We start from the raw sequence: 288,358 nt of genomic DNA on the forward strand, positions 1-288,358 counted from the left end.
ATAAAAACATGTGTTACAGACAAAAGCAAAAATTACACTAGTAAACGTGCCCTTTGCAAATCTTTAATAAAACAGTCGTAAATTTTTAACGTTTCGTTGTCGAGCACCTTGAAATCGAGTTGAACGACTCGAAATTCGTAGGCGAGACTTTATCGCACAATAAAAAGAGTTTGTGCGAAAAGTCGGAAAGGTCAGGAGTTCGTGTACATATATAAAACACAGGCTTTAATAAAAATCTTACCGGAATGAATGCTTAGGAACCTGAGCGAGGAAACATTGTTGCAAATGTTCTACCTCACCATCCACACAAACAGCTTTCTGTCTGGAAGATGAAACATGCATTTTTTAAATTGAGTTTGCAATTTTGAACTCTTAACTGATGCATAAAAGTGTAAGGAACAAACCTGACTGGGATGTTGAAGTAGATCAAACTGGCACAATTAGTTCCCATTACTTCTTCACATCATTTTTTGTTGTGCCAAGGGAACATAACAAGTAAATAATAAAAAGCAATTTCCTCGGCGCGAAATCGAATTAAAACTTATCCCCCAATAATAAAATTATTTGCGTGGAGCTTCGCACTCCCGATGGAATATCAATTGGAGAATCGTCTTGACGAGACGAAGATGCGGGGGCGTCTGCCGCGACAGACCCTATTAATATTATATGATCCCGATTGAAGACTGTCGGGAGTTTGTTGAATGCGAACTATTTTCGGTCTTGGTAACTGGGATTGCATTTGCATGTAGATAGGCGTACGTTGCGGAAATTGTGGTGAAAGAAGGAGCCATCCGAAAATTCCCTCCGGGGCTTCTACGTACTTTCCTCCACCACCTATGTTACGAGGGGGACGGTGTTTCATACCGGAGTGTCTACAAGCGATTCAAATATTAATAACGTTCTTGATCCGGTCCTTTATAGACCTTAAAGATGTTTAGTTGCTTGCAAATCTATAATTTAAGACTATTGCCACCGGAGGAATTAATTCCATCAAACTGCTGATCGTAAACTAACCCTAAAAAGGCACAAAAACTAAAGAACAGCTGAGCTCAACCCTAACCTTATGCATTTTTCATTTTCTCATGGTTTTATGGTGTCGAACGTGGAAAATTTGTTTGCCACCCACGATTATAATCCAGAAAACTATTTCGGCCCGGTGTTTACGACGCCACATATCCTGTACAAAAGCCCATTATCCCCGTATTTATGTATGAATCAGTGGTCCAGTAATTTGCTTAACAAATTGGCGAGCCACTCTTAGGAAGTGTGTTTTAATTTATATACAAAACTGAGCAAGTTTTATGAAACGTGATAACAAACCGTCCGAAATTAATTAAGCGTATTTACTGTAAGAATTTTGATTGTCGTCTCTTTACGGAATGAAAAACATAATGAATTTATTTAAACCGTATTAGTGTTTTTGTGCTGCTACTGAAAATCTAGGTCCGGTCGTTGCAGCGCGAAGTGGGGCATTACAGGCGATCGGTCTTATTTATATAAATCGTCGATGCAGGAAAATAAAACATATCAGGAACAACGGTGGCACGCAGGCACCGCCATAAATCATTTCGACGTGACACTGCTATAAAATGAAAATGAAATTGCCCCGCCAATAATTCTAGCACTCTTCCATATGTTGTTTTTCTCTTTTCCTTTTCTGTTTTGTGCGGAATTACTTTTTTGCCAGTCCGAAAACGTGTCTAATAGGTTATATTATTATCGAAACACGGACGAGTGTCCTTTTTTTTTAATTTGCATTCAGGAAAATCCACTACATCATGTTGGACTCTGCGAATGTCGTTGTAATTGTAATCCCCTTTTAAACTAAAAACAAAACTAACAAATGTCTGTTTTACAATATTTATTTTCATGAGTATATAATTTTAGAGGAGTCAAAGATACGGTGATGTAGAGAACAAATTAGTCAAAGAAAAGCAATATAACGTTTTGAGAAATCCCATATCATCTTAATTCCCAAACCAAGGAAAAACTGTCAAGAATATAATTTGGCGGAATCACGCATATAATGTCCGTATGAAAATGACTGAATGAATAGACTATATAAGGAAAAATATAATATACAGTTTAATTAGAAATAATTTTAGGGGATTCACCGTTAAAATGTCTGTATGAAAATAATATGTAAGGTTACTATTTAAGGAAAACTCATTTTAAATAAAAATAATCTGTGAAATATACTTTTTAAAGAAAATATGAAATATCGAGAAATTCCAAAACAATGTAAATCCTTCAATATTAACAAGAATATATTTTTGGGATCACTATAAAAAATAGTATGAAAAATATCCTATTTAAATAAAAAAAATACAAAATATCGGGGAAACCCAGATTAACATGTTAATGTTAATGTTACGTGTTAATAATAATAATTTTAAAGGAATTACATTTCAGGAAATCCTAAAACAATGTAATGTTAATTTTTTAATTACATATAAAATATTTTATTAAAAAAAAAACATAATATAAAGTTTTGGAGAAACTCAGATCAACATAAATATATAAAAAGTTAATAAGAAATAATTTTAGGAGTAATACCATTAAAATTTCTTTATAAAAATAATGTATGAAATATATTTTTTAAAGAAAATATAGTATATCGAGGAATTCCAAAACAATGTAAATTCTTCTGACTTAAGAAGAACATATCTTTTTAAGAATCAGAGCATAAAAACAATACAAAATATTAGGAAAACTCAAATTAACATGATTATTAAATTTTAATAAGAAATAATTTTAGGGGAATCACAGTTAAAATGTCTATATAAAATTATATGTAAAATATACTGTTTAAGAAAAATATAACAGTTCGGGGAATCCCAAAATAGTATAATTTTAATCTATCATTAATGTGAAAAAAAAAATTAAATCGTTATAAAAATTACATGTAAAATATTCTATTAAAAAAACCTAATATAAAGATTCGGGGAAACCCAGATCAACACGAATATATAAAAGATTAATAAGAAATAATTTTGAGGGAAATACTGTTAAAATTTCTATATAAAAATAATGTATGCATTAAAAATTAAATACTGTTTAAGGAAAATATAATATAACATTTCAGGGATTCACAAAAAAATAAATAATCATTAATGAGAATAAAATTTTAAAAAATAAGATTCTGTGAAACACATTATATATTAAATGTTAATTATACAAAATTAATATGTAAAAATTCTTCAGTATTAATGAAAATTTTTATAAATCACAGTTAAAAAATATCAATGTTAAAAATACTATATAAAGAAAATATAAGATAACATTTCGGGGAATGCCAAAATTAATGGGAGTATAATTTTTAGGAAATTGTTTTAAAATAGGATGTAAAATATTCTATATAATGAAAAACATAATATAACGTTTCAATAAAAATCAAATTAACATAAAGATATTAAATGTAAGTAAGAAATAATTTTAGACGAATTATAATTATGTTAAGAAGTATCTATATAAAATTGAAAGTAAAATATATTATTTACGGAAAAACTTAATAACATATAGAGGAATCCCCAGATCAAAGTAGAGAGTTTCAAAGTTAGTAAATCGCACAAAATGAAACTTTAAAAATGTGTAATAAAATCCAATGGACGTACTGAAAAGCCACAAAATGTATTGAACGACTTTCAAAAATAATACAATATTGTCGAGGAACGGTAACGTCTCACATAATGAAATTTTAAAAATCCTAGTAGATTTTATAGGTTCCACGGTACGTTCGAGTAAAAAGCTCTTATTTATAGCGGAGAAAATGCAATTTAAGACGCGCGTTTCCACGTTGGCGACTCGCATTTGCATAATTCACACCGAGACAAGACAAATTCCTACCAGTTTTCATTATAATCCCGTCTCCGTTGGAATTTTCCGCGGAAAACCTAATGGAGTCCGCGAAATGTTTACGGTTTCCGTTACCTTTTTCTTTTGTCGTGTCCGCAAAAAATTAACGCCACACATTTGGGGCCACGTTCCATTTCGGGTTTTCCGCCGGTTTAAATTTTTGTATAATGAGTTTTGTTCCCGTGGATTTGTGTTTTGTTTAAAAATGGAATAGCATCAAGACAGACGCAGTAAATCAGGTTGTGTAATATAATATTCCGTTTGTAATTGACAGTGTTCCTTAATCAAATCAAGGATTTCCAGTTCATTTACGAAAATTTGCTCAAGGTCCCCCATTAACATTTGGCTAAAGCAAACTGATAGGATAACTAATTAATCACGTCAAATGTGAAGGGGTAGCTCTCTCATCAAGATGGGATCGTGCAACAAGAAATCTTAATCAGTAAAGTTTACTGAAACAACAACGTGAAATATTTCATGTTGTTCCGAGAAAAAGGGACCGTAAAATAGTTGCAATTCGAGGCGGAATTCAGGAGTTGCCTTTTAAATCCCGTGTCATGCAACAGTCATTCACTTTTTGTTCGACTGGATTAATGCAAACAATTTTCTGGTAGTGGATGCAAAGAAAACGTTTCACCGGTGTTTTTCTAAGCCGACACCTAGACACAAAAGATCTAGCCGATCTATTTGTCAGAACAGGACTCGTAAACCCGGAACAATGGCCAAGGAAACCAACTGGATGAATGGAGGATAAAGACGGTTCACTTTCGGTGACAATTCCAATATGGGACAATGTGTTTTCTACCTATGGTAAAATTATTTTTTTAAAAAGGAATTTGCTCTAATGTGGAGGATGATTCACAATGGAATTTATTAAAAGGTCTACCTACATCGATGTCTTATTATATGAGACGGTCACTTTCAAACAAATTTGAATGACAAACCAGATCTGAAGAATTTTGCATGTACAAAATGGTTACTATTAGTTCTTTAATTTGTATCATCCTTAACATCCACATCATTATTATCTTAGCAAAAACTTACTGGAGAACCCAAAACATATAAAAAACACGATACCTGTTTGAGTCTTAGTGTCACGTCGACAAAAATAATCCCATCTTCTCAATTCTGGACCAGGTAACCAATACATTCCAACAATTGTGTATGCGATGTGTAATATCAATTGACAACCGTGAAATCGTGTCTTAACTGCGTAGTAAACCGTTGTAAAATATCCAGGTTTGAATGGAAAAGGTCCAGGCATTGAAAACGGCATGAATGAAACGTCCAAGAGAGATTTGCGCATAATTGTTGAATAAATCGACCGTTTCCGGTCAAGGTCCACGTTTTAGTTCGGATGTGTTGTTTAGTTTTCTATGGTGCACTATTATCCGCATATTATGACATTTCTTGGAGTTTATATGGGGTTAGTTTATTGTTTGGCTGTAATATAGGAACTTGGATTTTATGAGCTGCGTTATAACGTCAGGTATATTGAGGCTTTATTTAAGATTGACTTTAGTTATAGTTGTGGTGTTAAGAAAGTCATAAAGGGCTAGTATAGCTTTTGTTGCACCTTTTCATCGCCCACGTTTTAAACACAATCCAAGCAATAACAGTCCAATAATTTGATCGAGGCAAAAACAATAAATTCCATTATTATCAGAAGCACACTCGTGATTTTTTTCTCGCACAAATTCTCGATTGATTTAATACCGTGTCGTCATTACATCCAGCATCTTCTGTGCGTCGTGGCCAGTACGCCGTGAAATGCCATTGTGCATTGTAAAAAACTATCTTTAATTTAATAATCAAAACAACAATGAAATTTTAAATTGTTTTCGTGCAACGTCACTGTCTAGAAGCGAGTTGGCACTCAGCTCCGGAGGGTTTTAATTAAAAGAGAAGTCTCCCCATAGTTTTTCTCATGGCGTCAATTATGCATGGATCGAGTGATTTTCCATTTCATTGATTGCTTTTTTAGAATTGACATTGTTTTCACTCTTGTCTACATTAGTTACACCTTGTTGATCTCAAAAATGCAAGGAATAATGTGACTTTTGAAGGCAATTGCCAATTTCCCTAATGGAACTGATGTCGTGAATCCATTTTCACTTTCCAATCGATGTAATTAATCACAGAGAGAAACTAAATGCCACAATGGGAACAGTAAACAAATCGCGCTACCAGAATCCGATAAAACAATAAATCCGAACCGTTCAACAATTATTATCAGCGATAATCTTTGCAGGATCCTGTTAAGGCCCGTAACGGCCGTTTTTACGCAACGCACCGATCGCACTTAAGATTGACATTAAATAAATATAAGTTCATTTATGTAACGAATTTCCAATAGATCGAGTGGAAATTACGCAACATCAACATTTGCCAGATAGAGGTAAATTGGTTATGTTAGCATGTATCTGACAATTGCAATCTGATTGAACTGTGTAATAACCCCATTGACTGTGCAGGAGTTCGGTTTCAACTTAAGAGCAATATTAGCTCTATTATATCGCTCTCATCTGACCATTATCATTAATATGCTCAATTGAAGGTAAATAACTTGAACGCAATCACCTCACATTAATTTTTTACTACGTCTCACTTGGCGCCATTTTTAAGTCACTTCAACTGAAATTTTTTATGTATCAATTAAATCAATTGTTTCCAGTGTACGGATCAATTCAATAAACACACAAATTCTTATCGATAGATCACAGATAGACTTTTTTTCAGTAATTGAGCAATGATTGCACTGCCATTGTTTCCAATTACGTATTTGGAGACCGAAAAAGATGGAACGGTAAGATAAGGTCAGCCTGAAATTGTTTTTCGTTTATATAATTAAGGTAATTGATGAACACCTGTCACGGCATGAGGGCTCGATTTCCTAAATACAATGGCGATTTAAAAAACCATATGTCTCCGCATTCGACCACGTAGGATGAAAATCAAAATTCGTTTGATTAATCGAAATGTACCTTTTCATTGGGGAGAAATATTTCAAAACGTGTTCGGAGAAGTATAAAATTGTACACAAATTGTACGGTTCAGCCAACGGCTTCCGGTTAATGTGATGTAATTACCTTTGTTTAATTAAGATTAAGGCGATCGTCTTGATGTTATAGTGGCCAATAAATTTAATTAATGATTTCATAAAGCACACCTGAGGTTAATTTGTTTTGCAGTAAAAAAACAATTTAACCGTTCAGCATTAGAAGGTAATTTTTAAATTGTTTATGGTTATACCTTAATGAATTTCCAGTGGCAGAACTTTTTTGTAAAATCGAAACACATCAAAAATTGAAACAATACAATTTATTCAACGAACCTCGTCATTATCTAAAAACAAAAACAATCACTACTTGTTAGTGTTATTTTCCTGGAAAAAATAGTTTTTTCTGAACTAGGTAAAGGCACATGTTTTTAATGAGATAATAAATAAGTTGTTGGAAATCGAACCAATTTGAAATGCCTGATCGGGTTTTAATTAATTTTTTGTGCCTATTATTCCAGGTACTATTAAAAGTCCGCCCGATTTAAAGCTCTAACAATTTAATTTAATAATAGTAGACCTTAATTCGACGTAAAAATATCAACACTAATCGAGTTATAAATGGCGTCCCAGCATTTGGTGGATGACCGATAAATGTTTTCTAACTTCACATAAATAATAAAAACGGAACCATTATAGCATTATGTAGTCTAAAAATTGGCGGTAATTACTTGAGGCCTTCGAGGTAGGCACTAATGGTTTAGAACGTAAAAACAAAGAAATAATTGCCATAAAACCATGGTGCCTAATATCGTTTTACAAAACGCGATATTATCAACAGTTCCATGATGTAATATTAGGATAAACACCAGAATCTTTGTTCCATCCATTGGTTACACACATCCACAAATTATAAATACGGACGCAATAAATATGGGAGGAGGAAAATGGAAACGACCTCAAAATCAATTTGCAGTGCACAATTCCAAGTTCCGTGGCAGACAAATGTGCAGTTGGAAAATTTGTCACCATTTATGAATGGGACTCCATTCACGGACCGGCTGCAATTTATTAAATGGGGCCCCCATATAAACTGTAAAATACAATTTGACTGTCAAATATTTTCCGGTCGTGCGTAAATCTCCCTGTAATAAATGCCCTGTTACCTGTCACTCGGCTCTACATTTGCGGTAAATTTTCCTTAAACGGGGCATAAAGCGTTTGACGAAGGTCCCGAATTGATCATTGTCAAGGAATATTCGCCAAAGAGCTACGCATTGTGATGCTACGTCCATTCAACTTTTACTGACTTAAATATTAACTCAGGCTTCAGGTTCTGTTGTCGTAAACACCATCAATTTGTGATCGATCCGAAGGAAGCGAAGTTAATCTCCTGCATGTTGGATCAAGGGGGAAACAAAAATTATGTTATCCATCATGGAGATTTGAATGTTCCCATCCCGTTTGAACGGCGACCGCAACCTAGACAAGCGTAAGCCTGCAGGTGATCTATGCGGCACGTAACATCAACAGCAACAGAAATTAACCACAACCACGTTGAGTTCGAAAATTAGAACGATCTGTGTATGTCTGATAAGTAACATGGAAATGGAATATTTATGAGATCGAGATGAAAATTATCGGGCCCCGTTGAATTATACATTTTCCATTCGCTGGCCGCATTTCCTTTTATTCGAAATAAAAGTTGGACAATGCAAGTTTCGCACATCAAATACCTGATGTATGCAAACTTGTCCTTTTTCTTTTCGGTACAGTTGAATTGTACGGCGAAAGAAGTAATGTCTTTTATAGTGGTGACCCACTTAAACCTCACAAATAGACACAGTGCCGGCGGATTTAAGGGTGAAACTCTTTGGAGGGTGAGAATACAGAAATATGTTTGGATTTGAATATTTCAAGTATTACATTATTCAGCCTTATGAGGTATTGCTGTAAACTAATAGACTTTTTTGTTTCAATCTGAAGAAAAAACTTGCACCTCTTGTACGGATTTTCTCCTTTCAAGTAATTAACGTACCACACCAATAATAATTGATTATTAATATTGTCTGAAAATGGGTATACACTCTTTGTATATTTTTATAAAAATCTTCTAAATTTCAAGACACTCCACATCCTCTAAGTTATTCAGGCGGTTACGATAGTCTCTTAAACGCCTCCCAAGATATGTTATATTGAGTTAACGTCTGGATTACGAGCTGGCCAGGTCATACCATTAATCCCAACGTTAGCTAGATAATTTCAGACAGCATGAGTTGTATGTGGTTGAGCATTATCCTGCATTAGTAAAAAATTTAAAGATATTGCACGACCTGTTCTTCTAGAATGTCCAATGCTCAGCATTAACGTTCACCACCAAGTCGGTACGTGCTATTAAAAAATCCCTCCCCACACCATAATTCATTCAGTCTCCACCAAATATGGTGGTATTTACGAAGTTACATTGAGCATATCTTTCATTTGGCCGTCGTCATTAGGACAAAATCTAGATTCATCTGTAAACAGAACTCAGGATTGCAAATTATCTACCCTGACCTGATCTTCTAGTATGGTCACCAGTCTCCATGTACCGTTGTAACATACGGGGAATGGATGTATGGGATGCATTTTTTAAAAGTCACATAGGAGGGTGTTTCAAAGTTAATACAAACAATGTACTATTTACTTAAATAGAAAAATGTACTTACAAAATTATAGGTGGAACAGTGTGTTTCTTCTTTAAACTCCCTCTTTATAACCGTTGTAATTCATTTATCTTACATATTGACTTTAGAGAATATTCGATTTGAAACAACCTCTTACAGTAAAACTCCGTGGAAGACAAACATTTGTACGGCACTGGACGAGATTCTAAAATGGCAATGATGTCCCCAAACAAAAGATCATCCAGAACAAAATGATGGGGCTGTAAAATCACAGCCAATATGTAATGTTTTTCGAGAGAGGATTATAAAATGGAAATCGAGAAACATATCCCGGCTTCGGTTTGCCATCCGGCCAAAAACAGACGTATAAAAATTTTATTGGTTGTATACAATATCAGTTTTGTGTTTACACTGTGAGTTTTGAGATGCACATTTGTACTTTATACTAGATGCTGAGTCAACATATACGTTATTAAAACAATTCTTCCGTTCACGTATTGTGCAACGTTTACTCGAATTGATATTAACAATGGCGGTGTCCCAAAACGTATTTCGCAGGGGTAAATTCACGAAATAATCACGCCTCCCGTGACCAAATAAATAATTCGTGACCCCGACCGAAACCGTTGGATTTTTGCTAGTTTGTGCACGTGCACACAAATACATAACTACAATAAATATATCGACGTATCTGGGGGGTGTTACGGGTGTAATTTGTATTCGACTGGCATTGAATTCACTAACAAACGACCTTTGCCGAGGAACTTTCTTTTGTCGGAAGTCTCGTAAATATGTTCGGGGGATGATTTAACTGTTTAATGATGTTTTCCGATCCTGCGGAATTTTATATTATATATATACAGCCGGGGGAGGAACTTAAGTGTGTCAACTGCGTGTTATAAACTTGTAAATATCTCGTTGCGTTTCACCTCAGACATTCCAATTTATTTCACCCCTGACAAAACACAAAACCGCCCCTGTTATACATCCAAGAACGTAAACCCGTCAACCGTTCGCCGAACCAATATTCATAAATATACAAAGAAAAAACTGATCGGATGGTGCACATATTACATGGCGTTTCGTGTTGCAAATAAAGCATCCGCCATCTTTTATTAGATGTGAGACAATGACGCAAGAAAATTGCTCGTGTCATTCTAGACGCGTGTAAAGTTGAATTAAGTATTTGAGGTGGACCTGTTGAATGGCTGTTCCAAATATATTGATTTGAGAGCAAAGGACAATTTATTCCTATTCCGTTTTTTTCTAATATTAAAAAATCATAATGAATAAATATTTGCCTTGGATTTATTGATTTATTAATATGTTGGAATATTATAATTCTTGGATTGTAAAATATTTTAAATTAGAACCAATAATGTTGAAAATAGATGAATAAATAAACAGATATATGCAGAACCCAATTTTATCTATTTGCATATCAAAGAACGTGTCTATTTATTCCCTTCCCAATCATTTTTTTTTCCAATTTAAAAACTCTGACTCAAAATACATTTCCTAAATTTTCTCAAGTCATAAAAAAAGTTTCTTATATAGACATAAACTAAACTCCACGTTTTGTTAGACGTATAACAATGTAACAAAGAAGTTAAGAATATAAAAGTGAATTAAGTAAGAATTTGCATTAGATTTATAGAATCACATTTCCAAATATAATATTTTAAATATTGTAGTTCTTGAACTGTAAAATATTTTTAATTAGAATCAATAATGTTGAAAATAGGAGAACAAATTGACAGATATGCGTAGAACCTAATTTTACCTATTTGCACATATAAGGATGAGTCTATTTATTCCTTTCCTAAGCATTTTGTTTCCAATTTAGATAAACTCTGACTCAAAATATCTAAATTTTCTCAAGTCATAAAAAAAGTTTCTTATATAGAAATAAACTAAACTCCATGTTTTGTTAGACATGTAACAATGTAACAAAGAAGTTAAGAGTATAAAAGTGAATTAAGTAAGAATTTGCATTGGATTTGTAGAATCACATTTCCAAATATAATATTTTAAATATTGTAGTTCTTGAACTGTAAAATATTTTAAATTAGAATCAATAATGTTGAAAATAGGAGAACAAATTGACAGATATGCGTAGAACCTAATTTTACCTATTTGCACATATAAGGATGAGTCTATTTATTCCTTTCCTAAGCATTTTGTTTCCAATTTAGATAAACTCTGACTCAAAATATCTAAATTTTCTCAAGTCATAAAAAAAGTTTCTTATATAGAAATAAACTAAACTCCATGTTTTGTTAGACATGTAACAATGTAACAAAGAAGTTAAGAGTATAAAAGTGAATTAAGTAAGAATTTGCATTGGATTTGTAGAATCACATTTCCAAATATAATATTTTAAATATTGTAGTTCTTGAACTGTAAAATATTTTAAATTAGAATCAATAATGTTGAAAATAGGAGAACAAATTGACAGATATGCGTAGAACCTAATTTTACCTATTTGCACATATAAGGATGAGTCTATTTATTCCTTTCCTAAGCATTTTGTTTCCAATTTAGATAAACTCTGACTCAAAATATCTAAATTTTCTCAAGTCATAAAAAAAGTTTCTTATATAGAAATAAACTAAACTCCATGTTTTGTTAGACATGTAACAATGTAACAAAGAAGTTAAGAGTATAAAAGTGAATTAAGTAAGAATTTGCATTGGATTTGTAGAATCACATTTCCAAATATAATATTTTAAATATTGTAGTTCTTGAACTGTAAAATATTTTAAATTAGAATCAATAATGTTGAAAATAGGAGAACTAATTGACAGATATGCGCAGAACCTAATTTTACCTATTTGCACATATAAGGATGAGTCCATTTATTCCTTTCCCAAGCATTTTGTTTCCAATTTAGATAAACTCTGACTCAAAATATCTAAATTTCCTCAAGTCATAAAAAAAGTTTCTTATATAGAAATAAACTAAACTCCACGTTTTGTTATAAGAGTAACAATGTAACAAAGATGTTAAGAGTATAAAAGTGAATTAAGTAAGTATTTGTATAGGATTTGTTAAATTGCAGTTCCAAATATAATATTTTGATATATTATAATTCTTGGACTATAAAATGTTTTAAATTAGAACTGATAATGTTAAAAATATTAGAACAAATTGGCAGATTTGCGCAGAACCCAATTTTATCTATTTGCACATAAAAGGACGTGTCTATTTATTCCTTCCCAAGTATATTTTTCCAATTTAGATAAACTCTCAAAACTCAAAATACATTTCCTAAATTTTCTCAAGTCATAAAAAAATGTTCTTGTTAGAAATAAACTGAACTCCACCTTTTGTTATATGAGTAACAATGTAACAAAGAAGTTAAGAGTATAAAGGTCCATTAAGTAATATTGGCTTTGAATTTATAGAATTGCATTTCCAAATATAATATTTTCAGATATTATAATTCTTGTAAAATATTTAAATTGGAACCAATAATGTTAAAAACATTAGAACAAATTGGCAGTTATGCGCAGAAACCAATTTTACCTATTTGCACATAAAAGAGCGTGTCTATTTAATCTTTTCCCAAGAGTATAAAGGTGCATTAAATCATGTTTGCATTGGAATTGTTGAATTGCAGTTTGTTACATTAGAACCAATAATCTTGAAAATAGGAGAGCAAATTGATAGATATACATAGGAACCAATTTTACTTATTTGCCCATAAAAGGGCGTCTCTATTCGTTCCTTTCCCAAGAATTTTGTTTCCAATTTAGATAAACTCTAACTCAAACGTTCCTTAAGCCATAAAAATGAGATTCTTGAGTTTAAAATATTTTAAATTTGAACCAGTAATGCCGAAAATAAGAGAGCAAATTGAAAGATATATGTAATATTAAATTTTCAATTTTATTTTAATTTCCTTATAATTTTATAAATACGTGAATGGTAAACGTGTACAAACACAATTTTCTGTAATGGCACACAAAAAGGCATGTCCATTCGTTTCTCTCCAACTTAACTAAACTGTATTATCAACAAAAGTTCCTAAACATTCTTAAGACGCAAATAAAGTCGTTGAAATTTATATAAAACGACAAATAATTTCGTGTCTGAACGTAATTGCGGCGTGATTAAACGATAGAAATTGCAAAATCGAATAAAATAATCGTACGTAGTTGCACGGAATGCGCCACATTTAAATGTATTAGTTTTAAAACGGGCGAAGATTTATTTAATTAATAAACGTACCGCGGGAAAATTGTGAAATACGACTAACAAAGAGCAGGTATTGTGAAATGCGAAACAGGTGTACGGAGATATAAATGGCTTTAATTACAATATTTCCATTAGACATTAGTAAACAGACGCGATATTTATGTAATGCGAATAAATTTTTTAATTACCGGGGCAAAGAAATGTATTAAGTTGATTAATGGGTTTAATTATTGGCAATCCATTATAAACGTGCATAAATTATTGACATGGTTTCGGTTTGTGTTCAACTTTTAAGAAATAATAGTTTTCGTTTACACAAGCGGAATAACTGGGGCAAATATGCAATAAATCTAGCAAATGTTATTAATATCGTGTTCCTTTTGTTTTCAGCGCGGAAATTTATATGAAAATTTAACAGGTAATCTTTCTACAACAAGCACCAACGTTTAATCGAATTAGAGCTTCGACAACAATTACGTTCTGACAGTTTTTTACAAATAAAACGTTAACAACAATCCAACACCACTAAGTGTCTCATTAGAGACTTGTCACAATTCAAAAATTTCATGTTTATATCAAACCGACACAATGCCCACCGAAATTCCGAGGAAGAATGCACAATGACCATTGTAAAAACTTCCTCTGCATTCACTCACTTGTTTGTAGGTTGATACAATGTCTGTTTGCTTCCTGTGTATATGGGAGGTACAATGGAAAAATTCAATGAGGATTACCTGAATAGTTTCAATTTTGGGTCGTAAACTTCGAGTGTGTCTTTGAACGTAGCAAAATCTGAACACCTAAAAATTGATAACAAATTAAAAATGTACAAACAGTAGCCGTGGGAAGCTCTTGAATGTGCAACAAGGTTAATAAATCATTTTTATGTACCGAATGGCAATTTAATGAATTTCGCTCTGTAAACATTCTACACGGTTCGTACAAGAACTGTTAGATTATTCATCACTCATTTATTATCCGCACGTGAAAGTTAAACGTCGACGGCCGGGTCTGAATATAACTGAATTAGCTTTACATAAATATAAATTATGCAGACTTAAACCCATTAACTGATTAATTGATGCTTTTTGTTTCGCAAAGATTCAAAGCGTAATCCAACAAGTAGAGAGTGTCTAATCTGATGGTGTTGAATTAATGTTTCAGAAAGGCTGAAAATCGCGGGCACTATAATATTAAATTAAACAGCCAAAAAGACATAATTTATGGCATCTCGCAAAATACCAGGACCACGTTCGATCTAGCAATCGCAATAAGGGTGGAAGCGCAACATTTTCACGAGCGAGCATTTATCAGGCCGGTACTGGAACGGTGGGCCCCCGTCATAAATCACGTTGCCGGTGCCTTATCATACGTGAGCGCCGTCGCGACGCACTCCGCCGCTCTAAAATAATAAATTGTTGCGTTTTTGTTGTAACGAAAATAAAAAATAACGGGTACAATTAAAATCGCTGAAAAATTCATAAATATTCAAATAAATCCCGATTAAATATGCACGTGCGGAAATGAAAATTAGACTTTAAAATAAGCCGATTCGGATCAGCGTGCGACCGTGCAGCTGTTCGTGGAGACGCAGCATCCCGATGGACGAGTGCAATATTGAAGTGGCGTCGCGACGCCGTAAATTCACTAGGAAATTTGCAATTTTTTTGACCCGGCTGTTACTATAAAAATGACGCACGCTGCAAGCGATTTGTTTTAAACAATTCTTTTTATATTTTAATATAACAAACGTTTTTTTCAGATAAGGTCTTACAACTGGAGTAAGAACTACGATGTACGTAAGTAAATTAGTATTATTATATTTTATTTTTAAATATTAGAAAAAAATATATATAAAAAAACTACAATGGCGGAGAATAAAAATTTATTATAAGCAATAAAAATACAATACATATATCAAAAATTAATAAAGGATAAATCAATAGAATTTTTAAATAAACATAATTAAAATGTAAATAATTAAAAAAAACTAATAGATTATATTAAGATATTAGCTTTATATATGTATGAATCATCAAAATAATTTATTACAAGAAAATAAATTAAATTAAACTCATTTAAACTTAACATTATAAATAAGTAAATCTAAATAATTTTAAAAAATTAATCAAAAATAAAATAATTTAAAAAATATATAAATATAAACACATCTATGTGTTTATAATTATTAAATATCGTTTAATAAAAGTAAATATTGTTATACATTATTTTATTCAAAAAAAAAAAAATAAAAATAATTTAAATATTTTTAACTAATAGATTATATAAGATTTTAAATTTGTATATGTATGAAATTAATTAAATTAGTTAAATTAAGAAAATCAAAATACTTAATTGATCATCAAAATAATTTTTTACAAAATATAAATTATATTAAACTAAATTATTTTTTTTTATTATTGGCAAAATAAGTTAATGTAATAAGTAAATTTGAGAAAATTAAACAAAAATAAAAATAAAATAATTTAAAGAATATATCAAAATAACATATAATCTATTTGTTTATAATTATTAAATGTTATTTAATAAAAATAAATATGTACATATTATTATACATTATTTGCATTCAATAAAATATATGAAAACTTAATAATAATAAGAAAAATATTTATAAATTTTAATAAAACTATTCAATAATGTTACAAATATATAAAATTGTTGCAAAAACTAAAAACAAATAATAAAAACATTAAAATTTTTATTATTGATATTTGTAATAATTTAAAAGAAAATTAAAAGAAATATATAAATTGTTTATTGTTTTTAGAATGAAATTATAATTTTAAAAAACAACAAACTTAAATTCTTAAAATAACATAAAACACATTTTAATTAAGAAAAAATAAATTAAAACATATAAAATCTTAAAATAGTAAGTTGAATTGATAAATTGGATTTAAATGAAGAAAAACTAAATAAATAATTGATTCATAAACATAATAATTAAATTAAAAATATTAAATTAAAATTTTTAATTATTAATATTTATAAAAATGTAAAATAAAATAAAATTAAAGGAATTTATTTTATTTATAAATTAAAAAAATTAGTGTAAAGATAATTTTAAAATAGATTAGTTTAATAAATAAAAAAAAATTTATTTATATTTTAATTTAATAAATAAAAAAAAAACAAAAACATATACAATTTTAAAACATTAACTGTATAAACTAAATTAAAATCTTAAATTGATTCTAAATCAATAAAAACTATGTAATTGATTGATACTAAACAAAATTAATAAATTAAATCATTTGTTAGACTTAAAAATATGCATAAAAGTTAAAAATATTGTAAAATATTTAAATGTTTGCTACATTAACAATTTAACATTGTGATTTTTGTTTAAAATGATAAATGTGATTTATATATTCACTGTGCAAAATAATACACACAATTAAGTTTGAAAATATTAAAATTGACAGATGTTTAAACATAGTCACTTTAAAGTGTCCACATATTGGTCTGCAGTAGCAACTTTATTTTTGAAGTATTTACTTAAACCACTTTATAAATATTAAAATTAATTAAATATATTTATAATATTTGAGTGACATTAAACTATTAAATTCGGGTGAAAATTTACATTAATTTGTCCTGATGCTATTTTTATGACGTATTCTGCTTTAAATTCATTTTAAATCAATTTCTTCATTTCTAAAAGTGATAAATCTTTGTAGTCTGTTTAGTTAACATTGAGTTATAAAAGAATGTCTTATAAATAATGCAACGTAATAAGAATTGAATTAAGAACTAAACGAAAATCGATGATTTACTCATCTCAAACTATTGCATTATCCAACCCGGTGTTGTTTATCTACTAATGATCAATTGTGAATTTAGCTTATTATAAATCGAACTACCGATTACTTTCCATTGACTAAACATTAAGAAACGGACAATATAAACAAGGCGACCTTATCACATTATATCAAAATGCTCCAATTCAAATTCCGTTATGGTTCGACCGAACCATCTGATTAATCCGTTGTTGTTTGTACCGAGTAACTGTATTGAAGCTAAATCAAAAAAAAAACTATCGTCGTCGCTTTATTCCAGTCGCTTTCGGCGATACTTTACTTCTTTTATCTGCATTTATATCAGTGACATGATTATCGAACACACACACACACACACACAGTCGCAGACAAAATCACCAACCACAGTTACTGTGCACTGTTGTTTAAGCCTGAACAACGACTGATGATAATTCAATAAAAACTCATTGGGGGTTGAGGGTTGAGGCGGTGGACAATTCATAAATAATAGTAATAATAATAATATATGAAAGTGTAAATTAGGTCAGTTGATTGGGGCCGAAGAAAAGGTGTTTCGGTCTGTTGGCCGGTAAGGCGGATCGGGTCCACCTAATGACAAGATAAACGTTTGCATCGCCGGCACGTTAATTAGACCTTGAGAGAATTAATTACTGCTAATCGATGGATCTGCGCTCATATTCCGAGGGGGCGGCCACTCGCATTTGTTGAACGAGGGAACGAGTGGCTTACTTTTTATTTAGGTTGTTAAGTATGGCAATAATGGAAACATTACGACCAAAGAAGTTTTAAAAGGTTTGCGATCTTTGATCGCTTTGTCTGAAAGAAAAAAACGTTCCCGGAACGTATTATAAAGGACGAGGATTCGATTTAAATTTCATCTTCTTATACACACATCAATTTAAAGTCTCGAATTTAATTTAATCCGTGAACAGGGTAGGTAGTAGTCTGTCGTCTGCTAGCAGATGCAAACTGAAACTAAGTTGCATCCTAAATCTGTGTGTAAATAGTGCCTAGTGCCTCTCTAGAACTATGAGAAATACCTTCTGGAGTGCCTAATCAAATAAACTTAAATCTGCTGTATTTAAACATTTGTCAATATACATTCTGAAGTGGAGGATTTGTGTCGGCCGATCGTAAAATGCGGATCGCAGAGACGTGATGCGATATTGGATTGCAGGAAACTTGTTCTTTAGGTTTGTTTGCTTTTTTACATGAGTATTATAAAGGAAATAATCCTTCGGTTTAAAAAACTTTGTTTAATGTTACTTAAAGTAAATTTGCATCTGATTAATATTAAAAATTCTAATTTTTTATGTACCTAAACGTCTTATTAATAAATTTAATAGCAAAGTGAAACATTTTTAACATTGAATTACTGATAAATATTAAAAAATGTAACATACTAATTATGAAAGTTTAATTAAAGAAGTTAATAAATTTATAAGTGATCAAATATTTATCTTATATTAACTATAAGAATTTAAAAGATTACAGGACAAACAAAATGAAAAATAATATTTTTTGCATAACACTGTAAAATAATTATATAAAAATGTTAAAAATAATAATTATTATGAAAGTTTAAACATAGGAGTTAAAAATATGTTAATATATTTTTTTCCAAAGATGACAGGATAGACAATAATTCAAAAATAATAAATATTTTGTTTATATATAAAATTGTTAAACATAGTAGTTGTAAAATTATAAGTTTCAATAGAGAGATTAATAAATTTTTTAATCAGAAAATAAATTTGTTAAGTAGTCTTTTTTTCAAATAAATTCGTGTACTTCAAAAATATCTAAATTTTAAATTTATATTTAAAAAAAAGGTAATCAAATATTTATCTTACAATTAATTACAAAAATTTTAAACTATATAGAGAAAAATCATATCAAATAATATTTACATTAAAACATAAATAATTAATATAATAGTTTAATATTATGGTGATAATTAAAAAATAACAAATAAATTTTATGCTACGAAAATTGTACATATAAAAATGTTAAACATAATAATTATCATTAAAATTTCAATAAAAGACTTAGTAAATTCATTAATCAGAAAATAATTCTGTTAGATAATTTTTCAAATAAATTCGAGTACTTCAAAAATATTTAAATTTTAAATTTATTTTTTAAATAATAAAATGTAATCAAATATTTACGTTATATTAATTACAAAAATTTTAAACAAACTATAAAAAAATGTATAGGATAATATTTTTTAACATAAAACCTTAAATAATTAATATTATAGTATAAAATAAAAATATAGTACTATAATTTTTTTACAATGATGGCATGAAATATAATAATTTACAATAATAAATATTTGCTACGTAAACAGTACAGTAAATAAATTTGTTAAATAGAAAATTTATTAATTTTTCAAATAAGTTAGAGTACTTCAAAAATATCTAAATTATAAATATATATTATAAATAATAGAAGATACTCAAATATTTACCTCATATTATTTACAAAAACTTTTAACAATGTATGACAAAAATATGTATAAAATAATATTTTTTTATCATAAACCATAAATAATTAATATAATAGTATAATATGAAAATATGTTAATATGATTTTTTTTCAACGGTGACAGGATATATAAAATTAAAAAATAGTGAACATTTTGCTACGTAAATAGTATATATACAAATATTAAAAATAATAATTTTTATGTTTTAGTTTTAATAGAGAGGTTAATAAGTTTATGAATCAGAAAATAAATTTGTTAAGTAGAAAATTCATTAATTTTTCAAATACATTCGAATACTTCAAAAATATCTAAACTTTAAATTTATATTTTAAATGATAAAAAATAATCAAATGTTTACCAAAAATATTTTTTGACAAAACTATAATAAAATTTATGATATATTAATATTTACATTAATTTTAAACAATACAAAACAAAAAATAAATAAAATTCTGCTATGAAAATAATTCATATAAAAATATTTCTTTAATTTAAAAAGCTTAATTAAATTAAGTGAAAAAGTAAAAATATTGTTTATTATAAACCTAATTAAATTTAGAAAACAAAAGTATTAAATTATTATATAATATATTAAAAGCTCATATAATAATAATAATAATAATAATAATAATAATAATAATAATAATAATAATAATAATAATAATGTAAAAGCCACACTATTAAATTTCTGCGACTGCAACGTAATGTACTTTAATGTTTCCACCGAAGACACACTCGTTCAATAACAATGGCACTCGGTAAATATTGATTTTATTTTAAGATGCAAAAATAATGTTAGTTGCCCGCGGCGAACGAAAATATATGTTTGATTAAGTGACTTGGGTCAATAAAGAATTGTTCTCCAAGCAATACTAAAATAACTGCACTTCTCTTAAGAAAACATCCTGTTTCTGTTTGTCTATTGTAAATTTAATTAATTCAGAAACTAAAAACTTTATAACTATACATTATTAACGTAAAAAAATGTATTAAAAAGAGTTGCAATACTAATACAGCAAGTTAAAGTAAATGTTTGGCCTCGAGTCTGCATTAACTATTGTACGCTCGTGAGTTTATTAAAGAGTCCATAACAATGTGTGAGTATATTCAGTTTCATGTTGTACATATGTAGATAATTTCCTTGTTGAAATTTGCATTGAATTTGTTCGCTGTCCCATTTTGTTTATATTGTTAAAAGCGAGGCATTAACACAGGCCACGATGGCGTTTATAACTTTATTCTATTGTTCGGTGCAAAAGGCAAGAACGTGCTCGAATTTTTATAATCGCTCAAAAACTAGATGAACTTGGCAATAATTTCTATTTGGCGAAGCGAAAAGATGAACACGTGCTTTATGCTTAAATGGCCGGCAAACAATCACATGTTTTACTCGTTTTTTCATTGAATAATTTACAGTTAATAGCAATATTTTTACGAAACAACCTCTTGATAATACAAGTTAGATTTAAAAAGATTTAATAATAATATTATCTTAAAACTTCCTAATTAAATGAACGCCCGGACGTCGCATCACAAACGACTGAAAACACTCAAAGTTGTGCTTATCACTAAAAGCATTAGCAGAATTAAGAAATGGATAATGTGACGGAGTGCATTCAAAGAGCATATCAGGCGATCTATTGGAGTTTGTAAGGGTGTATGTAAACGACAATTTTAATCGCACTTTGATTCAAATGGAAATGATGGATGATGAAAAATTGTTTATTTATCGATTCGTTAATGACTAATGCCTGCGTGATAATTATAATCGGTTTGATTTTAATAAAATCGATATTGATATTAAATGGGGGGTCGTACGTAATAATAAATCAACCCCGGTGGCAACTAAACTGTAAAATCCACTTAATTCTAATATATAACTCGACTTATCGTCAGGTAATCCCCAATATTTACTACCCATTCATCCCATTAGCATCTTTTATGCCTCCTAAGTACCGAGAAGCTGTCAACTGTATTTATAATTTCGGAATGGGACCCCTTTGCATTTTGGGGATCCGGTTTCCAAAAAAATTGTATGGGAACTTTATGTATTAATAAATTAACTATGATTAATATCCCTTCAATTTTAGATAACGGACCATTGAATTCAATTCAAGGTGTAATTATCATAATTTGTCAATGAGGTGAGAGGAAATGCTGAAATTGGTCCCTTAATAGTCCTCTCTCAAGCAATACAATATTTTTAGACACAATTTTTTATATCTAATTATCTGTAAATATTCAAAAATGGTTGAAAAGAAATTTTAATATTTAATATTTGAAAATAGTATAAAAATTATAACAAAAACTGGGATTTTTTTAATGATTTCTTAAGGATGATTTTCTAAATGACTTTAAAAATCAATAAAAAAAAACTAGAAATTTAATTGTATAAACATTTAACTGCTTAGAAACAGTTTGATATTTCTAATTATCTCTAACTATTGAAAAATAGTCAGAAATAAATTTTTGATGAAAATTTTGATATTTAATATTTAAAACCTATTAAAATTAAAATGATAGTAAGAAATATATACCTATTATGTAATTTAAAAATCTAAATGATTTTTAATGGAAAAAATAACAAAACGTATGTTGTAAAATTGTTTTAAATGTTTAAATAATAAATAAAAAACTTGAAATTTATTTGTCTTCCTTCAAATTGTATATAACATATTGTTTAGAAACAATTTATTATTTCTAATAGTTTATAAGTATTAAAAATAGTTTAAAAGAAAACTTTTATAAAAATTTTGATATTTAATATTTAAAAACTATATTTGAATAACTAATGAGACTATAAATATATATATAAGAGAATTAAAATAAAAAATGATTTCTAATGAGAGAAATAACAAAAAATATGCAGTAAAACTGTTTATAATTCAATAAAAATTTAGATATTCAATTGCCTTTCTTCAAATTGTATTTAACATTTTGTTTAAATGTAATATCTTATTTATTTTTAATTATCTGTAAATATTTAAATTAGATGAATTAGAGAATTAAAAAGAAAAATATGGATTTTATTAAATGATTTCTAATGAAATAAATGACAAAAAATATGCTGTAAAACTGTTTATAAATGTTTAAAAATCAATATAAAACTAGATATTTAATTTTCTCCCTTCAAATTTATATAATGTTATATAATTTCTTATTTCTAATTATCTGTAAATATTGAAAAATAGTTGAAATCAAATTTGATAAAAATTTTGATATTTAATATTTAAAAACGATATTAAAAAAACTATTGAAAGTAAAAATATATATACTTATTATGGAATAAAAATGGGACTTTCTAACAAAAAAATATACTATAACAATGTTTCTGAAAGTTTAAAAGTCTATCAAGTTCATCCTCTTTCAAGTTGTATTTAACATTTTGTATAAAATCTAATTTTTTCTCAATATTAAAAATTGATTATTTAAAAACTGTAAATGATAACTAATAAAAGTAAAAATATATGATTGAAATTAATCAAAAACTAGATTTTGATTTAATAAATAATTTGAGAAACAAGCATATAAAAAATTATGAATAATATCTTTTCCATACACGAGACTAAACATTTTTAATCAAATTCTAATTTACTGACAAAAAACTCATGTAACATATTATAAATTATCATATAATATCAAAATATATAAACCCCATAATTTTCTATTTGAATCAACTCTTACTTATCAATTAGACATAAAAATTAAACTTTGTTCGAACTGAAAACATTTTTATTTATTATTTTTGTAATATTTCAAAACATTAAAATATTTCTTTAATTTATATTTTCTATTTCAACTATTTATAAATTGATACATTCTTTCTATTTTTAACTGAAACATATTAAGAACTCTTTAAAAACAATCAATTAAAATTGTAATAATTTATACATTTATAATTGTCAAACATTCAACTGCAAAACATTTCACAATTAATATAAATTAAATAATCAAGCTAAAAATAAATTCAGTAACTGCTCGGAATGGAATCTTGAATAAGACCGACATAATCCAAATAAACATTGATATATGCAACTATTAATCACAGCCGAACCCAAAAAATACATCACAAAGCGAAATATTCGCACAATTCACCAACATTCCTTGGAATTAAACGTTCGCACATGGGAACGGACCACCCCCATCCCATCTTAATTTAACTGAAAACAACTGTTCAAGTTTGTGCGAGCTTAAACTGCCTATCTATTACCACCCAGGATGTGTAATTATTCGTTTTTTGTTACGTACAAGGTTCTGGGAATCATTATTTCACAGTGTACAGTTTTTGCAACCCCTCGCGTGTTTTTTATCTGACACAGTATTAGGAAACCAACAGGTGAGCATTGAGCATCCTCGAGCAGTTTCATTACCTGGCGTTTTCAAACATCCTGTACTTTGTGTCACACGACTCCCTCCTTAATAAGCCCCGGGTATGACAAACGACGATTTTTATGCCTCAGTTTTTTTTATTTTCGAGTTGACAGCTCTGGGGGTTACTTAGGAAGTAAGGAGGATAAAGGATCTTCCGCGGGATGAATGGGCAATAAATATCGGGGATTACCTGGCGGTAAGTCCAAAAATTATTTTAGTATTAAATTCGTTTTATGCTTAATATATTCATACATAATACTATTATATCATGTGGAAAACTTAAGGGGGCCCGATAAAACACGAACATGGACTAGTTGTAATTAACATTCCCGTCGATTTTTTGCTTTCTAGTTGTGAACAATTCCCGGTTATTTTCTAGACCTCCGTGTAGTCGGGGAAAACAGTACAAGCACAGACATAGACCAAATAAACTATTAAGTGGCACAAAGAAGTCTTAAATTTCCTCGACAAAGGATTGTTGAAGTAACTCGCGTACGATAAACTAATAAGCTTTTACTATGCAAACTGCTCTCCATTTCTTCGGTCAGCCATACGAAACGGTTGTTCTCTATATGAACAGGTATTGTACTCGAAATGGTATGTTTATTGCCAATGTTTCCTTACATTTTCAACTTTTCTTGATTTTTTACCAACAAATATAAACTGCATTCTTTACCAACCAATTATTTTATCTTGGCATCTATCGCCATCGATTCCACTGAACAAAATCAAAATGAATTCGATTTTTTACGTCCATACATAATTAAACATTAAATTGCAGGTCACAATAAAACTAGATTAGGCGCCGTAATTAACAAAAGGCTTCTAGGACTTGAATAGTATTCATCTGGCTCAATTTCATGCAGGTAATCGACCTATTTGCACACATCTATTGATTGAATGAAACGAATTTTGAAAAACGATTTTATAGTGCTTTTTTTCTTTTCAAGACGGGTAATTAATTAGAAAAAACTATGCTCTTGTAAAATTTACTGCTTGTCCATGGACAGTTATTCTAGTTTGGAATTTGAAAAACTGTTGCTTAGTCACGATTTATTGTAAGGATATTTGAATATACAAGGCAAGTTAAACCTTGTTTCCTCGAATCTATTTTTTTTTTCACATATACTCGAGTGTTATAAAAAATACTGTAAAATAGTAATTACCGTTTTTAATTCTGGTTTGTGAAAACTGTAAAACCTAAAAAAAAAATAAAATATAACCATAAACTTTCACAAACACAATCAGCAAAATGTACACACATGAAAAATAAAAAATGAAAAATAACAATGATTTGTAAATGTAATTTTCGAAATAAATAAAAATAGAGGTCTCGTCGTGGATTTCGTATAATAAATACATTAGCGAAACGGACGATTGTTATTTTAACGTTTTTCATTTGCCATTTACGCTTTTTCATTAAAAACACAATAAAAATGCAAATTCTTCTTAACAAGATTGCATGAATCTCTCGTTGCTACCTTCCTTCATTTTTAATGTACAACTCTCACATTTATATGATTATTGCACGACGCGAAGCACACTCGTAAAATATTCAATTTAAAAACTTTTTATTTAGTTATTTTTTAATTAGGAATATTTTATTGTTTGATTAGAATTACAATAATAGGTGAATATAAGTTTTTCAACGAATGAAACTAACTAATTTTTTACCATTTTCGTTGATTTTCTAATTATCATTAATGTTTTAGATATTGAAAAAATCATATTTTATTCAAACGTAATATTGTACAGTAATACAACTATTGCACAAATAATATATAGAGTGTCTGCTATAGAGGGATGACTTTAATATTAACCTGTTAAGTACGAAACTTCCCTAAACTAATTTGTTTAAATCAAATACAGACGGATCTACTTCACCCTTATTGGAAAAATTAGAAATGTATAAAATTTTTCATAACTTGTATCTGGTTTATTTTAATTGATGTTTAAAATTTACAAGAAGTTTAATGAACGTACTAAAATTTGTTGTCACATAAAAAACTAGTTTACACATTTCGTCAAAAAATATAAAATTATTAATTAAATTTATAAAATTTAATAAACTAAATTTAAAAATTTAAATTTACCATTGAATTGAAAAAAAAACTAATTATTATTTTATTATAATATTATAATTTATAATAATTTAAATATTAACCCAAAAAATAAAATTCAAATGCTTATATTTTAAAAAATTAAGCTTAAAATTAAAAAGTATATAAGTTATGTAAGTGTATGTATAAGTTAAGTTAAGTAAGCTTAAAAAATTAAAATATACCAATTGAATTAAAAATTAACTTTAAGATATTAAAATTAGTAAATGAAATGAAAAATATTAAAATTAACAATTTTATAAATTAAAGTAAAAAAAAAATAAAAAATCCAATTAAATATAAAAAAATACAATTATTAAAATTTAAACAATTATGTTTAAAAAAATTAAAATTTACCAAATGAATTAAAAAAAGATAAAATTGTCATTTTAATATATATATTTTAAAAATTTACCTTAAAAAATTAAAAATAATAATTAAATGTAAAATAAATTAAAATATAATAATTATTATTAATTTTAAAAATTAAACTTAAAATATGAAAAATATCCCAATCAAATTAAAAAATAATAATAATAATATTATTTTAGAATTTTCCAGATGTATTAAAAAACAGTTAAAATTACCAATTTTAAACATATAAAATTTTAAGGATTAAGATTTCGAAATTAAAATTAACAAATCAAATATACAAAAATTAAAATTAGCAATTTAAATTTAAATATTTTAAAAAATTAAGCTTCAAATTATCTTAAAAAATAAATAAAATGATTAATTATTGATTTTAAAATATAAACTTAACAATTTAAAAATATTTTAAGAGAAAATAATATTAAAAATATTTTAGTATGTAAAATTTAAACAATTCAGTTTTAAAAACTTAAATTTACCCATTGAATTAAAAATAAAGATAAAATTGTCAGTTTAACATTAAAATATTTTAAATTAACATTAAAAATCAAAAATAACAAATTAAATGAAAAAAAATTAAAATTAACATTTTAATTTTATACATTATTAATAAATTTAAAAATTAAATTTAAAATTTTAAAAATATCCAATCAAATTAAAAAAATGACAAAATTATTTCAATATTTTCCAAATATATTAAAAATATATATAAAATTAACTATTTTAAACATATAAAATTTTAAAGAATAAGATTCCGAAATCAAATGTAAATAAATTTATATATTTTAAAGAATTAAACTTCAAATTAAATTAATAAATAAATAACTGATTTTAAAGTATAAATTTAATAATTTAAAAATTATTTTAAGAGAAAACATTATTTTATAAATTTGTAAAATTTAAATATTTAATGTTTTTGGTAGAAAGAACAATTTAATAAAATTTATAATATTATTAAAAGCTAGGAGTTTAATTAGTTTCAGCAAAATTTTTAGTACTGCTTTAAAATATTATTGATTTATGATATAATATATCGAAGAATTGTTGTCAATCTTATTATGACAATTAACTGTTTTTTTAATAAATATTAACACTAACAATTCACTTTTTTATTTAATATTCATTTACATAATACTTGCTCTTCTTTCTTGTTTTACACTCTTAAATGATAAACATAAATAATCATAAATTTAACAGCATTCTAGAAAATGTCTCAGCTTTTCCATAATAAGGTCCAAATTTTCACATAATATTAACCACAAAATAAATCTCTGAGTTTTAAACAACAAATATTTTGGTTATTTTTGTTCAGAATTTGAAACTGAAACTTTTTTATTTAATTTACTGTTTCTGGACATTTACAAAAGTTTATTGTTATTGATTGGCACGTTTTGTGTCGAAATTTGCTTGAATAGACATTTGATTGTGAATGTGCGTTGTGTTGAGGTACGAAAAGAAAACTTTCGGCCTTCTTGCCCTCCATATGTTGAAACCAGTCCAGGCATCAAACTTTAATCCTTAAATTGCCTTTATATGTATTTTTTACGCTTTGTTTGCCATAAAATTCCTACTCAACCAGTCCGTTTCTCGACCTCCTGCACACAATACCTCCACCGCCTAACTTTTGAGACCACGGGATGTTTGAGTGGGCGCAAACCTTATCTTTGTAATAGGTTCGAATTTTTTTAAGACGGGATTAAATAGGTTATTTCTGCCGGTTGTAATTTCACGACAGATCGCACTTGCTTTTGAACTGTTGGCGGCGTCATCTCATCCCTAAGCTGCTTAATGACGAAACGGGGTTTCGGGATTACAATGTGGCGAGGAAGTTTGTATTCTATCGGGCAATTTTCTTTGACGGTGCGCATTTCACTTGTGAAATCATGTATGATGATTGAAATCGAAACCCGGTTACTGTAACAGAATTTTCTTGTGCACAACTTTTGTTAACCATATTGGATTATTGAGTTAGCACATTGAAAGGTAAATTACTTTTTTTCCACCACGCTGCAAGTAATATATAGCACATTGTGCTCTGTACAAATATAATGGGAAGGAGTTTATGGCAGTGGTGATGATTAAAATAATGGCGTAAAAATATAGTTTTCGGATGTAGAACAAAACGTGTCACAATAAAACAAAATCCGTCCAATTAATTAAACAGAATAGGCGATTTCTCATTTATATCGCCGTAATAAAAGTGGCCCGCGACAAATTTATACGACACAGTAAGCATTTGATATAAAATATGCCAAACAGTGAATAAAATTTATTTGTAACAGATGCTTGTAGAATCAGATGTCATAAACAAATTTCAAAATAAAGGGAACGTAATCCGGTTCGGATAGAGAACAGTTTAATCACATGTTTAAGTAATTTAATATGGCGTTTCTATTTCGGGAGATTCGCCGTTTTAATGACGATCACAAATGACTGAGGATTTTTTTCTTCTTATTGTGATGTGTCATACCGATAATTTATAATTTGAATACGAAAGTTATGTGGATCTAGATGGTCGCCATGGTCAGATGGTCTTTGACTATGGGAAATTAGCCGTCGTGAGTTATATCCCATTGATAAAATCGCCCGTGAAAACACACATTTTAACTATTGTAATTAACCGACGATAAAACTCGACGAACACTTTCGGCGTTAATGCTACATAAAACATAACACTATTTTCGATATTCGTGAATGATATAACGAGAATCATGCATTTACTGAAACAACGAGTCCAGATTGTTAACACGATTTATTTTGTTTAACTGTAACAGTTTTAAATAGAACACGAGAACTTGTTTAAATTTATTAGAAGTATCATAAAATTAGGTGTGTTAATTGTGGTTATAAGTCTTTGATTACACAAACTTAATTAATTAAAGAACAACAATAATTTATAATTTGTTAAAGTTCCAAGTCCACATTGTGAACAAGATTTATTTTATTTCAACGTATATCTTTTAATCAGATCATAAGAACTTGTTTAAATTGGATGGAGACATCAGAATGTTAGGCTACTTAAACGTAGTAATAATTCTTCGATTATTTGTACTTTATTTATATAAACAACAACAATAAATTATAATCTGTTAAGTTCCAGTAGCAGTTTTAAACGGAGAATGTGGTTATGAACATAAATTATTTAAAAAATAACAATAATTTATAATTTGCTAATGTTCCAGGTCCATATTTTTAACACAATTTATTTTATTTCACTCTAACAATTTTAATCAGAGAACAAGAAATTGTTTAAATTGAAGAAAATCATCACAAGACTAAAAAAGTTAAATGTAATTATAATTCTTGGATTACTTATACTTAAATTATTTAAAGAATAACTTTAATTTATAATTTACTCCAGGTCTATATTTTTAAAACGATTTAGCAGTTTTAAATAGAGATATCACAAGATTAGTTAAATGTGGTTATAATTCTTAGATTACTTAAATTATTTAAAGAACAACAATATTAATATTTACTAAATTTTCAATATTGTTTATGAAGATATTCTTCGTATTGAAATTTAATTTTACCACAGGAACATTTTTATTAGATTAATCAAAAAAATAAATTAAAAACATTGAAATTTTATACAACGTTTATGAAAATATTATTCGCATTCAAGTTTAGATTTATTTAATGACGCATATGTAATGTTCCAACATAGTAGATGCAAGCTGTAATTAGCAAAACATCCGGAAAAAAAAACAGCAACCCATAAATCATTGGTTTACAGTAAAAATTTGCTTTATTGGACTGTTAACTATTCGCTCATTAAAGTGTTCACTTTTGAGCGTGTCGCTTCGTTTACTGCCATCTTTATTGCCGCCACATTTATGACATAAATAATTGGCTCGAGCGGTGGAAATACATCGTGCAAGATTTTCACCTGTACAGGCCGCTTTTCACTTAAATCATTTATTTACTAGTCGATGAATTATTTATAAACACAGGGAAAAGTGATTTATGGAACTAATCATTTTTTATTCGTGACGTAAAAAATATTTTTCACTTCCACTTTGGGGAAAACGTAAATGTGGATATCGGGAATATTGCTTTTTCTGTCGCGCCATCAAAATTTAAATTCATTCAGTTAAGGGAATTTTCACTGAACGTATGCACGGTCACGATTCAATTTTTTTAGTTTATAAAGAGTGCTTAACAAAAAGATTTTTACGTGCATATTTGTCTACTTAAAATGATGCATGAAGGTTTTCTTTCGGGGCTGTTCTAATATTAAAACCACTCCGACTTTGTGATGTCTTTTCAAGGCTGAAGAAATATTTGTTTTGTGGTTTTATGGAATGGCTTCAATTTTTTGGAGTGTCTATTATTTTGTTAATTTTTAATATTAGGCACATTTATTTGGATTTTTAAATATAAATGTCAAACACTGACAAAATATAATTACATAACTTCCATCTAGCTGAACGAAACTAGAAAATCTTAGTGTGAAAAAAAGAGTTTTCTTGGGTCTAACTTGTACAGAGACTAACGTAGCTATTCTATAAATGTTCTAAATTTTTCTTTCAAAAATTTTTCATTTTGACCATCAAAATCCATTGAACAAGTTATAACTTCCATCTAGCTAAACAAAACTAGATAAAGTTAGTATCAAAAGAAAGAGTTTTCATTGCTTTAACATCTGCAGAAACTATAAAATTACTAAATTTTGTTATCTTTAGTACCAAAAGAGTTTTTTTGCTTTAACTTCTACAGAGATTTTCGAAGTTTCACTACAAAATTGATAAATTTTGTTAATTTTCTGTCAAAGAATTTTTCAGTTTAAAAACAGATATTCGTCAAAATCCATTAAACTGTTAAAACGAAATTATGGCTTCCCCAACGAATTTGGTGTCAACTATTAATTGAAAACTATATTTTTATATAAATTTTAATAATATTAAAATCAATAAATATTGTTAGATATTGGCCTAAAGATTTCCTTTTTTAATTGAAATGTAAACATAAACGATTTTCCATTCTCACTTGTTTTATGACAAACGAAGAAAAAACAATTATTGTCTCTGAGTATTAATGAAAACATAGTAATAATAGTTAAGTAATAAAATTTAACACTAATAACAATAGCACAACTAATAAAATGATTTATTAATAACTTTTTTTGTAATTAAATACAAATATATAATGAAAAAATGTCCGGATATGAATTAATATTTCTATGTTTTAAAAAAACAATAGAATTTTTAATTGTTTTTTGTTTGACTCGCGTTTTATTGCAATTTGAAAAACAATCACCCAAAGAGATTGAAAAACGTTTATTAAAAAAAATAATAATAAATACCTAATGTTGTATTTAAACGCAAATTTAAAATCGTGAACAATTCATCAAAATTAAAATTGAATTTGTTCGATTCGCATCGAAATATCATAAATATATGGTAATGAACGTGGATAGTCAGACGAAAAATCAATGTGCATAAATTTCGAAAACTGAAATATGTACAAAAGTACGTTTTAATGTATTCCGGATTCGGCGTCGCGTATTTCAACACAACAATAATCAGGTGAATTTGCATATTCAATATATTTTCCATAAAGATCCCCGTTCGGAACCATTGAAATGTCATCGGCTGTCGGTTTGTTCTTTCGGCGAAACGAACGCCGCGCATTTTCGATAAAATCTGGATGCACCGAATTATTATTCAACGATTTGTACGTCAGAATTGTGCCGTAAGATCATAATTCCCATTCAGATGTTCCACAAACATAAATGGTACTAGTTTAATGATTTTCAAAAATTTTATTCGCAGTCTTCGAAAGACCAATTTCCTAAGTATAAAAATTTCCAATACAATTTGAAATAAAAAAGTATTATGGTTAGGAACATATCAACACCCCTAGCTTAGTGGTTTTGAAAAAGTAACACATTTTTTTACAATTTTTACATAATAATCTCTTATTTCAGAAAAAAACACCAACAACACTCTTTAATGAACCAACATCGTGCGTCATTTTCGTTTAATCTATGTGTAAATTCGACATCGTACTGCACCAGCTTCCCCATTTGAGGATCTTTAAGCAACATCTAAATTCTTCATTTTTTTATGACTTCGAGATTTATATGGACAGGAATTAACATTTACTGCACCAACTTACAGTTTTAAGGTAAGAGTTGAATTAGCAACATTCATGAACTTACTTTTGCACCATCTTGCAGATTTGAGAGCCTTTAAACAAAACGTTCTCTAATATTTTAGAAGATCACAACAAATGCAGGCCCATCAACATCCAAACTCTTCAGTTTTTTATTAATTCGAGATTTATATGGACAGGAATTTATATCTACTGTACCAACTTACAGTTTTAAGGTAAGAGCTGAATTAGCAACATTCATGAACTTACTTTTGCACTTAAACAAAACGTTTTCTAATATTTTAGAAGATCACAGCAAATGTGAGCCCACCAACATCTGCTTAACATCTGCTTCCTTCGATAAAAGCTGGATTAGCAACATTTATGGACTTACTGCTCCAATAGCTAGCAGATTTGAAGGTCTTTAAACAAGCTTTGTTCAAAACTTTAGAAAGACCAAAACAATGTTAAAAGACATTGAAATGCAGGCCCATCAACATCTAAACTCTTCAGTTTTTTATTAATTCGATATTTATATGGACAGGAATTAACATCTACTGCATCAACTTACAGTTTTAAGATAAGAGCTGAATTAGCAACATTCATGGACTTACTTTTGGACCAACTTGCAGATTTGAGAGCCCTTAAACAAAACGTTTTCTAATATTTTAGAAGATCACAGCAAATGTGGGCCCACCAACATCTAAAGTCCTCAGTTTTTATTAGTTCGACATTTATATGGAGAGGAATTAACATCTGCTTCCTTCGATAAAAGCTGGATTAGCAACATTTATGAACTTACAGCTCCAATAGCTAGCAGATTTGAAGGTCTTTAAACAAACTTTGTTCAATACTTTAGAAAGACCAGAACAATGTTAAAAGACATTGAAATGCAGGCCTATCAACATCTAAACTCTTCAGTTTTGTATTAATTCGAGATTTATATGGACAGGAATTAAAATCTACTGCACCAACTTACAGTTTTAAGCTAAGAGCTGAATTAACAACATTCATGAACTTACTTTTGCGCCAACTTGCAGATTTGGGAGCCCTTAAACAAAACGTTTTCTAATATTTTAGAAGATCACAGCAAATGTGGGCCCACCAACATCTAAAGTCCTCAGTTTTTATTAGTTCGACATTTATATGGAGAGGAATTAACATCTGCTTCCTTCGATAAAAGCTGGATTAGTAACATTTATGAACTTACAGCTCCAATAGCTAGCAGATTTGAAGGTCTTTAAACAAGCTTTGTTCAATACTTTAGAAATACCAGAACAATGTTAAAAAACATTGAAATGCAGGCCTATCAACATCTAAACTCTTCAGTTTTGTATTAATTCGAGATTTATATGGACAGGAATTAAAATCTACTGCACCAACTTACAGTTTTAAGCTAAGAGCTGAATTAACAACATTCATGAACTTACTTTTGCGCCAACTTGCAGATTTGGGAGCCCTTAAACAAAACGTTTTCTAATATTTTAGAAGATCACAGCAAATGTGGGCCCACCAACATCTAAAGTCCTCAGTTTTTATTAGTTCGACATTTATATGGAGAGGAATTAACATCTGCTTCCTTCGATAAAAGCTGGATTAGTAACATTTATGAACTTACAGCTCCAATAGCTAGCAGATTTGAAGGTCTTTAAACAAGCTTTGTTCAATACTTTAGAAATACCAGAACAATGTTAAAAAACATTGAAATGCAGGCCTATCAACATCTAAACTCTTCAGTTTTGTATTAATTCGAGATTTATATGGACAGGAATTAAAATCTACTGCACCAACTTACAGTTTTAAGCTAAGAGCTGAATTAACAACATTCATGAACTTACTTTTGCGCCAACTTGCAGATTTGGGAGCCCTTAAACAAAACGTTTTCTAATATTTTAGAAAATCACAGCAAATGTGGGCCCACCAACATCTAAAGTCCTCAGTTTTTATTAGTTCAACATTTATATCGAGAGGAATTAACATCTGCTTCCTTCGATAAAAGCTGGATTAGCAACATTTATGAACTTACAGCTCCAATAGCTAGCAGATTTGAAGGTCTTTAAACAAGCTTTGTTCAATACTTTAGAAATACCAGAACAATGTTAAAAAACATTGAAATGCAGGCCTATCAACATCTAAACTCTTCAGTTTTGTATTAATTCGAGATTTATATGGACAGGAATTAAAATCTACTGCACCAACTTACAGTTTTAAGCTAAGAGCTGAATAGCAACATTCATGAACTTACTTTTGCGCCAACTTGCAGATTTGGGAGCCCTTAAACAAAACGTTTTCTAATATTTTAGAAGATCACAGCAAATGTGGGTCCACCAACATCTAAAGTCCTCAGTTTTTATTAGTTCGACATTTATATGGAGAGAAATTAACATCTGCTTCCTTCGATAAGAGTTGGATTAGCAACATTAATAAACTTAATTCTGTACTAGCTGGCAGATTTGAGGATCATTAAACAATTGTTCAATACTTTAGAAAGACTTGAAATGCAAGTCTACCAACATATACCATAAAAGGGAGGGAATTTACATATACTGCACCATCCTACAGTTATAAGGTAAGAGCAACATTCATGAAATTACTTCTGCATCAGCTTGTAGATTTGGCAGTCTTTATACAAACGTTCTTTAATATTTTAGAAGACCACAACAATAGTCATAGACACTGAAATGGAAGACCACCAACATCTAAAGGCCAAGATTTATGTAGAGATGAATTAACATCTACTTGCTTCGATGGGCTGGATTACCAGCATACATGCACTTCAAACTCTTCTTACTGGCAAAATAATAATCTTGTGTTCGTGTTCGTTGATATAATAGTATAAGAAATGTATAAAAGAGTCAAACTTTTATTAGATTTAGTTTCTTTCATATACAGCTCTAAATAAGGAACATTTTAGAAAAACAATGTAAAACAGTTTGTTTAAAAATATGGAAAAATGTTGAAATTGTTATTTTTTTATACCTATCAACTTATAATTACCAAACTACTATAGTTATGGCGCTTTCCCTTACATTTTCAAAAATATGTCGTTTTGGTGATATTCCAAAAAAGGAGCAGCTTAAAAAAACATTTTTCTAATATTAAGTAAAATTTTACTATAGAAAAATTTATTTCTGCGTGATACGTTTGTTCGTGTAATTAATATAGTCATTCATTTTGTTCCGCATCTAATTATATTAGTTAAAACTGAATACAAGTTCTTCGTCGTCGTTCCCCATTTACAAAACGAACAGGCCGAAATAGAGCGAAAGAACGGCACACAAAAAAGACATTATATCTTTCTTACGAGGGAGCTAGACTTTAATGAACGTCCGACTAAATTAGAATCATGAATTATCGCCTCACGTACATAGATCATTTAGGGCATATTCTACAATAAATCCGATTCTGGATTAATGTAGACGAAAATAGATGCTTTCGCACTTACGCATTATTCATAAATCCGTCTGTTTATTCATAGTCTGGCTTAATTAACGCCGCTCGGGCTAATTGAATTAAATATTCAGGTGCGCGCGTTTCTATTTGTGAACGAATCAAAATGTTGAGTAAGTCACACTCGGAATTACATTGCCGTCTAATTTTATGTAAAACTTTTTGATGTAACAAAACAATTTATTAAACGGCGTTTCGACAAAAAAGTCCGGTTTAATTTTATATTGTGAACATGTCGAACAAACTAGCAATTCGAACGAATGGATACAATTATCCTTTAAGATTTATTCACAATAATGTTTGTTTACGCACACTAAAAGTCGACGCCGATATTTTATGGCATAATAATCTCGTTGCGATCGTAAACAATTAACGATGGCGTATAATCTGAAATGCAAGACAATACGATATTTTGTTGTTGGAAATATAAATTAATTAGCGGAATTCTTTAATTGGATAAATCTCGTAAACAAAATAATTTGTAATCTATACAATGCAGTATAGTACATCATAACGGAAAATAGCACAAATCATGACGTACTAGAATTTTGAAAATTTGCAAGTGAGATATTACCTGTAACCATAACTCACCGAACAGGGTTGATTTGGATGTTTGACATGTCGGTGGAAACTGGCCCGTGGTATTTACACTGGCGCCCAAATACGGCAACTTTAATAAGCCCTATTTAAATACACTTTTCCAGCGTGTTTGCCATGCAAACCGAACACGGTCCTGTTTTCATTTACTAATTTCCAAGCCACACAATTCTCCAGGAATTCCCGTTAATTGCTTTTAAAGTTCGGATTGTTTGGATGTTCAGTTAAAAGTTGGCCGCACGTTTTTGCCCTCCGTTTTCGGTCTGTCGTTCCTAATGTTCGCAACTATCTAGCTGGAAACGTGGATGGACTTTCAAAAACGGTTCGTTACTTACGATGTTGCTAAAAAATAGAATTCACGCACAACTTTGTCTTCAAATTAACGGTATTATTTGTTGAAAAATCACAAAGAAGTAAATTTAATTGAGAATTTGTGTGATTCTGGTGCGTTTTCCGTTAATTTACGAGTTACAAGAGTCCGTTGAAATCAGTCAGTGGGTGATTTATCGGTTACCGCGACTCCGTCAGTGCTAATGGAAGGCTGTACGCTTCGGTAATTAATAATCTTTTAGGATTAACAAGAGTGTGCATTAAAATTAACACGGAATGAACATGTTTCTTTTCGGCTTATCTTAACTTGTGGGTCTATCTTTAACTGCACGTCGTTCAATGAATATGTTCCCAAATAATTAATTAATCTTGCAACATTCACCATCATTCACTTTAGTCCACGTCCGCTTTATCGAGAATCGGAATCTGTGTTTCTGGAAGTACCCACTTTTTCAAACCGTTCGAAAATTATCTTGAACGCTCGTGCAAAAGTAGATATTTCAGAAAATTAAAAACATAGTAACATTAAATGATGTTTTCGAGCAAGAAATCAAGTTTTATTTTTACACACCCATATAGTTTTATTTATAATCCGGCGTTGAAACAACCGGCGTGTCCGTTACAGTAAATTCGTTTAATGCCTCCCCAACGTGTAATAACCATTTAGTTAGTGTAACAGAAAACGGTGTAAAAAAAAGTTTTACGGTTCCTTTTGGATTAATAGAACCGCATGCCTTAACACTTTTCGTGGACGCGGGACATAATGTCTTAATGAAATATATTGTTGTGTTATTGGATTGTCTTTATTGGAGTTTGTTCCCGTTTTACGGGGTTAGTTTACAAAGTCTCCCGGTGCTTCTGGGGTTTACTTAATTCTACGATACGAGTGTTTACTAACTTTGACAACTTTTAGATGTGGCTTAATGGCATTAAATTGGATCAACATTTTTTTACAAACCTGAAATTAAAATTTTATCGAAATGTAGGTTTTATAATTGATTATATTGCTGGAAATTTCACGTAAATCCAACTAAACCAGCTAGTGTAAACAGTTTTTAAAGTTTAGATTAAATTTATACACTTGGCTGCTTTTTTTGGACAATTTCCTCCAGATGTGACCAATTTTCTCGGCACACTTTTACGTTCCTGAAATTGGAGTGACTACATAAAAAAGTAACACTTCATTTACCGACAGTGAAACTTTTAGGATTGCTTTTACAAAGGTATGTTTCCTTGCCACTTGTTTAAACATTGTTTTCTAATCATTCATTTATTCGAATGAGTTCTTAAAATAGAGGCACACACGTTAGTCAACATATTAAAATTAAACTGTAAAGGTTGAGGCTTTCGTGACCATATATATAGTTGTTCAGGTTTATTAGTCGACGTTTGGTGGAATTATTTCCTGAAGTTTCGCTTGCACGAGTGGCTAACATCTTCAGATGTCTGATTTGACATCAGTTGTTAATCAGAGGCTAAAGTGACAAGAACTAAATCAGACCTCTGAAGATGCTATCCACTCATGCTAGCGAAACGTCAGAAGATAATTCCAATAAACATCGAACAATAATTCGAACAATTATAACTATATAAAATACATACTATTTTAAATCTTGGAATATTGAATTTGTGTTATTTATGCGAGTAAATTGATAAACATGTACAAAATCTGAAAGTTTAAATAGTTCATGCTGTCAGCAACATCTGTCATTAGGATCGTGAAAGTTTAACTGCTAGCGACATCTATGAAAAGATAGGCCAAGCTTTAGCCATTTAACTGCTAGCGACATCTATGAGCAGATATGGTAAGTTTAAGCAATTTTGACTACTAGCGACATCTATGAAAAGATAGGCCAAGCTTTAACCATTTAACTGTCAGCGGCATCTATGACAAGAGACGCGAAGCTTTAGCAATTTTAACTGGTGGCGACATCTATGAATACATACGCCAAGCTTTAGTCATTTTAACTGCCAGCGACATCTATGAGCAGACACGAGAAGTTTTAGTAATTTTAACTGGTGACATTATTTACAAATGCAAACTTAGGCTCTAGTCATTTTTAACTACTAGCGATATCTATGATCGGATATATGAAGTTTTAACAATATTAACTACTAGTGACATCTATGATCATCTATTCGAAGTTTTAGCAATTTTAACAAATGGCGACATCTATGAATACATACGCCAAACTTTAGCCATTTTAACTGCTAGCGACATCTATGGGTATCTATGTAATATATTAACAAATTCACAATTTTCATGTTATTCATTTTTAACTTCTACATGCCTGAAACAAGTGTAAATTTGAAAGAAATAAGGTAAGTTTATGATGACAAAGAAAGATTGAAAATAAAAGAAGGTTATTACTTTAAAATTACATGTATTCACATAGCTGTAACTTATTTAATATAAAGTTTTATGAAGAGAGCACTACATACCTTAACATAGCAATAACTACGTCACCTAAATTATTAAAAATAAAATAGAAATAATTCATTTAAATTAAATAAATCTTTATTTTTAACTTTAAGTTAGTATACTTTGGAGACAAATAAACTTTTTTCTTTTTTACATTTTTAAAATAATAAAATTCAACCGAAAAAAAAAATAACAATAAAGGCTCTTCATCACAATTGTTGTTTGAACTTAATTAAAAACTTTGAGCTTACTTACTGGCAATAAAGAGCATTTACTTCTGTACACATGAAGCTTACATAAATAAATATATCGCGCTTGCAAAAAAATACTTAAGATATTCAAGTGACGGTGACCGCCAACGAAATAAACTCAACGTACCAAGCGATAGTTACATAATAAATAAATATAATATCTAAAATAAAATAACTGCTCGGTATCGATTCGATCATGACGGATGTACTAGCTCTGCGACATGCCATTTTCAACGCGCCCCGTTGAGAATGCCAGTCGGAAAACAAAAATAAATATATATTAATGTATATGTATATTTATAATGATAAAAGGGGGGTTGGGGATGGGTAAGGCAATGAGATATGATTCTCGGTAACCCTATGGCTAATATTATCACCGATCTGGTGAGAGCTTAACTTAAAGGTCGGATTCGCCGTACAGGGCCGTCGAGAACGACATGTAATCGAGGGCGCCCGGCACCGCTCCTGGTCCCTTGAACGGCGGCATGCGCTGGATGCAATATTCGGCCTGATCTGGAGGCAGTTCTCTCCTTAGTTCGTCGGGAAGAATGTAAGGCTGTAATGAAACAACATTAATCAATTTATTAATGACGATATAATTATTAACGTACCTTGTCGGAAGCCAAGATGCGGAAACTGTCAATGACTTGTTCGGCCGTATCGGTATCGGTGCTTTCCCTGGTCATGAAGTCGAGGAAGGCATCAAAGTGTACGTAGCCCGTACTGTTCGGATCGACTACAGCTAATATCCTCTGGAAATCGATTTCGCCTTGTCTGTCTTTGCCGATCGAATAGCCCAAAGACACCAAGCACGATTTGAACTCTTCTGGTGTCAGACGGCCTGTCCTGTTCTTATCGAAGTGGTTGAAGCTGGCGCGGAACTCGTTCAATTGCTCTTGGGTGATGCCTTTGGAATCGCGCGTCAGGATCTGGTTCTCTACCTCATTGATGTTGCGGTTGATCGAGGTCAAGAGTTGTTCCCATCCAACCCTCAGGGTTTCCATTGTGTATTGTGTATATCTATAAGAAAATTTGAGTCAAATATAAGAATTACTCCCTTCTTAAAGAATTAAAATGTACCTGTTTTCGAAAATCATGCTTTCTTGTACAGCTTGGTGAATCTTTTCCAGTTCCTCAATGTGCGGCTTGTAGGCGTACACTCCTTGTTCGTACTCTTTGAGACGATGCAGTTGATCTTCTAAAGTGCCGTGAAGTCCCATTCCGATGGCGGTGACCGCATCCAATTGACGTTCAATCCATGGACCGACTGCATTGGCCTTTTCGGCGAATTGACGTCTCAACATCTCGTTGTCTTAATAAATTTGTTAAGGAAAATTCGCAATATAATATATTAATGTGTAATTGTTCAAGATTTAAAAAAAGGATACTCTGTTGTTTTCTAAGTTCAGCTTGAAGAGTGGCATCTCTTTGTGGCACGAGAGTTCTGACTTCTCCCCATTTCCGGGTCAAATCCTGCAAACAATCGAATATTATAAATTTGTGTTCGATCAATTGCGCATACATCACAACCGACATTTTACCTCTAGGTCACCACCAAATCCCTCCTTTAGCAGTGCAAAGGCAAATCAAGACAAAAGTTCAATTTATGAGATTTTTTTAAAGCAAATTTCTTTTCAAAACATCTAGAACTGGTTGTTTTTTTACTGTGTCACTTACATGAGCAGTCAATGTTGTGTAAGGATTCTCCAATCCTCCAGGTACTTGATGTTGCTTGACAATAGATTCTACTTCCCTAACAAGTCCTACAATGCTTTGGTATTCTTTGTCAGCTTCGCCCAATGTTGCCTAAAACGAATCCCATTAACAAAATTTAATTATTTTTTAAGCAGTGTCGTACTTTGAAGTGCGCATGAGCGTCGATGAGTCCCTGGATCTCTTCGACAGTGTGCACAATGAAAATGTCAACCAAGTCTTCGCGGGTGCCGTCCAACCAGTTGTTGAACGGAGCAGCCCTCTTGGCGAATTCCAAGTGCAGAATATCGATCTTCTCCAGGATACGTTCGGCGTCGTCCAACGCTTGACGGCGGCGCTGGGTGAGAGCGCCAAGACGGTCCCATTGGTCGCAGATGCGCTGGCAACGGGCATTTACGCTGACGCTGTCGTGATAGTCCAAAGTGCTGAAAAATTAATAAGTTAAAAACACGATTGAAATGTCATTTTGTTATCGTACTTGAGTTCTTGTGCGATGGCAGCGATCTGTTCGACACGGTCCTGATGGGCAGCCAGATCCGATTCGAAGGCCTCGTGCTTCTTCTTAAGCGCCTTGAGCTCGTTGAGACGGCACTGTCTGAAGTCCTGCGACTGGAGCATCTCCTCCTTGCCGCGAGTCCATTCCTCGTGGGCGTCGGCCTTGTGCTTGAACTTCTGGGCGAGATGTTCGAGACGTTCCAGGCGCATCATTTCGGACAGGAGCCACTCTTCGAACGACTTTTCTGCGCCTTCCAAACCTTTCCAGGCGTTGGCGATGTCCTAAACGTCAACCAGAATTATTATTATGGTGTTCACGAGAAATAAAAGGCGATACGTACAGAGACCATTTTGCCTTCGGTGGGCATGTAGGCGGGACGATTGGACAATCGCAGTTTGGTTTGGAGGGTGTTGAAGTTGGTTTCGAGCTTGGCTTTTTGCTCGACACGTGGGGGCTTGTGCTTGCGACGGTAGGTGCGGTATTCCTCCAGTTTCTTCTGGACGCCGGCCAGCGAGTTGTCCGACTGGCGGGACGACAACCACGGCATCGTGCGTCTGATCCATTCCAACAGCTAAACGACGACAATATTTAATAAAATCATAAATATTCTGAAACCAGTGAAAGATTACTTACGTCACTGGCCAAACGTTCGTATTCCTCCATAAGACGTTCGTTTTCCTGGTTGACTTTCAGGACCTTGCAGATTCTGTTGGCGGCAGTTTCGGCCTAAATCAACAAAACTTATCATTCATTTCTCAAAATACAATAATATTTTTATAGAGTCGGCACTGTACATTTCAAAGTTAATTATACAAAAATATTCAAATATCATATTATATAACAAAAATGTTATTACTACTAACTTTTGTTGTTTAACGTACTTTTTACAACAATAAAATTTTATTTCAAAATAAATTAAAGCAGTCATATTTTACATACATATTTTTAAATTCTCAAAATTATTTCTTATATTAATTTAAAAATTATAAAATGTTACATAATTTTTAGGACATAATTTATTTTTTATATACGTGTCACATTTTAAAAAATGAAATCAATATTTATATATTAAATATTTGATAGTTGATAACAGTTACGGGATATGATAAAATTGTATACTTTATAAATATTTTACTGTGAGCAATATGACAAACAAAATTGATTCTTTAACCACAAATAATGAAGATGTACAGTGCCAAAAACGTCATAATTTAAAAAAAAAGGATTAAAACAATTATAAAAGCGTTAATGAATTACTTGAAACTGACAATCACCTTCTGTGCACCTGAGAAACAGTGGTAGTAGGAGGACACATATGTCATCACTGCCCTTTCGTCTGGCATAGCTGTGTTCTGTAAGTCTGCATGCAAACATCAAAATAAAACAAAATTATTAAGGCGGCAAAATCGGGGGGTTAATCACAATGATAACAATATGGCAGTAACACAAAAACAGCAATTTTTTAGAATTTTCGGCAGTTTAGTCGAACCCACTATTGTTTTTGAATGGGTAGGGGGTTTAGTCATAAAAAAAACAAACGGCGATCACTCAGTGTACCTGTTGGGCTCCCTGGAAGGCGTGATAATAACAGGACACGTATGTCATGATTGCACGTTCATCGGGTTTGGGTGTGTTGATCAAATCTGCAATTTTTATAATCGTGACTCACCACATCCATTTTTTTCTGTTTTTATTTAAGTGAAATAAAGACGGTTTTAAGGGGGCAAATACGTGATATACTTGGGGGGAGCCGAAAATACTGTAAAAAAATGCGAAGGGCGTCATTACCGTCGGGGTCCAACATTCTGGGAATGTCGAGGTATTTCTCGGCGACGTCGAAGGCGGTGTTCAAGTTCTCGTACGGATTGTCCTTGGACAGTTTGTTGTAGTCGATGAGGTCGGGCCTGTGACGGTGGATGAGGGCGCAGAACGCCAGACCGTCCTTGAACGACAGATGGAAGTTTTGCACGTTGACGTTCTTGTATGGGGCGGTCTTGCGCTGGCACCACAACAACAGACCCTCCTTTGCCGTCATCTCTTCAACCGAGATGTCCTGGATGGCGAAACGCAGGATGATCGTCCAGATCATACCGAGCGTCATCTTCAAGTTGCCGTCGACGATTTCTGCACAGAACACAAACAATTTTAATTTGGCCTTTACAACAAGTTGTTTCGTTTACCTTCTGCACCGATGGAGACGAGTTTAACGCCCTTGCTGGCGATGTAGTCGAGCGCCTTGTTCACGTTGGCGATCTTGTGGAAGCGCATCTTGCCGCGGTCGGGCTTGGGCAGGGTTTCGCCGGAAATCACCTCCAGCAACAGCATCAGCTTCAGACCATTGCGGAAATCCTCCTCGATGTTCTCGATGGCGGTGCCCGCCTTCCGCAAGTGGCTGTTACACCATGCTGTGAATGTCTGAAGACCAACAACAAATTACTCTTTGCTCCCAACTGTTATTGGATTAAGTTTGACAGTTGTCACTTGTCTGATAATGTGATTTTAAGTGGTAGTTAACAGTTTACCGGCAAAGGGTTCTTCATGAGATCCATCGCCATCGTGAACAACAACTGGATAATTTAATATGCAGGAATGTTAGAATTTAAGAATTTGACACCAAATTGTTAAATGTAATTAAGGTAATCAAAGAACCATCCATTTTGTGGTAACTGTTACCTGCAGTTCTTTGGCCATTGCCTTTGGTATTTAGTTACAACATTTCTAATTTGACTTGATTACTTATAAAAAATGTACAATAAATAACGAAGTAAAAAAGCTGCAGTTGAAAAAATATTGACAATGTATAAAGAATTTAATGAATATATTATTAATTAATATGGACCATTAGAAAATTTACATCACATAGTTGTTTTTTGAAAGGAAACAACTGTTAAGATTAATGGATTGAATAATTCTTTATTTTCGAACAATTTCCAATCAATAATAGCTGATAACTCACAAGCATTTTTAGCGATTCAGTCTATTGTGGTACATAATTTGCGAATTTGTCACGCTATTGTTTTCAACAGATCGTGCTAACTTTGCATTGTTATTCATTTTATTCCTGTCTCGTATAATAAATAACGTTCATCGATTATTGTTTCTAATTTGGACATAAATCAATCAAAAGATGTTAACACAAGTATTACAATAACGGGTACAGAATTCAATTAGAGACAACATCAATAATAAAGAGGAAAATTACGAGGAACACTTCGTATGATCGAAGTGCATGCGAAAAGAATTCGACATTGAAACAGACTTCCTCAAAATCGTTTGGTTGTTGACCTCCTGTTTGTGCGACGCTCTCGAAAGCGACAGTGTTTTGGCGGAATTGATATGTATGTGTAAACCGTAGTACCCGTTTCCTTTTTTGCATAAAAAATCACTATTGGTACGTTCGAAAGTGAAATTCAATTGCTGTGTTTCAGTTTTTCCCCGTAATCACGTTAATTATGATAATTTGGAGCATCTACAATTTTAATTTGAATAGTTCTCACACATGCGTTAAATTTAATCAAAAACCTATTACACACTAATTAGCCACCTAAATGTTATACCTTTAATAAACATCTATGTTAACATGTGTCCAATTTATTCAGAGAACAGTTAACCATTGTTAATTAACAATTTATCACGTAGGGAATTATGCTCAGTGTTTCGTGGTAACTTCGGGGCACCTACTTTACAGATATGGAACATTTAAATTTTAAACACGCCTGCCCGAATAAAATTAGACTGTAGTACTATTAGTTAGGCTTTGTCTAAAAATATTTGTAATAAACCAATAATCGGGTATTGGGTGATAATTTCGGTTTATTGGCCGGACTGGTGTGATTCACCGCACGTTACGCAAATCCGGCAAACGTCCAGAAATGCTATAAATACCATTTTAGAAAGAAGACGCGAAGGTTTTCACACACTGGCTATTAATAATTACCACGATTTTCGCGTGGTCCTGTTCGAATTTAAATGAAACATGTTGGAATTGCAATTTACAATTTTGTTAGATGCCAAACTGTGTTGCTCCATTCAAGGACGATTATTTGAGTGGCAAGAATGTCTTACTTATGTAAGGTTAATTGAAGAACTTATATTTTATGATGTTGTGCACTTTGGGGAATCCCACAGTGAAACAATCGCCCATTGTCTCTTAATTGACCAATAAATGGTACAATATTTTTATGTGACAAACATGTAGTTAAATCAATTTTCCATCCAATCCATTATTGTATAATTGTAAAAATGCTTGTTTTAATAACTGTTTCTCAATGAGTGCGAAACAATGAATCAGACAGGTACGCAACACCAAGTGCATTCGACATTAGTCAACAGGAAATGTTAAAAAACAACAGATAAAATCACATTGAATTTATCACTCCATTGCAACATAAAAAAATGCTTCACTGAAACTTTCTTTCGGTGAAAATGAAATTTCACACATTTTGAGGTTGATTCATAGAAAAGGCAACATTTATTACCAATCGTAAAGTCCCAAAAACTTATTTGTATAAGGATGAAGTATAAGTTTAAGTTGATGATTATTACAATACTCACATTGTTTAGTTGCTTCGCAAAATTACCTTGCTATTATCATCATCCCTATCATCAGATTCAAGTGTACTATTTAATTTATATTGAAATTGTGGCATTTGAGAGTGAGGTGCTTGTCAAAAATAAAATGGAAATTGACGGAAGGTTCGATTTTCCATAGCGTGAAAAAAATTAGATAGATTTATTATGCAATTTATTCAGTTATTCGTGTGGGAAGCGTTTTAATTGTGGGAGAATCGTTGCACTTCCTATTTCAATCATGCACGAACCAGATCTTCATTCAAGGTTTCGCTTCGACTGTTACTATTTTATTAAAGAGCGTCTCCTACAAAAATGCGGTTGCACAATTGTTTGCGAAACTAAAAGCGAATCGTGTATGTGATTTAAGTAGAAACATGCCTTTTTAATATAATGTGACTCATTTTGTACAATGCCAATTTGCATTTGGTGCAAACAATAAAAGTTCAAAAGGTCACAATTTTCTGTACATAAGTATATGTCAATAAGTATATTTATTTTATTATTAGAGATTAAAGACGAAATCAAAATTTATAAAAATATTATTAAATTTTTGTTAAACTTACTTAAATATGTTCCTTAATGATAAATAACTTCTTTCTAAGGTTACAATCACAAAATGTCCATTTTTAATGTGTTAAATGGTAAATTTTAAATGTTTAAAGAAATCTTCCTCGTCAATGATACGATTACTCGTAAAAGATACACAAAACAGTTGTAAATAGAAATTTGTAAAAATACTGATAAATTCATACGATACAAAAAATCAGTGAAGTCCATCATATATATGAATATTTTTATTATTGACAGTCTCTGTAATTATAATATTTTTGGATAGACCTTCTTTCTATGATTACAACTCGAAAATATTATTTATATCCATTTTTAAATGAAAAATTTTAAATGCCTAAAGAAGTCTTCTGAATGCTCATCCATGGGATCCGGTATACTACACGTAAAAGATACTCAAAAAAGTTGTAAAGTATTTATGAATTCTTGTGGAACATACAAATCAGTGGCGTACATATCAAATTCAGAGGAAATATATGAATATTTTCTTAATGATAACCTCTGTATATTATGACATTTTTGAATGATTATAACTCGAAAATCCATTTTTAAGTGTTTTAAATGGCAAATTTTAAATGTTTTAAATGACAAATTTTGAATGCCTAAAGAAATACCATATAATGACATTTTTAAATTCGTGTTAAAGTCAGACAAAAATCATTAAAAAATATCATAATACACAGAGAGTCTCTTTATCCTTTATATTTGAACATAAATGTATGCTAATGAATTTTTCAATATAATTCTTAAAATATTATACGATTTTTGGTAATAAAATAAATAATAGGGAATGGAAATCAATAATTCTTTACTATATGCAATCATTTTGAAAACCATAAATTTCTCAGTGATTAAATATGTACATAATTTAAAGAGTGCGAACAAAATAAATGCGATACAACATAGACAGATATGATTTACAGACAATATTACAAGTTTCAGTATTTTTAAAACCGTTGCAAAATTAGTTCCAACCTACGCACATAAAAATACACATTTTCAGTTTAAATATTTATAGATTGGGATCTTGTTATTATATAATAGGAAATAACGTCAAATCGTTAGAAATTGAAAGTGCACAACTGGGTCAAAATCATTATGTTTGTTTTCAGACATAATTTCATACGGCAATTATCTCAATTAGTTATTCTACACGAGTTTTAATGTGCTTTTGGATAACTGAATGAAAATTAGCAGGAAAATCACTCTGAACTTTGATGTATTTATCGATTTGTGATCCATTAACAAATGAGACTTTTTATTTTAATTAAAACACACTGAAATATTGTGTAGTTGTCGTATTTTGTAATTGAATTGAGCTGGATCAATTTTGCGACATAATGCATAGGTAATTATATTAAAAAATTTTTCCTGAGAATTTCCAATCAATTAGCAAAAGGTGTGCACGAGTTATAATTAATTCGTACACACCTTCACTGTTCCCTTTTCCCCATTCGATCCGATCAACAATTTTTATTGGCAGGATCAACAATAAATCGAACCGTGACCTTCGTATCCAAGTGGGTTAACCAAAGACACGTTTCTCCGCTACAGCTACATTTTTCCTACCGTCATCTGTACTATATGATACGGTTTAGTTGATGCAATTAGATTTGTCCGTGCGACGATAAAAACCTGGCGTTTTGTGTACGGAAAACGTACTTTATTGTGGACTATCGATCGATTGATGTTTATTGCCCTTGAAACTGGGGTAATTTTGATGTTTGAATTAATAAAATAGTTGTTTTATACTGTTATTGAGCCGAAGAACTAGAAGTAAACGTATATTGTTTGTATATTATTGTATCACTTCTTATATCGTTAATCTAATGTAATACCATAAACTAGTTTGTTTAGTCTTTCATGCTGAAAAAAATTTATGCGCTCATAAAGATAGTAATTAATTACGCTCGAAACAGATGAAAATTTCCATGAAAACACCAACATCAGTATCAGTCGAAATATAAATTGTTCGAACAAAGTCTTCAAGGGTCTGAACTGAATTTCTAAGTCCATAATTAATAAGCGCAAATAAACGGTGTTAAGGTTGTGTTCAATTGCAGATAAGACAAACTGAATGGACCGTTTGGCATCAGCAATTCGATTTATTTAGACTGACGTCAAAACAACATTCTGACAGTGTGTATTACAGAAAAATACGTCGTGGTAAAATTAGACCCTGCTTGAATAACGTTGACAAACACCGTTTGGCAAGTGACGAAATTAAAAAAAAAAAAAACAAAATGCACCAAGATTATTTAGTGATGACGTGAATTTTTGGCTGCAGTCTTTGCTAATTACTCTATTGTACTTTATTTTGGTTTTGTGTTATCCAATATATTGTTTAAAAATGATATTTTGTCATACAAAGAAGTGAATCACTTGATAAAGTATCACACAGTTGTTTATTCCACATTACTCATTCTATATTATAACTGGAAATTTTAAAAATTCTGAAAAAACATTCAGGTTTGATATAAAATCAGAACCTGATCAGCAAACGATTACAAGATAAATTGCAACACGTTTTGTCTGGCGTTAGAAACAGATGTTAAAGCTGGGCTTATTGAGGAACTTTGAGAATCACCGTTTTAGTTGACTTAAAAAAAGCAGTTTAACGCACATATTATTTTTTAAATGGGTAACGGTTGTCTGTAATCTGATATCTTTGTCGGTCAATTCGCTTTAAAAATGTTAATTGGACATAATTTACAGTAAAACACGTGTAATTCAAATTTATGTCTTTATTTTAATTTCTGTAAAAAGTAATATTTGCTCCAAATTGATTATTTATAATCAACATTATAATTATGTATAGAAACAAAAATGACGCCAGTTAATAAAAATTAAAAAATAAATAAGTATTAAATATTAAACAATGCAATTAAATATTCATTTAATACACAAATATTTGATAAAATTTTGAATAAAACGATAATTTAAGACTATAGAATCAAAAATAATTCCAATATTAACAACAAATAAATAAATAAATATTGGTAATATCATTATTAAATCATTATCATCTAATTAGAATTCAAAAATGTAAGTTATGGATAAAAAATTAATGAAATGATAATATGTAGAAACAAAAAATCCCAACTTTTTAACGACTAATAAATAAGTAAATGAAAATTAGAAGATATTAATATTCACATAATTTAGAGTAAAACATGTGTTTTTCAAATTTACGTCTTTATTTTAATGTGATATTCGAATATTATTAAAACTTAATATTTTAAAGCATTTTATATAATATAATTTTTTTATTTTAATACGATATCTTAATATGATGAAAAATTAATATTTTAAACAATTTTTGTTCCAAACTTATTATTTATAAATAAAATTTTTATCATACTTTAACGTTTCTTTATTAAATTTTTATAAAAATTATATTAATTGGACCTGGTTTAGAGTATAACACGTGTAATATATGTTTTTATTTGATATCTTAATATAGTTTAAAATTTAATATTTCAAACAATTTTTGTCACAAAATTTTTTAGATTTAATCTTACTTTAATGTTTAATATTTTTTATAAGAAAATCTAGATACACGTGGTTAAGAAATTTTATGATGTTTTGGATAAGAACTGAACGAAATGATAATATGTATACAGAAAAATAACCCCAATTAATAACGATTATTAAATAAATGAATAAAGAAATATTGACAGGCATTTATTACTCTTAAATTGCATTTTTATCTCAAAATACGGTTATTTCATAGTTTTAATTAAAAAATGAATTAAACGTTAATATATAAAAACAAAAATAATCCCAGCTCTTTAACGATTAGAAATAAACAAATAAATGTTAAATATAACATGTTATTTGGATCTGGTTTAGAGTATAACATAGAGTGTAATTCAAATTGATGTTTTTATTTTAACGTGATATCTTAATACAATTAAAATTTAATATTTTAATCAATTTTTGTCCAAAATGTTTTATTTATAAAGACAATTTTTATATTACTTTTTATAAAAAAATGAAGATACACCTCGTTAAATAATTTTATAATGTATTTTTAATGTCCATTTAAAATACGGAAATTTTATAAAATTTTGAATAAAAAATTAATGAAGAACATATAAAATTAATGGCAACATATAGACATATATACATACATACATTAAAGAATAAAAACAAAAAAATAAATATCGTATCAATATTTATCAAAATTAAATATTGACTTTCTTCTTACTATGAACTAGTAAAAACTCACATATCAGTCACAAATATAATAATAATCACCGTTCTTCTTTGATAATAAAACAATTTATTTAGTGAACCAACATATATTCATAAATATCCTTAACTTTACAAAACGGATCACTTCTTTGTTTACAAATCCGATTAACTTCTGAAATTTCCTTAATTACCACGCACTTACAAATTAGTAAACGCAATGGAATTTCGACTAATGGTTAAAAAATGACCAGAACAACATTCCACCGGATAAACTCACTCATTTCGGTGGCGCTACCGTTTTTATCGTCAACGTATCTGGTACCTGTAACAAAAACAGAGATTAGTTATTAAAACCGTTAACGAAAATCTCCATTTACATATTTATTAATCGTAAAACAAAATGACAAAATAAGTTTCAACACATAACGGTCCGTTACTTGCAGTTAAAATTTTTACGGAGGATAATGTGTCTTTTTTTTGTTTGGTAAATTGTGTCGTACACTTGTTTGAGCTTGTGTCTCGATTAAGTAAGTCGATAATTGTGCCCGGATCATTAACATTTCTCCTCGTTTGTGCTATTCGTAGAACCGACCATTAGGCGTTTCTGGATTCGACGTCGAAGAGGTTATTATCCTGCAACAATGCAGGATTCATTTAAATCAAAGTGGCCAACAACCGAATCAAATTCGATTCAATGAGGAATAATTGTGTTTCTTCTTTGGTTCGGTGATAATATATTTTTTAAATCGAACATAAATGAGTTTATGTGATATTTTAAAATTAGTATTTGTTATAAATTGTTCCTTGTTAGAAATAAGCCAATTTTGGAGCTATTTATCGTTTAATCAGTGGGTGTTTTGATACTTTGTAACCACACAATTATAAATAACTTTATCTTTAGTTGATAAAATCAACAAACAAAAACCTTCGAAGGAAAATAAATGATTAAATATTATATTAGAGTTCAAAACAATTAGTTAAATTGAATGATCAAATATTGCTCAATGAAACTTCAGTAGTACAGTTATGATTTATACACAGTTTCACAGTGCTATAAATAGTTTGTTTACGGCCGTTAATTAGTACGGGTACGATAAAATCTACTTTATTTACGTGTCATATTTATATGAGTTTTTTTGAGTCATTAGTATATTAAAATAAATAAGTGCACTGATTCGTTTATTTTAACTTGACACTTTTAGCATCTTGTGTGTCATCGAAACGTTCAAGGTGTTGAAATTGTTTTCTAAATACTCATCCAAAATGTATTATGGATTGTTTGTTGTTTATTTTGTTATGCTAAATATGGAAGTGCAAACTAACAACTATTCGAAATTAATCAAAATTTAAAATAAATTGATAAAAAACTCAGTCAATCATAAAATTAGTTTTAAAATAAATTAAACATTTAAGAAATATAGTTCTATGTCTTAAAAAATGTTTCAAATCAAGAAAATATTAATACAAAAACATAGAATTATTTAAGTAAGCTTCAAATTTTGTAAATTATTATAAAATCTAAATTTAAAGAATAATTTTAATTGTTAATGTTTTTTAACAAAAGAAAAAGAAAAGAAGAAAAAATAGAATAATTTCAAAATACATAAAAAGGGAGAAATAGAATAAACAAGTATTTAACCATAAAAAAATAAAAATAAAATATTTGATATTTAAAAAAAATAATAATAAAAATAATTTTATTTAAAATTTTCTAAGTTAATAGACAATTTGTTGTTTTTTAAAGGAGAATTTTAGTTATTAAATTTTTAACTAAAATATATAAAAACTATTTAATCAAAAACTCTATTAACAAACATAATAAAACATTAAATAAACAGGAAAACATTTTTAAAATGGTTTATTTTATTAAAAAAATATTCGAAATGAATATTATATTTAAAAAATAGTTTAAATAATAATATATAAGAATATAGTTTTTAAAGGACAATTTTAATTATTTAATGTGACAAACTCAACCAAAAAATAAGTGAAATGGAGAAATAAAAGTTTTTCAAAATATGAATGGGTATATTTATTATAAAAAATGTCCTAAATGAATATTATACATAAAAAAATAGACTAGAGGAACAAAAAATTATTTGACCATAAAAAATGACAATTTAAAATATAAAATAGTGTTTTTTATCTCAAAAATTAAATTTTATTAACACTAAAAGATATAAAACTTATATAATTAAAAACTCTGTGAAAAACAATAAAAATTTTAATAAAAAGGAGATATGGAACTTTTTCGAAATGTAAATTAAATAATGTAATAAAAAATATCCTAAATGAGTATTATACATAAAAATAGACTTGAGCAACATTTAAAGAAATAACACAATTTAAAATAATAAAAAAGTGTTTTGTGTCTCAAAAAATTGTTATAATACATAAATATATTATTATTTTAAATTATGTAAATTACTAGACAATTATAATTATTTTTCTAAACACTAAAAGATATAAAAATTATATAATTAAAAACTCTTTACTCTAAAATTATTTGACAATAAAAAGAAATAAATTATTTAAAAATTTAAATAGTCTTTTATACTCGAAAAATGTGTATAATATTTAAATATAATATTATATTAAATTTAATAAATTAATAGACAATTTGGAATTTAAAAATTTTAATTATTTTTTATTTTTTAATTAAGTAATTAAACACTTCTTTAAAAATTAATAGGCAATTTGTAGTTTTTAAAGGACAATTTTAGTCATTATTTTTTTTAATTAAGTGATTAAAAACTGTTAAAAATAAAAAAAATATTTAATAAAGGACAAAACAATTGTCTTTCGTATACCATATTTCTTATTTTGTAATATAAACTATATTAATTGCAACATTAAACTTAATTGATCTACATTTTCATAATTATTATATTAACCGTAAAACCTGAAATCTAATTATTCCTATTGATCTAAAACCCATATGTGACACATAAACCACAGAACAATACGATTATAATAAATAGTGTGAAATAGGTTCATTTATAAGTTTACACGAACCGAGAAAATACCAACAAACAAACTGTATATATAAATAAATATTTTCCCAGACACGTTTTCTATTTCGTAATTTATTTAGATTAATTAATAATTATGTGCCGGAGTGTTTTTACTAACGTAAATAAACTTATTCACGGCGCATAGTTTGAAAACTAGTCCGGTTATACGATTCTGGGTTTTGTCTTACACCACTTTCAATGACTTTTAAACTCAAGGTCCTCACGACAATAACTAGTTAACAGATCTTATTAAAAATCTAATGTTTGTCGCCGTTTTCGGTTTAATTAGCGAAATTAAGGCGGCGCGCGTGCGCCTGCGCCCGTTTATTTTCGTCGGGCGAAAAATATTTTTAAATGGAGCGCACATTTATAGCGCGTAAAAATAGTTTAAATATGCGGTTCGATTTTTGCAACTTTCCATCTAAAAATACAATAAATCGTTTTTATTTTCGGGACGGATTTTCACGAGCGATTTATTCCACGTAATTTAATAAATAAGAAATATAAAAAGTTTTCGAGCATGAGCAGATGTCGCGCATAAAATTTAACTGTCGTTGATTTAGAATGAGAGAAAGATCGTTAACTCATCTCGGATTAGGGTTATTTGAATATGTGTCGCCGAAAAGTAACGGGACGGTACGAAACCGGCGCTGAGATAATTGTTGGGCAATATATGGTACAATGGGCCCACGAATGTTGTTACAAAGTATAAAAACTACATTACTACTCATAATTATCAATTTTATTAAAGAATTCTCAATTAACATTTTAAAATGGTTTATATGTATGAGCAAATAATATGTTATAATAATGTGTTAACTATGCAACTGTGTAATATAACTTTATTCCTTTAAGAAGTGCCTAAAAATTATTAAAACTCTTTACTTTATAGGTTATTTCTCCCTGTGAATTTCTGCCTATAATTTACTAACAATCTTTTGCCTACTATAAGTATACAATAGTCTGTCGTTTGAAAACTGTATCAAAAGCTGTAAAAAAAATTATAATTCAGCCAAGCCCGAGAGAAACAAGTTTAGATTGTAAAGAATTTACGGCTAAATAAGTCAATCGTTTTCTGTATTATTAAAAAATTTAGTGAATAAGAATTGATTACGGAAAATATTGGACGAAGTCCAAAAAATATGTTCTATATGAATATTATATATGTTATAAAAATAACATAGAAAAACAAAAAATTACTTGACTAATATTTTTTACATCAAAAAATTAATATATGTTACATAAACAAATTAAATTTTATAAATTAATAGACAATTGTTGTTTTAAAAACAACAACTGTCTATTAATTGTCCTTAAAAGACAATTTTCTTTATTATTTTTTTAACACTAAAAGATATAAAAACCATATAATTAATATAACACAATAAAAAATTAAATAAATTGGAAAAATGGAACTTTTTCAAAATGTAAATTATTTAAAAAAAATGTTCTAACACATATACATAAAAAATAGACTAGAAGAACAAACAATTACTTGCCCATAAAAAGAAATTTTTATTTAATCAAAAATTCTGTAATAAATATAATAAAAAATGAAATAAAAGGAAAAAGTGGAAACGGTATATTTTATTAAAAAAATATTCGAAATGAATATTATGTTTAAAAAATAGGTTCAAACAAGAAAATATAAGAAATAACATAATTAAAAAAATAAAATAGTATTTAGTATGAAAAAAATTGTTATAAAACATAAACATAATATTTTCAATTTTATAAATTAATACAAAAAGGACAATTTTAATTATTTAATTAAAATCTCTGTGAAAAAACTCGATAAAAAATTAAATAAAATGGAGATAAAAAATATCCAAAATAAATATTATATATAAAAAAATAGACTAGATGACATAACATAACATAACATAATATTAATATTTTAAATTTTATAAATTAATAAAAAATTGTAGTTTTTAAGTACAATTTTAACTATTTTTTTACAACAAAAGACATAAACACTGTTTAGTTGAAAACATGCAATAAAAAAATTTAAAAAATGTATAATTCAAACTTTTTCAAAATGTAAATTGGTATATATTAATAAAAAATTTAAATTCACAGAGAGCAATGGAAGATCATAAAGTAAAAAGTCCCTATATTTTTGTCCATTGAAAAATAAAAAAGGACGTAATTTTTTAAAGAATAAAGTTAGATTGACCAGTCGCATTGTAAACACAACAATAAAAGAAAAATTATTATAGATACTGGCATCCAATTCAAGAAGTACAGCTCACATTTTATATTTTAATAAGTTCCTATAATTTTGGCCACTACTGTATATTACAAAATATTTAGTAATTGTTAAAAAATTAATTTAAGCAAAAAATAATGATCAATCAATCAATTAGACGTTTGAAATCTCACTTCAGTTAACACAAAAAGAAGCTTAAAAAATAGTGATACATTCAATAGTAATTTAACCAACATATCAAATAAAAAACATAGGCACAATACGGATACATCGGCGCAAATTTTGAATATGGCAGATGGCGAAGCCGATGGTGGAATTTTTGGACCATTATGGCTAATAAAAAAGTTTCTCCTCTTTGTAACCACATCAATGAATTCAAAATTAAAATTCTGTGGTTAAAGTTGGTATTTGGACTCTCTCTTAAATTGAAAACTAGTTTGTTTTATATAATATCACTTCCAGGTTTTCTGAATTTATTAACCCCCTGCACAATTTTTATAATAACCATTCATTTTAAATAAAATACATAAAAAACCATATCACAGTGTATATTAAATAAAATAACAGTAGTTTTTATTGTTTCATTCTATACTTCTCATATATTTACATCTCCCAATTAGATCTACCAATTCTAAACAATTAACCGAACTAATATAAACCAACAATTACACTATTAACTCCACAAACAATCGAGACAGAGCAATAATTGTGCACTTAAAGTACCATTAACCTCGGTCCTGATTAAAATCAATCGGCCTAACGTTCTGACAAAAAAAACTCCAAACATCCAGAAATAAATGGATGCAAATGTATAGATCTGACCTCAATAATCATTAAATAGGTGTGGAGGTTGTCCGTTTGGACAATGTTCCGCCGATAAATATGCGAACACAAAGGACTGCTAATTGCATTATGCACTAACGAGATAAACATTAAATGCGACTTGCTTAAATGCGAAACGGTTTCCAACCTAATTATTGTAATTGCTTATGGTGGAAAATTCGTTAAAATCAAATAACGCAACGGTTGCCCGAATTTAAATAACGCCACGATTAAAATAATGTTAATAATTCGTCGCAAAAATGTTGATTATCGAGCGACCTTGACTAAAAAAAAACTGCAAGCACTTTTACTTAAGGAGTAACCGAATTAATTATTATAATTAACAAATGCATTAAGTAATATGTTTGTTTCAGAAAAGTTAATTAATCGTATGGGATATGCATGTAATTAATAAAATCTGGTTTACGTTTTAAGAAACTGATCAACAGGTATCAAGATAAAAATGAAAAAATACAAAAAATAAATAAATCAGAAGAAACTAAAATAGAAAAACTTTTATGTTATTGTTGAAATAAAAATAATATCTTTGTCATTATTCTTTTTGAGATCTTAAGAATATTTATTAAGAAATAAAAAATAAAATTGATATAAGAAATAGAAACATGAATAAGAAAAAAAATGAATGAAATAAGAAAATAAATTATTTCTTAATATTTTTGTTGAAATTTTAATGTGTAAAATTCAACATTTTAAGAATATGTATTAAGAAACAAAATAAAACTGGTAAGATACGAAGAAAAAAACATAAAAAGAATGAAAATATGAAATTGAAATTTTAATGTATGAGGAAGAAATAAAATAAAATTAGTAAAATATGGAAAAAATAATAAAAGTAATTAAAAAATTTGACTGTTCACATTTTTGTTCAGTTTTAAGAATATATATTAAGAAGAAACAAAATAAAATTAGTAAAATACGGAGAGAAATCATAAAAAGAATGAAAATAAAAAACGAAAATAAATAATTATTTATGAACATTTTTGTTGAAATATTAAGAATATGTATGAAGAAGAACCAAAATAAAATTGATAAAATAGAAAGAAGAAACAAGAAAATAATGAAAAAAACTCTCAAAAAACTTCAAGAGGAATGTTTAAGCAGTAACAAAATAAATTTCAAAAAATACGATGAACCAAGATAACATATAAGTAAAAAAATTGTTTGTCAGTGTCTTGCTAAAATTTTATATATGAAGTAGCAAAATAACATTAATAAAATATTATGAAAAAAAAAAAACAAGGTACAATAGGAGAAAAGATAAATGTGCCCTTCAAAAATCGTATTTATGAGGAATATGAAATTTAAAAGAACAAAGTAAAATATAAAAAATAAATAAAAGAAGAAAATTTGTTAAAAGCTATCACAAACATTTAAATTCACCGCATAAATATTGATTACAAACCGACCTTGAATAACAATACAACAAATTGAACTAAAAAAACCACTTTTACTTAAGGCATCCGCACTATTAATTAACGGTATGCATAATGTTTCAATCCAAACCAATTAAAATTAATTTCCTTATTAATTATAATTAAAGATTTTTGCCTCCACCAAACAAACATTCCTCATGATTGAACGTTAGAACGGCGACGCAGACGATTTAACGACACAAGCAACAAAAGATCGTATATTAAAAGTAAAGAATAATCTACAGTTAATTGCATATTGAAAGAAGTTGTTTTTTTTATTTGCGCACAGCCTTAATAATGCAAAAGGTCTTTCACCTACATACGCATTTTCGAGCCGACAATATAACGAGGAAGTTTACGTTCAGCAGCCAGACGTTCAAGTATCGGTTTACACTTTTTCCCATTTCTCTTTTCGCATTCTATTTCTGTACGTGTTTATGTTGTTTGGATTGTTTCAATTTATCACTGCGATTAAACTGTTTGTTTTATTTTATAATATTATTTTAATGCTGATGATGGTTGATTTGAACAAGATTGTTTTGATTGTTTGTTTTAAAATTGAACTAAATGTTCTGGAATACATGGTTAAGACATAATATTTAGAATTTGACTGACATTTCGGCATCGGTATGCTCCAATATTACAACCATCCATTTAATCAATTAAATTACTACCATTATTGGTAACCATAAATTGCTTTCTTTTACATGGAAATTATGTATTAATATTTTATTATTTTTATTATTTACTAAACATATTATAATGCATGTATAGTATATTCAGTAGTTGTCAATTATAACAGCTTATTAAAAATATATATACTGTACTACTTGTATTGATTGCCAGTACATATATTGTTTATTGTTTTTTTCTGATATTATTGTGTCTACTATGCAATAGGTCAATATAATACAATTATTGCCCATGTTTCATTTTTTAATGGACAAAATTATACCAACTTTTTACTTTACAGTCTTGATTGCTCTCTGTGGATTTAAATTGATTATGTTTAGTACTTTAGTTCGAAAAACTTGAAAGAAAATTGATAACTGGATAATTCGAATCTCAAAAAACAATTTTACCATCAATTGAAATTAAAGTCAACTCATAGATATGAAAATGAAATTTGTTCATGTCTGTATTCAAAAAAATATATGTTATATTTTATAGAATTAGACTGTTATCAGTAGTTTTTAAAGTACTATCTAAAACAACAATAGTAAATTAATATTATTTTAATAGTTTACATTAAATAAAAGAACTGTGGCTAAAATATATAAGATTTTAAAAAGTTGCTCTAATATTTTACCTCACTTTTGACATTATGTGTATATATTTACTATAGTTTTACTCAATGAATATCTACGATCTAATTTTTATCAATTTAATAAACATATTGCATTGCCAGTTAATACCATTTGCAATATAAATAGTGGTATATCTATATTTAAATTAAGACAGTATTTTATTTTTTTTAGAAAACCATCGGATATCAGCATCAGCAGATATAATTGTCATTATTCGAGTCCCAATAATTGTATTACAAATTAAAAAAGAAATGGGTGGAAGTATGTAGTTAAATAGTTTTTAATAAAATTCTCTTGAGTCACTCCTTAAACTTTTACATTCCACCCAAATGCTGAACACATGTTACATAAAATAACCTTTTACAATAATTAATATTATTTTAAAAGTTCACATTAAATAAAAGAATCACGAATAAAATATTTATAGTATATACTTTTTAAAAAGTTGCTCTAATAATGACCACTACTGTATATTTTCTATAGTTGTAGACAATAAAAAATTACTCCCTACGTTATACAAAGTAATAACAATAAATTAAATGTTACTTATTTAGTCATTATTTTTTCTAACAACATTGTTAAATTACTATATAATTGGGTAGAAGATATTAATAGACATATATATAAAATAATAAAATTAAAAATATTTAAGTATATGTAATTATTTTCCATGTAGAAGAAAATTTATTGTTTATAGGCATGTTTCTAATTGAAAACCTAAATAAGTGGTAGAAAAATCAAGAGATCAAAAAGCAGTGGCGTACCACACTATTTAGTTCAAATACAGCATATATGCCACTTAAGGAAATAAAAAAAATTGTACTAAATATGCCTCTTGATGCATAATAGCTATATATCAAATTTCATTAAAACATCTAAAGTAATATCATTGATATTATTGAAAATAGATAATTTTTTGAAAAGTTTAACATCCTGTATCTCAAAATTTAAAACTTATAGGACAAGTTTTTTTCATAAAATGCACTAGAGAATAATCCCCTTAAAATTTTTTACCTCAATTAATATCTACTATCTAATTTTTATTAATTTAAAGTCAGTCAATACAATTTGCGATAATATATGCAAAAAGTTATTTTTTTAAATTTGTACAAATTATAATATTTTATTACTTCTATAAATCATTTACGATTAAATAGTGATATAACTATATTTAATTTAAAACAACATTTTAGTTTTTTTAAAACCATGGGTCCAGTAGAGACATAGGTCAATAGAAAAAAAATTGTTAACGTTCAAGCCCCTATAACAGTATTACAAATTACTAAAGAAACGAAGGGAACTGAGTAGTTAAACAGTTTTTAATAAAATTTTCTTGAGTCACTCCTTAAACTTTTACATTCCATCCAAATGCTCGACACATGTTACATAAAACAACCTTTTACAACGGGCGTTATTTTTAAACACCACTCTAGAACCATCAATGTGAATATGTGAATAATCCCGAGTGTAGTAAAATTTTTCAATACGTGGGCGCGAACGAAAATAAAACTGTGATGTCGATTGTGCAGTCATAGTTTTTGGACGCGATGCAATCGAATTTATTATTTTATGGATGAACAATGCGCACCTGATTTAAATACATCATCGGGCTTTATTTGTGTCGTTTGTTTTAGTCATAATTTTGTTTGTCGACATTCCTTTCGAATGTAATTCGATCTATGCCAATTTTTTCTGATTATCTGCATGTGCGCCAGATAAAGTTTTTTCGTCGAGATGCTTAAAAGAGAACTGTTAGATTTTCAGTTGGTGTGTTGGGTAAAATTGAGCATAACTAACAGTTCCAACTGTTAACTAGACCCACACCGAGATGCACACCATAAACCTAATCTCCCATAACAGTAATTCTTGTTATTCGAATTTAAAAATAACAGTTCCAAGATGTGTGTGAGTGTGTGTGTGTGTTTATCGTTTCGATACAGATTTACATAATAATTCGTTTATTTTACGGGGGGCATAACTGACGCTTGTGATAATAAACAAACCAAAATGGTCGAATATAAAAACTTAAAAATAATTAAAAATAAAACATTAAATGGACGAAATGAATGGGAATGAAAATGTCAAAGGTTTTTGCAGATTCATCTCAAGGTTTAGTGAAATGTGGGGCATTTGATTTTGTTGAAAATTAATAGATTGTTTTGTTGATAGTTAACAAAAATTCCAAGTGTACAATTCAATTAGATAAGATAAATATTAGCATCATTATGAAATTGTTTAATTTTATTAAAAGCAAAATTTTAAACGTACTATTAAATTATTATAACATAAATAAAATATAATAATAATAATAGTATAATTTCAAAGTAAACGTATGAAACGATCCATTGATAATTTTCAGAAAGGGTTAGGAAGATAAGATAATATTTTTTATACCGGAAATTTATTCTACCTATCTTTTATTACTTATATACAAATATTAAGAGAAATTAAATTAAAATAAGTGTTACAAAACTTGAACAAAAGTTAAAAGGAATCATTTGAAACAATGTTTTGGTTCGCAATTTCTTATCTTGTGGTTTTTATGTCAATTTAATAAGAACTTTCGAAACACTTTTTCCTTTGAGTAAAACAATAATTTCTCTAACCATTAAATTATGTATAATTAATGGGATCTTCACTTCTTAACAGAAGAAAACAATAATTATTCTGAATAAGCATTAAGTGACTTTTAATTAAAATAAAACGAATTAAGAGGTAAAACTATTAAGTTGATAATTTTAGCTTTAAACTTAATTTAAAAATAACCAAGTCAACAAAACTGAGATTTTGAAAGGCGTCATTATTAGTATTTTAAATTAGGTCAAAGTCTAAATTGAAAAGATCTTTCTAGGTATACTACAAAAGCAAAATTAGTTTTTTGTTTTAAATATACATTTCTGAATTTCTAATAAACAATCTTAGTGTTGTCCAATTTAAGTATATAAAAAAATTTTGTATTTTCATTTAATAAATAAAAATAAAATCAATGACATACAGTTCTTAAAAAGAAGTTTAGAATTTAATAAACTAACTTAATTAATTTTTTTGTAACAAAAAATATAATAAATAAGTTTTAAAAACCTGAACTTTGAAACTAGAATAATTTAAAGAAACCTTGAAATAGTATATTTTTCGAAATTTTCACTATTTCACTAAAATCAAAAAATATGTGAAATTTGAAAGTGTAATTTTGCATATACATACATATGTAGTTAAATTTACATAAATAATTTTAAAAATACAATAATTTAAAGAATCCATCAAATATAACTACATAAATAATTTTAAAAATACAATAATTTAAAATGTCCATCAAATATAACTAAAAAATTATATATTATAGACATAAAATAATCATAATATTAAATAATTAAGTACAATATTTAAAAAATGTATAATCAAAAAATAAAGAAATCATTTTAAAAAAATCATTAAGTTTTTTTTTGAAATCTAAAAATTTTCACCATGTTATTCTTTAAAAAAACTTATATACACATTATATTTATATTAAAAATCAAAAAATATATGGAATTATAAACGATTTAATAATTTTATATATTAAAAAGTATTAAAACATTCAAAATTTCTAAAAATGGGGCTCAATAATTTAGAGAATCCTTCAATAATTTTTAAAAAATCATCTCATTTTTGAAATCTTAAAATTCTACTAATTTTATAAAGTTTCAATATACACATTTATTATATTTATAATATCAAAATAAAAAATATATGGAATTATAAAGGATTTAATAATTTTATATATTAAAAATGTGCTAAAACATCCAGAATCTTTATTTTTTAAAGTATATTTTTAAAAATCCATATAAAATTTAAAAAATTAAATTAAAATTCATATTATTATATGACAAATAACTTAAAATATTCTTCAATATCTTATTTTATTAATAATCTTTGTTTTCTAAAAATTTTTATACTAAGAAATTAAAGAAACAATTTTTAAAAATTCATTCAAATTTTTTAAATGCATTTATTAGATAAATTATTTATTTTACATTTATAATCAGTATTTAAATATTTAGAATTTTTAAAATATTGATCTCGAATATAAACAAAATTACAATAGTTTAAACTAAAAAATTATTTTTATCAATTTTACATTTTTATTGAAGGGATTTAAAATTCTTCTTTTATCACGCTTAAAATTATCTATAAATTTGACTATTAAATAAAATTATCAAATCTAATTAATTTCTAACAAAATTTAATTTGTTTATTTCTGTAAAATTATTACAGTTACTATAATTTTGTAGTACTATACCACAATTTGTAATATATATCATAAATATATTAACATATATTAAACACAACTTGGTAAAATAAACTGTACCAATATTACAATATTAATTACTAAAATCTCTTTGAAAACTGTTTTTTTGATTATGAATTTTAAAATTAAAATAGGCAATAATTATAATTATTTATTATCTACAATTTACATATTTTTAGATGTCAAATCAAATTAATTTTTTACATTTTTAAAAATGTATAAATTATGTTCTTTCAATTATATATAAATTATATATGTATGTACTCATTTTAAGAAGAAAAAGTACATAAATTAATACAAAAAAATGTGAATGAAACGGTTCGTCTCATATTGAAACCACCACGAGCAACACAGAGTAAATCCTGTGGGAAACGACGCCGCGACGGCTCGGCAAAAGTAACAAGAACCGCGGAACGGCGAGATGTTTACGGTTTAGCGTGCGGATCCCTAGTGATACGGGAGCGTGTGCGCGGCATCCATTTTTGGTCACGGCATCCAGAAATCCGACGCCCATGTGCCCGTCTCACTCCCACGCGGCGCAGCTGCTGCTCCCGCTCCACTGCCGCGACCGTCACACATCTGTGTCCGTGCCGTGCCGTTTTCGCTTTTCACACATCGCCACCGCTCGCGTCGGGGCCGTTTTGCTTCATTTTCGTTACGTCGAAGCGAGATAATAAATAATAGAAAACATTTTTCCCCAAAAGCTTTCGGCAACTGTTGCCCGGCAATTTCGTTCAATTCGACTCGACTTCTGAATCATTTATATTGCTGAAAACTATAAATAATTTTATTTAATGAGTATATTTGGATTGCAATCAGATGTGTCCCACGTTTTTCTTGTTTCCAATTTGATTTGCCCAGGAAACTTTCTTGAAAATTTTTTGGACACATGATAAAAGTCCAACATTTTTTGAATTCTAGGCGTAGTAGGTCATGGTGGTTTCAGTATTTTTAGATTAGACGCTAGATTCTATTTGTCTCACCAGATAAATATATAATTTATGATCACATTCCAATTTGTGTTTGTATTTGCACAACTGTTCTTAGATTAAGTTAATATTTTATATACGGTTATCAGTAATTTTATTACTATTTAATATTTTTATCAGAATTACCTATTATAAAATAATTTACTATTTTTTATATTATTTTATTAGAAAAGTTAATGATATTAAAAATAAATTCGAATTATAATATTATATAAATATAATTATTATTAACTTACATTATTTATAAATTTAAAAAATAAAAATAATATTTAAACTTTGAAAATTAATTAAAATATTCGATGAATTTCAAATTTTATTGGTACTTTATTGTATTTGTTAAGAATTTAAATATTTTATTAAGATAATTAATTGACTAAATCTAAAACAAACATTTAATTTTTAGATAATTTTGATCATAATTAAAAATTGATAATTAATAAAAATACACAAAAAAATCAATTATCAATAATAAAAAAAAACTGAAAAACCATTTAATTTATTTAATTTTAACAAAAGATAAAATATTTTAAATATGTACTCAAAGATCAAAAAAAAAAATTCATTTATTAAAAAAATTATTTATTATTCTATATTTTGTTTGAATCTTATTTTAAAATTGACTTTTGAATATATTATAAATTTTACTTACTAGAAATCATTAAGAATTAAAAATTACATTAAAATTTATATTTACGTAAACTAAAATATTGTATTATTTTTAACAATGTCGACGAATTATTAAGAATATTTTTTAAAGCTGAAGAAATTTGAGTAAAAATATTTTTGACGAAGAATTTGTGCCAGAAAAACAATCAACAATGTAAAAATAAAACGTTAAATTCGTCACAACTTTCAGTTAATGCTTCTAAAATTTATGCAAGATAAATGAATGTTTCAAAATTGTTCGAAAATTATTTAAAAATATACGTTTTTCTTATTTAGCAAGAAGGATTACTTTATTTATATTTTTAGTAAAAATTTATAATAAATTATAAAGATTAAGGATTATTACAGAATAAAATAATATAATGTAATGTAAGCTGGTAGTTTAAAATAATTTTAATGTTGATTTGACAACAAATCCAAAAATTGGACTCCAAAATTACATGTGTCACAACCATGACCTGCATCCAATTGTTTTCATTGAATTTTTCAAGACAATTGCATTCAAATCACGCCTGATATATTTGACTCATGCCTTTTAAATCATTTTAGATTAATAATTATCCAATATTACAAAAAATTCTAAAAATAAATCATCCAGTTATCGTTGCTAAAAGAAATAAACAATATTCCTTAACACTTTCGTAGTTATTGAATTGTCATTTAAAAATATATATTTTTGTAAAAGTGGACGTGTTTTATTAACATAAGAATTTAATGATTTAAAAATTTAACATTGAAATTCTATTTTTAGTCTCAAAGGAAAAAAAAATGTAACATTAACATTTGCTGATCCATTGTTTTCCTTCTAAAATTTAATGTGATGATGTGACTATAATAATTTATTATAATTCAAATTAATAATCACATTTTCAAAAGTATTCAATGAGTGTCAGGATCATTTTGATTGGTCAGTTTGAACCTTACATCTATCAGATTAGATAAAACAAACGTCAGCTCAAATTCCTTTTGTTAATTATTATACCATCATAATGAAAAATATATTTTTAGTTGAGTTATAAAAAGAAATAGTTTTCAGAGGTTTGTCTCCAGATTGTTTTTTGATTGGTCCATTTAAATAAAAATTCGATGTGATTGGACGAAATTATTTTTACAAATTTCTTAACCCAATCCAAAAATAACATTAATAAAAACACCGTTTCGAAAGAACCGTGTAAAACAAGAAAATTTCTCGGTGGCGAAAATGACTAATGGACTTCTGCACGCCACTGTTACAAAATGTAAAATCTGTCCTACACAATAATCCGGCGGACGAAACAGCATTTTGCTAATATTTCGAATGGTTCCATTGAAAAATCCATTACATCACGGTTTTAAGTAAAGCTTGCCAGGCCGGCGAACGAAAATAGTCCCGCGGGATTGAGTTACGGGGCCTAGGTACGAATAAAATCGGACGTTATGTATTAATAAGCCGCGAAGCCCGAAATACCCAGGACGCCCGCTTTGAGGTTATGCTCGGATGTTTACAGTACCACCCCGGGAGTCCTACCTTTTTCTGTTGTTTCTCCCAGGCGGGATCGAGGAGTCCCTCGCGCTCCCATTCCTCCTCCTGTTCCATGTACCCGTCCGGGTACTGGTCGACGTTGTTGTAGCCGTCGGTCATCATCTTTCTATTTGATAATCAATCCCAACACCGTTGTTGTTTTTTTTTTTTTAAACCGTGTAGCGATGGACGGTCGTTTTGCGTGTTCGTTCGATTTGGTTGTGTTTCAACTTCGTCGTGCAAAAAGCACACGACCCAACGCGCACTTAACCCCACTAGCCCGTGCCCGACTGTTGTCTGCCCGTTTCTCGACGATCGGTGTCTCGACCGTTAGGAAGCGGTGCGCTTTCGCTCTCGCTCCCTCCTCTGCGGCTCCTGCATCCGGGACGCCATCTTTGGGGCCATGCGGGCACGTCGTCGGAGCGGTGTGACACGGGGATCGGTTTCAGGACCGCGATCGCTACTTTACGCATGATTAACCACTTACAAATGGTTTTTTAATATTATTTGCAATTGCATGTTTAAATAACTTTGCAGACTTTATTCTATTAAAAATTGCGGAAATAATTTCTACAGAACAAATGTAATTGTTTAAGTAAAACACTTTAGAAACTATTTTAAATGTTTAAAACCGTTTATTTTCTTTTACAAGAAGATTATTTCACAGTTTTTAATGTCACTTTATAAAACCACAGTTATGAGAACCCACAGAGATTTTAGGAAGTAATGGAACATACAGAAATAACAATAATAAGTGAATAAAGTTCCTTGAATATTGTTTTGAACATATATAGTTGGAAAATTTAATAGTTTACCACAAATAAATGTTTTTTGAAATTTTCTGTTTGTGATTTACAAAACAAATGGGTTTTTTAATATTATTTGCAATTGCATGTTTAAATAACTATGCAGACTTTATTCTATTAAAAATTGCGGAAATAATTTCTACAGAACAAATATAATTGCTTAAGTAAAACACTTTACAAACTATTTTAAATGTTTAAAACGGTTTAATTTGTTAAAAATTAATTCATAAATTTATTTTCTTTTTCTTTTACAAGAAGATTACTTCACAGTTTTTAATGTCACTTTATAAAACCACAATTATGAGAACCCACAGGGATTTTAGGAAGTAATGGAACATAAAGAAATAACAATAATAAGTGAATAAAGTTCCTTGAATATTGTTTTGAACATATATAGTTGGAAAATTTAATAGTTTACCACAAATAAATGTTTTTTGAAATTTTCTGTTTGTGATTTACAAAACAAATGGTTTTTTAATATTATTTGCAATTGCATGTTTAAATAACTACGAAGACTTTATTCTATTAAAAATTGCAGAAATAATTGTTTAAGTAAAACACTTTAGAAACTATATTAAATATTTAAAACCGTTTAAATTATTAAAAATTAATTTATAAATTTAATTTATTTTATTTTACAAGAACAATATTTCACAGTTTTTAATGTCACTTTATAAAATCACAGTTATGAGAACCCACAGAGATTTTAGGAAGTAATGGAATATAAAGAAATAACAATAATAAGTGAATAAAGTTTCTTGAATATTGTTTTGAACATATATAGTTGGAAAATTTAATAGTTTACCACAAATAAATGTTTTTTGAAATGTTCTGTTTGTGATTTATAAAACAAATGGTTTTTTAATATTATTTACAATTGCATGTTTAAATAACTATGAAGACTTTATTCTATTAAAAATTGCGGAAATAATTTCTACAGAACAAATGTAATCGTTTAAGTAAAACACTTTAGAAACAATTTTAAATGTTTAAAACCATTTAAATTATTAAAAATTAATTTATAAATTTAATTTATTTTTTTTTTTACAAGAAGATTATTTCACAGTTTTTAATGTCACTTTATAAAACCACAGTTATGAGAACCCACAGAAATTTTAGAAAGTAATGGAACTTATAGAAATAACAATAATAGTGAATAAAGTTCCTTGACTATTGTTTTGAACATATATAGTTGGAAAATTTAATAGTTTACCACAAATAAATGTTTTTTGAAATTTTCTGTTTGTGATTTACAAAACAAATGGTTTTTTAATATTATTTGCAATTGCATGTTTAAATAACTATGAAGACTTTTTTCTATTAAAAATTGCAGAAATAATTGTTTAAGTAAAACACTTTAGAAACTATATTAAATGTTTAAAACCGTTTAAATTATTAAAAATTAATTTATAAATTTAATTTATTTTCTTTTACAAGAGGATTATTTCACAGTTTCTAATGTCACTTTATAAAATCACAGTTATGAGAATCCACAGAGATTTTAGGAAGTAATGGAATATAAAGAAATAACAATAATAAGTGAATAAAGATTCTTGAATATTGTTTTGAACATATATAGTCGGAAAATTTAATAGTTTACCACAAATAAATGTTTTTCGAAATTTTCTGTTTGTGAGTTGCAAAACAATAAATAATGATTATTTACACAATTGTCACTTTGTAAAATTACATCTATAAGAACACCACAGAGATTTCAAGAAATAGAGGATATATATGGAAATAAGTGAATAAAGTTCTTTGAACATTGTTTTAAATATACATAATTGGGAATTCTATTAGTTTACCATAAATATGTTTTCTGATTTTTTTTGTCTATTATAAAAGAATAAATGTTCATCATTTTTTATCACTACAGAGATTTCAGGAAATAGGGGTAGATATGAAAATATCTACAATAACAAGTGACTAAAGTGCCTTGAACATGCGTTTTATTTTACCATAAATAAATGTTTTCTGAAATTTTTTATCGATTACAAAAGAATAAATATTTACAATTTTTTTTGTCACTATGTAAAACCACAGCTCTGAGAACACCATAAAGATATCAGGAAGTAGAAGATATCAAAATAATAATAAAGTTCATTGAATATTGTTTTAAATATAGTCCAAAATTTTTATAATTTACAGCAAATAACAAACATAAAATTTAAACATTTTGGACATTTAGAAAATTTAATGTTAACAAACGTTGCAGACTGTAATTGTGTTCCACAGATTTAAGAATTGAGGCGAAAACTACAAAACTGTTGTTTAAACATTTATAACGTCTTTTGTGAATGAATATAATTCTTAATATACTTTCGTGTTATCAAATATTCAACAAATTATAAAAAGGGTTAATTGAAACAAGGGAAAAAAGTTAGGTTCCACCGAGATTTGAACTCGGATCGCTGGATTCAAAGTCCAGAGTGCTAACCATTACACCATGGAACCTGTTATATCAATTATGTTTTAAACATCGATTACATTTGACTTGACCTAAATTTAAACAATTTCACTTTTAATATGAGAATTTCAATACAACTAAAAATAAATTCATAACCTATAAAAATAGTATAGTAATAATAAAAACACAAATTACATTAAATAAAAGATTTGTTATAGTGCCTCTCAAATTTTATTCTTATTTTATTATAGGTATATATACAATATTATATGTAAACAATATAAAATATAAATATAAATATAAATATAAACTGGTCCTATGCATTGAATGTATAAAATATAAAGTTTTTCTTACTAGATGTATACATAAAATATAAAAACCCAGAAGTTTTTAATTCATCTGGAATTACTACGTTTCCGCGTCCACTCGGTCGAGTCCTGCGTGTCCCCGAAACGCGTCTGCTTCACCTCCACGAACCTGAACGCCGAAAACACAGTAGCGATCTCCCGCAGGAAAAAGCCGATGGACTCCGCCAACGGTCTGACGAAATCGCGGAACGACACTGCGAGGTTTTTAAGGAATATCAAAGGAGGTTGCAGGACCGCATTGAAGACGGTGGCCAGCAACGGTTTTAACAGATAATCCGACGACACTTGCATCAGTCCAACCGTTAGAGGTCGAATCAAGCTGACAGTTATGAACCTGCAAAACTGCAGACAAAACGACGTGCAAAACGAAAAACCAATGTGCAGAGTTCCGAACATCTCCGCCCAAAATTTCGTCGTGTAATTTTCGGTTCTCTCTGCTAACAGTTCGGTGGACGCCAAAGGAGATCGGTCCACTGTTTGCAAATATCTACAAATACAGATGCTCAATTATATGTTGTTGTAGTTTAAAAAATTGGGTTACTGCGTATCTCCATGATCAAAATAATAGACGTCAACCCTAGTGGTTCCGTCGCAGTCCAAAAGTGTAGCCTTTTTAGGGAACGGCTCGTGGTGAACATTCTTGTTCAGAACCGATATGGTTTCTCTCAATTTTTTGACGTTAGACAATTGTTCATCCCCATACATTTCCCTGATAATCAAATTTTCATTTGTTTTGTTTTTCATACGTTTGTGTCTGTCTGGCGGAGCCTCCTTCCTGCATTTTGGATTGTTGCAGTTGAGAAGAATGTTTTCCCGATTTTGCTTCAACGTGCGGTCCACCAGCTCAAACACCAACTTCTGCAAAATAATCTGTCACATTGACGTCGGGGGGATTAAGAAATTGATTACTTTAGGTGGAGATCTATGTATCGTAGACTCCTTAACGTTGATTTTGTAGTAGTCATTGGTGGAGGCTTCGCTGTGATTGGCACCGACAAAACGTCGCAACCACTGCACTATATTTCTCCTCTTGTTCCCGTATCGTGCCACAAACCCTAAACCCAAAACATTAACCAACAAATCACACACATCTGCTTAACTACAATTCATTACTCGGTGTGTGGTTTTTAGCGATCCCCCGGTGATAGTGTCGTCTGTTGTACGTGGCACTGTTCTCCGGACAGCTGCAGCGAAACTCGTGCCCGTTCCAATAACTGGGATGGGGGCAAGGCTGGTTGCAGGTGGAGCATTCGGTGCCCGTCGTTGCCGGTTCCGCAATTGCTGAAGGGGCTTCGTCAACGGGAAGTGTTTCCGTACAAGTTGTCTTGTTCCACGATTCGTCCGAATCAATTTTCGTCTGCTCCACATACTTCTGGGCGTGTGGCGCCAATTTCGGCACCTTTTTTGAGAAAAAAAAAATACTAATTATTAAAAAAATAAACTTTTTTTTACCTTGCACTCGTCCATGATTTTATCGCTAAACGAAAAGCTTTCCAACTCTGGTTCCTCGTAGCTGCTCCTAAACTGCGGCGTTTCTGGGCCCATGAGATCGATTACTGCCTCTAAATCCTTTTTGACGCCAGAAATCGAATGTTTGGTGTATTCATATCTGTTATCCTCTTGAGGTGAAAGATCTTATTAACTTTTTTAGAAATAATCGTCTTTCAGAGGTAAATGCTCACCTTCGGGACTTGCAGTAACTCCTCTATTCACGAAATCGTATTTGTTTTCATTCATTGTATAAAATTTGTATAAAATTTGTAAATGATATTTGGTCTGGTTGAATGGATGATTATTCAATCATCGAAACCACTTTACAGCATTGTTAATGCAAATAATTTCGACGATTAGATGGAAAAATAATCATCTTCAAAATTGTTAAGAATGTCTCCATACAAAATCTGTTCGTATTGCGATGTCTAGGAATAGACTGAATTGTAATGATCTTAAATATTATTAGTTGATTTAGTTGTTGTCATGACAATTTAATAATTGAAGATGAGTGGGCGTAACTTTTTACAAATCTAGTATGTATGGTGTGGATTCTTGCAAATCTAGTTGTACAAGCGTAGTATTTTTTAGTTTAGAACAATAGTACTATAAAAATATTATTTAGTTAAATTTGTTTATTAATGAAAAATGTGTATTTATTTAATTTCAACAAATCAATTATTTTATTGATTCAAAATGTGAACAATATAAAAATAAGTAGGATTAAATAAAATAATTAATATATTAATCCAGGATATAAACTATTGTTAGGTATTAAAATTCTCTACAATTATTTACACAGAGTAACCCCCGTATATTAAAGAACATTAAAGAATCATAAGTGTATTGGTGGTTGCCTATCTGCATATGTCATTAATTTGTATTTCATTGTTTTTGTTATAAGTGAACATGTAATCAAAATATTGTGTATAATATATATTTTCTAAATAATAGTAACGAAATAAATATAGTTTCTCAAATTAGAGGAAAAATAATTAATTTCTATTGTTGGCCAGAATGAAAACAAACATAGGCCGCGCACGCGCAATTTGTGCGTGAAAAGCCATTCGAATGTCATCTGTCACCGTTCTGTCAAAGACAAAAACAGCCCCAATTTTTGGGTAAAAAATGTATCAAAACGCTTGCGGGGCTGCGGCGGCAAGCGCGGGCGGTTGCGTGGAGACGGACCGAGACTGCCATGGTCTGATCAACCAGGAGCCCAGCGTGCCCACCATCGAACACGACTATAGCGGCTTCGACATCGTCAAAGCCACACAGGTAAACACACTGCTTCAAACTTGAAATATTCAAGTAAAAAATAAATTGTTTTAGTACGGAGCATATGGGAGAGTGAAGGAATTGGTGGAGGCGGGCTACAACGTGAACCAAAGAGACAGTGAAACTGTAACACTGCTTCACTGGGCGGCAATAAACAACCGGAAGGCGATCATCAAATTCTTCATAGAAAAAGGGGCGGAGGTCGATGCGGTTGGGGGCGAACTGAACGCGACTCCCCTGCACTGGGCGACTAGACAGGGCCACTTGGACGCGGCGGTGATTTTAATGAATGCGGGCGCCGACCCGACCCTCCGGGACGCAGAGGGCTGTTCCTGCATTCACCTTGCGGCTCAGTTCGGTCACACGGCGTTGGTCGCGTATTTCGTGGCGCGGGGCGTCAGCCCCGACTTAGTGGACAGGACTGGCATGACGCCTTTAATGTGGAGTGTGTGGAAGGTGTGCAGTTTGGATCCCACAAGACTGTTGCTCACGTTGGGCGCGTCGCCGAATCTCAGTGACCAGCAGGGCAACACTGCCTTGCACTGGGCCATCTTGGCAAGAAATACCACTGCTATTTCCACCCTTATCTTACAGGTGACTAATTTATAATGTCTGTGTGTAAGGAATTATAAACTGTTAATAATTTTTAGGGACATGCAAGTTTAAATGTTCCAAATCACAGAGGTGACACTCCATTGTCAATGTTACAGTCCCAAATTGGGTCTATGTGGGTCAGTCAGAAGGTTTCAGAACACATAAAAGATCACATTAATATAGCTAGTTCCAAAAATTTTATTAAAAGAATAGCTAAAGATAAGGTAAGTCACATGAGTGCATTGTTCTTTAATTTATGTCGAGTACTCTATTATTAATTGCACAATTACTGATTTTGTTTTGTTAAGTTATCTATTGAGAAAACATATTTATTTATTTACTCTCATAGATTTGTAATATTTTATTTTAACTATATTTTAAATTTTATCAATTTTTTAGAGATTGAAATGGTGGTGCATGGTTGGAACCCCATTCATGGCGTTTTACATCGCCGGCGCAATTCTCAGCACAAGTCTATTGATCCTCATCAAGATCTTCTTGCTGGTGTGTCTGTACATTGTGATCCATTACGTCGGTCGTATTTTGTACGATGATCGACTAATGGCCCTCTTACCTCTCAGCATATATTTGGCAACCAAAATGTGGATGTATTTCACCTGGTTCATCTACATAATGCAGTTCACGACTATCATAACGACAGTTGTGTTCGTTACGAGTTCTTTGTTACTTTGGTACTGCTTCCTTAAGTCGTGGTTGGGAGATGCAGGCATCATTTCCACATCTCAACAGTTACAATTCAGGGTATTAATTTTATTTTACTGTCTGTTGATAAGTGTAATGCAATATATTTTCGTAGACAATCATCGATTTGGCGGAGAAAGGGCCGGGAGGCTTCGAGCCGTCGACATTCTGTTCCGCCTGCTTGGTACGCCGTCCGTTGCGTTCGAAACACTGCTCCGTCTGCAACCATTGCGTAGCCCGTTTCGACCATCACTGTCCTTGGGTTGCAAACTGCATTGGTACATTTCCTTAATGATTTTACTTTGAATTTAATATTAATGGTGGTGCGTTGTAGGAGCGAAAAATCACAAGCATTTCATCGGTTTCCTGGCCAGTCTTGTGCTGATGTGCTCGCAAATGCTGTACGGTTCGGTGCAGTTCTGGCAAAACGAGCCGTCGTGTAATGTGACATCAGGTGAGGGTTTCTTTCAGATGATGGTGGCAATCAGCCAGTGCGACACGTGGGTCGCCTGGGTGGCTCTAAACGCTCTCTTCCACTGCATCTGGGTCTTCATGCTATTCGTCTGTCAGATGTACCAGGTATGTTTCGAATTCCATGTGTTCCAGTCGTATTTAAATGTGTTACAATATTTAAGGAGTCAATTACAAGAGGAATTATTAATATTGAACATGTGTCGGAAAAAATGGTGAAACCGTGGATTTGTTGTTTTAGATCACTTGCTTAGGAATGACGACGAACGAGCGAATGAACAAAGGTCGTTACACCCACTTTATAGCGAACAACGGTAAAAGTCCATTTTCCAAGGGTCCGATCCAGAATCTGGTGGAGTTTTTCGAGTGCGGCTGTTTCGGTTTGTTTAAACCGGAGGCACGGGACTGGCTAACCAGTTTCGATCTCGACAAGAACATCGAGAGGCAGCCGCTGCTTAGGCACAAGGAGAATTATCAGTATGTGTGAGGTCACAAGAGGTACGCAAGTCTGATGATGAGAGAGAAAACGTTCTGATTCGTCGAGGTTTCGAGGTCGGTTAGGAAATATGTGGTCGATTATTTCGGGTAAAAGATTTATCAAAATACAGGATAAATATTCCGGATATATAATAGTTAACTGCAGATTGAAAGGAAGAGCAGAATACTCTGGATTACTGAAAATAGAACATAATTATATGTTTTGGATAAATATAACAATAGAAAATGGATTGAATCTTAAAATATAAATGAAATATATTTTTATAAGATTTTTGTTTTTTATAAAGTTATATTAAATTACACTTTTTATTATAATTTTATATTTATTTTTTATATATCTACAATTTGGATTGTATACAAATTATATATCTTAAATATTACCTGTACTAAATCTGTATATACAAAAATTTATAAGTATTATAAAACAATTTTTAGCAAAACATGTATGTGCGGATTGCGCCACATAATTTATAACTGACCATTAAGTAGATAAGTGGCCTAAATGAAACTAATCAAAATAATTGCTTTTATACCAGCACAGTTATAGAAAAATGCATATTCTGATAATTGTGGAGTTGAAAATAGGAAACTCCGTTTATCAACAATGGTACAAAAATTGAATTCACAACTTTAAATATATCAAGAATATTATTAATAATTGTTTTATTATTATTTTAAACTAAACATTTGGGTAACTTTTACTATGGATTGTTTAAATTTTTATTGAAATGACTGCACTAATAAATCAGAAAAATAATAACTAACAAACAATTAAATATTAATTATGTATAAAACTGCAATTATTAGAACGTTTTGATATTAATCCAAAGAAAGGACTGACATTTAAAACTATATTAATTAAAGTACACTTGTGATTCTAAATTAGTTTAGCTCTCTTAGATAATACATTCCAAGTAAAGCATTTTTTAAATGTTTAAATTTTCCTTAATACCTTCTTTTAATCATGACTGTTTTATTATGTAAGGTTTAAACAAAATGTTCTAAATGTATATTTGTAAATTTTACATAGGTTCGTTTATTTTCAAATATCAATGTGTAAAAAATCCGCTTTTTAAATCTAGTCAATTGTACTTAAGCACTGTACATAAAACACTGTATATTTAATTATGTATTTCCACGATTTATGTACACCTAACACCAATTTATCATATAGGTCTTCCATTTTTTAAAGTGGATTATGAAATTGGTCTTTGAACGCAGAACAAATTAAACCAAATAATGTTATTAATCGACAATAACAAAAAGGCCAGTAAACAAAACTCGTCAGCTTTACTTCCGATTTTTAGTATATAAAAAAGACAACAACGAAGACGCAATAAGGAACTGGACCAGTTTCTGCTAAATCAGCAACTATTCGCTTTGTGTCGCACTTTTCAATGTTTGCTTCAAAGCGATCATTTTGTAAAATATGTGTCATCACATTTACTATATAGTTTCCACAAAAATACTAGGAGAAACACCATGTAATTTATTTGTAATAAATATTGTATATATACGATTAAATGTTTAAATAATGCTAATTTGGTTGTTTTAATATGTAATGATCCTTTTGAATAGGTAGGGGAAAGGTAAATAAAATAAATTGTGTGTAACATTTGGTGATTTTATTTTTCATTCTTCAACAAATGCTATATCTAATAGCCGTTTACAGAATCTAAAAATAATAAACTAAAATTCATATTACAATATAATATATACATTAGCATCAGGAACAATCAACACTGTACAGAAAATAAAATGAAATGCCTCTTTTTAAAATCACAATAATAAAACTCTCTGAAATATAGTGCACAATCGATTTAAGTCTTTAAGGAAGATTCATCTAAAAATTCTGGACAAAAAGAGTTACCACTACTCTTTTAATTAACAATACACTTTTATAATAAAATATGCTTAGAATTTTTTTATTTAAATCTCGTGGAACGTGTGAAATTTTCTAATATGTAATATATAAAATTGTGCTTGACTAAATTGTGAATATACATTTTGTTGTTATGCAATACCCAAATGAAGCATTCACATATAATTCAACGTGCAAATGTTCGCATATTCACAAATAATCATCAATGCAATGTCAACTCTGTTTGTCATAGGTTCGCCTTGTGATTCATTAAGTACCATCTAATTGTGTCTCATTAATTTGTCCGGAACACTAGATAGTTGTTTTAAAAAATGCAAACACAACCAAAAAAGAAGCATACCAATATAATTGTCCCGTAAATTAAAAAAATATTTGGTAAAAATGCGTTAGGTTTTAAACGATTAAATACACAATACACATAGTTAATTAATCATTTTTCAATATCACAGGAAAAAACAAGTCAAAGAATTTAAACGCTAAAAAGTAACCTACTAACTAAAAGTCCGTAAAAGCTAAACTATCTGGTGTTCGAAACTCCCAATAAATAAAAATGTTTACGATGAACGTGAGGAACAGATAATTAAGGTGATGGTCGATTAAAAAGGGCGAAACTGAAACGGGGACGAAACGTCGAATAACAATCGATAAATTAACAAAACAAGGCGTGCACGTAATTAATATGTGAATGAATGAACGTGTTTGACGATTCGAGCAGTTTCCTAAGAACAAAATAAAATTTGAGACTAGAAAGAATACTTCTCGCGAACATTCCGTCCGTCCCCGTTTTTCTCGTAAGTCATCATCCCGTTGGAGCACAATTGAGAAATTCAACTATTCCATCGTATAAATAATTAACATTGTTAAAAACAACAAATTAAAAAATAAAAAACCGCAGCACTAAAGTCCTGGTAAATCACATGCTCTAGCTATTTTAATATACGTCAACAAAACATCATCATTTCGAGAGGAGATCGCCGAAATAACTTCCCCGACATCACATGAAGCTTCCAGTCTCTCGCCGATTAGGATTTATTGTCGCTATCTGAAATAAAATATTTTTTTAAATTCTATCAAGCATATTAGTGAAGAGTCACCTTCTCTTTATTGGGGATCAAAGCAACACTTTCCTACTATTGTTTTTATTTTTTGTTAAATAGTTACAAATTGTTAACAAATTAGAACACATGCCACATTTTAGATTGGATGTACAAAACAAGTTTATATATTATTTATTTTAATAAATAAAAATTTATTTTTACTTGCATTGATTTGCATTTATGATGTAGTCCCGGATGTTAACCAGGTCAAAACATGCGTGAATTTAAATTTAAAATAAAGGAACATCAGGTGAGTGATTTTTTAACTCCAACTAAAATTTTAATGTCAAACCTTGATAGGAAATTAGTCGACTTACTGGCGTCGTCCTGGTTCAGAGCCCGCGCCCCCTCCGCATCGCCGCCCTCGGTCGCTGCGACCGCCACATCCGGCCTATCGCCCGCCGCCACATCCAGCTGCGCCTCCTGCTCGCCGGTCAGTCGCAACGCGACCTCCAGATCACGCAACACCTCCGTCTCCTTAGCGTCGATCAGCGCGAATCGGCTGTGCAAGGCGGTCAGATGGGCGAACGTCAGGTTCAGGTGGGCGTGGAGGCCGAGCAGCGCCACCTCTTTGAAATGGGCCGCGTAAAGGTGGGCCACCACGTGGAACAGCAGCCGCACGATCTTGCGCACTATTGACTCGAACGACGAGGGAAATTCATTTGCTGAAAGGACAAACAAACGTTCTGGATTAATAATGCATGGAGTATTTGCATTTTTATTGAAATATTCGTCTTTGTAACTGTATAATAGATTAGAAAACAATGTTCCATGACTCAATATGTAAAAAACAAAGAAAGTCGTAACATTAATATTAATAGTATAACGATCTTACCATATTTAGTAGGAAAAATATTTTCATCACTTATAGTTTTCTGAATAAAAGTCATCACATAATCTATATATTGAGGGGCGGCCACTTTCGTCTTCTTTCCCTTCTCGTCAAACCACAAATATATTCTGGAATAAAATTAAAATTAAAATCAATTGTCTATGCGACGTTGTGAATTATATCCATAAAAACAACATTATCAGTTATAAATGTTTATAAACTTTCGCATAAAAACAAAACAGTAATAAAATCGATCTCCTGTCTTCAACACACGAAATAAATTACGTAAACAATGGTAAAGCATCGCAATAGCAAATTTCCAAATCTTCAATATAACCCAATTACGCTAATCGCAATCGACACGTTTTTTCCACAACGAAAACACATTATTATTGACCCACTTCCGCGACACGTTTCGAGGAAGGTCGCGGCCCTGTTTTGTTAGTCGCATCTCTTTAATCTTTACATTATTTATTTATTTTTTTCACCGACTAAACAATAGATTTCGGGCGGGCACTTACTTTTGACCTGGACCTGTCATATCTGGACAACCGGAGGGAGTACAAAATTCACTAACTGTCCCGTACACTAGGTTCACGTGGTCGAATAGGGCCATCGCTGAAAAATACAGGTTGTTATTATTTTGCACAATTTTACTCTCGATTAGTGAGAATTGACTTAATATAACTAAAACATATGATTTTTATTAATATTTTTCAACAATTCATATTTATATTAAACTACATACAGTACAAAAATTTAAAATTTTAAAGAATCAAAACTAATTACAATAGTAACAAATAACTTATTATATATTGAGTTATTTTAATCATATAATCAATATAACAAGCTATTTTTTATTAGTATTTTAAAATATTTTAATAGAAATAATGTTATTTAATTTATTTACTTTAATTGAAATTTTACATTAAATACTTTAATTAAAAAAAATAATTTTTAATATTTAACAATTTCTTACATCTATCATCAAAGTCTTAATAACATAATAAACAATGAATTTATAATCATAAAAACAAAATAAATTTCTGTACTTAAAAATAACAAATGACTTAATTAAACAATCGTCTGATCAATAAAACAAGTGATTTTTTAATTGTTCTTTTTTTTCCAATCTTTTAATAGAGATGATTCTATCTAATTTATTTTAAATTGACGATGACAATAATTGATCAAAAACCTAATAATTTTAAAACCACGATTAAGCAAATATTTGGACGAATGAATTATAGCTTAAAATTAACATTTCAAAGTAGAAACATCAAAATAAAATATTTCAATATAAAAACAAGTTTGTATCAAAACAAATTAAAAACCGACGACTTAATAAACACCACATTAATTAAAACAGTTAATTCAGACATTTTCTACAATGGACGAATTGAAATTTTCCATGGCGGTGATTTAACTTCCTGTTTTCGTGAACACCAAATTAAAACTGTTTAATTTCGCTCGTTACGCAATCCAAAACGGCGACAGGAAAATCTGTGGGTCGCAAAAACCGTCGATAACTTTTAATTAGGCACAATTTGATTTTACAATTGAACGATAAAAATGTGTGTATTGTTACGTAAGTTGTTTGGTGAAAAATTAGGCGGATAAACATAAAATAATTGAGCTAATCATTTTGTGTATTATATAATTGTCGTGCGTTAAGACCCAAGATAATTATCGAAGATAAATATAATTGTTTTGAAATAATCAGCCAGTTGCTTTTAAAGTTTATTTTTCTTCGACTTGTGTTTGATTCAGATCTAAACTACAGCCACATTTCCAAGTACTTAAGCTGCAAATATTGATAGGAACATAATCAGATTATGTCAAACAAATGATTCATTTTTCTGGTAAACATTTGCACAACTGAACAAAGGATCATAGAGGCACTTACTGTGCGACGCGAGCCACTCGTTGTAGTCCAGACCAGCTGGCAAATCGACTAGGAGTCTCATGTCTGTTTCGGGCAGCTTCCTTTCCAGGACTTGTGCCTCCAGGTACAGTTTCGAGTCGCCGCTGGTGTTTGCATCTGTTCCCTCTTTTTCTTTACGTCTGGCCTTCCTGTAACAACATGAAAATATTAAATTGTATCAGAATTGCCGTATTAAAGTTGTCGTAACCGGCAGAAACAGCTGACAGTTTGGTCAATGTCCAGTGGTAGAACACGGACTTGATTGTCGATTTTGGCTCGCGACAAAGTTTTGCCCAACCACATCTCACTCAAGTTCAGGGTGGAATAAACCCCGATAACAAGATTTCATTACAGGCGTCGCGAAACCTTACAGCTCACGATTTATTGGATTTACCATCAGGAGAACAATTAAGGCTCTAATGAACAATAAACTTGTTATTGGTTTAACGCGTACGTTCCTTTAATAAAACAGGCGACAGTACTATAATTACGCGTGTTGTTTATTACAAATAATATTGATTGAGATGGTGTAATTGTACGAAATTAGAACGCCTAATTTGGAGGCTCCAACAAAATAACTAAAATACACCTTACCCGATGAACCAGTCAACGGTGTCGCGTAGATATTCCGGTAGACGCTCCAGTTTGTTAACTTAAATGCCACTTTCGTCCCGAACAAAAACAAACACAAATAAATCAGTCCCGAAAATCGCTAATGCACCACTCAGCTGATATATTTTGCTTGTTAACTATTTTTAGTTCTAACACCTGTCAGGTTTATTGCACTCAGTTACCGACGCAACAATTCGACGATCGGTCCGTGTTGTTCGACCGCACTTTCAAGACGGCTTTAATAACAATTCAGGCCCGTCTAAATATTTGTTCGATGGAAAATGAAGTCATCGTCTCAAATCGCAAATTAACTCCATATTTATTTCTGTCAATGCTGCCAACATAACGGGCCACTGTCATGTGAGTTAAATTAAATTATTTACAATTATTCGGATATTAATAACATGTTTTCAATTATGTTTAGCATTTAATACACATTTTTGAATTTCAAAAGTGTGTTATTTATATTAAAGAGCAAAAAATAGAGGATTTGTTGTGATGATTTTATTTTAACAGTTGGTAGCATCTGAATAAACTTGAACAAAAACTTTCAAAATATAGCTTTTATTTTGATTGTTATTTGGGACAATTATGGTTGTATTTACATATTTGAATATTTAATGTATTAGATAAATTGCTTATATACCTGCACTAAAACTGCTAATAAAATATTAAAACCATTTATTGCTTTATTTGATTTATAAAAGTATATCATAACTTGAGACGTTTATAAATCATAACTGTCAAAGACGATTGTCAAAATCCAATATTTGTTACTATTTTTAGAAACAATTTAAATATAGTAAACAACGACGTACATGTTTTTATTGTTAATATTATTATGACCTAAGTTTCAATGGGTAATTATGTACTTTTGAATTACACCGGTTATGGGTTTATCACTCGAAATCCAAATAATGCACATTATTTCATTAATAACGGTTAACGGGGCATTAATAATTAATTATCCATTTAATTGCTTCGATTAACGCTTCTTGTTTTTTTAGAGGAAAGTCCGGAATCTCTCGATTTATCGAATAAAAAGCTCAAAAAACTTAACAAACCCAGTCCCACTGAAAGCAATGTAACAACCCTTATTTTAGATGACAATGAGCTCCAACGTTTGGACAACATTGATTCATATTTTAAACTTCAAAAGGTACAATTAAATAAATGTGAATGTTAAAAAAATAACCTCTTTTTATTTATAGTTGTCTGCTGTGAATAATCAATTGCTGCGCATGTATGGGGTGTGCAGATTACACTCATTGCACACTCTAAACCTGGCACACAATGGTATTCTTACAATTGAGGGGCTGAAAGAGCTTGTTTGCTTGAAGTGGTTATGTTTATCAGGAAACAGTATTAAGGTTGTTTTTTACTGTGCTGCTGTTACAGTTTTACTAATTTTTAAGTTTTAGACCATTGAACATTTACATACAAACACTAATTTAGAATATTTAGATTTGTCTGAAAACAGTATTTCTCATATTAGTGATTTATCATATTTAAAGAGTCTCAAGGTAAGATTTCTGTTAAACTGGATTGGAACTATTAAAATTTAATAAATAACTGGGTTTTAATTGATTATTTTAGGAATTGTATCTGCATAAAAACAAGATCAATCATTTAAGCCAGTGTGATAGATTTTTGCCTGTTAGTTTAACAACATTAACATTAGCTTCTAACAATATAACTGATCTGAATGAGATTTCAAGATTAGTCAATTTGACAAATTTAACAAAAATCTCCATTGCTAACAATCCTTGTGTTAACATGACTGGGAATAATGTGTATCCTTTTTAACTAAACAATGTTTTGGTGGGAAAATAATACTTCATTGTGATTAAAAATGAGCAATATGTTTCATATTCTATCTCTTATTATAATAAATAATAAAAATATATGTGCTTAATGTGTAATATTTTTCTTAACAATTAACAGAGGCTTTGATTACCGTCCATTTGTAATAAACTGGTGCTTGAATGTTAGTGTTATAGATGATTATGTAGTTGATGCTATAGAAAGGTAAACAATTAAGTTACATCAATCATTTGTCACTATTACTTTATTTAATATTCCATGTCATAGTTTAAGGGCTGAATGGTTGTATTCGCAAGGTAGAGGTCGACATTTTCGAGTTGGTGATCAGCAGGAACTTACTCAGTATTTAGCTTCTGTCTGTCCTTTAACTGGTGAAACTTTAGAGACTGAGGAGGATCGTAAACTCAGATTGATACTAAGCAAAGCTCAACATCATCAGCAACAACTCAAAGAACAAGGCGGTAATGATCAATTTGTCATGCGTTTTTGGGATTATATAAGAAATAGAATAATTAAATATTTATGAAGCTTTCTAACTAAAATTGGGCGATGAAAAATCATAAAATTACAATTTTCTCAAGAAATCGCTCTTTTCTAGTTTTTTATTCATAACTCATTCACAATAAAATGACATGTAATTATATAAATTAAAAATTTGATTTGGTGTGGAATTCCCTATATAATTTTTATTTACATAGTTTTTTGTCAAGTCTGTTTTCAATGACAGATTAGGTTAATTAATGTTATTTCAACCACATTCATTAAAGAAAATGTTCTAGACACTCCAACACCATCACCAATAACAAGAAAGAAATTGCAAATCAACAAGAGTTCGCCAAGAATGAACGGTATTATCAGTATATATCAGAGTATTTTTTAAATTTGGTATTTATATGTACCTTTTGTTTTAGTCTCAAGATTAAGCAATAAATTAAAATCGCCTGATCGCATGACTTCGAGCTGTTACAGCACAAACAACGACAGCGACAATCCGAAACTAATGTCGAGAAGTTTAGATCCTACAATGTTCAGACAGAACAACACCAAAACAACAAATGACACCAACAATTACATAATCTCTGAAAAGTGTTTAGGTAATTCAAAAGAAATCAAATTGAACATGATTAATACTAATGTTTTTGCAGATTCTGAACCTATCAACAGTCCACTTCAAGCCCTCTCAAAAATGGTCCCAGTTCCGGAGTCGTTAATGAGTCCGGATTACCGACCTCCTGGTTTGGTCGGTCGCATAAATTCAACAATCCCAACCCCAATAGTCACCAACAAGACTAAAGTGCAGCCGGTCAGATCCCCGAAACCGACCAGACCGACTCCTGGTAGACTACGAACGAACATCAATCCGGAGATGCGCAAGACCGGTTCGCCGTCGCCTGCACGTCAAAAGCGCATCAACAACAACTTAAATTCGAACAGCAAGCCGGACACGCCGAAAAAGACGATTTTGAGAAAGTCGCCGAGTAGCGAGGAGGAGTCGGAGATTTGCGATTCAAAGCTTCAGACTATCCAAATGAAGGCGGAAGAGAGGAGGATGCAGAAGGACGCGGAACTTTCTAGCAACGGCAGCAATGAGGACAAAGTTGAACAGGCGGTGGTTTTTATTCAGAAAATGTGGCGAGGCTATTACACCAGGAATAAAAATAAGGAGGTGCAGGAGATGTTCAGGACTTTGCAAAATCAGAGGGCCAATCAGTACATTCAAAAACTGGCCTCGGATATGGAGAACACGAAGGCAGCTTTGGAGAGTGAAAGAAAGATACAGATGTTACAGACTGAGGCGATCAGTGCCCTTTGGAAGAAGATTTCTGCACTCCAGCCGGAAACTGGAACCAGCGAGGGTGTTAGCAACTCTGTTAGTATGACTAACTTGTCTCTGGGCAATAATACTGAAGTCGTCAAGGAACTGGCCCAGACCTGCACCATGCTACAAAATCAAGTACATATTCATTGACAAGTCATTAAAACATATTAAACAATTATCCAATTTCAGATACAACAGCTACAAAGTTCCATGCAGGACATTGTAAAAGTAATGACCGCCTTCAGCCAATCGACAGGCATAAGCCAGAACTTTAAAGACAACGGAATAGCGACTCAAACTGAAATCGTCGCCGTCCACACCCCTCAAGTAATAGTCCAAACACCATAGTGTAATCCAATTTTTACGCGGTTCATTTTTAGGGAGAAGCCGGCAAATTGTTTCCGTTCCAACGTCAGACGCGTCCGTCGTCGTTGCCGTTGCCGGTGGGCGTGCGCAAAAAGGACGCCAACACGGCCACCACGCTGAACTCGGAGCTGAAGCAGTACGCCGGCACGCTGGTGGACGGGGTCATAAAAACGGTGTCGGAGGAGTCGAGAGACGACTCCTCCGCCACGCAATCGGAGGGCGAGAACACTGTCACGGAGGACGACGTGGAGAAAACTGATGAGGATAAATGAAGGGTTAATTAAGTACAAACTCTTGCCTGTGTTACTCATTTTTAGCTTGCGTTTTTTTGTCTTAATTTATTTTGTTGCACCGAGACTGGAATCTTATCTTGTTTTTGATGTTTTTTTTGTCATTAATGATGTATAAATTTGTTTTCTAAACTGTTTTTTATGTTATTCTACCTCTTTTGTTAGGTATTGTTTGTTATATGCACACAAGTTACTGTTCTGTTGATCACTTGTGTAAAAAAATCAAGGTAGCTTAAGTATGTACTAATTTTCAAGACGACGACAAGATGCTGTATTTTTAATACTTAAAACCAAAGATACTCTAATTATATTTAAACAGAAATCTCTTGTGTTCGATGAATATTACAAAATAAACTGTGAGATAAGTTATTTAAAGAATCTCAGGGTGGGAATGTTATTAATGGCGCATTTACCAAACTGAAAACACTAAGGATGAATAGTTTTTCATGTGAGCACGTTATATAAACAGCAAATCTATAGATCTGTCGAAGTTTATTTATAGTAGTAATAAAAACCGCATTTAACGTCAGTTTTTTAAATTGTGGTGAATATAATTTGTTAATCAATCTGCCTTTCAAACTACATTTGCTGCCTGGGGACTTCCTTTTTAAATTTATTACCCTCAACAAAATTATTACCCAAAACAAATATACTGTTTGCTTGGCAGTCAATAATCATTGCTTATTACTTTCTTTTGGCATCTCTAACTGACACTCCGTCTCCAAACTGTGAGATAATCAAGAAACTAACCGAAAATAAATTTTTAATGGTCTGTGACTACTTAAATTTATTTGTAATAAACAACATATAAACATGTAAAAATTTTTAGTCACATTAATAAATTATAATCACCTCAATCTTAACATTCATATTTTACTTGTTGCATAATAGTAGATATTAAGACAATACTCAGTTCACAATATTCATTGACAGCAGTGAATTAATCCATTATGTAATATATTAAAAATTCTTTTTAAGAATCTTTTTATATATTTATATTTTGTATTGTTGGCTTCAATTGGTCCACGAGCACTGATATATTGAAATATGGAGATAGGGTGTATTATTGGACAAATGTTTCACTTAAACTTGTGCAGTATTTAAGAGATTGCAATATTTGAGCTTTATTAATAAATGTTGGATGCTATAATGTGTTTTATTAATCTTATAGTAATTAAAACTCCAGTCAAGATAAAACTTATATAATAAAACCAAACTTACATTTAGTTAACAACATTGTACGATTTAAAAAATACATATAAAAGTCTCATAATTCGTTAATAATAAACCTGCTTATTTTGAACGATACATACAAATAAAATTTATCACATTACTTAAACAATTTAGAAAATACTTTCTTCTCCTGCTTTAGATAGTTCAATTTAGTCTTTTTCGTCAGATCCAAAAAGTCTTGGATTTTTTTGTCATTTGGGTGCAACGTTATCGCCGTGTTAATATCGTTTAATGCTTTGTCATAATCCTTGATGCATAAACGAGCCTGGGCACGTCTGTAGTACGCTTTCCCATTGTCCGGATCCTTTTGTATCACCTAACAAAGAAATTAATTAAAGCCATAAAAGCTAGTTAAAGAGACCAACCTGTGTACAAAGATGAACCACCTCCTTATGCTTATCAAGTTTATGTTTCGTCGTCGCCAAATTTAATATAATCGTCAGTCGCATCTTATTAATCTCTTCGTTTCCAGCATCCGCGACATTTTCATGCAAATACCAGTCAATGTACCTCAAAGCTTTTTTGTATTTCCGTTCGGCATCCAAATAGTTGCCTTTATAGAAATAGTGAGCACCTGACGATTTAATTTTTTCGACCGCATCCTTCACGACATTTACATTAGACGATGACACTTCCCAGTCGTTGGGCCAGGGTGGGAACACGTCTTCTGTCCCGTCCGATTCCTCAATGGAAAACGGCTCACCCGATTTTATTTCACCACAATCCACTATTACTATATCCTGAAAGATTTATTTATTAAAGACAAGTTGTGATTATTAATGTGGTTTACCTCTATAGGTTCGTCTTGGTGTCTGGGCAAGTCGCCCATTTCCACCACGATGTTCAGGCCTTTGACTACTTTGCCGAACACCACGTTGACGCCGTCTAAATGCGGACAAGGTACTGTTGTAATGTAGAATTGGGAACCGTTCGTATTGGGTCCGTTGTTCGCCATACCCACTGCCCCTTCGCAGTCATGCTGCAGAAACATTAACATAAATAATGCATAATTCGACAGTATGAAAATGGACAAAACTAACCAAAAGATTGAAATTTTCATCCTCGAACGTTGGCCCGTAAATGCTGTCACCCCCCAGTGAACTTCCTCCTACGTTTCCACCCTGCACCAAAAACTGAGGAACAACTGAAAAATTACAAGGACATAAAATTAACACACCATTAAAATATTATACTAAGTTTACAACATAGTTTTTATTAAAAAAATACATGTTTTGACATGATATTTCTAAACGTAAAACATTACAACAACTATGTTTCTAAGGGAGTTTGTTTTTAATTTGATCAATGTGCGCCAGCCTCCGTTGTTGCGCCTTCCTCATCCGGTCCCTTATTCCCTTTCCTTCGGCCTGGATCCGGGCCTCCTCGATTTCATTCTTATGAGGGTGAGGAACTTGAGACGCCGAAAAATAAGCCTCCTCGCTCTTCTGTTTGCTAAGGTCTTTTTCGGGTGAGGCTTTCACGTCCAGATTTGTGACGCGTTCCACCCGCTCCGTGTTTGGGTCATTGGCTATAAGTTTACTGTCCACCTTGTGTTTTATTTCCGACATAATGTCGCTTGACGCGTCCGATCCACTCGTTATTACCTTATCACTCAAGATCGGGGAAATGGGCTTCGATTGTTCTTGTTTGTTGTTCGCCGTTGGAGTTGGGGAGATGCTTTTGGGTTCTTGCCTTTTGTGGTCATTTTCTGGAGTTTCTTTCACTGTAGGTAGTACTCTTTTCGATTCAGTTTTCTTATTATCTTTTTCTGCTTTCTCGTTTACAATTGGCGAAACTCCTTTAGATTCGGTTTTCTTTCTTTCTATTTCTGATTCTACAACAGCAATTGGAGAAGATTTCCTTTCAGTTTTGTTTCTATCTTTTGGTTTCTCCGGTGAGACGCCCGTTTCAGTTTTCACTTTATCTTTATCTACCTGAGTATGTATTGATGAAACTTCTTCCTTTTGGACACCGCTAGAAACCTTATTTGGTGACTCCTTCTTAGGTAAAACTTTACTTTCCATAGGCTTAAGTTTCTGGACATCTCCCTTGTTTAACACTTCAAAAGATTTGACCTCAAAAACAGGTTTGCCATTATCCATCGTATAACCGAGTTTATAATTACCTAAGAGATTCTCACAGGGACAGTTAACTAAAATGGTTATGCGTTCTTTGTCGAATTGAGCATCTGCGTTATTTCTTTCTCTCAAGCAAATCTTCAGACAGGCTCCTTTATCCTTAAGTAGTTTATTAATTTCCACTTCAGGTGTTTTAAACAATTCGTTGGCGTTCAATAACTCCTTTGTTGCTTCCACAATTTTCGTTAACAGTTCATTGCTTGGGTCCTCTGGTATTTTAATTTCTTCGTATTCACTTTCAGACTTGTGCTTTTTGTCTTTCGACTGATTTTCAGTTTTAGGTTTTTCTTGTCTGGTGCTTTTTCTTAGCGATTCCAAATCTGACGATACCGATTGTCTCTTTTTATGTTTCTTATCGCCGGATTCTTTTGGTGCAACTTCAAGCTTAGAATGTTCTTGTTTAGAATGTTTTGTTTGGCACATCGAGTCGGACGAAGTCGATTGTTTTACTTTATGTTTCTTATCTCTCGATTGTTTTGACGTATCAACCACTTTAGATTTTTCAACTTTGCTCTGTTTCAAATTTACCGATTCGGATGAAGTTGAAGATCTCTTTTTGTGTTTCCTATCTTTTGATTCTTTTGGTGTGTCAACTACATTAGTCTTTTCTTTTTTGTTTATTTTCGTTTCAGATTCCGAATCAGATGAAGCTGAATGTTTCTTTTTATGTTTCTTTTCTTTTGCTTCTTTCTTAGACTTACCATTCTTCTTCACACATTCCGAATCAGATGATGTTGAATGTTTCTTTTCTTTTGCAACTTTTTTAGATTTGTCATTCTTCACAGATTCCGAATCAGATGATGTTGAATGTTTCTTTTCTTTTGTGCCTCTTTTAGATTTGCCATTCTTCTTCAGAGATTCCGAATCAGATGATGTCGAACGTTCCTTTTTATGTTTCTTTTCTTTTGTTTCTTTTTTAGACTTGCCCTTCTTCTTCATAGATTCCGAATCAGATGATGTTGCGTGTTTCTTTTTATGTTTCTTTTCTTTTTTTGCATCTTCTTTCATCACATAATGCGATTCAGAGGAAATAGATCGTTTTCTTTTCTCTTTCATACCTTTCCCTTCCTTTCCCTCTTCAGTTTTTGGTTTTCCGTGCTTAATTTTTTTCCTCAAATATTCAAGGTCTTCAGATTCAGTTGATGTCGTACTTTCTGATGTTTCCTCTTCACTTTCAGATTCTGATTCGGATGTTGATGTTTCTTCAACTTTGTTTCTTCCTGATGCTGATTTATCCCTTAATTTTGTTTTGCAGTTACACTTAACAGTTGATTCATTTACGTAACGTCTAGATTTATCTTTTTGTTCAATTTTGTGCGTTTTATCTTTTCTGCATCTGTCAGTTACCGGTTTGTGTTCTCTTTCATTTTTTACATTTTCTAAATTATTTCTTTGTTCATTTTCTCTTGATGGCCTTTCGTGTCTTTCTGATACTTTTTTAGGTCGGCTTCTCGATTTATCTCTTGATTCTTTGTTTTTCGATTTGTTTCTTAATTTCTTTTCGCATCTTTTATCTTTGGAATTTTTTTCTAATTTACTGTAATTTGAACTTGGACGGTTATGCGTTTTATCACAAATTTCTTCTAATAGTTTATTCCTTGGGTCTTGATCTAACCTTTTATTAAAAGAGTATCGGCGATCCTGGGCTTTTTCAAATTTTTTTTTCCCCGATTTATCCCTTGTATCCTTTTCGAATCTTTCACAATTGGGCTTTTTATATCTTTCATTGGTCGGTTTATCTGAAGAATCGACTGCATGCTTTTCTGATTTAGCTCTTATACACTCTGATCTTATGCGTTTCGAATATCGATAATCCTTGCATTCTTCTTTTTCATAATTGTTTCTTCCCTTTACTTCTTCCATTACTTGTTCGCATTCGTCATCCTTGGCCCAAAGGCTCCTGCTGCTTCCTACATCACTGCTCAACATCTCCTCCAACGCTTCCAAGCACTCTCTACACTTGCACTCCCTTGCAATCCGTTTTACTCGATTGTCACAGCAACACGAATAATTTAAAGCTTTCGTTAGATTCGGACAGCTGAATTCGTTGACTCGCAGCTTGCACTTGCACAAATCCTCAATCGGTGGACAATTCAGCCACTCCTGTAACTTTTTGCACTTCTGCTCTATGTTGGAGGGCGTGTCGCGAATTTCCAGTTCCATGCCGCACGGCCCGTCCCCTAGTTCAGGCGTGTCGGCATTCCAAGCGATCGTGAAGAGTCCCTTCTTCGTCCAGGTTTGATTGCACGTGCACGACGTCGTCGTTGATTCAGACTGGCAATATTCGCACGCGCAATCCTCCGCATAATCCTGCGAGGTGCAATAGGCGCAGGAACACGAACAAGCCATCGTTTCATACTGAAATTTTGCCATCTTAACTGTTAATTTTTTCCTTATTTGATGTCAAAGTGCCAGTAGTCAAACAATTAAAATTAAACCAGTGATTTGTGTTTGAATTGACACTGACAAAAGTGTCAACACTCAAAATTTATAGTTAGTAGACCGCATGCCGCGCATAATGAGAGCAACGTACGGAGCCCACGATGAGTTGTAACTGTCCCCAGTGCTGCCTGAAACAATTGAGTAACACGGAGAGCTGCGGCTGCGATGCAGGAAACGACGGCGATGTCGGAGACCAATGTGATTGCTGTACGCCGAACGATTGCGATGCTGTCAAAGCACGTTTCACCATTGCGTGGCTGGCCGAAACACCAGACATACCATGCCCAAAAACCTGTGGCTACCAGCTCGAGTTCTGCGAGAAACCCTGCTGCGTCAAAAAAATCATCAAACAACTGACCGAGTGGTTGAACTGTCCGCCGGTGGACGAGGAGGAGGACGACGACGAATGTTGTCCACCGCCCAAGCCGAAGAGCCATTCGCCGTGTCGACCGCCGCCGCCGCCTCCTCCGCCCGTCTGCAATCGCGGCTGTTCACCGACGCGTCAGCCCTCGCCAAGCCGACAGACTTGCCCACCGCCGCCCAAGTGTCCATACTGCAAAAAATGCTGCCCGCCCGAGCAAAAGAATTGCTCAACTTGTTGCCCATCACGCGCCCCCTGCGGCAAGAAGCAATGTTGTAGGTAAACTGTACGTTCTGTTGCATTTGACTGAGGGGTGACCGTTTCATATTTGTTGTTTATAGGACGAAAAAACCGAAAGTCAAAAAGACGCCGACGTCCAATTTGATATTTTATACGAAAAATGATACGACGCCGAAAAAGAGGAATTGTAAGTCTAAAAAGTGCTGAAGCTGTATCAATGTAATAAAATTTTCATATTTGTTTGTATTGTTTAATAAAACGTGCCATTTTATTGGATATATTATTTCATTTATAACAAAACAATTAATTTAGAGAAAGAAACGTGGATTCTCAATCAATTTTCATTTTAGTTAACTGTATTTTTAATTTTTTTTTTATTTTTTCATTTATTTTATATTTCTCATTACAAATATTAGATTTTTCTTTGAGTTAGTTCTATGTTCAATTTCATGTTTAAATTTTTTGCTTAATTTACGGTTCATTATCGTCCCAACCAGCTTCTAGTTTATGCTTTGTTTTATCATTTTGTAATTTATTTGTTTATTCATTTCTTCTTATATTATATAAAAATCCTAAATCACCAATATTTTTCTGAGATATTTAATTGACGTCTGTTAGTTTAGATTTAGCTAGTCTGATTAGTTTAGAATTTAAAAAAACATGCATAAATTAATAGTAAAATGACCTCGAAAATAATTTTCTATTTTATATATATGCATCGTGAATTTAATTAAAATGAAATTTTATCGTTTTTCTAACACAAATAATTTAGCGCTGCGTAATAATTACAATTGTTATTCTAGTAAATTCGTAATTAAAAAACGTACACCTAAGCAAAAGTCGTTGGACTGAAGTATATTTCAACAAAAAAAATGATTATACAACATTTTTAATGATCAGATATCAGATCAAGTATTAATTACATGAATTACATGAGTTGCATGAATTGTTTGCATTTGGATCAGCAATCATTACCCATCCTCTGTTTGGATACCACACATAAAAACACTTGGGCTCAGAACCCTTTGAGTCACAGCAATTAGTTTTGAACCAGGAACTGATCTAAAATAGCAAACCATGGGTTAAAATAAGTTTAACCAAATTTTATTTCTAATTAGGATGGTTGTTACCTCTTGAGCTGTTTTACAGTCAATGCCATTTGCCACTGAAAACTTGCCACTTCCCTCAGACAAAACTAAATTAACACAATCACCAATTGGTGCCAATTTCATCCAGTCCTCAAATTCTTTCCTTTTCTTTTCAACCTTATCAACAGTATCTATATAATCAAACTGGAAGCCCTGTGGCATTGAACAATTGCCATCCGAATCGTCGGAAATCCATGCCAGGGCAAAACTGGCTTTAATTTTCTTGTTACATAAACAACAATCACAATGATTTTTATTTTTTGGACCTGACATTACAGCCTCCCTACACGATCTAAGTGGACAACAAGATATTCCTATATCTCTACTCATATTTTAGCTATGATTCATAACAAATTTACACACTTTAAATTTTGATGACAGTGACATTTCTGACAAATCTCAGGCTATCTGACTTACCTCGATGAAATTTGGTGCCTTTGTAGTGTAACTTCTTGTCACCTTGTTTCACATCACCCACACACAGCGCAAGAAAATTCTTCACCGTTTTTGGCACGACGTTTTGATACAACTCAATTATGATTCTACCAGCTGCAAAAAGCGAATTAAAAAAAAGTTATTTAGCTAATTAATTCTTACCTTTCTGTTTGCCGAAATACACATCGAAAAAAACGTGCGGATTTGTCTGAACTGGGGCCATTTCAATTAATTTATTTCTGTGTTTATTTAATATGAAGAATTATATAAAAAAACAGACTACTATCTCAGGTAAATATTTGTTTTCTGGAGGACAATGTGGCCAACATACTAAAGTCAGCAGGTGTTCTATATGTTATCGGATACGATACAACAATAGTGTGGATAAAAATTATGTGAGTAATTAAAGCAGAGTGGTGGCCGAACTATGAAATATACATAATTTTATAAATTTAATAATATTCAAACATTATCCATTATTAAATAAAATGAGCCATATATCTAAAAAATGTTTAATTTACATTATTTTTCATTATTAGTTAATTTCTATTAAATATTAATGTACAATGTTAGTAGCGCCATAGGTGGTGGAACTAAATAATATCACTTAAAAAATTGCAACGTTGTTAGTTCTTTATGAAGAGTTGACGTATTTTTCTGCATATTGGTAATCTGTGATTAAACAATGCGAAAGTGAGGTTACATCTCTTGTCAAACTTTGACAATTCCAAACAAAATCACACGTGTTCTTAAACTGCCGATTGTTACGAAATAATTCAGGTAAGTTCAGCTTTGGCAACAACTGTTTATTGTATCTGTTTCGTTACACACGGTTAATTGACTCTTAGGTAGTTTAGAAAAGGACACACCAATGCTCTTATTCGGACAGTTAATTCGCAAAACTCGACGCGTTAAATATCGAAATGTGTGGCGCAGAAAGGCACACACTAGAGACATATTACCCTCTTCAGTTACAAAAATATTCATGCCCAATCCGAATAAAAAACGTTTGGTAATACCCAAACCAATAGTGGGCAGAACTGAACAACAAGTCACAGGTCCCAGGAAAAATAAGTTGGGAATACAGATGCTTTCGAGAAAACTGTACCAACAAATCTTTCTGGAAAACCGTCCGGAACGTGTAGACCCCGAATTGTTGGAGCGTTGTATAAAAACATTGAAGGATCATGGTATGCAATCCAATGAAGACCAATTTTTACCAGATGTAGACCTGAGAATTCCACCACTGAAAGGTAACAACATTGAGGAACATTTTTACAAAATCGCCAGCGCCCAAGCACAACCTTATTTAAATCTTGTCAATGAATTGGTGAAAGAAACTCCAACAATGCCTAAGACATGGCTCATGGAACCAGGTTGGACTTGTTATAAACCTGGAGAGGAACCTAAAAGTGTGCCATTTCCAGATGAAAGGGCTTTAGTCTTTGATATTGAAGTGTGTGTTAATGCTGGCAAAGCTCCAACTTTAGCCACAGCAGTTAGCAACAGTGCTTGGTATGGTTGGGTCAGTCCAACATTGATTGCAGGTACTCACAAACCTGTTACCAGTCATCAATATAATGAAGAAGCACTTATACCTTTGGAAAGCACCAGTGAGGACAGCCCTTTAAAAATGACGCCTTTCATGAAGAAACCAAAGATAATTGTAGGTCACAATGTGTCTTATGATAGAGCAAGAATCAAAGAGCAATACTGGTTAAACAGCACTGGCACAAGATTCCTGGACACAATGAGTCTGCACGTGTGCGTCAGTGGTGTTACTAGTTACCAAAGGGCGGTCATTAAATCCAAGAACTTCGACGAAGAAGACGAGTCGTGGAAAGACAACAGCTCATTGAATAGTTTGGTGGAAGTGTACAAGTTGTACTGCAAGAAAACATTGGAGAAAACCACAAGAGATTTGTTTGTGGATGGAACAATGTCGGAAATCAAAGCAGACTTCCAGAACGTCATGAATTATTGCGCCCGTGACGTACGTGCCACTCAACGAGTTTTGAAGGAGTTGTTCCCGATGTTTCATGAGCGTTTCCCACATCCCGCCACGTTTGCTGGCATGCTAGAAATTGGCAGCGCGTATTTACCAATAAACAACAACTGGAACAGGTATATTTCGGATTCGGAACAAGCTTACGAAGACTCGGAGATCGAGGGAAGAATTCTGTTGGCAAAACGGGCCGATCAAGCATGCCAGTTGCAACACGACAACATGTATGAGGGCGATTTGTGGATGTGGGATCAGGATTGGTCTGTAAAAAATATTAGGGTTAAAAAGAAAACTTCACAGAAATCACAGAAAAACAAAAGCGAGGAGCCGTCTAAAACTGCTGAGAACTGTGAAGAAGATGAGGAGGTTGATCCCCTAGAAGAAAAATTCAGAGACCTGTGGGCAACAAGGGAACAAATGTCTTCGGTTAAAACGTTGCTGCCCGGGTATCCGAAGTGGTATAGCAAATTGTGCAGTAAGCCGAATACGGACGACTGGGTTCCCGGGCCCAATTTAATAAGTACCTCCATGAAAATTACCCCTAAATTATTATCGTTGACTTGGGAGGGTTATCCGTTGCATTTTATCAGAGAGAAAGGCTGGGGTTTTCTGATACCTTTCACCGACGATTTGGACGTACCCGATAAGTTGCCACTTAAACAACTGCTGGAGAAATGCCCACTTCTGACGGACAAGTCTGGAGTTGCCGGCGGCCTGGATTCTTTTAGCGTCAACAAGGAAGTGGAGAACAATTTAATGCGCAAGGAGTTCTATTCAAGAATTAAAAAGGATGGGACTGGGGGACTATATAAGGGCACAGGCGTTTGGTGTAACACAGACATTGACAACTGTTGCTGGTTCATGAAGCTGCCTCACAAGAACGGTCCGAGTTATAACGTCGGAAATCCTCTGGCTAAAGATTTTTTAAATAAGTTTTCGGAGCACGTTCTGGCCGGCGACACCGAGAGTGCCGAAAAGATTTTAACGATAGCCAGGATGCTGTCTTACTGGAGAAACAACAGGGATAGAATAATGGATCAAATGGTCGTTTGGCTGGACCAAAATAACCTGCCGAAGAAAATGAGGGGCGACGCTTACGGAGCGATTCTACCACAGGTAATTAGTAATTAAATAAATAAATTAGTTAAAATAATATTAATAAATGTTGTGATGAAGTTTTCTAATACAATTAATGTTTTGTTAAGGTGGTGGTGTGTGGAACATTGACACGAAGAGCCATGGAACCGACTTGGATGACAGCTTCGAACGCCCACCAAGAAAGAATAGGTTCCGAACTGCGGGCGATGGTACAGGCACCCCCCGGTTACAATTTCGTCGGAGCTGATGTAGATTCACAAGAGTTGTGGATTGCATCAGTGCTAGGAGACGCCAAATTTGCGAAAATGCACGGGGCAACACCCCTAGGTTGGATGACCCTGAGTGGTACCAAATCAAACGGTACAGACATGCACAGCGTTACAGCCAAAGCGGTGGGAATTTCCAGAGATCACGCCAAGATTATAAACTACGCGAGGATTTACGGGGCGGGGCAGAATTTCGCGGAACAGCTCTTAAGACAGTTTAACCCCTCCATGTCTCAAGGGGAGGCCAGATCAAAGGCCACTAAAATGTTCAACCTTACAAAGGGTAAACGGACGTACTTTCTAAAAAAAGAACACATGTTAGACTTCGCGGACATACCCTATAACAAATGGCAGGCGTTTGAAATCGCCAAAACTTGTGGCAAAACATTGAATGACATGTTCTACGAGTCAAAATGGGTGGGCGGTACGGAGTCGGCGATGTTCAACTGCTTGGAAGAGATCGCGAACGATCCGGAGCCGAGGACACCGTTCTTGAAATGCCGCTTAAGTCGCGCATTGGAGCCGAAATTTGTGGCGAACGACCGTTTCTTACCCACCAGGGTGAACTGGGTGGTGCAGAGCGGCGCTGTCGATTTCCTTCATCTGATGCTCGTATGCATGAAGTGGCTAATGGGAGACAAAGTACGGTTTTGCTTGAGTTTTCACGACGAGGTTCGATATTTGGTGCCAGAAGAACACAAATACATGGCGGCATTGTCCATGCACATAACCAATTTGCTTACCAGATCTTTCTGTTCCTACAAGTTGGGCTTGAACGACCTGCCCCAGTCGGTTGCCTTCTTTTCGTCGGTTGAAGTGGACAAGGTTTTGAGGAAAGAGAGCAAACAAGACTGCGTGACACCGTCCAATCCACACGGATTGAAAAAAGGCTATGGAATTGAGAACGGGGAATCTTTAGATATTTATCAAAGTATTGAAAAGGCGAAGGCTGAAAATTCCTTGTTGTTTCACAGGTGAATATGTGAGAAATTTCACGCTAAATTGGACAGACTAAGAAATATTTGATAAACTGCTCAAAAATTGATATATTATGAAAGATTTATAAGAAAAAATTACTAACAAACTTTTACAAGACCTGGGTCCATATATATTTGGTGTGTCCTTAAAGTAGTCAGTTAAAAAAATTTATAGTATAGTATAATTTTATTGCCTCATCTCCATTTAAAAATTAAAAATTTAACGTTTCAGATAGGAGTAACTAAGTCTTCCAGAAATAAACACGTTAATGACATCTGAATCATCGATGGAAATTTTGGGACTGCGTCCGAAGCAGTGCACATTAATATTTTCACAGTCTACTAATTCTACGTCCTCCAAACTCTTTAACAAAATGTTAACGTTCTTGCATGAATCAATGCGTATAACTTTAACACCGTTTTCCAGTATAACATTGCAGTTTTTGCAGTTATAAATGAAAGCTTTGTCCGCGTTTTCTTGGACTTCGACAAGTAGATTTTTGTCGCCCTTCTTGTGTTCAATTCTCCATTTACTATCAGCTGGTAAATAATGTGAACTGACTTTTTCTAAACCATTGAATTCTTCGCATAACGTTGCAGCGGATGGTGAATTTACTTTGACCTGTCTCAAAACTTTAATTATGTTTTCACCCTGATTTATTTCCTTAAATAGTTTCAAATGGTCGAAGATCCTGTAGATGCTGGAAATATCGCCTAGGATTACAGGGGGAGGCAACGTATCAGTCCCATGCCATGTTAAACCTTCACTGTAATTATCTATAATAAAAGTGGAAAGATCTCCCAGTACCTCCATCCAGGAGTCCACCCATTCAATATCGACTTTTTCATTTTCGTACGTAATTTTAATTAGATCTGCTTGTTCTTTACCGTATTTCATTATATCGTTCACGAAATCGGTTGTGTCTGTGTGGTCGATCCAACCGAATATTTCTCCTGTCCGACAAATTAAGGAAATGTGCAGCACGTATTCGGAAGTAGCTTTTTCTTGTTTAAACTTCTGCAACGATTGGATTTCATGTAACACTGGCTGTTTGAAAAATTCCTCTGCGTTGCCATGTAATGGTTTTTTGTACTTGTATGTGGTCTCTAAAAGTTCCAGCTCCAGCAGAAATATCCTGTCGAGGAGGTCACTGCTTTCTTCCAATACTTCGTTTAGTTTTTTTGTAAATTTGCGATAACTTGTAAAGGATTTTTCGTAGATTCTTTTTAATTTATCTGTGTTCATGTTGTTGAACTAGTGAGACTGGATTTTTATGGAGATGATGGCATTTTGATGAAGAAAAGGACTGTTTTAGTTGTCCATGTTTTGAGTTAATTTGTCATTTATAGTAATTTCAAAATTGTCAGAGTTAAAGGTTATTTCACATAATCGTAATCAAATTACAAGACATTTGTAAGTCTGTATACTTTAAAATCGAGTATTAACAACGAATTGTTTTTTTTCAGGTATGTCCAGGGCTACAAAACGGAAACATGTAATGTTGGAAGTGCTCCAAGATGACTACTCTCTTCCGACAGAAAACCAACAGATAGTCAAAGTGTTGCTGAGCAAAGGCAATAATTTGCATGAAGTGGAAGCGACAGATGGTTCCACATTTCTCGCCTCCATGCCCTCGAAGTTTCGCAAGAACGTTTGGGTGAAGCGTGGCGATTACGTACTCGTCGAACCAATTGAAGAAGGGGATAAAGTTAAGGCTGAAATGGTCAGGATATTAACGCCCGATCATATTAAGTATTTCAAAAAGGATAATGCGTGGCCCGCCGAATTTGACGTTGCGAAACAGACCACCAACGACGAGGATGATCTGTTCATTAACACCAATCGGCTTGCGATCAGTGACGAGGACAGTAGTGACGATGTTTGTAGTGAAGACAGTAGTGAGAGTGATGCGAGTACGGATGAAAGCGAAGAAAATTAAAAAAAAATTAAATTGACTTATTTGATTTGTTACAAATGTTATATATTTTTTATTATTAAAATATGAAACTTTTATTGTAAAGTTTTTATTAAAAGATAAAGTGTTCTATATTAATTTTATTAAAATTTATAACTTATTCTACATTGATTCTCTCATATTCTTAAGTATTCTGTTTTGAACGATATTTGTTATGTTTCCATCAACGTTCGTTAAAGGTTCGCCTCTCCTAATTGCATACTGAAACAAAATTATGTTATTTCTATTAATTAATACACATAATACAATCATTTACCTCAATTTGTCGTACTAGAGCAACTTCTTCTGGCCCGGAAATAAAATTAGTAACCCTACAAGAAACCGGACTTCCTATCCTTCCAACCCTTCCGACTCGATGCAAATAATCGGCCGCATACAAGGGAAAATTATAGTTTAAAACGTGCCGAATTTGAATAGTATTCAGACCTCTAGAGCCTACATCAGTCGCGGACAAGATTCTCGTCTCGCCCCTAACAAATTGGTTCCACTGATCAATTCTTATCGCATAGTTCATGTCGCCGTTGATATTTGAACAGGCAACTTGGTTTTCACGCAAAAACATCGCTATCCAATTGCACGTCTGGTTTCTGTTGCTAAAAATCAACATGGGTTCGCTAGTATTCTTGACGATCTTCAACAAATAACTAGGTTTAGCCGCCCTGGTTAATCTGAGAAACTTCTGCGTGATGTTAAGGGGTGGTTTGTGCAAATTCGGCGACGTGACGTGCCGCAATTCTTGCTCGATCGGTGCTAAAACCTCCGGTAACTTCCTCGGTAACGTTGCAGAAACCAGTATGATTTGTGAACCCGAGACTCGTTTAATAATACTGTCGATTCGTTCAATGAAACTGTCGTCTATAAGTGTGTCAGCTTCGTCCAGCACCAAGAATCTAGCTTCATTCAGCTTGTACACGCCCACTGTGCTCAGTTTTCCGATCGCGCCAGGGGTCCCTACAAGAATATCGATGTCTTCGAATTCCGGGTTCATCATTAGCTTTTTCGTGCGTCCGCCCACCACAATTTTTGCTTTCAAGTTCACTGATTGTGTTAACGAGATTGCTAGTTCCCCTATTTGATATGCCAGCTCGCGATTTGGTACAAGAATTACTGCTCTTGGTTTATTTAAATCAGTCTGTTTATTACCTAAAAAAATTACAACATACGTTTTCTTAAAACTTCTTTGTACAAAGACTAAGGTAACTTACCAATAAGACTTTGAACAATGGGTAATAAATACGCCAACGTTTTACCACAGCCAGTTTCAGCAGCCAGCATAACATGATTTTCCCCCAATATAGTAGGTGCAGCCCTAAATTGTAGATCTGTTGCCTTGTTTACACCCCACTGTTTTAATGTGTTTTGGAGATCTGCATGGATGTTCATTTCATCAAAGGAATGGAGTTGTTGTTCGTTCGTTGTCCCGACTGGATGTACCGTAAAACTATCATTTTTACTTTTGTTGTGGTTCCAACCTTTGGATATTAATGGAACCTCATCAAATTTTGAGTAAACTGTGTTGGTATAGTGGTTCAATTTTTCGCGTTTTGTACTGATGACACATTGTGACGATTGATTTAAATTTAAGGCTTGCTTTGAGTACTTAGAATTCCAGTCCAATTGGACTTTTATTTTGTTCCTTAACAAAGTACGAAAAGACATCTTATTCACATTATGTACATGATAATTGTAGGTTAGGATAAAAAATTTGAGGTTAGGTGGGTTGTCAAATTTTTAAAGATAACTTTAATTTAATAAAAATACAATATAATGGTGTTTTACAATGGTTTTATTAATATATTTATTACTAACATTCACTATAATTTAAACAAATCACTTTTCATTTTCATAATCAGCAGGATTCTTCTTCATCATATTGTGATGAGCCTTCTCAATTTCTGAGTATGTAACGTACCCAATTGCTAGTGCTGGAAAAATATTTATTTTATATCTCACTATTGCATAACCACTTAAATAACTTACGAGGTACAATGTATAGGACATTTTCAGCTATCCTACGAACTGTGTTGGGAAGACCATGAGAAATGATTCCAGCAAAAGCTTTCAATTCAAATGGTGAAAGCCTGTAGGTAATAATACCGCGGAGTTTGTACAGTTCACCAAAACCGTGACCCATCTTGATATAACTGAAAGAAAAATACGTAAATTGTTTAGTTATAAGCTTATTACATAACCGTAGATATTGATTTTTTCTATGAATTTCATAAAAATTCATATATTTAAAGATTACAATGTGGTGTATTACTTGAAATATGACTGGTTAAATTTAATTTTACTTAAAATTACATAAAAATTTCTTGTTTCCTCACCGAATGACAAGCACAGACAAATGCACTTATTAACTGTTTTGACAGTTGGTAGGTACAAACGTGCTGCTTATGCAACAAATAGTTCAAACGTACCAGGAAGTTTAAATAAAACGAGGCAAATATTTAAAAAGATCAAATTAACAGTATTTCAAAAAAATTTATTACTACAGAACCCTGTTTACAAATTTATAACTTGTTAATATTAACCAATATATGGTTACTTCTCAAAAGGATAATATTTGTGATCTTTGTATGCAGAACTTGCACTAACTCTTATATTCTTATTTAAACCATTCAAAAACTCCGTGTCCTCCTTATCCAATTGGAAATCGAAGATATCAATATTTTGAGCCAATCTGTTTTTGTTAACTGATTTAGGAATCACACTAATACCCATATCAACCTAAAAATTACAACACTTGAAAGAGTACATCTTTAATACATTGGAAACAAATTACCAGGAATCTTAAAACTATCTGAGCGGGTGTTTTATTATATTTCTTGCCCATTTCAATAACTCTTGGATCAGCCAGAGCCGAAGCCGGTTGTCCTGTGGCAGTAGGCACAGCCAGATTCCTGCCAAGAGGAGTAAAAGCCGTAACAACAATTCCTTTACTACTGCAATAATCGCGGAGTTGTTTTTGGTTCATGTTTGGGTTGACTTCTATCTGATTCACCACTGGTTTGATTTCGCAATTGCTTAGCAAACGTTCCAGTTGCTCTTCGTTGAAGTTGGAGACGCCGATGTTCTTTGTCAGGTTTTGTTTTAGACACTCCTCCATTCCTTGCCAGGTTTCGAGATAGTCTACGTCGCTGTAAGCTGAGGGAGAGGTTGGCAAAAGTTCAGCATCCTCCTGACATTAAATAGAAAAATTGTTTAATTCAGTTGCAATTATAAAAAGTAAAGTTTACTTTGAATCCCATCGGCCAGTGAATCAAATACAAATCAACATAGTCGACCTGCAAAGCTTTAAGCGATTCTTTCAATTTAGGCATCACATTCTTCCTGTCGTGGAAATTGTTCCACAACTGAAACAATCTTAAATGAAACATTAAATAAACAATGTAATAACAATTTGTACTTTGGTTGTTATAAAAAGATCTTCGCGTTTGACTTTTCCAGAAGCAATTGCAAATTTTATTCCAGTTCCTACTTCCGCCTCGTTGCCATAAAACCAGGCACAGTCAATGTGACGATAGCCAACTTCTATTGCATCTTGTATCGCTTGTTCTATTTCACCAGGTTGGCCCTAGAAATTAAACAATCAGTAATTAATTGTATAATTACGGAAATAATTAAAATAAAGGTTGCGCAACTCACTTTAAACGAACCCATTCCAATAATCGGAATTTCATTGCCGTTGTAAAATCTTAAGGTTTTCATTATAATATTTACGAACTGGACTGATTCATTTAATTAAAAATGTGGTTTGTTGTATTTTATATCTGTTGTAAACTGATATTTAATGATTTTTTTAAATGATTGAAGTGTTAGATTACGAAATATGATGCAACCAATTAATTTCAAGATTAAATCATAATCAGATTTGAAATAACGTATTTTTAGACGCAAATGTCAAAGATCAGTGAAATAAAACAAATTATTCAGATTCAATTGCAAAGTGTATTAAAATATACAAATCATATATTTTTCTGAAAAATAATTCACATATTTAAGAGTATTTTAAAATTCGGTGTTGAAACTGTAATATTTATGATTCTTGAACTCGTTAAGGGGGCAAACTCTCTGGTTCTTGTTGCAAGAGTCCAAGTACGCAATATCCTCAGGCGACAAAGTGAAATCAAATACATTAATGTTCTCGATAATCCTTGATTTCGTTACAGATTTAGGGACAACCGTAATACCCAAAGTAATCTAAAAAATTCAATAATTAATAAAATATAAAATCTTTTGCTGTTGACAACTAACCAAATAATTCAAGACGACTTGAGCAGGCGTTTTGTTGTACTTCTTGCCAATTTCCGCAACTTTGGGATCAAAAATAGTGGGATCAGGGAATCCGGGAGTGCCAGCGTGTTCACTCCTACCCAAAGGACAATATCCAGTAACGACAATATCGTGCTTCTTACAGAACTCGATCAGTTTCTTCTGATTGAGATTCGGATTTACTTCGACTTGATTAACCGCCGGTTTGATGGTACAATTCTTCAAGATACGTTCAATTTGTTCGGCGTTGAAGTTAGAGACGCCGATGCTTTTGGCATAGCCCGCTTTCTGGCATTCCTCCATTGCAGACCACGTTTCCAAATAGTCGACATCACTGAGGGCGGCTTCACCTTCACCCACCGGCCACAAGGAGGCGGTTTCTTTGAAGCCGAACGGCCAGTGGATCAAATACAAGTCTACATAGTCCAATTTGAGAGCGCTTAAAGTTTCCTTGATTTTTGGCATGACGCATTTTTTCTCGTGAAAGTTGTTCCACAGCTGAAACAGTCAATTAGTTTAAAACTACTAATAGTTTAGTACAATTAAATTTATTACCTTGCTGGTGATGAATAGGTCTTCTCTTTTTACAACACCTTCGTCGATTTTCGCTTTGATTCCATTACCCACTTCAGCTTCGTTGCCGTAAAACCAAGCGCAATCGAAGTGTCTGTAGCCGGCGTCGATAGCGTCTTTTACAGCTCTTTCTACTTCTCCAGGGGGAGACTAAAATGTATTTTTAAATAAAGACGTAATTGTATGATGATCAGGAATAGCAGCAGGAAATATTATGAGGATGTGAAATATATATAATTACTTACCTAATGTAAATTTAAGCACTTAACAGAATCACATATTTCCTACTAACATTCCTATTTTAATAATAATTAAAATATTAGTGGTGAAGATAATTAAACAATATTTTTGCAACACGTTTTTAATAATGAACGTTTTATCAAAAATGTTTGAATAATTATCTGGATTTATTTTCTTAAATAATTAAAAATTAAAAATATATTTTTTAAATGTTGAATTTGTTTTGGAATATTCCAGTAACTTGAGTTGCCTATATTTTTAACCTAACATAACTTAATACCAAAAGTATGATAAAATAATATAATAATATATATAATAATATATATATTTAATTAAAATTAAATTCTTACTTTGTAGGTACCCAAACCAACAATTGGAATTTCCCTGCCGTTGTTGAGTTTCAAAGTTCGAGACATTTTAAATCGAAGCTGACAACACGTCTTAACTCCGTAAATCCTGCCGATCAACTATCAACAATTATGGCGGATTACGTAATAAATGATAATTATTAATATTAATCATTGGTTAATTATTTAAATTATCTTTAATGAGTTACACATGTTAAATTTAACAGTCATATCTAACGTATATGTTCATGAATCATCTAGTGGAAATTGCTCTGGAATGTTTTGCAGGATAACGAATTTAAATATTCCAAAAATTTTAGATTGAAAGTTTTAAAATAAAATAAATGTAAAATAGAGACAATATATAAAAATCATGGGTAAAGTTGCATTATAGCGGCCTGAAATTATGTTGGTAGTTCCCGCAGGCGCATTAGCGTCAAGAATTCTCACAACGTTGCCGTATCTGATATTTTATTACTTAGTGAGATATTTTGTAACATTCCGACGAGCAAAAAATGTACATTATAACGTAACCTAATTTTTTTTAATTTATATTTTCAATAATTTACGGAAAATTTTGATTGAAAAAAAATCAAATATGTAAACTTCCGTTTTACCAATTTTACCATCACAGATAAAGTTACATTTATTATCGATTAAATTTACTGAAAGTTTACGAGATATCCGTTGGTGCTTGTTTGTTTTATTTTATGATATATTTTTGGAATTTTATTATCTTGTTTATTTATTTTAAAAATATTCTTTCTTTTTGATGAACTGTTAGGTTCGGTTAGGTATTTCTTTTTTTTTTTGAAAACATTCAATTTTTAAATAAACTTTCTGAAAAAAGAATAGGCATACAGTGGAAATTTTTTTCTACAAAAATTTCAAGGGAAAACCTTAAAAATAAGTATTGTTCAAATTTAAAATTATTTGATTGACCAACACCGAGTTCTCATTACGAATAAAAATAAAACATTTAAAAAAATATAAGAAAGGAAAATGTGGGTTTTTAACGAAATTTTGAAAAAAATAGGCATATAATATAGAAAAATTTTTTCATAACATAAATAAAAATATAAAATAAAACACTCTAATTAAAAACATATTGTGTCCTAAGACAAACTAAAATTGAACTAAAAAAATTTCCGTTTCTTCTATATTTATTCCGCCACACAAATTCATGTAGGTGGGAAACAAATAATGCTTCAGACGTTCCAAATTGGCGCCGCAACTTTCTTTTGGCCCTCATCCACATGTTTTCAATGTTTTGTGTATGGATGGTGGCATCATCAGGATCCACAAAATTTCTCTCATGAATAATTCTATCATGAGTGTAGATCCCATCCCTAATTGTATCTACCCCATCATATGCCCTCCATCCATCTGATATAATATGGGATCCGGGTAAAATATACCTATTAAATCATGACACTTTTAATTTTAAAAAGGAAACTATAAATAAAAATAACTCAAAAGGTATTCTGTAAGATAATAATAAAATAAACTCAAAAGGTATTCTGTAAAATAATAATAAATCATAATTGATAAAATCTTAATACTACCTGTCTTAATGTTACCTGTCATCCATCTGGTTTGGCATATATTTGTTTAAAACATCACTTACCATAAATTGTTTTTTGTCTAAAAATAGTAACTACAGTGCAATTTTCCTTATAAATCGAGAAATTTCCATGGAAAATCTGCGATTTATTTGGAAATGAGCATGCATTCATCAATTATAAGCTATTACAAAGCCCTAATCAGAAATACATTCAAACCTCTGAATCATTTCGTGGAGGGTTGCAGTTGTCCTATCAGGAACTTCAACAAGGAAGCATTTCCCTGTTCCCCTTTCAATTCCTCCAAATACCCACTGTCCCTCAGTCCACCGACCTCTATTATATTTGCGGTGGAAAAACTTGGACTCGTCAATCTCCACCGTTTTGGGCTCGAGAGTTTCCTCATCAAAACCCCCAATAACGTCCGGATTATTTATGAGGTCCACCTCACAAATTTCCCGGCAAAACGAACACCAGTCCACTATTGTGTGGGTGGAATTTGAACCAAGGTGGGCCTCCCTCTTAATGTCTTCGTGTGGCATTTCTATGCTCCAACAATAAATAATGATCATTGATTGCAGCAAACTAAGTTTGCTGTTAGCAAAAAATGAGCCATGCCTAAATAAAAATTATTAATAATTTACAATAAGATTCAGTAAAAAAAGAACCAGTTTCACCTTATCGATTTTCGGGTGGTACATAATCGGCATTTCCACCGAAAACCGTCTATTCCACCTGAATATTTGTTTAGAGACATAGGAATGTCACACACATCGCACGTGAAATGGTTTTTTATTAAGCCTCTTCTGGCCAACCACTCCATCATCTCTTTTTTTGATTCGGGGAAATCTCTTAAACAATGATTTTCAATTTTAATTTCCTCAACAGTGAGGACTTCGTCAACAATTTCTGTTGGCGCCATTATATTCAAATCCTTAAAAAAAAAACTAAACAATTTTGTTTCAAAATTATTATTATTCATAGCTAATAGCTAATATTATAATTAAAATAAATATATGAATACCTAAAAATACTAAACTAAAGCTATAGCACAATCTGAAATAGTTGAAATAAGATTAATAATATAATATATATTTAAATTAATTTTTTACTTACCAACAAATTTAATATAATACCAAATCAAACACAATAAAAATTGTCTATAAATCAAACTAACACAAATTAATAAACACGAAGATAAAACTACACAAAAGGATAAACACGAACACAGGTTAGAAACAAAATATTGAATGAAAATATAAAAAGTCACAGCGGCAACGTTGCGTCCAATTTCGAGGTTCCAGAATTGCCAACTTAATCTTAGGCCGCTATAATGCAGTTTTACCTTATGTCTTGCCAGCGGATTATAACATGTTCGTTGAGGAGTACAGGAAAGCTCCTCAAAGCACTTGGATAATGAAACCTTGCGGCAGATCTCAAGGGTCAGGCATTTTTCTCATCAATAAACTGTCGAAGCTGAAACGATGGTCTAGGGAATCTAAAACGCCCTTCCAACACCAACTAACTAAAGAAAGTTACGTAATATCGAAGTAACTGACTCACTGTTTATTTATTAACTAGTATCAACTAACGAAATTATTCTAGGTACATAGATAATCCGTTGTTGATTGGTGGTAAGAAATTTGACTTGAGGCTGTACGTCCTGGTGACATCGTTCAGGCCGTTAAAGGCGTATCAATTCAAGCTTGGTTTCTGCAGATTTTGTACAGTCAAATACGATTCAAGTGTTACAAAACTGGACAACATTTATGTACATTTAACAAACGTATCAGTACAAAAACACGGGGTACGACTTTAGTTATTATTTATTTCACTATAATATAAATAAAAAGTTATTCCACGTTTAGGGTGAGTATAACTCGATGCACGGAGGTAAATTAAGTGTGGACAATCTGAGGATTCATTTAGAAAGTACTAGAGGAAAAGTCGTGACTGATACGTTGTTTAATCAAATCAGTTGGTTGATCATTCACTCTTTAAAAGCCATAGCTCCAGTTATTGCGACGGATCGTCATTGTTTCGAATGTTATGGTTACGATATTATTATCGATAATAATTTAAAACCGTGGCTGATTGAGGTAAAGGTGCAAAAATAATAAATTGCGAATAATACCTATACTGTTTGTTTTAGGTGAACGCTTCTCCGTCCCTTACATCAACAACTGCGAACGATAGGATTTTAAAACATAAACTGTTAGACAACATTTTTTCAATTGTCGTTCCACCGAATGGGATGCCCGAGTATGATATACCAATTTTTCATTTACTTCAACTAATTAAAACTGTTTCAGTGTCAGATGGAATAAAATTCCAAATCAGGAGGCCCTGGGTGATTTTGAACTTTTAATCGACGAAGAGGTCATCAATATGAATAAACTCTAAACTAAATCATATAATGATACAATCATATTGTATATTTTATTGCGAATACATTTGTTTTAATGTTTCGAATTCATTATTAAAATAAAACACTGCAATTGTATATACCAAATATACGACATTTATTAAACAACAAAAATATATCAACAATTAATAATAATTAGTTTATGTGCCAACTTCAAATAGTGTTGTTTCATTTTTTTGATAACATGTATAGGTATATACATAAACTAAAAATTAACAGGTGTAAAACGAATTTCTAATTATTCTTATGCATGACACACTTTAACTAGTAAAAAATATATAAATTTTGTTAATAATTGCAGTGATACTATTGCCGTAATAATTTCTTAGCAGTTTAGCTGTGTCATGAGTTAGAATAACCCTTTTAATATTAAATATAACAGTAACAAGCAAACAGAAAATTAATTTAAAATGCAATGAACTATAAGTTAATATGTATCATAATTAATTACTAATTTATATATATAAATCTAAATAATGCAAATTCGTCTGTTGATAAATATTTCTTATGTCCTAAAACTGCATTAGCTTCATATTTGTAATGATCAGCAATGATAAATAAAAACGTAATAACAAAATAATTGCTTAAGTACATTTTATGGTCGTTACCCGAGATTCGGTAAAAATATTTCTGACTTTTTCCTAATGATAACACTGAGTGGCTACATGTCTTAATTAACTTGTCAGGAACCGACATCTTATCAAGAAATAGATACTCCAGCTAACGATGTACAATATTAAGTGAAGGTTCCCGCAAAATCACAAATCTTGAAATTAATCAATTAGTTTTAAACAAAATACAGAAAGGCACATCAATAAGTGAATTTTCTATTCAGTGATTGTTGTATTTGACACAAGATTTCTTTATTAATTAAACCAGTGAAACGTGTATACATTCTTACATTTTGTCACATCCTCTGGACTTCATTATTGATTAAAAACAAACAATATAACAACACCGATTATAAAAAAGTATGAATTAAAATTTATACAAGTTTCACTTAACAAATTCTATTATGAACACGTAGTTATAACATCATCTTCAATAAGCAAATCATTTGGCATATTCAATTTTTCTTTCGATTACATCCCGTCCGGTTTTGGTATGTTGGTGTCATATGCTCGAATAATCGCCGTCTGGGAAACAACACCACCTTCTTCTTGAGAGAACGCGAATCCATCTATCCAAGAAAAATGTTAAATTTGGGTATATTGCTTCAGTCACCCAAAAACTAGCTTTTGGGTAACCAATATTAATCGTAAAAATATTGACAAGACGAGATACTTTTGGAATAATAGTAAAGGTTGTTTAAGACTATATATTTCTGTCAATATTTTTAACTAACAAAAAGTATTAGTTGTTTATATTATTTGTTAGCTTCATGCATTATTTACAATGTGAATCAATACTGATACTTTTTACAATACTCTAAACTAACTCAGATTAAAATGAAGTAAATAAAATTTTATATTTAGTAATTTGTATTATTTTAAAACGTTTTTATGAAGAACACACTGTAACATTCTACAACATGTAGTTAATATTCTTGTTCTAAACAATTTTTTTGAAGGATCAGTATCTGATTTGCGCTCAAAATTTAGTATGGAATTGTTAGTTGGCAAAATTTGGGTATCAGTGCGGCTGAAGCCGAGTGTAGGGTTGTGTTAAAGTTAATACTTACGTGACAGCTCAACTTCTAAATCGATCCTTGGCGTTCTTCTTGAAAATACGTTCTTCAACAACCTGGCAGTCTCCGATAGTCTGTAACCGCATTTCAACCTAACGCTCACTGGCCTAAATTTTTCGAAATTTGTGTTTTTGGAAGGTAAAAACTCGTATAATAATACTTTGTGCTTATGTATAAAGAAATTATAAAATATCAGCGAATTCTGTTTAATATTATTAAGCGCTCGAATAATTCGTTACCTTATCTCATTTCTGTTTCTTCGATTCGTTATCGATATTAAATAAAGTTTTTGATTTGTCTTTATCCTGTCTGTTACCATCTCCACTTGACACATTCGCAAAGGTTAATTCTGTGGCTGATTCGGCAACAGAATGAAACGATTCTTCACTTGAACTCGAACTTGGATCAATAATTATCAATGTTGAAGCTCCAGCTCTGCTGTATAAAAAACTAGCATTAATCTGTTTCTTTGTTTTTAATAATAGTCACCGCTTTGTCTGTAAATGGGTACTCTTCCATAAACACGAATTTTGCGCATCGAAACGGGCATGCAATTTAGTACGACAGCGAACTACAAGGGTGTGTGGTAAGCGGTTAGTGGTGCTGCGTCCGGGAAAAAACCGGACGCGAAAATCAAAATAAAAATATAAAACCGGCATGCGTCTGATACTTACATATTGCAAATTGTTCCAGAGCATGCATTGGTCTTGCAAAACAAACAACAAATTATTACGACATAAAAATATACCAACATGTAAAAAGAAATCCTACAAATTAGTACAAGCCAAAAGATTCGGTTAATACCTAGATTAATGTTTAAATTTGATGTTTTAAAGATACATTGGTTTTCTTATTACTTCTTAAACTGTATTAATTAATTATATTATTTATAAGAACAGTTGAAGAAGTTACTTAACATTATTACGTATTAATTTTCAAACTGATTTATAAATACATACAGTGTTTTTTAGTTTACAAAAATATACAATTAAGGTTTGGTTATGGTCATGAAAATGAAACGCCAATTTGTAAATATCAAATTTATCGATTCATTAGAAAACTACCAGAAAAAAACTAATTATCACAATATTCTTTTCATCATTTCTCTCCCGCCTACATTTTCTGAATTTCAACATTCAGTTGGTTTCTCTCTGAAACTCTTTCTTACTTTCGGGCCCACGTGGCTTTATAAAAAATTCAGAGTACGCCTTAATGGAATTTCTTCAATCCTGCATATAATTAATTATTAATTACAATTTAAATTTATTGTTAAAACAGAAGCAAACCCCAAAGCGTAAACTTTCACCATGTTTTAGAAAATAAAATGAAAATATTAAAATGAAAATTAAAATGTTTGTTCTTCACAACAATAACCAATCCTATAAAATAAACATACTCTAATAAAAACGTTAATTAAAATGCTTGATTGTAGTTATTTAAAATATCACATTTTGTTGTAATATGGTCCATAAAATTGTTGGTTACAAGATTTAAGATTATTTTCTTCTTTATTTAATTATTGTTTTGATATAATTTGTTAATAATAAAATCTTGAACCAACCTCTCAGCATCAGTGTAAAAAATGGTCTTCTCAACAGAGAATTCAGTACATTATTGCAAAAATGTATATTTACAAATATAACACTATTTACTTTGTATACATAATAAAAGCATAAATACAAAGCAATTAGTTTAATAACAAAATATTTATATAAAAATAAAAATTCATGCAATTTGTGTTCGTATCGTAGTTTTAAATACTGTAAATGTAGCATTTAATAAATAAGGAGTTGCATTTGTGCAATTAATTACTTAATAATTGGACGAATTTAAAAATTGTACGTTAATTATTTCTGAAAACAGTACTGTGCGTACGTGTGCGTGTTTTCATTTCATTAAATGTTTAAGTCTTAATTTTAATATCACATTTCGTTTATCTACATATCGAACTGCAAAAGTTATTGCTGGACGCAGAAACTTTTGTATTCGGAACCGACATCATCTACATAACAGACTTATTGCCGTTTTTTGTCGGGGATTTTCGTAGGAATTGAACCATTTTCTAACCGAGTGAGGCTTGTGTGCGTTAAATGATGGTCCAGTGTACGTTTTCCCCGTTACATCGAATTGGAAGTGGTCCCAGGCCGCAACAAATTTTAGAAAATGGACGGCTGATGCGGATCAACGACGTTGTGCGGCTTCCACCTAATGCCCTTCACACCTCTGCCACAAGAAGAAAAGAACGTTTTTTTGTCTACGTTTATAATCTAAATCGGATAGGCTAAAGTTTTCGATAAACGGAAATAATAAAAAGGATAAAAGCTAAGTCGTCGCGGAAACACGTTGCTCTGCAAAAACACCGCTTCACCCTTCAAACCACTAGAACCATCACAACACGTGCAAAAGGAGCGTGCCCAATAAAGTAATCAGTTCGCATAACATTTCTCACAGTAGAATGATGTTTTACGAACTTTTGAAACAACAGTAAGAAGCGACAGTAAACATGCCGAACTAAGACGATGATTGAACCCTGTGGTTTAGTACCTATATGCATAAACACGCAATAATCTTAAAGTGACTTACGAGTTCTTCGCCTCACCACTCTCCACACCGTTACCCCGCATGTGGTGCTCCCGTACTTGGTCCGTCGGCGATTTGTATATCGTTTTTTGTATACTGAAAGTAAACGAATAAATTTATAAACTTTGCATGTGATTATTGTACTTACACTTTGTAAATGATGTCAGGTATCAGAGTAATGACTGGCAACAAGAAGAAGCCGAACCAGAAAACAGCCGTTGAGAACAGTAAAAAGATCATGCCGCTCATGACGGCACCAACAGGTATCGTCGGAAAAACAAAGCTGTAATCAACAAATTAGTATATTCTGAAGACAACAACTGAATTGCATACCTGTAAATTATCACAAACACGAACCAAAGAAGTATCGAACCCCAAATGGCGCAATGGGTTAACCAAGTCCATGCACTCATCACTAGCCCTGCCTTTAAACATACTGCAACTACAGTATACTGAAAAGAATTAAAATAATTAGATTTAAATTTAAAAAACGTTTTGTTTGTTATGTACCGTATAAACGCAGTTGCCAAAAACTAAATAACCGCCATCCATGCCGCTCATCCAAACGATGTCATGGTCCATCATGTACATCGGCACCCAGAACAATATAGCCGAATGGATCAACGCATTAATCATCCACATCCAAAACACCTTGATGTTGAACTGTTGGCCACTCTGCCACTGTTTGTACAAATGTGGATTGTCCATCATCTGCTGAGCACTGCACTCTCGATCGAACAACCCCATGGCTAACGGGGGCAACGCCGTGAACAGCACGTTGTACAACCCAATAGACCATCTTTCGAACAAAATCTGACCGGACCAACCGGAGTAAATGGCGAACCACAGTTCGATCACATAGAGACAGATGTTCTTGTAGAAACTGTACAGGATCAGCTTGCACATGCGCGAATAGTTCCAGGCGCCGTGCACCAGCAACAGGCGCAGCAGGAACCTGAACTGTCCAATGCTGTAGTCGGATGCGCAGGCGGCCTGCAGGCCCTCGACGCCAGATATTCCGACACCGACGTGCGCCTTCTGGATCATTGCCACGTCGTTGGCGCCGTCTCCGATCGCCAGCGTCACTGTGTGTGTGTGTTTGGTCACGTACTCGACCACTTCCGCCTTCTGGATCGGCGAGACTCGGCAGCAAATCACCACCTTGCACGAGGTGCACAGGCGCAGAAAGTCGTTGCGCAGCTCGAAGGTTAGTGCGTACTTCAGCGTTTTGCCGTCGATTATCAGCGCTATTTCGTTCGGTTTCTCTAGACTGTCCCCTAGGTCGTTGCACTGCTTCAAAATTGCTTCCCGCGTTTTCTACAACATTATAAATAGTATTAATATTCTAGAGATTGCCAATCATTATAATAGTTACATCTAAGCCGTCTTCATTGAGGATTATCAGTTGCATGCCCTGTGATATTAGTCTGCACGAGTATCCGATGTTGATGGCAGTTTCTTGTTTGTCCCCTGTTAAAACCCATACGTTAATGTCGGCTTTTAATAAAGCTGCTATTGTTTCAGGAACGCCTTCTTGCAATTTGTCTTCAATAGCTGTGGCACCGATTAGTTTCAAGTTGTTTTCTATTTGACTGGCGGCTTCTTCAATTTTCTCTGCAACAAACCACAACTATTAGCTATGAAATTGTAACGTTTATACAAATATACCTTCTCTGTTGGACAATGAAATGCACGCTTTATGGTACAATTCTTTCCATTCTTTAAAATCGGCCTCTTTTAGTTCTGCCACGGCACAACACAACGTCCTCAAACCTTCAGTGGCAAAACTCTCCAAATGTTGCAACAAAATATCCCCGCTTTCTTGTTTAGATCTGCTCTCAAGTCTTTCGTAGATGACAGTATCAGCTCCCTTACAGAACAATCGCAGTTTGCCCTCGGGATCTCTGACAATCACCGACATTCGTTTTCTGGACGACGTGAACTCCAACACCGTCAGTATTTCGTACCGTTCCTTGACGCCGAGGGCGTCGATTTGCACGTAATCGGGCGTCCGACTTTCAAAAACGTAGCCGTATCGTGACGCACCGTAAACCAAAGCCCTTTCGTCCGGCGATGCGGCGTGATAAACTACGGAGCCGTCAGGGGACTTTTCCGGTATAACGGTGTGACAGACGGACAACAGTATCAACATGTCTTTAATTTGGTCCGCGTTCTTGTGGTTTTCCTTCAGGTCCTTGACCATTTGAGATTCCTCTACTGATTCGGTGATTGGGTAGATTTCTGTGCCGATGGCGCATCGCTTGAACTCCATCACGTTTCTCGTCAACGTTCCTGTTTTGTCTGAGAAAATGTACTTGACTTGGCCCAGTTCTTCGTTCAGGTTTGACGTTCTGGCGCACGCTGGTGTGTCTGTCTCTGCGTGGTACATTTCTATGTCCATGTTTATGAAAATTGCCTGAACAGACGCAGTTAATACAAACATTTTGTGATGTGTGATAATAATAGTACCTGTATAAACCTGACGACCTCCAAAGTAACTTGCAGTGAAATAGGTATGAGATTGTTGAAAAGGATCAGAAACGTCAAAAACGTGAATAGTACGTTGTCAACACCAGAATCTGAAAAGGAACTTAACTTTCACAACAGCCTTTCAACGTTTCATCAGATGTCAACCTTCTAAACCGATGTACCATTCTTTGGAGCCATGATGTCTGGTCCATAACATGTTGAAAACGGTACAAATAATGCACATCACTGCCAAAACGCCGAACAGCAATATAATCTGAATGTTGGTGAGCTTATCGACGGATGACCGTTTCAGGGGGGCCTTGGTGGAATTCCTCATCAACTTCGTTTCGTGTCCGGTGTAAACGACGATGCCGAAAACCCAAGAGGTGTTGCGTAACATCGCCCCACGTAATAACAATTGGTCCGGTCCTAAGGGCTCAGCCCTGAAATAAGACACGTTGTAATCACTGCTTGGTTTCAAGTTTAAGACGTTACGTTTTGTTGGTTTGCTTCAGGACGCCGTTGAATTCGTATAGGTGCCTGTTGGGTGCTTCGCATTCGATTGTTCCTTGCATATCTTTCAGGTCGTCTGTTTTGGTCGCCACCGCCGTGGTCTGCAATGCCTGACGTATTTTCAGATTGGTCTCGCCGTCCAGGTTTGCCGTTTCTATGAAACACATACCTTGAGGTTCGCTGTAAAGATTAAACAAGCATTGATCAACTGATTGGGGGAGTGGTGTTTTTGTTGTACCTTGAAGATAAGATCACCAGGTCGGCGGGGAAAAAGTTGTTGTTTAATACTTTGACTATGTCGCCGACTATTACGTCCTTCCATTGGATTTTGATCCAGGAGTTGCCGCGTAAAACTTCCACCTCTCTGTGATTGATCTCGTCATCAGCTCTGTGCCTTTTCTAAAAATGCACCAAGATCAACAATCAATAAATGTGGGCAAAATTAATTTTCGAGTTGTCTTAAACTTGTTACAGACCAAAAAAGTTAAACAAATTGGTGATGGAATTATTTGGTGTAAATGTCATTGTCCAGGGTTCAAAAGCCTGTAATTACCATACTATAATAAGTTGACATAGGTTTTTTCTGAACTGAACTATTAATGATAATCTTTTACTTACTATATCTTCTATGATCTCCTTGATAGCTGACACAGAAAGTATAAAAATAAGAGGCACTATAGTGGTGTATCGACCAGTCGGCGAAACATCTGGGATCTGTTGCAGAAGTCCTATCATCAAAAAAAATACGTTCGCCCATCTTCTGAACTGTTCGAATAGAAATAACGGAATAAATCTTATCACACTGCAACAAAACATCAAAAGATTTATTAATTTAAGTCCGTCACAAACGTTCGAGCGGTATTCACCTATATTTAGCAGTAGATATTCTATTGTGAACGAACTTAACAACGGGCGGTTGTGCCCGGTTAATAAATATCACGCGTTCGTCCTCTTTGGCCGTATGTGCATCCTCGGTTCCGTCCCTGGCAGATGATGCCGTGCCATCTTCATCTGAAACGTACACTATTTCATTGTTCGAACGTTTGATAGTCGGTGGGCAGTTGCGCACTTAGCTGACCGTTTCAGGATAAGCGTAAATCTTGTTTATCGACATTCCGTTTGCAGGATTTATTGCAGGATGATTTAAATTAAGTTTCTGACGTTTCATGTCAGAATATTTTGACGAATTTTATTATTTTGTGCTTCATCATCATATTTACTTTTTAATTTAAAATAGATATAAATAGTATAAGAAGAATTTATTGTTAATGAAACGTAGATTTATGGTTAATTTAAAAATAATGTAATTTTAAAATATGTTTTAATTTGTTTATGTATTTTTTATGAAGTGAAGTTTTGACCAGTAATGGAAAAATACATTACTTACAATTTATATTTAAATTGTTAATACCCATATTTATCTTATCATATTAAATCAATATAATCAAGATATTACTTAACCAGATAACAATATTTATAAAATAAGGGGCGGTTTTAATAATTTTATTTATAGTTTCTATCTGTATTTTATTAAAAGAACTTGAAATGTTTGATAAACTGCTTAGAGCTGTCAATTTAAAAGAAAAAACATGATTTTTCCACCTCTGTCTATAATTATATTAATTAATTAATATTTTTCCAATTTATTTTCTGTGTAATTTTCAGACAAAAATAAAAAATATAAAAATTTTTAATATACTTATCTTTACTGCTTTTTATTATAAAATATAATTTTAAAACTGATATAATTTATAAGATTAAATATTAATATGGTTTGAATTAATTTCAAATTTAAAAAATAAAAAACAGTTTAAAAAACAAAATGTACAGAAATTGTTGTCACCAGATAAGAATAAATGAGAATTGTCAAAATCAATTTGGGGTTGAACGTCCCATATGCTTTGTCATGTTAATTAGTGCATTTCCTATTACTAACTCTTGATGATTTACTCCATTATTTTTAATTAGAGTAATCGAATCAAATAAAAAAGTTAACGAACACACGAACCGTATACATTGCTGCATGTTCAAACGACATTGAAACAATTGTAATTAAAACGTCATTGATTAATTGAAGCAGTGCAAAACAAGGTTGCATTGACGATTGCTCAGACAATAAATCTGTTGTTAACTTCCAAAACGTGAAGAAAACAAATCCAAACGAAAGCCTTACACACACAAAACACAGCAACAATAAACTTTATGACTGCCACAAAAATTTCAACAAAACAGAATCAACAGATCACAGTTATCAACCGATCGATTGGCGTCGTTCCCATCGCCTCCGGCCCTTTCTCAATGTTACTCACGTCCGAGAAACCGATGCCTCAGTATGTTGTAGAACTCGACGTACTTCGACATGGCACCGTACCGTTGGCGTCGTTCATTTTTCAGCGCGTCTCCGCCGTCCGCCCCGTCATTTTCGAGGGCGCCGCGACGTTCTTTGAGAGGGCCTGATCGATGGAGGACGCGCGCAACCCGGTAGCCCGGCAACCGTAGCGGACGCCGGTTTTTAAAATTTAACACCTATGGATTTGTTGCTTCCAGCACGGCGTGCCGTTTGGTACTGGGTTAATTGTGTGCTTCATGCGGGACCGTCTGTTTAAACGATGTTAATGATGTTGTGTGTGTATGATACGAATGTTTGTGTTCGGTTTTATTTTGTTGTTAGTCCGTTTCGGAATTTGGCGTTCGGTAAAAATGTTTACCGAAGCATAATTTAATAAACACAGTGTTGTTGTTTAGTAGTGTGAATTATATGTATTAATATTTACTTTAGATATAGTTTGCATATACTAAACTGATCTAACATATAAGTGGTTTAGGCATAGAAATATTTTTGTTTACTAATTAATTTATGTAAACATTCCCTATTTTAAATGGGTCAATCCAAAAGGGTAAAAGTCAGTCTGACAAATTTCTAAGTCTAAATCTAAGTTTGACGGTGAAAATTGTAAAAAATAAAGTTTTATATAAATTGTTAAATAGACTATAGATTAAATTGAAGTAATACATAATAAAAATATTCAATAAAAATGATTACTTACTTTTTTTATAATTTAACAGTTCTATCATATTGGTACCATATCACAAAATTTGACTCATAACAACTTTTATCATATATCCGTTTTAGATAGACAACTTAACAAGAAACGTTACCAATAAAACTCACAAGACGTCAAAAATTAATTAAAGATTGTATTATTTGTATTAACCGCTAAGATTTCAAATTTTAAACTTATGGATATTGAAACACCTCAATTTAACATATTTTTCCATGATTTGCTTTTATGAAGCAATAATAAAAATAGATTTACGATCTTATAAAGTTCTTTTAATTACAAACGTTTTTTTACGATCGCAAATTTATGTGTGTACAATGTCTAGGCAATTATTGACGATATTGGGTCGCATGCAATTAAATAACCTTTGGCAAACCGCCCTTTTATCGCGTGTACTTTCGCTTCATTTACTCTTAGTTTTTCTCTCAATTTAATTTAATAATATATTAGACTGAATTACTGTTTGCTTAGGAATTAATGGATATTAATGTTTACTTACTTTTTTTTCTCACGCAGAGTTTGAAGAGGAATTTAAAACAATTCAAAACAGTCATATTTACAATAACTAAAACCTTGATAAAAATTAATAACCGTTTATTTGTCTGATTTATTAATACTTTTAAAATACTCATATCTAGGAATCATATTAATCGTAGATAGAAAACATGGAGTGTAATGGTAAATTTACAATATAAGTATTCGTTGTAAAATGAGTTTAGTTTTCGACGTATTAAAACTCTTATCAGTCAGATAAGCTGGTTGTTGGTAATGCCGATACGAAAAATACGATTAATTGTTGTGGAATAAATTCCATTTATAACTTTCTTTTCACTAGGTGATCATAATAATAATTTGTTTAAATGTATTTATAAATAATTTATTTTACTTAATCACATCGTTAGTTGTATTTTCTATTTCTATTTATAGTATCGTATTTAAAATTATAATTAATTTTGCATAACGCGATGTATTACAGTTGTAAACGTTTTAGAAAATTACTTCGAATAACACGACATTAAATGCACTCGAAAACACCGTGAACGGATACGAATCAAAGCATTAAAATCGAATTGGTTGGTACAAAACATATAAATATCGATCTATCAATGTTAAAAACGGAATTTGTAAATATTGCATTAGCTAATACGGTGTCGAAACTGAAACGAAATCAATGTTTCATTTCTTATAAGGTGAAATGCACCATTCTAATTACTTTTAAATTGTTAATATAATCGATAATGACACACACACTTGTACTTGTTTAGTATATTTTATAAGTAAATGTACAAATTATATGTAGTTAATTAAAAAATTAAGTTATTAATTAAAATTATTTGGTTTTACAACAAAATTACTTTATATTGATATACTATAAAACAAAAGTTAATTAATTTTTTAGGGTCAAACAATAATATAAAAGTATGGTGAATGAGCCAGTTTATTATCTATACTAAAATGAACATGGAAGAAACAATATAAATTTCAACAATTAAAAATTTGAAAGGTTAGTTTCCTCAACACGTCACTTTACAACACACTTTTAACATAACAAAAAATCAATAATTTTAACCCAAAAACAGATAAAAAGTTTACATTTAAACCAATAATTTAAAAATATGGTGTATGTGCCAGGTTATTGTTTACACTTAAATGAATGAAGAAGAAATAATATAAATTTTAAAATTAAAAATTTGAAAGATGACTATTCTTAACAATATGAATAATTATGAATATATTAATACATTTTAGAATATTAATCAATTTTGTATATATGGATAATTTTAAAAATATGGTGAGTACGCAAGTTTAAAACTTACTTTTATGTAATTTAATATAAGAAATCAATAACTTCAATCCAAAAATGCAAAGTGCATGAAAGTAATTAATACTGAATAATTGACAACATCGATGTTGTAAAACTACATACATCTGCAAAATGAAGGACCCATTTAATTAAAACATCCAGTTACAAAAATTTTAAATATTTTAGTTGTTTTAATGGCATAAGTTAATATTTTACTTTTATGGATGGATGGAATAAGTTAATATCAATACATTAATCAACATAATTCAGGATAAAATAATAATTTAAAAATATGGTGTATGTGCCAGGTTATTATCTACCCTTACATGAATGAAGAAGAAATAATATAAATTTGAACAATTAATAATTAATAAACCAATATAAATAATTATGAATAAATATCTTAATACATTTTAGAATATTAAACAATTTTGTACACATAGAATAATTTTAAAAATATGGCAAAAATGTCAGTTTAAAACTCATTTTTATGTAATTTAATATAAGAAATCAATAATTTCAACACAAAAACACAAAATACTGAATAATTGATAACACCGATGTTTTAAGTTAATGTTAATATATTAATTAACATGGTGGAACTAATTAAAAATATGGTGAATGTGTAAGGTTATTATCTACACTAAAATAAACACAGAATAAATAATATAAATTTCAAAAATATTTAAAATATGACATGTTAGTTTCCCTAATAATATAAATAATTATTATTATAGTAATATTTCAAAATACAAAACAAATTTGTAGACATAAATAATTTTTAAAATATGGTGAATACGCCAGTTTATAAGTGACTTTTATGTAATTTAAAATAAAAAACTATAATAAACCGAAAAACAGATAAAATGCAAGGAAGAAATTAATATTGAATAATTGATAAGATCGATGTTGTAAAAGTACAACTGTAAAAAGTAGAATTTATTCGAAGGGCTCCTGAGCGAAATCAAGGTTGAATATATTAAAAGTAATAAGATTTTAGATTAGTTATCGTACGTATAAAAAAATAATCTAGTGCATATTTCATATTTACTATGAAAATATTTCTCCAGTAAAAAAAATTGTTTAGTTTTTAATCCCCTTTATACTGTTAACTAATTAAGTTCAACAATAAAATATTACAAAGAAATATACACACAAGAAATGTTTTTATATCTACAATATTTCTGAATAATTGTATTTTGTTTTAAATATTAAATTTCTTAAATCTTAAACGAAAGTTATTAATTGTTCTAGAATACATTAAGTGTTTAATTATAACAGTAACCATTCCAGTTAACAAAGTGAGAGGCTATTACATAAAAAGTGTGTTAAATTCGGTTAAAAAGACCAGAGTGTTAGTGGGAGAAGGTGAAAATTAATTCTTGAAAGTGTTTGACTAAGTAAAAGCACACTATAAAAGCTATCGATTTTTAACTCAGACTATTTCAAATAACATTATTTATTAACTTTGAATAAGTCGTCACTGAGGTTATTATTATACTATTTTTACGTATATTTTATTTTTACCACCATAATCCCAAAATAAAACAAATGTTTCCATAAGAGTAAAAATAAATAATTAATTAAAAGTTTATTTGAAATTAAAAAAAAATAGTCTGAGTTTTGTGTCTATTTGTACCTGGACCATGTTGTGCGTTGTCGGAAGCTGATCCGTTTGTAGGGTTGGAATTTTGAAGCTTGTCAAGCTCAATATTCTGTTGTTGCATCCGTTCCCGTGGGCCTCCCTCAGCGGACACCCTGTATATTTTTAAAAATATATAATAAATCGACTACACCCCCAAATTTTCTTGTCTAACCATTGATTTTTGTTTGCTAACAGAAAAACTGTAAACTATTAAATAAAAATTAATATAGTTTAAAATCCAATATTTATTTTATAATAACTAGAAAAATAAAATTTACTTTTTTAATAATTATAAAATATATACATGTCTAAAAAATGTATATTTTATTTTTTATTAAAAAACTTATTTATAAAAATGTAGGTTTTAAAGAAACACCCAAGAATATATGTACATAATGTTATAAATATAAATAAATAGCCAACGTAGGATGATGAAAATGAATAAATAAAGTAAACAATGCATGGTACTTATTCAATTTAATGATCCAACAATTTATGCACTAAAATGAATGACAAAAATAAATAACATTAACAAATGGTTAGTTATTGGAAATGAAAAAATAACCTTAATAATTTTATATTTATATTATCGTAAGGTACTAAATAAAATAAAAATGTCCAAAAATAAATAAAGTGTAAAAAAAGTTAAGTGAGGCGCATCCGCCATAATTACAACAAGTGATATCATACAACAGAAATATTAATCATAATAATAAATGAGTTGCGTGAACATTCCTCAGGTAACTAATTAGATTCCGTCATTTTTTGACCGTAACATTACAATAATTAACAAGGGAATCGCACATCGAGCCTCCAAGATGATAAATCGTCGTCTTTAATTAGTAAAACGACACAAAAATGAATTTAATTAGCTGCATCGTTTACAAAAAAAAGGGCATCACGTGACATTTGTTACTTCGGTTACGCTCATCTAGTTTATTAAATTGTCTCGTGACACGTGAAACGATACCGAAGAATTTTCACGTGTAATTATCCCGGTTGGCGAAATATTTATTTATTGTTGGCATGAACGCAAATTTTTACGCCACATTTGCCTTTAAAACTGTACAATTTTTGAGCTTCAATCTATTTTGGTCGCATCATCGATAAAACGGATAAGGAAATGACATTTTAGTTTTTACATGGGAATTCCCGTTACTAAAAATAAAATAAATGGTATCGAACTAAATTTCATCCGTTTACATTTATGTAGGAGTGGGATTAAAAGGTTTTTCACCCAGAAAAACTGATATTAACGTTTCAAAAGTGATCAGAATTATAAATAACATTTGTTGTGTTTGTGTTTTACTATTTTTTATAAATAAAGTCCCTCCGTTTTTGTTTGATTTGATACAAACCAAATAAAATTATTAATGTAAAATAATAAAATAAATTAAAAACTATTATTTATATTAATTAATTTAATATAATTTCAGAAAAATATTTTAAATAAATATCGTAAATAAATATAAATAACTATTTGGAAACATTCATTGTTAAATTGACAAAAAATTATTTAATTATATAATTTTATAACTTTCTAGAAAAACTGATAATAAAAAAAAAGAATTTTTAGTAAAGTTAGTATATAACTATTAAACAAATTACAAAAAATAAATAAAAATCATTTGGAAACTTTTATTGTTATATTTACAATTACAAATTACCTAATTATAAGTATCAAAAAATTAAATAATTGTGTGATTTATTAAAATTATTTTTTATATAATTTATTATTTAATAATTTTGGTCGGAAAACCTGTAATAAAACTTAAAAAAACAATTAATATGGTATAGGTTTTTAATAAATTTACTAAAATTTAAATTCTAAATAATATAAAAATTATTTATATTTTATTATTTTCTTGAAAAATTATATAATTAAATTAATTTTCTTAAATAAATATCATAAATAAATATAAAGTCTTTGGAAAACTGATAATAAAAAAGAATTTTTAATAATAGTACATAAAAATATAACTTTTATTGTTATATTTACAAAAAATTACTTAATTATAAATATCAAAAACTTAAATAATTGTGTGATTTTCTAAAAATATTTTAATATAATTTATTTTTTAAGAAGTTTAGCCTAAAAATAAAAATAGAACTTAAAAAGTAATAATACTAAGGTAAAGGTTTTAAATTAAATATATTAGAATATCTAATTGATTAAAATTTAAATTTATACAAAATTATATAAAAATTGAAACATTTATACTGTGTTATTTTATTGAACAAAAAATTTTATTTAAATAATTTTTAATATAATTACAGTAAAATATTTTTATTCTTAAATAAATATCATAAATAAATGTAAATAAGTTTTTGGAAACATTCATTCAAATTTAAATACATAATTTACATAATTTTGTATAACTTGTAACTATAAGAATTAAGCAAATAAAAAGATAATCTTGTAAATAAAGACTGATATATCTGGAACTTTTCCGCAAATAAAATCAAAATTATACTTTCATATAATAAAATTACCCCCTTTAATTCGAAACCAAACACAACAACAAACAAATTTCGTGAACGCCACAAATTATTTGCATAAAGGCCACACGCAAAACGAATCTGAAAGCAAAAATGTACAAACAAAAAAAAGCGGTTCGTGTGTGTGTGTGTACAAACCTGGCGTTTACGTTTAGTTTCGGGAACGACGCCTCCAAGAACCGTCTCTTCGTCGCCGAGCGAAAGAACGGACTGAACGTGCCGTGGCGGCCGCCAGCTCGCAGACGGGGGCGGTTTCGCGGGTACAAGCGCGTGGAGGGTAATTTGATAATTGGGGGGTGTGAATTTTTGTCGTAAAACAATTTGTATTTTGCTTTCCGTGAGTTGTTTCGACTGATTTACATTTAAATTGAGCGGTTTTTCCCAGTTATTAGATTCTGATTGAACTCAATAAACACATTTCATTTTTTTATCAACAAATTAATCATTGCTTCGTAAGAAATATGTAGCAATGATATTCAGTTTATCTAAAGTTTACGTAAATAAATCATTATCATTTAATTATATTTTTCTGTAATGATGAGACTGGGTTTTTATATCGATTGTAATCACATTAAAATTATTATTAAGTTATTATCGGACAGAGTTCCAGTTATAACTGTATTAAAAACACATTTTACTTGTGCATTTATAAATAAATATTTATTAAAATGTTTTGACGTCAATGTATGTTCATGCATCCATTAATTATTAAAATCTACATTAAAAACTGAATAAATTTACACATTATTTAAATAAAGGTTAAAACAGTAAATAATTACCTAGTTAAACATCTTATATCGTTACAACAACACACCTCACAGACAACAATTAAACGTGACCGTGAAAATAGACTTGTAACACTACTACTAATTGCTAATTCCATAACTATCGCTCATTTGAACAAAAACATCGAATAAAAATTAGATTAACACTTATTTTATATGAATAATTCATCGATTCCTACTCATAAACCTAATTGATTTTCATCATTGTTTAAGACAGTAAAATATTTCTAATTGTGTGAATCCCCGGGAACAACATGCAACATAGTACGTTTCGAAGAACGAGTTTATTATTGATCTACCTGGTCACCTTTTCTAACTAAAATGTCATAAAACGGATACGGATCGTTAAAATCGGTAAAACGGAAAAGGTCGAATTTACGGGATGTTGCTTTCAGCGTTACTCCATTGATATTGCATACTTTTGTTTTGGGAACGTGCAATTAATGCAACATTTCGATTTTGTTTGATTAATGTGCCAGTCATTTTTGTTTATTTCCTTTGTAATAAATTGCTGTTTTTTACAGTTATATTTCAAATTTATTTCCATGCAATTAGTTAATTGAGTTCGTTTTTTATATACAGGATGTTCCACATTGATTGTCTTTGGCTGTTACTGCTTTTTCAAGACAAGTTAGAGAAAAACTGACCTAAGTCAGAGTTTAATTTTTTAAAAATATTGTTTTTTAAGAAAAATCACACACTACCATTAAGAAATAAACTACTAGGCTACACTTTTCTTCCTGGTAATTTGAATGAAGAAGAGTATCTTCAATTTCTAGGGACACAACATTATAAATTACTCAAAAACATCCCACTAAACATGGTATGGCGGAACTCCTCTCCATTTTAGTCAGCAATGTTGTCAGTAGTAAATTTTTCAAATCAATGGTTTGGCCGTGGTAACGAAGCGTCGTTACTTATAAATTGATTTTCAAGTTCACCTGATCTCAGTCCATTAGATTTTCAGTGTGGGACCAAATGAAAAAAGATAAAACTGTATTAACGAAGAGCATTTTCATTTTATTTCAAAAAATAATAAAATTATAAAATTAATTAAATATGTTTATTAAATTGATAACAAGATATAGTGCTTTTTTTATTTTTATCACACCTACTTGATATTGTATTGTATCAAAAATGATGATCAAAATTAATCAAGAGTACTTTTTTCTTCTAAATTGTTCAAAGAATATGAAGTTTAACAGTTTTAACAAATATTCAGTGGTGGAATAGGACGAGGAAAAGAGGAAAATCCCTTAAAATCTATGCTCCTTTATTATTATTATAGAAAAAAATTCTTACATTGAATGTATTTTAGGATAATACATATCAAATTAAAACTCGATAGGACCAAAGGTTGTGGAAATTCTTAGGAGAACAACCAATATTATTATTTATTACCTTTTCCAAAATTTTGACCCCTATATTATTAACACCTTATATATGGTAGATTTAACATAGTCACCAATAAAAATGACAAATTTTTATATATTCCATAAATGATTAATACTTATTTAATATCTCCTAATAATTTAAAATAATAATAAAAACTTATATAAAGGTTAAGGTTTACGTGACCATTGTTTATAATAATATTTCAAAAACATTTAAACATTTCAAAATCCGATTTGCAGCAATCAACGTTTTAAAAAAAGAAACGAACTCTGCAACTATCAATATTTCTCTATTTGGTCTTAAAATACTCAAAATAGCCATATTGAATTCACATTGATTTGTAAGTTACTTTACCTTTAATTCTAAACCCAATAATATTGCTATTCACATCATTAATAAGGAATATGACCCCGGAGTATTTTAACACTGGGACTTTATAATAACGTCATTATTAAAGAATATTATCATATTTCCTAATAATTACAACATAATGTTCGTTAATAAGGATAGTTTGAAAGCTTCCTTTTGATCACTACTAATGATGAAAGAGGTGATTAATAGAACAAACTACCTTAATGGTTCATTAGAGCGAATGAGTTAATTTTAACAGTTGTTACACTGTTTGTTCCAGATATTTTATTTTGTTTAAAACTATCAAATTATCCAAGTTCAAAGCAGATTAGAATAAAAGATTTGTACATAGATATATGTAGTACTTTCCTACCTTTAATTTACACCAAATATAGGAACAACTGATTGAGATCTACAGTATGTTCTATCTATGCAGTACAATTAAACAAACAACTTTTATCTATCTGAACAAACTAGGTGTTTTAAAGAGGATTACAAATTCTATTGTAAACTACGAAATATTATTTATCGCAACATTTTATGGTGTCAGGTAATAAAATGTGTGTGCTATTTATTTTTATCTGTAACTTAACGATCAGTTAATATTGAAAAACAAGAAAAAATGTTCTATTCTTTACAATTTAATCCACCAATTTTTTGAACATTATACTATTATTATACTTATATTAATACTCTTAACATTCAAATGTTGTTTACTGTCATCAATCCACCATTTAATTCAATGTAATTATTCTATCTTGATCTTGGGCATCTTTCCCAATTGTTTTGGGGTAATTTCTGCACATGATTCATTAATGAATCACAAAAAATTGAGTTTTAAATGTACGAGTAAGTACAGTATAGCTAGTAAAGTATTACTAGTATAAAATTCCAGTATAGTTGAAAAATTTGTTCTATTTCTATAATTTAATCCATAGACTACTTGATTAAAAAAATAGATTTATAAGATTTTTATTTTTTCCAGAGAATTATGGACATGCTTAAATTTGTTATACAACCATTTTAGGGGGTGCTTAATCTAGTAATGAAGTTAGATTTACTATAAAAAAATTGCTAGAAAATTACGAGTAGGTTTTGGTTTTGAACATTTAGTCTGTACTGTAAACCACTTTTATAAAATTCAATTTGGCTAAAACGTTATAAAAAAATACACGACATCGCAAAAATTATGTCATCCGAATTTGCTAATTAAATCCGCATTGTGCGATGTTAATAATTAAAACCCGGTAACCAGAAACCTGAATGTGTGTGAATCTGTGTCGCGTGCCGATCGAACCGAGCCATTAAACATAATGAAATTTTGTGTCAGGGTGGAACTGGTAAAAATTAGATTTGTTTCGTGGCGAGTGACACTTCCAGAGGTGCGGCTGATGCCGCCGCCGCTAGGTGTGCCGCCACGAACGCGAACACTTCCCGTTGTGTCATCGACCAAGACGGAAACTGTCGCCACTTTAATTGTGAATCTTTGCAAGATTAATTATCGATTCAATTCGACGATGGGAAGCGTGCAATTCGGTGTGTGAGCGGTTAGTAACTTGGCAAACAAATATAAACAAATCTATCTATATATACATAACTTGTAATGCTGTCATATTTATATATTAATGAACATTAGTAAATTCACAAATAAAATCAAAACATCAGTATAGGGATGCCATCTATGCGCCCTTGCGGCAAGCGCACGAAGGAAAACGTTTTCCATATTTAGTGCGCATGGTTCGTTTCCGCGATTAGGAACTTTAATTGGTTAATATAAAATACGTATACTGACCTAATAGCACTTCTCCTATATTTAAATAAACATAACGCCGATTTAATAACTTTAACATAATTTGAAAAGCAACAACATCACATCGCGTTTTAACATAACGGTCGGTGACTTGTGACCTTGGTTATTTGGCCATGCGGGGACTATATGGGGGCACAGCTTGCATTAACGCGGGATCTTTGAAATTGGCTACTCATACTATGTATTACATATCTACTTGTTTTATAATTTACACATTGATACAATCAAGGTTCGAGCACATTTATAAGTATTAGATTAAATATATTTTATTATTTAATTCAAAGATTTAATGTAATATTTTGTTGACGTGTTTGTCTTTAAAATTAATGAATTCAATGAACAAAGTTTAAAAACAACTTGTTTGTTGCAAAGCAAAACAAACCTGAAATAACAAAATTATTAAATAGGATTCATTAAAATTCAATTTGATCTTGCAAAAATCGATTGTTTCGACTTGTATGAATAATTTTTAACAAATATATTTGTTTTCAGTTATTGTAATTTTATTGCAAATGTTTTTGAATACATTTTGATAAGTAAATGTTTATGTACAATTTAAAAAATACTCAAATAATAAATAAAACTCAGATGTGTAACAATTTAATGTTCTGAAATATGTACAGAATAAAAAAAGAATCATGCTGTTGACTTAAACATTGATAATTATAATAAATAATTTTTTTAGGTAATATATACATGTTGTTTAATTTCATAATACATATGTTTGTAAATAGATTGAACCATCAATACCAAAGACTTGACTGAAATAATGTTACCGAATATGGAAAAGAATATTAAATTGATTGGCGAAATAATATGAATTGAAGCAAAATAATGCAAAAATATTGCTACCAATATATCACAAATAAAAAATATCAAATTGTAAAATACTATACATACATACTATAATAAAATATTTTAAATGCCGTTAAGTGTTATATAACTCGATTATGACTAGGCATTTAAGAAAAAAAGTAGTGTGACTATATAAATAAGATTAATAACAATTAAAATAAATATATTTAATAGTCTTTTTAATACACCTTATCACTAAATCTGATAAACATAATATACAAGTAAAATGACGAAAGAAGACTACTGGATTTCTATTGTAACCCAGTAAGAACAATCCATTTTAAGATTTCAATGGAAATGCAACGCAACAAAAAAAGGAAACTTACACAGAAATGCGTACAACATACATAACTCAATAAATCTAGTATTTATACCACTTTTATTATTGCTACTTATCATTTCTTAACAAAGAAAAACCAGTTCCTCTTTAAGCAACGTAATAACCGAATTTATACGCACTACTACTTTCAGAATCAATCAGAATCGGTTGAGCAATAATTTTGCATTAATTTATATCCAAAAAATGAAACTAACCAACGCAAAACTACTTCACTTGAGTTCTGAGATGTTGCAAGAACTCGTGGTAGGAGAGCGCCGTTTCCACCCTATCCTCGATGAGGCGTTCGAAGAACACCATCCTGTTCGGACTATTGTCTCTGATTATTTGAATCGTTGCCGCGTAGGGCTTGTCGTCATTTAAATAGTTGACGAAATTCACCAGTCTTTGATTGTTGACGTTGTTCAATGTGGGCAGCTCGTACATCTGATCCGATATGGAGTTGTAGTCGGGAACGCCGAGCACTTCGTTCAAGAACACCTTCGAAACGTTGGGACAAACCAGTATTATCATAAGCTCCCCGGCGTCCATGAGGAACGCCCCGGAGCTATCCAGACAACGGGCGGATAACTGCAACCGTGGGGGCATCGACACCGTCTCGTCCTCTGAGTTGACGATCACTTCTTGCGCTTCCAGGTTATGAATGGGGTACAAGTCGGGGTAAATCTGCTGCATCAAAACGTGCAGCGGTTTACTCTTCATGTCCATCATAGCCTTGACTCTGTCGTCTACACGTGTTGTGGTGCCGGTTCTGAACGCCAGATGTTTGAGAAGGGCGGAAATGTATAGCGGAAGGAGTCGCAAACCGGCAGGGGCGAACAGGCCTGATTGTCCGCTGCCCATGTTCAATGCGAACTTGTACGCGGACAATATATCGATGGCCACGTTGATGAAGGCTTCTCTGGCATCTGAAAGGTTGCTCTGCATAGACCTGTCCACGGCCATTTTACTCAACAGTCCCACTATGCACTGTTGATCTGCCGAATGGATGATGTCCTGTAGCGTGGAAGCAACTGGCAGGCACAACGTGTGCACCCGGATACGTCTCTCGCCTTTGCTGGACGTGTACAGAAGTGCTGCTTGGAAACACACCGTCTGCACATCCGAGAGACTCTCCTCAATCGAGACTTGCATACCGAAACCAGCATCCGGATTGATATTAGGCAGGGACAGCAAATCGGTGGAACGGACAAAGAAGTTTCCATGGAAGGTGTGTATGGCCAAGCCTCTGGTGCATCTGATCCTCATTACCGCCTCGAAACCGATCTTCCTTGTCAAGTATCGCCGGAAGCACTTCTCGAAACTGTCGCACTGTAACGTCCTCGTCGCCTTGAACAACGGGAAGTGATTGATGCATCCACCGCTGAACCTGCTTATGCCCGAAATTGTGGCGATGTCCACATACTGTGAGTTAACCACGAACAAGTCGACGGCTATTTGTTGGCCGCTGCACTCCAGAGCCAGGCGCTTGTAAAAATCATTGGCAGGATTCAAATGGGCTACCTCCACGGTAGTCCTGTGACTCGGATCTTCTCTGGCTGTCAAGGCACCTGGGCCAACGTTGGGCAACGCAGCCTGGAACACAGTGATTCTGCCGCCGGTCGGACTCATCATCTTGTAGGCGGCTTGTAGGGCAGCGCCCAGGCACGAGTTAGTGTCGTACGTATTGTTGTAACGTGTCGGCAATTGGCCCAATAAATCCGTCACCAATTCCGTACAATCCTTCAGGTTAACCAACAAATTATCCGGACACGGGAGGAACACGTCGTCTATGTCCAAGACGGTCATCTCGTGCGGTTGACTCAGTCCTTCTGCCAGAGAGAAGAAATGCAGTGCCGAATCGTACGCTATGAAACCAATTTGAGTACGGGCATCTCCGGGCAGATTCTTAAGCTCTTCCAATAAAATGTTACAGACGGATATCAAGTACCCGCTCTCAACGGCAAGTCTCGAAACATCCAACAGGAATAAATAGACGGCTGGCTGAGGTGGTCGTAACATATATTCAGCCGGTGCTATGTATTCGATCGTGCTCGCCTTTATTTCGGGCCGCCGCGACGGGTCGCCGTAAGTTTTACTAACCGGATCGTACTGGAACTCCTCGGGTAGCTCGTTGATGCGGTAGCACAAGTTACATTTCCACCGTTTGTTGTCGACGAAATAGACGAACGGATTGATGTACGTCCTGCACGTCCTGCATCTGACGATCACGTTGCATTGTATGACAGGCAGATGGTTCAAATCTTTGAACGGATGTATCAGCACGCCAAGCGGCAGTCGGGACTTTTGTAACAAGGAGTTGTTCTCCGGTATTTTGGTCATGGTGCACCTGAACACGTCCGGACTGCAGTTGGCCGCGTCCATCGACTCCCTGCCCAGATGCACTTTGGGCGGCTCCAGTTTGGTGGGTGGTAAGATGTTGGTTTGTTGCAGCAGATCGTAGTTTTCGGTGCCCCAGAATTTGCTGAATCCGGATTGCACTACGCTATTGTAGGGTTGTTGGAATTGTTGTGGTTGTTGTTGGAATTGTTGGGGTTGTTGTTGTTGCTGTTGCACAGGGTTCACCGAGAAAGGTGGTTGGGAAAATTGTTGATTCTGTTGCTGATACTGATATGAATTGGGTTGGTTTGGTTGTGGTTGTTGCATGGGAGGTTGTTGTTGCATGTTGGCGGCGGGATACCTGTTGTTGTGTAACGTGTTCCTAGTTTGGTTTAAAGGAGGATAATTTTGTGGCTGAACTGATTGAGTGGTGTTTGGAGGTGGAAACTGTCTGTTTGGTACGGGATTGTTGTTTGGCAATTGGGTCTGATTAGCACCGTTAATTGGACCGTGCGGCGCATTACTTTGTAACTGTTGTGGGGGCTGTTGCATAGTTATACTAGGAAATTTGTTTGGAAATTGTGGATAAGCCCCATTGGGAAACTGCCCAGGCACATTTTGTTGAGGGTATTGTTGCTGGTACATGTTCTGTGCCGGCGCCACGTTCGATTGAGCTTGAGGATAACCATACTGACTTTGACCACTAAACTGAGGGAAAGGAGCTGCAGAAACGGGAACTTGCTGGTTTGATGGACCGCCACTCAACGGTACGTTATCCAGGACGTCGCTCCTGGGCAATTTTGGCACTGCGTTGGTAGTGATGGGAGAGAACGCACCAGTTTGCACGAACGACGCCGGTTTTTGGGGCGGTGGCGCGTTAGGCGTCGACGTACTGAACTTGGGACTCACATTCGGCGTGCCCACGCTCAGCTGTCCCATTTTTTGCGTGGCCAACGTGAGGGGCGATCGGGACGGCGGCAATTGAGAGGCGGGTATGTTCGGCCTGGCGGGCGGCAACTGCGACGATGGTATCGTGCCGAGACGGGGCGCCGGTGACGAGCCCCTCGACGACGAATTCGACGAATGAACTCCGTTGAACTGGTACTGCGGTCGCATTTGCGGCGGAGCGCCGTTCGGTATATTATGTTCAGCCATGTTCTGTTGGGACATATCTACATCACCTGGAATTCAATAACAATTATACGCGTTAATTGATAAAAATTTTGTTTGTTCTAAACACAGTAATGTATTACAACATGGTACTTGGATTGTAATTGTCAAATGTACATGAACTATTTCAATGTATAATTAAGGATCAGTATAACATTGCTGTAATAATCTTGTACTCAATGCCAAATGATTATACACATATATTAATTAAAAATTGGGTTGTATGACTTGTTGAAATTTCTAATGAGGATGTGCAGTGATTAATGAATATATTTATATCTGCAAATCATTAAATTTAATGCAAAGAATGTCAAGGATTATCATTATCAAATTGTTGAATTTTAGGCACATTTAAACGTAAATTTAAACACAACTGAGAGTAAGCTGGATTTAAATTAAAGTTGACACGTTTATGCCCTTATAATTCTAATTAATTAACATTAGAATTCAACCTTTGAACTTATTTCTATTATTTTAAGTGCAATTTTTAATATGTATTGCACTAGAAACTATATTAATTTAACGAACGAATTCACTAATTAATTACAACTGCATTTCTTACCTTTTTATTAACACAATTTCACTATTAACTATGATGTTTGCACATTTTATTAGAATAAATTTCTTAAGAATAACTATGAATTGTCATTGTCAATCTTACGTGGCCGACGTCAGCGCCGCTCACAAAACTACTTTGTAATATTCATAGTCACCACCAAATTCCATAGATTTAACAAAATGTAGAACTAACAATGTACAAATACATATTTTTAAGCTGAAATCGACACATTATTAAGACGAATGTGGATTAAGAATATATAAAAACTTGTTGTTAATATTTTATAGAGTTAAAATTTTAGTAATTTCACAAAATGGAAATTAAATTCCAATAAATTTTTGTTTGCTTATGGACTATGTGGCATCGAATGGATGAGGTTGAATGTTGTCGACGCGAATAAAAGTGGGTCAGTGGCGCAGCATGTGGGTCAAACATTTCACAAAAACCGCCTGCGAATAAACTATTATTTATTAATGGGCTAATCAATAAATTCCGAAGTCGTTTTTTACGTAATTATGACGTTGTGATAAATATTACGTTTTGTACAATCCATATACGTATTAAATTATCAATTATTCATGATTTTTGTCATTTAAAATTAACTTTAATATTAATAAAATTAAATTTCCCTAATAACTGTTATTTATATTTTTATGAGAAATATTTAGTTCTAAACAACGTTATTTTTAATTTAAATTTATTATAACACATTTTAGCATTTTTTATATTATATTAAATTAATTCTTCAACTTAATATATTATTAATATGTTTATGTGATTACGTTTCTAGTGATTATACATAATACTTAATATTAAAAAAATATTAAGTAATATTATAAGGACTTATAATTATTTTGGTGAATTTATTTCACAATTAAATTTGTTATCTCAAATCATGGACATGTTTTAATTATTTTTTCATTTAATTTTAAAATAATATATTATAAATAATTAAGAAAATAATAATATTACAATGTAAAAAGACAGATAAATAAAAATAAATCTGTTACAATAATATTATAATAAAATGTTTGAATTTTTTATTTAAATAAAAATTTGTCTTTAATATTGTATATTTTTAATATAATTTGAATATCTATAGAAAGTGGTAACTAAGCAATAATTAAATAATTACTGGAATATTGGCGGTATATGTCAAATTTAAAAAAAAATGGCAAATATTGTGTGATTTGGTTGGACATTCCTCCTGGTTTAAAAACTTGGTACGTAAAAATTATTGAAAATTTATATTCAACGATTGAAAAGGTAATTTTATAGGCAACTAAATATCGATTTGGTAAACTTTTACCTGAACTTATTTCAGTAATAACAGTAAATAACTGTTAAATAGGCCGCCGTTAATATTTAAGTAACTTAATTATAATCATTTGACTTAGTCACAGTTCTTGTCGACTTTTGGTTAAATAAAAGTGATATATACCTATTACCTTACTGATATGAAGTATGAAATTATAATTAAATATATTTCAGCAGTTATAATAGAACATCTCAATCGAATAATAATCGATCTTATAGTTATTAATAGAAGACATTTTAAATATGAAAACAGTTTGTAAACAATTAACCTCGTTAGTAATTTCACCAACCGGCTGTTGGCCAGCCTGGACGTTGGCGGTTCTCATTGGCCGAAGTTGAAATCAATTTTACTAAAATTGTCAGAAAAAATTATCGATGAAGTGTGACACCGTCCGCAATGTTTATATTACCCGTATTACCGTAAATTCCACTCGTTTTCGTTAGTTATGTGATTCGTATATTTGAATTTCGACTTCATCAACGAGACGTGGTGGGGGTGATAATTTTAAAACAGACAGTTTAGAAGAACATTTCCAACTGACAGTTTTTGTTGTGTTTTTTATCATTATTTTTTCGAATTCCGCCAAGAATAAATCGGGGCACGGTCTGAGACGCGTCTAAATTAATAACAGTGTGTTCGTCTTGTTTGTTTGCTGGTGAGTTTGCAACATCTGTCTTGTACACACCATTTTTGGCTAATGATTCATAACCGACCAATCGTTCGATAATAAAATTGATCCCGTTCGTTTTAGTTTTGAGACATGGAGGACGACGAATATAAAAAACTGCCGGTCGAAGACAGATGCGTGCACAAATTATGGAAGGCCCGCGTAAACGGCTACGAGGATGTCACGAAGCTGTTCAGACAAATCGACGACGAAAAGTCACCGGAGTTCAGCAAGTATTTGGGACTGGTCAAGAAGTTCGTCGTCGACAGCAATGCCATGGGTCAGGAGAAGGGGCTGGAAGCCACACTGGCTTACGTAGAAAATTATGCCCTGGCTGGGAAGACTGTGTCTGAGGTGATGTCAGGAATTGTGACCAAGTGTATTGCAGCCCCCAAAACCAAGACCAGAGATCTAGCATTGCAAGTGACGCTTATGTATGTTGAGATTGAGAAACATGAGGCTGTGGTAGAAGAACTCACAAAAGGGATGGAGCAGAAAAATCCTAAAATAGTGGCAGCCTGCATTAACGCTTGCACCGTCGCCTTAAGGGAGTTTGGTTCTAAAATTATTAATGTCAAGCCTTTAATCAAGAAGATATCCACCCTGTTTGCAGACAGGGACAAATCAGTCAGAGATGAAGCCAGACAGATGGTTATAGAAATATACCGGTGGATTGGACCAGCCTTGAAGTAAGTACAGAGGAATTTGAATAGTTGGGCATTTCAGGAATTTGTATTTTTAGACCTCAGCTCACTAATTTACAACCAGTGCAACTGACAGAATTAGAAGCAGAATTTACTAAAATTGATGGACAAAAGGCTGTACCAACTAGATATATCAGGTCACAACAAAAACAACAGGCTAAAATTGCTGCTGAAGCTGAAGAAGTGGATGGAGGTAAGGATTTTGGACAAAAAATTATAAGTTGTTCATTAATATTTATATTATACTTTAAATATACTAATATTGTCCTACTGTTTTGTAATAATTACCAAAAAATCAATTATATTAATGGGTATAAATAGAAAGTGTCTATAACTTGAAACTGTAAATGGAAATTTAAGTAACTTTGAATTTATACTATAAATATATAAAAGATAAGTTCTATTATTCAAATTTAAAGATTTTTTGACCATGTCCTAATATTCTGACGTCTAAAATTATGCTTTAATATTTGTAATAAACTATAATTACCTGTCTAGATCAATATTTCACTTTGTATTGTTCTTTAGAAATTACTAAAATATTAATTACATCAGTGGGTAAAAATAGATGTGTTAGAGATATAATTTACATAATTTGAACCTGTTATGTGAAATTATATTAAAGAGATTTAGTTGTTACTAGAGAAATAATTTTGAAATTAGGTATTTGCGTAGTTTTAGAATAGTTATTAACTATAAACAACGCCTAAATTTGTCACTTACTAAATTTAAACATTTCTAAGAAGATTAAAATGATTTAACAATATAAAAAATATAATTATCAACTATTATTAAGTTCACTAGACAATATGTTATTTTATTTGTTTGATGTACCATGAAATGATTGAAAATTTATGAGCCTTAACGTATACATATATACAAATGCAAATAGCGCAAATTTAAGTAACTGTTCTGTATCGAAATAATCAGTATGCGACGCAGGCAAACAATATTATCTAAAAGTGAGTTTTATTATAACCATTATTCATAGTACACTTTCTGATAAGTGGATAGCAAAACATAATAACCCATAAAAATTATAAAACTAAAACATTTTATTTTGTTTAGGGGGAGACGAAGATGAGGATAACGAAGAAGTGGCGGTGGAAGTCGATCCGTACGACGTGGCCGACCCCGTCGACATTCTCTCGAAATTACCGAAAGACTTCTACGACAAACTCGAGGCGAAAAAATGGCAGGAACGCAAAGAAGCGGTTGAAACTTTAGAAAACCTAGTCAAAACGCCCAAACTTGAGAACGGCGACTATGGTGACTTAGTCCGAGCACTAAAAAAAGTAATTAGAGAATTATTTCAACGTGTTACACAGTTAATTTACACTTTTTTTCTTGTAGATTGTACAGAAGGACAGCAACGTTGTGGTGGTGGCGTTGGCGGGCAGATGCATAGCACTGCTGGCATCAGGTTTGAAGAAAAGGTTCCAGACATACTCAGGGGCGTGTGTGCCCGCCCTGTTGGAGAAATTCAAAGAGAAAAAACAGAACGTGGTGACCGCAATCAGGGACGCAATTGACGCCGTATATCTAACTGTATTATTACTAATTTTTATGTTTGATTTAAAATTAATGTGGTTTTTAATTGCAGACGAACTTAGAGGCGATCCTGGAGGACGTGCTAGAAGCTCTCGGCAATAAGAATCCCTCGGTCAAAGCAGAAACGTCCCTGTTCGTGGCACGAGCCTTTACGAAAACTCAGCCGACTGCCGTCAACAAAAAACTGTTAAAGGCCTTGACGACAACACTCACGAAAAACATCAACGAGTCTGGTATAAAAATTGTGGTAAAACGTAACGATTACATAATTGGTGGGTGTTATTTTAGATCCGGTTGTACGTGACGCAGCAGCTGAAGCGATAGGCACTTTAATGAAGCTGGTGGGTGAAAAGGCGATTGGTCCGTTCCTCGTGGAACTGGAAAAGGACAATTTGAAAATGACCAAGATCAAGGAGTGCTGTGACAAGGCCGTGATAACGGTGAAGACAGTCGGAGGCGGTGGCAAGAAGGAGAGGGCCGCCACGGCTCCAGCACGAGGAGAGCCGAAACCAGCCCCAGAACCGGTCAAGTCTGCACCACCTCGAGCTGCTGCCAAGAAACCACCCGGTATACAAAAGTAACATGGTGTTTTTTAACTTGCAAAATAATTTTGTTTTATTTATAGCCAAGAAAAAGGCAGAAATCTCATCCGGATCGGCGACAGTTACCCGGCCGAAAGGAACTAAACCAACGCCCAAAGTACAACCCGTTAAGCCCATAGAAAAAACACTTTCGGACGAAGAAGCTGAAGAAATCGCCAGTTCCATCATACCCCCTAATTTGGTGGCGGAATTGGCTGACACTAATTGGAAAACACGGTATGTACGATACAAAATGTAGAAACAATTAATTATAACATTCCTTGTAGTTTGGCAGCTGTAGAACGCGTGTCAAGTGACTTGCGTGATCTCGACGCCAAATCCGTGCCGACTCAAGCCGTCGTCAAAACTCTGTCGAAAAAACCAGGTTACAAAGATACCAATTTCCAAGTACTAAAGGCCAAACTGGATGTGGTGCGTTACTTGGCAGAAAACTGCCAGTTCAGTACCACCACAGCAGAATGTTGCCTAAACGACGTAGCCGAAAAGTTTGGCGATGCTAAAAATGGTGCCACAGTGGCGGAAGTAATGACGGCGATCGCCGAGGCCACCAGTTTAAGTTTCGTGTCTGAAGGTGTGATGAATTTCGTCTTCAGCCAGAAAAGTCCGAAGGTGATGCAGGAGGCGTTGATCTGGCTATCCGGGGCCATAAAGGAGTTCGGCTTCGCCAACCTGAACACCAAATTACTTATAGACAACAACAAAAAAGCACTGGCCTCAATAAATCCACAAGTGCGGCAAGCAAGCATCACACTTTTGGGCACTATGTACTTGTACATGGGTCCAAATTTAAACGTTTACTTCGACAACGAAAAGGCCAGTCTCAGGGATCAAATCAATGTGGAATTCGACAAATATGAGGGAGTGAGTCCACCCGCCCCAACCAGAGGTAACATCAAACCGTTCTATTGCGACAACATTTTAACACCTTTAATAATTCAGGTCTGAGCAAGTCATCAAGTTCCGGCACTATATGTGACGACGGCGACGATGCGCCTGTTGATGCAGCCGAACCGGAACCGGTGACCGTTCAGGATTTGCTACCTCGCGTCGACATCAGCTCTCAGATAACCGAAGCGTTGATTAACGAGCTGTCGGACAAGAATTGGAAGGTGCGCAACGAGGGTCTCACCAAAGTGGCGGCCATACTCCAAGAGGCCAAGTTCATTAAACCGAACATTGGTGATTTGGCGCCTGCCCTCGCTCATCGTCTTACCGACAGTAACATCAAAATTGCCCAAACAGCTATCAACATTTGCGAAGTCATCGCCAAGGCGATGGGTCCGCCTTGTAGACAGTATGTTAGGACTCTGTTTCCCGGATTTTTGCAAGGTATTGATATATATTCTCATTGGTGCTTAATTATGCAAAATGCATTAATTGATTAATATTGTTTAGCTCTTGGTGACAGTAAAAGTTGGATGAGAACGGCAGCTTTAGATGCCATTAACACCTTTGCCGAACAGTGCGGATACAAGGAATTCTTCGATGGTGAAATGATCGCTGATGCCCTTAAGTCTGGATCTCCGACTTTGAGGTCCGAGTTATGGACTTGGTTAGCCGATAAAATACCTAAAAGTATTAGTTCGAAATCCGCCCATCAATTTTTAATTTAACACCGTTGAATTTTAGTACCAGTAAAGTCGATACCGAAGGAGGAACTTATGGCGTGCATTCCGCACCTCTATAACAATTTGGAGGATAGGAACGCGGACGTTAGGAAGAACGCAACCGAAGCAATCCTCGGTATCATGATCCACGTGGGCTACGACACCATGGCCAAGCAAACGGAAAAATTAAAGCCCGGCTCCAAGATGGTGATTATGGCGGCGCTGGAAAAAGTGCGACCTAATTTGCCCGTGAAGCCTCTGCCCAAGAAACAGTCGCCTTCGGAGAAGGAGGACAAGGCTGTCAGGGGCACGAAACCGGTGGCGAACGCCAAGAACGCCGTCAAACCCAAGGTAACTTATTTCTCCTTGATGAGATGACATGACATGACATGACTGGCACACATAAATAAATGTGTTTTAGGGTCCTGCAACGCAAAAGGCGGCACCAGCGCCTGCTGCCAGTTCGAGAAAGAAAGAGGAGGATGTGGACACGTCCCCGCTTCTGGCATTAAACAATCTCAAGAATCAACGTTCATTAGATGAGTCCAAGCTTAAGGTTTTAAAATGGAACTTCACGCAACCCAGAGACGAGTTCGTGGAACTGCTCAAAGATCAAATGGCTGCAGCCAACGTGAATAAAACTTTAATGGCCAACATGTTCCATTCAGACTTCAGATATCACATTAAGGCGTTAGAATCGTTGAGTGAAGACTTGCCTAACAACAAGGAGGCGTTGCAGGCCAACTTGGATTTGATACTCAAATGGTTGACTTTGAGATTCTTCGATACGAATCCGTCGGTTTTGCTTAAAGGTCTGGAGTACTTACAGAGCGTGTTCAACGTTCTGATTGAAAACAAATATCACATGCAGGAGAACGAGGCGTCATCTTTTATTCCGTATTTGGTTCTTAAGGCAAGATGGTATACACTTTTGAGTTTTTAAATTTTAACGTTAATCGTGTTACAGATTGGAGATCCAAAGGATTCTGTTCGTAATGGTGTCAGGGCACTGTTCAAGCAGATTTGCAATATTTATCCAGTTCACAGATTATTTACTTACATAATGGAAGGCATCAAATCTAAAAATGCTCGTCAGAGAGCTGAATGTTTGGACGCCATGGGTTCCATCATTGAAACATACGGTAATTTATTACCTTTAGTCTACGAATTTGTATTAAATCATTGTTTATAGGTATCACGATTTGTGTTCCTTCGCCCGCCGCCTGTCTCAAGGAAGTGGCGAAGCAAATTTCAGACCGTGATAACTCTGTACGAAATGCCGCCTTAAACTGCGCCACCCAGGCCTATTTCATTGTCGGGGAAAAGGTGTTTAAGATGGTTGGAAACGTAAGTGTCAGTATTTTTTACTTATTTTCCTTTGTAACCCAGTATTGTTACAGATCTCCGAAAAAGACATGTCGTTGTTGGAAGAGAGGATCAAGAGATCACACAAGAAAATGTCGACCGTGGCCCCGAAGTTGAAGGCGGATCCGAATGCGACGGTTTCGATGCCGAAATCGCCCCCGCCTCCAGTACACGAGTCACCGGTCAGGAACGGCAACGACAGCGGCTCCAACGAACAAGACGAGGAAGTGGACGACGAGGACGAGGACAACATACCCGCCGTTACGTAAGTGTCGCCGCCTTCATTTTATTTATTGGGGTTTACTTGTGATTTTTACCGATTTACACAACCAGTGACTATGAAATGAATTCTATAAGCACCTAGGTCTTTATTTTGGTTAGTGATTTTTGTTTGTTTTTGTTCGCACAGATTGCCACCGCAAATCGCGGTCGAAACACAGCCGGAAGTGGTGAACGGACCGTTCCGTCTGGATCCGACCGTGATGCAGGAATTGGACACAATCACTGAGCAGATCAATCAAAAACGGAAGGACATCGAGAACAACATGAGAAAATTGCAAACGTTCAATCTCGATTTTCTCAACGAGGAGATCAAAGTGCCGTCGACAGATAACGATGTGGTCAAGTGAGTAAATTAACCGACAATCCTGGTTCACGGCATGGAAATTTTACGGATTCTAAAATTGGTGTTTCTGTAGCTCATTCGACGAATGAGAAGTTCACTCTGGTATGGTGCAGGATCTGAAACGTTCGAGAGAATTAATGCTGCATATACTGGATTTTGGCTGTGAGAGTATAAAAATATTTGGTTTTAACTTTATTTACATGTTTTTATTACATTATAAATATATGAATTTACCCAATAAATGAAGAGCAAGTTTGTACGTCTTCGGATTTATTTACAAGAACTCGGGACAATAGAAAGTAAACCATGAATGTTCAGTGAGTAATTAATTATTTAGGAATTTAAAATGTAGAATGCGCTACATAATCACTGGTTCTTGCGGTTTCGGGTAAAATTAGAAAGTTGCAAATAAACTATGTATTTCTAGTATATCTAAATTGATTCTAAACACTACTATTTATTATTTGTTTTTCTATTATTATAGAGTAACACCAATGTCGCCGCCAAAACCGATTGCGCCCAGCGTTTATGAAAAAACTTTAACGAAAAAATTCACTACCAGACCAAAATCAGAAATCGACGACGACATTGAAAAGTACATTAAACGAGTGAAGTCTGTGGACAGAGGCATCGCTGTAGAGGTAAATGAATTCATCAATTCATTTTACAATAATATCTGTTAAAAAAGTGTGATTACTTTAGGATTTTTAACCGTAATTAACTTTCCAGGTAGATTAGACTTTCTTGTTGAAGAAATGAATCTGAAGTTAATTTGTTGATACTTTCCAGGAGATTAGTGCCTTTTTTAGTCTTGTAACTTTCTTATTTTTTCACAATTTTTAATGAAATTTCTGTTTGTAAATGTAAAAATGTTTTGAAATTCATATAAATATTTCTTGTTTTTGAAAATCTGTTGAGAAACAAGTATGTAGAATGTACTGTATTCTTTTTGTTACAGGCAATCGAACATTTGAACGAAATTTTGCAAAGCAACAAAGGCGTCGCCGTCGGCGAATACGAAGACGACTTTATGAGCGCTGTTGCAACACAACTCAAACATCTGAGCAGTTTCGACCCTAGTACGGACGAGGAGGTCGTTAAAATGTACAGAGCGTTGCTGATGCTCATTGATGGGGTAATAATAAGCTCACTTCTTCAAGTCAAAATATTAAGTATCTTTTTCCAGTTCTACAAAAACAAAGGTTTCGGCAGCAAAGTAAGCGTGGCGGTGCTAATGGACTTACTGAATCAGATGATAAATTTGTTGGTGGAAGGCAAATTAGAGAAGTGCAACTCTGGCGACTCGTACGTACGCGTCGTCAACTCGCACTGCGTCAAAATCATCGACAAGTCGGACCACACCAAAATAATTTGGTAAGCACAACCCCCTTCATTAATTTGCCACTCTTAACAGTGAATTTATTTCGTTGCAGTGCTCTGATCCAGTTGCTGCAGGACTGCATCCGCAACGACATCGGGCTGCGACACACCGACCTCGTGATGAAGTCGATATGGCGCGTTTTGAAGCTTATGCCCGGCTGGAGCAATCAAATCGACTACGATTCGGTGCTGCTCGAAATCCACTTCTTCCTCAAGGAGTTCCCCACCACGTGGTGGAAGAGCAGGGAATCAGACACACCGCTGCGCACGATCAAAACGATCCTGCACGCTACGGTCAAGCAGCGAGGCGCCTCCATCTGTCTGCACATGTCCAAGATTCCGAACACCAAGGAGTCGGAACTGGAGGCCTACATCAACAAGCTGATTAAGGTGACTCGGCGATCTTTGTAATTTTTGATAAATGCGTTTTGTGACATTTTTAAATAAATTATTAAACGGTGATGTTAATTTAATAGGATTATTGAAATTTGCCAGGAAATTGTCTGGCAAAATTATTTCTAACCTGATTTCTTTTTATGCGTCAATGTAACCATGGAAATAGGATCAAGACGGCAATAAAGCGAAGAATTGAAATGGAATATTAGAAATAAAATTTCACGTTACGTAATTAATTCACAAATAGACATTTTCAAAACGCATTTCCTGGTAAAAGCCCCACGAATGTTTGACGAAATGTGATAAGAATTTAAATGTTGTTTTCAGATGATGAAAACGGACGAGAACAAGCCGGTGGTTCCGCTGACGCGTGCCTATCACAACATGCTTACGGAGATTTTCCAAAAGATCGGCAAGCAGGACGAGACTAAGGACGGAATAACGTTACTGTACGATTTTATGCAACAGCATCCAGAGGCCGATATCGATCCGTATTTGAAGAAAACGAACAAATTTTTCCAGGATTATATCAAGACGGGGCTGAAGGATATCGAGGACGAAAGGAAAACGGCCAAAGCGCAAATTGTTGGTATGTATTTTTTGTTTGACGTCTTAATTGACATTTACTGATATTTTTTTATTAGAAAAAGCTTCTGGAACTTCTTCGGCTCCAACGCAGGCGAAATCGGAGCTGGCGACTAAAGATATTGACTATTATATGAACCGGCTGTCATTTTGGAAGAACAGATATAGTGACGTAAAAGTCCCACACGAGTAAACCATTTGTCGGATTATTTTATTGATGGTTTTTTCGTTATTTTATTTAGCCGAAACGGTTGACTTAATTATAGGATTTGTACGATATTGAAAATTGGACTATGATTGTGATAAAACCGTTTATAGTTGCGCTAGGCCTTAAACCTCTACAGTATTTCTCTTTGTATGTAATATCAACTACTCGTGAAGCATCAGATTATTTTTAGATATAGATCCAGTCCAAATTTGTTAGGTGTATATTACATATAAATTGATATAATATGAACCTAGAGTATGTGTTTTCTAGCATGTATATACTATTAATTGCTCTCTGGTAGATTAATAGGTGAACGTTTTTACCCCATTTACTCCTATCATACGTATGTTGTGATATATACAACAGTAATGTTCGATTTTTCATTATTTATTATTTTATTTATATTTTTACACGTCACGTTATATTAAGCGTTTCTCTCATTAAACTAATTTGTTTTACTTACTATTTGTTAGGTTTTAATATCAAGTACATATATTTTTTACTGTTAATTGTAGTTAACTATTGATTAAATATATATTCACTATAAAAATGTGTTTTATATTTCTGTCCATTGCAATAAAAACCACAAAATCATATACATGTTCTTTATTTTCTCAAGTAAAATAAAACATGTCAAAAGACATAACATGGATAAAATAAAAATTACAATTAGTGTTACTAATTAAGAGAAGTGAAATAATACAATGATTTTAATAAAATTAAATTTCGGAATTAGCCAAAACACCAAAAACACATCAAATAAGCAATCTAACATAAAATTATGTTGTTTGAATACTGCAACCAATTTAATTAACCTCTTATTATTGATTTACTATTTATTAATTTACAATTCCAATCATTCTTACTTAATTTTAGTGATATAATACTATGTAGGGCAAAGGGTATATAATGTACAATATGTTATGATATAATTGTGAGTGAAATAAAACGTTTCTTTGCCCACTAAGAATGATAAATTAATTTTTGGTCAGTTTATAAAATACATCTCTAAACTAGAATCTAAAAATGGTAACAATTATATTGTAAATACTGTATAAATATTTAATATATTTAAGTGTATACAAATACCACATACAACTTCAACAAATCTGCCAACACTTGTATAAATTTGGCACTGATTTACTTATACAGTCCAATATGACTTACATGTATAAAACCATTCTGACTGACTTATTGTCCAGTTGTAGAGTAAAAAAATGCAACAGCAATATGAGATTTCTGTAATAATCAATATTTATCACATCCCTTAAACTTACATGTGTTGGTTCCAAATCTTAATTAAAAAAATGCGGATTAACTAAAAAAAAAGCTCAGTCAAATAATCATATCCAAATGGACCAACTGATTGAAAACGCAATTGATAACATATTCTCATAAGGCAAAACTTTAATGGTAGGAAGACACGACGAGTTAATTGTCGGGGGGTGGAGAAACGGGAATGCGTGCTTGCGAAACGATGGTTAAACATGACGTTGGGGAACTGGTGAATTTCCAATGGACGCCGGCAACGACCTGGCGGCTTTCGCCTCATCTCGACGAAAGACATCCTCGTCCTCTTGAGCGATGATCCTCGTCATCTACAACAGAATCAATTCCTTTTAATAATCGTTCGTTTATGGTTAGAAATATTATGAAACGGTCTTTTCGTTATTTGTCCTAAAATGCACTAAAAGATTACACTTGTAAACAAGTTATGACTATTTAATAATTTAACTAAAAAAGGATCATGTACAAACACTATTCTGTACGTGCTCCTCTTGTTATTGTTATAAATCCAATAAACAGCCAAAAATCAAATAAAAAACTTCTGCCACAACCACTTGTAAAATAACACACAAAATATTCAAAAGCGTTTATAAAGTATCACAGACTACGTAAAAAAATGCAACTGTTCTAATGTTTATCTAATAGAAACTAGACTACACTAACAAATGAAGAAGTATTAGTTGCAAAAAACACACCTTGACACGCTCCCTGTCATTCACAAAGTGACTTTTTGCATTGAAACAGATTCAGCAGTGTATTATTAAAATTTCGGGGATCTAAGTCCGTTAGGAAGACGGGGGCATGAAAAAAACCACAACCACTTTTTAATCCACAGCTTCGGTATTTTTTAATTGGGTTAATAAACGTACTTACTGTTACCCTATTCGAGACCTTGCTTCAGTACTTTCATTGTGTTGATGTTTGTGGTTGTGAATATCGAGTTATTGAACGTTTTGTGTGTGGGTGTGCGTGGGTATTTTGAAGCAAAGTCCATGTGAATAAAAATTGTTAGAAAGTTAGTAACTTACACCAATTGAGCTATTAAGAGTTGAGCCGTTTAGATCACCTGATTTGTCGGGATTTAGGGGACATACTAAATCACCATAGTCGGCCTCTCCTTTGCTCTTCTTGCGTTTGAGCGAAAACTGGGACTTTTTAGAAACCTGCAACACATCGTTGGTAAATCCCGCAAATAATTTTTGTGAAAAATACCTTTAGTTTTGAGGAGGGTGTTAGGGGGATGTATCCCATGGTACCTTCAGCCTCTCGTTTCTCTTGTATGACGTCTTTGCCCAGTAATTCTTTGAAATGTGTGTTGAGATGCCGACGCAGCAAAGTTTTACCCGGTGGTATGGATAATAATGATGCCAATAATTCGGCAGTGAATTTCGTCTCATACACCATCAATCCGCCGTGCACTCCCGCACCTCGCAAATTCGGGGCGTACTCTGCCAAATCAACTGCCTTCAACCACTCCATAACTCTACAAATTAACTTGTTAATGTTTTATTGGATTAATGTTTTTGATTTTACCTGTGGGTGGTCCATAGGGAAATGTCTTTGGGTGTAGGTTGCTCGGGATCGTCTGGAAGTGACCTCCTTTGCAGACAACCTGAAGAAAAACAATTATAATAAAATAGTTTGTGGTTGGACTTTTAGAAAATTACCTGGTTCGTAGTTATTTTCACGCAGCACTTGAATACCTCGCTTAATACTGGCGACGTGTAAAAGCGATGTGACGTGTAGAAGTGCCAAATCGTCTATGGTCAGTCTGTGCAACACTCTTCCATCCACGCGGTTAATCAAGAAGTTCTCCTTGTGTTGCGGAAGTCCTAGAACACCCCGTAAATTAATTACCGTACAAGAAACTATTTAAAGCATTTACCGGTGTCATCGAGCCACCTCAACACCCAGGCGGTGTCTAATTTCCCCGCCATGGTTAAATACGGATCGCTCGAACTGTTAATGTCAGTGTCGATTAGAGCGAGTTGCAGCTTCTTCCTGTGCAACGGGTTTTTGATGTTCAGCTCCTTCTCGATTTCGTTTATGCTCGTTTCCTGCAACTGCTGGCCCGACTTGACGAAGCGCTTCGCTTCCGTGATGTACTGGTCCAAACCCAAGTCTTGCAGCCAATCGCATACGTTCTCCGTGTCCCACTTCGAAAACGGTTTATCCGGTCTGTAATCCAAAGTTATCGTTTATTTGGTTAAGTTGTTTGGACGCATTAGTTTACTTTGGTACGATTTGCGGTTCGCTCCATCCCAGTCTGCCGCCAGCTGTAGCTCTTACGCCGCCGCGTTGGAACTCATTGATTCCCGGCAGGTCTTCCAGGTTTCCGGAACCGGAGCGTTTCATACGTCCGAAGATTTTCTTCAAACCTTTTTTCTGGTTGAAGATGTTGGGGGAACCTGGCGGTTCGGTGCTGCCGTCATCGATCATAATTTTCTCTGCTTCAGCTAATTATAATAATGATATAAATAACACTTTAGTTAGTTGTGTAATAATATGGTAATGTGTATATGTTTCACAGTTTAACAAGGACATAACGAATTGTTAAAAAGCATTAATCTATACAGATATAATGTTTATGATTAAAATTTTGTTAGAAAGCAAGAATTTAATTTTGGTAACAAGTTGTGTTTGTTTCTAAATAGGATAAATATAGAAAAAAATATCAAATAGTCAAAATGCATAATAAGTCAGTAATAAATCAATAAAATTCCTATAAACTAAGACAGATAATAAGCAAAATAAACCCGATTTTAAATGTTAAGTAGATAGCTCAAGTCATTAGTAAGTAACTTAAAAAGTCGACATGATTATTGCATGATTTTTAAATGTAAAGTATTAACCCCGCATTTCGTAACAAGCTAAACAAAAAGAAACGTATCTAAAGCAGGGTTAAATTAAAATAACAGTGTTACGAATATTTAGAAAAAGTACGACAACAACTTAGTTGTGCAACAGTCAAAGCTAAGAAATCATTAATGAACAAAATAGGTTAATAGGCCTCATTACAAAGGAAAGAAATTTATAAGAATTTCCTCCCTGTGCGCATGACAAGATCAAGTACATCGCTGAAGCGTCGTGTGTGTGTCATGCGTTCGGACTCGTTCGTGCGACAGTCCTGAGCTATCACCTAAATTGGGCACCGAGTAGCCCCTATTCCTGACCCCGACCAATGAGGATAGTGTCCTACCAAATGCGACGCCCCTGCCCCTCGCGGCCACACCGTTGACGGTGCCATTTGCGTTCGTTTCTATGTTCATGCTGTTGGTGCTGCCGTTGCTGAGGAATTGCTGGCGTGGCAGGCTGCCGTATTGGACGTCGATCTGGCGCTTGTATGCCTGGGTCTACAATTAAACATTACATTGTTACTAACATGTGTTTTTCATAAAATAGACAATTACTTTTAATGGTTGGCCATCCTGTGAGTCCCTCCTCGGGCTGTTACCGGTCAGCGATACGGGACTAGGTGACGGTGACATCCTCAAGTTCTGCAATACAAAAATAAAAAGTATAGATTCCATTTGACCTGTACATAAAATCAGTACTTGGTTGCTGGTTTGTACTGGTGTAGATGTGAGTTGGGGTTGCGGTGACATCCTCGGCATTACTGGAGGTTTCTTCATTTCCTGGCTGGCGTATTGGCTGTTTCTCAGCTCCAAGTTTTCGCGTTCTAATGCCGCCTTCTGTAATTTCATTTCGCTCATTTTTGACAGGAGTTCCAGCTTTTGTGTTTCCAGCGACGACCTGGAAAGCACCTCCTAAAACACAAAACTTAATTTAAAATCAATCCGAGCAAATGTAATGGATTATAAAACGTGAGTTTTGTTACTGCAGTAATAAAAATCAATTTTAATAATAGTTGGAATTTAATAAATGCAATATTTGAAAACTAGTAAAATTTAATATCCACATTCCATTAATGTTTCATTTAATTCATAGATATAAATTGCTCTATTAAAAGTACATTTATATTGATTAACGTTTCATACCCTTTGTAAATTCTCTTCGGCCTCACTCAAATGATACTTTTTTTCCTGCAGCATCTTTTCAAGATCAGAAATCTTGTCGGTTTGTGCCTCGACCTGTTCGGTGAGTACTTGTACTTGCAACACCAGGTTGTCTCTCTCGTGCTGGATTTTGCGTAATTTTTCATCTTGCTCTCCAGGCTGAAAAAATGCAAGACACAACCGTTACATAACTACACCACAAGCAACGTTAATTAGTTAATTAAATTCTACATTAAAAACAAGTAAATTGGGACTTTCAACAACGTAATTTCAGTTTTATTTATGCGACCTTGGGATAAGGTGGCTGCATCCAGTGGTAGCCGCGATCGCCGTAGAAACAGCAGGGCGGCATCATGTGGTAGCCGCCGCAACAGCCGACCGGCTCGTGCCGGAAGCGGTTGCAGTCGCCGTAGATGTCCGGATGGCTGCCGCGGTCGCTGTAACTCCTGTGGTGCTGCTGGTCCAGCAGCATCGGCGAGCTGCCGTAGCGTTGGGGGTCGAGGCGCTCGTGACGCCGATGGAAATTCTCGAAACAATGACCTGGATTAACAAAATTTAATTTGTGTTTTTTGAATTTATGCCTGCCAGGTGGAATGTGTATTGCTTGTTTTCGAGGGACTTAAATGAAACAAATTAGTTTCATAATTTGAAATTGTTTAAAAGAATTGTAGCACTGTTAATTTATGAAGAATCTTAGAAATATTAATACACTGCTCCAAAAAATGACGAACCACCTATAATTTTTTATGCAATGGCCTGGCCAGCTCGCAGTCCAGACCCTAACCCAATAGAACATATGTAGGACATTCTTAAAAGACGTTTAACCGTCCGAATAACTTACAAGATGTGGAGTGCCTTCTACTTGAAATTTAGGAGAATTTGGACCAAAATCAAATTCGAAGCCGGATTTTGAGTATGAACAGAAGATGTGAGACTCTCATTCGTATTAGAGGTGGAAATACCTCATATCAAGTTTTTTTAACAATTATAAATAGAAACCTATTTTTAAATAAAATATTAATAATAATCATTTATTGTTGGTTGCGTTAATTTTTTGAAGCAAAGTATTTAAGATTAAAATATAATTAATATAATAAATTAAAATATAGTTCATTAATTTTTATTCCACTTTGAAGTTAAATTTTAATGTAAAAAATTTAATTAAATCATTTAATATCCACTTTTCCCATCTATTTTGCTCTTTTTATAACTCAGGATCTTTTTGTACTCTCTTAAATTGCTGCTAATTTAACTGAATATCCATTTCATCCGGAAATGGAGCACTGTTAATTTTATTTCAGTTAAATCCTCAGTTGTAGATTGAGTGTTGGCTAACTTAATTAATTATTGCATTCGGTGTTAATAGAAAATTGAATTATTCTCAGCAACTAGCCCTGATGAGAGTGCGGCTGTTAAAAGTACCCCTGAAGTGTACAGTTGGTTAATAACCAGTAAAACTTTCTGTTGTATTTGATGTCAATTTTCTATTTAAATTTTGAACTATCTTGGCGATTATTAACGTTTATAATAAACCTATTGTTTTACAACTGGTTTCAGCCAGATAATCCGGTACATTAAAATTTAATAACCAAGTTTATGATCCTGAAACTTTTCTGGATTACACATGTCTTAAATTGAAAAGTCGTTAATGTTTATATGAAGTTAATTTAACGTCCAAGTTAAATAAATATAATTAAAATTTCATTCGTGATTGATTAAATGTTTTTACGATTTTCTCAACCGTTTAATTTTGCACATCGAACGTGGAAATTTGGCACGCAATTCGAGGAATTATAACGAACCGTGTGCCGCCCGAAATGTTCCCGGTTGATTTGACATGTGGCGGGGCTGAAATTCAAATTATGTTTAATTAACCGGCTGCCGTTTTTCATCCCGCATCCAAGACTCAAACCCTAATTAAATTTCATTCGTTTAAGAAACAATTTTGCCAACCAAACATTTATCTTTCATAAAGTTTTGGAAATTATACAAAAGTAATACACATTCCGAAGAAAAGACAACAACGGTGTAAACAAACCTTCTTGCGGCACACAACAGTAATTCTGACACACAGAATTTGAGTAAACCGAAGATCCGGAAGTGTAATCGTCCAACCTGGGTGGACTTTTCATGGCGTGTGTAGACCTCGACTTCTGGTCACGCTCTTGTCTGGACTGCTGGTGGGTGCGGCGTCTGTCCAAGCTTCCGGGCGGCGTTTTCGGCACCTTATCCCTTTTCGGGGTGCGATCACGCAACGACCGACTGATCGGTGGCTTGGACGCCGGCACCGTCGTCTCCCTTTCCTCCAGTTTCAGCGTCAGAGGCAGATCGGAGTCTTCCATTGCCTTCGGCGACGTCGTCTGCCTACGGATCCATTGGAAGTCGCTGTTGCATCTCGTCGAACTGTCTGTTGGAAGTTTAAACAATGTATTTTGACTCGGAAATTGGTTGTTGTGTGTTAACCTTTGAGGCTTATCGGTCGTTCCGACGACGTGGTGGATATGTCTGAGGTGGAGCCATTGTTCGAGGAGTGCGACCAACCGTTCTGATCCTTTAGCGTCGAGTCTTCCTCGAGGCTCGACTCATTCTCTTCCAGTCCTGTTGGAATTACCCACTCACGTGATATTTGACTTTTCTCTTCCAATTAATTATTGTACAAAAGGGAAAATTGACCGGAGACGATTATCAATTGTGATTTATGTGACTGGCACGAATTCGTTTCGAGTTTTATTGGCGCAGAGAAGGAATTAAATTGTTTACGGAAATCATTTGTGTCGGTTGCAGACTCGTGTTTCACCACTGTCTAGACCAGATATTACGTCTCTATTGTATTGAAAACGACACCGCACACACAAAATTATTGTTTTCGTTTAAATGCCGAAGTTTTCTTCAACATTAAGGTAGATCGACACAACAAATACATTGAACTAATTAGAAATAAGATAAATATTAACTAAAATGTTAATCCACTAAAAGTAAGTTTCAAAATCACAAATATATTGAGACAATTAAAAATAATAGAAATATTAACTAACCTGAATAAAAATATTAATCCAATAAAAAGCTAATTAAAAATAATAAATATATTGAACTAACTAGAAATGTTAGAAGTATTAAATAAGATAAATAAAATACTTATCTAACAATAGGTGGATCTAAAATAAGAAATATATGGAAACAATTAGAAATAATAGAAATATTAACTAATGCAAGCAAAATTATTGACAGAAGACAGATTTAAAATAATAAATATATTGAACTAACTAGAAGTGATAGAAGTATTAACTATCACAAATAAAATACTGATCCAACGAAAGGTACTTTCAAAATAAGAAATATATTGAACCAATTAGAAATAATAGAAATATTAAGTAATGCAAGTACGAATATTGATCCAATAAAAGGCTGATTCAAAAAAATAAATATATTGAAGCAACTAGAAATGATAGAAGTATTAACTAACATAAATAAAATAGTGATCCAACAGAAGGTAGTTTCAAAATAAGAAATATATTGAAGCAATTTGAAATAATAGAAATATTGATTAATGCAAGTAAAAAATATTGACCCAATAAAGACAGATTTAAAATAATAAATATACTGAATTAACTAGAAATTATAGAAGTATTAACTAACATAAATAAAATACTGATTCAACAAATGATGGTTCAAAATAAGAAATATATTGAACCAATTAGAAATTATATAAATATTGATTAACTAACTACTGACCCAATAAAACACAAAAAAATGTAATTTAATTAAAAATAAAAACATAATTAAACCGTTCAACATTTTTAATAAGCAGCTGCTGCGCCAAAAACTATTTTTACCACTCCCAAATTACTATATTAATTAGCACTATCCAAAAAAAGCAACTAAATATAACTGAATAACTTATTTTCGTCCCATTTTCTAAATTTACCTTCGTTTCACCGACTAATATTATAAAAAATAACGTACAAACCAAATTTTTTCACGTTAATTTGTCATTCAATAGAAAAAAAGGAACACGGAAAAAGTTGGACACAGACACCAACGGGCCGCACTTAATCACAACACTGAAGGAAGCAAATGAAATTCCTCCATATCGAAATGTGAAACACTTGAGAAAAATCTATTTCTGACGGTTTGTGTATGCGGATGGTTCGTCGTGCTTTGCCCGCTTGTTTCTGGCACGTTTTTGTAGCCACTTTACACACACGCAAGATTAATGAACTTCCAATGCATCCGAGAGGAGTTATTTTCGTGTGCTCGAATTTAGATTAATGTCTGTATGTTTTGGATTAATGTAAAAACCAAAACTCGTGCGTCCGATTGATGTTGAAATTGTGTTTTCGTTTGATGTTTGCGGGAACCTTTCCTCATTGCAGATTTACTATTCCATTCATTATTTCGACGTTTGAACGTAATAAAATGGAACACGCTCGTTCGTCGGGACACATAAAAATGCCCATTAAAACCGATAACAGAACGTCACATTGAAATAGATGCGAGTCAAAGGGCCATCTCTCATTGCTCATTTACGAGGCATCCAGACTTTTTCGTTCTGAATAAGATGCGACACAAAGACACGACCGAGATCCACGGCCGTAAAAGCGTTTTCCTTCGGATTATTAAAAGATCAAAGCGCCCCGGGGCGCTTTGTGAATGCGGCCAATTAAATTTCGTCGTGTGCTAGTGTTTTCATACGCGGACGTTTATCGGGCCCTGTGTTTGCTTTATGGCGAATTATGCGTTTGTGATGCTCTAAGCGGTGTTTGAAATGCATCTGTTGATGTTAATACATAATAAAACAGTTATTTAATTTTATGCACTAATGAAAATAGTTATAAAACATCGTAATTATATCATTAAAAACATACATTGTGGAAAATGACTTAACTCTTCCAACATACTACTCCAAATCATTATATTTTTTTATATATTTGGGCTTTCTAATATATCAATTCATTTATATTTGAAAGTGTAACTACCAATTTGCTGGTAAAAATGATAAAATACAAGAAAATTGTAAGGTTACCTTGCTTTTCAATTTAACCTTATTCTGTAGATTTTGTGGCTTCATAAAATATCAATTAATCTTCACCTAAAGATGAAGCCTCCATTTCGTTTATAAAATTTGTAAATACAGCAAAATTACATGGTTACCATGTTTTCAATATATGATTTTTATATAGTTCTTGGGTCTTCCAAAAAATATCTATTCTCTTACATCTGAAACTTCCTATTTGCTTTGATAAGATTGATAGAATGCAAGAAAATTGTAAGCTTACCTTGCTTTTTAGTTTAATATTAATCTACAGACTTCGTGCCTTCATAAAATATCAATTAATCTTCACCTAAAGATAAGGCCTTCATTTTATTTATAAAATTTGAAAATAAAACAAAATTAAATGGTTATTTTTTAATGGATCTTGGGTTTTCCAAAAAATATCAATTCTGATACATCTGAAGGTGAAACATCCAATTTAACTATGATAAAATACAAGAAAATCGTTACCCTGCTTTTTAATTTAATCTTATTTTATAGATAGTTTTTTCTATAGTTCTTGGGTCTTCCAAAAAATATCAATTCATCTACATCTGAAGATAAAATCTTCATTTCATTTATTAAATTTGAAAAGACAATTGAATTATATGGTTATCAAGTATTTAATATAAATTTATTCATTAGTTCTAAAGAATATCAATTAATTTTCATCCCAAAAATGAATCTAGTTTATGTCTTAAATTCATTAAATAGCAGAATTCTTCACTTTGAAAGACTTTTAAATAGACTTAATTTTACAGCATGGCGTAAAAATGTTTATTATAATTGTATTGCAAGATATTTGTTATATAATTTTAGATAATTTAAAGTGAAAATGGTAAAGTATTTGCAAAAGGATGTTCGCATAATCTAGGCCATGTTAAATTGCAGATTGCTAATGGACTGCGTATGTTGCAGTGTCAAGATAAAACAAACGGCCATCCCACATGTCAATAATTGACCTAAACAAGATATATTGTCGTGTCAAACGGTTTAACCTCGCAAAAACTTGACGTGAGTTATTAATAAATAAAAAACAACAGAGATTATGTTGTAAATTTTAAGTTAGATTGGCTTACTTTGTTTTAGAAGTTTAATTTGAAGTTTCTCAAGACGGCGACAGAAAAAGGAGAAAATAATATAGACGATCATAAATATTTAATGCTGCTTTGACACCGGGACAGAAGATTTTTGTGAAGTGAATTATATTTTTATGCTTCGGTGCGAGAAATTTTAAATAAATTCAGAGTTTTATTGGCGGTTTTCGCCCTTCTGAACGGGTTTTATGTTCCTTTTATATTTGATGTTGTCATTATCGAATATTCCATCGCTTTATAATTATAACTTGTATAAAATATACACTCACAACTGTGTATTACGTTGAATAATTTCATAAATCGATACGAAATCTGCATCCTGAGATGATTTACGAGCATTCCGTTGTTTCGACTTTTTAGCCGAGCCACACAATATTGTTGCGCTCCACGTGACCCAATTATTAGAATAGCAAGAGATTAATTAATTGAATTTACTAGTGCGGTCGAGCTTCTGTGTCTGTTGTCTGTATATACGAACCTCAACCAAAAATACACCTAGAAATCTATTCGGTTTGTCCGCCGTAATTTTACAAAACTCTATTTTATTTTTAACCCACTGCAACTTAGAAAAAATAGCCGTCGTTCTTTTAAACCATTTAAACGCTCGCTTAATTAGAAACAAACAATTTTTCGACCGTTTCTCCAATCCAGACACACTCGGGAGCCCAAGAAACCAATTACCCCGTCGGGTTAATCCATCTTCCCACGACGAAAAACGGAAAAAACTGCTCGAAAAGCCATTTCTCATTCAAAACGTGGCGTGGAAAAAAAGGCGAACGTCCATTAGTGCGACGTGTTGATCGCCTATTTTCATGTGCGATCAATTTCGGTCGCAGTTTTCCTTCACCCACGTGACTCACATAAAAAATCATTTTCGTTTAGGGTTTTTTATTATTGTTGTTATCGGCGGTGGATGAAAAATCCCCGTCCCACGGCGTGTATGTGTGCGTGTTGTTATCGTTTCGGATGGGGGGGAAAATGAAGTTATTTTCACGGCTTTATTATATGTTGGGGACAAGCTTTGGCGAAGGGGAATTAAAAAGGTTGCAGCAGGAAATGAAATTGTCATTATGTATATTTTTTGTAACAAAATAAAGTAAAGATTTAGTTGAATAAGTATTTTTTACGGTTTCACTGTTAAGTTGTTTCGAAGAGGAATTAAGAATTTTCAGTAGTAAAATAACAAGATTTATTTTATTAAATTTCTGACAATAAATTATCACATTTTATCATTTATTGTTATAGTAATTCAATATTGTGAACAAGTTTTATTGAAAAAGAATTAAAATTATTGCAGCAGGAAATGGAGGTGTCATTATATTATATTATAGCAAAATTATGTGAATATACACTTGAATAAGTATTATTGACAGCTAATTAATGTGATAAAAAATGTATTAAATTTATAATATATATTGCTAATAAAATAGTGTAAATATTATTTGAATCAATATTTTTTTAATGCTTTGACAATATGGTAATGAAACAGAAGTCTAAAAATAGATAAAATTGTCAGTTATTGTCAATAAATCATATTCCACTGATTATTATTGTTGTAATTCAATAGCAAAGTAAAAATACATTTCCTGTTCCTGTAAACACACTTCTTCTATTTTTAAAACGAACGCAGAGCAAGTTTACAAGGCAAATTAATGCATCATCTCGTATAAAAATAAATAAAATCAATCGAACATTCGAGCTATTTGCAATCGGCAATAAATATACCTAACCCAAATAAAACGTGGAATAAATTAATCCATATAAACTGCATTCCAACGTATGAACACTGGCCGACAAACACACTTTGTTGAATTTGTTTTTATATTTTAGCACCACTACGTCCGGAATATAAAATTAATTAATTGATAAATTAGAGTACTATAGAGACTGAATTTGTGTGCATCTACGTGCACAAAATTTTAATCAATTATGTTTATATAATTGTGTTTTAGAAATGTATTTAATTAAGTAACTTGTTGCATGACTGAATGTGAAACAAATATTTGTGTCAATGGAAATTGATTTTAAAATACTCTTTTATGATTTATGTTTCTGATAATTTTCACACAAGTGTTTTGTTACAGTGAATTGAAGGAAAAAATGACAATTAATAATTCCAATAAAAGTATGATTACAAAATTGTATTTGCAATTGAATGTTTAAATAATAAAGACAAGGTCAAAATAGTTTAACCTTTTAAGTAAATTAAGTAAAAAATCGTTCTAGATTGTTTAAAGATTATTCTAAAACAGTATGTTCAATTCTAAGTGTTAATGAGAAGAATTAGAAGAGTATTTTTCTTTAAACTCTGAAAGATTTTTAATATTTCCTTTTAAATGAAAGAGTCAACAATAAATATAATTATTACAATATAAATTCTCTTCTTCGGCCAAATTAACTCTACGAATCCAGAAGGAGTACTTCTTAGTCGAGATTCCCCCATGTACAACAAAAAATCGGTAAACAGAGAAGTCAAACGTCACAATTTCCTGAAAAACCAACCCCCACCACCTGGTCAGCAACAGGTGCACGAACCTGCATAAGAAGCGCTGCTGTTGGTGCGCCTGTCCTCCTCGGCGATCGTGTCCAAGCCGTCGGCGATCACATGTTCCCGTTCCACGTCACTGTCACTCTCACTACCCTCACTGTACTCGCTACTCGAATCGCCCCTTTCGCTCATCAAACCCTCGCCGTTCCTGCCTTTCAACAGGAGATTCTGCACGTCTTCGGCCACAAAATCGAAATGTTTGACTGCCGTGCGAAAGTTTTCGTCGGCGTTCGCGTGCCGACGCCTATTTTTGAGCTCGACGCCGAACCTGGTGCCGACGTGCTGGTCTTTGGTGCCGCCGTACCGGAACTGGTGTTGTTCCTTTTGCTTTTCGAGGGCGGCCACCACGGCCGCCACCACCGCCCCGCTTTTCATCTCTGGCATGTCCAATGGACCTGGTTCAAACTTCGATGTTGGGGGAAGAATTTAAGGAAGAGGCAAAAATGAATCATGACTAGATATTAATAGAAATAGTTTACATTTCTTCATCTATAGTTTACAGATTTTGATAAATTTCATACACTTTTTATTATTGGATTAAAATTTTGCTTAGAATTCAAAAATTTTACTTTCTTATAGTGGTTTTAAAAGTAAACTACTTTTACATAATTATTAATTTTCTTGTTTCCTGAACAACAGTCTTAAGGGGCAACCACCATCGTACGTCATTTTCAATTAACCTCTGAACAAATTTGTCATTATTTGAGCATTAGAATATGGCTTGGGGGTAGCTAAACAAACGTCTTTTAATATTCTGAAAATACAAAGAAAACTCTTAATAATTTTTACATAATTATCAACTTGCTTTTCTTCTGTAAAACAGCCTAAATGGCAGCCACCATCGTAAGTTTGAGTAACGAAGGATATGACACAAATGAGGAAATTTAAATCCTTAATTACATTTCTCTATGTGGATAAACTGAACTTGAATATAAGTTATTGAAATATTTCTTTAACTATGATAATTACGAATAACTAATGCAACAAAATGTCAACAAAACTTCAAAGAACATTGAAATGTTATAATTATTACTCATAAATGCGTTAATTTATCGACATGTTTGTGCAAATATCTAGTCACGATTCAAGAATCTACGTACAAAACGGTCTGTTCCGTTTGATGCGAATGTTTGTTTATACCGTCGTTGTTATATTGCCGCCTGGAGGTCAAATTCGACTACGATTTTGGCAAGCCACCAATACAACTAATACGTTTCGGAACACAATAATCGTTCAGTAAAATAGACTTCTTCAAACGTTAAAAGAATGTCGTATTCTAAATATATCTCCTCCTTCACCGAAGATAAAAATAACCCGATTATTTGTTTATCTTCAGCATCTCACGTTCCGGGGTTATTTTTACCGGGTGGAAATCCGATACGGGCACGCACTTTTTGATCGTTAACTGATCTATAATTATCTCCTGTTCCTGTTCGGTTACAAATGCACTTTTATTTGATTTGCAATAACGGATTGGTGCGGTTTCTTTTTTTTAAAATCGGGAAGTTTGAAACTTTCACGACGAGCCGAAACTTCCCCATATTGGATTCGAGTCGTTCCTTTAGGTTTTCTTTTTCGAGTTTTAATGTTAGTTGTGTGTATTTGGGGAGTTTTCTGTTCGGATATGATGCATTGTCGATTTAATCATGTTATTAGTTTTGTGCATACAATTCTTGGTTTATTTTTGTCTTGAATTCAGTTTAAAATGTCAGCTTGTTTAAAAGAATTTGTATCACAAGTTGAGTCATAAATTTAGCGTTATTGAAATATTAAAAAAATTGGTAAATAAGTGTTACAATTTTTGTTTAGTTGAAACTTTTACTTATTGTATCAGTTGTTATTAGATTCGATTTAATTTAAAATCAAATATGGAAACATGTGTGTAAGAAAATTGTCAAAATTTATTTTTAAAAATGACTCATATTATTAATGTAACCCAATGCAAATTTTAGTATTCCCTAGTTCAGATTATTACTAATTTAACCTTGTATTAATTATATATATTTTTACTTAGATTACAGATTTAAAAATCGATTAACCAAATAATTCAGAAAAAATTATTTAATATTTTATAATATGACTAACTTTTTAATAGTATGAATTTGTTTGTCTAACATAAAGTGGTTTAAAGTATCAAAATATTTATTTAATAGAAAAACACAGCAAATCAAACACCAAAAACATATAAGATAAACATTGAGCCGATTCTTTTTATAGGGAATTAAATTTAGAATCGATTAGACAAATATTTGTTTTAAAATAGGATTTCTATTTTTTGTTTACACAATAGAAAAGGAAATTGAAGAAAACAACATATTTAAATTAAATTTCTCCTTCAACTGTTAAGTTTATTGCATTAAAATTATGTCAACAAGCTTATTTATCAGTTCTAATCATGGTTAACTTCATTAAGGTAGTTTTATTAATTACTATAGTTTAAAGTAATACAAAAATTATAAACTGAAGAACAATTTATAAAATATGAATTACGTATTCAACAGTCAATAAAATAAATTATTCAGTTTATAGCACTGAAATTATGTTTACAAGCTTATTATTCAGTTCTATTTGATGTTAATGTTTTGTTTCATTAAAAATTTCTTAAATATTATATTTTATTAATATCTTTTCAAATAAGAAAAATAACACACAAAAACCATTTATGAATTAAATTGCCTCAAATAGTTATAGTTATATAGTATACTAATTATTATTAAGTTCAATCAATTCTTATTGTTTAAATTTTTAAAACCTTTAAATATTTTATAACTTTAATTATAAGAAAAAAATAAACCATTAAAGAATTCAAGTAAAAATTTACAAACATAATAATATTTTAAACAAAAAAAAAATAAATATTTAGAAAATTTAAAAAATTTGTCAATGATTTTAATATATAAATAAAATAACTTTTATTCACAAAAAATATAATATCTCTGTGCATCAAATATATAAATGAACACTGAAGACGACAAATGCAAAAAAATAAAATTTCATTAAATAAATAATTTGAGCTAAATTTAAGTTTATTACATTAAATTTATTATTTAGTTCTATTAATATCTACTGCATAAAATGTTATATAAATTATTAAAAAGTTTAAATATTTTATAATATAAATAATAAGGATTAAATAAATAATGTTTATAAGCTTATTTTTCAGTTCTATTTGTAATTATTTATTAGTTGAAAGTTTTTAAATATTTTACAACTACATCAATATTATATTATTTAAAATACAAAAAGGAATATTGAAAAAATCTGTAAATGATTTTAACATACGAGTGATAAATTTGAATATAAATATAATAATATAGAAAAAATATAAATAACATTCAAATGAATTAAATTGTTAACTTTTATTAAATATTTAGTTTATTATTTAGTTCTATTTATTTCTATTGTTTAATGTCGTACAGAAATTATTAGAATTTAAACAATTAAACAAAGGGCAATTAAATATGTGTGTGCGTGTCAAATTTTGAATATATTAAATAGAAATGAGGAAAGATATATTTAGAAAAAAATATAATATTTTTTGGCATTAATAATATAAATATTGAAAACAGAATAAATAATCTAAATTAAATTGCTTCAATTATTAAGATTATTTCATTAAAATTGTGTTTATTAATATCTATTATTTAAAGTAGCACAATTATTAAATAATAAAAAAACAATTACCTTTAAAAAAGTATATTACATGTTCAACTGACAGTAAAATATTAATTTATACTGTTTAAGGTAAAAAATATTAAATGTTTTACAGAATTATTAAACTGAAACCATTAAAGAAGAATTAAATTTCACTGCACAATAAAATTTTAATTTCAAAGTTTTATATTAATATTTCTAAAATCCATAAATTTCGACCATAAAAATTCTAAATTGCCTTCAAATGTAATTTGAATAATTTATCGAACTTTAATGTAACCAACTAAGATTTTTGCATTGGAATTATGAAATAAACGTATTTAGAAATTGGCACACGGAACAACACATTTATTGTTATTGCGAATTTTACGAGCAACAAAAGCGACAACAGAAATGTAAAATATTACATTATTTAAAGCAGGATATTAAATACACGTGTCTCGTTTACAAATCATCAATTACATCTGTATAAAGTAATGGACAATGCCCGACCATATTCGATTGTGAATGTGGATTCCATATTTACTGTTACTGGTTAGTGTCAGCTACAAGAATATAATGCATTCAATGGGCGACTCTGTTTATAATTATAATTTATTTATAACCCTTTCCCAGCTTATTATTTTAAGGATGTTTTGTTTTGGCAAAGTGTTGTACAATTAACTGATCACTTCACACTTTTATGAGACTGGAGTAAAAATATTGAGCAATTTAATTGATATATCCTTGAAATAGTCCAAACATAAAACATATTTTGAAACTTAGTTTAGGAACAACTTAGACAAAACCAATCAATTCGATTTTGGAAAGGTGGTAATTGACAGACGATGGATTATCGAGTGTCTGCACTTACTATCGGCTTTATCTCCACGAGTGGCTCGCACACCCTCGAATCAATCTTTGGAGGATGGTTTCGAGAGGCGAATTGCGAACCAGGTGCTCTACACGATTAGCTCTCTATCTGTGTTCAACCACCAGAGAGTGTCTCACATAAAATTTCTTGTATTAAACTATGTGTTGTGTCATTAATATGAGTTGTTGGTGCTGATTCTCCCGTATGAATAATAAACAATAAAACAACGTTTAATGTTTTGTTTTTGAACCTATCGGTTTTCTTTGGAAGATGATTCATTCTATGTAAATTGTGGCAGATAATGTGTATGATTTATTTATGACCAACATGGTATTAAATAACTTGAAACGTTTTCAATTAAAAACGAACCAAAACTGAACGTTACGACTTAAATATCCTTAAGCAATTCGACATTGTAACTATTAATAACCGGCGTGACCTCTTGCAATTTATCCGGACATTCGCAGACGAAACAGACGCATCATTGTACCTCACCACTTTCGCCTCCGTATTTATCGGTCCCGGTCCACGTACGCACAAACAAGAAAAATGCACATTAAACAGTCCGACGGACGCGCACAAGAACACTACTGCTCGAAAACAAGTGCAGTTGTTTATGCATATGGCATTAATGGCGAGAGAGTGTACGTTCGGTTTGTGCGTGCGACACTCCGACTTTGCGAGAGCGCATACTTAAAATAAACCGGGTGTTCGTGTTTGTGTCGCCTTTCGTTGGGTCGCGGACCGGTGCCGTTTCGACTAAGGGGGAACGTTCTCAAAACGATGACACGCTTTAAACTTTTCAAAGAGAGTGGTTGTGTGCATTTCGGTCCTGTTTTTATGGTTGGGATGCTGAATGATTTAAGTGGGCGGGTTGATTTTATTTTGTCGATTATGGTTGTGGTAAAACGGTTATGTCACGGTTTAATTTATATATTTGGCAATAAATACGTTGGCTGGAGTCATTTGCTGTTTCAATTTAAAATAATTTAAAAATCCTGCAATTTTTTTTTAATAACTAAAAGAACAAAAATTATATTTATTTGCTGTATTAATATAAAATAATAAAAATATTTAAAATTTTATAAATATTTATATTAAAAAATTTATTTTAATAGATTAAATAACACGGACACGGTGTTCTCTTGGATTTTAAAATTTTTTGACTCTCGTTAGAGATAATATTTCACAAAGAACAAAACAGATTTTTATAGAAAAATTAACGCTCTACAAAAAATGTCTCTTACACTTTTTTGATATATTTATTTTTTCAAAAGTTATTTAACATTAAATTTGGATTGATTTAAAATTTTGACATTTTTCTCATTTTCTGACGCAACCATCAACTTTATGGAAAAATTTTTTATGACATTTTTTGTAGAGAATTCAATTTCCTATAATTTATCTCCGAAAAAGTTTTTGATATTTTTTACAGATCATAAGTTACCTGCTGAAAACTAAAAATTTTATTAAATAATTGTTATTTTACTGCTTAAAATTGAGCAATTTATTTAAATAAATAAATTTTTACTAAAAAATTGATTGTTTACTATAATGAAAGTAGTATATATCGTTACACTAACAGACTTTTAAAGTTAATTAAAAATTATTATTAATAAATAATAAAAACAAATAAGTCATTATAATCAATTATAAATTTTTTAAATAAAATGAAGTTTGAAATATTTGTATTTAAAAATTAATTAGTAATTATTTTAATTAATTTAAAATTTTAAATATTTATATTTAAAAATTAACTATTTATTATGATATAATGATATTTTTCACTCAAACTATTATTTATTATAGGAACTAAAATATAAATGTAGAATATTTTAAGATTTTAATTAAAAATGAATAGTATTAAATAATAAAAATAAATAAGTCACGAACACAGGAGAAAAAAATTAATTCTTTAAATAAACTAAAATATCAAATATTTATATTTAAAATTTAAAATTTAATTATAATGTATATTTTTTCATTCAAACTGTTATTGTTTATTATTGTAACCAAAACATATATTTAAGATTTTAATTAAAAATGATAAAAACAAATCTTTCAAATAATCTGGCATAAAATTTTAAATACTGTTATTTAAAATAATAAATATTCAATTGTAATAAATATTTCCGGTTCATATAACTATTATTTATTGTTGCAACAAAAACGGACAATAATTCTTGATTTTAAAAATATATATAAAAACAAATAGTATACATCCATACAAAAATTGTGACGGACTAAAAATTTAAATTATTATCGAATGGAATATTTCACTTCACAATTTGAATACAAAACAAATACATGTTATCAAACATTTATAAATAATTTATGTTGTTATTTTTCATGCAAAAATTGAAACAAAATATTTACTTAGCAAATAAATCGAAATTTTATTTGGTTTTTGTTCAAAATTCCATACAATAGTATCATTCTGTTTGTTTAAATTTAATAGGACACAAATAAAATTTAATAAACAAATAAATGATAAAATATATATAACAGTTTATTAATATGTAATTCAATGCTGACTCAAAACCAGGCTTAGTTTTTATACATAATTAATTAAGTCAACAATTTAAATATTTATAAAGTGCAAAAAAAAAACAAAAATATAAATAATTATTACTAAACATGAGAAATAATTACTTTACACTTCTTCTGAAAACCACTAATGTATAATTTATATAAAAAAAAACGCTGGCATTGGCTTTATCATAAATAATTCTAACGTCGATTGAATTGCTTCAGTCTATGTGTTATGTTGAAAAAATTACTTGAAATGTTCGTTCATTAAGTTTTGTGACAATTTAATATACTGTGCAAAAGGATTTAAATTTAAATAAAATTCATGGTTAAAAAATATTACTAAACATAAAAAGAGTAGAAACAGATACAAAAAAATATTGTAACAGAAACATTAAATAATTATGGAATGAAATATCCCACACACTTTTCACACGGTTTCATAATTTTATAGAATTCAGCAAATAACAGTAAAATTATTAAATTTATTTATATATAGCGCAAAGAACAAATTTTAATATCATATATTTAAATTAATTTAATAAATGTATAATTAAATAATTAAAACACATAAAATTGTACTTTATTTATAATTCAATGCAGATTCATAACCAGGATCTGGCTTTAATACACAATAATTAATTAAATCAACTATTTAAATATTTATGAAAGAAAAAATAACGACAGAAAAATATAATAAGCAATTATTAACAACATGAGTAATAATTACTTTACACTTTATGTAAATCTGAAAACACATAATTGTATAATTTATACTAATAAAACCGTTGACATTTATTTTAAACCCTTTTAATGTAGATTAAATTACTTAATTTACAGTAATAATATCAGTTACAGTGTAAATGTGATATTTACGCTCCAATAAATTGGATTCTATACAAGATAAAAAGACATACTTTTAAAACACATGAAATAATTATAATTAGCTAATTTTTAAGTAAAGTTGTTGAAAGCCCAAATTACTTACCTAACTCTGAGTCATATTAAATAAGTAACTTACCTGAAACAAAAATATTACATTAATAATAATATAATCTAACTTAAAGTCGTCCTTTCATACTCAAAAGTAAAATAATGGTGAATAATAAAATTTGAATCAGATAAGGTTTTTACAACCTTGTGATATGATTATATGAAAACACATTGGCACTTATATATTCAATTTTTAATGTTAATTTTACAGACAAAAATAAAAATGGTATTCATATAGACATTCAAAAGCGGCGATAAAATTCATGCATGTGGAATCTATTCAAAACCAGGTCGAAATCATAAATCAGGTTTTAAAATCGAATTTTACAAACGAATCATTTTCATATCAGATTAGTTTTATGAGTTATAAAATAAATTTCAATTAAGAGCGAGTGCATAAAATAATTTTTGTTTAAAATGTAATTAAATTATAATGATTTTTGATAAATTAAGAAGCAAAAGTATAAGTTGAATTAATTAAATTTATGTACACTTCTGAACCTTAAGATATATTTGTTTAAAATAGCAAATAAACAATAATTATAAAACTAATAATTCGCAGTGTATATTACAGTTTATTTCTGTAATAGAAAAAATATCATATAAAGTAGACAAAGACCCAGTTTTTTAACAAGATATAAGTTTGGAAACCCCTTAAATTTAATTTATTTTACTTATTGTTTATTAACTATTCGAATAATAAACAATTCAATTTTAGGGATTCCAATTATTTTTTCAGGAGTGTAGTACCATTAATTATTTTAGTTTTAAATTGAGGCTACAAACTGAAATTGTTAAAATTTCGTTTATTATTTAAACCAATTTGTAATTTTTCAACCCGGTTTCGCGTACACACAAACGAAGTTGCTCATTAAAGTAAACAACTTTGCATGAAAAATGTCGCAGTACCCAGGAATCGGGGTCGCCCGTTTAACCGAGCTTTTAAAGTGGCCGAGAACACGAGATCCAAAAATCTTGGGATTCGAATCCGTAGTAGTAGTAGTAGTAGGAAAAAAAAACGTGGAGAATGTGGAACAAAATTTCCAGGGAATGTCGACCATTACAAACCGCCGCCTTTAAACGGAGTATCCGGTTTAAAGTTTAAAATTGCTGTTGCGCCGGAATTTCCGCTTGAAACTGTAAGCTATGGACGAATGAATGTTGTACGTAATATTCCGGGATTAACATTGTTTAATATGTTTAATGCAGTTTTATTCTAAATTCATAATCGATCCAAATTATAAAATACGCGTTTATTTTTAACTTGTTTCATCGTCCGAATTGACCCACTTATGCAGTTCACCGCCTAATTAACCCTTAAAATTTCCAATTCGACGCCAGCGAAAAACTTGATAACGATTAAACCGTAAAACTCTTGAAAAATTGTAATATTCAAATCACAAAAGAAACCGCAAGGGGAAATTATGAATTCGAACATTGTGGCACTTGAACCGGTCATTAAAAATAATTACGGTCGAGTAATAAAAAGCAGCTGAGGAAAATTAAATGAACTGGATACTCGCAAAATACCACGACGAAAATTATTTAATTACTGTTTCGAGGAATTCCGATGTTAAGACCCAGAAAATTCGCTTTGAGTCTTACGGTTTTTAAATCTCGAAATCATGAATTTACATGTTGGATAATTACTCTGTAAATGGGTCAATTATGAATGTTCAAGTTTTATTCACTTCTTTATTTTTTGAAGTTAAAATGCTACATTAAAATGTAGCATAAAAACTCAAATAATTATATCTGATTTTATATTCAATAATAATATAATTTATTATAGCCACAAGCTGTTGTTAACTGTTAAAGTTGAGCTTTAGTACAATTTTTAAACCGGCGAATTCGCCATTATTGAAAAAGAACAAGACAATTCGAAATAAAATCAAATCAATTATGTACAAATAAATTTGAAGGCAATAAAATAAAATTAAATAAATTATAGGTGCAAATAATTAAATAAACTTAGTAGAAATTATTTTAAACTCGGGCTTTGATAAATTTGAAAATAATAATTTTAAGAAACTGTACAAGTCTGAATCTGTTGCATGGGAAAATATAAGTAATATTATTAAATCATATTTGAATTGTTATAATTTTAAGACCAAATTCTAACACTTTTGTATTTAAAATTTTTATCTAAAAAAAAAAAGATTATTATTAAAGTTAAAGACTAAATTTTGAGACCTAGATATTTTTAAATTCATTCAAAACAAAATTATGTACAAATAAATTTTAAGGCAAAACGAATTGAAATAAATTATATATACATATAATTAAACTAATTTATTGAAAATTATTTTAAACTACAGTTTTAATTAAGTTTGAAAATAGAATGATTCAATATTTTTAAGAAACTGAACAAAGCTGAATCTGTTATACAGAAAATGTAAGTAAAATTATTAAATCATATTTGAATAATTTTATAAAATATTCATAATAAATTATTCATTTCTCCTTAAAAAAATAAAATTTAAGTATATAAATTTATTATATTGAAAATTGTTAACAAAAATAATAAATAAAAAAAATAATGAAAGTGAAATAAAATAAATAACACCAAAGATATTTATTAGAACATATTTTACAATGGACCTTTAATAAGTTTTAAAACAAAATGATTCACTCACCATTTTTAAGAAAGTAAAAAAAATGTCTTTGTTAGATAGATAAATATAAGTCATTTTATTACATCGTATATGAAATTTGTATTTATATAATTTTTTATAAAATAATGATAAAAAATTAATTTATTCTTAAGTGTAACCATTTTTTATATTCGTAAGTTTTATTATTCATCATTAAATCATAATTTAAATAAATGAATACTTCAATCGTAATTTCCAATTCAAAATAATAATAATAATAATAATAATAATAATAATGGTGAATGCAAAGCTTAATATTAAAAGTAAACTTGCGCATCCACCATTTTTAACACTAACTTTGTTCAAATTAAACCTGAAATATCTCAAAAATAATAATCAAAATTTATCAAAAGTATGTTTTTTTTATCTTTATTGTGCAAAGAAAATTATAAAGACAATGGTTAGAGAAATATGAGATGAAAATAATTTTTTAAATTTCATTTTCAAGAGAAATATATATATATATATATATATATATATATATATATATATATATTAAGATAAAAATATCATTGTTAAATATAATATGTATAAACTGTAACAAATAAAAAGACTAATACACAATAACAAAAATGGGAACAGTGCATTCTACGTTTTTTAAATTTTTCCAAAGTTATGAACACTTTTTCGCCATTCTCCCCGAAATGACCAAGAATGTAAACGTTCGTTTACCTTATTTTTGCGGCGGAACAAAGAGCCGTGCAGCTATATAAACCGTGGAGCCTTTTTAGTTCGGCCGTTTTATATGCAAGACAATAAATCGGGCGAAAAGTTTCTGCGTGCATACACAACACAATGCCGGATAATAACAGACGTTTCGTTCCGTTTCTATCCACAATAAAAACTATTGTTTGAGATTTTAATTAAGATTCCGTCGTTTTGTTAATGAGCCGCGTTGTTTATTTTTTATATATGTTTATAAAGTAGCCCCTGTGTGTGTATGTGGTTTGTTAAGCATTTGATGATTTAATGAGATTTACTAAAAATCGATGCCCGTTCGAGGTTCGATGCCGATTTATTTATGGGTCGGCTACGATTTTATCAGTCGGCGGTTTTAATAACGTGGGCGAATTTGCTTCCGACTATACTTAAAATTAGAGCACGACTGCGATTTTGTTTTGCCTATTTTTTGATATTAAGTTTATTAAAGTTTTCTTTGTGCCTTTGTATAAAATATAATATAATGAACAGACTTACTATCTTTGGAACTTTGTTTTAAAAATGGTGAATTCGCCAGTTTATCGAAGGAAACTTTAGACTATATTAGTTTTGACAGAGTTTGTTCTTTTAATTTTTTTAAGCTCAAATAATATACTACACAGGTTTGTGTCTACACAATTTATTTATGACCTAACAAAATTATTTACATTCACTCGTGTTTGGTGTTCTTAAAAATATTGAATCAGTTCTTTTTGAAGCTTGAGTTTAAAATTAATATAAATTTTAATTAATATTTAATTTTTTCAGAATTATCATTTTTTTATTTTGTTTGTTTTTATTTCAAAATCTTGTTCATTTTAATAAAAATTTTGAAAACTTTAAATATAGTTTTCAACAATAAATTAATTTTATAAAAAATTATAAAAATCAAAATTTGATGTAAGTTTTAATAAAATTAGTTATATTATTCAAACATATTTATTTATTTTTTTTTTCATTTTAATAGTAATATAATACTGATTAAAACTTCACTTTAAAATATTTCCTAACAAATATCTTTATTGTTTTGTTTATATATAAATTATTTTATTTCGTTTCTCCTTATTGAAAATGTAGTTATTTTTGATAAAAATTTTGAATATAAATTTATAAATTTATTCATATTCAATTTATAAATGTATTATGTTTATTTTATATAAAATTATAAAATTCACTTAAATTAAGGAATACTCAAAGATTTTCTTAGTAATATAACACTGATTAAAATTTCACTTTAAAATATTTCCTAACAAATATCTTTATTGTTTTGTTTATATATAAATTATTTTATCTTTTTCTTTTTATTGAAAATCTAGTTATTTTTGATAAAAATTTTGAATATAAATTTATAAAATTTACTTAAATTAATGGATACTCAAAGATTTTCTTAGTAATTTAATACTGATTAAAACTTCAGTTTAAAATATTTCCTAATAAATATCTTTATTGCTTTGTTCATATATAAATTATTTAATTTCGTTTCTTTTTATTGAAAATCTAGTTATTTTTGATAAAAATTTTGAATACAAATTTATAATTAAAATGCATTATGTTTATTTTATATAAAATTATAAAATTCACTTAGATTAATGAATACTCAAAGATTAAATATATTGATATACTTATATCTTATATTTATATAATCGTTTTAACATATATTACATTGGATTGGGAATTTGAATAAAATTCTTAAAACAAATTATTTTGTTAGGCAACAGTATTCAAATATTCAACCAGATATTCAAATAATTCAGTTTTATAAAATATGAATTATAATATTATGAATATTTGAATATTTCTGTAATAATTTATATTAGGTATAATAAAACTATTGGTATTTGTTTAAACGTAAAATATATACAAAAATCTATGTTAACATAAAAGTAAAACTTATAAGAACAGTTAAGTTAGTTGAACACCCTTTTTCTTACTAACCCTGTTGTCGCCATCCTCGCTGTCACAAATCTTTTTCAGGCTGGTTCTGGGAAGCGGTTTCGGAGGCTTCGAGGTCACGTGTACCGTTTGCTGTTCCTCAAAATTTTGCACCACCTGCCCGTTATAAGGCCCGTAACGCCTAACGCCAATCGGCGATGCTAACAGGTGAGTAGAATCCTTCGCTGCAATTCGACCAAGGAGTAAAACGGAGCTGAAGGTTAACGGGTTAGTTGTTTTTAATTAGGGTGACTCTATTAAATTAGTTCTATGTTTTTGCAAAAGCACACAGTTATTAATAAAAAAAAACCTCCATTTTATAATAAAGACATCTTTTCGCCCCCATCGTAAATCCTCCAGACCGAAAGCCATTGTTTAAGTTTGTTGCACCCGTTAATTAACTGTGACTGAAATGGAAGTTCGGGTCCAAACTCCCGACTCGAGCAACATTAAATGCAACTTCCCCCGAAATACGATTTGAATGTGTTCGTTTCGAATGTAGAAACTACGACCGTAATTATGAAACCTGGTCGGAATGAAAATGTATCCCTTAATACGGTTTAAAGGGTTTCAGTGTTGACGTGGAGATAAAGGCAGAAAAAACAGATTGTTGATTAGTAAAGTGAGTGAAAATCAAATTGTTAACAACAGCAGTAAAAACACCTTCAAAAAATTTAATGGAGCACCTCGTACCTTGACAAATGATGTCAGGAAATTGCTCGCGTCGATTTTGGTTATCGGTATAATGAATGTTAGGGTAGGTCGTGTGAAAAGTGACGGGAGGGCCGGCTACAAACGGCGGAATTATGGGAAAATACGGTTTCGGGTGCCAGTTCAGGTCCTCGACGATTTCTTGGGGCGGCGCCGACGGCATGTACTTAGGCGGCAACGGGGGCGGCGCCTCATCGTTTTGCTGACCTAACTGGCCTAAATCAATTTTATTCGATCACCCCTTTTGACGATGTGTCGCTGAAAGTTACCTAGGCTGAAACGACGGAGGAACTGCGGCGAACTGTCCGGGGTGTTTCTTCGCTCGACCACCACGTCCCAACCTTTGGGCACGTCGTTTTTGCGGGTGGTCTGGGGGGACTTTTCGATGTGGTGGCAGTCGGCACTGAAACGTTTTCTTCGATGCGGCGGAACGGGGGACGGTTTGAACCTTAGCAGGAACGTCACCTCGTCCTCGCTCTCTTTGGAGGATATCGAGGCGGTTTCGTCGTTGTGCAAGTTCATTTTAAGCCAGCATAGCACAGCTTATGTTCTAAAAGATGAAGATGTCTGTCTCTTATTGTTGAATCGCCCTTTTTTTGCTTAATTTGAATATAATACTCAAAATTTTAAAACAAGAATATATTTTTTTCCACGAATTCAAAACTTTTATGGTTTTTTAATCTTGATTTCAATTTTGGAAGAATTATGGTATCTAAATGGCTTAAAAATAAATATATAAAATATTTACTTTGTCTTTTTTAACAATAATTTTATGGGGATCGATATGCAGCAATTCAAATGTTCTTAATTTGAAAATCTGAATATAAAATTTATCCATTTTATTGAATATTTGATGAGTTGAATAATACAAATATTTTGATTAATAACTTTTATTCTCCAATTCAAATATTAATACAGTTTTAAATTAAATATCGAAAAATTTATTTAAGCATATCAATATACTTAAATATTGAATATTATACACTAATTCAAGTATTATAAATTTTCAATTAAAATAATGTATTATTTTAAAGGTAATTTAAGGTAAGTAAATATATTTAAAAATTGTATATATTATTGATATTATAAAATATGTGAATATTATATACATATTCGAATAATTGAATATTAAAATATTTTGAATTTTTATTTTTAAATACTAAATCAAAGATTTTCAAATTAAAAATAATTTAAGGTAAGTGTATTTGTAAATATATTTAAAAAATTAATATTTATTCAGTTAAGTAAAATATGTGAATATTGATTCAAGTATTTTCAAATGAAATAATAATTAAATTAAAAATAACATAAAGCTAATGTATAAATAAATATATTTATATATCAATATTCAATACGTATTCGCAGAACTGAATATTAAAATGAGTTTTATATTACGAACTAGACAATTTCAGATAAATTTAAAATAATTCAAGGCAAGAGTATACGGAATATTTTATATATAATCCAATATTGAATTATATACTCTAATTCAAGCTAAAAATAATTTAAAATAGGTATATAAAAATATTGAAATATTTATTTTTAAAACTCCTAGCTTAATATTTTTTCAGTTGGACGTTAAACAACAACAATACAAATATTCGATTAGTTCTATATTTAAAAAATACAAATTGGTAACATTTAAAATAGTTTTTCTCACTTAAGACTATTTATTCAATTGTCAACGATTCGTGGAGGAGAAGTAACACAAACGGGCCAGTTTCACACTCGATCGTCGCGTTAGTTTTATAATTAGAACACTCGGAAACCCTTTCCGGCACTTCGTGCTTTTGGTCGCGTTTTTCTCGTGTTATGACAAACGAATTTATGCGTGTTGAAAACACCGTAAACGCGTTCGGCTTCGACCAGTCAAATAAAAACGTCAGCCGAATATTAATTAAGGGATGAACCGTTATTAGTTACGATACATCTATTGAAAAAATAAAAAATAAAATGTGATCCGTCCGTAATATAAATTAATTAAACATCAAAATGGAACAGGAATGAAATAATAAATTTACCGAGTGAGCCGTCGTGATTCAATTTTATTCGAGACGAATTTCCTACGTTTGAGTCTCTATTAAATGATAATCGATTTAAGTGTTCGCAAAGTGTCTGTTGGTCTTTATGATTTTCGTTAATGGATCTCGTTACGTTTAAATTTACACCAGACAGTTAAATAAGATAAGTTGAAGTTATCGATTTGTTCTTTGAGTATTAAATCAATCGGTTCCTAGTTTGATATTGAACAACTGGAAGAAATACATTAGTGATTTTTATCGTTAACATTTAGGCAAAATGTTTCTGTAATCATTTAACCCACTCAAATTTAACGAGTTGAATTCCAGATGGTTAATCATTAATATAAATGCTGGTTTTTATCTTAAGTTTCAGGCATTTTTCTTGTTAATTTGGACAAACCTGTGATAAATTGAGCCTGTTAAGATGTACTACATTTTTAGCATCTTTGACACGTACTAATTAGTAACCACAAAATTATTGTACTGTGGTAATAGTAAAATATGTTCAGTTGACACCAAATGAATGAAATAATGTTTAGAAAAGTCTATACAAAAACACAGAACTAATTCATAGCTAATTGTGACTAATTAGTTTAAAGCCAGTGACAAATTGTACTAATTAACACAATGTTCTACTTGTAGTTTTGTAAAAACAGTGAAAATTATGACAGTGCCTTTATTTCCCTTTAAATTTACTATAATACATAATCTACATAATTTTTTGTTTTAAAGCGTCACAAAAATAAACCGACAAAAACACTTTTATCTTTGTGATGTGCCCGTTGTGTTTATAACCCCGACGGAAACACATGTTACCTTTTTAGTTTGGATAAATGTAGCCCGACAATTGTACTGTGAAAAAAAAAACTTTTGACGTCACTTATCTCGTGAAAACCCGCTTTTACGCTACGAAACAGCCGGAAGAATTAAAACGTGCGTTTGTTAGATGTTTTTTTAAAAAAATGGGGTTGTACAGTGTTTTTCACTTTTTTGAGCAGCAGGATTGATGTTGGAAGTACAACAAAAGTTACTCTTTATTACGGGGGGTTGAATTTCGAAAGGGATTCGACGGAATAACCGATGAAAAATGCTTTTGCATGCCCGTAACAATCGTACGGGTCTTTGTCGCTAATGTACGTATTGTTTTACTTGCTTTGTTGCGGCTTATGGGCTCTTACACCTGCTCCCTACTTATATAAATATAAATGAGACAGTTCAATCGTGATTTTGTAAAAAATTGAGCAATAATTATTAATAAATAGACAGACACCTTCATTTGCAAACTCCCTGCGGAAGACAAAACAAGACGGGAAACGTGAAAATTAAAATTCAAGGCACACTCGTCCGCCAGCTCCGAATCCAACTCAAATCGTCGGCGGGTCAACGAACAATTAACCGCGAATTTTTCACCAAAAATACCAAACTTTCACTAAACAATTTCAAAATAAAAAAAAAAAAAAAAATAACGTTGGCACAGGTCCACCGGACACATTTACACATTTCCCTCGGACGGTTTCTAATCGTTTCGCCACATGTTTTCGGTCGCGAGAAAAACACCGGGTCCGCGGCAAGTGAGACGGGACGTTGTCGACGACTAAAAACACGCACACACACGCGGACAACGCGGCACTTCTAAATTCACGTCGTGGATTTTGTGCATCCCGTTTCCCGGTGTCGTCGTCGTCGGCCATTAGACGAGATAATGCGTCTGGTGGGCTGTCGCACGATAACAAAACGTTTTAAGCGTTGTTTAGTACGGTCTAGGTGTGCATCTTTACAAAGTGGTTTCGGTTTTATTATGGGCTTCTTGAGGAGCAGCCACTTAAGAAATTATCGCGAAGTTGTTCCGCTGTAAAATATTGGGGAAACTTAATTGAAACTATTTAAAGTTTTTCTTGTTCAAAAATAAAAAAGTCTATTCCCAAACATAGAAGAAATTTTAATTAGTCGTACTGAAACTAGATGAAATGTTTAAAAATGAAAGATGTATATTAACGACTAAAGATTTCTGTAATTTTGTCTTCTTATTAGAAACCACCTTCATAAAATTAGTATACTTAAATTAACAAGAAATTTAATAAAAATGTAATTAAAATATCCAATATTGTAGCTTAAAGAAATTATTTTTGAAATGAATCAATTAGTTAATTAAATCTTTATATCGTATAATTATTATAAATTAGAAACATAAAAAATAATTAAAAAAAAAAAATGAAGATAAATTATTAAATATATTATTATGGTATTTATAATTTCTATAACTTTGTCTTTTCTATAGAAATAATAAATTAAAATTCATCCTTATTTTTTGTTTAATCTTTAATAAACTGCGGTAACAATAAAATTAAGATACCCAACGTTTCTAACAAAATGTAAAAATAAAGTTTATCACGTGATATTTCGAAATAGAAGTACAAATAAAGTTAACGATTTCGTTTGTAATACATTTTTTACGTAGCATAAACAATGAAAAACGCAAATAATGATTTAAGAAAAAAGGATTTTCAATTATTAAATAGATTATTATAGTATTAATAGTTTTAGAGTTACAGATTTCTATAACTTTGTCTTCTCGGTAGGAGAAAATGCACCCTTATTTTTTGATTAATCTTTAATAAACTGCGGTAACAATAAAATTAAGATACCCAAGGTTTCTAACAAAATGTAAAAATCAAGTTTATCACGTGATATTTCGAAATAAAAGTACAAATAAAGTTAACGATTTCGTTTGTAATACATTTTTTATGTAGTATAAACAATAAAAAAACACAAACAATGATTTAAGAAAAGAAGATTTTCAATTATTAAATAGATTATTATAGTATTAATAGTTTTAGAATTACAGATTTCTGTAACTTTGTCTTCTCGGTAGGAGAAAATGCACCCTTATTTTTTGTTTAATCTTTAATAAACTGCGGTAACAATAAAATTAAGATACCCAAGGTTTCTAACAAAATGTAAAAATCAAGTTTATCACGTGATATTTCGAAATAAAAGTAAAAATAAAGTTAACGATTTCGTTTGTAATACATTTTTTATGTAGTATAAACAATAAAAAAACGCAAATAATGATTTAAGAAAAGAGGATTTTCAATTATTAAATAGATTATTATAGTATTAATAGTTTTAGAATTACAGATTTCTGTAATTTTGTCTTCTCGGTAGGAAAAAATGCATTTTTTGTTTAATATTTAACAAATTATGGTAATAATAAAATTAAGATATACAACGTTTCTAACAAAAAGTGAAAATAAAGTTTACCTTATGATATGTTTTTATTAAGTATAAATAAGATAAGTAAAAAGACCATTTTCTAATAAAAGTACAAACCATAAAAAACCCAAATAATGATTTAAGAAAAAAGGATATTCAATTATTAAATAAATTTATATAGTATTAATAGTTTCAGAATTACAGATTACTGTAACTTTATCTTCACGGTAGGAATAGTAGATACAAATGTAACAAAATAATAAATTATAATAATTTAACCTAATTTTTCAACTAATCATTAATAAATTGTGGTAATAACAAAATTAAGATATTCAACGTTTCTAACCGAAAAGGTAAATAAAGTTTACCATGTGATATGCATTTTATGAAGTATAAATATAACAAATAAAAAAACCAAAAATACCAAAATAGAATACATAAATAATAATAAAAGAAATTAGGATATTAGATTATTGCAGTATTACTAGTTTTAAAATTACAGATTTCTGTAACTTCGTCTTCTCTCTATAATGAGTACAGAAAGTTTACAATTTTTTTATGTGATATATTTTATGTAAAATGAATAATGTAAATTAAAAAAAAATTGAGTGGAGAGGAAAGGGGAAAATATATAATTTAATTAATAAATAATTAGTTTCAATAGATTTAGAATTACAGATTTCACTAGAAACAGTACAGGTAACTCGTCATTTACTAAATTTTTCTTCTATAATTCGTTTTCCTAGGCAACACAAAATTAATAAAATAATAAGGAGTAATTCGTCGTTTGATAAATCTTTAATAAATAGTGGTGAAATAAAATTGTTAAAATATCCAACATTTCCAGCTAAAAGGGCAAAATAAATACATAAAACCGACACAGACACATAAAATTCGCGGTTGACGTCCCGTCCCGGTAAAATCAATGAACGAATTTGATTTAAACACCGACTTTATATCCATTTTTGACATTTATTCGGCCGTGAAACATCGAACACTTGATCCGACGTTCGTGTGTTCCGCCGGCCGAAGTGCTAAAACATGCTGCGGTTGCATTTTCACATTTTCCGCCGGCGGAAAACAGTTTTGCATGCAAAATTTACTAATTAGACATCCCGCTTAGTACTTACGACCGCGTAATTGATTTGTTTCGGGCCTCACCTGAAACAGAAACAAGTCACATTATTATCGAAGGTGGATGAGGATAAATTTGCGTGCAACGTAACAACATGAAATCCGAACGTATAAATCTACTTGATCCCGTGCATCTTTTCACCGGGACTCATCCCGTTCCGTCCTCGACTTTATGCTACGTATGTGCACTTTGTGCCGTGCATAAATCAAATTCGGGCTTACACTCGTGTACGTTTTAATTTAAAACTTGCGCGTGAGAAAAACTAGAAAAGTAATTTGGGACGACGCGTTCCCATTCCGTCGTATTTTATTATTCGGAATTCCTTTTTCGGGAATGCAGCGTTCACTTTTATTAAATATTTCTTTAGTGTATTTATTTCGTCGGGGAATTTTTTCTAGTTCATAAACGTAGTCTATAAATAATCGCTATTGTTACGTGCCAAGCGTCGCATCTTAAATCAGAATTCAAACGAGGATGATAATAAATAAAATGTTCAAAGAGGTGAAACCCGTAAAAATCCGTCGAAAATATCGTTATATTAAAAGCGATAAAGAAAATTTTACGCTAAAAATATAAATCGTTGCAGAGTTCTGTAGGTTGTTAAACAAACCGATGCTTGTAACTCACTTTAGCGAGACCGGCTCCTAAATTTATTATCTATAAACGGCTACGGATTCCGATACGTATTTCATTATTAAGCCCTTTCGATTTGCCGCGTGATAAAATTTAAGAGTTCACGTTTAATACGTTTGCACTGCAGGTTTTCATTTTTTGGTTACGTCTGTTTTCGTTTATTTATAAGGCAGTACATTGGTCAGTATTATCAATCTTTAGAAGCTTAAGACTTAAATTTAAGACACTACATCAGTCCAATCAATACCAAAAAACAACAGTAAAATATTGAGAAAGGGAATGTAAAGAAAGACCAAATCAGATGACCACTCCATTAAAAAGCCCTCCTTTTTATTCTGGAAAAGTCTTCTCTTTCGTTTACAACAGTAAAATGGTGGGTGGGAAAGTTTAAACGAGGAAGTGAATGGTCGTATAGGATAACCTCTCCAAAAATGGTTAAAAACATCCACAATATGGTCTTGGATGATCATTAACTAAAAATATGATTTAGTAGAAATTGTAGGCATTTCAAAAAGATGCTTTTTTAATAAACTTGGGAAAACGTTGTTTTCCTTATACGAATGAACATTTTTTTGAAAGGTCCTTGAACAAATATCAATATCAAAGACCAGGTTTCCCTTCTGGAGGAGTCTACTCATTCGTTTACAACAGAAAAATCATAGATGGGATAGTTTAAACGAGTCAGTGAAAGGTCAAATAAGATAACCACTGCAGAAAAACATTCACAATATTATCTTCATTAACATGATCATTAACTAAAAATGTGATCTAAAAGAAGTAGAAGGCATTTTTATAAACTTGAAAAGACTTGGTAATCCTTATGCTAATTAACATATGTTTGAAAAGCTTTATAATTAGTCAACCAATACTAAAAAAGTTAGTTTCTACTTAGGAGGAGTTTACTCTTTCGATTATATGAGTATAAAATATTGAGTGAAAATTTAAATGAAACATTGGATGGGTTAGGTTAGGTTATTTTAGTTTTAGTTTTGAACATGTTTTTGAAAGGTCCTTGAACAAATATCAATATCAAAGACCAGGTCTTCCTTCTGGAGGAGTCTGCTCATTCGTTTACAACAAAAAAATCATTGATGGGATAGTTTAAACGAGTCAGTGAAAGGTCAAATAAGAAAACCACTGCAGAAAAACATTCACAATATTATCTTCATTAACATGATCATTAACTAAAAATGTGATCTAAAAGAAGTAGAAGGCATTTTTATAAACTTGAAAAGACTTGGTAATCCTTATGCTAATTAACATATGTTTGAAAAGCTTTATAATTAGTCCAACCAATACTAAAAAAGTTAGTTTCTACTTAGGAGGAGTTTACTCTTTCGATTATATGAGTATAAAATATTGAGTGAAAATTTAAATGAAACATTGGATGGGTTTACCATACTAGAAGTGATTAAAAAAATTAAATTTTTACCGATACAAAAAAAATGGATGAAACATTTGTTGATAATTTTACATATGAGTCAAAAGAACAGTTAAAACATTGGACTAAAAGAGAAGTTGAAAGTGTCAATTTTTGAAAAACATATGGTAATATTCATTGAATATCTTCATAAATTTCAAAAAGGAAAAAACCATCAACAACTACGCATTAGTCCAAGCAGCGTTTGAGTGATGAAACTAAGAAAAATCAACTGCATTTGGCGAAAACGAAAGTATTGTTCTAACACGTCAATATATAAACGTTCAGATATTCGTTATTACAGATGAAATTCTTTTCCCAAGCACCCTAGACGACAGATATAGCCTCGCCAAACTATTTTTATATCCAAAATTGAGGAAATAACTCGATTCTAGATGATTTATAGTCAGTATAAAGGTGAATTTTGCAGTTGAGGTTGATATTTCTCAGTATAAATAGGGCTATTGGACCTCGGTGATACGTTGTAACTACTATATTTTTTGAGTTTTCTTTGTTAGGCACTTTTGGTCTGAGCTCGTACGTTGTTGTCAATGAAATTAAATATAAAGCTGTGCCGTTTCTCCGGACAAATGTGAAAAATGTTGTGGAGTGGAAGATGAATTTCCCAACGAACAATGTTAGTTGTGCCGCTACACAATTAGCACTGCAGTTGGAGTTCACTATTTGGGATTTTAAGTCCGTGATTAATAGAGTTTTAAAACAACAATCCGTTAGAAAAGAGGCGGGCACTAAATTAAAGTTAATTCGCATTTTCCAAGAGATTCGAATAAGAGAGTCGTTTTACAGTTTGCAAACATAATATGCAATAAATTTCATAACTCCGGGGAATATGAGTTTTACAAACGTTATTTATAGCTGCAGAAAATTGAAAGAAAATTCTCCTCCAAATGCATACGTTTGTGTTATATAATATCGAATCGATAGTAATTTATTGTTGCTCCGTTGCATGTACCAGTAAACACTTGTGTTTGTTTATTTTGTTCCGTTTACTTCAATTATTTTTTAATATTTCAGATCAAGATTGCTGTTTGGTCGCGTTGCCATGTAAAAAAACAATCGTAAAAATTTCTCAAGCAGGCGTTTAAAGTTTACCTCGGCGACGCACCAACAACGTACCACTCACAGTTCGTCCAGACCACAGAACCGATCTGTGCACTAAATGTCTCTGGGGTAAAAATCCAAGCCTTGGTTTTTTTTGAACAATTTTTCCAAAACCTGGTCGACAGTTAAGACGCAGTCAAATTGCAGTGATAACACGAACGATCCAGACTTGAATACCATGACCTCTACCAGCATCAACGTTGGATTCTCCGGGCAGCGTAACTCCAGTAGGGTACTGAGCCCGCCAGGCGGTCACAGCTCTATTTTCGGCACTCCTGAAGAAGTGGCGCAGAAACCCGAAGCCCCCACGGCCTGCGGAGAGGAACGGGAGCCGGTGAAGGCTGCCGAAGTAGCGGAACAGCCTGGAACTCCCGAGGAGAAGCCACCCGAGGTTGCAGTGAAGCCGCAGCCTCGAGCACGGGTGCCACCCGGCGGATATTCGTCAGGTCTTTGGTGATTGATTGCAGTTAGTTATAAATTGTTGTGTAAATATTACATCTACAACCATAGAAAAGCACAGTAGTATAATACAGTAGTACGCAGTATATTCCTGTCTTTCCGTCCTTTCCCCAGTCATTTTTATGGTGCATTTGGTGGGCCGTAAAATGTTCATTAAGATGCTACGTCTATTTATGTAAGTTTCAATAGTTCCAGCCATTAAGAACTTCATTTGCAATCAAGGTAAGTGAAAATGTCTTATTTTTGGTTAACATGTTGATGTCCTGTTTTAATGTCTAAACAAACGAGATGGATATCGGAAAATGATTAAGTAGAGAAAATGATTAATGACACGTTTATTTGAATAATCCAATTTAGATTGCAGATTTAGATTCAAGGGAAAATTGGCTTGATTCCAACTTGTATTTTCCAATATTTTCGATTCAAATGTTTAATATTCATCCCCTACAGATATAACATGTACGTCTCGTAACCAAAGGTTTTATCTATTTAACCATATTTTTATTCCACTAAAATCAATATTTTTAATAACAAAATTCACGCAGACCAAAATCAATCAAATAACTCATCCTAGATTAAATAAGATTTTAAAATATCTTCAATTTTTGACCAGTTATGTTTGAACATTTGAAGCTCTAGATGGGTCAGTAAATTAATTTTATTTCTTATATAATAGTCATTAAAATGAACATTTTGAACATCAATTTCTTGTAGACTTTACATTTTATTAGGCTCATTCTTAATTTATCTGTTTAGCACTGTAAAATTCCTCAAAGAAGACTTCTTGCCGGCATGTAACAGTAAAGGATATTTCTCCAGAGATTCCCAAAGAGAAGCTCATATTAATGGACTTTTTCAGTAGAAATCAGGATTCTTTTGTAGGTCTGGAGTCGAAATTTTAGTAGAAATCTGAATTGTGCAGAAAACTCAGCCAGATGTGAATCCGATGGGGCACGTGTGGGATATGCTACGTCAAGCAATTTTATGAAGACTAAAATCACCCACAACTCAGGAGCTATGTATTAATATTAGAATATCTGTGTTTATTTTAAATATTACAAATTTTAATAAACTACTTTTTTGGTTCTAGTTTCTTTTTATTTTTATTTCCACCAGTGTTACACTAAACAAATGCTAATAAAAACCTTTATAATAAAGCAACAAATTAATTAATACATTAGTTTTATTCCCAAAAATATTGAGTCCAAAAGTTTTGACGGTGTTGTCATTAAAAACCCTTTCAAAATTAGTTGCTATATTTATGTCCAGCTCACTTCTCAAAAATATATGTGACATTTTATAGAATAAGAATATAGTAGTAAAGTTGCTATAATAATGACCAATCAACCACAAAATTTGAAAGAGCTTGCTAAAACTCTTGGAGAACTATGGATGATGTGTTTATTATTCATTCCTTAATTTTGAGTTTAACTTATGTATAATTTTACATTAATTATTAAAACTAGTTTTGGTCGTTATACTGAATTTTGAAATAAATCAAATTATCCACTCCACCTAAAAAGACGTGTATTTAATCACAATTTTATTCTACTAAAATCAACATTTAATAAAAAAATTCCAGTACACTCAAGTCAGCCAAATAACTTATAATGAACTTCCATTATCATATTTTCTTTTTGGCTCCTTTCTCCTTGCTATTTGCAATTTCCCATTGCCCGACAAAATATGAACGGAGAAATTCAACCAAATACCCAGACATTAATACCAATACACACAGACAGGGGAAACACGGTGAAACTGTTGCACGACACAAAATCGATATATCGCTTTTCAGCACGGAAAACAGTGTGCATCGGATACTTTTATACGGTCCGAACCGGAAACCGGATGAATAAATGAACGGAAACCGAAACGGTTTCGAGTGCCGGACTTTTTCCCTCGGACATGCTCGAACTAATTGCATTCTTCGACATTTCAAGTTTTTTACTCGATAATAAAAATAATTGGAATGACGTTTATTTTTAGATGCAACACCTCGGCTTATAGATATAGAATTGAACGCGATACGTTTGTCTATTTATAGAAGTTATATAAATAAAATAGGTAACCGGCCATTTAATCAATGTCCATAAATAAGTTGGAGGTTGGTAATTTCGAAATTGATAACGAATGTTCCACGAGGATGAATTAATTTTACACGGCGACAAAATTAATTAGTCGCTTGTTTTAAGAAAATACTCCTTCCTTGGGCAATAAATATAATCTGTAATTAACGTGGTAACGAACCTAACTAATTATTAAGGGGGTTCACATTGAAATGACAACGTAGGGCCTCCTCAGTTCAATTCGACAGGAAAACAAGATCCTCAAAAATTTCATAGTGTTCCAAAAGGAGATAGAAATAGAAATGAACAAATTGTGGGGTTGAAAAATATACTCAGTGACCCCCCAAGAAGGGGGTGTTATAGCAAGGAGTAAACGATTAAAATTCAAAAACAATATATCAATAATTAATGTAGTAACGAACCTAACTAATTATTAAGGGGGTTCACACTGAAATGACAACGTAGGGCCTCCTCAGTTCAATTCGACAGGAAAACAAGATCCTCAAAAATTTCATAGTGTTCCAAAAGGAGATAGAAATGGAAATGAACAAATTGTGGGGTTGAAAAATATACTCAGTGACCCCCCAAGAAGGGGGTGTTATAGAAAGGAGTAAACGATTAAAATTCAAAAATATATCAATAATTAACGTAGTAACGAACCTAACTTATTATTAAGGGGGTTCACACTGAAATGATAACGTAGGGCCTCCTCAGTTCAATTCGACAGGAAAACAAGATCCTCAAAAATTTCATAGTGTTCCAAAAGGAGATAGAAATGGAAATGAACAAATTGTGGGGTTGAAAAATATACTCAGTGACCCCCAAGAAGGGGGTGTTATAGAAAGGAGTAAACGATTAAAATTCAAAAAAATATCAATAATTAACGTAGTAACGAACCTAACTTATTATTAAGGGGGTTCACACTGAAATGACAACGTAGGGCCTCCTCAGTTCAATTCGACAGGAAAACAAGATCCTCAAAAATTTCATAGTGTTCCAAAAGGAGATAGAAATGGAAATGAACAAATTGTGGGGTTGAAAAATATACTCAGTGACCCCCAAGAAGGGGGTGTTATAGAAAGGAGTAAACGATTAAAATTCAAAAAAATATCAATAATTAAAGTAGTAACGAACCTAACTTATTATTAAGGGGGTTCACACTGAAATGACAACGTAGGGCCTCCTCAGTTCAATTCGACAGGAAAACAAGATCCTCAAAAATTTCATAGTGTTCCAAAAGAAGATAGAAATGGAAATGAACAAATTGTGGGGTTGAAAAATATACTCAGTGACCCCCCAAGAAGGGGGTGTTATAGAAAGGAGTAAACGATTAAAATTCAAAAATATATCAATAATTAACGTAGTAACGAACCTAACTTATTATTAAGGGGGTTCACACTGAAATGATAACGTAGGGCCTCCTCAGTTCAATTCGACAGGAAAACAAGATCCTCAAAAATTTCATAGTGTTCCAAAAGGAGATAGAAATGGAAATGAACAAATTGTGGGGTTGAAAAATATACTCAGTGACTCCCCAAGAAGGGGGTGTTATAGAAAGGAGTAAACGATTAAAATTCAAAAATATATCAATAATTAACGTAGTAACGAACCTAACTTATTATTAAGAGGGTTCACACTGAAATGATAACGTAGGGCCTCCTCAGTTCAATTCGACAGGAAAACAAGTTCCTCAAAAATTTCATAGTGTTCCAAAAGGAGATAGAAATGGAAATGAACAAATTGTGGGGTTGAAAAATATACTCAGTGACCCCCCAAGAAGGGGGTGTTATAGCAAGGAGTAAACGATTAAAATTCAAAAACAATATATCAATAATTAACGTAGTAACTAACCTAACTAATTATTAAGGGGGTTCACACTGAAATGACAACGTAGGGCCTCCTCAGTTCAACTCGACAGGAAAACAAGATCCTCAAAAATTTCATAATGTTCCAAAAGGAGGTAGAAATGGAAATGAACAAATTGTGGGGTTGAAACATATACTCAGTGACCCCCCAAGAAGGGGGTGTTATAACAAGGAGTAAACGAAACATCAAAGAAAGACAAAATATCAAAGATTTTAGATTATTTTTAACAATTTAGTTAATTATGTGTTTGTCGTATTTCTCCCCGACGTCCACCCAGGCAGAATTGGGATTCTGGAGAAGACAACTGGATGCCATTCCATAATCGAATGTTGTCGTTCTCTACACCACTATAGTCGTTGTCTTCGATGATCAGCAGTAGGTACTTCCTACCTCTGGGTAGCAAAAGATGGGGCCGATAATGCTGCAGTACAAATAATCTTGAACCACATCCGTGTCCCTTCGATGTCCGGTGTCTTCTCTTCTCCGATTTTGGGTACTATAAAAATACGCTTGACAACATGTCAACAGTAGTTGGATTTCTGTTAGTGCGATTACCGATTTGTCGAAATGAAAAAACCGCCTCCAGTAGACCAATAATTCGGTCTATTTCAAATTAACTTCATTGGCAATAAATTTTACCTACTTGGGCTCCAGGCATTTTAGCATTACTAAACATCGATATTGCATCCAACCAAACCAAAAAAAAAAAAGAAATAACAAAATTTATTTGAATTGTGGTAAAAAATTTTCACATGAGAAAGCCTATACCAAACATTACTAACTCAAAATATTAAATTTGAACATCCTCTTCTTGGTGTTGCAATTTCTTTGTTACAGAGTATATTAAGAAGGTCCACACTAAAATGACACAGCTCAATTCGACAGAAAAACAAGATCCTTAAAAATTTCATAGAGTCCCAAAAAGAGGTAGAAATGGAAATGGACAAATTGTGGGATTGAAAAATAGATGGAACAATTTAACGGAACCGTCATCAATCTACGGGAAATGCAGGAGGGGGTTAAAAATGGCGACATAAATCGAAGGTGGAAAGAAAGCGTTTGTCTTATTTAGAAACGGGGACACACTCCATCGATTCTACGTAAAACGCTACAAATGCTCATGCAAAACAAGACGCGTACATAAAGGGAAAATCGATTGTTCCGAAGACGCGTCATTCATCTGTGGAGAAATGTCTCGGTTTAATTTCCGGCCGTTCGGCACAAACTTCACGCACACACACAACAACGGCAAGTCCTCGCGTGTAATTGATTACGCGACACCATCTGTTCTGGACCAGCCGCAAGATATTGTCTCCATTATAAAACCGGGTTTATCTCGACGTTCTATTGAATTTTTCAAGGGAATTGCATGGATCACTTCTCTTAATTACCATCCATGTTTATATTATAAATTCAACTGGTTAGAATAATTATCACAGACAGATGAGACATTAAATATTCTTCATGCAGTCTGTCAGACTTCACATCACAGATTCCGTATTACGTATACTAATTCAGCTTGTTGAATGGAAATTATCTAGTTCAGTCCAGTTGGTTTCAGTCTTGGTTTTAGAAGGGCTGATTATTGTGGATTGTCAATATAATCCTTTGACAAGCGCACACACACTTCACTTCGAATAATCCAAATCCAATTAGTCATTGTCCTGCCAACAATACAATCGGTGTGACAGACCAGAATTAAATCAAAACCACTGAACTTATTGGGCAGTTTTCTCATCTGTAATTGGGTTAAATATTTGCAACAAGTTACCCATTAAATTTCACGTTTAAAAAAACGCCGTTAACGTACAACCTTTATAATGTAGGTAGCGTACAAACATTGCGGAGTAAGCACCGAGTCAGCACCCTCTTCGCGCCCGATTTAACGTTTAATCGGCGGGACGTTCCTGCGTCTGCTGATAACGCTTTGACATCGGGGGCGGTTCGACTGTGTAAACAGGTGCTCGCATTTTTCCGCATTGTTCGTCAGCCCCGGCTCGGTCGGCACGCACATGAAAAATGCACGCTCAATTATCGGCGACAATGGGCCGCCAGAATGCGCGACCCTCTTGAATTATGGACATATTTTCAATATTGTCGCGACCACTCATGACGCGCCATTAGCCACGATCGGCTTAGGAACGGATCGGGTTGATAATCTCTTTTGGTGTGCCATCGAGCCGGTTAATCCCTTCGATTTTTGGGGGAGACACATGTCTAGGATGTTTCCTTTTCCTAATAACATGGAAGATATGCCTTTTGGTGATCCATCAAGGTAATTAATCCACTTGATTTCAACATAGAAAGTGTCTTTTTATAATAACATTCTTACATGTCTTTTGGTTTGTCATCAATTCAATTAATCTCTTCGGTCACTTGAAAACCATTTCTCATTTATATAAGAACATTAAAACATTGAGAAAATTAGTCCCTTTAATTTCTAAAAAAAAACATGATTAGGATGTTCCCTTTTATAGTAACATACCAGAAATATTTTTTGATCTTTCCTCAGGGCAGTTAATGCTTTGGATATCTAGATAAAAAATAAATTAAGGATGCTTTCATTTTATAATTACTGTTGAAATATTTCATCTTGTTTCTTATCAATTCAATTCTTTCTTTCGATTTCTTAAAATGAAGTATACCTAAGATTTGTCCCTTTTATAAATACATCCTACACACGTCTTTTGATTTTCTATCAAGGTAATGAGTCCCTTCGATTTCCAGAAAAGAAACATGACTGGAATTTTTTTATTTTAACATAAAATTTTAGACGTTTTGTTAATTTTCTATCGAGACAATTAGTCCCTTTAATTTCTAAAAATGAAAGATGGTAAGAATGTTCCTTTTTATAGTAACATCTCAGAAATATTTTTTGATATTTCCTCGGGGCAGTTAATGCTTTGGATTTCTAGATAAAAAATAAATTAAGGATGCTTTCATTTTATAATTACTGTTGAAATATTTCTTCTTGTTACTTATCAATTCAATTAATACTTTCGATTTCTTAAAATGAAGTATACCTAAGATTTCTCCCTTTTATAAATACATCTTAAACACGTCTTTTGATTTCCTATCAAGGTAATGAGTCCTTTCGATTTCCAGAAAATAAACATGACTGGGATTTTTTTATTTTATTATAAAATTTTAATGTTTTATTAATTTTCTATCGAGAAAAATAGGTCGTTTAATTTCTAGAATGAAACATGGTAAGGATGTTCCCTTATATAGTAACATCTCAGAAACATTGTTTGATCTTTCCTTGGATTTCTGGATAAAAAAATAAATTAAGGATGCCTTCATTTTACAATTACTGTTGAAATATTTCTTCTTGTTACTTATCAATTCAATTAATACTTTCGATTTCTTAAAATGAAGTATACCTAAGATTTGTCCCTTTTATAACTACATCCTAAACACGTCTTTTGATTTTCTATCAAGGTAATAAGTCCCTTCGATTTCCAGAAAAGAAACATGACTGGGATTTTTTTATTTTATTGTAACATTTTAGATGTTTTGTTAATTTTTTATCGAGACAATTAGTCCCTTTAATTTCTAGAAAGAAACATGGTAAAGATGTTCCCTTTTATAGTAACATCCCAGAAGTATTTTTTGATCTTTCCTCGAGGCAGTTAATGTTTTGGATTTCTAGATTAAAAAATAAGTCAAGGATGCTCTGCTTTTATAATTACTGTTTAAATATTTCATCTGGTTTCTCATCAATTCGATTAAATCCTTTCGATTTCTTGAAATGAAGTATACCAAGGATTTGTTCCTTTTATAAATATATTTTACAACATGGCGATTGATTTTCTATCAAGGTGAATGACTCCCTTCGATTTCATTATTACTGGAATTTTTTTATTTAAATAATTAGTCCTTTGTATTTCTGAATAAAAAACATGTCTAAGGTGCTTACTTCACTTTCGATTTCTTGAAATGAAGTATACCGAGGATTTGTCCCTTTTATAAATACATTTTACAACATGACGATTGATTTTCTATCAAGGTGAGTGACTCCCTTCGATTTCATTATTACTGAAATTTTTTTATTTAGATAATTACTCCTTTGTATTTCTGAATAAAAAACATGTCTGAGGTGCTGAATTATTAATTAATCTTAAACAGTCTTTTGGATTTCTATTGAAACACCTATAGTTTTGATTTCTAGAAATGAAATATGTCTAGGATATTTTCATATATAATAAAATTCTGGACATTCTGCGGATAATCAAACTACTAAACATGTAGAACCCTTCGTCCTTTCAATGTCTGTAAGTAGACAACCAGAAGATATTCAAAGCAATTTAACAAATTGCCGAAACGTCTCCTTTTAAAAATGATTCAGTTACAAGTATACATATAAAAGCAATATGAAATTCATTAATTCAGGAATGATGAAACGTCAGCGTCTGGTTTGCGGCGTTTTATATGCAGTGAAGTCGAAAACGTTCCCACAACTACAAACCAATTATTGCGATTCTTTTTCAGCAAACATACTTATCGTTCCACTTTCATTAATGGCACCGTAACAATGTGGGGAGTCTGTTCCTGTTTCCTTTTATTTCCTTGTATATAACTAAAATAATAATCCGGCATCAGAAGAATGGTTCCGTAAATTGTTTTCCGTTGTTGGGCATTAAATAAATTAAATTCGAAATTGAATTCACGTTGGGAACATGTAAAATCCAAGACTGTGCCGACCTTCTTCGAACACAGTAAACGGTTGGTAGAATATAGTCAATTAGCCGCATAATTTTAATTAAAAACGGTTCGCAAACACCTCCCGTTAAATTAAAATATAAATAATTAACAATTATGAAATGGCCCTGTTAATATGATAATGAAGCTGATGCCATCCGCGTAGTTTACACATTCAACTTTCCAAGCACTATTTTTATTTTTCTAGGTAACCTACATTAATTAAATTTTGCAGGGCTGTCGTGCAAAAATATGCACGGTAAGGATTAGTCGAGTCGACGCTCTAAAAGGTTCCAGGCTCATGATCAATAATGTTTTAATCCCTTATCGATGAAGCAAAGAGTTTTCGTTGATAAACATACACTGCTCCAGGAAATTAACAGTTAATAATATCTTGCCAACTGGATTATTACTATAGCCTGATCACCTAGTAATCCAGAAATGATCCCAATAGAACATAAATGGGGTATTCGTTAAGGGACCATCATAACCATCCAGGATGTGGAACGTCTTCTACTCAAAATTTGGGCAAATTTGTACCAGAGTATGAACAGAAGATGTTTCCGTTGAAAGAAAATATTAATAATTAATTATTATTGGTGTGGTGCGTTAATTTCTTGGAACAGAGTATAATCACAACCACAAATTAGTGGTCCTAAATATACATTAACCAAAATGCACAGCTAAGGGATTTTCAACCCCGATAATATTAATGATTTATTAAACAGATAGAATCGCACCTCTTGTATCCAGTGCAGAATGATTTTGGCGACGGCCGGATCGGGCGGCGGAGGCGCCGCCGTGTTCTGTATGGCGGCCACCAGGTTTTGGGCCGCCTCCCGCACTCCGGGCGGCGACGACCCGAAACCGTAGTCCGGAGAGTGGGCCGACAACGAGCCGCTGTTGCCTGCAACAAAACAAAACGAACAATTAAAATTTTATTAGTTCTTAACCTTCCAGACTGAAATTGGTGGGGCCATAAATTCGGGGCGGAAGTGCAAACACAACTGCACCCGGGCAATAAATACAATCGCATCTAAGCACATAGTCCGTTGAATTACAGCTGCATCAACGGTCATAAAGCAAACGTAATCAAATCGAATAGGCTTAATTAAATTGGATGCGTCTTCCACTTTCGGTAAATTGATTACACAACGTTTGCACACGTCTCGCAGATTTCGGGACGGTAAATTTCAATATACGTCTGGCGTCGGGAAGCAAATTGGGGTGGGTTAATAATTTGTGAATAGGGCAAGGAAGTGTCAATACGGTTTAAGGAAACTGATGTTGCCACCATAACATGCGGGTTTACAGGAACAAATAGCATTCTGGACGCATTGCAGTGATTAAAAAGTTTTAAGCCACGATTATATTAATAACACAGACGGTAAGGGCTTCAAGTTGACGTATCCGGAAGGAATCGATAGCCACAGACGGGAAGACACGGACGAACGTTCTCCGTTATTCGATTCCACGTCAAACGGACCATATTGGAAACAATACGTCAGCCGAAATGAAATCTTAATCTACCGAGTTCAGACACCTGTCCGGGATGAGTTATTGAAACCGACGGTTTAACGTACAGGACAGGAAAACCTCCCCGGATTTAAACTATCCCTTGCCACACAACTATGTTGTGTATTTACTAAAAACTGACGATGTTATGCGGTTGAATTACTTACTGACATGGTGGTTGTGCTGTTGGTCCCTTAGATGGGCCGAATGGCACATATTGAGCCACCACCAGCGCGTCATAAGTGCGGGCTCCTGGACTTTTCACATCATCCGATCGGGTTTCGTTCCTCGGGGAATGTGACCGAACGACGCGACGGCCCGCAACACTTCACACCCCATTTCACGGTTCCCAATGCTCCGCAGACACGACACCTTACTTTCGGGCGAGAACAAGATAATTTCTAGTTTTGGATGTTTGTCCTAGTTTTGAAGGACTTTTAGTGACTTGTTATTGGTTATGTGAACTGAAGTTTTCTTGAAAATTAGTTGTGATTGGCTTTGGGAAATGTTTCTGTGTTAATGGGAGACCACGAACTTCGGTAGGGGGAAGTACAGAAGTCAATTTAATATATAATAAGTGACAAAGAAATTAATTGAGGGAAAAAATAAATTTACATGAGAAAACTTATACTAAACATTACCAAATTTTAATCGTTTACTCTTTCCTATAACATACATTTTTTACCAAACCAATATTAAATTGGAACATCCCCTTCTTGGTGTTGCAATTTCTTTGTCGCTGAGTATATTTTAATAATAATAATAATAATAATAATAATAATAATAATAATAATAATAATAATAATAATAATAATAATAATAATAATAATAATAATAAATTACTATAATTATGACCACCACTGTAAGTAAAATAAATAAATAAATACTGACCATCTAGAGGTGCAAATGTTCAAATAAAACATTTTTAAATTTATTTAATCCAGAAAATTCAGCTTACACACATTTATTTCTAAAATAAAACATATATAAAGTTTGTTACATTGTGAAAACAACTGAATTATTTATTATAGTATTTCCGCCATTTGTTGTCGACCACTATAAATAATTTTGATGGATTCCCGGCAACACCCTGCTATGACAAATGCGATTTAACTTCAGTCCGTTAATTATCTGGACGTATGCGAACAATTTTTTTCGCCCCCTGAAAATTCACACATTTACATTCATTATTGGTAGATTTGTAACAGGATTACGACCAGCAAAAAATGCTGATAATTGACAAGTAAAAATCTGGACGAAGTTGATTTATTTCCCGTACGTAACAGGGAAACCTTACGAACAAATGGAAATTGGAGACAATGGACGACCAGACTGGATAAGCTGAGCTTTTTCAAATCATACCGTTAATTGACGTATTAACGAGCTAGAAATTGTGCGTATTAACAATTCGCCTCGTTATAACTGCTAAGGAGCTTTATTGTTCAGATTTACGATTGAATTCAAGCTTTTTCAGTGGTTGATGACTGAACGGAGTGTGAGTCTTTCGCATAAAACTTTTAATTAATGTATGACTGCAATAGAGGCGATAAAACCACGTAAGTTGAACTCATAAAATGTTCAAGAATTTCTTAGTTTTAAGCAGTGGTGGATACTCAGAGAAGGCAGGTGAGGCATTGCTTCACATATGAAAATGATTTTATGGACGAAAAGTAGGAATTGATGTTATTTAGCAATGAAAGTTAGTTTAATTTATTTGGAAATGATGACAAGATGTTTGTAAAGCGTCCAATAGGCAAATGGTTTCATAAGAAATACAAATTACCAACAGTAGGGGCAACGGAGGGGGCATAAGGATAATATGCCACTAAAATGATTGTTTCAACAGGACTACGATTCCAAGCATGTTTTCAAGTACATAAAAGACTAGTTCGAACAAGAAAAAGTACAAGTTTTGCCATGGCCTTCACAATCACTAGATCTAAATCCTAAAGAACATCTTTGGGGGTATTTAGAAAGGAATATATTAATCATGAACTGTACTTCACGTACAATTAATAATTAAATTATTTGGTTAGCCATGCCTTTAATTTTCTAAACGTACAGAAGATATTTGGTATAAAAGATTTTTATAACAAAAGCACTGATCATCAATGTTTATTTGTGAGCCACCATTGGTTTTAGCATTTCTGCCATACTGTAAGTAAAATAAAACAGAGTTCAATTCAATTTAAGCATTTCAAAATTCGAAAACTTCTCGTTTTTCTTACGTCGACTCAAAGTCAATATGTCGAATTTTATTAAACCGACCGCATACACGCGTTTCGATCCGTTTTAATATGCGCATATAAACGATCGTCGGTTTCCGGATATTGGGAATATCAGGAACGAATAATGCGGTTTTGAGTAACGCGCTTTGTGTGTATCAAAAACGTTGACTTTCCCTAATAAATCACCACGAAAACACTGCGTTCATTTGGCCAGAACGTAAAAATCCCAAAACAAAACGCTTTTTGTTTATACGGATTAAACATTGCATTCGTTTTGTGGAGTTTTTATTGCCCTTTATAGGATTTTTCTCCATTGTTTCGGTTTATGTTAATGCACAAAAACCAAATAGAAACATGCGGGGCGCTAGTAGAATAAGACAAAGAACGTCGGAGACAATGAAAATTAGCGTGTTGCGGCAAATTGGCGATTAAAATGTAAAACAAGTCCCCGTAAATCAATTGTTCAAATTTGGAATTTTTAATTGCCGTTCGCAAACTAGTCAGGAATTAATTACCGCCGTAATTAAGTGAATTCCTGTTATTAATAAACGTGAACTACACTTTTAAGGTTTTTTAATGAAATATTATTAACGAAAAATCGAGATTTTCGTTAACGGGTTTTCCGGTGCAAGGAACACTTTACGATCGTGGCAGTTTTATTGCCTCCAAAGGGAGAGATAAAAGTTACAGTCACGGCCGTTCCCGTTAATCCCCTCGGGCCACTCAACAACTCATTTATCATCGTGGATTGGAATAAGTGCACTATTAAATCTCCATATGCATATCTGAATTAATTTTTTAATTTATGTGTGCAATCGATATTATATAATAAAACTTGATTAACTCGACTTTATGGACTCTACATATGATGTACCAAATTAGTTGTATTTAACTCTTATGTATATTCTTAGAGCAGAGAGAGAAAAACTGAATTAAATGTTTAGAGCTCATTTTTTTCTTAAAGTGGAGATCCATAATATATATAAAAATATTAATATTATTTTACGTAGGTTTCGTAAACGATAATATTAAATATCTATAAGATATATTTATAAGATAAAATAATTTTGAAGAAATATTTACCCTTTTTTAAAAAAATAAACAAATTAATTTTGAAACGCATAATTTTTTCTAACGCTTTAAAACTAAATTTATGTTAACTTGCACATATCTCGAAATTTTAAAGAAATATATTTTACCATTTGTTAAAAAAATAAATAACCGGAAATTAATCAGAAATATTGATGTCTGGCTAGTTAAAGATAATTTAATGTAAAACCAATTAATTAATTTTGAAAAGATGGACTTTTTCTAACACTTTAAAGCCAAATTCATTTATTGAATTACAGATAACTTGATATATTTTTTTGACATATTTGGCATACACTTAAGGGAGTTTTTATCTCTCTGTTTCTAAATCAGATACTTGGCAACAGCCTAAGACTATTAATTTGGGATACTCTGTATATAACTTGTTTTATAAAATAGAAAAAAGTTAATTAAAAACAAGCATAACAATAGCAAATTGCGTCTAGTAAATAAGTAACTTTATCTTATAAGACTTACAAAGATCCCCTTACATTAAACTTTGTAATTAAGATCATTTTTTTTTCATTTTCTTTACGTAGCTTTTCAAACTCATTTCAGGTTTGTTTTCTTAAGAACGTTTTATTCCTAATTGAAAAGTCCTCAATCATAATTGAGGTAAACTCAGTTCCAAACAAAAATTTATGAAGTATATCAACCATTCAGGTTGTAGATTGTGCACATCTATAATCGCATTTTAAATTCAAAAGCCTCTTTAAAATTTCAATTCTACCTTTTGATTTGTATTGTTCGAACAATTGTTGCAATCACAGTCAATTTATGCGGAATCGAGTTTCGCTAAATCAGACATGAAAGAAATAATGGAAGCTCGTCGAGGGACTTAATAAAATTTCGCGTTTGAAAGCGCGACGTTTTTTCGATGACACTCAGTGAATTATCTCGAATTTCAAATGGGGAATTAATTTTTTAATTGGTTCATAATTAATTTACGAAAGAAGTGGTAATGGAAATGCGGGAACGACGAACAAAACGAAATCAGAAATGTGTTCACAATATTATTTACGGTGAACTACGTTAGTTTCTAGTTTGTGAAATGCAGAAATATTAATACATCGAAATGGATTTACGTGCCACATTTAGGTGAGTTAGGAAAATGGGTCACAGTTAAAATACAGCAAACAGAATTCATAATAAGCTTTCGTTTTAAATGCAAATCGCCGCTAATTGTTAACGAATAACATAAATTATGTGCTCTTGAATGTTTTGTGCATTCAACAATTAATGCCTAAATGGAAGAGGGATTAGCTGCTTGCGAAATGGAATAAACGATTTACCTGACTCCATAATATTTATATTGATGTATATACCATGTAGGTTAAATTATTGTGGAACGCCAATTTTCGCACGAACACCTAAATCACTTATTACATTTTTAGTATGCTAGTTGTGTGACGAGGAGTGTGTTCACGTTGAGTGTACTTATCTTATCGCAAATAAACATATTTTATCCGTGTTTTTATTATGGATTCCAGTTGGAACTATAAAATTGAGATGAAAGAATTTCCGACTATATTCTCATTGCTTTTAATCCACAAATCCCAGCTAGTTTATCAAAATATTATTAATTCAGTTTTCAAGCTCTAAATGTAATCTGAAGCATTCATTGTTTTTTATTATTATTACATATTAATTAAAGTATTCATTTAGAATATTTTTATCTTAACGAGATTCAGTTAATGGGTTTAAAAGATCATTTATCTCAAATTGCTTTATCCATGTTTTATCTTATATTAATTAACGGCTATATAAGAATATATTTTAATGTTATATATATATATATATATATATATAATAAAAAGTATGTAGTAAATTATATGTAATAGGAATAATATTCATCTCCAAGATCTATAAATGAACATAAAACTTAGTTCCATTAAAGTAATTCAGACGTTGCCACACTAGAAACACACATCCATTTATTTTATGCCAACACAAACTTTCAAGAAAACTTCAACTTCCCGATTCCTTTTTAAAATCCAACCTTTACAACCGCCAAACCTGTTAAACTTTGTATTAAAGTTTTCAATAAACTCACAAAATATACAATTTTTATATTTGGTTCAAATCGCCGGCGATTGAGGAAGTCGCGTGTTTCGTCTTCGGCAGGCGGACAACCTGTTGACGGCGTCGCGTTTACGGCCCTACTGACGCCGCCGGTTGCCGTCTCCGGCGTCGGATGCTGCGGACCGCCGCCGAAATCTGCGCAACACTCGTGCATGCATATGTATATTGTGTGGTACTTTTTACTATGACTTTACTATATAAAATTCATGTTTATAAATATTAATTTGTAATAAATTACAGAGGATCGTGAGTGTTTAAAATTTCACTTTCTTTACTACCTGCCCACATTTAGATTGTTATGAATGAAAGTGAACATTAAAATTCCGGAAATTATTATCTATATAAGAGAACAATTGCTAATTACTAATACTATAAAGTGGTGTGACTAATTATTATTATTATTAAATTAAAAACACGTTAAAATTATTTTATGTTACTGGAGCATAAATTAGTTTTTAGTTTCTCAAATAATTTAACAATGTTCCCAATTTAAACTTTCAATTTTAATAAAAAACTTGTTTGTAGAAAGTTTTAATCAAACAATCGAAACACATAAAAAACAACTTGTCCTAACAAAAACTAACAGTAAAAAAACATTTATGTTTTACAATGATAATGCAAATTTGATTGCACACGAATGTGATTGGATAAATAATGAATGACAACATGCATAACGCATCCGTTTCGTGCCCGTTTTATTGTTGTTATTTGCGCATATTAAATAAAAACATTAACACAGTTTTTTCAGTTAAAAGTACAAGGTATACAACTGCCTACGACAAACGTAAACACAAATAACCTGATTCGACTCCTGACAAACTGATAAGACGATAAAGTTAAAGGGGAATGCGATCCAGGAACCCACCTGATATTATGCCGTCCATCTGCATTAGTGCCTGTTCCAGGAGTTTGCTGGCCTCATTCTGGGGCGACAGTCCCGGCACGTTGTCGTTTATTTGTTCCGCCTTGCCCATTTCGTGTTTGTTTAATTAACTGGCCGCACACAAACAACGCATTGAGGTTATAACAAGACGATTTTGCGAACGCGTCTCGGATTTTCGCACCCGCACCGGAACACGTGGACGCGGAAAACGCAGTGGCCGATTTTTTTGTTGTGGCTGGGCAGGTTTGTTTGGGTTTTTCGCGAGTTCACGCAGTCTTCTTCGGTCGCGACATCCGTCTTTGTTTACATGCGAGCGAAAATGAAATGTGACAGTTGATGCCGGGGTGGCCATCTATCGTAAGAGTCCTACAGTTAATTTTCCGGCTATTTCGAAATCTGCGTGAGGCTCTGTATCAAGTGGCGCCATCTATACGAATATAACAACATATCTTTCCAACATATAATACATCTCATTTTTTCAAAATTGTTCGAGGAATAATATACAGGGTGAATAAAACTCATATTATAATTAAAACGTGCATATATTAACATCTTATATTACATAATACTATTATTCTTCTCTGGTTAAAAACAAATTAGGATAAAACCTGATACCTTGTATGGAATCATCTCTACAACATTTTCCAAATCTCTCAGTGGTCAACAACCTCTCTTTAGCCAACGTGACAGATATGCCCAAACTCTGCGACAACTCCTCCGCCGAAAGCGACTCCCTTTCTTCCAGCTGCAATGAGACAAGTCAAAAAAACATCTCAAACCAAACAAACAAAATTACCAAGGCGGCAGTGGCATCGGCAACAGTTTCGTTATCCAAATTACTCGTTTGTAAGACCATAACGCCAGAATTAAACTGATACAATTTCAGCGGTAGGCCTAAACTGTCCATGAGTTTACACGCGTTTAAAACATCTTCAGGGGACAGCAATTCTAAACCTCTTGCTCTGTTCAGTCGGCAAAAAACATCAGTCATAGCCATCATTCCGCCCACATCTTCAACATGCTGCTGCATGAAATCGCATATTTGTTTTGCGAGACTTTTGTAGTATTGATTGTCTGATTTGTATGAATCTCTTGTTACTGGATCATCAATACCTAAACTCATCAAGTACGACTTGAATCTGACTGTTTCATCCTCAGTAATATCGCCTTGTTTCTCTTTAATCTTAGTAGATATTTGCCTGCTTATTCGTACCATATCCTTAGCCATTGTCATCAGTTTGCTTAGGTCTTGAAATGCTATGTTGATGCTCTCATCAGTCGCCTTTTGTTTCTCCTGCAGACTTCTCTCAATACCTACTATTCCCGTTCTAAGTTTTATTTGTGGCAGTGATTTTGTTGCAGTTACCTGTGGCGTCTGAGTTACCCAATATTTTTTCTGTAAAACATCATTGAGTGTGCCTATGACATCAGTGTGGTAACCTTCGCGGAACGATAACTTAATGAAGTTGTAAATGCTTCTGGATTGTGGACCATTTGTGTTATCTATGAAAATTAATAAAAGTATTAATATAAACTTAATTTAAATTACACAATTACCCTGTTCCGGATCACTCAAATAGATACTTATTTTTCTCGACCTTGTAAGATTGAACATGCCAGGCGAATCCTCCTCAAAGTACACCACAAGATTGAGATTTAAGGCAAGGCAAGTTTGCCCTTTGGCGATGACACCGGGCCGACCCCATAATATCCTGTGTGTAGTTATTATTAGTTCACCACCTTCGAAGTTTGTTTTTTGTTCGCCATCGTATAAACGCACATTCCAGTCACAAATTAATGTGTTTTCATTTTCCAAAAGTAACGGGCTGGAGTATTTAATACGATCCATTTTTTGATAACAAATATAACAATAACATAACCTATAAGTTTGTTTTGTCGGTTTTGACATTGGGGAATACAAAATTCCCTATTATATTTTGAAGTTTAGAATTAATTATTCTTATTCATCATCAAAGGTAAAAGTTTTAAATATATAATATTGTAAAATACCCAAAATTATATTCGTTTTTATGATAAATCAAGGGAAATAGAAAATAAATATATTCTATTCCCGCTTGTTTCTGCATTTCGTGCGTCATCAGATAGGACATAATTCAAAATTGTATTTCTGCAGTAGAAGTACAATTATGAAAATCCTATGACAAGCCTTACAATTTAAAAATACAATTTTAGGTTAGTAATTTGTACGCGAGCTTGTCGCTGCATTTATGGCGAAAACTATTCAATTCAAAAATGCTAATCTTCGCTGAGTAAATGCAGCCCTACACTAAGTTACAATTTACTAAAATCTAAATACTCCATTATCTGTAAATAAATTAAAATTATTAGTTATTATGAATTCCTGCAAATAAAAATATAATTAAAAAATGAACAAAAAGGCCAATAATGTGACGAACCAGAAGGAAACTTATTGGCCAATAATTTGACGAACAAAAGGGAACTTGTTGGTCAATAATATGACGAACAGAAGAGAATTTGTTGGTCAATAAGATGGGGAACAAAAAGGGAATTTGTAGACTAGGGATTTTGTTCAATAAAGGTGATGAAAATAAAACAAACTAAATTTTCTTTAATTTATTTAAGCTGAATTAGTATTATTTAAAAGGCATATAAATGAATAGAATACTCCTGAAAATCATACCAAACAAACATTTAACAAAACTGTATCATTAATTTATTTGAGCTGAAAAAAATGTCTGATTAGATTGGACAAAGAAAATAAAAATAAACCATTCCTGAAAATCATAAAAGATATCTTTCTTACATTTTTCAAAAACATATTTATATATAAATCAAAAGATCATGATGCAAGCAGATTTGGACTTAAAATAAATATGTTCAATAAACTTACTTTGCGTTGCCAGTTGCCAGGTTAACTAGTCTCGTTCTGGACCTACCTGAAATTAATCAAAAACCTTCAATTAATATAGTTTCATTGATAATTAAAATTATGAATTATTACCTTTAATGCCCTTTCCCTGTTGCCTTATCGTCTTTCCAATATTAGGTTGGGTCATCATGGTCCAGGTGTGAGCAGGTTTTGACGATCAACGAAGAAAAGAACAAAAAATCTTCTCTCAATGTTTTAACCAGAGAAAGAACCATTAAAAAGTCCAAATATGATAATGTAAATATGATACCATGCATTTATTCTTATTAACTAATCGATGCTATACTTATCCATGCAAAGTTTTATCCATTCATTTTTAATTGATCAATACTCTACTTATTCCAAGTAGAGTTGATTTATTTTGAAATTCTGTCATTTAAAGCATGCATATATTCTTATAAACTATTCATGCAAAGTTTTATCCATGCATTTATTTTTAAAGGATTGATACTCCACTTAATCCATGTAGAGTTGATTTATTCTCAATTTCTATCATTTAATGCATGCATTTTTTCTTATAAACTATTCCATGCAAAGATTTATGAATGCATCATTTATTATTTTAATTGTTATTAACCATTCAACTGCTTTTTCAATGGCTAAAACATTAAGAATTGATGATTTATTTATATTACTAGCGACTTCTGTAATTATAAAAACAATAACTAGTTACTCTATATCTTATTCTTAATTATGGTGTCGGTCTGTTTGAATTATTTTCTTAATTGTTAAGCGTTTATTTCCCAATAATTTTAATTAAAATTAATATAAATTATTTTAATATTTTAATTATTACTTATATAACAGACATTATAAAAATATTTATAGTGATTATTGTATTTAAATTACAGTAGAATTAACTAAATTTATATTTCTAGATAGGAATTGGTATAAAATAATTTCAAAATATAATTACAATAAAAGAACAACATTGATTTGTAACAAAAAGGCATCTACCTTGCAATCCATGGTTGTATCCAGTATATCCAATAGGGCACTGATCACAACACTAATTGAACACACGAGTCACTACACTAAACCGAACTACACCACCGAATTAACTTGGAAGGTATGGTGGTGCGGACCACCACCCCACTCGTCCGGTCGATGAGGCGGTCGATAACAGACTGACTCATGCGGCGTCTAATGGCGGCGACTCATCCCTTGCGTCTGATTGGTCGACGTCGAGGGTATGTTAAATCATGCGTATCGAGAACTTTCTCAACTGAATTGAAAATTTTCCTATACAATGTTTGAATATTTCTTTGATAGTTTAATATCTAATTAAAATTTCATAATTAAATAAATTTAGAAAATATTAATTAATTGGAAAAATTTATAAAGGGGAATAATTTTTATAAAAAATAAAAATCGAACAAGTATATAAAAAAATACATTAATATTATATCAACAAAAAAATATATTTATAAATTTTATAATAAAAAACAACACAATTATATATAAAACACATCGAGAATTTTATATATATTTCTCCATATAAATAAATAAATAAACAAATAATATTTATCAATAAATTGAAAATAAGTTAAAAAAGAATGAAAATACATATTTAAATAAATACATTACGATTGTCTATATAGTAAAATAAATTAAGATTGTGTTTACCAAAAAATAATGAAAATAATAAAAATTTAAGTACAGCTCTCGAATAATCTATAAAGTTAAATATCTAGCAATATATTAAAAATGATCTCACCAAAGAAATAAAAATATAATGTTTTAAAAATGAAAATAATTTGTAATAAATTACAATTATTTTCTTTGTTTATTATTATTTAATTTGTATTGAAATGCATTTATTGTTTATAAATTATCAATTATAAAATTATCTTAATTTTAAAAATGTAGTATATTAATTATAATGTTTATAATACCATATAAACAATTATTTATTATAAAACAATGAGTGATTTTTGTTTAAAATTCTAATGTTGTATAGGAAAAATTTCAATTCGGTTGAAAACGTTCTCGATACGCATGACTTAACAAACACTCGGCGTCGACCAATCAGACGCAAGAGATGAGTAGCCGACAGTAGCCGACATTTGCCGACATTAGCCGCTATATAAGACGCTCTCGTGAGTCACACCAGTCAGTCTGTTATCGACCTCTGTATCGATCTGACGGGGGAGCTGGGGTGGTGGTCCGCGCTAACATACCCTCCTAGTTAATTCAGTAGAGCAGTTGCATGGATAGTTTATAAGAATAAATGAATGCTTTAAATGACAATATTTAAGAATAAATCAACTCTACTTGGATTAAGTGGAGTGAATATACATCACTTGAGAATAAATGCATGAAAAAAACTTTGCATGGATTAGTTCATAAGAATAAGCGCATGCTTTCAATGATAAATTCATTACAATAATTCAACTCTACTTGGATTAAGTGGAGTGAGTATAAATCACTTGAGAATAAATGCATGAATAAAACTTTGCATGGATTAGTTCATAAGAATAAATGCATGCTTTAAATGATAAATTTATGACAATAATTCAACTCTACTTGGATTAAGTGGAGTGAATGTACATCATCTGAGAATAAATGCATGAACAAAATTTAGCATGGATTAGTTCTTAAGAATAAATGCATGATTTCAATGATAAATTCATGACAATAATTCAACTCTACTTGGATTAAGTGGAGTGAATGTACATCATCTGAGAATAAATGCATGAATAAAATTTTGCATGGATTAGTTCATAAGAATAAATGCATGCTTTCATTGATAAATTCTTGACAATAATTCAATTCTACTTGGATTAAATGGAGTGAATATACATCAACTGAGAATAAATGCATGAATAAAATTTTGCATGGATTATTTCATAAGAATAAATGCATGATTTCAATGATAAATTCATGACAATAATTCAACTCTACTTGCATTAAGTGGAGTGAGTATACATCACTTGAGAATAAATGCATGAATAAAACTTTGCATGGATTAGTTCATAAGAATAAATGCATGATTTCAATGATAAATTCATCTGAGAATAAATGCATGAATAAAATTTTGCATGGATTAGTTCATAAGAATAAATGCATGATTTCAATGATAAATTCATGACAATAATTCAACTCTACTTGGATTAAGTGGAGTGAATATACATCATCTGAGAATAAATGCATTAATAAAATTTTGCATGAATTAGTTCTTAAGAATAAATGCATGATTTCAATAATACATTTATGACAATAATTCAACTCTACTTGGATTAAGTGGAGTGAATGTACATCATCTGAGAATAAATGCATGAATAAAATTTTGCATGGATTAGTTCATAAGAATAAATGCATGCTTTCATTGATAAATTCATGACAATAATTCAACTCTACTTAGATTAAGTGGAGTGAATATACATCAACTGAGAATAAATGCATGAATAAAATTTTGCATGGATTAGTTCATAAGAATAAATGCATGATTTCAATAATACATTTATGACAATAATTCAACTCTACTTGGATTAAGTGGAGTGAATATACATCATCTGAGAATTAATGCATGAATAAAATTTTGCATGGATTAGTTCATAAGAATAAATGCATGATTTCAGTGATAAATTCATGACAATAATTCAACTCTACTTGGATTAAGTGGAGTGAGTATACATCACTTGAGAATAAATGCATGAATAAAACTTTGCATGGATTAGTTCATAAGAATAAATGCATGATTTCAATGAAAAATTCATCTGAGAATAAATGCATGAATAAAATTTTGCATGGATTATTTCATAAGAATAAATGCATGATTTCAATAATACATTTATGACAATAATTCAACTCTACTTGGATTAAGTGGAGTGAATGTACATCATCTGAGAATAAATGCATGAATAAAATTTTGCGTGAATTATTTCATAAGAATAAATGCATGATTTCAATAATACATTTATGACAATAATTCAACTCTACTTGGATTAAGTGGAGTGAATGTACATCATCTGAGAATAAATGCATGAATAAAATTTTGCATGGATTAGTTCATAAGAATAAATGCATGCTTTCATTGATAAATTCATGACAATAATTCAACTCTACTTGGATTAAGTGGAGTGAATGTACATCATCTGAGAATAAATGCATGAACAAAATTTTGCATGGATTAGTTCTTAAGAATAAATGCATGATTTCAATGATAAATTCATGACAATAATTCAACTCTACTTGGATTAAGTGGAGTGAATGTACATCATCTGAGAATAAATGCATGAACAAAATTTTGCATGGATTAGTTCTTAAGAATAAATGCATAATTTCAATGATAAATTCATGACAATAATTCAACTCTACTTGGATTAAGTGGAGTGAATATACATCATCTGAGAATAAATGCATGAATAAAATTTTGCATGGATTAGTTTATAAGAATAAATGCATGATTTCAATGATACATTTATGACAATAATTCAACTCTACTTGGAATAAGTGGAGTGAATGTACATCATCTGAGAATAAATGCATGAATAAAATTTTGCATGGATTAGTTCATAAGAATAAATGCATGTTTTCATTGATAAATTCATGACAATAATTCAACTCTACTTGGATTAAGTGGAGTGAATATACATCATCTGAGAATAAATGCATGAATAAAATTTTGCATGGATTAGTTCATAAGAATAAATGCATGATTTCAATGATAAATTTATGACAATAATTCAACTCTGCTTGGATTAAGTGGAGTGAATATACATCATCTGAAAATAAATGCATGAATAAAATTTTGCATGGATTAGTTCATAAGAATAAATGCATGATTTCAATGATAAATTTATGACAATAATTCAACTCTGCTTGGATTAAGTGGAGTGAATATACATCATCTGAAAATAAATGCATGAATAAAATTTTGCATGGATTAGTTCATAAGAATAAATGCATGATTTCAATGATAAATTCATGACAATAATTCAACTCTACTTGGATTAAGTGGAGTGATTGTACATCATCTGAGAATAAATGCATGAACAAAATTTTGCATGGATTATTTCATAAGAATAAATGCATGATTTCAATGATAAATTCATGACAATAATTCAACTCTACTTGGATTAAGTGGAGTGAATGTACATCATCTGAGAATAAATGCATGAATAAAATTTTGCATGGATTAGTTCATAAGAATAAATGCATGATTTCAATGATAAATTCTTGACAATAATTCAATTCTACTTGGATTAAATGGAGTGAATATACATCAACTGAGAATAAATGCATGAATAAAATTTTGCATGGATTAGTTTATAAGAATAAATGCATGATTTCAATGATAAATTCATGACAATAATTCAACTCTGCTTGGATTAAGTGGAGTGAATATACATCATCTGAGAATAAATGCATGAATAAAATTTTGCATGGATTAGTTCATAAGAATAAATGCATGATTTCAATGATAAATTCATGACAATAATTCAACTCTACTTGGATTAAGTGGAGTGAATGTACATCATCTGAGAATAAATGCATGAACAAAATTTTGCATGGATTAGTTCTTAAGAATAAATGCATGATTTCAATGATAAATTCATGACAATAATTCAACTCTACTTGGATTAAGTGGAGTGAATATACATCATCTGAGAATAAATGCATGAATAAAATTTTGCATGGATTAGTTTATAAGAATAAATGCATGATTTCAATGATACATTTATGACAATAATTCAACTCTACTTGGATTAAGTGGAGTGAATGTACATCATCTGAGAATAAATGCATGAATAAAATTTTGCATGGATTAGTTCATAAGAATAAATGCATGTTTTCATTGATAAATTCATGACAATAATTCAACTCTACTTGGATTAAGTGGAGTGAATATACATCATCTGAGAATAAATGCATGAATAAAATTTTGCATGGATTAGTTCATAAGAATAAATGCATGATTTCAATGATAAATTTATGACAATAATTCAACTCTGCTTGGATTAAGTGGAGTGAATATACATCATCTGAAAATAAATGCATGAATAAAATTTTGCATGGATTAGTTCATAAGAATAAATGCATGATTTCAATGATAAATTCATGACAATAATTCAACTCTACTTGGATTAAGTGGAGTGATTGTACATCATCTGAGAATAAATGCATGAACAAAATTTTGCATGGATTATTTCATAAGAATAAATGCATGATTTCAATGATAAATTCATGACAATAATTCAACTCTACTTGGATTAAGTGGAGTGAATGTACATCATCTGAGAATAAATGCATGAATAAAATTTTGCATGGATTAGTTCATAAGAATAAATGCATGATTTCAATGATAAATTCTTGACAATAATTCAATTCTACTTGGATTAAATGGAGTGAATATACATCAACTGAGAATAAATGCATGAATAAAATTTTGCATGGATTAGTTTATAAGAATAAATGCATGATTTCAATGATAAATTCATGACAATAATTCAACTCTGCTTGGATTAAGTGGAGTGAATATACATCATCTGAGAATAAATGCATGAATAAAATTTTGCATGGATTAGTTCATAAGAATAGATGCATGATTTCAATGATAAATTCATGACAATAATTCAACTCTACTTGGATTAAGTGGAGTGAATGTACATCATCTGAGAATAAATGCATGAACAAAATTTTGCATGGATTAGTTCTTAAGAATAAATGCATGATTTCAATGATAAATTCATGACAATAATTCAACTCTACTTGGATTAAGTGGAGTGAATGTACATCATCTGAGAATAAATGCATGAATAAAATTTTGCATGGATTAGTTCATAAGAATAAATGCATGTTTTCATTGATAAATTCATGACAATAATTCAACTCTACTTGGATTAAGTGGAGTGAAGGTACATCATCTGAGAATAAATGCATGAACAAAATTTTGCATGGATTAGTTCTTAAGAATAAATGCATGATTTCAATGATAAATTCATGACAATAATTCAACTCTACTTGGATTAAGTGGAGTGAATATACATCATCTGAGAATAAATGCATGAATAAAATTTTGCATGGATTAGTTTATAAGAATAAATGCATGATTTCAATGATACATTTATGACAATAATTCAACTCTACTTGGATTAAGTGGAGTGAATGTACATCATCTGAGAATAAATGCATGAATAAAATTTTGCATGGATTAGTTCATAAGAATAAATGCATGATTTCAATGATAAATTCTTGACAATAATTCAATTCTACTTGGATTAAATGGAGTGAATGTACATCATCTGAGAATAAATGCATGAACAAAATTTTGCATGGATTAGTTCTTAAGAATAAATGCATGATTTCAATGATAAATTCATGACAATAATTCAACTCTACTTGGATTAAGTGGAGTGAATATACATCATATGAGAATAAATGCATGAATAAAATTTTGCATGAATTAGTTCTTAAGAATAAATGCATGATTTCAATGATAAATTCATGACAATAATTCAACTCTACTTGGATTAAATGGAGTGAATATACATCATCTGAGAATAAATGCATGAATAAAATTTTGCATGAATTATTTCATAAGAATAAATGCATGATTTCAATAATACATTTATGACAATAATTCAACTCTACTTGGATTAAGTGGAGTGAATGTACACCATCTGAGAATAAATGCATGAATAAAATTTTGCATGGATTAGTTCATAAGAATAAATGCATGCTTTCATTGATAAATTCATGACAATAATTCAACTCTACTTGGATTAAGTGGAGTGAATATACATCAACTGAGAATAAATGCATGAATAAAATTTTGCATGGATTAGTTCATAAGAATAAATGCATGCTTTCATTGATAAATTCATGACAATAATTCAACTCTACTTGGATTAAGTGGAGTGAATATGCATCAACTGAGAATAAATGCATGAATAAAATTTTGCATGGATTAGTTCATAAGAATAAATGCATGATTTCAATGATAAATTCATGACAATAATTCAACTCTACTTGGATTAAGTGGAGTGAATATACATCATCTGAGAATAAATGCATGAATAAAATTTTGCATGAATTAGTTCTTAAGAATAAATGCATGATTTCAATGATAAATTCATGACAATAATTCAACTCTACTTGGATTAAGTGGAGTGAATATACATCATCTGAGAATAAATGCATGAATAAAATTTTGCATGGATTAGTTTATAAGAATAAATGCATGATTTCAATGATACATTTATGACAATAATTCAACTCTACTTGGATTAAGTGGAGTGAATGTACATCATCTGAGAATAAATGCATGAATAAAATTTTGCATGGATTAGTTCATAAGAATAAATGCATGATTTCAATGATAAATTCTTGACAATAATTCAATTCTACTTGGATTAAATGGAGTGAATATACATCAACTGAGAATAAATGCATGAATAAAATTTTGCATGGATTAGTTTATAAGAATAAATGCATGATTTCAATGATAAATTCATGACAATAATTCAACTCTACTTGGATTAAGTGGAGTGAATATACATCATCTGAGAATAAATGCATGAATAAAATTTTGCATGGATTAGTTTATAAGAATAAATGCATGATTTCAATGATACATTTATGACAATAATTCAACTCTACTTGGATTAAGTGGAGTGAATGTACATCATCTGAGAATAAATGCATGAATAAAATTTTGCATGGATTAGTTCATAAGAATAAATGCATGTTTTCATTGATAAATTCATGACAATAATTCAACTCTACTTGGATTAAGTGGAGTGAATATACATCATCTGAGAATAAATGCATGAATAAAATTTTGCATGGATTAGTTCATAAGAATAAATGCATGATTTCAATGATAAATTTATGACAATAATTCAACTCTGCTTGGATTAAGTGGAGTGAATATACATCATCTGAAAATAAATGCATGAATAAAATTTTGCATGGATTAGTTCATAAGAATAAATGCATGATTTCAATGATAAATTCATGACAATAATTCAACTCTACTTGGATTAAGTGGAGTGATTGTACATCATCTGAGAATAAATGCATGAACAAAATTTTGCATGGATTATTTCATAAGAATAAATGCATGATTTCAATGATAAATTCATGACAATAATTCAACTCTACTTGGATTAAGTGGAGTGAATGTACATCATCTGAGAATAAATGCATGAATAAAATTTTGCATGGATTAGTTCATAAGAATAAATGCATGATTTCAATGATAAATTCTTGACAATAATTCAATTCTACTTGGATTAAATGGAGTGAATATACATCAACTGAGAATAAATGCATGAATAAAATTTTGCATGGATTAGTTTATAAGAATAAATGCATGATTTCAATGATAAATTCATGACAATAATTCAACTCTGCTTGGATTAAGTGGAGTGAATATACATCATCTGAGAATAAATGCATGAATAAAATTTTGCATGGATTAGTTCATAAGAATAGATGCATGATTTCAATGATAAATTCATGACAATAATTCAACTCTACTTGGATTAAGTGGAGTGAATGTACATCATCTGAGAATAAATGCATGAACAAAATTTTGCATGGATTAGTTCTTAAGAATAAATGCATGATTTCAATGATAAATTCATGACAATAATTCAACTCTACTTGGATTAAGTGGAGTGAATGTACATCATCTGAGAATAAATGCATGAATAAAATTTTGCATGGATTAGTTCATAAGAATAAATGCATGTTTTCATTGATAAATTCATGACAATAATTCAACTCTACTTGGATTAAGTGGAGTGAAGGTACATCATCTGAGAATAAATGCATGAACAAAATTTTGCATGGATTAGTTCTTAAGAATAAATGCATGATTTCAATGATAAATTCATGACAATAATTCAACTCTACTTGGATTAAGTGGAGTGAATATACATCATCTGAGAATAAATGCATGAATAAAATTTTGCATGGATTAGTTTATAAGAATAAATGCATGATTTCAATGATACATTTATGACAATAATTCAACTCTACTTGGATTAAGTGGAGTGAATGTACATCATCTGAGAATAAATGCATGAATAAAATTTTGCATGGATTAGTTCATAAGAATAAATGCATGATTTCAATGATAAATTCTTGACAATAATTCAATTCTACTTGGATTAAATGGAGTGAATGTACATCATCTGAGAATAAATGCATGAACAAAATTTTGCATGGATTAGTTCTTAAGAATAAATGCATGATTTCAATGATAAATTCATGACAATAATTCAACTCTACTTGGATTAAGTGGAGTGAATATACATCATATGAGAATAAATGCATGAATAAAATTTTGCATGAATTAGTTCTTAAGAATAAATGCATGATTTCAATGATAAATTCATGACAATAATTCAACTCTACTTGGATTAAATGGAGTGAATATACATCATCTGAGAATAAATGCATGAATAAAATTTTGCATGAATTATTTCATAAGAATAAATGCATGATTTCAATAATACATTTATGACAATAATTCAACTCTACTTGGATTAAGTGGAGTGAATGTACACCATCTGAGAATAAATGCATGAATAAAATTTTGCATGGATTAGTTCATAAGAATAAATGCATGCTTTCATTGATAAATTCATGACAATAATTCAACTCTACTTGGATTAAGTGGAGTGAATATACATCAACTGAGAATAAATGCATGAATAAAATTTTGCATGGATTAGTTCATAAGAATAAATGCATGCTTTCATTGATAAATTCATGACAATAATTCAACTCTACTTGGATTAAGTGGAGTGAATATGCATCAACTGAGAATAAATGCATGAATAAAATTTTGCATGGATTAGTTCATAAGAATAAATGCATGATTTCAATGATAAATTCATGACAATAATTCAACTCTACTTGGATTAAGTGGAGTGAATATACATCATCTGAGAATAAATGCATGAATAAAATTTTGCATGAATTAGTTCTTAAGAATAAATGCATGATTTCAATGATAAATTCATGACAATAATTCAACTCTACTTGGATTAAGTGGAGTGAATATACATCATCTGAGAATAAATGCATGAATAAAATTTTGCATGGATTAGTTTATAAGAATAAATGCATGATTTCAATGATACATTTATGACAATAATTCAACTCTACTTGGATTAAGTGGAGTGAATGTACATCATCTGAGAATAAATGCATGAATAAAATTTTGCATGGATTAGTTCATAAGAATAAATGCATGCTTTCATTGATAAATTCATGACAATAATTCAACTCTACTTGGATTAAGTGGAGTGAATATGCATCAACTGAGAATAAATGCATGAATAAAATTTTGCATGGATTAGTTCTTAAGAATAAATGCATGATTTCAATGATAAATTCATGACAATAATTCAACTCTACTTGGATTAAGTGGAGTGAATATACATCATCTGAGAATAAATGCATGAATAAAATTTTGCATGGATTAGTTTATAAGAATAAATGCATGATTTCAATGATACATTTATGACAATAATTCAACTCTACTTGGATTAAGTGGAGTGAATGTACATCATCTGAGAATAAATGCATGAATAAAATTTTGCATGGATTAGTTCATAAGAATAAATGCATGCTTTCATTGATAAATTCATGACAATAATTCAACTCTACTTGGATTAAGTGGAGTGAATATGCATCAACTGAGAATAAATGCATGAATAAAATTTTGCATGGATTAGTTTATAAGAATAAATGCATGATTTCAATGATAAATTCATGACAATAATTCAACTCTACTTGGATTAAGTGGAGTGAGTGTACATCATCTGAGAATAAATGCATGAACAAAATTTTGCATGGATTAGTTCTTAAGAATAAATGCATGATTTCAATGATAAATTCATGACAATAATTCAACTCTACTTGGATTAAGTGGAGTGAATATACATCATATGAGAATAAATGCATGAATAAAATTTTGCATGAATTAGTTCTTAAGAATAAATGCATGATTTCAATGATAAATTCATGACAATAATTCAACTCTACTTGGATTAAATGGAGTGAATATACATCATCTGAGAATAAATGCATGAATAAAATTTTGCATGAATTATTTCATAAGAATAAATGCATGATTTCAATAATACATTTATGACAATAATTCAACTCTACTTGGATTAAGTGGAGTGAATGTACACCATCTGAGAATAAATGCATGAATAAAATTTTGCATGGATTAGTTCATAAGAATAAATGCATGCTTTCATTGATAAATTCATGACAATAATTCAACTCTACTTGGATTAAGTGGAGTGAATATACATCAACTGAGAATAAATGCATGAATAAAATTTTGCATGGATTAGTTCATAAGAATAAATGCATGCTTTCATTGATAAATTCATGACAATAATTCAACTCTACTTGGATTAAGTGGAGTGAATATGCATCAACTGAGAATAAATGCATGAATAAAATTTTGCATGGATTAGTTCATAAGAATAAATGCATGATTTCAATGATAAATTCATGACAATAATTCAACTCTACTTGGATTAAGTGGAGTGAATATACATCATCTGAGAATAAATGCATGAATAAAATTTTGCATGAATTAGTTCTTAAGAATAAATGCATGATTTCAATGATAAATTCATGACAATAATTCAACTCTACTTGGATTAAGTGGAGTGAATATACATCATCTGAGAATAAATGCATGAATAAAATTTTGCATGGATTAGTTCATAAGAATAAATGCATGCTTTCATTGATAAATTCATGACAATAATTCAACTCTACTTGGATTAAGTGGAGTGAATATACATCAACTGAGAATAAATGCATGAATAAAATTTTGCATGGATTAGTTCATAAGAATAAATGCATGCTTTCATTGATAAATTCATGACAATAATTCAACTCTACTTGGATTAAGTGAAGTGAATATACATCATCTGAGAATAAATGCATGAATAAAATTTTGCATGTATTAATTCATAAGAATAAATGCATGCTTTCATTGATAAATTCATGACAATAATTCAACTCTACTTGGATTAAGTGAAGTGAATATACATCAACTGAGAATAAATGCATGAATAAAATTTTGCATGAATTAGTTCATAAGAATAAATGCATGATTTCAATGATAAATTTATGACAATAATTCAACTCTACTTGGATTAAGTGGAGTGAATATACATCAACTGAGAATAAATGCATGAATAAAATTTTGCATGGATTAGTTCATAAGAATAAATGCATGCTTTCATTGATAAATTCATGACAATAATTCAACTCTACTTGGATTAAGTGAAGTGAATATACATCATCTGAGAATAAATGCATGAATAAAATTTTGCATGTATTAGTTCATAAGAATAAATGCATGCTTTCATTGATAAATTCATGACAATAATTCAACTCTACTTGGATTAAGTGGAGTGAATATACATCAACTGAGAATAAATGCATGAATAAAATTTTGCATGGATTAGTTCATAAGAATAAATGCATGATTTCAATGATAAATTTATGACAATAATTCAACTCTACTTGGATTAAGTGGAGTGAATATGCATCAACTGAGAATAAATGCATGAATAAAATTTTGCATGGATTAGTTTATAAGAATAAATGCATGCTTTCATTGATAAATTCATGACAATAATTCAACTCTACTTGGATTAAGTGGAGTGAATATACATCAACTGAGAATAAATGCATGAATAAAATTTTGCATGGATTAGTTCATAAGAATAAATGCATGCTTTCATTGATAAATTCATGACAATAATTCAACTCTACTTGGATTAAGTGGAGTGAATATACATCATCTGAGAATAAATGCATGAATAAAATTTTGCATGTATTAGTTCATAAGAATAAATGCATGCTTTCATTGATAAATTCATGACAATAATTCAACTCTACTTGGATTAAGTGGAGTGAATATACATCAACTGAGAATAAATGCATGAATAAAATTTTGCATGTATTAGTTCATAAGAATAAATGCATGCTTTCATTGATAAATTCATGACAATAATTCAACTCTACTTGGATTAAGTGGAGTGAATATACATCAACTGAGAATAAATGCATGAATAAAATTTTGCATGGATTAGTTCATAAGAATAAATGCATGATTTCAATGATAAATTTATGACAATAATTCAACTCTACTTGGATTAAGTGGAGTGAATATACATCAACTGAGAATAAATGCATGAATAAAATTTTGCATGGATTAGTTCATAAGAATAAATGCATGCTTTCATTGATAAATTCATGACAATAATTCAACTCTACTTGGATTAAGTGAAGTGAATATACATCATCTGAGAATAAATGCATGAATAAAATTTTGCATGTATTAGTTCATAAGAATAAATGCATGCTTTCATTGATAAATTCATGACAATAATTCAACTCTACTTGGATTAAGTGGAGTGAATATACATCAACTGAGAATAAATGCATGAATAAAATTTTGCATGGATTAGTTCATAAGAATAAATGCATGCTTTCATTGATAAATTCATGACAATAATTCAACTCTACTTGGATTAAGTGAAGTGAATATACATCATCTGAGAATAAATGCATGAATAAAATTTTGCATGTATTAGTTCATAAGAATAAATGCATGCTTTCATTGATAAATTCATGACAATAATTCAACTCTACTTGGATTAAGTGGAGTGAATATACATCAACTGAGAATAAATGCATGAATAAAATTTTGCATGGATTAGTTCATAAGAATAAATGCATGATTTCAATGATAAATTCATGACAATAATTCAACTCTACTTGGATTAAGTGGAGTGAATATACATCAACTGAGAATAAATGCATGAATAAAATTTTGCATGTATTAGTTCATAAGAATAAATGCATGCTTTCATTGATAAATTCATGACAATAATTCAACTCTACTTGGATTAAGTGGAGTGAATATACATCAACTGAGAATAAATGCATGAATAAAATTTTGCATGGATTAGTTCATAAGAATAAATGCATGATTTCAATGATAAATTTATGACAATAATTCAACTCTACTTGGATTAAGTGGAGTGAATATGCATCAACTGAGAATAAATGCATGAATAAAATTTTGCATGGATTAGTTTATAAGAATAAATGCATGCTTTCATTGATAAATTCATGACAATAATTCAACTCTACTTGGATTAAGTGGAGTGAATATACATCAACTGAGAATAAATGCATGAATAAAATTTTGCATGGATTAGTTCATAAGAATAAATGCATGCTTTCATTGATAAATTCATGACAATAATTCAACTCTACTTGGATTAAGTGGAGTGAATATACATCATCTGAGAATAAATGCATGAATAAAATTTTGCATGGATTAGTTCATAAGAATAAATGCATGCTTTCATTGATAAATTCATGACAATAATTCAACTCTACTTGGATTAAGTGGAGTGAATATACATCATCTGAGAATAAATGCATGAATAAAATTTTGCATGTATTAGTTCATAAGAATAAATGCATGCTTTCATTGATAAATTCATGACAATAATTCAACTCTACTTGGATTAAGTGGAGTGAATATACATCAACTGAGAATAAATGCATGAATAAAATTTTGCATGGATTAGTTCATAAGAATAAATGCATGATTTCAATGATAAATTTATGACAATAATTCAACTCTACTTGGATTAAGTGGAGTGAATATACATCAACTGAGAATAAATGCATGAATAAAATTTTGCATGGATTAGTTCATAAGAATAAATGCATGCTTTCATTGATAAATTCATGACAATAATTCAACTCTACTTGGATTAAGTGAAGTGAATATACATCATCTGAGAATAAATGCATGAATAAAATTTTGCATGTATTAGTTCATAAGAATAAATGCATGCTTTCATTGATAAATTCATGACAATAATTCAACTCTACTTGGATTAAGTGGAGTGAATATACATCAACTGAGAATAAATGCATGAATAAAATTTTGCATGGATTAGTTCATAAGAATAAATGCATGCTTTCATTGATAAATTCATGACAATAATTCAACTCTACTTGGATTAAGTGAAGTGAATATACATCATCTGAGAATAAATGCATGAATAAAATTTTGCATGGATTAGTTCATAAGAATAAATGCATGATTTCAATGATAAATTCATGACAATAATTCAACTCTACTTGGATTAAGTGGAGTGAACATACATCATCTGAGAATAAATGCATGAATAAAATTTTACATGGATTAGTTCATAAGAATAAATGCATGATTTCAATGATAAATTCATGACAATAAATCAACTCTACTTGGATTAAGTAGAGTATTGATCAATTAAAATTAAATGCATGAATAAAACATAAAGAATAAATGTATGGTATCATATTTGCATTATCATATTTGGGTATTTAAATGGTTCTTTCTCTAGTTAAAACATTGAGAGAAGATTTTTTGTTCTTTTCTTCGTTGATCGTCAAAACCTGCTCACATCTGGATCATGGTGACCCAACCATCTATTGAAAAGGCGATTAGGCAACAGGGAAAGGGCATAAAGGTAATAATAAGTCATAATTTTAATTATCAATGAAATTATATTAATTGAAGGGTTTTTGATTTTTTCAGGTAGGTCCAGAACAAGACTAGTTAACCTGGCAACTGGCAACGCAAAGTAAGTTTATTGAACATATTTATTTTAATTCCAAATCTGCTTGTATCATGATCTTTTAATTTATATAAAAATATGTTTTTGAAAAATGTAAAAAAGATATCTTTTATGATTTTCAGGAATGGTTTATTTCTATTTTCTTTTTCCAATCTAATCAGACATTCTTTTCAGCTCAAATAAATTAATTTACAGTTGTGTAAAATGTTTGTTTGTTAGGTGTTATTTTCAGGAGTATTGTATTTATTTATATGCCTTTTAAATAATACTAATAAGGCTCTCTCTTTCAGCCTAAATAATTAAAAGAAAATTTAGTTTTATTTTCTTCACAATTATTGAACAAAATCTCTGACCTACAAATTCCTCTTTTGTTCGTCAAATTGTTGGCCACCAAATTTCCTTTTTGTTCATTTTTTTATTACTTTTTTATTTGCAGGAATTCATAATAATTAATAATTTTAATTTATTTACAGATAATGGAGTATTTAGATTTTAGTAAATTGTAATTTAGTGTAAGGCTGCATTTACTCAGCGAAGATTAGCATTTTTGAATTGAATAGTTTTCGCCATAAATGCAGCGACAAGCTCGCCTACAAATTACTAACCCAAAATTGTATTTTTAAATTGTAAGGCTTGTCATAGGATTTTCACAATTGTACTTCTACTGCAGAGATACAATTTTGAATTATGTCCTATCTGATGACGCACGAAATGCAGAAACAAGCAGGAATAGAATATATTTATTTTCTATTTCCCTTGATTTATTATAGACACGAACATAATTTTATGTATCTTACAATATTATATTTAAACCTTTATTTATTTCTCTTTTAGTTCTTTTTCACATTTATTAATATGTATATTTTTAATTGTAAGAGTTATTAATGACTAGTTGACTGTTAAACATTAATACTTTTTAGAATAAATTTGATAATGTTAGTAATTGCTTGTTGTATTTATTTTAAATATATTGTCATTAAACAGGTCAAATGTTACACTTAAGCATATGTGTTAAATTGAATATTTAATGGAAAAATTCAATTTCAATGTGTTAATAATGTTATTTATATATTTATAAATTATTTTAAATTATATTTGAAATTGTTAATAAAAATGCAAACGTTCAATTTATTGTTATAATAATGTAGTATATATGTAGTGTTTGCTGTATTTTTATGGTTTATAATATTCTGAATAACCTAAACTAATTCTAATTTCTATCTACATTTGATTCTACTCTATTCAAAATTCGAATTTTGCATTTGTCCAAAAAAGAGAGATGGGAGATGTTAATGTGAGTTAGAGAAAGATGAAAACAGGGGGCAAAGCCGTGCCGGTAAAGCAAGCGGTGCAATTTCGTCGTGTAGCGTCCCTATGTTTTTAAGGTAATGGCTAATAAATAACTACTTTTCCTGATTGTAAGGTATATCAGTAGTTAGAGAATAAAATTAGATTCATTTTGATATAATATTTATGATCAATCATCTAATTACAATGATATTAATTCACTTCTAACTTTTTTAATGGCCGCCATCCAATTGTTTTCCTTCGAATTTTAATTTTAGAGAGAAGAAGGGATACACATGTTTTAGAAACATTTTAATAAGATGCTAGTAGGAATTATTAGTTTTATTTTTTACTTTTATGTTATATTTAAGTATTTTGTAAATTTATGTTATTCAATATTTGTGCTAAAACAATTATTGAAAAAAAAAAACAATTTTTTTGGTTATATTCAATTTTTTATGTAATCTTTTTGTTGTGTTTTCGGTAGAGGCTTCACGCAAAGTCAGTTAGTTCAGTTCTGAGTGCTTTGATAGTTAATGATAAAGCAACAGTGAAATGGCGTTAAAGGTGAGAATTATATATTTTTCATAATACTAAATAAACACTGATTGAATATTAATTATTTGCAGGTAGGTTGAGTACGAGACTAGTTAACTGGCAACGCAAAGTAAGTTTTTAAATAGATTAATCTGAGTTTATTCTAAGAGTCAAATTTTAAAATTTATTATAATAATTGTAGTTAACTTTATTATTGTATATATAATACAATTAAGGTTTCTCAAATTGGTCGTTTTTGGCTATTTGTGAGTATAATAATTAGTATGGGAGAAATTGAACGATTAAGGATTTTGAGCACGTCCTTAGGAAAATAAATAATTCATATAATCTTTTCAAATCGATTTATTGAAATAGTTATGATATAAAATGGTTGCTAAATAATCAAACATTTCCTAAAGGCACAAAAATACTAATGGTATTCAAATGTAAACAGCAATGTAATATCAATTATCTTGAACGTTAAGTACCCTATATACAAATACAAAATTTCCTTAATCTAGAAACATTTTATTGTCTTAAGAGTTAACATGTTTGTGAGTATAAAAAACAGTGTAGATATGGTATATCTAAAACGAATGGAATTTATACATATCACCAATAATAATTTAAAATATCACATAAATTCACGTTGATTAAGACAACAAAACAAAGAAACAAATCACAAAAAGAATACCTAATTTTTATATATGAATAAATGAAATGTGCCAAATACAATTATTCACATTTATAGAAAAAGATATGCAAGTTATTGTCTTATTTATTAAGCTGTTCTCGATTAACTTAAAGGAAAATTGTCTCCCCATAACGACAATACAAAAATAAAATAAATATTGTTTAGAGTTGTGCCAAGTGCCAAGTTCTAATTATTCAAATCAATAGGAAAATGTATAAAAGTTATTGTTTTATTAATATCGCACTTCTCGATTGATTTGAAAGAATATCGTCCATGTAAAAAAGACAATACAAAATTAAATAAATATTGTTTTGAGTTAATGCCTAAATCTACTAATACTTTCGAGTAATATCTAAAAAGTACGTTCATTAACTGTCCGATGTGGGTGTGGTTGGACCGAAGGATCTGCGGTTGATTAGCGGATCTGATTCGTCCATTTTTGTACTTACAGATCTTGTTAGGTTCAGCCTCAATCTAAAAAAAATATATACCATTAGTTTTGGAAACGTTTATGTTAATTTTATAAGGTCAAGCATTATAAAACAGCCTAAAAACAAAGCTAATTTTAACAAGCTTTATTATTTATGCTTGAAGCAGTGTATAAAAAGGTTGAGTTAGTTTAGTTACCAAGTTCCAACATTTCTGAGTTCATTAAAACCAGGTTCAATCTTTAGAAAGAAGATAAAAGAGTTACATGGAGATAATAAATTAATGAGATGTATTCAAAATAATGTACAAGTTGAATCAGTCGAAAATGTATACATGTTTTGGGAAAGGCAAATTTCCACTCAATTGTGTATTATATAAAAATTTTGCTAGACAATCATGCCATATATTGAGAATACGAAAACAACATAAATAATACCTATACTGTATCTCGTAAATAATCCCTCAAGCTTTTCGTTCTGAAAAAAGTTAACGCTCTCAAACAACACTTACAATTATTACTACACTTGATTGTTAATAACGATTACAAAAATAAAATATATACAACTTATTACGTACCGACTCATTCTTTCTTCGCCTCGCTTTTGTTTCAACTTGCTGAAATCGTCGTCGGAGTCGGTTTCGGAACCCCCAATGCTCACGGTGTCCGGTTGGTCATCGTTGGCTTCGTTGTCGGCTGGTGCTGATCTGGACAATGGATACGGCTCGTACACTTCTTCGTCGTGATTCCTTTTCCTAAAGGCACAGAGTTTCAATAATTTTGCATTGAAAGACATTATTAAAACAATGAGGGCAAGATAAAATAATACTAATAAACGTTGGTTGTTGTAACTGCTTTATTAACAGAATTGTATAAAAAACATACTTAACAATGAATCAGATCATTTCACAACAATTGAGAGAACATCAGTTTTTTAAGGTAAACAGTGAACACATTAAACTTTATGTTGTTATTACAATATATTTACAAAATATAAAAAGGAAAGTAAATTGTTGAGAGAAGCTACCAAAAAGTTTAATATCATAAGTTAATGAGTATTATTTGAGTAATATATCACAGCTTCAGCTACTTGAATTGCCTCATATTATGCATATAAATAAACAATTTGTTTCAAAATCTGAAACAATTAACAAATGTTGGTTGTCTCTAAGGAAAGCATAATTTTCGTCTTTTCGTGGTAACATGTACATATTTGTAATTAGGCCTCTTCTGACGTCTAACTTTTTCCCTCCTTATTCTAGTCAACGCTCTTGTAAAGGCTTTATCAAAGACGTTTATTTCAATGTAGCGCCTGGAACCTTTCTGCTTTACGGACTTTTTAATTGTAGTAGTGGTGGTTGTAGTTTTTGACGTCGATTCTATAGCAACTATGGTGTCTAGTTGTTCCGGGGATTCATTTGTGAGAGTTTTCGAAGTTGACGGCCCATCCACACTGATAACACAAGAGGCGTCACTTTTTGGTTTATACAGGGTGTCCCAAATTGGTCATTTTTGGCTGCTACGAGTATTTCCGGAGCAGATAGAGAAAAATTGGAAATAATCGTAACAACCAAAGACAACCAATTTCAGATACCCTGTATGTAGGACACATACAGGATGATTTTAAACTTATAGTATAAATTATAAATTTGTACTCACCTATAGTTGTGCTAATCACTTATGAACTTTTAAACACTAAGTTTTTCTTTTTTAAACAAACGCAAACACGGATATATTTATTCCATATGTTCAGAATCACCCTGTATTCAACTAACGGCTAGAATTATTTTATTAGTAAATAATCAAGCAAGAATCAGGTGAGTGCCATATGGAACGTGCATAATTTCGTAAAGAACCTTTAATATTAATTAATTAATAATTCCTTAATAATCCCGAAAAATAAAACTTACATGTCACCCATGCTTTTCGCGAGAGGTACGTCGATGGGATTGGATGGTGGTGGCGGACCAAAGACGTTCATGACCGATGGTCTGGCCTCCTGAGCCGAACGCTGTGACGTTATCGTTTGTTGTTCGTCCACCTTAAAATTGAACACTCGTTAATTATAGCCGTTCAGTCGGCGTGGAAGAAATGGGGCTGGCGAACACTATTCGCCGTTTCTTCGGATACTTGAACATATCGACATGATGACGAGGGTTGGGTGAATATGATCGATGAGATGAAACGGGACTGACCTCCTCTATAACTTCGCCGGCGAGCGATTTGGGCACGTTCAACGGTACCAAGTTGACCGTTTCGCTTGCGTCAGTGCTGGGCCGTCGCCCAGAACCGGCGGATGATGCGGCCTGCTGCTTGTCCTTGTCTTCTTTGCTGAACATCCTCTTCAGTTTCGCTATGCTTGAGATCGAGTTTATGCGCGGCATAGAATCCGGCACCGACGATCCGAATATCGAGTTCTGAGATCCTTTTCTCGGCTGTGCCGAGAACATTATCGGATCGCTCTTCATGTCGGCGTACGACTGCATCCCGTCGATTTTCAGGGACGAGGGTGTGAAGTCGGCGTCATTAGGTACGACGGCTATGTTTGCGGTTGAAGGCAGGGGATGGGAGTCGCGGAACGGTTCCGATTCTGCAGTGTAGGGTAGTTCCTGGGGGAACACCTCATCCCAGTACTGGTCTTTAATCAGCTCAGGGTGCTCGTGGTGCATCTCGTCCACAATCAAGTACGAGACCTTAAAAACGAACAATGTACTAATTTACTAGTATAAAATAGTTGGAGTGGATTACCTGTAGGTTTCTGTCGACCATCCAGTTGACCTCAAAGTCGTCGTCATCGTCGCCGAATGGGTTGATGAGTGATTCGGCCACTTTGAGCCATCCGACATAGAAAAAGAACTGCAGGCACGAGAACACTGGAAAGTAGAGGTCGAATCTGTATTTTGTGGATGAAACCCATTGATGGCCCATTAGAGTTGTAAGAAAGTATGTGTATACTGCTATTGTGACCACCTAGTATATGCAAAGGAAATTGTAACAAACATTTTTCTAATCAATTATCAGTGTAAGAAAGAAACTTGTTTTACCTGGGTGTATACGAGGGGGACGCTAATGTTGTCATAAGCTAGCAACTGCCCACACTGACCCCTGAACTTGTTAAGTTCGTCCAGTATCGTTTTTACGGCGAAGTCATCGCGGATACGGCCTTCTTTTCTTGCCCTTGTTACTATACTCGATGCCCAAACTATTGGCAACCTGAAATGTATTAAAATTATAATTTTAGTACAACTCAATAATACCTTATTTTACTCAAAATTTAAATTTGTAGTTTTAATTGTTTTCTACCATGTTAAAATATTTTATAGAAAATTTGGTATATTTTATTTTCTTTACGTCTAATTCAACTATTTTTCCCACAATTTTATAGTAAAAATCAACAATTTTGCTACTTTTCGCTATTTTTATTTTTATCTCTTTAATGTATTTTATTATTATCTATTTATTAATTAAATTACAATAGAAATTTTGATATATTCGTCTAATTAGACAATTTATTATTTTTCCCACAGTTTTGCAATAGAAATATGAGCACTTATCGCTACTTTATCTATTTTTTTTAATATATTTAATGTATACAATTATTATTTAGCTTCTTGTTATTTAAGTTATAATAGAAAATTTGATATACTTTATTTAATCTACGTCTAATTCGACAATTTATTATTTTGTTCACAATTTTACAACAGAAATCAGAAGTTATTGCTACTTTATGCTATTTTTTAACAATCTATTTAACATTAATTAATTGTTAAACAATTTTTTACAAAATTTTACAATTGAAATGTGTCACCTATTAGAACATTCTTAGTATATTCTGTAGACAGTTTTTAAAATAATTTTACTATAAAAATTATTAATGTTTGAAACTTTTTTTAGAACAATTTTATTTATTATTATTATTAGTTTATTTCTCCAACTGTTTTTTATCAGTTTTAGTTTCTTTATACAACAGTGTATGAACAAATTTTGATATATGTTTATTGTTGTCATTTTTAGTCTAATTTATGATTTTTACAATATTTTCAACAATTTTACAATGGCAGTAACCACTCTAAATTAATCTAAATTTTAAAAATTTTGGAGAAACGTAATTTTTAATATATACTCTTATAAGATTTTAACACATTTTTATTATTTTATTAAAAAAATGTTCTACTTTAATTTTTTATAATTCTTCTCTGGAAACTGAATTTCTATGTTTTTATGATTTTTTATACTAAAATTCTAAGAAAAAGTAGTAGTTATTTAATATTCTATTTTTATTACAAAATTTCAGTTCTGAATTTTCTGACAGACTACTATTTATTAATCACAGTTAAAATTAATTATTTTTATTCACTAGTGAACTCCTATGTGAATATTAATTATTTATTTAAATGAGTTCATAACATGAACATACATATTTGTCCATCAACAAGGTTACTTTAGCAATATAATTCTCGGTAATCATTTAAATATTAATTTTTTGTCCAATTAAATACGCACAATAATTCTGTGACTTCCGGTGAAAAAACTGAATATCTCATAAAATTTAGCAGAACTGCTATCAACAAACGTCTGATTTAATTGAATAATTCGTAACAGATCGTAAATGTGATGATGCACTTTAAAAATCTAATTGAATGACATCGCCCACAGAGAAACAATCGTCTGCCAAATGTTACGCTCGGTAAATCCGACTAATTGAAAGTTTTAAATAGAAAAATGTGACTGAGTTTATATTTGCACTTGCGCAACTTTGGCTTTTAATAATTACAAATTGTTAATTAATTTAATTAAGCCACACAACAGATGTTAGTTATTAAAAACGTCTTTGATAGAATATGTGAGTAAAATTACGGAATAAATTGTAGCCATTTTTGACATTATGAGTAGATTTCACATATAAAGGCCCACACGGTAATGCATAATGTTTTGCAAGTCGAGTTGGTAATAATACATAGTCATGTTGGCCTTTATATTCGAACGCCACTTATAATTTTATGACTTAAGTCACTTTAAAAACAAACTAGCTACTTAGTTGTATACTTTAGTGGCCACTATTTGGATCATAAACGCCAGTACTATGTAAACAACTCGAACCAATTTTTGGGACGTAGTTTAAGTAAAATTGACACGCTCTTAATTAAATTTGTGCCAGTTAAGTCGCTCCGTGCAATTTAACATCCACCCATACAAACTGCGGTGTTGCATAGATAAACTGACTTAACATTAAACCTGTTTTGATCAAATAATAATGCACAATTACGTAACGTTATCATAGAGACAATTTGTTCTAGTCCGTTTTCACCGATCAGATGCATTGTTCAGTTGCGTGTTCCCCACTTAAAATATAATTATTAGGTGGTACATTTTATCGTGTTAAAGAATGCGTGCTTTCAAGGTTAGCAGTTTCGTTTTTTATTACTCATATAACAGAGTAAATATATATACGGGGATTTCAAGAGATAAAACGGTTGTTTGCGTTTCGTGATCGAGAAGGAAAAATAACAATATGTAACACATTTTCTCTGTTATAACAATGTGGGTGTACTAATTCAAGATTTTGGAGTTTCTATATATATTTATTGTTAGTCGACGAAGTCAAGTTCAAAATGTTAATTTCTATAGCGTGTTTTTCTTTATAGAAAATAGCAGTATGGATTTAGAAATATCTAAATATTTACATATATGACATCATTGTAGCTGGCTTCCGCTTTGTTCATTTTTTACTGCAGTAAATAAATGGCTTTTATTGTAAAGAACTGTACTAGGAATGTGTCATGAAAATAATCTCATATCCGTTATAATTCAGATAATTCGTTTCCGGGTGATAAAATTTCATCCGATATCGGCGAATTCAAACCAGATTCTGTTAAGTAAATTATCATAAATTTGATACATTTCGTCAATAATCATTGAACCAAGTTGTAACTGTTACGCAACACACGTGTAAATAACGCGATATTTAAATATCCAATTACAAATCTACGTTTACCAAACCACAGTTATATTTTTAAAATTTACCAGTGCTTCGAATAGTTGGGAAACTTTTCGTTGAGATCTTTGATGACGTGCAGCTCGCTGGGTTGTAAAATGCCAGCGTCCACGAAATGTTCCAGCGACGGAAATCGTTTCTTCACCCTCGGTGAAATCATCGTGAAAGTCATCGTAACGCAGAGGCAGACGTAACGCAGAATCGTCCTGCGCATCACCCTTCCTCTTTCATCCTGAAACAACAACGTGTTTTTCCTGTTTTGTGTTCAACTGTGGAAAGTTGTGTATCTTATTCATCTTTTAATTCAATAGATTGATTAAAATTCAATGAACTAATTGTGTTTTTAATTAAATTATTTTATCTTTTAATTAGTTTTGTAATTTATGGTAGATAAGTCAATGAAGGACTGATAAACTAAACGTGATTTAGTCATACAACTTTTAATTTAATAAATATATTGAATTTTGGAAATTTTTAAAAATATTTATTACGTTTAAATAATGATGAAACTTGTTTACAATTAACATTAGTCAGTGAGAGTTTAGTTTATGACTCACTAATGTTTAAAAATTAACACAAATTTCTTTACCTGGCCGTGAATTGTGGCGCTGACAAAAACAGCGAGGGTATCAGGAAAAGGAATGGCAGTGTATTGGTTCCACCACCTCGTCATCACGACTGAAACATAGAAACCTAACACGAAAGATATGGGAATTAAGGAACTGTAGTGTTCGCAATACTGTTGAACGCTTTCGAAAACCCTGAAAATATATATTAATAGCATAATGGTACAGATTTTTTTTATTGGATTTACCTTTGCCAATGACTGTTTAAAACCAGTCTGTAAATTATGTTGAGGATATAGTATAAGAGTAAATAAATTATTAAGTCCTTCCATACTAGCTTGTAAATGCTGCCTCTCCATCTGAAAATATTATAAATTTATTAGGCCTTGAAATTTTAATATTTTGAAACATGTCAATATTAAAATTCACGTGATTTTTTTAAACCACTTGAGAAATTTGTTTGCATTGTAAACAACGTGATTGATTACTTAAAATGATTAGATTTTCACCCGTATTAAATCTGTTTAAAATCTAAATTAAAATTTTGAGACATATATGATTGATTATAAAAAATCTAATATTTAAAGATTTGTACTTTGTGTGTCTCAAAATAATTTTTTTACAGTTCAAATGAACATTTTTGGCATTTACAAGAAATATTAAGTTCATAAACTAAAAATAAATTTTCTAAATTTTACATTGAAACATGATGTTAAGTGTTTATGTTTCAATTTCACCTTGTGAAAGGATGTTAAATAAAGTTATCAGATGTCGATTATAATTTCAATATTTGATTATAGTTCAATACGACGTGTGTAATGATTAAAGGAAATTAAATTTGCAGTTACATTATTATTATTACATTATGCATTTCGTATTCAGTTCTTTGAGTTCAATGTCCCTTTTGTACATAAGTTTCCATGACTACACTGTGTCTGCACTTATCGATGAAAATGTAACGACAGGTAATTTAAAACAAGTTGAATCAATTCTACTACAATACTTTTTAAGTTTATTGTTCACGAATAAATTAAGGCAGAGACACGTTTTAAAATTGCTAAAGGTTTTTTCTTGTTTTATAACAACAATGTATCAATTTTTGATTTAAAATTGGTTCATTAAAACAAAAACGTGAGGTGAAATTGGATTTTAATGAGGCATTCGGTGTTATTAATCATTCCAAGTAAAAAAACCCGTCTGCAGGTCAAAAACTAAACAGATTATTATCGACTGACGCTTTGTCTGGTGAAGAATCACCGAATATCGTGACATTAATACTTGTTTTGCGCAAATTAATGCATTTGACTACACAAATTAATTGATACCTTATAGATATTCTATTTAAAGACGTTGACCTCAACATTTAAATACAATTAGTCATGCGATTTTGGATGTGATATATAGAACTTCCTGATCTGCATTTATTTTTGAGTATATTCTTAAATTAGACATTACCAACCACAAAGAATTACTGTGTATGAAATTAATTTAAGTTCAACAAAAGAAGAATTGTGTTTTAAACAAATTTACCTATAGATTATCTGTCTAAATGACTTATATGAATAATTTAATTGCTATTCCTTATTTAATGACTTACCAGTAACTTTTAGATGTTCTAGATTCATAATTAATAAAGTTTTCCATAATATTTAATATTTATAATGTGTTGAAAGATTACTTTCAAATAAGCATGACCATTCAGTTACATGTAGTATAAAGTGAAGTAATCTTATATAATTTCAAGAAAAGTTTTTAAAATAACCGCTTAACATTTATTACTTCAATTGGTGCTTAAAACAATACTAATTACTCTAATTAGAACACTAGTCTAAGTGTTTTATGAGCGTTGAATGATAATAAAATGCAAGTATTTGTCTCTAATTACTATTTTCTAAAGTATAAACTATAATTTTATGTATCAGTGGTTTGTCCTTACAAGATAATGTTAGACACGAATCGTGCATCAACCGCAATCAATAAGTGCACTCGAAACACTGTAAATTATTAAACTACCGCATTGCACTCGGCTTTACCTCCTCAATAATTTTAAGAAGCATCCTAAGCCCTTGCAGGTGGCAACTTGTGCGGTGTACGTCACAGTCATTTCACCACCAATTAAGAACGAAACACGCAACAATCACCTAACAATCATAATTTACGAATGCAAGAACTTTAACTCGTTATGAGATGAAACGGCGTGATTCATCTTCGATCACTGTCAAGGAAAATTTGCACTATAAATAAAGCTGTGAAGGCACTTCGTCCGAATTGTGGTGACGCGCCGTTCCGCTTACTAACGTACCGATTGTCGGACTGAGCGATTTGTAAACAAAGACGGAGCCGACAACAAATTTGAACGGGTTGAGGTAGGTAGGTAGGCATTTCGCCTGACAGCAACTGGATGAATGAACTACTAATTATAGGTCATTGGAACTACAATTGGAATTACAACATTTTTCATTTACCATGTAAAATAATTAAGAGACAGGATAACTTTTAAAGATTTTATATTGGTTTATTTGTGTATTCGAAAAAATAATAAATAATTTGTAATTTCTGATTTACTTAGTTAATGGTTCGGCCGCATGAAGTGCTGGTGTCGTTAAATTACCCCTACGCTACAAAAATAGAATACATTCAAAATGTGTATACACAGTAGTGCCCATAATTATAGAAACTTTTTAATGATATTAAAAATATGTACTGAGTTATTTGATTTGGATGCCAGTGCCTATAATGTTCATTATTTTTTCTGTTATTGTTGTGCTTACTATGCAATTGGTCAAACTACTTTTAATCTTTAAAATATTGCGTACTTTTTTATTTTTCAATGAGCAAATTATAGCTCTTACTTTTTAGTCTTTCGTTGTTCTATGTATACGAATAACAAATTAAGCAACACAGATTTAATTACCAAAAATCCTTTTCAAAAGTTGCTAGAATAAGAAAATAGTAGTTTTTATAATATTGTATAAAACGACAATAGTGAAATAATATTTTAACAGTTCACATTAAAATATCATTATAAAGTTATATTTATATAGCTACATATTAATAATTACTTTTTCATTATTCACTTAATATAAATTTCCATAAAACTAAATAGCTTTGTTTACTCTAATATATTATCTAATAAGCGCATGATAAACCACTTATTAAATATTTATTTTTCATATCAAAACATCGTTTTATAAACAAACTAAAAATTGTTCACAATACTCAGAATTTGACATTGCACATTATTATTACAAAAATTGTGTTACACAATTACAATAATAAAACGACTAATTAATACAATATAAAACATAAACATTTCACAACCAATTCCTTTTGGTTAATTCCCTAATCAAAAAATACAATTTTTCCTTGTGTGTTTCTGTCGGTTCAGGTAACTTGGTGTTTTCGTCCATTATTTCGAAGTTCAAATGGACTCCTTTTGGTGCGAATATAGGTCGCAACATCACTATACATTGAAGAACTGTGTCTTGCTTTGCTGCCGTGTCCATGTCTGCCAAAAACTCATTCAGGCTAAATTTTGAAATGTCCACGTTGTGTTTCTTAAGAGTGTCAATGTAGGTGTCGTAGTAAAATTGAAATAGTTCATCATAGTGGTCGATTATTATCTGATTTTGCACACTGATAAACATGAAAAATATGAAATCTTTAGCTGGTGAGTTGTATTCAGTTAGTTGGAAGTCCACCATTTTATTTTTAATGGGTTTACCATCTTTCAAAAGTAACATGGTATTGTTGACCCAAAAATCGGAATGTGCGATGGTTGCAAAAGGTTCTTTCGGTGCAACAGGATTTATTCTGTAAGCTTCCCCACGATTAAAAACTTCCTCCAGCAATTCAGCCTGTACTTTGAATTCCTCAGTTTGTCTCAGAAGATCAGCTGCGTCATTTACCATGGCTTTAATTGGTCCTGGTCCCAAGCCTGTAAAAAAACTAGCATTTTTAAGATAGGGCAATACGTTGTCTTTAAATACAGACGGTTGTTTAAGCTTCAAGGCAACAGGTACTGCATGAAGCACTGCCAAATCTTCCAGTACTAGTTTGGTGCATTCGTAGTTGAGACCCACAAACCTGTCTCCGATTTCATATCCAGATATTTTTAGGTTTTCTAATAGTATTATAGCATCATTATCGAATTGTAGTTGTGGATTTATGCTTGTCCTTCCACCAAAGAACTCAGCAACAAAATCAATAGTTTTTGTTACACCTTGACTTTTTTGAAATTGTCTCAACGTTGGTACGATCGTTCTGTAAAATTCCAATTCCTTTTTAAAGGAAAACCTGGATTGGAACATTTGTTGGATGAATTCACTGGTTGGTGCTGTTTTAGCTATCAAGTGTAAGGTTTCTTCCTTACCAGTGGCTTTTTCTCGTAAATCTACTTTAACTGCCAACATGAGACTACCATAGTTTTCCCCAGGTGCAGTTAGATTTTTGATTTCGTAGTTTGTGAGCTCCTTGGATTTTCCTAGAGTTTCGTCCAAGAGGTCTTGAAAATTTGTTATAGTATACTTCATCCTAAAATAATATAGCTAAATATAAATTATGCTCAGGAAAATAATATAAAAATATGATCGTAGTAATTTATCGTTATATTAGGTTCAAGCAACTTCTATTGTATTCTAATATATGATATAAATTTGACAAAAATAAGTATAGTAATAAATTGAAAATATATCTATATGATCCAAAATATGTTAAAAATTGTTCGTTTAATTTTTTAATTTTACCTGTAATTTGCTAAAATATTTTCGTTATACGTACCACTGATTTATACATATACATTTTGTTTTGTTTTAATTTTATTATCAGTAAGTCGACAAAACGTTTTCACAATTTACTTTAATGATTATCATAATGGTACTCACTTGTTTAGATGGATACTTCACCTTCGATTGCTAAAATTATACTGCGATATTTGTGGGCGAAGTGCATACGCTTTTATTTAATTGTGGGCAATTTATAAATTTAGCCAAAGGCGAATTCTAACAACCTTGTAATCTATAATAAAATAAACAGTGATAAGATGTTGACTTGTGTTGATTTTTATAATTTTAATCAAAAAACTATGTTGATAGAACAAACAATATAATTGCCGATATTTTATAAATAGTATTAAATTTAAGGATGTTTATGTTTATGTGAATATTTTAATTATTTGGACAAATTTTAAGTTGTGTTATCAACTGCTGAAGCATTATTGAAATAAACATTAAATATCTATTACGTTATTATCTATCCTTTCCAGTTCCTTCAAGTTCGACATGTTTCATTAGTAAAAATTACTTTTAATCTTTGTGTTGTCACACATTTAAAAAATACAATTACATAAATAAAACATAATTTTATTATAAAGTCTTTTATTTGTTTGTCAATTTACTTTAATTTGTACATTTTTTACAACTATCATTTATGACACAAGTATCAGTACTTAAATTTACAGAGTATACATTTCGTTCAAGACAAAACGGCGACACATTTTGCTTTCATTTGGTTATATATTTCGAATAATTTAGATAATTTACAATTGACTTACAAAACGAATCAATACATACATATCTACACATTGGATCAATAATTTAATTGGGGGACAACTTTTTTACAAAAATCTCAAGTATGTATGGCTAAAAATGGCAGGCAAAAATATACTACCTAAACTGAGCATTGCTAAAAATTATATACAAAAATATACACAATCGATTTAAAACATGATTAAAATATCAGTCTTTTAAACTCAACTACAGCACAGCCGACCACTTAAAAATTAATTCAGAGGCACTATATTCTGAGTTCAGTGTCCACAACAGTCTTGTTCCTGTTCTGTGTTGGCTGTCTTGATATAACGTGGTGGGCGGTCGGCAGTCCGGGCGCCACCAGCGGCGAGATTGAGGGCGATTTGGTCGCCAGGGGCGACAGCGACGGCGAAAAGCTGGGTGACATCGCCGACGAGTTGCTGAATGTCGAGCACGCCGTGTCGTGGTTGATGGGCGACCTGGGCAGAATCATCAGGTTGTGTCCACCAGTCCCATGGTGACTAGATGCGCCCCTGGCATTCAGCACGGGCATTGCTATCGACCGGGGGGCAACGTTTGTGATGAGTGGTGGAGGGATCGTCTTGACGGGCGCCACTGAGTTCTTGCTTTTGATGCTCGAAGTGCCACTCGCGCCGCTGTGTACGGATGACGTGTCGTCTTTCAGTCTTGCAATCTCGGAGAAAACGTGGGCTAACGGTTGATACTGCGGTCCCCAGTCCAATAGGTAATCCCAATTGTAGCTGCCGGCTAGTTCTTCCTCACTGTGGACTATGGAGCTTAACGAGCCGTTCATGGAAGGTTGGTGTGTAACGTTCGGTACTTCTCCGTAGCCGCCCATTACTATTACAGGATCTACTGTATTGCCCAAAGCTGAAGTCGACACGGCACCCTCGTCAGCAGAACTCGCTCTATCACTGCCGGCTACGTCGCTCAGTTTGGCGTAAATCAAATTAGTGATGTCGTTCTCAGCGTTACCCTCTTCGTCAAAGATGTGCAAACTATCTAAAGGAACCGCCTGGTGGTGATGGAGATCTTTACTGCTTCCAGCTCTCGGATCAGGACATAATCTAGACGCGACTTGAGGAACGCCAGGGTTACTATTATTTACAATACCTAATCGTGCTAAATACTCCTGGGTATTCCTCACTGAAACATCCGAAAGATTATCATCGTCGTTTTGTCTGTGAATGCCAGAATCTCTTTGTAATGGTCCTTCATTAATCATTCTAATCTCTTCATCTTCACCATCATCTCCATCCTCGGCCGATCCTCTACCACTAGAGCCGGACTGTTCCGAACCTGACAGTTCGGAAGTGGTGGCGGCACCAGAATTCGAACTGGCTGCGTGTCCTGCTCCGTACGGCGGAATTTCATCATACTTTGGAGGGGCGAATTGGTTATTTACTCCGGAAACTACTCCTCCTCCACCTCGTATTGGAATAGTGTCAAAAGCGCTCGGATCCACGTAATTATTAGAGGTTGACACTGATTCGTTGCTCAGATTAGGCTTGTTAATTTTCTTATTGCGCTTGTTCCGCATGTGCAAGAAAACGAATACTGCTCCAAAAGTAATCAAGAGCAAAATCAAAGCAATCAGAAGTCCCAAGGCCCAGTCGGCAATACCTCCGTTGCTGGAAGTACCGTTGTTGATCGCCAAGTTTGTGCCCGGGTCGGCAAACGGATCCAAAGTGATTTCCACCACGGACATGTTGGTTAATGAGCCTTGTCTACCAGAGCTAGCTGTGACTACAAGACTGATTTCTTTTCCGATTGTTGGAAGGTCGTTGTTGGTGAACTTCTTTTTAATCATAACTGCACCACTTGTTCTATTTATTTTGAAATAAGGATGTTGTGTGGTGAGTTGGTAAACTACTCTACCGTCAGGGCCTTTGTCTCTGTCAGTAGCTAAAACGTTACCTACTACGTAACCGGGAGTTAAATGCACTGATGTAGCCAAAACAAATTTGTACGTCCTTTCAGTGAATTGTGGATGGAACTCATCTTTACTCTCTATTTCTACCCGCACTTTTACTGTAGAATCTTTGCCACCAATATCTGTAGCTTTTATCATGAATAAGTACCTGCTTTTCTGTTCGTAATCAAACACTGCGTTTGTTGCAACAACACCAGTGTTATGATCTATGTGAAACAGTTTCCAGGAGTCATCAAGTCCGTTATAAACCGTAGGAGAGATGATGGAATAATTCAGTGTTCCAAAAGGACCTTTGTCAAGATCTGTAGCATGTGCAGTAAAAACGACTGTACCAACTGGCTCGTTCTCGCCGACAAATTCCAAGTATTCAGTAACTGGGAATGTGGGAGCATTGTCGTTCATGTCTTCGAGAATCACCAAAAAGGTATTAAGAGTGCACAGAGGAGTCTCGCCTTTATCGCATGCTCTTACTACGAAATTGTATTCGGTGTTGCCTTCGTCGTAGTCCAATGTTCGATTAACATAAAGTGCCCCTGTTTCTGGATCAAGTCTAAATAATCCTTCGTCGTTTCCTGATGTTATGTCAAAAATTACGTCCGAGTTTCTGGTCTTAGCCAAGTCAGCATCTGTAGCTTCAAACTTTTGAATTTGGGTTCCCACTGAAGTGCCCTCACTTATTGTAAGTTCGTTGTCGATTTGCTTGAAGACTGGAGCGTTGTCGTTTATATCTTCGACCGTGACTTCTACTTTAATGGCTGATACGTTGGAGTGGTAGTAATCCGTTGTTAGTTTTAAACGATAAACATCGGTAGTTTCTCTGTCCAATGATTTGATGACAATTAGAGCACCGGATGGATTGGATACTTCGAAGATTGAGTCTTCATTTCCTTCTACAATCCTAAAGTTGGCGATTTGCTTGTTGTTCTCCAAGTGGAGGATTGTCGTTCCTTTGGGAGTATTCTCCGGGATGCTTACTCTGCAATTAGAACATTATTATTACAACACATATCCAATAGAAATAATAAAAATACTTACTTATAATCGTTTCTTCCATGAGAAGAAATTGGCGATGACTCTCCACTAATTTTTACTCTTACTGAAGCAAATGAGTGCAACGGAGGGTTACCAGAATCTGAAGCTTTGATTGTAAGCTGTATATCATTTGTTAGAGTTGAAGCGTTGGTGAGATTAGCCTTTAGGATGCCATCAGATCTGCCAATCGTAAAACCATCCACTGGATTCAGGATGAAGTACGATATTTTTGCGTTATCGCCAACGTCTGCATCCGTGGCATTTACTACGAGGATGTCTGTCAGTCCATGATAATTCGTATCTGAAATTGTTAAAGATTAGTAATGTTGTATAAGTAGAAAAATTTATAAAAACTTACCAGGTAAATTGGTTTGATAAAATATTTGTGAGAAGACCGGTGCATTGTCGTTAACGTCTGTGATTTTGATAGTTAATGTTGTTTGTGCTACGTGTTGAGTGTCTGAAGCCTCAATCCTTAGTTGGAATTCCTGAATATCTTCGTAGTCTAACGGTTTCTTTAGTATAACTTTCGCACTGAACCTATCAATGCTGAAGTATTCCAAGTAGTTCCTGTCGTTATCCTTGGAAAAACTATACGTCAATGGAGGATTCGTATCCACATCATTAGCTGTCACTGTTGTTAGAGCTGTACCGATCTTTGTGTTTTCACTGACTGTTATAATACTGTGAGGTGGAAATGTTGGCTGATTATCGTTCACATCAACAACGTTGATCCTTATTCTTGCTGTACCCGTCATTTGAGGCACACCTTCGTCTGTTGCTATCACAGTTAATCTATAATTGTCCCGAATTTCCCTGTCCAAAACGATGTTTGTTTTCAGAATACCGCTGAAGGCAGGCTCTATCTTAAAGGCGTTATCATGATTACCGTCAACAATGTGGTATAATATCCTGGAGTTTTTGCCTTCGTCTGCATCAAATGCAACGACTTGTAAAACGAATGCTCCTTTCTTATCGCCTTCCCAAACTGCAGCGGTGTATTGTTGCTGAGTAAACTTGGGAGCGTTGTCGTTTTGATCTGTCAGTTTAATTTTAACATCGCAGTACCCGTGGAGGGCAGGATTACCATCAGCTTTCGCTTCGACGACCAATTTAATTTCACTGTGAAGTTCATAATCTAAGTATTTCGGGTCGCGAACTTGTATCATGCCAGTTTCCGAATTGATAACGAAAATGTTCTCTTCGTTGCCGTTGCCAAACGAATAGTAAATCCTTTGCCTTCTACCATCGGTTCGTACGGCCGATACTTGGATGATGTCCCTGAATTGGTCTGTGTTCTCAGGAATGGTGACTTCGTAGGTGTCATTTTGGAAACGCAGCTGCGGTGCGCCTATCGGTAATTCTCCTACGATGATTTCGACTAAGCCTGACGAGCTCTTTGGTGGGTTACCTTTGTCGGTTGCCACCACGTTCATGTAGATCACTTTTCCGCTATCGCTGGCGAGGGTTTGGGTGGCTGTTATGACACCGGTGTTCGGATTTATACGGAATTTCCCGTAGGATTCTTCGTTCTTTAAACTGTAGACGATTTCTGAGTTGGTACCTTGATCCGCGTCTTTGGCGAGGACTTTAACGATAGTTTGTCCCGGTTGTATGTAAGCGGCGATTTTCTCTCTGAACGGATAATTTACGAAAACCGGCTTGTTGTCGTTGACGTCGTTGATTCTAATGGTTACGGGAACCTTGGTGGATCTGGCGTTGTATTTGCCACTATCAGTAGCTACCACCAGAAAATTGTACTGGCTCTGCCTTTCTCTATCAAACAACCTAGAGAAAAAATACAGTTATAAAAATTATTTAACGGGGATAAACAAAATTACTTACCCAGCAGTGGTGACGACTCCAGTTTTGTTGTCAATGCGAAATAACCATTGACTTTCGTTGGCCAAAGAATAAATGATCCTCGCATTCACTCCCATATCCAAATCAGACGCATGTACTTTCAAAATGGATGTATCAATGGGAACATCTTCTAAAATGGTACTGGAGTACTTGGGTAGATCAAATTTCGGATCGTTGTCGTTTTGGTCCTCCACATAGATAGTCAAGTTGCAGTTTCCTTGCATTGCTGGCGTGCCACGATCTTGTGCTGTTATGGTTAAGTGATAGGAAGAGTGACTTTCCCTATCCAATGATTTTGCGGTTAAATCGCCAGATTTGGCGTCAATTGAAAATTTGTTGCCGATGTTGCCGCTGGTGATGCTGTATAGGATCTCTCCGTTTCTTCCAGCGTCTGAATCTTTGGCCACCACAGTATGAATGGCTGCAGCTTCGCTGTTTTCTGGTATGGATAATCTGTAGCATGTTCCCGGTTGGAATGTCGGTGCGTGATCGTTTACATCAGTTATAGTTATTATTATAGTAGAGACGTCGACTAAAGTGACACCAGGAGATGAACTAGAATCGGTTACGTACACTGGTATGATGTACTCTTCTATTTGTTCTCTATCGAGCGGTTTTCTTGTGGACACTCTTCCGCTGTGGCTGATTTCAAAGGTGTCGTCGGCAAATCCAGGTGGTATTAAAAATGACAGATTTCCGCCTGAAAAAGTTAAAAGTTGATTAAGATCTTTTTTGCTGTAATAAATCTCAGCACATGCTAGTTTATTTATGTAAATACCGTAATTAAAATCCACATAATCCTAGAATACTTGTCAATGAATGATTTAATATTTTATTGCCACGAAACTGTCCCATTAATATTTTATTGAAATGGCTTATCGCAATCTCATACACAACTCAATTTTAAACTAATTAAAATATGTATGTTTATTATTAACATTATTAATAGATCAAAGGAAAGCCGATATCATTTCACACAGGCGGGGCTCATTCTTAGAAACAACAAGCAAGGCTTTTAACTGGGAAAAATTGTAGCATGTAAATAAACACCTGTAAGGTTCCTTGATGACTTTTAAAAGAACGTATTCCGAGTTATTCTGAGTATGGTGAGAGTTCGAAGTTTTAATACATTGCTTACACACATATTAATTGTTTGTAAGAAGACATCTTCGAAGAAACTGCCACAAAATACACATCACTAATTTCAGCCTAGATATCGATTGAGGGCCCCAATATATTATTTGTAACAGTTACTCATGATTGCAATATACTGCCATAATAGATTATTGAGATCAGGTCTTACAACAAAATAACCGTTAAGCAGGTATTAATATAATTATTATATACTTGTAATTTCAGGCGTGCTACATCCTAGCCTGGAATTTACTCGGCTTTATCCGTGTGTAATGATTCAGAATGTGTATAGATCATTTCCATCTTGAATTAATTATATATGAGATATATCTTCAAGAAGCAAAACTGGGAACTGGGAAGATATTCGATACGAAAGTACAAAATCAATAATCCATAACCGAAAAGGAAGATATCTGTTGAAGAGAAACATGTAATTACGTCAATTTCACAAAAACAAAAAATAGTAACAATTACTGTTGAATTTGTTGCATTAAAAACGGACGCCAATAATTCATGGCAGTATACATTTGTTCAACGGCACATTTCCTGATAGTACGTTTCTTGAATTTACTATAGCTACTTGATATTCTTAAATGTTGAAGAAAATACATCTGATCATTATATAGAAACCTGTAGTATATCGCGGATGTGACAAGCTTTGCATTTTGTTCTTCGAACGTTTCCAGTTTGTTGTCTCAGCATTATTTGTATCAACGATTTGCGATATGTTTTATTTAGTTTTTACTCGTTGACATGCATTAATCATATCCTTCAGTACAATACTCACCGTAGTCAGATATAGCGTTGGCTGAAACTTGCGTAACAAATCCTCCGACTTGTAGATCTTCCGAAACAGTGGCTCTGTATGCGGCACTGGAAAACTTCGGCGAGTCATCCACGTTTCCTTGCACTACCATCTTCAGTACCATGCTGGCATGTCTAGTGGGAGTACCATGATCCGTTGCAGACACATTAAGCACAAAAGACTTCTGGTTGTCCAACAAAGGTTTAGCCAACGTCAGAACTCCTGTATCGTAGCCCAGTGAGAACAAACCCATATCGTTGCCACTGGTGATGATGTAGGTCACTCTTCCATTGTCACCACTATCACTATCCACTGCCACAATATGCGTCACCATCATACCAACTGTGATCTTTTCACTCAAGTACACCATGGACGTTGTCGGAACCACAAACTTCGGTGAATTGTCGTTGGAATCGGTGACGATGATGCGAGCCGTAACACTAGTACTCAGCCTCTCAGAAACGTTCAACGACTGATCCGTAGCCTTCACTATGATTGTATACTCTTGAATTTTTTCGTAGTCTACCGCACTGGTCAGCACAAGTGTGCCGGTAAGATTATCCACCATAAAACAACTACTGTTTGGATACTGTCTAACTAAACTGTAACGCAAATCACCGTTACTGCCACTGTCAGCATCCACCGCAGAGAAATTATAAACCGAAGACCCAACCTCAGTGCTTTCGCTGATCGGTATTGTTATTGGGTCTTGGAGCCATTTGGGATGATTATCGTTGACGTCCGCAATGTCCACTCTCACCGTAATGGCACTGCTTTGGGGGTTGTTCATTGCACTGGTGTCTAGGGCTCGGACCTCCAATCGGTACTCGGTTTGAGTCTCACGATCCAATTGTCTGGCCACTACCAACGATCCGGTGATGCGATCGATGTCGAAGGCATCCGGGATTGTATCGGAGGATAAAGAACTTAACGTGTAGGTGATGTGTCCTCCTGAACTGTCTGGAATTGTATTTTCTGCGGCGGGATCGTTGGTCGCTATGGAGCCAACCACAAAACCTATTGGTACGTCTTCCTTTACCTGTAATAAAGACATTTGGGTTATTGCTGGTGGTTTAGCAGAGGTAGAAGGAGTACTTACCCTGAAGACAAGACTGGAACTTGTGAAGGTGGGTCGGTTATCGTTTACGTCTAACACTTCAACGCGTAACATCCTAACAGTTTGCTTGGCAGGTCTTCCACCGTCAGTGGCGGCAATCGCCAGACGATAAATCGTTTTCTCCTCGTGGTCTAGAGTCATTCTTGTCCTGATAACACCCGAGTTCTGGTCGATGGTGAACATTCCGTAACCATCGGAGTCTTTGTTGTTTAAAATGGAATAAGTGATGGAGGCGTTGTTACCGTTGTCGGCGTCAACAGCTCGCACTCGTACGACTTCAGTGCCGGACGGCTGCTCCTCGCGGACGCTGACGACGTCCTCTTGAGGATCTACGATTTCCGGGGAATTATCGTTGACGTCGAAGACGATAATTTTAACGGCAACGCGTGCCGTGCGTGGCGGACTTCCTTGGTCTCTAGCCTCGGCGACCAAATCATGCGTTTCCTTCAGTTCCCTGTCTAGTTGCTCTTTTGTTGTTATCTCGCCTGGAAAATTATTTTATTGAACGACAATCGGAAGAAGTAATATTACAGTGTAAAGCGTATAAAATCGCATCTAGCATTGCATCTTTATGTTATAATCGCAGCCAGTTTATTAACGTTAATTGGCTAATTAAAAATCAATCAGTCGAGTGGAGATTTTCGGTGTCGCCCGGTATTTTCGGGTGGAAATGGAGCGGCGCGGCCAGAAGCGGTGCATTAATCGGTGTTTACGCAATCGCGCTCCTCCCGGGAGTGTGTGATTCCTTCGGAGAACGGGAATGTTGCCCGACCGCTTCTTCATGGCGTCGCGTCCTCCGCCTCGCCCGGGCCCCCAGATTCCACGGGCATACTTCACGCGTACTCTTTGCGGTGCGCGGCCCAACCGCATTGCCACATCCACGTCATTTTCACTAACAATGGGAATTTTATCGGTCCCGTAAGTTTTTCTTGTGAACAACGTCTTGGAAACCATTAAAGTTCCACACTTTTCCAATTCCGTGTATTATTAATGCGTCATAAACTATTAGAAAATTGTTTGGGGCTACAGAAGAAGAAGGAGAGACGTGAGGGTATTATTGGGTGCGATCAGAGGTCGCCTTAATAATTATTTCAGTGTGTCATGAGCGCCGATAAAAAATGAATACATTAATTTTTATTTCCTTATTAAAATTTATATGGCGTAACACTACACCTCCTAATCTAAGCGGATGTCACTTTTAATAAGACCATTAATTTATTTAGATGTTATTGTTTTTAATGTCAGTTGGACGTGTCGGCTTTCTCGCTCTTCATGTTTGTGGAATAATTTCGGAAATCGCCGGATTTTGTAATACGAAAGGCGAAACGCGTGTTTATTAATCACCTGTTTGACAACATTAATCTTGGGATTAGAAATGTAACTAGTCAAAGAGTAATTTGATTCCGTGAAAGTTACAATCAATTTAGTGTTTACAATAGTTTAATGCAATAAATAAATTCATTGTTAGCTATTATGAATTAGTAATAACAGTACATGCACAAATTGATTACTTGTTCGTTAAATGATTAATCTGTTGTAATGTTGCATGTCGGAAGGCTAATTATCTAACAAATTACGTTGAAATGTACATATTGCGGTCATCATAAATAAAAGCGAAGTTTGAAGTTCATAAAACACTATTATTAGTTGTGGAAAATGCCAAACGTTTTAAAAGATTTATTTGAGGTGAGCACAAAAAATATGATAGTATTTATAAAACAGTAGGTATGAGATTAAATGCATAAATAATAATTCCGGCACGATAAATGACTTTTTATGTTAATGAGCGCAATTACTGTATCCCATTAGTAACTGATAGTCACGCTTTTGATTATGTTGTTATTGTGTGATATTAATAAAGAAAAATTATATTCTATATTAGCATCAACCTGATTTGTGAGTAAAAGCAAGGATAAATTGAGAAAGAGTTGGGATTGAGCACAGTAAACGTATTGATGTGCATTTTTCCTGATAATTATTAGAATAATTGATGGTCAGGCATAATAGTAAGGAAAAATGAGTATAAATGCCAGCTCGTTAAGAAATATTTGTCGAACAAAGAGGAACGTTTTAAGGGGAAGAAGAGAATCTCATGGTAATTTACGCATGACTTATTATAACATTTGTACCTTTCATAAAAGCCCAGTATGTAAATGATTTCCTTAATATTAATAATTTGTGCGATAAATAAATAAATGACCCATTTTCTCCGGAAAGCATTATACATAGTTGGCCGATAGCGCTGATACACCGCGTGCACACATGTGGCCGAATAGAGACAGCTCTAACGGGTTTCAGATAATATACGGCCTCGGAATCAAACATGCTCTCCAATAAGTGCATTCTACTTCTAAGCCCGAGTATATTCATCATAATCAGTAATTTCTACATACTGGACTGACTTAAATAAAATAATTTTCCGCTGCCATAATGCCTGTATTAACGGCTACGAGCGCGGCAGACATTTTTCAAATTATACACCGCCCGACAGGTCCGGTTTTGTTGTCTTACGTTTTAAATAGGCTGGGTGTTACGCGAGCCACAAAGCGGATTGACAATATCATTAGACAGATTCGTTTATTGAGCCTATACACCATCGGAAGCAGTCCACACTGATAATGATGATGCCGGCTAAATTGCATCGAGGCTAAAAATAAGCATTATACGCGTCTCCTTCAGCCAGATGAATCTATTATGAGGCTGCTAGCCGTGTTTTATGTTAGCCACGGCCATTCTCGGCCGCTAGACTTGCGTTTAATCAAATTCTTCCTTTCATGCACATTTCTCATTCCTCATTTATTTTAATTTTATATCTTTCAAGCGTCTTTCACAAATTACTATTTGCCTGCGTTTCCTTATTTTAAACGCAGCCAAACACGACCGGAATTAATGGCGGAAAATGCTCATTGAAGCCGATTTGTTTTTCATACTCTACTATTGTGTATCAAACGGGTTCCATAGATGAACTACTGTATAGATTCGTTCAGAAATGCAGCATTTTTTAATTGAGGATCATTGATGTACAGGATACAATAATTGGAATTTTCTTTTCATTCGAAGTGCTAAAAATTTAATATAACTATTTAAATTAACCCTACGAAACCTGACGGAATTTCATAAAGAATCTATCAATACAGTGTGTTTCAAAATTTACAATTGTATTACACATCTTTTATAGTAGAGAAAGGAAAGCGATTAGAAAAGATAAAAGACAAATTTTAAAAATAATTAGTTGATATTTACCTACAGCTACGAAACCTAATTTAACTTGTTAAAGAGGGTTGGGATGGCGGAAGCCTAACCCTCTTGTTTTTTACTTGTTCTAATTTAAATGGAATTAATAAAAATGATTTTCATTGTGTTTTATTGTATAAAATCATATTACACGTCTATATGAGGCAAATTTCAGTAAAAATTTATGCAAAAATGCAGAACCTTTCAGTTGTTGATTAAGGACATACAGAGAATAATAATTTACAAAGATTACTTTTGATTCAAATAATAAAGAAAGTGAAAAAAATATTATTTTAATTTGCTTTTTTTTTAAACAATATCCTAGATTACCCCAACCTAACCTATCTTAATCTTACTCTATCTAACGTAATAGATAACAGTAATCGAAAAATGTTGTATTGAACATAACGTAATTGATCCTAGTCCAACTAGTATGAATAAAAGATGTTCCTTTCACAACATAATTTAATTATTTAATTTTAAAAACTATAATCTAAACTGTCAGGAGCCAACCTAATGTAATGAAATCTCTAATTTAATCCCAATTAACTCTCTAACCCAGGGAACCTAACTAAACTGAATTTTTTTTTGTCCTTTTCTGGATAATGGAAGGTTCAATTCTTACTCAACTTATCCTAGTCTAACTGGCATTAATAAAAGATAAAGTTCAAGAAGAGAATATTCTACACATTTTACTTCTAATCTACTAAACAGTAATGATAATGCAAGAATACTGCTCTGAACTATACCAACCTAGATAACTTAACCCAACCCTAATCATAGATTGGTGTTAAGTAATTTAATATGAGCCAACCTAGCGTACCGCAACCTAGCTAAACTTAATGAAATTCCTCTTGGACAAAAAAATGTGTATTGAACGCTCCAATTGTTCTAACAGAAACCGGTTGGTTTCTTTGTGCAAAACCATCTCGAACCGTCAAGTGATTTTGATTGAAACTCGCGCGAATGTTATAGACTTGAATTACACGTTAAATGCCAAATTATGCGTTGCAAAAGCGATTTATCAACGTTGCGACCGGCGGTTAATGCGATAGGGGCTATTACAACTTGTATTGACCCGGAAGAACGACACCGAGACGTCAGTCTTTTAATATATTTTCGAGGCATTTATAAAATATCGTGTGGCGGTTGTATCGCCACACAAAGAGTTTTTAAAAAACACAAACACCACACAGTTTTCTTTAATTAGTACAAATGGTCTTAGATAAACAGTTGCTAACAGTCGGCATATAGAAGTATTTGCTTTTCATTTGGTTTATTCAAACATGCGTGTAGTGTTAACGTTTTGTTGGAGGGAATTTACTTCAAAATGCCATTAGCTCTAAATGGTCGTGAGCGCGGAGTAAAAATGGGTGTGTTTAAATAGAACACTTTCTCATAAGCCCCCACGATGAAAAAACATGATTTGTTTACGATGTTCTCGAAACATGAGATAGTTTAAAGTAATCATTAGGAATTATTGACATACGAAGAACAAATACTTACTATAGTCGGAGGTTTTAAAGTGCCCACACTAATTTTATCAAAACTGGACGATAAAAAAAATCGAAATTTAGTTCAAGTCGTTACGTCGCCGTTAATTTTAAAGTTGGATGCAAATACTGGACCGTAAATCATATTTAGTACATCATAGGCTGGATTACAAGGCTTCAAACATGATAAATGCAACATTAAATTGTATTTAAGGCAATGAATCAATCTTTATATCGGATCAGTGTCCCAGTTTCGCATAAAATTTATTAAGACTCAATTTTCGACGCGAGATTTCCTGGTTCCAGTTTGATTTAAATTTGATTTATCGACGTTCCTGTTTCTGAAATAAAATGCAAATTCCTCAATGACGCAACCCGCGGTTGTCGCTTATTCCGAACGAATTTGAATAAAAGTAAAAGCTGTTAAATAAATGGAAAATGTTTAAGGGAAAAATAGAATAGGTCAATCGTAAATCTTGCAAATGTTAAAGGCTCACCATAAAGTTTGACTCATAACATTATTATGTTGCAACAACTGTTTATGGTGCTAGGAGAGTGAATTAATCAGGTGTATTAAAGTTATTTTAAAAATATTTGTTTACTAAAACCCAAAGGAATTGCTAGTTGATGCGTGGAGAACAATCGAAGCATACATAGCTCATAAAAATGGGAAAATACTAAAACTTAATGGCGATCGTTCCGTGATTTTCGAATAAACAAACTCGCCTTTGCTGTAGACCAAATACCAACAGCCATCAAATGCCATTACACACGCCATTGCAAGAACCATTTCATTTAATAACAAACAGTGATTTATGCGTTGAATAATTCGCAAAAGTTTGGTCCAGTGAACCGTTGTGTCATAAACGGGCTGGCATTAATAATTTCAATAACTAGACCCCGTCTATCCGAGTCTATTAGCCTCAAACATTATCTATTAAGATTAAACGGTTTATTTATCTAGACGTAATCGATTTGGAAAATCTACGCGGTTAAATGGACTATAAAGACAATAGTTTTCGTCGACTCGTCTCATTTATTAGTTATTGCCTATTAGCTATAAAAAAAACTTGCGGCACATAAAATGCTTGATGCGATTTTTATTTCTTCATTATGTAAACTTATGGTATTTGAAGATAATTACAAAAAATTCTATAAAGCAGTTATTTATATTAAAAACTTACCGGTAACAGAGTTGATTTGGAAGCTCGTGTTGCTGGGTATGAGGCTGTACCTAACGACGGAATTGACTCCGGCGTCGGCATCTTTGGCGGTGATCTTCCCGACCAAAGTGCCGCGTCTTAGGTTCTCCTCGATGCCGAACTCGTATGACTCCCGATCGAAAATGGGGTCGTTGTCGTTGGCGTCCAGGACTTCGATCAGTACTTTGGTGGTGGCGGTTTCCGATGGAGTTCCGTTGTCGGTTGCTGCCACGGTTAAAACGTATCGGTCCTTCTTTTCTCTGTCCAGGTTTTCTTTGAGGTAGAGCCAACCGCTGTTGGGGAATATGCCGAAGATGTCTTTGATGTCTGAGTCGTCTGAGTTGTTGGAGGGTAGGAGGCGGTAGGTTATTCGGGCGTTGTTGCCTGTGTCCTTGTCGATTGCCGTCAGCTGCAGGATCTGGAAGAGACGCACGTGTTGATGTATATAATTTTTCGTAAGATGTGGAAAATGATTGGTTTCAGCTTGTAATAAATTACACACCGTAGTGTTATCATTTACATACATAAATCTTGTTAAATGTTCTTGGAATCGATTTAATTCTTTGTAATAAAAAGTGTGTTTATTTCTATGATTGCAGAAGATAATTTGCTTACAACGATTTTATTATACTACTTAGTAATCGATTTAAATAATATTTTATATTTAAATGATATATTGCGTTGCTACAATTTTTTAATAATAAAACTAATAGGATTTGAATAGTGCATTTACATTTTCAGTTAATCCAAAGCAGTAATAAATAACATATAATAGAAACATAAATAATAAAACAATAACATAATATTACAGTTAGAATTCAAATAAATTGGCTTACGTAAAAATATTTAATTACATGTGATAATAGTACATTTGTGCAAGAACTTAAGTAGGTGAGGAATTTTATGTATTGGAAAGTTGGTTAATTTGAGCGAAGGCATAAAAAATTAATAATATTTTTTTGTCGTAAAATAAACGATTTGATTCTTTTTGGTTGGGCCGGGACCTCCCCAACTAAAAACCAGCCCGCTTAAAACCTCCGCGATCGTAAAAATCAGCTTTTACCACGGTCCGCTTATTAATAACTGACCCAGTGATTATAAAAAACAATAAGCCAATGATTTATGCATCTGGTTCCGCTGATTTCAATATAAAACGTCACATCAATTTCGCAATTTATTCGCCGCGCAAAAATGATGGGGATTATTGTCGCATTTGCTCAAAAAATCGCATGATAAATGGTGGAAAGCCTACCTGAAGAATTAACCCGGTGGCATTTGGGATTCTCTGATGCGATACGAGAACAAGTGGATTATTTTCAATAACGACTAGAGTGCTTTATGCACTTTTAAAGTATCATCTTAAATTTATGGCCACACTTTGCAAAAGATTTTAAAAATCGTATCAAATTACAAAGATATATTTTCTTCAATTACTTAATCAATTGGAAAGTACAATCTTAAAAATATAGTAACCATTTAAGAAGATTTTGCAAAACATGTAAGATTACAAAATATTTTAAATATTTTTTTCAATTAATTAATCAATTGGGTAGTACGGTACTTCCAAAGACATCTTAATTTAAGTTTATTGCAAGAATTTAAATATCTTTTGACAATGACATCAAATTACAAAGCATTTAAAAGATTTTCTTTAATTACTTAGTCAATTGTATAGTACGGTACTTTTAAAATCTGGTTATCTTAAATTTACAGCAATAATTTAAAGATATTTTGATAATGGGATCAAATTATTTTTATCATTTTAAAAATGTTTTTCAATTACTTAATTACTAAACCAGCACTGTACTTTTAGAATATCTTTTTAAATTATAGCAATGAATTAAAAGAATTTTCTAAATTATACCAAATTGTCAGTTACATAATCAATGGTACTTTGAAAATCTTACCTGCGAGTTAACAGGTTGCGATTCCAACACCTTCAAACTGTACTCCCTCCTTTCGAACACCGGAGGGTTGTCATTGACGTCCTGCACCTCCACGAGTACCGTGAGATTGGCGGACAGGGGAGGAGTACCCATATCAGTGGCGGAAATGATCAGGGTGTGCCTTTGTTTGGTTTCGTAGTCGAGGTGCCGTATCAACGACAAATGGCCGAGCTTCGGATCGATTTCGAAGAGTTTTTCGTTGTTGTTGACGATCTTGTACCTTACCATGCCGTTCGAGCGGGAGTCTTTGTCTTTGGCGTGGGCCGCGTACAGTGGTACGTTGATGTCGACGTTTTCGGGCACCGAAATTCGTACCGTGCTGGACTCGAACTCCGGTGCGTTGTCGTTGATGTCTTCGATTTCGATGTTTACCTGCAAGAAAGGCCGAGGATGTTTAATTATAATTATCGTTATTTTTCTAATAATTGCTGATATGCGAGTGTTCTGTCGCTGCATTTTATTGCATGAATTTGCATACTTACGTGCAACTAATATTTTTACATTACCTCCATACGTAGGTATTCAAATTACTTTGTAATATGTTTAACTGTTTTTTTAATAAGATATTAGTGGCCAAACTATATGAATATTTAAATTGACAATAAATATAGGTAGGTTGTCCGAAGCGGCTTTTGAAAAGTTCGCGTTTAACTATAAATTAATGTTGCGAATTTATTGTAAATTGTGTAATTACGAGAGTGGTACTGACTTGAGTGTGACCGTGGATCGGTGGTGTTCCGCTGGTCGCCTGGATGTTGAGCAGGACGTTCGCTTTGGTCTCGTGGTCCAATTTGGACGCCGTCCTCAATATTCCTGTGTTGGGGTCGATTTTGAAGAAGCCGTTGGGGTCGCCGGAATAAATCGAGTACCTTACGTTTCTTCGATCACCTGAAAAAAATAATAATAATTATAGTTAAATATATTAATGGTCATATTTAGGTTTGACTTTATTTTCAATTTTTTGTTGATAAACTTTGTAAATATCTTTGATAATTTTGTATGTGATTAATGACAAAGAGTTAGTACTAAAGATTACTTTTAATTTCTTGTATTTTAATATGTTGGAAACGTTTAATTGTAGAAATATGATTATTAAAGATCAACACTTTATTTTTTTATATTTTGTTAGAATTTGGAATGAAAAGTTGTAAGTTATCTAAAAGAAAAAATTGTGATCTATTTCATTTAATTAGTTCGATTCTAGACATATTTTCTTGATTTTAACTTTTGTTAGATTTCATATATGTTGTTCAATAAAGAATTTAATTAGACACGAATTTAGACTTTTTATTTACATAACCTTTCCTGTAAAATTTTAACAAAGATTACTTTAAATTTCTTGTATTTTAATATGTTGGAAACGTTTAATTGTAGAAATATGATTATTCAAGATCAACACTTTTTATTTTTTTATATTTTGTTAGAATTTGGAATGAAAAATTGTATGTTATTTAAAAGAAAAAATTGTGAACTATTTCATTTAATTAGTTCGATTCTAGACATATTTTCTTGATTTTAACTTTTGTGAGATTTCATATATATTGTTCAATAAAGAATTTAATTAGACACGAATTCAGACTTTTTATTTACATAACCTTTCCTATAAAATTTTAACAATTAGTTGAATAATGTTTATATTATTTATTTAACATTAAAAACACGTTTGTTAAAGAGAGATGTTTTTTAATTAAATTTCTTAAAATGTATAAATTATGTATCAAATTATTTTTTAATTAAAAAATTGTATAATTAAATATAATTATTAATATAATAATTAATATTTTTTATTAATTAATTAATTATTTAATTCTGAATAAAATTTTGAAACATTGAAACTCTGTTTAAAAGATTCTAGATAATGTTCTTAAAAATTCTTCAGAAAAGTCAGGACAAAATTAACTCAAATTCTAATAAAATATTCTAAAATATCGACCATTTTCCAAATCTAAAGTAAAAATTTCAGTGTTGTCAGGAGAATGTTAAGTAGCCTAAACCTTTTTTGTTATTAGGTTTGCTGATATGAGGTTTGAAGTTTTGAAGCGTAGAAAAATTATTTAAAAATTTCCACGTCATCTTTATAAAATTTCTTAACCAGTTACTTCAGAAAAATCAGGACAAAATAGGTGAAATTGAAACATTTATAATTTACTAATTATAAATCTTATTACCTTGTATAATTTACAAATTCCAAAATTAATAATTTTAATGTTGCTAGGCGAATGTCAATCGTAAATAGCCTAAATCTTTTTTGTTATTAGATTTGCTGATATGAGGTTGAAAAATTTGAAACCTTGAAACATTATTTAAAAGATTTTAGGTCATTTTTGGAAAATTTCTAAACAAGTTACTTGAGAAAAATTAGGAGATAATTGGCGAAATTAGATAATTTACTAATTTTAAACCTTAATACCTTGTTTAATTAACAAATTCTAATAAGAAATTATAAATTATGTCAAATAGTGTAACCATTCGCCATATTTCAAGTTAATAATTTGAATGTTGTCAGGACAATGTTGCTCATAAGAAACCTTTTCTGTTATTAGGTTTGCTGACATGGGATTAGAGGTTTTGAAACTTACATCATTCCTCTTTTTGTAATTTCTCAACAAATTAAAAAAAATCAGGATAAATTTGAAATGTTAATAACTTTGTTACAAATGGCTCCAGAAATTTGATTTCAGAAATCATATATAACATATTTATGTCATTTTTTTTTCGATTTGTGTAATTAAATTTTATGGTAAATTTTCGTGTTTTTGGCCGGCGACATTAACGAAATCGCACCGTGCAACTTTGAGTGATTGTCACGTCGAACGTGAGCCGCGACCGACCCATAAAACCCGACACATGCCCACACATACGCCCTTCGGAAGCCGACCCACCCGCCGTACGCGATAAAAACACTAATTACTTGTCGAGCGGCCGGTGGCGTGAGCTAGAAACAAATGGGGATCGAAACGCGTTTATCACTGGATTCGCGCCCGGACGCGTGATATTTTGATTCGGCCCCGACTTTTATTAATTACGTCCCGTCGATTACACACACACACACGGTGCGGGAACTGTTGAACTTTCTTGCAGAATTGCATTTATCCCGTGCACATCCTGGCGTGACGTTTACATCGTTTTTTTGGGTGCGAGAATAATGCGAGAGCGGAGGGTACGAAACACAAAAATAAATTTAATTGAATGGGGACCCACGATAAATAGTCGGTCTCGGATTCGGTCTCCGTTTTGGATTTGTATAGGTCCCCTTATTAGCATTTAGGCAAACGAGTCCGTGGCCGTCCGAGTGCGTCGCCGCGTCGTTCGGTGGCATAAAGAAGAGCGATCGGACAAGTGGAGAAAAAGGAAGGGCCGGCGGCGGCCCAGGGCGCAAGGGGGCAATTATTCCGGAGGGAAGGCGCTCACCGCTCCGCTACCATTGTGTTCTTGCCAGAATGCGTCGGCTCACCTTTCCGTTTTCTGTTGGTCGACGGTTCGTTCCTCTTCATTCTTTCGTTCTTTCATTCTTTTCGGACGAGGACGTTCCGTTCCTTCTTTGGCTCGGCGATCTCGTTTCTGCGCCGCTTTTAATTATTTTTTAGAAAATAAATGGGAAATGGGCAAACGACAAGAATGCAAAGGAATTTTTAATTTCATTATCCAACAATAATTACATTTTGCAGTAACAGTATATTTATAATATACAATTAAAAAAATGTTATAAAAATGTAAATATACAAATTTAAATGCAACAAATTTCTTAAAACATTATAATAAATGGTTTGTTAGAAAATGAAATGAATAAAGCCTTCTTCCAAATGTTAAAATCGAAATTAAACATAATTGGGTACATTAATTAACTTTACGAAGGTATTAATTATAAAATACCAACATATGAAGGACGATGAGACTGAAGAGAAGGAAAAGGTGTGAAAATGTTGATTATACTACAGCGTGTAATTTTGATAATAATGTAATAATTTAAACAAAAAACCAAATAATCTTTACATTTTAGAATATTTGAATCTATTAACTGGCACAAAATGCTTCACTCAGAATAAATTAAATATGCAAAATGTAAAATATACTTATGTTAATACAATAATGTTGTCTAAAGAAGAAATTTTACAACGTGTTAAAAGAATAATGTAAATTATTACTCTAAACAAGTTTTTAACAGTACATTGTGATTGCTTATTTTAGAAATTTTTAGTACTTTTATGAATTTTCATCGTAATAATTTAATTTTAAAAAAAGTTGTAAACCTACAAATTTAAATGTTAGATATAGCTTTAAACGGCACGTGAAGCTAAAGAGTTGATAAACAAGTGAAAAGACATAAATTTTGTGTGTGAAAAATGTTTATAATATATACTTTATGACATTTTTTAACTTATAATTTATACGTTCATTTCAGCACTTTTATAATATGCTAATAAAATTGTTTGTCTAGTGGGCATAGAGGATTTAAGAAAACACTTTTTTAAGTTGGAAAATTATAGAATTAGTTTATTTTTTATCTTAACTTTTTGTTTGAGAAAAAATCTATGAAGAACTATTGAACTATTTTGAATTTTAATGTTTTCATTTGATTTTAATTATGTAATGTTTAAATTAAATAATTTCTTTTAGTTTTTTTCCATTTTAAAAATTTCTCATTTAAAAATTGAAAAAATATAGGCAAAACAATAAAACAATTCAAAATTATAGAATTTATATTAAATTTCTTATTTTTAATAATGATAATTTTCCTTATTTTTTTTTTCATCTTAAAGATATTTTTAGATTTTTTAAAATTTAACAGTATAAAAAAAAACGTTTCTATTATTAAAGAACGAAAAATTATAATATATTCTTTATATTTATTAATTTTTTTAATCTTGTTCCATTTTAAAATCTTACTTAAAAAGTAGAAAAATATGCTTTAAACAATATAAATATTGCAAAATCATATCATTTATATTGATTTTCTTGCTTTAAATAATGAAAGCTTTTATTTTAAATAATTTCTTTCAGTTATTTTCCATATTACATATATTTATAATTATAAAATTTAATACCTTTCTAGTATTATCCATTTTAAAAAATATTTTTTAATTTTTATATTTTAAAAATGACGTTTGGACAAATTTCAAATATTATATATGCTTAATTAATTTTTTTTTGGCTATTTTATTAAAGATATTTCTGGTTTTTATATTTTACAATAGAAAATTATACATTTCAACTTAAAAAATGAGAAATTATATAATATAATTTTTTTTCTATTATTTTAATTATGTAAATGTTTAAATTAAATAATTTCTTTTAGTTTTTTCCTAGTTTAAAAATTTCTCATTTAAAATTTGAAAAAATTAAAAATATACAGACAAAACAATAAAACAATTCAAAATTGTAGAATTTATATTAAATTTTTTATTTTTAATAATGATTTTTAATTAATTTTCCTTATTTTTTTTCATCTTAAAGATATTTTTAGATTTTTTATAATTTAACAATATAAAAAAACGTTTCTATTATTGAAAAACGAAAAATTATTATATATTATTTATATTTATTAATTTTTTTAACTTTTGTTCCATTTTAAGATCTTACTTCAAAAGTAGAAAAATATGTTTTAAACAATATAAATATTGCAAAATCATATAATTTATATTGATTTTTTTGCTTTCATTAATGAAAACTTTTATTTTAAGTAGTTCCTTTCAGTTATTTTCCATATTACATATATTTATAATTTTAAAATTTAATACCTTTCTAGTTTTATCCATTTTAAAAATTATTTTTTAATTTTTATATTTTAAAAATGACGTTTGGACAGATTTCAAATGTTATATATGCTTAATTAATTTTTCTTTGGCTATTTTATTAAAGATATTTTTAGTTTTTTTTATAGTTGAACAATAGAAAATTATACATTTCAACTTAAAAAGTGAGAAATTATATAATATATATTTCTTCTATTTATGAAGTTTTTTTAGTTTTATCCCAAAATATGTTGTAAACAAAGGAAATATTGGAAAATTGTAGAATTTTTATTGATTTTTAATAATGAAAACTATTATTTTAAGCAATTTTTTTTAAGTTTTTCCATTAAAAAAGTATTCTTTAAAATTCTCTTTAAAAAATATAAAAAAATGTTTCAAAATTATAGATATTTAATTAATTTCGTGCAGTCTATTTTCTCATTAAAGATATTTTTAGTTTTATTTTATACCTACAATCAAAATTACTATTAGTATTAAATTTCCTTTAGTTTTATGTCTTTTTAAAGGTAATGTTTAATTTATGAAAAGGCATAAAGTTAATACGAATTTTGATAAAATGATTTGCCCGACTGGTTTGGTACCGAGTGTCCGAGAATAAACAGAAGAAATAATAATGATTTAAGCGATCACTAGAGCCTTACAAGCATTTTTTCCTTTCGGTTCGCGGTTCGTTAAGGTCCGTCCCGGTTTTTTTCGCCATTAATCAAGCAAGTGACTATTGGATACGGGAATGCAGAAAACAAAAGCGTATCGTTATTGCGTTAAAAATAGCCAGACCGAACGAGACCGAAAGGACGCAGGCAGGCAGAGGCAGCGCACCGCACACTCGCACACAATCCAGCTCTCGGGGTTTTCGGTTTGCGACGCGGCCGCTTCCAGCCGCTTCTTTAATAACATTTTAAATGCTGCCCGAAAATATGGCCGGAATTCATTAGTTTGCGAAAACGGCCGAAACTCCCAAATCCTACCAAACGGGTCGCGGACCGGGTAACGAGATTTCGCCCGGCCGGTCGGCCCCGCGGGGGGAGCCGCGGCTGCGACGGTACGACGGGGGGAGGAGACGTTGGCGGGATGTGGGGGGCACGCGATTTTGGAGACAAGCGGCGAGTCAATTTAAGACACCGGCCCCGGCCCCGGCCCGAAACGCACGATTTATAGAAATAAGTAGTTTGTTCCGAGCTATTGCTCTCGCTAAACCTTAAAACCTCTTAAACACGTACCGGGGGACGCGGAATTTATTAGATCCGCCGCAACCCACCCGACCGACCGAAATTTAATTCGCCTTTTTTTCGCCTTCTGCAATGGCATCTTGCGACGATAACATATTTTCGTCATTTAAAGACATCAAAATAATTCTATTTAATGCGATTAATACGAATATGTGGATATTAAAAATTATTAAATTTGGTTTAAATTATATTTATTATAATGAGGATATATTTATGTTTTATGTTTTTTATCAATGGAAGCATTCTATGAAAATTTCTGATTTTTCTACATTATTTCACTGAAAATCATCAGAAGGTTATGAACAATTTTAAATGACATTTTTAAATATATGGATATAAAGCTTATAAATAATTTTAAATTATATTTCTTCTGATAATAATATTTTTATTTTTTATACAAATTTCAGATTTCAGAGATTTTTATTTTACACGTAAACTTCAGATTTATCGACATTATTTCACTGTGGACCATAAAAAATAGTAATAATTACGTTCAGAGGCTTATAAATGATTTTAAATGCCATTTTTAAATATATGAATATAAAAATTATAAAAAAATAATTTAACAATTTTAAATTATAGCTCATCTAGTAACAATATTTTTATTTTTTATGTTTTTTATGAATGGAAACGTTGCATTTTAATAATTTTTTAGATTCGTTCATTTTCTATGTGAATTCAGATTTTTCTACATTATTTCACTGAAAATCATAAAAATATATATAATTAAAGTATTATATTTCTTCTAATAACAATATTCTTACTTTTTATGTTTTCTATAAATGAAAACATTGCATTTTTAATATTTTTTTTGGATTCATCTATTTATTATATAAATTTAGGATTTTTCTATATTATTTCACCTAAAATAATTATAAATGGCAATTGTTATAATTTCCTTCCCATTTTTCTGTTTAACTTCATTTAAAATTACAAATATAATTATGATCAATATGATCACAAACTAATAAATGCACTTAAAGATGTTTTACAGATACGTGTTTATATAAACAATATAAAAAACAATTTCTATAGATAATTTTAAATAGTATTTCTTCTACGATAATAACAATATTTCCTTGACAAGTCTACAAAGAGTCTTGACTAGAAAATTACAAATTCTTCCGTTCAAGAACACACACTTATCACTTGTGTTTTTTAAATTGCAATTAGTATTAAGCATAAGGGATAAAACAATGGAATAATTGCAAACCTGACAATATAAAACGAATGTACATCATGTTAGGTGAGTAATAATCATATTAAATCATTATTGTAAAACTTGCGTCCTTGCATAAATCCTTTAAAGTCTTAACACTAATAAAATACATAGTAAATTCCATTGAAAAATAATCAGGTAATTACAGAGTTGCAATTTTAAATAGTTTTTGTTAATTATAACTAATTGTTTATTTTACAACTTTATTGTTCACCCATACATAATGATCTATGAATGTGTTACATAAACATGTTTTCCTTAACACAAAAAAATGCATTTTATTTCATACAATCCCACTCGAAAAAAAAACACTAAATAAATCAAAATTAACGACGCAAGACACGATATTAAATGTTGCAAAATGCACAGCAAAAAATTTAAATAAATCAGCCATTAAAAATGTGAATTTTTAATTGCAGCTTGTCGACAATTAGCAATTAGAATTTAATTAACGAAATTTAAACTAGTTTTTTTGATTCATTCAAATGCAACTAATATTTTTTTTTTTTGGTGGAGTTTTGCATGTTTCTTAATACCTTTTAATTTTAATTGATTTCGAATGCCAATTTTTAAGGATTTATTAAATGTGGCATTGACAATAAATAATGGTTGTTATGGAAATGTGTTTTTTTTGTATACTAGCCATTAGTTTTTAGCACTGGATATTTTTGTAGTTTTATAGTTTATTTTTATTGTTTTAAACATTTTTACAATTTTTTACTTTAAAAATAGAAAAATCTCACAAAATTATTGAGTTTAATTATCTATTGTATAATTTTTCATATATTTTTGGTTATTTTAATAATAGAAACTATTTTTATTTTTTTTAATTTTATCCTTGAAAAAACGAATTAATTTCTTCTTATGTTTCTGGATTTTTTACTTTTAAATCATAAAAGTAAGATGCAATTATAAAATATAGATATCCATATTATATTTTTATTATGGTTTTAATAATGGTAACTAACATTTTTACAATTTTTTACTTAAAAAATAGAAAAATTTCACAAAATCATTGAGTTTAATTATCTATTGTATAATTTTCCATATATTTTTTGTTATTTTAATAATAGAAACTATTTTTATTTTTTTTTAATTTTATCCTTGAAGAAACGAATTAATTTCTTCTTATGTTTCTTGATTCTTTACTTTTAAATCATAAAAGTAAGAAGCAATTATAAAATATAGATATCCATATTATATTTTTATTATGGTTTTAATAATGGTAACTATTATTTGTAATAATTTGATTTATTTTCCTTTTTTCTAATTTTGAAATGACAATTAAATAATTGCAAATATTATAGAAATTAATTGGTTAATATTTTTAAATTTTATCAACTTTTAGTTTTATCGACAATAAATATCATTTTCGATTTACTCAATATTGACAATAAAAATAGTTAAATGTAGCATTGACTTTTTATTGCAGCAATAATATTGCAAACGTTTGAAAATACTGTTAAGCTATTTATTGCATAAATTAATGAATAATCTAGTTTTATTATTGTGGAAAAAATTATAAAAGAAATTATTAAAAAGAGCGATCTATCTCATAAACATGACAATTAAAATTTTAATTATGACATATAACAGGACAGGCGGGTCTCATATTCACTAACGTTAACAAATCTTAATGATAGATTACCAATTAGCAACTATATTCGTTACAGATATAAATATTGGCCGTTAACTAAGTCTTACCTAGCCCATAAACACTCTTTGAAATAATTACAACGTTGTAACGGTTTATGCTGGGAATGTATTGGCTTTATTACTTATAATAAAGCTTTTAGTCCCCATAATCGATTCGAATCAGAAATTCACAAAAAGAACCTTCAGAAAATATCAGTAACTTTAAAACGCACACGGTGCTATTTAATAATCGAAGGCAATCGTAAAAATTGGTCTGGTTTTGTAATTTGGCATCGTACAACAGGCCTTATCGAATTTTTACGAGCGCCATATCTTTATTGATCACCGCGATCAGTTCAAGGTGAAAACGCCGTGTAACATTCGACTTTATGCTCGCTCCTAATGTGTTAATCCGCCTAAAATAATTTAATTGGGTGAATTTAATCAACCACTCAATGCAAAAAACCGTTTTATCGCTTGTGCGCCGTAAAATTTATATTTGAACTAATCTTTTATTTAATTTTTATGATTTGACAAAAGCTCTTACAGGTCTAATTGGTACTGAAAACTGAAACTTTATAAATAGTTAAATTTGTGCAGAAAATGGAAAAATAAATGAGACGTGGAGGTACATTTATTTTTTTTTTTTTCGAAATGGCTCAACGTTAAGCAGAACCATAAAATCGAAGAATTCCGGTCTTTTCCTCCTCGCATCAGCAAAATGAATCTTAACCGAGGCCCCTTGATTAAAGGCAGGCCAATCTGGTCCGGTGGAGTGCATAAAATCCGACTCGAGGGCTTTATAATCCCAAAATAAAAACAATAATTACGTTTATGTTTCATTTGAGTCTAAATTACAATTCAAACGGCCGAAAAGTAATAAAACCGTAATAAAGCTCGTCCTTAGCACCAGGCTAACAATCACGCTTTCATTATGTTAATGACCCTAAAATTCGTTTTTATTTCGCTCGGTCTCGTAGCCGAGTCCGATGGTGGTGCAAAACGTTTCGTCCGCCATCATTGGCATTTGATTCAATAGTTAATATTGTTCCGTTCAGTACGTATACATGTACAAACATGATTGTGTTGCATTATCTTATTGTTATTACTGAAACCACGAACACGTGACTATTTTTCTCTTGTTTTACAATGTAATGTACGGCCAGGATATCTTGATGTAATGGTTCAAAGAGAATAGTTATTTTATATTGTAGAGAATATGAAGGGAATGCACATTTTTCAGATCATATCTTGCTCCTTAACAAACTTCGTTCCGTGTACGCGAAGAAAATTATTTTCGCTCTTTTAATAAATAATCGCGTCTGCGTCTAATCAAATATGAATTGATATGGTTGCAATTACTCACGTACTAAGTACATGGTAGACGCCAATTTCAGGACAAATCAAATCAAATCAGATTATAACATTAATCAATTAAAAACAGGAACGGCTCATGATTTGCATACGACAATATTTAATTAAAGTGAAATTTCTGCTGCGCCTCAGGCCAATCAGGCTAACCATTAATTTTGAAAAAATATTTATCTGTAATTCGATTGTACACGTATTCATATCAACGTATTAGCATCAATTTGTTTTTAAACAGATTAAATGCATTACCATAAAATTTTACAACGAGTGTTTTATTTGACATTTAAAGTGAAACATGGTAGTTAGAACTGTTACATGGTGTTTTATGTACCAATCAATTATACGGAAATGTAAAAATTGCCTGACAACATTAAGAACGTAAAAAATATGAATTTGCAATTCACATCTCTTCTAAACATTGTATTAAATATCAAAATTTTATAGAACAATAACACTGATTTACTATACGACTTTCGACCTGATTTCATTTACGACATAACAGAACGTGTAATCACCGGCAGGAAGACGTGTTAAGCTCTAAGTTTTCGCAACCAGAAAACGCCATTTTCAAACGGAAATACCTATCATAAATGCAACACTCACCATTATCATTGACTGCGGCCTTAACACTTCCAATTACGGTGTCTTCCTTCACGTTCTCGCTGACGCTGAACGTGTACCTAGGATGTTCGAATATCGGCGGCCTCTGAGCCGAATCGATGACACTAATAAACACCTCAGCGTCCTTCAGCGATTTCAAATTACCACCATCACTGGCACTGATGTTCAGTTTGTGGTACGGCTGGCTTCTGGTCGACAACAAACTGGGCCTGCTGACGAAGATCTCGCCGGTGTTCTTGTCGATCCTGAACAGACCCGCTTCGTTTCCAGCCACTATTTTGTAGGTGATGACGCCGTATTTTCCCGAGTCCGGATCGGTGGCCGCCACCACGACCACTGGGATGGTGGCCGACGATGGGCCGCCGCCCTCGCGCAGCGACACGTTGTACTCGCGGGGGGTAGAACACGGGGCGGTTGTCGTTGATGTCGGTCACTTGGATTTTTACAATTGCTGTGGTGCTCAGGCCTCCTGCGACAAATAAGAAAGAGTTTTAGATAAAACTGTAGGTGTGTATAAAAAGAAGAGAAACATGTGACGACGGAGAAGAATTACAGAAAGAGTGGATAGGCAGAGGACGAAAGGAAGGAAGTAGAAACGAGTGAGAAAGAAAAAGTGAGAAAGAAAAGAGGAATATATCAGAGACGAGAAGACAGGAGAAGATGAGAGGAGGAGATGACAGAAGTCAGAAGGACATTAGAGGAGAGAGGAGAAGACCGGAGAAGATGAGTAGAGTGATGAGAGAAGACAGCAGAAGAGAAGAGAAAAGAAGATGAGAGAAGGCAGGAGAAGAGAAGAGAAGAGAAGAGAAAAGAAGAGAAGAGAAGAGAAAAGAAGAGAAGAGAAGAGAAGAGAGGAGAAGAGAGGAGAAGAGAAGAGAAGAGAAGAGAAGAGAAGAGAAGAGAAGAGAAGAGAAGAGAAGAGAAGAGAAGAGAAGAGAAGAGAAGAGAAGAGAAGAGAAGAGAAGAGAAGAGAAGAGAAGAGAAGAGAAGAGAAGAGAAGAGAAGAGAAGAGAAGAGAAGACAGGAGAAGAGGAGAGAAGATGTGAGAAGAGAAGTTAGAAGAAGATGAGAGGAAGGAAGAGGGCGAGGAGAAAGTGAGAGAAGAGAAGATGACAGAAGAGAAGGCAGGAAAAGATAAGAGAAGAGATGAAAAGGGAATTTCAATCAATTATAATCTAATCTAATTAATGATTGACAAACAGTGTAACATATAACAAACATAGTGGCAAATGTTGAAGAGACGAAGCGACAATAAAGATAAAAATAACAAGACTTAGACTCTTATTTTAAACCTTTGTGAAATGTTTCCTGTTCTACAACTAAGTGTTTTAATTTAGACTTGAGTTGTGGATGCAGGTGTAAACTGTTGATCACAAAATTCATATTTAATTGCGTCATTCATAAATATAGTTAAACTCTGTACGAAGAAAGATACGGTAAACCAGATATACAATAATTGATACTTTCAAAGTAATAAGTCATTTCACACCTTGCACTTACATAAATTGCACGAAATAAGTTATGATTGGCCAACAAGTATTCCACATAGTTGAAAAAAAAAAATAGTCGTGCCCACTAGCACGTCAATTTGCTTAAGATTTTTCGATTCATTATCGTTGGTTATTAGAAAATTAATCCATTAAATTAATTTCCGCAATATAAATTGTTTTATGATTCTGCCAAATCATTATGCTCAATTAGTTCTTGTCTAAACAACATATTATATACCGGGTGGATAATTCAATACATGGAGAATGTCACAACAAATATGTTTTTTTGGTTTCAAGACAATTATGTGTCTGATCTTGAAATGTTTCGATGGGAACAAACATTCATTCTAATCGCCTCGATAATGTATTCCAGATATTTTTTTCGAATTTACACCACAAGATGAATTTCCATATTATAATTATGTTCGGATTTTGCTAAATCACTGTCTTCGACACGAGTACTTTTATTTATAGATTATTGCTATATGTGTAATGCATTCTATATTGGCAACTACATAATGAGCTTCGTTGAAACAATGTAACAAAAATAGACCATGAGAAATAGATTTCGGTGCAGGCACAAGCGTAACATGCAAAACGAGCAAGAGGATCAAAAGACGGATGATTCAAGATCCATGAAAGGATTTATACGCAAACATCCTGCAATGCTCGAAACACAAGTATATTGCATAATTACAGACAAATGTTCAGTAACTCGCATTCCGTGCTATTTTTAAATGGCGAAACAGAACGAGCAGCGCGTCCAAATTAACTACTTTTCATCGTGGCTGATTTATGATGGGAGCCATGCAAATATGGACGGACTTTTCAACCGATAAATCATTCCGCTCGGTCTAAACAGTTACACAAAGTTATTGTTCGTCGTAATGACATTTATTTGTTTCCTCACATCAATGAGATGCTATAAGAGGCGAGAGTTAACGAGTCGAGAACGATTTTATGCCGGCATTATCGGCTTTCCATGGGAGCTTTATTGTTTTTGTCAGCTATTATCTACAACAATGACAAATGTACACTGCTCGGTTCGTGCCTTCAATTTGTCGCAACACTTCTTCTAGATACACTTTTTATTAGTTATTGTTTTTTTAAGGAACAGGAGATATGGAAATAGAAAGTAACGGTTTTTCCATCAAGAAAAAATTGAACATATGTTAAGATCAAGAGATAAATAATATTTATTCATCAAGGAGAAATTTGGAAAAAGTAATTAAGATCAATATTGAAGAGGCTAAACTTCTTCTAGTTGTTACTTTTGGTTGGTAATTTTCAAAGAAATAAGGAAGATATAAAATAATGAAAGCAACAGTCCTTACTAGTCAAAAAGTGGATCAAGGAGAAGTTTGGAAAAAATAATTAAAACCACAATTAAAGAGATTGAACTTCTTCTAGACAGTACTTGATTGGTAATTGTTTTCCAAAGAAGCAAGGAAAATATAAAATAATATAAGCAACAGTCTTTGCTAATTAAAAAAAGCATCAAGAAAAAATTTGGAAAAAATAATTAAGAACAAAATTGAAGGGACTAAATTTCTTCTAGATGTTACTTTAGGTTGGTAATTTTCAAAAAAATAAGGAACATATAAAATAATGAAAGCAACAGTTCTTACTAATTAAAAAATGGATCAAGGAGAAGTTTGGAAAAAATAATTAAAACCACAATTAAAGAGATTGAACTTCTTCTAGACAGTACTTGATTGGTAATTGTTTTCCAAAGAAGCAAGGAAAATATAAAATAATATAAGCAACAGTCTTTGCTAATTAAAAAAAGCATCAAGAAAAAATTTGGAAAAAATAATTAAGAACAAAATTGAAGGGACTAAATTTCTTCTAGATGTTACTTTAGGTTGGTAATTTTCAAAAAAATAAGGAACATATAAAATAATGAAAGCAACAGTTCTTACTAATTAAAAAATGGATCAAGGAGAAGTTTGGAAAAAATAATTAAAACCACAATTAAAGAGATTGAACTTCTTCTAGACAGTACTTGATTGGTAATTGTTTTCCAAAGAAGCAAGGAAAATATAAAATAATATAAGCAACAGTCTTTGCAAATTAAAAAAAGCATCAAGGAGAAATTTGGAAAAAATTATTAAGATCAAAATTGAAGGGACTAAATTTCTTCTAGATGTTACTTTAGGTTGGTAATTTTCAAAAAAATGAGGAACATATAAAATAATGAAAGCAACAGTTCTTACTAATTAAAAAATGGATCAAGGAGAAGTTTGGAAAAAATAATTAAAACCACAATTAAAGAGATTGAACTTCTTCTAGACAGTACTTGATTGGTAATTTTTTTCCAAAGAAGCAAGGAAAATATAAAATAATATAAGCAAGAGTCTTTGCTAATTAAAAAAAGGAGAAATTTGGAAAAAATAATTAAGATCAAAATTGAGGAAGCTGAACATCTTCTACATAGTATTTTTGGTTGGTCAAAGAAGCAAGGTAAATATTAAATAGAAAAATCGACAGTTTTTCTAATTAAAAAAATGTATCAAGGAGATATTATGAAGAAATAATTGAGAACAAAATTGAAGAGCTCAACTTCTTTTAGAGAGTACAAAAGGAATCTAAATTGAATAATTTTTCAAATAAGTAAGGAAAATATGAAATTAAGAAAGTAACAATTCTTCCTTAAACAAAATTACACAAAAAAAGTTTGTAAATAAATGTTAAGATCAAAAATGAAACGACCAGTTTCAAAACAATCCCGAACATTGACCGTGCATAATAAACATAACGAAAGCAATCGATACACGGTCGAAGTTTGATATATGCTCTGTAACTTACTAAATGTAAAACTGTAAATTCTTGTACGGTTATTGAAACATCAAAATATATCTTGGGTAGTGCAGCACTTCGGTGCGAAATATTTGAAACTATTAAAAGTCGGATTTTGCATAAACCCGATCCGTTTGATAAATGGCCGATACCGGTTCGTTATAAATCATGCTGTGTGCAGAATTCTGAAATTGAAAATTCCCATTTGAAATATTACATCGCGGAACTATACCGTAACAATTCCTGATAAGAGTCGGAAAGTGGTGTAATATTTTCTGATCGCACAATAACGCAAAATTACTTTTTTCTATGACCACTTATTTTTAAATAGTTATCTACTATACCTACACTAACGTCAAATTAGGCTTGTCGAAAACATTATGGTTGTGGAATAGAATATATAGTTTCATACGGGCAACAATTGAATAATAGTTTTTGAGTAACAAATGATTAATTATCGGTTGATGATTAACAGAGTTGTCTAGTAAATGATATTGAATATTTTAATTGACGATAATGTCCGAAACCCCCAATAATTAGTTTAATTACCGTCCCACAATTACGAAGAACCTTATTGAAACATAATTGTTATTATTAATATCTCACGATACTGTTAATGCCGAAGAACCAGTCCCGGTCGGTTTTATCAGTACCACTGTGCGAGACAATTATTTTTATATAACGGGTACACGATAAAATATTGGCTAATGGAAAATATAATAAGTGGCAATTTGTACGGGATGTAATTTGCGGAAATATTCAATTTGCACGATCAACTGGTTTCCATTGCAACGCCAATACCCGAAACTCTTGCACGATTAAGTAATTTGGGTCGAGATGAAATTCTATAATCCAGATAAGACTCCATTTGTGGCTTACTATATTTATCATTTGTGTCGCTCGCCTCCTTCTTGCGTCGTTACATCGCGAAAATTGGCATATCAATTTTTTTTGCTTAACTGCATCATTTAAAACCCTACAAGATTATTAATCTTGTTCTGCACATCTCTTCATCATTCTCTCGGCACTGTTTTTCTCGATCTTCCCGTTGGGAATTCGAGATGCTCCGAGGAGCGAATAAATTTCTTACCTCTGTCGGCGGCGACGACTGGAAATTCGTAGCTGTTTCTGGTCTCGTAGTCCAAGGAGGAGCTGATGCACACCTCCCCCGTGTCCGATTTCACCACGAACTCCTTGATTTTCCCGAAGTCGTCTCCCAGTGTGTAGTTGACCATTGCGTTTATGCCACAGTCGGGATCCGTGGCCGAGACCTGCAACGAAACAAAACAAGTCAGCACTAATTATTTTTTTTTTTCAAATGTTCCTTGGACGAGCCATAGAATCAATTGGTAATTGAAGACGCATTTCTGCCTCCTCGTGGTTTTTTTAATTATTTTTTATAATTAAATAACGACGGTGCTTTATGGCCGCCCATTAAATACTAAATATAGTGGAAGATAAAAAACATTATCATAGCTGGAATAAAGAAAATTATGGGGTTTAATTGAAGTGCATGTAACGCCATTACTTTCGGCCTTTGTACCGATTTTATTACTTATTAGACAAGATTTAATTACTAATGAGTTTTTACGAGAGACGGACACTTAAAGACGCCGAACGAAATCCCCATGTTTCGAATCTAAATATTCAATCGGACGAGACGCGGCAACTGCGCCGAGTCATTACTACACATCAATAATGATGGAACTCCCACCCGTATCAGGTGCTATAATCATTCACTGGCTAACAAACACCTAAGAAAATACACAAGACTTTGATATATTATTTGTGTGGAGAACACATACTCTTTAAAACTATAAAAACTCGTTGTCGTGTCCCTCCTCATTTACAACACGGTCGTTTCGCGGGATTATTACCGATTTTGATACCGGGACATTAATATCAGTCGGGGAACTTTGCATATTTTGTTCGCATACCAGGTTTTTTTCCAAAAGTAATCTTAACACCACTTGTTATTTGTTGTGCACAACAATCAAGAGCAAACAGATTATGGTACCAGTAAGTACCATAAAAGTTTTCAATTAATTTTCCCCACTCCCATCAATTTTCATTAGCCACCGCATCCCGTTAGTATTAACATGGTAGACGGCGAGATGAGTGCCGGCGGTGACGTCAGTAATTTGATTTCACCTTCGTATCGACGGCTAATTCTCGGTTCGAACAAAAATGAGGATGCTGGAGCACAAAAACTAGACTTCTACTAACAGTAATTACAGAGTAAGTTCATCCATCTTAGCCATCGAGTATGTGTCTTTCTCTAATGCAATCTCCGAGATGATGAGCAACAGGTACACAGTTGCCGGTGTTACGCTCACAATCAGTGATAATGAAATCATCCGGACCGATTTAAGAGGTTGTGAAGTTTAACAGAACGTCATTATGTAGATATGTGTAATTGAAACTCTATTCGTGTTTCGTCATCGCCACCACGTTGTTATTGACGGCCCGTGGCGAAAGTCGTACGCCACCATAAGTAACGATAACGTACGAGCCACCACAACCGCATTTTTTCCATTTTATTTTTTATTCCACTCGCAAATCTAGGCCCCACCGAGGCATTATAATAATGCTAATAAGTCGGTAATTACAGGGTACCCCCATCATAATAGCCGATCTGCTCACCTCTGAATCGGCCCCTCACAGTCCTTTACTCTAAATCCGTCGTGCAGATATCTCGTTTATCGGGCCGGGGTGTGTCCGTACAGTAGTCGCCCTCTGGCAGTCGCATGTTAAGCAGTCTTATGTAAAACGGCCAATAACTAACTGTTACTCTTTTCAATTAGTGAATAGCTTCACTGTGCCAACTGTGGTGCCGTATTTGCATTTGATCTCTGAACCAGCCGTTCAATATTTTAGGGTCCCTTTCTTATACTGGTCAAATTTGTCCAGTGTAACAACTGCTCTTGACAAATAAGAAGAATTTTTGATGTTCTTCTAATTGATGGAAGCCTTTTTAGTTGGTACCTAGAGGTTCCTTTGAGAATAGGCCAAATGAAATTTGATCGTCGACGTTTGAATTGGATTAACATTGATGCGGCATTTTTTCCATTTGTTTTCGTTCGAACGCTACCGTGGAAAGAAATAACTCGACGTTAGGGCCGTTGACCAGTGAGATGGCGCTGATATACCATAGCGTGGGCCTCACGATGTCGTATGCCGCTAATATATCTCCTCTGTGTCGTTGGTTGTCCATTAAAATAACGGTACGCAGGGTACACATTGAAATCCTGCGGAATTCAAAAGTGCATGTTTCTATTATTTTATCTCTATTGTTTCCACTGTTCCGTGGAAAAATCGCCGCTGAAAATATGCATCTCTGTGTGCACAATAATGGAAAGGTCCTTATTTAAATAGAATTAGCTCGTGTCGCTGAATACTATTCACCGTGGTGTCGGTATATTTTGCGCCACGGTTGAATATTTATCGCAGCCTCCGTCTGGTTTATTGCCTCTTGCTACGAATATATGTTTAATGCATATTAAGACTATTTTAATTAAACTCAACGTTCGCACAACTCCTCTAAATCCATCCTCAACTTTAATTACACCTACCATTCTAGGATACTATTTGAACCGTTACAACTGACTCGGTACTACTAGACAAGAATTAAAGTACCAGAAATACATTTAGGTAAAATGTACCAGGTGTCTTGAAGCTTTAGTTCTAAGAACTACCAGGATTAAATGTGACAATCAAACTAAGAAGGAAGTAATGAAGTGTTTTGGAGAGAAGGAAGAGGCTGTGACCAAACCCAAAGGAAGAATGCGCCTCCGATAGGCCAAAGACAGTGAACCAGAAGATATGTAAATAATGAGTTCTCATAACTCTGAATATGTGATGTCTGTCTACGCATGCAACACATCCTGTCGAGATATATTCCATAAAAATAGATAGCGCGAAGGAGACACAGCATTAGCATTTTATAGTGGTGGTCGATCAACTGATTTATAACCGACAATTATACCATAATTAACTCAAGAATACATACTGGCTACCAAGCGGTTTTTTTCTGGCTCTTGTTTTATGATATACATTTGCTCTGACATTTACAAGAAATTCAAACAAATTAATAATTCATCCGCTATGCAATTCTGTATTCTTCTCGTGTTTCGTTATGAAATTTGTTAGTATGTTGTGCGCATTTCTTGCGACGACTCTCCGTTTATTTTTTTGCCAATAATTACTTTATATTCTTAATTAGACGAATGTTTTAATTAAAACCTAGTTCATGTTCTTTAATAAATGAGTTGTTTTTATTGGTAACGAGGTGTTTTTCTTCGTTTTACATATCCTTATGAGGGTTGCCATTGCAATTCATTAATTTATGACGGAATCTATAAATGAAAAACGTAAATCTTGGGAAATACAAACGCAGCATGAAGCAATTACATAATTACTAATAATTTGGAAAAAACCGACGACAAATTTAAACTATCCCAGCTAACATTTTAAATGCAATAACTGCCTTAATTGATCTTGTTTTATCACAAGGTGCACTTTTGTCTAAGCCTTTTAAATTTTCTTTCTTCCTGCTTCCTTCAATATTATGAACTAATTTAAAAAACACAACGTATTTTATTTGTTTGTTTATCGGAATTGCTATAAAATCATTTTAAAACAGGTTATATATAACTCGTTTGTTTTAGGTTTTATATATTTGTTTATAACTTAATTGTCCTTATTTATTTTTACAACGTTTCATAAAAGACTACATCAAGGTAATAAATCTATTAAGTGTAGTTTTATAGAGGTTTTTTCCAAGATTTGCTTTGGACTTTCGTAGGATATCAAGATATATAGCGCAGTTCTCGTCAACAACAAATCAGGACACTTTTTATTTTTTTACTTAGTACACAGTTGCATTGTTTATAATTAACAACGCAGTATGATTACAGCAAATTACAAGGTAGGTAATTATTAAGGTTGACTTTAGATTATTGACTTGTAGACAATTTCGTCTGGGACTTAGATAAAATTGCCTCGGATAAAATTTGTCTGGGCAATAAAATGTTGCGAGGTCGGGGCCAGTGGTCGAAAATATTCGAAAATATGCAAAGATTGTGTGCGGCTTGTACGGTGCAGACTCACCCGAAGATCGGAATACGTAAGAAGTGCTCGTACGTTAACATTCTCGTTTCGAGAACCGGCGGCCGGCGTATAATTTACATGTACCAAAATTGTATTCAAATTGTGGCTAGATTCGAGATACACAAAATGGGGAAAATTTGCAAACAGAACGAGAAATGCCTCTGGTCAGTTGGCTGCACGTTTCACACGCTCGAAGAAGACGTAATAATTTTTAAAAGCACCACCAGGCCTCAAAGCTCCGGAGTGAATTCCAAACTGCCTTTCAATGCGTATTCAAATCGAACATGCCAAAAAAAAAAAAAAACGTCAGCCGACCGATGTCGCCATTGTTCATCCGATTAAATCATTATCGGATACATGAAAAACAATATTTGCTCAATATTAATTTTGTTTTTATTTGGTCACAAATAAACGTTCCATTTTTGGAATTGAAAATCCCAATTTTGACCTTAAAATTAAGCCATTTTCTATGTTAAAAATTGGACAATGACGAAAATAATTAATAGTCACATGGAAAAATGTTTGGACTATTTGGTGGATGAGATACAACTTCCCATTTAACATTTTTTAGCTTCCTTTGAGTCTCTAATGCGAGATATAGTCTCGTGTGTGTTTTCTATGAACAATGTCAATTTGTAAGCAGTATAAGAGAAAAGTAGAAAAATTGTTTGGCTTCTTTGTAGGTAGTCAGTATGACGAGTTAATACTGTAGTACTTTTTCACAAGGTTCACCACTTTCAACACATTAACTCTTTTCTTAATTTGTGTGGAATCCATTTGTCCAACCTTTTTTGGGAAATTCATTACATAAAGACTTTCTAATAGTAGTTTAATGGTTAACCCATATGTAAAAGCGTGTCCAGAATTTTTCAAATATTTTTCCATAGATAATTATAGCTTGAATAACTGACTGATTAAATGACTACTAAAAATTTGATTTTTTTAATTATCTATTAAAATATATTATATTATAATAGATATATATTTCAATGAAATATTATCACTTGAATCGTTGACTGATCAAAGTGGTCTCTACTATGGAATATTTTTGATTTATTTTTGTACAAATTACTAATTCTGAAAGTTTTTTGTCTGATCATATAACGACTACCAAGTGTTAAATTTGAATTTTTTGGTACAAATTACAATTTTAGGAGGTTTTTTACACATAATTTGAGAGAATACAACAAGTTAAATAAAGTACAGCGTAGAAAAAAAGTTCATGAGAATTGAATTGAAATAAATAAATTACGAAACTAAAAAGTAAATTACTTTCCGGTACCTAATATATTTTTGGGAAAAGACCGTGGCTCAATCAATTGCATACAAAATAGTATTGTACACTTGTTAACGTGGATGTAAAATTTAAATGAGCTGCTTAAAATCTAATCCACACAAATACAGTAGTAAATAGTATGCAAAGCAGCTGAAAGTGCGTATAAATAATGAGCTGGTTCAAATAAACACAAGATAATAATAGTGCGTAAATATTTATTATGAAAAAAAAAATGAAAACAAAAGTGACGAGCCCCTGCAAAACATTTTCCCATAGGGAAACGGTTTCCGAATGGAACAAAAGCCCCGTGGAATAATTAGCAAAATAGCTTTCTATTTAAATGCGAAACGCCATTTACGGAATTGTCGCAGATACCGAAGATAGCTCCCGATACCCGTGTTCCGATTTTTTTTTCGTCGTGGGGAACGCACGTAACATATTTAAAATGGGCATTTGCTCCGCAATACAATTTGCAATTGTTATGGTGGCATTGTGCTGTGAGTTTGGAATACAGAGAAGTGTTAAAGAATAAGAAAACACCTTCTATTGTATTCCGTTTCGCTGCCCACAACGGCCGAGCACACACACTATAGCCAATATAAAAGGCGACAGCACCACGAATACGAATACGAATGCGAATACTGTAAATATTTGCATGTCGAACGTCCCGTTTAAAAATTAATTAGATAGATTCGCGGCAGTCGTAAAAAAAAGTGTGTGCACCGGGAAATTTATCCGTCTGCACCGCCATGAATAACATCCGAACATTTTTATTGGCGTTTATAATAGATTGGAGAGCATCGAGTCGTTTATAATAAAATATAACGCCGTATAGAAGAGAATTTACGTTTACAAGGTTGGCTATCTTAAAATGATATACAACTTAGTGCGGGTACAACGGGATGATTCATTTATTTGTGTACACTGCCTTTACACACTGAAAAATAAACAATAAACCAGATATTTGCGTTTGATTCGACCATAAAAATCTTGTTTTGTTTCATGGTTGATTTTGTGCCGATAAATTTAAATTTATGCAACGAAAATATCAACAATGTTCAAAATATTTGATGATGCCTGGGCGTTTTGCCATTAAGAAGATAAATTATTGTTTAAATTAAAGTTAAATAATATATTTATTTTATGATTATCTGTATTCTAACAAAAAAAAAACACTTTTAAATTAATTAAGAGGTAAATACAATTAGGAAACAAAAAGAAAGATTAAAGCGTATTATTTTCGGAGAATAAATATGGTAATATAAAATAGTATATTGAAATATTTTTAGAAACAAATTGCCAAAATATTCAAAAAACATCATAACTATAATGTTAAATAAAAATACCCAAAATGATCTAAAACTTTTGAACCATTTTAAATATTTGAAGTAAAAAATTAAATAAAATAAGTTACTTCTTAATTAAAGTAAGTTTAAAATGTCTTTAGTTGTTATGTACTGAAAATTGACAAAAAATTAAAATTATCAAAATGTTCAGAAAATAAAAAATAAGACATCATAACTATAATGTTTAATAAAAATTCCCGAAAAGGACTAAAACTTTTGAATCATTTTAAAAGTTAAAAGTAAAAAATTAAATAAAATAAATAAGTTCCTAATTAAAATAAGTTTAAAATATCTTTAGTCGTTATATACTGAGAATTGACAAGAAATCCTTTAAAATTCTAGAAGCAAATTATATTTAAAGTAAAAAATTAAATAAAATAAATAAGTTCCTAATTAAAGTAAGTTTAAAATATTTTTAGTCGTTATATACTGAAAATTGACAAGAAATCCTTTAAAATTCTAGAAGCAAATTGCCAAAAAAGAAAAAAGAAAAAACATCATAACTAATGTTAAATAAAAATACTTAAAAAGGACTAAAACTTTTGAACTATTTTAAATATTTGAAGAAAAAATTAAATAAAATAAATAACTTCTTAATTAAAGTAAGTTTAAAATATGTTCAGTCGTTATGTACTGAAAATTGACAAGAAATCCTTTAAAATTTTAGAAGCAAATTGCCAAAAAAGAAAAAATAAAATAAATAAATAAATAAATTCTGGAAGCAAATTATCAAAATGTCCAAAAAAGAAAAAATAAAACATCATAACTATACTGTTAAATAAAAACACCCAAAGAGGGCTAAAACTTTTGAATCATTTTAAATATTTAAAGTGAAAAATTAAATAAAATAAATAACTTCCTAATTAAAGTAAGTTTAAAATATCTTTAGTCGTTATGTACTGAAAATTGACAAAAAATTCCTTTAAAAATCTGGAAGCACATTACCAAAATGTCCAAAAAAGAAAAAATAAAACATCATAACTACAATATAATGTTAAATAAAAATTCCCAAAAAAGACTAAAACTTTTGAACCATTTTAAATATTTAAAGTAAAAATTAAATAAAATAAATAACTTCCTAATTAAAGTAAGTTTAAAATATCTTTAGTCGTTATGTACTGAAAATTGACAAGAAATCCTTTAAAATTCTAGAAGCAAATTGTCAAAAAAGAAAAAAATAAAACATCATAATTAATATTAAATAAAAATACCTAAAAAGGACTAAAATTTTTGAATCATTTTAAATATTTGGAGTAAAAAATTAAATAAAATAAATTAAAGTAAGTTTTTATTCGTTTTTACTGACAATTGACAACAAATTTCTTTAAAATTCTAGAAGCAAATTATCAAAATGTTTAAAGAAAGGTCTTTTGAAATCTTGATAAGAAATTCAACAAGAAAATTAATAAAATCTCTTAATAGTAAATAATGTAAGTTATTATCTCGATTAGAAATTGTGTAACTAGAAATATCTATTTATAAGATGCGTGTTTGTTTCAGTTTGACAAAAATACTGAACGACTGAAAGTGTGTATCGCGTGAGAATTCGGAGAAAGAGAAAATTAAGACGTTTAATTCGCATAGCTGGTTTTCCGCAATTACGAGCCAGCGCACTCTGGGACATACAAACATGACATATCAACTTTTTGCACATCCCATAACAATTACAGCCGGTAAATACGCTGAAATGCCATCTAACGACTCTCATCTTTTATAGAACGACCAGCAGCACGGCGAAACGGCAAAACGGCAAAAAATTTCTCCATTTTTGATTTGTCAGCCACCATCGGCCGTCTCTAATAATAACTGTTGTTCCGCTGCCGAGATAAGATAACCATTAAGGATAATAGAATGGGAGATTTAAATTAAACGGTTAAACACCAGTTCTCGGTACGTGCTTCCAATAAAATTAATTTTTATAACGAAATCTTTTATGTCCGGTAACGTACGAGCGCGGACGGCCTAACCTAATCCTGCTCGACAACTTCCATCACCTTTTTTCAATGATTTACTATTCCCTATTACAACATGTTTATTTACTTACGCACATTCTCCCGTGCTTTTTCCAAGCAAAACAATCCCGCCAATTATACGCCAACACTTGTACGTCGGGATTCCGTTTTTATATCCATTTTTTTACCGATGTTGTTATGAAATATTTCTCCCCCGTTACGTCACCAAATTTTTGTGTAATTATTTCTTTTATTCCCATTGTTAGTTTTTCACCGGGCCTCCGACAAATGGTGGACAAAGACTGTCAATTAGATAAATGGAGGAGATGTACAGCAATCATCTGTTCACGAACAAAAACTAATTGCAGGTTACAAGAGTTATTTTTCAACTTTAATATTAATTAGTCGGGTTCAAGTGCATTTTGTACGATTGTTTTCTGGAATAATAATTAGATGAGCGTAACAATGGGGCCTTGTGTGTCTTCTTTGTCCAATTCGTCTAGCCAAGACAATGAAAAAGTTTTAAAAATATGAAACGGAAGCCATATAATTGTAGTTTCTATGTAGATAAAATTATACATTAGATTACATAGTTTCTAAGTAGATAAATATTAGAAATTAGATTAGATTTTGACGTATCAAAAATTTCCTTACATAGTTACATTAAAAAAAGTTACGTAAGTGAAAAAAAAAGATAAGAAGGTTCAAGGACTTTGATTAAAAAAAAGTTAATTCCGGGAATATAAAGTCTTCAAATTATTTCAAATTAAAAATACCAAAACATTACATTCAAGTTAATAAACATTGGTATATTACGGTTTGGCCACAAATATTTACAAACATGTTTGACGCAACCAAACGCTCTTAACAAAGGCCCACTAAGCCTAGTCCAAAAATAACAAGAACAAACTGTAAAGTAATTCATTAAATCCTATTTGTTTTTGGATTATGACTTAATCCTTTCTATTAAGGACGCGTATTCAGGAATTAGTCGCGTTTGTTAAAAGTATTCCGTAAGTAATAATGACACCATTCCGTTCGAGTGGCTGACGAAGACAAGATGCAGTTGGGGTTTTTTTACAACAAAGGAAGGCTGTTCCAATATTTGGCCACCCTTGCAGGTAAAAATTGCACCATTATCTCGCCTCGTGTAATACTACACCGAAAGTAAAACGTCGATAACTGTACAAACCAATTATGACCAAATATAATTTTGCATGATAAAAATAAAGCCGCCTTCTCAGTTTCGTATAACGGATCGATAAAATGAGCCACAATAAATTCCGTCGTAATTCGTGCCGGCTGAAAAAAAAAATAAGAAACGGACGGCACAATCACAGTTTTATTTATCTCTTCCAGGAGCCTTCTCTATTATAAGTTCCGGCATTAACCTGGGCTGGACGTCCCCGTATCTGCCGAAATTAACATCCAATTCATCTCACATACCGACCACGAACGACGAAGGATCATGGTGTGCCGTGGCCCCCTTATTAGGCGCCCCCCCTGGTGCCATAATCGCGGCTATACTGGCGGACAAAATTGGAAGAAAATTCACAACACTTCTGATGGCACCTGTTGTATTCTTCTCCTGCATCGGGATCGCGTTCGCCGAGTCGATCTGGGTCATTACCGGATTAAGGTTCATCATCGGCGCTGCCGAGGGGGCCCTGTACACCGCGTTGCCCATGTACGTTGGAGAAATATCCGATCCCTCCATCCGAGGCTTCCTCACATCCACCATCGCCCTGGCCGGCATTTCGGGAACGCTCATGATCAACATTGTGGGTTCTATGACTGATATTTTCACCTCGAGTTTGATCTGCAGCTTCGTGCCGCTGATTCATTTCACGGCCTTCATTTGCATGCCGGAGTCGCCCTATTATTACATCAAAAAGCACAACTACAGGGACGCCAAGACTTCCCTTCAAGTGTTGCGGGGCACCAACAACATTGATGAGGAAATGGAGGCGTTGTGCAAGGCTGTGTCCAGACAGGAGAACTCCAAGAAGGCCAGTTTCTTGGATCTTTTCACGGAATCCAGTAACAGAAAGGCCTGCTACATTTTCGTCATAATATGCATGACCAACAAGTTCAGTGGGAAGAATCCTTGTCTGTTTTATACTGAAACTATTTTCCAAGAAGCTGGTACCACTATTGATCCGTCCATTTCTGTAATTATTTATTCCACTGTGGAGCTTCTGGCTGTCGGTGCTACAACCTTTTTTATAGTCGATAGATTTGGAAAACGCTGGCTGTTAATTACTTCAACCCTGGGTTGCTCAATAGCTGTTTTCTCTCTTGCCATGCATTTTTATTTGAAGGAAATCATTCATGGTTTTGCTGAGACTTTCTTCTGGCTACCAATTACAGCTTTGGTGTGCTATAACATTTTGTTCAGCATCGGTTTGGCCTTTGGTCCTGTCACAATGCTCAGTGAATTGTTTCCGACTACAGTTAAGGCGAAAGCTTTGTGCCTGGCTGATACATTTTCCGTTTTGATGGGTACTTTATGTTCAAAGTTCTTCCAGTTTACCATTAACCAATTTGGTAACATGTATGTTCCGTTCTTTTGTTTTTCGGTATGTACTATGACAGGGTTGATATTTATTATTAAATTTGTTCCGGAGACCAAAGGTAAAACTTTGGAGGAGATTCAGTACATGTTGATTGGTCAGAGCGACACGTCAAAGAGGACGGACAATAATGAAATTGAAATGCAATAAGGGAACACTTGGTTGTTTTTTAAACGGACTGAATTAAAGAACTGATTTTGTTATTTATTAAGTTTTGGTAATGAAATATATTAATATATTGTTTACTGCTGTTTTATTTCAAGTTACCCAATGAAAATGGCCATAAATTGTGTGCAACTTTGTAGGACAAACTAGCGAAGCATGTAAAACTGTGGAGGTAGTTATATCTTTTACAATACGAATAAATATTCTCTATATTACTTTAGATTATGTTAATCTAATGCGACACTCATTAAATGCTAAAATTGGCAATTGGCTACTGATAACAATTACGGTACAAGCGAAATCTAATAAAAACTTTCGAAAGTCACAATACATAAATCGTTTTAAAGGAAAGGTTGAACCCATAGTGTTATGACACGAGGCCGCCTCATTTACCGAGAGCGAAGGTTCAAACATACATTCCCGGTGATAGGAATGTTGAGAAATGACGCGGTGATGCATTAGAGTCATGTCAAAACAGAAATGCCCGGGGCCACGTCGGATAATCGATTCTATGCCATGGGATGGTACAAATATTGATGCATTTAAATAAAATTGACACCATTACATTACGACCCCGTACGGCACGCCCACCACCGAGTGCGAGACAAAGAGGCGATTTCGGTGCATTTTTTAAATAGTTGGAACAGCTGCTCCAAAGTACTCAGCTATGATTGTCTGAGTGAACACAAACGGTACTGTGGACGAGGAATTTTTGACGGTCGAATATTAAATGAATTAGCTAATATCCTTCGGTCGAATCTAGATCATAGGTGTTAAATTGGATTTTTTTTGTTGGCATGGGAGGTATCGAAGTGTGAAACTGTTTTGGTCTCGACGTGATTTTTTTAACAGACCGAATAAACGTTTATAAGTGGTATCTATCGTTGGTTTTATTACAGTTTTGTATTTTTTATGGTTTCGAACAACTTTTTCACATAATTTTATGTAGTTCCAATTAACGCAGACATTTTAATTATGTCATTGACCTGGCTGGTTTATGTTTGGGCGTAATTTTAATAGAGATACTTCGATTTGGACATAACAACTAATAAAGAGCAGTTTATAAAAATTAATTCGATCACTTTTTTTTTTTGGTTTTTATAAGGTGCATAAATAATAATGCTATTATGGAACTGCCATTATAAAATATTACAAATCTTTTTATAATTGTTACGTACTAATTATGTTTAGCTGTCAGTTTGAAGAACATCGCAGTCAAAAAACTGTTATAATTCCAACGTCCATTTTTTTCGGGCCTATGTCATGAAGATTAATTGTCTAATTTTTATAAATATATTGTGAAATGCCAGATTGGAGGTGAAAAAACTGATACGTTCGTTAAAGCTGACATCAAATATAACTGTTTGGGCACGCAAAATCTTAATCAGACTTCAATCTTTGTTTTTACACCGCAAGTTGTACAATCGAAAGTAACTTTCCTTAGACAATGGGTCGGAACATTTTCTTGCTTCATTAAAAGATGTGTACCTATTTAAATTAACTCTCACAACTCATAAATCATTTTTGGTACATTCGGGCCCAGAGTGTTTATTCCAATTGAAAATTACCAGATAATTAAAGAAAACCGAGTGCGTTGACCTCAGTTAATTTAAATTTTTATTAATAAAAATAATGATTAAGGTATCTCCGGTCGTTATGACGGTGGACACGTACATTTTAATGCTTTTTACGCAGAATGCGGCAATAGAAATAGTTTTCTTTGGCGGATTATGTAATTAGCTACGTGTTAAAAGAATCCGGACAGTCTTGGACAAGGTAAATTTGACATTTATGACAACTTATTTCTTTGTCTCCGTAATAATTTATTTAAATGAGCATTTTTTTAGCATATAGTGTACGTCGATAAGGTTTTTCTTTTTCCGACGGAGTAACAGAATAGCTTACACCGAAAATCAAACCGATAAGAAGTACGGAAAGTTTGATCTTTTCACATACAAACACTTCACCGTAATTGATGTATCGGCGATATAGAAAATGATGGATCGACATTTATTTGGTGATAAGCGTTGACATTTTTTGGCCACCATCAATTACCCGAAGACAGCGCTACAAGGACGAAATTACACAGTTTCGGGTTTCGTTTTAATCAATTTTTCTTGTTGGGCCGTAATTTTTTTTACCGGCTCTTACGCATTGGCGTACAAAAAACAAGGAATGCCTTAATGACTGGCGGCCCGAGATAGAGAAAGGGTTGTAGTACTAGCAGTACCACCTGAAACTGTAGATTTTGAATATCAGATTCTGAAACGTCGTTTGGCCAAGGCAGAAAAACTAGTACTAGTCGAGTACGGATCGCGTTACTCGGTACTTGCGGTCGTACGGAATCCGGCGAGTCCGCGCCTGATAAATTGTTAATTTATTAACTCGCAATTCTCACATTCTTGAGATAAATAGCACTGAAAACAACAATCGAAATTAATACTGCCAGCAGATTAAACCACGGCCTTTTATGTTGTATAGTTTCAGAGCTGACGTTTATGATCGGTCGGATTAATCGCGGTTTGTGTGCACGCTGTACCGTCTAGACAAATTTTTACGACGACCATTACCGAACATAATTTAGAGCCGGACTTAATTTAATTAACTCAATAATCAATATTAATTAAAATTAAATCGATTCGCGGACGCATTGCTGTATGTAAATGCGCCGCGATAAGGGTACTGAATAAAAATCGATTTCTTTATTCGGACAGAACTGCTTTATTGGAAATTGGTATTGCCAGTGAGTAGAACTCGGTACTTTAGATACCAAGATAGATATGGCACAGCTCTAATTATCCAGGTACGAAATTCTGGTTGTGGACATTATTGAAGTACTTTCTTCGCTACTTCAAGGCAACTGCTGAATTAATAATGAAGGCGATAATTAATATTTATCAGGTTTTAATCAATTCACACAGTACACTGTTGTATGTTAATACCCGCGATAAGAACAATGAATAAAAATTAATTGCTTTATTGGGTCAGGATTGCATTATAAAGAATTGTGGGTAATTAGTGCCAGATTATTTGTTAGAACACTTTTTGATGGTACCACGTACGATAGATTTAGTGCCCGCACAGGTTTACTGGACGTTAAGTCAGGATGTAGGACGACAACACAAAAAAAAACAATCAATTACCCATTGTACGGCAATTGTTATAGGAATTTTTAAAAGTCATCCTCCTGAATACTAGATCTAGCTAATAGAAACCGGCCGTATGAATGTAAAGTCGACATTGTGGAGGTAGGCCGGCTCAAAGGACCGTTTGATGAATGGTCTCGCCTTTTTCCGGTAGATCAACCCGACGATTTTCTGTAACTATTTTAATTAAGTCAAACCGTACTGTACAGAAGCCATTTCGAAAACACGTCACGGTCGTGCAAAAAAAAAATTTGTTATTAAAGCCATTAGTACCGTACTATTAAGTGCGCAATTGAAATAGTATCTGTGACATTAAAATGCAATAATTTCAGGCGATTGTGAATTAATACGACATAGGAAATGATACGGGATAAAGCTTGGCATGGGAAAAAATCTGGGCGCATAAAAATTCTATTTCTTGAAGGAAGAACTCGGGCTTATTTGTCAATCAAAGCTCGAGCGTATGAAAAGGAAGGATTTGAAGAATTTTAAAATGTTCATTTAGTACAGCCAAGTGAGACTTAATTACATGCTAGGATGGCAGTAAAATGGCGCAGGAGAACCATCGTGTCAATTACTACATACAATTGTTGCAGGTATGTTCTGAATTATGTTAGGTACATTGTTTGCAACGAGGAAACTGATATTTTACAAGTGTGTAATTTATAAGCGTTTTTTTTTTTTGATAGCAGTACCGCTACAACTGGGATAGAAATATTAATGTGATGGGTGTTCGCATTGATTGATCAAGGCCGTGGGCTCAATTTCGTCTCACCTTGTTTCCCTATCAGCACTCTTTTTCTCGCTCAAGAGGCGGCCCCTTTTTGGGGCCGTATCCAACGCGTCCGGCTCCTCTCTAAGTGCCTCGTCTTGTTTAGATAAGGGAATAAGTCTCTTACTCCATGACAGAATGGAATTCCAACGTTCGGACTGCGTCCAAATACAGGGTCGTACGGAACTATTGGCCGGCAAACGGTTGGAAGAAGACCCAGCCCTTCCTTTAAGTCTGTTGATGGAATAAGCATTTGAATAGCATCCGCCGGAGCGAGATTCATATGCATTGATTAAACAGAAATGGTAATATGCAATATAATTTGAAATGCAAGCGTACGCACGTTTCCCATGGTTCAGTAATGTGTGTTTTGATTTGTTGTCGTCCCGAGCTGAATTGGAAACTATCCGGCTCATGAACGAAACAAGTGACACTAATTTATCACGCGTAAGTATTGATAATCTCGGAAAATTAAGCGAGAGCCGCGAGGCCGGCAGTATTAATAAAATTCAAATGTGACACTCTTCACGGCTGCGAGTGTGCATTCCACGATCGCGGATTTATGCCGCTATATTCATAATGAGACTATATATGACGGAAATGTGAAAAAGAACGTTTGGTTTTCCTTTAGATTTATGACGGCCGACGTTGCCATTATTTAAGGTGAAATATGATAGATTGTAAACGCGCGGAATTCATTCCCCGGCAACGGGATCTTCGACGATTGTGTGCTCAACAGTAGCGTAGAATCGATACCACTATTTCCTTGATCTAACTTTGCTTTCTAACAATACATTCGATCTTTTGTTGGTCGTTTATCGTTGTTTGTTATAAAGCAAGCTCAGAGGATTCTTCTTCTATTTCTGTTTCAAGTCATTTACAACGTTGACATGATTTCTTTCCACTATTAATAATCTTTTGTTTAATTAAGAAGTTCCAAATATTGATTAAAAGATTTAGGAACTCCATAAAACAATAATCAATTAAGATTTGTCTAAAGGGGTGGAGTACTTAAGTAAGATACTAACATTGAATGAAAGATCAATTTCTCCTGATTGTGGCTTATTTTTTAATTTTCTAATGAATGCCAGTATCCAATATCTATAACACTTGAGCAAGTCCATCATTAACTCAGCTCAGTCGTCTGTAATACTGTAATTATTGAAGGTAATGTGATTCACTATCCTTCTAAACTTTTACCACAACATTCATCATCTCCAAATAAGATTATACTTCTTTATTATTCAAAAATTGTCCATGTTTCAAAAATATTTTAAAAACAATTATGAAAGAAATTTATAGAATTAATCTTATGTTAAAAAATCATCATCATTTATATAAAAAAACAATTGTAGGAAAAGATTTCTAGTTTCTACACATTAATATCCAATATCTGTAACACCTGAGTGAGTCTAACAATAAATCAGCTCAGTGGCCTCTAATACCGTAATTATTCAAAGCAATATGTTTCAATTTCCTTCAAATCTTTTACTAAAAGATCTTCCTGAATGAAGATTTCTAAATATTCTTATGGAAAAAATTGAATGTGTTTAAAAAACCTTAGAAATATTTGGAAAAAACCTTTAAAGATGTAAAATAATTAACAACTATGAATTATATATTATTCTGTTTTTTAATCTAAAATGTATGTAGTTTTGTAGTAGTTAAAGCAGTAGCAGTAGCACTCTCTAATGTTCATTATTAAAAGCAGTATGCCATATTTTCTTTCAAATCATTTTCTAAATGGCACACCTTCTTGAAATACGATAACATCAACTTTTCCAACTATTTTTATAAAAAAATTGAATGTGTCGAAAACCTCACGTAAAAGTGTCAAAGTAAAATTATTAATAACTTTCAATGAAGATCTTTTCTTGTGTATTTTAATCTAATGAGCAATTGTTTATACATTTTTCTAGCCAATAAAGACATCAGTTTCAAATATCCATAAGACCTGACCGAATTTACTAATAAATCAGTTTAGGGGATTATAATATTTTAATTATTAAAAGCAGTATGTTATATTTTTCTTTAAGTCATTTTCTTGAAAGAAGATGACATCAACATCAATGTCTTTCAAAAACATAGGAAGCTTCCAAACAAAAATCATCTAAAAGCGTCTTTAAGTAAAATTAGCAACAACGTTGAATGAGGATCTAGATCTTCTATATTATAATCTAAAGAACAATTGTTTATACATTTTTCTAACCAATAAAGACATTAGTTTCAAATATCCATAACACCTGACCGAATTTACTAATAAATCAGTTTAGGGGATTATAATATTTTAATTATTAAAAGCAGTATGTTATATTTTCCTTTAAGTCATTTTCTTGAAAGAAGATGACATCAACATCGATGTCTTTCAAAAACATAGGAAGCTTCCAAAGACAAAAATCATCTAGAAGTGTGTTTAAGTAAAATTATCAACAACGTTGAATCAGGATCTAGATCTTCTGTATTATAATCTAAAGAGCAATTGTTTATACATTTTTCTAGCCAATAAAGACATTAGTTTCAAATATCCATAACACCTGACCGAATTTACTAATAAATCAGTTTAGGGGATTATAATATTTTAATTATTATGTTATGTTTTCCTTTAAGTCATTTTTTTTGAAAGAAGATGACATCAACATCAATGTCTTTCAAAAACATAGGAAGCTTCCAAACAAAAATCATCTAAAAGCGTCTTTAAGTAAAATTAGCAACAACGTTGAATGAGGATCTAGATCTGTATTATAATCTAAAGAGCAATTATTTATACATTTTTGTAACCAATAAAGACATTAGTTTCAAATATCCATAACACCTGACCGAATTTACTAATAAATCAGTTTAGGGGATTATAATATTTTAATTATTAAAAGCAGTATGTTATATTTTTCTTTAAGTCATTTTCTTGAAAGAAGATGACATCAACATCGATGTCTTTCAAAAACATAGGAAGCTTCCAAACAAAAATCATCTAGAAGTGTGTTTAAGTAAAATTATCAACAACGTTGAATGAGGATCTAGATCTGTATTATAATCTAAAGAGCAATTGTTTATACATTTTTCTAGCCAATAAAGACATTAGTTTCAAATATCCATAACACCTGACCGAATTTACTAATAAATCAGTTTAGGGGATTATAATATTTTAATTATTATGTTATGTTTTCCTTTAAGTCATTTTCTTGAAAGAAGATGACATCAACATCAATGTCTTTCAAAAACATAGGAAGCTTCCAAACAAAAATCATCTAAAAGCGTCTTTAAGTAAAATTAGCAACAACGTTGAATGAGGAGCTAGATCTGTATTATAATCTAAAGAGCAATTATTTATACATTTTTCTAACCAATAAAGACATTAGTTTCAAATGTCCATAACACCTGACCGAATTTACTAATAAATCAGTTTAGGGGATTATAATATTTTAATTATTAAAAGCAGTATGTTATATTTTCCTTTAAGTCATTTTCTTGAAAGAA

At 31.9% G+C, this 288,358-nt stretch overlaps 25 protein-coding genes, 1 long non-coding RNA gene and 1 other non-coding gene across 56 annotated transcripts; 9 read left to right on the forward strand and 18 right to left on the reverse strand.

The window, feature by feature from the left end:
* Nucleotides 1-39,821: 39,821 nt before the first annotated feature.
* Nucleotides 39,822-68,086, reverse strand: LOC109598117 (alpha-actinin, sarcomeric). Of its 2 annotated transcripts, none has more exons than XM_049970248.1 (13): nucleotides 67,779-68,086; nucleotides 44,388-44,622; nucleotides 43,996-44,331; nucleotides 43,482-43,567; nucleotides 42,841-42,933; nucleotides 42,548-42,778; nucleotides 42,190-42,488; nucleotides 41,857-42,136; nucleotides 41,676-41,804; nucleotides 41,387-41,471; nucleotides 41,079-41,310; nucleotides 40,610-41,018; nucleotides 39,822-40,554 (listed from the first exon to the last, which is right to left on the reverse strand). In XM_049970248.1, the coding sequence occupies exons 1-13, from the start codon at nucleotides 67,893-67,895 to the stop codon at nucleotides 40,396-40,398; spliced, it is 2,691 nt and encodes an 896-aa protein (XP_049826205.1). In that variant the 5' UTR covers nucleotides 67,896-68,086; the 3' UTR covers nucleotides 39,822-40,395. The 2 variants fall into 2 exon arrangements, with proteins under 2 accessions (XP_049826205.1, XP_019869514.1); XM_020013955.2 differs by lacking the exon at nucleotides 43,482-43,567 and adding an exon at nucleotides 43,765-43,850 and having other exon boundaries at nucleotides 67,779-68,085.
* A 2,874-nt stretch (nucleotides 68,087-70,960) lies between these two features.
* Trnaq-uug (transfer RNA glutamine (anticodon UUG)) lies at nucleotides 70,961-71,032 on the reverse strand. Its single transcript has one exon. It is a non-coding gene; the product is annotated as a tRNA-Gln (tRNA).
* A 161-nt stretch (nucleotides 71,033-71,193) lies between these two features.
* LOC109598105 (uncharacterized) lies at nucleotides 71,194-73,281 on the reverse strand. Of its 2 annotated transcripts, none has more exons than XM_020013940.2 (6): nucleotides 73,036-73,281; nucleotides 72,806-72,972; nucleotides 72,467-72,752; nucleotides 72,263-72,408; nucleotides 71,895-72,211; nucleotides 71,194-71,840 (listed from the first exon to the last, which is right to left on the reverse strand). In XM_020013940.2, the coding sequence occupies exons 1-6, from the start codon at nucleotides 73,088-73,090 to the stop codon at nucleotides 71,381-71,383; spliced, it is 1,431 nt and encodes a 476-aa protein (XP_019869499.1). In that variant the 5' UTR covers nucleotides 73,091-73,281; the 3' UTR covers nucleotides 71,194-71,380. The 2 variants fall into 2 exon arrangements, with proteins under 2 accessions (XP_019869499.1, XP_019869498.1); XM_020013939.2 differs by having other exon boundaries at nucleotides 72,806-72,987.
* Nucleotides 73,282-73,847: 566 nt separating this feature from the next.
* LOC109598115 (palmitoyltransferase Hip14) lies at nucleotides 73,848-77,928 on the forward strand. 2 transcript variants are annotated; one of them, XM_020013951.2, is made up of 7 exons: nucleotides 73,848-74,122; nucleotides 74,177-74,716; nucleotides 74,773-74,940; nucleotides 75,116-75,478; nucleotides 75,534-75,696; nucleotides 75,753-75,997; nucleotides 76,054-76,275. In XM_020013951.2, the coding sequence occupies exons 1-7, from the start codon at nucleotides 73,973-73,975 to the stop codon at nucleotides 76,141-76,143; spliced, it is 1,719 nt and encodes a 572-aa protein (XP_019869510.2). In that variant the 5' UTR covers nucleotides 73,848-73,972; the 3' UTR covers nucleotides 76,144-76,275. The 2 variants fall into 2 exon arrangements, with proteins under 2 accessions (XP_019869510.2, XP_019869509.2); XM_020013950.2 differs by having other exon boundaries at nucleotides 73,854-74,122; nucleotides 76,131-77,928.
* A 69-nt stretch (nucleotides 77,929-77,997) lies between these two features.
* Nucleotides 77,998-82,545, reverse strand: LOC109598116 (MOB kinase activator-like 2). Of its 2 annotated transcripts, none has more exons than XM_020013952.2 (6): nucleotides 82,331-82,545; nucleotides 82,105-82,271; nucleotides 80,720-80,816; nucleotides 80,202-80,326; nucleotides 79,659-80,031; nucleotides 77,998-79,311 (listed from the first exon to the last, which is right to left on the reverse strand). In XM_020013952.2, exons 1-6 carry the CDS (start codon nucleotides 82,423-82,425, stop codon nucleotides 79,308-79,310), a joined length of 861 nt encoding a protein of 286 aa, XP_019869511.2. In that variant the 5' UTR covers nucleotides 82,426-82,545; the 3' UTR covers nucleotides 77,998-79,307. The 2 variants fall into 2 exon arrangements, with proteins under 2 accessions (XP_019869511.2, XP_019869512.2); XM_020013953.2 differs by having other exon boundaries at nucleotides 79,684-80,031; nucleotides 82,331-82,537.
* A 171-nt stretch (nucleotides 82,546-82,716) lies between these two features.
* Nucleotides 82,717-88,183, forward strand: LOC109598125 (centrosomal protein of 97 kDa). 3 transcript variants are annotated; one of them, XM_049970012.1, is made up of 12 exons: nucleotides 82,717-83,094; nucleotides 83,742-83,893; nucleotides 83,946-84,104; nucleotides 84,156-84,257; nucleotides 84,331-84,527; nucleotides 84,679-84,762; nucleotides 84,826-85,019; nucleotides 85,338-85,406; nucleotides 85,470-85,652; nucleotides 85,704-86,512; nucleotides 86,567-86,704; nucleotides 86,758-88,183. In XM_049970012.1, the coding sequence occupies exons 3-12, from the start codon at nucleotides 83,976-83,978 to the stop codon at nucleotides 87,013-87,015; spliced, it is 2,163 nt and encodes a 720-aa protein (XP_049825969.1). In that variant the 5' UTR covers nucleotides 82,717-83,094; nucleotides 83,742-83,893; nucleotides 83,946-83,975; the 3' UTR covers nucleotides 87,016-88,183. The 3 variants fall into 3 exon arrangements, with proteins under 3 accessions (XP_049825969.1, XP_019869523.2, XP_049825968.1); XM_020013964.2 differs by lacking the exon at nucleotides 82,717-83,094 and adding an exon at nucleotides 83,484-83,594; XM_049970011.1 differs by lacking the exon at nucleotides 82,717-83,094 and adding an exon at nucleotides 83,484-83,594 and having other exon boundaries at nucleotides 85,470-86,512.
* A 36-nt stretch (nucleotides 88,184-88,219) lies between these two features.
* On the reverse strand, nucleotides 88,220-95,506 carry LOC109598098 (peptidyl-prolyl cis-trans isomerase D). The gene is made up of 6 exons (XM_049970013.1): nucleotides 95,193-95,506; nucleotides 95,013-95,144; nucleotides 89,307-89,410; nucleotides 89,057-89,245; nucleotides 88,632-89,006; nucleotides 88,220-88,582 (listed from the first exon to the last, which is right to left on the reverse strand). The coding sequence occupies exons 1-6, from the start codon at nucleotides 95,251-95,253 to the stop codon at nucleotides 88,364-88,366; spliced, it is 1,080 nt and encodes a 359-aa protein (XP_049825970.1). The 5' UTR covers nucleotides 95,254-95,506; the 3' UTR covers nucleotides 88,220-88,363.
* LOC109598119 (uncharacterized) lies at nucleotides 94,287-94,994 on the reverse strand. Its single transcript, XM_020013958.2, has 2 exons — nucleotides 94,578-94,994; nucleotides 94,287-94,509 (listed from the first exon to the last, which is right to left on the reverse strand). Exons 1-2 carry the CDS (start codon nucleotides 94,923-94,925, stop codon nucleotides 94,363-94,365), a joined length of 495 nt encoding a protein of 164 aa, XP_019869517.1. The 5' UTR covers nucleotides 94,926-94,994; the 3' UTR covers nucleotides 94,287-94,362.
* A 186-nt stretch (nucleotides 95,507-95,692) lies between the features above and the next one.
* Nucleotides 95,693-101,036, forward strand: LOC109598120 (DNA polymerase subunit gamma-1, mitochondrial). Its single transcript, XM_020013959.2, has 4 exons — nucleotides 95,693-95,810; nucleotides 95,879-98,151; nucleotides 98,241-99,373; nucleotides 100,844-101,036. The coding sequence occupies exons 2-4, from the start codon at nucleotides 95,902-95,904 to the stop codon at nucleotides 100,896-100,898; spliced, it is 3,438 nt and encodes a 1,145-aa protein (XP_019869518.1). The 5' UTR covers nucleotides 95,693-95,810; nucleotides 95,879-95,901; the 3' UTR covers nucleotides 100,899-101,036.
* LOC109598099 (probable RNA-binding protein EIF1AD) lies at nucleotides 101,005-101,316 on the forward strand. The gene has a single exon (XM_020013934.1). It carries the CDS (start codon nucleotides 101,005-101,007, stop codon nucleotides 101,314-101,316), a length of 312 nt encoding a protein of 103 aa, XP_019869493.1.
* A 101-nt stretch (nucleotides 101,317-101,417) lies between these two features.
* Nucleotides 101,418-103,044, reverse strand: LOC109598121 (probable ATP-dependent RNA helicase DDX28). Its single transcript, XM_020013961.2, has 3 exons — nucleotides 102,558-103,044; nucleotides 101,609-102,495; nucleotides 101,418-101,553 (listed from the first exon to the last, which is right to left on the reverse strand). The coding sequence occupies exons 1-3, from the start codon at nucleotides 103,009-103,011 to the stop codon at nucleotides 101,455-101,457; spliced, it is 1,440 nt and encodes a 479-aa protein (XP_019869520.1). The 5' UTR covers nucleotides 103,012-103,044; the 3' UTR covers nucleotides 101,418-101,454.
* Nucleotides 103,045-103,120: 76 nt separating this feature from the next.
* LOC109598109 (cytochrome b-c1 complex subunit 8) lies at nucleotides 103,121-103,791 on the reverse strand. Its single transcript, XM_020013945.2, has 3 exons — nucleotides 103,680-103,791; nucleotides 103,333-103,496; nucleotides 103,121-103,277 (listed from the first exon to the last, which is right to left on the reverse strand). The coding sequence occupies exons 2-3, from the start codon at nucleotides 103,484-103,486 to the stop codon at nucleotides 103,183-103,185; spliced, it is 249 nt and encodes an 82-aa protein (XP_019869504.1). The 5' UTR covers nucleotides 103,487-103,496; nucleotides 103,680-103,791; the 3' UTR covers nucleotides 103,121-103,182.
* A 25-nt stretch (nucleotides 103,792-103,816) lies between these two features.
* Nucleotides 103,817-105,096, reverse strand: LOC109598103 (1,5-anhydro-D-fructose reductase). The gene is made up of 5 exons (XM_049970247.1): nucleotides 105,001-105,096; nucleotides 104,762-104,929; nucleotides 104,592-104,708; nucleotides 104,138-104,533; nucleotides 103,817-104,082 (listed from the first exon to the last, which is right to left on the reverse strand). The coding sequence occupies exons 1-5, from the start codon at nucleotides 105,061-105,063 to the stop codon at nucleotides 103,897-103,899; spliced, it is 930 nt and encodes a 309-aa protein (XP_049826204.1). The 5' UTR covers nucleotides 105,064-105,096; the 3' UTR covers nucleotides 103,817-103,896.
* A 183-nt stretch (nucleotides 105,097-105,279) lies between these two features.
* Nucleotides 105,280-106,925, reverse strand: LOC109598102 (aldo-keto reductase family 1 member B1-like). The gene is made up of 4 exons (XM_020013937.2): nucleotides 106,791-106,925; nucleotides 106,183-106,350; nucleotides 105,610-106,125; nucleotides 105,280-105,555 (listed from the first exon to the last, which is right to left on the reverse strand). Exons 1-4 carry the CDS (start codon nucleotides 106,854-106,856, stop codon nucleotides 105,364-105,366), a joined length of 942 nt encoding a protein of 313 aa, XP_019869496.2. The 5' UTR covers nucleotides 106,857-106,925; the 3' UTR covers nucleotides 105,280-105,363.
* Nucleotides 106,926-108,913: 1,988 nt separating this feature from the next.
* Nucleotides 108,914-110,816, forward strand: LOC109598107 (polyglutamylase complex subunit TTLL1). Its single transcript, XM_049969900.1, has 6 exons — nucleotides 108,914-108,945; nucleotides 109,654-109,899; nucleotides 109,955-110,156; nucleotides 110,218-110,448; nucleotides 110,502-110,611; nucleotides 110,662-110,816. Exons 1-6 carry the CDS (start codon nucleotides 108,914-108,916, stop codon nucleotides 110,750-110,752), a joined length of 912 nt encoding a protein of 303 aa, XP_049825857.1. The 3' UTR covers nucleotides 110,753-110,816.
* A 31-nt stretch (nucleotides 110,817-110,847) lies between these two features.
* Nucleotides 110,848-131,500, reverse strand: LOC109598113 (probable phospholipid-transporting ATPase IA). 14 transcript variants are annotated; one of them, XR_007548718.1, is made up of 17 exons: nucleotides 131,357-131,500; nucleotides 124,529-124,647; nucleotides 118,890-119,034; nucleotides 118,642-118,825; nucleotides 118,262-118,422; nucleotides 118,006-118,203; nucleotides 117,676-117,953; nucleotides 117,511-117,620; nucleotides 116,710-117,457; nucleotides 116,417-116,655; nucleotides 115,552-116,358; nucleotides 115,375-115,493; nucleotides 115,190-115,324; nucleotides 115,045-115,137; nucleotides 113,136-113,167; nucleotides 112,456-112,535; nucleotides 110,848-111,954 (listed from the first exon to the last, which is right to left on the reverse strand). XR_007548718.1 is itself a non-coding variant. In XM_049970069.1 (16 exons), the coding sequence occupies exons 2-16, from the start codon at nucleotides 124,614-124,616 to the stop codon at nucleotides 111,857-111,859; spliced, it is 3,483 nt and encodes a 1,160-aa protein (XP_049826026.1). In that variant the 5' UTR covers nucleotides 124,617-124,647; nucleotides 131,357-131,500; the 3' UTR covers nucleotides 110,848-111,856. The 14 variants fall into 14 exon arrangements, 8 of the variants coding, with proteins under 8 accessions (XP_049826026.1, XP_049826029.1, XP_049826031.1 ...); XR_007548715.1 differs by lacking the exon at nucleotides 113,136-113,167 and adding an exon at nucleotides 112,701-112,899 and having other exon boundaries at nucleotides 111,895-111,954; XM_049970069.1 differs by lacking the exon at nucleotides 113,136-113,167.
* Nucleotides 131,501-131,952: 452 nt separating this feature from the next.
* Nucleotides 131,953-136,724, reverse strand: LOC109607132 (protein transport protein Sec24A). The gene is made up of 2 exons (XM_020023654.2): nucleotides 136,618-136,724; nucleotides 131,953-136,066 (listed from the first exon to the last, which is right to left on the reverse strand). Exon 2 carries the CDS (start codon nucleotides 136,053-136,055, stop codon nucleotides 132,774-132,776), a length of 3,282 nt encoding a protein of 1,093 aa, XP_019879213.2. The 5' UTR covers nucleotides 136,056-136,066; nucleotides 136,618-136,724; the 3' UTR covers nucleotides 131,953-132,773.
* A 1,585-nt stretch (nucleotides 136,725-138,309) lies between these two features.
* Nucleotides 138,310-148,087, forward strand: LOC109598101 (protein mini spindles). 2 transcript variants are annotated; one of them, XM_049970019.1, is made up of 23 exons: nucleotides 138,310-138,587; nucleotides 138,684-139,288; nucleotides 139,342-139,496; nucleotides 140,372-140,598; nucleotides 140,657-140,851; nucleotides 140,907-141,087; nucleotides 141,143-141,421; nucleotides 141,480-141,672; nucleotides 141,723-142,342; nucleotides 142,396-142,785; nucleotides 142,852-143,031; nucleotides 143,086-143,414; nucleotides 143,485-143,976; nucleotides 144,031-144,205; nucleotides 144,256-144,410; nucleotides 144,464-144,693; nucleotides 144,838-145,053; nucleotides 145,538-145,694; nucleotides 146,012-146,188; nucleotides 146,240-146,427; nucleotides 146,487-146,823; nucleotides 147,157-147,418; nucleotides 147,474-148,087. In XM_049970019.1, exons 2-23 carry the CDS (start codon nucleotides 138,693-138,695, stop codon nucleotides 147,605-147,607), a joined length of 5,868 nt encoding a protein of 1,955 aa, XP_049825976.1. In that variant the 5' UTR covers nucleotides 138,310-138,587; nucleotides 138,684-138,692; the 3' UTR covers nucleotides 147,608-148,087. The 2 variants fall into 2 exon arrangements, with proteins under 2 accessions (XP_049825976.1, XP_049825977.1); XM_049970020.1 differs by lacking the exon at nucleotides 144,838-145,053.
* A 126-nt stretch (nucleotides 148,088-148,213) lies between these two features.
* LOC109598112 (liprin-beta-1) lies at nucleotides 148,214-176,164 on the reverse strand. Of its 6 annotated transcripts, none has more exons than XM_049970021.1 (16): nucleotides 166,605-167,044; nucleotides 161,590-161,997; nucleotides 155,389-155,523; nucleotides 154,964-155,332; nucleotides 153,215-153,465; nucleotides 152,908-153,084; nucleotides 152,464-152,676; nucleotides 152,320-152,406; nucleotides 152,049-152,262; nucleotides 151,143-151,365; nucleotides 150,795-151,087; nucleotides 150,577-150,741; nucleotides 150,443-150,521; nucleotides 150,122-150,392; nucleotides 149,938-150,072; nucleotides 148,214-149,220 (listed from the first exon to the last, which is right to left on the reverse strand). In XM_049970021.1, the coding sequence occupies exons 2-16, from the start codon at nucleotides 161,984-161,986 to the stop codon at nucleotides 149,104-149,106; spliced, it is 3,126 nt and encodes a 1,041-aa protein (XP_049825978.1). In that variant the 5' UTR covers nucleotides 161,987-161,997; nucleotides 166,605-167,044; the 3' UTR covers nucleotides 148,214-149,103. The 6 variants fall into 6 exon arrangements, with proteins under 6 accessions (XP_049825978.1, XP_049825980.1, XP_019869507.2 ...); XM_049970023.1 differs by having other exon boundaries at nucleotides 149,976-150,072; nucleotides 166,600-167,044; XM_020013948.2 differs by having other exon boundaries at nucleotides 166,600-167,044.
* Nucleotides 176,165-185,170: 9,006 nt separating this feature from the next.
* Nucleotides 185,171-185,718, forward strand: LOC109598111 (uncharacterized). The gene has a single exon (XM_020013947.2). The coding sequence runs from the start codon at nucleotides 185,350-185,352 to the stop codon at nucleotides 185,626-185,628; it is 279 nt and encodes a 92-aa protein (XP_019869506.1). The 5' UTR covers nucleotides 185,171-185,349; the 3' UTR covers nucleotides 185,629-185,718.
* Nucleotides 185,719-185,875: 157 nt separating this feature from the next.
* LOC126266294 (uncharacterized) lies at nucleotides 185,876-186,719 on the forward strand. The gene is made up of 2 exons (XR_007548709.1): nucleotides 185,876-186,273; nucleotides 186,387-186,719. It is a non-coding gene; the product is annotated as an uncharacterized LOC126266294 (long non-coding RNA).
* Nucleotides 186,720-186,940: 221 nt separating this feature from the next.
* On the reverse strand, nucleotides 186,941-202,393 carry LOC109598110 (uncharacterized). 2 transcript variants are annotated; one of them, XM_049970026.1, is made up of 3 exons: nucleotides 202,043-202,393; nucleotides 195,004-195,170; nucleotides 186,941-187,145 (listed from the first exon to the last, which is right to left on the reverse strand). In XM_049970026.1, the coding sequence occupies exons 1-3, from the start codon at nucleotides 202,149-202,151 to the stop codon at nucleotides 187,128-187,130; spliced, it is 294 nt and encodes a 97-aa protein (XP_049825983.1). In that variant the 5' UTR covers nucleotides 202,152-202,393; the 3' UTR covers nucleotides 186,941-187,127. The 2 variants fall into 2 exon arrangements, with proteins under 2 accessions (XP_049825983.1, XP_049825984.1); XM_049970027.1 differs by lacking the exon at nucleotides 186,941-187,145 and adding an exon at nucleotides 194,078-194,141.
* Nucleotides 202,394-202,583: 190 nt separating this feature from the next.
* LOC109598106 (vacuolar protein-sorting-associated protein 36) lies at nucleotides 202,584-203,943 on the reverse strand. Its single transcript, XM_020013941.2, has 3 exons — nucleotides 203,618-203,943; nucleotides 202,857-203,563; nucleotides 202,584-202,805 (listed from the first exon to the last, which is right to left on the reverse strand). The coding sequence occupies exons 1-3, from the start codon at nucleotides 203,907-203,909 to the stop codon at nucleotides 202,632-202,634; spliced, it is 1,173 nt and encodes a 390-aa protein (XP_019869500.2). The 5' UTR covers nucleotides 203,910-203,943; the 3' UTR covers nucleotides 202,584-202,631.
* A 19,840-nt stretch (nucleotides 203,944-223,783) lies between these two features.
* Nucleotides 223,784-233,488, reverse strand: LOC109604225 (bestrophin-2). 3 transcript variants are annotated; one of them, XM_049969809.1, is made up of 11 exons: nucleotides 233,154-233,486; nucleotides 231,369-231,479; nucleotides 231,144-231,315; nucleotides 230,584-230,786; nucleotides 227,604-227,772; nucleotides 227,308-227,529; nucleotides 226,755-227,252; nucleotides 226,470-226,600; nucleotides 225,138-225,314; nucleotides 224,998-225,037; nucleotides 223,784-224,606 (listed from the first exon to the last, which is right to left on the reverse strand). In XM_049969809.1, the coding sequence occupies exons 1-10, from the start codon at nucleotides 233,222-233,224 to the stop codon at nucleotides 224,998-225,000; spliced, it is 1,794 nt and encodes a 597-aa protein (XP_049825766.1). In that variant the 5' UTR covers nucleotides 233,225-233,486; the 3' UTR covers nucleotides 223,784-224,606. The 3 variants fall into 3 exon arrangements, with proteins under 3 accessions (XP_049825766.1, XP_019876312.1, XP_049825764.1); XM_020020753.2 differs by lacking the exon at nucleotides 224,998-225,037 and having other exon boundaries at nucleotides 233,154-233,484; XM_049969807.1 differs by lacking the exons at nucleotides 223,784-224,606; nucleotides 224,998-225,037; nucleotides 225,138-225,314 and adding an exon at nucleotides 225,406-226,012 and having other exon boundaries at nucleotides 233,154-233,488.
* Nucleotides 233,489-234,264: 776 nt separating this feature from the next.
* Nucleotides 234,265-236,072, reverse strand: LOC109604223 (uncharacterized). 2 transcript variants are annotated; one of them, XM_020020751.2, is made up of 2 exons: nucleotides 236,004-236,072; nucleotides 234,265-235,653 (listed from the first exon to the last, which is right to left on the reverse strand). In XM_020020751.2, exon 2 carries the CDS (start codon nucleotides 235,650-235,652, stop codon nucleotides 234,435-234,437), a length of 1,218 nt encoding a protein of 405 aa, XP_019876310.2. In that variant the 5' UTR covers nucleotide 235,653; nucleotides 236,004-236,072; the 3' UTR covers nucleotides 234,265-234,434. The 2 variants fall into 2 exon arrangements, with proteins under 2 accessions (XP_019876310.2, XP_049825516.1); XM_049969559.1 differs by lacking the exon at nucleotides 236,004-236,072 and adding an exon at nucleotides 235,900-235,917.
* Nucleotides 236,073-236,484: 412 nt separating this feature from the next.
* Nucleotides 236,485-269,910, reverse strand: LOC109604222 (protein dachsous). The gene is given in 13 exon segments (XM_049969901.1): nucleotides 236,485-239,578; nucleotides 239,638-239,935; nucleotides 239,993-241,422; nucleotides 241,480-242,197; nucleotides 243,419-244,475; nucleotides 244,536-245,038; nucleotides 250,465-250,900; nucleotides 252,390-252,800; nucleotides 253,138-253,316; nucleotides 264,239-264,653; nucleotides 264,655-264,725; nucleotides 269,636-269,816; nucleotides 269,881-269,910. Coding segments are annotated over 13 exon segments (8,394 nt in total). The 3' UTR covers nucleotides 236,485-236,913.
* A 9,335-nt stretch (nucleotides 269,911-279,245) lies between these two features.
* On the forward strand, nucleotides 279,246-281,046 carry LOC109604224 (facilitated trehalose transporter Tret1-like). Its single transcript, XM_020020752.2, has 2 exons — nucleotides 279,246-279,349; nucleotides 279,588-281,046. Exons 1-2 carry the CDS (start codon nucleotides 279,289-279,291, stop codon nucleotides 280,949-280,951), a joined length of 1,425 nt encoding a protein of 474 aa, XP_019876311.1. The 5' UTR covers nucleotides 279,246-279,288; the 3' UTR covers nucleotides 280,952-281,046.
* Nucleotides 281,047-288,358: the final 7,312 nt, after the last annotated feature.

The sequence above is a fragment of the Aethina tumida genome, chromosome 7 (assembly GCF_024364675.1).
Source record: "Aethina tumida isolate Nest 87 chromosome 7, icAetTumi1.1, whole genome shotgun sequence".
Classification (NCBI taxonomy): Eukaryota; Metazoa; Arthropoda; class Insecta; order Coleoptera; family Nitidulidae; genus Aethina; species Aethina tumida.

What these genes read in the sequence shown, in the direction of transcription:
- LOC109598125 (XM_049970011.1), top strand. An exon ending in ACAACTCAAAGAACAAGGCG is followed by an intron (nt 85,020 to 85,337) that starts GTAATGATCAAT and finishes AAAATGTTCTAG; the next exon opens with ACACTCCAACACCATCACCA. An exon ending in GCACCATGCTACAAAATCAA is followed by an intron (nt 86,513 to 86,566) that starts GTACATATTCAT and finishes ATCCAATTTCAG; the next exon opens with ATACAACAGCTACAAAGTTC.
- LOC109604223 (XM_020020751.2), bottom strand. Translation starts at nt 235,652, where the DNA reads ATGAAGTATACTATAACAAATTTTCAAGACCTCTTGGACGAAACTCTA.
- LOC109598099 (XM_020013934.1), top strand. Translation starts at nt 101,005, where the DNA reads ATGCCCTCGAAGTTTCGCAAGAACGTTTGGGTGAAGCGTGGCGATTAC.
- LOC109598110 (XM_049970026.1), bottom strand. Translation starts at nt 202,151, where the DNA reads ATGGGCAAGGCGGAACAAATAAACGACAACGTGCCGGGACTGTCGCCC. An exon ending in GATGGACGGCATAATATCAG is followed by an intron (nt 195,171 to 202,042) that starts GTGGGTTCCTGG and finishes GTTTTGTTGCAG; the next exon opens with GCAACAGCGGCTCGTTGTCG.
- LOC109604224 (XM_020020752.2), top strand. Translation starts at nt 279,289, where the DNA reads ATGCAGTTGGGGTTTTTTTACAACAAAGGAAGGCTGTTCCAATATTTG. An exon ending in ATATTTGGCCACCCTTGCAG is followed by an intron (nt 279,350 to 279,587) that starts GTAAAAATTGCA and finishes TATCTCTTCCAG; the next exon opens with GAGCCTTCTCTATTATAAGT.
- LOC109598111 (XM_020013947.2), top strand. Translation starts at nt 185,350, where the DNA reads ATGACCTCTACCAGCATCAACGTTGGATTCTCCGGGCAGCGTAACTCC.
- LOC109598112 (XM_049970021.1), bottom strand. Translation starts at nt 161,986, where the DNA reads ATGCCAGAGATGAAAAGCGGGGCGGTGGTGGCGGCCGTGGTGGCCGCC. An exon ending in CTGTTGTGTGCCGCAAGAAG is followed by an intron (nt 153,466 to 154,963) that starts GTTTGTTTACAC and finishes TTGTTAATCCAG; the next exon opens with GTCATTGTTTCGAGAATTTC. An exon ending in TGAAAATAACTACGAACCAG is followed by an intron (nt 150,522 to 150,576) that starts GTAATTTTCTAA and finishes GTTTTTCTTCAG; the next exon opens with GTTGTCTGCAAAGGAGGTCA.
- LOC109598105 (XM_020013939.2), bottom strand. Translation starts at nt 73,090, where the DNA reads ATGAATGAAAACAAATACGATTTCGTGAATAGAGGAGTTACTGCAAGT. An exon ending in AAATCATGGACGAGTGCAAG is followed by an intron (nt 72,753 to 72,805) that starts GTAAAAAAAAGT and finishes TTCTCAAAAAAG; the next exon opens with GTGCCGAAATTGGCGCCACA. An exon ending in TACATAGATCTCCACCTAAA is followed by an intron (nt 72,212 to 72,262) that starts GTAATCAATTTC and finishes ATTATTTTGCAG; the next exon opens with AAGTTGGTGTTTGAGCTGGT.
- LOC109604225 (XM_049969807.1), bottom strand. Translation starts at nt 233,224, where the DNA reads ATGACTGTGACGTACACCGCACAAGTTGCCACCTGCAAGGGCTTAGGA. An exon ending in TTCTTAAAATTATTGAGGAG is followed by an intron (nt 231,480 to 233,153) that starts GTAAAGCCGAGT and finishes TAATATTTTCAG; the next exon opens with ATGGAGAGGCAGCATTTACA. An exon ending in GCGAAAAGCATGGGTGACAT is followed by an intron (nt 226,013 to 226,469) that starts GTAAGTTTTATT and finishes TTGTGTTATCAG; the next exon opens with TGTGGATGGGCCGTCAACTT.
- LOC109598121 (XM_020013961.2), bottom strand. Translation starts at nt 103,011, where the DNA reads ATGTCTTTTCGTACTTTGTTAAGGAACAAAATAAAAGTCCAATTGGAC. An exon ending in CATTGTTCAAAGTCTTATTG is followed by an intron (nt 102,496 to 102,557) that starts GTAAGTTACCTT and finishes TAATTTTTTTAG; the next exon opens with GTAATAAACAGACTGATTTA. An exon ending in CTCTAGTACGACAAATTGAG is followed by an intron (nt 101,554 to 101,608) that starts GTAAATGATTGT and finishes ATTTTGTTTCAG; the next exon opens with TATGCAATTAGGAGAGGCGA.
- LOC109598109 (XM_020013945.2), bottom strand. Translation starts at nt 103,486, where the DNA reads ATGGGTCACGGTTTTGGTGAACTGTACAAACTCCGCGGTATTATTACC. An exon ending in TGTCCTATACATTGTACCTC is followed by an intron (nt 103,278 to 103,332) that starts GTAAGTTATTTA and finishes ATATTTTTCCAG; the next exon opens with CACTAGCAATTGGGTACGTT.
- LOC109598116 (XM_020013952.2), bottom strand. Translation starts at nt 82,425, where the DNA reads ATGTGGTTGGGCAAAACTTTGTCGCGAGCCAAAATCGACAATCAAGTC. An exon ending in CGAGTGGCTCGCGTCGCACA is followed by an intron (nt 80,817 to 82,104) that starts GTAAGTGCCTCT and finishes TGTATTTTTCAG; the next exon opens with CGATGGCCCTATTCGACCAC. An exon ending in TATTTTTCCTACTAAATATG is followed by an intron (nt 80,032 to 80,201) that starts GTAAGATCGTTA and finishes TTGTCCTTTCAG; the next exon opens with CAAATGAATTTCCCTCGTCG.
- LOC109598117 (XM_049970248.1), bottom strand. Translation starts at nt 67,895, where the DNA reads ATGATGACCGACGGCTACAACAACGTCGACCAGTACCCGGACGGGTAC. An exon ending in GTTTCTCAGGTGCACAGAAG is followed by an intron (nt 42,934 to 43,481) that starts GTGATTGTCAGT and finishes TTGTTGATTTAG; the next exon opens with GCCGAAACTGCCGCCAACAG. An exon ending in AGCATGATTTTCGAAAACAG is followed by an intron (nt 41,019 to 41,078) that starts GTACATTTTAAT and finishes ATTTTCTTATAG; the next exon opens with ATATACACAATACACAATGG.
- LOC109598102 (XM_020013937.2), bottom strand. Translation starts at nt 106,856, where the DNA reads ATGTCTCGAACTTTGAAACTCAACAACGGCAGGGAAATTCCAATTGTT. An exon ending in TTGGTTTGGGTACCTACAAA is followed by an intron (nt 106,351 to 106,790) that starts GTAAGAATTTAA and finishes AATACATTTTAG; the next exon opens with TCTCCCCCTGGAGAAGTAGA. An exon ending in ACCTATTCATCACCAGCAAG is followed by an intron (nt 106,126 to 106,182) that starts GTAATAAATTTA and finishes TGACTGTTTCAG; the next exon opens with CTGTGGAACAACTTTCACGA.
- LOC109607132 (XM_020023654.2), bottom strand. Translation starts at nt 136,055, where the DNA reads ATGTCCCAACAGAACATGGCTGAACATAATATACCGAACGGCGCTCCG.
- LOC109598098 (XM_049970013.1), bottom strand. Translation starts at nt 95,253, where the DNA reads ATGGCCCCAGTTCAGACAAATCCGCACGTTTTTTTCGATGTGTATTTC. An exon ending in GTATTTCGGCAAACAGAAAG is followed by an intron (nt 95,145 to 95,192) that starts GTAAGAATTAAT and finishes CGCTTTTTGCAG; the next exon opens with CTGGTAGAATCATAATTGAG. An exon ending in ATGAAAATTTCAATCTTTTG is followed by an intron (nt 89,246 to 89,306) that starts GTTAGTTTTGTC and finishes ATGTTTCTGCAG; the next exon opens with CATGACTGCGAAGGGGCAGT.
- LOC109598103 (XM_049970247.1), bottom strand. Translation starts at nt 105,063, where the DNA reads ATGAAAACCTTAAGATTTTACAACGGCAATGAAATTCCGATTATTGGA. An exon ending in ATCTTTTTATAACAACCAAA is followed by an intron (nt 104,709 to 104,761) that starts GTACAAATTGTT and finishes AGATTGTTTCAG; the next exon opens with TTGTGGAACAATTTCCACGA. An exon ending in ACTGGCCGATGGGATTCAAA is followed by an intron (nt 104,534 to 104,591) that starts GTAAACTTTACT and finishes ATTTAATGTCAG; the next exon opens with GAGGATGCTGAACTTTTGCC.
- LOC109598106 (XM_020013941.2), bottom strand. Translation starts at nt 203,909, where the DNA reads ATGGATCGTATTAAATACTCCAGCCCGTTACTTTTGGAAAATGAAAAC. An exon ending in TTTGAGTGATCCGGAACAGG is followed by an intron (nt 203,564 to 203,617) that starts GTAATTGTGTAA and finishes TAATTTTCATAG; the next exon opens with ATAACACAAATGGTCCACAA. An exon ending in CCGATGCCACTGCCGCCTTG is followed by an intron (nt 202,806 to 202,856) that starts GTAATTTTGTTT and finishes GTCTCATTGCAG; the next exon opens with CTGGAAGAAAGGGAGTCGCT.
- LOC109598113 (XM_049970067.1), bottom strand. Translation starts at nt 124,616, where the DNA reads ATGCAACAACAGAATATTGAGCTTGACAAGCTTCAAAATTCCAACCCT. An exon ending in AGGAGATCATAGAAGATATA is followed by an intron (nt 118,423 to 118,641) that starts GTAAGTAAAAGA and finishes GTGCATTTTTAG; the next exon opens with AAAAGGCACAGAGCTGATGA. An exon ending in ATGGTACATCGGTTTAGAAG is followed by an intron (nt 117,621 to 117,675) that starts GTTGACATCTGA and finishes GTTCCTTTTCAG; the next exon opens with ATTCTGGTGTTGACAACGTA.
- LOC109598101 (XM_049970019.1), top strand. Translation starts at nt 138,693, where the DNA reads ATGGAGGACGACGAATATAAAAAACTGCCGGTCGAAGACAGATGCGTG. An exon ending in TGGATTGGACCAGCCTTGAA is followed by an intron (nt 139,289 to 139,341) that starts GTAAGTACAGAG and finishes TTGTATTTTTAG; the next exon opens with ACCTCAGCTCACTAATTTAC. An exon ending in TTCCATCATTGAAACATACG is followed by an intron (nt 144,206 to 144,255) that starts GTAATTTATTAC and finishes CATTGTTTATAG; the next exon opens with GTATCACGATTTGTGTTCCT.
- LOC109598115 (XM_020013950.2), top strand. Translation starts at nt 73,973, where the DNA reads ATGTATCAAAACGCTTGCGGGGCTGCGGCGGCAAGCGCGGGCGGTTGC. An exon ending in AAAGAATAGCTAAAGATAAG is followed by an intron (nt 74,941 to 75,115) that starts GTAAGTCACATG and finishes TCAATTTTTTAG; the next exon opens with AGATTGAAATGGTGGTGCAT. An exon ending in CTCAACAGTTACAATTCAGG is followed by an intron (nt 75,479 to 75,533) that starts GTATTAATTTTA and finishes ATATTTTCGTAG; the next exon opens with ACAATCATCGATTTGGCGGA.
- LOC109598119 (XM_020013958.2), bottom strand. Translation starts at nt 94,925, where the DNA reads ATGAGTAGAGATATAGGAATATCTTGTTGTCCACTTAGATCGTGTAGG. An exon ending in ACTGTAAAACAGCTCAAGAG is followed by an intron (nt 94,510 to 94,577) that starts GTAACAACCATC and finishes TTGCTATTTTAG; the next exon opens with ATCAGTTCCTGGTTCAAAAC.
- LOC109598107 (XM_049969900.1), top strand. Translation starts at nt 108,914, where the DNA reads ATGATCATTGATTGCAGCAAACTAAGTTTGCT. An exon ending in GAAAGTTACGTAATATCGAA is followed by an intron (nt 109,900 to 109,954) that starts GTAACTGACTCA and finishes AAATTATTCTAG; the next exon opens with GTACATAGATAATCCGTTGT. An exon ending in TATCAGTACAAAAACACGGG is followed by an intron (nt 110,157 to 110,217) that starts GTACGACTTTAG and finishes TTCCACGTTTAG; the next exon opens with GGTGAGTATAACTCGATGCA.
- LOC109598120 (XM_020013959.2), top strand. Translation starts at nt 95,902, where the DNA reads ATGCTCTTATTCGGACAGTTAATTCGCAAAACTCGACGCGTTAAATAT. An exon ending in ACGGAGCGATTCTACCACAG is followed by an intron (nt 98,152 to 98,240) that starts GTAATTAGTAAT and finishes TGTTTTGTTAAG; the next exon opens with GTGGTGGTGTGTGGAACATT. An exon ending in AATTCCTTGTTGTTTCACAG is followed by an intron (nt 99,374 to 100,843) that starts GTGAATATGTGA and finishes GTTTTTTTTCAG; the next exon opens with GTATGTCCAGGGCTACAAAA.